We start from the raw sequence: 288,358 nt of genomic DNA, 5'->3' as shown, positions 1-288,358 counted from the left end.
TCGCCTTGATTGTGATTGGTCAAGTCTAGACTCGCCCATTTAATTCAATGCTAGCGGGTGGATGGATATGCCCGAAAATGAACACATGTCTACGACGGCTAGCAGAGCCAGCGCCGGCAGTTTGTCAATCCCCCTAAGCGAGGGAAGCGACGAAATGCATCGGTCGTACCAGTCCATTCTCCCATGTCACAACAAACTCCTACAGAAGCGATGGGACAAGACATACTACGATGAACACAGAAGAAAGGTGAGTATATCTTTTCATTACTTACCATACCATACGGATATACTAGTAAGAAAATGACTATATATATGTGTGTGTGTGTGTGTGTGTGTGTGTGTTTATGTGTGTGTGTATGTGTGTGTGTAAACATTATTGGCTACAGATGTGCAAACATGTTTCTGCTGAAACTCTTATTTATTAAAGTGGTGTCTTAAGACATAATCTCCTTTTATGAAAAGAAAATTAAGCATAAAAACACTGCTTCTCTAAAAGAAGAGAAACATGTATGCATATATGTAGCCAACAATGTTTGCATAAATAAATAAATATATATAAACATATATATATATATACACACACACACACATATATATATATATACATATATATATATATATATATATATATATATATATATAGAGAGAGAGAGAGAGAGAGAGGCAAATAGGCATTATTTTCAAAGGAATGTTAATAAACTCATATTTGCTGTATGCTATTAGTTTTTCTGTCCAAAAATTATTTTTTTGCGCTATACAGAACAATATAAAATTTATCAAAAGATATTTGTTGATTAAATATATTTCTCACACCGTGGAATTCCACAGATCCTGCTAGTATACATTATTCTATTCGACAAAAAAATGGGTAATAAATATTGTCTTCGGTTATTTTCCTTATGGAAACTACAGATGCAAAGATTACTTATTTATTTAGAAGCCATTTCATTTCGTAGACATTTGCCATCCATCTCATAACTAATTTCATTTAACCCGAAAGGCACCCCCAGGAGGGCAAACGGAGTTTTTTCCGGAAAATCTGTTCTGTTACTTTTGCACCGATTTTCCCCGGCCAAAACCATCTTTGACCATCATGCATATATATGTATATATGCTAATTTGATAGCTTTAATGACTATTTCAATATATATATATATATATATATATATATATATATTTCTGTGGAAATATGATTTTTATCAATTATATTACACATTTTATTGACACAACTCCTTGATTTAAGAAGCTTAATGCGATTACAGCGAATATAACAAATAAATGACAAAAGTCTATATTCCAAATTTCATGATGCTAAAACAACATGTGTCATAATGTTCTTGTTTTCTTTTTTTAAAATCCATCCCCTACTAACTTAATTCCCACCCTCTCTATGAAATGTATTAAGTGGATTGCTACTACCACCCCCTCTGGTTTTTGACGGTCGGGGCCCGATTCTTTTTTCTTTATTTATTTCAGTATCAAAAATGTAATTGTCTAGTTTAGATGCTTGAAAATACCATAAGGTTGAAATAAATTATTGCATCGACAATTATGTAATTTCCGTGTTATATATATATATATATATATATATATATATATATATATATATATATATATATATATAAGGTTAAATTGGATGTAACTGTTTAAACAACCAATATCATTTGATTTACCTTTTATTCCTCTATAATTTACTTGTTCATATTTGAATTTTAATTGAAGTATCCTCGTGTTAACGTCAATTTAAAAAATTATTTCCAAATCGAAAATTCGTAGCAACAAATGCATCTTTAAACCAGCTTAAAATATCCACCTTTTAGGAAACAAAGCATATCTAATCGTAATTTTTGTTGTTCCAGGTTATAAAACGTAACATTTAGTACATATGCCTCGACTTTCGTTTAGTGATCGTCAGGAGCTGATTAATCTCCACCTTTCTGGTTTATCCAATCGAGAAATCGGTCGCAGATTGAAATGTAATGAGAAAACGGTATGAATGACTGTGCAAAAGCACCAAGACACCGGCAATGTTCGTGATGCTCCTAAATCTGATTGTCCTAAAGTTACTTCTAACAGGGAAGACAATGCTATCAAGATCCGCAGCCTAAGAAACCGATTTGAAACGGATCCCCAAATCCAACAACAGAGTAATATTTTTAAAAAGTGTTCTCTTTCTACACTTAAGAACAGATTAAAGGAATTTAATTTGCGAGGCTGTGTTGCAAGATGCAAGCCAATGAGTTGTTTAAAGAACAGAACGTCAGATGTAATGAAAATCATAACTCTTCATACTGGTCGAAAGTGATTTTTAACGACGAAAACAAGTTCAATAGGTTAGGCAGTGATGGTAAGCAGTACGTCCGTCGAAGGAAGGACGAAGAATTTAATCCTAGGTGCACAGTTTCAACGCTGAAAGATGATGGAGGTTCAGATCATGTGTGAGGCGTTATTAGTATCAATGGTTATAATTCTCTTGCAAGGTTAGATTTTTTCGACCTCGTAAGTTGTTTGAGCATTTTCTACTCTACTTTGGCAGGAATTTGGATGATTATCCCATATTCAATCCTATCGAAAACGTATGACATTACATCAAGCAACAGCAACGCAATGATAACATTTCAAATTTGGAAGAACTTTGGATAAAAATTCAAGAGAGGTGAAAAGCACTTTCCCCGGAATATTGTTTCGTTTTGCTGTTTTGGAATGAATTTTGCTTAGTTTTTTTTTTTTTTTTTTTTTTTTTTTTTTTGCTTGCTTGTCTCTCCTGTGGCCTTGCCATGCCACTAATATATAGATATACCACCTTTTTTAGCAATTTTATAAGTTTGAAATCTCAGTGACTATTGATCAGAATTTTACAAATGAAGGATCGTTGTAAAGGTAATAATCTTATTTGTGTAGTGGGTTATGTCACATTTGCCCTCAAGGCCATGCATCATCCAGATTTTGGGCACTTTTTTTACAGCCATAAAATGTATCAATCATATAGTCACTCATTTTCCTAGTTTTGCATATAAATTACAAAATATCTGATATTTCCCCAAACCTCTGATTTTGATAGAGGGGAAAGTAAAACTTGCTGCTATGGTTTCAAATGATCCGAAATAACAGCAAGGGGAGACTTGATTCCAAATATTTCTCATATGTTATATCTCCCCTCTATTTTCACCCTAAACAAGACATAGTGCCACTTTGATGTAGGGGGCTACTGTCGGGGGGCATAGGCTGCATGTTAGTACAGTTGGGAAAGCAGGAATATATATATATATTAAGAGAAAATAGTTAATAAAACATGTTAAAAACACTTTGAAAAAGAGTTAAAAACATATTTAATCTGAAAAGGAAACACTTAATAAGTGAATGGTTCTTAATCCGCGGCGTTTCGAAGAAATACTTTCCTTCTCATCAGAGGGTAGGAATTAGCAAAATCCGGGATCGGATTTTGCATACAGAAGTATTTGATGAAACTGCAAGTAATTCAAAGATCTTACTTGATAACAAAAAGTGGAGCAGAGGGAATATGGTGAAGAAAAAGGTGATTTCACGTGAATGGATAGTCTGGTGAAAAGTAAAGTATCCAATGAAGGTAAAATTCAAAAATGCAAATCCAAGACAGTTCTATCCGCACAAGTAAAATCCAAGGAAATCGCGTAACTGGAAGATAGTCCCAAATAATCCAAAAGGCCGAAATCCGTGGAATAACTCACAAATATGTACAAGAAAAAGGGGGAAAATTCCAATAATATTAATAAAAGAAAAATAAGATATGCTTTTAACACGGCTGCCGAGACAAAGTGTAATTAAGAAAAATCAGTGAAGAAGAGTAGAAAAAAAGATTAAATGGTGATAGAATTAAATAGAAAATAGAAAAGCCAATGTCAAAATGACCCAGACAAAATGATATTAAAAGGCGCGATATATATATATATATATATATATATATATATATATATATATATGATAAGTATATATATAATATACATATATTGCATACATTTATAAATTATATAAAGAAACAATAGACAATTGTACTATTAATTATTCTAATGATACTGGGTGTGCAAAGTGCAAAACTGGCAATACATATACTAGTGAGCAAAAAAAAATGGGCCAAACAAATTTTATACATTTTATTGCACTAAAAGCTATATTGAACAAAGAACGATTGAACATGGAAACTTAAACGAGACTAATAACACAGAACAAGACATTTACTTTAATAAATGCTTGGGATGGAATCGCATTCACTTTTGATTTCTTTAAAAGATAAATCCTTTTAGACATGCTCTCAACCAAAATGGAACACTGTGAAGAGGAGATGCTATTCTATTCGCTTTGCATAGCTTCCCACAGTCTGTCATTGTTCGAAAAAGTTCTTCCATCAAATGCACGAGATATTATGGACCACACATTCTCGATTGGGTTTAAATCGGGGCTTTCACCTGCCCAAAATATCCCATTAACTGAATTATCAGAAAACCATTTTCTGTGACTTTAGCAGTGTGCGCAGGGGCATTGTCATGTTGAAAAATAATGTTCTGAGATATTCCTAGCTTCTGGATACTTGGTAACAGTCCTGTTTCTAATATTAAAATGTATTCCTTTGGATTGATTGACTTCTCACATCTAATAAGTTCCCCAACTCCTGCTGCAGTAAAAGTTCCCCATACCATTATCCCTCCATTCCCGTGTTTAACTGTCGTTTTTATGCAACTTGGTGAAAATCTTTCTCCGGTTCTTCGATTGCACCATTCGGGAGCATCGGGAGCATCAATAACAAGACAAAATCTTGATTCATCTAACTAGGAAACATTCCTGAACCAGTCTGTATATTTCTTGCCATAATACGAGAAAAATCTTTTTCTATCATTGACGTTGTTCTTAGATAAAAATGGCTTCTTTGCACAGCTTTTAGAAGAAAATCCCATTTCTTTCATTCGTCTAGATATTGTATATCTAGAAAGAGAATTTCTAGCCCCTGTTTTGAATTCTTTACTATGGTTAACATAAGTTTTCTTTCTATCCTTCAAAACAGTTAATTTAAGCATGTGCTCGTCCTTCAAAGTGAATGCTCTAGGGCGACCAGATCCAGCATGTGCACAGACCGGGAATGACGTCAGAGAAGGGAGTGGTATTCGAAAGATATTGTGAGGTATTTATTCTTATATAATCTAGAACGTCTGGCAGAGAGAAAAATTGACACAACTTAAGAAAGGCCAACTTGATTGATGGTTGATTAAAGCCAGTCGTCCTTTCTTCTGGATTGCAGAACACAACAAAAAAATAGATGAGAAATTATTTTCAAAAGAAATACAGATGATTTATTCAGCTAACTGTGTTGTCCCGTTTTGTCCCATGCTAACGAGACGGATCTTGGTCTGAATAAGTCAGTCTTCACAGAGCTCACAAATGAAGATTGGGGGTCTTGCTGCATTCGTCTAGACTTGCACAGCCCATTTCCTACAGTCCCCTTGACAGGCTACCCAGCTTTCTGCACTCTCAGAGCACAGTTCGTCACAGATCAAAATAGATAAATTTTGAATACTTACCCCTTTTCGATTTACGGGGCTGAATAAAACAATGGAAGACGTTGGCGGCAGGGCGTTACCACGTGATCTCTTGATCAGACTCCTCACGAAAGAGCTCTCTCTCTCTCTCTCTCTCTCTCTCTCTCTCTCTCTCTCTCTCTCTCTCTCTCTCTCTCTCTCTCTCTCTCTGTTTCAGTTATCTGTGGTGTTTCGTTTAACCCCGCTATCTCATTTTGCCCCAGGTTCCTCTAGGTAAATCTCTACTGAGTAGAGTTTGAATGTGCTTGGTATGGATCCGTTTTATCATGATTCTAATAGAAGGGGGCGGTTAATTCCGCCGAATAGTTAAATCCAATATCAACATTATTAGCTGATTTAAAATGAGACGATATTACCCCAAAGAAGGAAACCTAAATAGTTAGGTTAAATTGTTTCACTGTGCAGAGGTGAGAGGAACCAATCCGCCCTTAAATTAATGAGTCCATCCTGTTAGAAATATTTACACGAATGGACACCGTGCGTTTTAAATGTTCGCGCGTGCGCGAGTTAAATTTAAATCAACCAATGAGAAAAGCTGTAATAAACAAGGTATTCGCATTCCAAGTTATGCAATTTCTGACAGTATTCAATGATGACATCAGAAAATGACGGTGGCCGATGGAGACAGGAAAAGGCCTGTAAGATTATGTCTGTAAATAAATATCGGTTGTTTCACCTAGGGGGGGGACGTGAGTCGAGTTAAAATCCTTTATTCTGTTCCTTGCGACGGAGTCTACATGTAACGCGTGCGTAAAACGTGTGTAATGTTACAATTCACAAGAAACACTAGACTAGCTGAAACCACTATCAATAATCTCCCCCACTCTTTATCTGTGCCTAAACCTAAGCGTATATATATATATTGTTTAATATATATATATATATATATTGTTTAATATATATATATATATATATATATTGTTTAATATATATGTATATATATATTGTTTAATATATATATATATATATATTGTTTAATATGTATATATATATATATATATATATGTATGTATATATATGTATGTATATATGTATGTATATATGTATGTATATATATATATGTATATATGTATGTATATATATATGTATGTATATATGTATGCATATATATATATATGTATATATATATGTATGTATATATGTATGTATATATATATATATATGTATGTATGTATATATGTATGTATATATATATATATATGTATGTATGTATATATGTATGTATATATATATATATGTATATATATATATATATATATATATATATATATATATATATATATATATATATATATATATATGTATGTATGTATATAATGTGTCCGGTCATGTCATATGCTACTGGTACCATGTAACCCAGTACTACCTGCCTCATGGTCGGGTCACCGGCGACTAAACTGGTTCCCCCACCAGATTGTTTGGTGAGGAGGGCGGCTAGCCTCCCGCTTTATGCTTTTTTAAATCAGAGATTTGCTTCTCCTAGAAAGGTTGCTTTCACCACGGCTCATGGGAGCCCTCTCCACCCCAACACACACATACAAACACACATGGTGCTAGTTGGCCTTTGACCCCGAAAAAGGGTTCGTTCGCTCTTTGGAAGGTCTTGGTTTTAATCCTTCAGGGAGACTAGCCACCCTCCTCACCAAACAAGTCTGGTGGGGGAACCAGTTTAGTCGCCGGTGCCCGACAAGAGGCAGGTAGTGCTGGGTTACATGGTACCAGTAGCACATGACATGACCTATATATATATATATATATTTGTCTTTACATACGCAGTAGTTTGTTGCTACACAGTCATGAGCATGTTTCGGTCTCCCAGTATTTACCAACTAGAAACCTCATCAGGCAACAACCCTTATTTCCGAAAACGGAATTCAAATTATATATATATATATATATATATATATATATATATATATATATATATATATATATATATATATATATATTAGTGTTGTGCCGATGAATCGGAATCGGAATCGGAAATCGGTTAAATCGGTAATTTTCGGGGAATCGGAATCGGCATCGGAATCGGAAAAATTTGTGTATAATTTCCGATTCCAAAACCGATTCTTTGAATATTTTTCAAAAGTTAATTTTCAATTGCTTGTACCGATTATAAATATTTATTTCTTTTAAACTATTAGTAAAACTAAACTCTATAGATCTACGTACTCGTTATAGAATGAAGTTCTCATAACAAAATCACGTAATTTCATTAAATAGTTTTTGTTTTACGCTCCCTTGACTAATTATCGCAGTTTTTTTAGGAAGATTCCGAATTTCCCAAATCGTTTTTACGGCATAAAATAAAAACTATTTGATGAAATTACGTGATTTTTTTTTATGAGAACTTCATTCCATAACGAGTACGTAGAATATTTTTTTTTTTTTTTTTCGTTTTTTAACATAGTGTAAACTGCACAAGCACCCTTTTTTAATACGTGAAGACAGTTTAGAGCTTCATCCTAGATCTAAAAATAATTTGGTTTTTAGTGGGTTTACAAATATCGTCCAAAAGTAGAATTTCAATGAGGGGGGACTTTTAAATGTAAATATAATTTCTTTTTCAATCTGAAAAATTTCTAAATGTTTTCTCTTTATCTATTTTATCCAGACTTTGATAAATTCATTGTGAGATATTCATGTATATTTTTAACTTTTCCGAAACCCGAGAAAAATGCGACGGTGTCAGACAATGTGGCTCCAGGAAAATAAAATAAAACTCTATTCGTTTGAAATCTTTTCATATTAAACTCCTTGAGAAATTTGGCAAGTGGGTGTGAAAAAGTATTGTTGTCGAAACCAACGGCATCGAAGGTGTTAATTACCCCATAATACTTTCAACTTAACTTTTGAGTGAGATTGGCGGGCTTCAGCGAGGCCTCCGTGATATATATATATATATATATATATATATATATATATATATATATATATATATATATATATATATCACGGAGGCCTCGGCTTCAGACGGCATTGGCGCCGTCGTAGCAATCCTTAAGTATAAACATAAACAATACCGACAGAATCAAAGAAAATCACACTGGAAGCATATTTCAAATTAAATCAAAGGCCAAGCCTTTTCACAATTTTGCCCATTCCTTGTTGGTCCCCCCGATTTATCGGAGAGGGACTATAGTTTTCAGTGGCGTCCGTTCGTCCGGATGATTCCCGGATAACCGTCCATTACTTTTTTCTGAAATTTTGCCACAAGTTGTACTCCAATACGTAGATGTGCACAACATCGAGTTATTTTTAAAGAAAACTCTCGTTGCTCCCCCAGGGGCTGAAAAGGGGTCAAAAACGCCCAAAATGGCAAAAATTACACTTTTGGCCCCATAACTTTTTTCCCGTCCATTAGATTTTACTGAAACTTGTCCAAAATGTGAAGGCAATTGTTGCAAATGTAAATTCAGTATCGCTGATCCTGGCAAAACTCTGGTTTGCGCCCCCCGGGAACTTTTAGGGCTAAAAACCACCCCTTTTTTAGGCTCTTTTTTTCATATTTGTCTAAAATGTGATTATGTATCTCTATTTAGTGTTTTTTTATGATGCTGAACTCAAATTTACATGTCTTAAGGCCTGAAACATAGCCGTTTGTCCATTTTTACAAGTAATCAGCTCCCCCATGGGGGCAAAAGAGGTAAAAAAAATACCTCAAAATGACTCTAAATAGACAAAATTGACATATTTTTCAGAATAACTTTTCATCCATTCATTAGATTTTTCTGAAACTTGGCAAAACCATGGGCATACCTGATATACACCTGATGGAAGTATCACTGACCCTGGGAAAAATCAGAGTCACAAGCCCTGGAGGTTTTAGGGCTAATATTGGGTGTGGAGCAAAAGTTGAACTTAGTCATTTTTCTGAAAACTTTTGAAAAATTTTTTTTCACTCAAAATTGTTTTTTTATCAGTTATGTATCACTTTTTTTATCACTTTATTCGATCCCCCCTCCTCACATAGAGGGGGACCATGCATGCACGGCTTGTTATATTTGTCAATACCGATTGCCGAGTGAGGGAGCAGCAAACATACCGACAAAACCCAACACTTTTATATTCTACTTTTCATTTAATTAGCAATAATGTTTGATATTATTTTCTGGGCAAAATATTTCTTTAATTTTAGGCAATTCTTTCGCTACTTTGAAAATAAACTGCATTCTTCTAAAGGTTACCTAGCGAATTTTCGCAAAGTTTCAATTTTTGTTTTGTTTATTTTACGCATATAAAATAAGTTTAGATCTTCTTTAATTTTACTAATAGTTTAAAAGAAAGAAATATTTATAATCGGTACAAACAATTGAAAATGAACTTTTTAAAAATATTAAAAGAATCGATTTGGGAATCGGAAATTAGGCACAAATTTTTCCGATTCCAATACCGATTCCGATACCCCCAAAATTACCGATTTATCCGATTCCCGATTCCGATTAATCGACACAACACTAATATAAAACGATTAGGAATTTAAAATAGATGGTCAGTTTCACAAATAAATATAACGTAACATGAGCTGTAGTGTGTTACCAATTTTAAATTATGTGCGCTTATTGGGGATAGGGTGTCTACTTTTTAAGCGATTACACATGGTTTTACAACGTTGCAAACCGAACTTAATTTAGTGGGAAACACTTTAGTTAATATCCATAAAGAATTAGGATGGCCAGAAATGATGATCATTTTACGTTAAATTTATATTCGAAACTGATCTTACACTCTAAATTCTAAATGATCGCTTTTCTTTCCGCCAATTAAAAAAATGTTCTAACACGTAATCTATAAAAGTAATATTTCATTTTGGAATAGGGATTTAGCTGCGAGAGAAAGCACAGAAAGCTCACGCAATCTCACGTTAAAAATGGTTTTCATAATAGTAATATTATTATTTAGAAATTCGTTCGTAACAATGAGATGTGGCTTTGCTAAGTGGCGTTGTTAAATATATTGTTCTTACATTGTTTTCTTATTTTGCCTACCAATCTTCGAATATTTTCCACTATTCATGTAAGTAGCATGTTATACAGTAAATACGAACTGGTACAATATAGCTTTGTGTTAAAATCAAAATAAATGTTTTGTTGTGTTACAATTTTTAATCAATTACAAGGCAAACATTTTGAGATAAAATATACGCGGACATTAACCAGGGGTTTATGTAATAATTTGAAAATTTACGAAAAAACAAACAAAAAAAATCTCTAATTAAATATGTATAAATTTTACAAGAATCGGAATCGGAATCGGGAATCGGATCGGAATCGGAAATTTTGAACGGAATCGGAATCGGAATCGGAATCGGGAAAAATTTTGGCATCGTCCCATCACTAATATATATATATATATATATATATATATATATATATATATATATATATATATATATATATATATGACAATGTTTAGACACATTAGCAGCTGCCGAATAGAGTAATAGCTAGGAGCGCTGACTGTCGCCTAGGTAGTCGAGTTTCAAACCTGGCTTGAGTTAGTTGCTGGTCTAGCCATAATGATGAGCTGCGACACACTACTGTATGTGAATGACTAAATATATGTTCGCTCATAATCATTACCTCGTAGACGTTATATAGGATTTAATTTATTAATCCCTCCCACCGAGCGACGGTGCCTGTTTCTAGTTCTTAATAAAGTCCGTGTCGTTTTTAAAAGGTATTCATTCGTCTATTTCTATGCGTGATTTAATCAAAAAATGGTCGAAGGCCGATTGAATAAAATTAAGCCATTTGGAATTGGATGAAAGACACCCCAAAGTTTCAGGTCGATACATGAATTTTAAAAAATACATATGATATGATTGAATGTGCGTATTTATAAAGGTCACAAAGCTTCTCATCTGTAATCTTATATATCAGCTCGGTGCAAAAGTTTTTGCCAATTTGTAGAAGGGACATTTTAAGCCATTGTAATTTATTTTATGATTGATTTATAATGTTGACTTCGCGGCTTTGTAGCTGGGTTCGAATCTATCGACCAGTAGCAATTGCCACTTCCTAAATTGATGATTGCAAAAACATGAAACACTATTGTCTGTAGATATAAAAATAATTATTATTTACTAGAAGGGGGGGCTTCGCCCTGGCGTAAATTACGCTTAAATATGATATTTTAATCTGTTCAGATTGCGTATATATTATTATTGTGAAGAGATCCCTTCCTAAGGTATACATAAGAATCAAACCTCGGTTACGGAACCAAAGTGTGATCTCTGATCTCGTCCAAGTCACTATTCTGATCGACAATGACCAGATGTGACCTTTTCAATTTAGTAGAACCCCGCTGGTTGCATTGGTCAATCTTCAATTCGCGGCCCGGTGCTTGTCAGTTCTTCTTGCGTCAGAGTGGATATGCCGTCGCCTCGCTGGTCGGTCGTACGCTAAGGAAAAGGAACAGTAACTCACAATTCGTCCTCCGGCAGGAAGACAATTCAGTTCAAAAGAAAAGAAAAACAAGCTCTATATATGTAAATTATTCTTACAGTACAATAGTAATAAGTTCGTAAAAGTTACGACTTTCTAAGTCGACAATTAATCTTTATACTTTCTCTCTGCGGTGTCAGCGAAAATGGGCGTTGTGGAGAGGGGGGGGCGATAATTCGGCTCTCAAATTCGACCAATCTCAAGTCTCATCTCTCAACTGCCGTTTCTTGGCTCTGCACTCGATTATATATGCCGGGGTGGGGTGAAGTTGGGTGGTGCCTCCAACCAATCAACCCCGACAGTGTTAACTTCCGCCATGTTTTGATTGGTCTCCTTAGAATTCCCAGACGAATTGCACCTGCAAGCTTCAAAGCGGTTTAGCAGGCCTCCGGGGTCACACCCGTGATCCTGAGCTCAAGTGAGCTGTCCTTGAGGTGTAAACATTCATTCTCAAAAACCTGAATTCTCATTATTTTTACCGGCTCACCGAATATGCTTTCGTTCAACTCTTAAAATGATATTGTTGTTAATGGATTAAGCAAAGTCGTGTATTATTTTATTCTTTTCTGTCAACAGGGATTTTTGCTGTCGCCCGGGCACACCATATTTAATAAAGAGTTATGTTTACCCGCTTTCTCTAGTGAATTTTAAGTTTTTTCTCCCTCTTTTGGGGAGCTCAACCGCCCCCTGGTTTGGTCATGTTACATATAAAGTCGTGATTTCAAAAGTAAAAAATTTAGGTACCACTAGCTAGAATCGAAACCTAAATTGTAACGTTCAAAGCTGGTGACGTTACGGTTGTACCAACGTGACACACATATACAGATTAAAATGTGTTTAATTAAATGTGCTCTGATAAATTCATTGTACTTGTAACCCCCATCGACGTACATCCTCCCAACAAACCTGTCTAGTTGATAAAATCTCATCCTTAACTGTAGAGGTCGCTAGAAGCTGGACAGTCTTCTATTCTAATAGCTTCTTCTCTCGAAATGGCAAAATTTGGAATTCCCTCCCGCTTCATGCTTCCCCTTTGTACTAATCTGCACACGTTTAAATGTAATATAAACAACCATTTCACTGCTCAACTCCCAACAGTCTCCTGCTAGACACGATCGCATTTAATAATCTCTTACGTTCTAAGTAGCAATATGCCTTTGGTGTGAAAAAAAAGTTTTTTTTTTAAAGTTGAGAATCTTGTTTTCCGTTCTATAACACTTACTGCTGCGGATATTGCCAAGCCTGCTGCAAAGAAGTTGGGTTCCCCCTCGATGCCTCCGTTTAGTCTCGAAAGACAAAGGAAACCCCCTGTAGGGGTAGCTGCACGTGTAATTGTGAAGCAAGGATTGCGCAATCCCCAGCCACACCTCTCCTGAATCGGCACTGCTTGAGCCCAGTGGCAATGAGAAGTCCAGGGCGACTGGAAACAATGCCGAGATAAGCAGAGAGCACATACAACACCTGGAAGTCCCAAATGGTCATCCATTTGGTACTGACCAGGTTCAACGTTGCTTAACTTTGGTGATCCAGCAGGAACCAGTGTGTCAACGTGATTATGCCGTGTGTGGATTCCCTCTACCGTACTAGAAAATTACTCACACCAGCGGCTGTTCGAGGAAGGCGAGTTCTCTACCGTGCTAGAAAGTTACTTACTCCTGAGTGTTTCATATATCTTTACAAAGCCACCATATATGGAGTATTGTTGCCACATTTCGGCGGGTGCATCTGCTACTCGTCTCTCAGTCCTGGACAAGGTTCAAAAGAGAGTCATCAAGCTAATAGGTCCCGAACTGTCAGCTAAGCTTCAACCGTTGTTCCATCCCATCGACGAAATGTTGCATCCCTCTGTCCGTTTTACAAGTATTATAATGGTAGATGCTCTGAGGAACTACTAGCCCTTTCACCCCCTCAACTTAAAGCCCTTTTACCCCCTCAACTTAAAGCCCTTTTACCCCACCCCCCGACGTAAATCCCTTTTACCCAATCGACGTGTATATATATATATATATATATATATATATATATATATATATATATATATATATATATCCACATACAGTACTGTTTCGCTGTTTCACAGCTCATCAGTGTGGCTAGACAAGCAACTACCGCAAGCCAGGATCGAAACCCGATCGCCCAAACAACAGGCGGAGCGTCTAACCGTTGCGCTATACGGCTTCTGCTATGTGGGCAGTGAATTAACAATGTTTTGACATTGTCCAAAGTACCTAAGCTCAATTTGTTTACACAAAGAGCATCGCTAGAAAATTGACTCTATGATAATATATACGAAATCTACATAATTTAAAAAATCTTATTTAAGCATATTTTACGCCCGAGCTATGCCGGGCATCCCTGCTAGCTTGAATTAATACTTTTGCAGTTTTAACAAAAGAGCTATAATAATATCAGAGCACCTCCATTTACGCTAAACATCCACAAACTTCCAACATCAATATATTACATATGAAAGTGTCCCCTGTGGAATTTCCACGGGTCCCACTAGTTTGTTAATATTTCACAAAAAGAGGAGGCATTTGAATTTAACCCTAACCCTTCCGCCCATTCTTTGCTCCTTTGCATAAAACTAAATATAGTTCGCATTATCCACCTATTATCAACTGTATTTTTAAAAAGCTTGCAATTAGTTTAAGAGTCGTCATCATATTGCATGAGTTTGAAGATCTGGGTTTGTATTACCGTACACATAGATTCGAAAAAGTTGCCAAAAAACAAATATATAACAAATAAATGTTATCAAAGGCAAGATAAATTACTTTTCTACCAAACTGGATATAATTTTCGTGTTTTTATTCAATTTAACATGTTTATTCAGCTCGAAAAGCATACAGTGTTTACCGATGTATTGGAAAATTTAAAATGGCGGCCGACTCTCTCTTTTACACGGTAAGTTCGGAATAAGGTGTAATAAATAATAAACTAGACAAAATACTGTTAGAAATTTGCTCAATATATGTTACCGTGACATAACTTGACATATATTCGGTGTTTTTTTTAATAGTATTTTGTCTAGTTTATTATTTATAACACCTTTTCCCGAACTTACCGTGTTAAAGAGAGAGTCGGCCGCCATTTTGAATTTTCCAATACATTGGTAAACACTGTATGCTTTTTGAGCTGAATAAACATGTTAAATTGAATAAAAACACGAAAATTATATCCAGTTTGGTAGAAAAGTAATTTATCTTGCCTTTGATAACATTTATTTGTTATATATTTGTTTTTTGACAACTTTTTCGAATCTATGTGTACAGTAATACAAACTCGAAGATCTTATTGGTGGCATCGGTTTCCCCGATATTTTTATAGTCAGAGTTATTTTTAGGAGAACATCAGGTACTTACGGGAGGGGGACAATAGAAAGTTGCCAACATCCGAAGTAAAACTGATTTTTATGGAACGAACTGGAGTCGAACTTGGAACACACAAGTCGTCAGTCCATGTCAGTTGACGACTTGACCACCATCACCTCCCCCCTCCCCCAATTCTATGATGTTCCTATTTACTCTCTCTCTCCACGAGGGCCGAGTTAAACACAAGGTCTGTTTTTAATGTGGGGAAAATCCAGCTCCCCCCAAAAGGGACACTCCTGATAAGAACAAAAATAAAAATTGTCTCAGTCATGAAGGATTTTCTCTTCTACTGACCAAGGTGAAGTGCAGTATCAGAACAGATATTACACTTGGCTTCTGGCCACCGAGAAGGTTGCCAACATCCTATGTGAACGTTACTTTTTGTGGAACGAACTGGATTACGAACTTGTTACACCCAGGTTGTCAGTCCGTGACGTTGACGACTTGACCACAGTCACCTTCCCGTTCTGCGATATTATTACATAAAGCAGATTGTCAGCGGTTGTTCTTGGCCTTATTGTGGTAAACCAAAAGTAAGAAAAAAACATCTCTGCATTTATTTATTTTTCCATTTTCATGTCAATTTCTCGTAACTTGTACAAATATAAATGAATATCTAATCATGACCGAACAAGAGGTTTAATAATTTTTAATGCCATTTCACCTTTTACATTGAACCTTAAACCACACACGAAGTATCGCATTTCGTTTCGTTGCTCATTTTACTTTTTGAGTTCCCTTTGGCGCCATGATGGGAATACAAACTCAGGTCGCCGAGTTCGTTTCTTTATTTTCTTCTGCTTTTCTTCTTTTTTTTGTATTAAAAAAAATGTCTTTTAATTCATTGATATGTTTGACGGACGGTCGGACTTGGCTGAATATACGTCAAGACATGAGGGTAGTGGGGGTATTTATTTTCCTCCCAGAGCGGGTATATGACTTTCGCCCCAGTGACATGAGGCGAATGTGTACCTATTTACAATGCCTCCCCACGGGACAGAGTTAGACACCAGGGTCGTTTTTTAACGTGGAGAAAAGGTACAAAAATAAAAATTGTCTCAGTCGTGAAGGATTTCTCCTCCACCGAAAGAGAACAAGAAATAGAAGTGCAGCATCTGAAGAACAGATGGTATTTATTTGCTCTCCCACCGAGCAAATTAGGCACAAGGCCGATTTTTAATGTGAGGAGTGAAGGGAGGGGGAAGGGGAAAAGGGGACCAGCTCCCGAGAGGTGGGAAATGGGAGCTGGTTAATGGTCAGGCATGTGGGGCCGCCCCCACATCTGGTCCCTGCTAGTCACAGCTAGTCATAGCCAGTCACAGCCTGCAGCATCTGCCGGAACAGATGGTATTTATTTGCTCCCCCACTGAGCAAATTAGGCACAAGGCCGTTTTTAATGTGAGGTAAAAACCAGCTCCCCTAAAAGTAGGCAAAAAGGGGGCACTCTGGTTACCAAAAATAATAATTGTCCCAGTATAGAGGGTTTCCCCTCCATTGACTGGTACAAATTATCTTAAGTGCAGCATCTGCCGGAACAGATACTACACTTTGATCTTGTCACGAAGGCCAAGATGAGGCGAATGTGTATTTTAGTTTCAAGAATCGCCGATAGAAGTCGCTTGTCAGCCAAAGAACAGGGATCGATAACTCTTCCTTTTCTAAAAGTGCGTGCAAACGAAAATTATATTTTGCTACATTTTTATACAACCTTACCGTAAAAAATGAATAAAAAAATAAATAAAAAAAAATAAATAATAAATAAATAAAAAATAAATAAAAATAAATAAATAAATAAAAAATAAATAAGTAAAAAATAAATAAATTCTATAAACAATCTATAAATGTTTCATGTTTTTATCCTACTTATTATTTTATTTTCGGTTATAAATCACTTATTGAAAAAAAATTATATTAATACATTAAAATTGTTTATTGATACATTTTTTATTGAATAAATGTTTCCATTTTCATATATTTTTATGTTATTTCGTTATATATTTTTGTGTTATCGTAAACACTTGTTTATATTTGCGGTTCATATAATGGCCGCTATACGTCAGTTCTTTTTCAAAGAACAAGGGTCGATAACTCGTATCTGTTGCTTATACGCCACTGACATGCAGGAGTGCATGTCAGTGACGTATTGAAATCGCGCGAGACAAAGCATGAGGCCACTTAATGTAAGAAAGAAGCTAACAAAAAGGAAAGATAATTATCGCAAAGACATGAGATGCCTATACGCCTTAGTTTTTAAAAGACCAAAGCTATAGACAGGAGGAAAACAGCCTGCAAGAAGAGAGTTCCACAACTTTGCAGTTCTTGGAAAGAAGCGACTAGAAAAAAGAAGCTATGTTACAATGAGGTATTAATTGGTGTTGGGACGATTAATCGGAATCAGAATCGGGAATCGAAATAATCAGAAATTTGGTGGAGTACCAGAATCGGTATCGGAATCGGAAAAATTTCTGCCGAGTTTCCGATGCCAAAACCGATTCCGTTAATTATCTTCTTTTTATTTGATTTTGTTTTAAAAAAAATCTTCAACTGCTGGTAGTAATAATAAAATAATCAATATTTATTGATTTAAACATTTATTAAAACTAAAATTAATAGATTACCCCCCTCCCTCGCACCCACGTGTTTTTACGTTTGAAAAAATATATGGAATTTTAAGATGTGCTTTTACAGTAATCAAAACAAATATTTTATAGTTACATATTTAGAGATTTATAAAGAATCGGAATCGGGAATTGTATCGGAATCGCGAATTAAGTACAGAATCGGTAATTGTATCAGAAGCGGAAAAAATATTGGAATCGTCCCATCACTAGTATTAATACAGCGAATTGGTGGAGAATACTAGACCAACGAGTCAAACGAACTGGAACAAAGGAAGCTGAGAATAGAAACGACAATTACGCAGAACACATGCCATAATAGTATTCACTAGCGAGACCCGTGGAAATTCCACTGAATGAGAGATATATTTAATCAACAAATATGTTTTTGATAAAGCTGCTTTTTTTTTTCTGGACAGCACAAAATATTTGTTTTTGGACAGAAAAAAAAATAACATGCAGCAAATATGAGTTTATTAACATTTCTATAAAAATAGCGTCCATTGTGTTTTAAATCCAGAACAGACGCAAATGAGATAAATTTTTTAAGTCTAATAAATACTCAGAAAGTAATATTGTGCTACATAGTTCAATACAAATAATAAAATCACGTTTTAAGAGGCCATCTTTAATGTACCCTTTCAGTTCAGCATTTCCTGGCAGACAATGTTCTTTTTTGCCCTGCTTTTTTACGTAACATTTCGTTAACTTCTTTCTTCGGGAAGAACCGCTGCCTGTCGAAATTACTGTGAGTTCCTTTCTTGCATCAATACAACAATACTCATACAATACTATAATACAATACAACAATATTCATATAATACTATAATACAATACAACAATGCTCATATAATACTATAATACAATACAACAATACCCATATAATATTATAATACAATACAACAATACTCATATAATATTATAATACAATACAACAATACTCATATAATATTATAATACAATACAACAGTAATCATATAATATTATAATACAATACAACAATACTCATATAATATTATAATACAATATAACACTACTCATATAATATTATAATACAATACAACACTACTCATATAATATTATAATACAATACAACAATACTCATATAATACTATAATACAATACAACAATACTCATATAATATTATAATACAATACAACAATACTCATATAATATTATGATACAATACAACAATACTCATATAATACTATAATACAATACAACAGTAATCATATAATATTATAATGATATTCAAAACGAGGCTGCATCAAAGGGAGGTTACTTTCATATTCCAGTCTAGGCTTGGCAGATTAACCTTTTTAAAGCCAAATTCCCCGAATTTGGCCTTTTTTTTTTTTTTTTGGCCTTCGAAAATTATATTTAGCCTTTTTTAAAACGTAATGTACGGACTAACTAAGGAAGGGACAAGCAGAATATTATATCGATAATAATAAAAATAGTGTAATGTTATGACCCTTTAGGCTGTGATCATAACGTAGTATCTGTTAACTGTGGCAAGCGGGGTCAAGGGTCAAAACATTATTATTATTGTTATTGTATTCTTGTTAATTGATTTGAGCGACGGATGGTCGCTGGATAAGTTATTATGATTAGAAGAATAAACAATTAAATTGCGGAAGAAATGATTGACGTGTGAATCGCAAAAGGAATGTGAAAATAGAAAATATATGTAAACATTATTTTGGGGTTTTGAATAAACAAATAACTAGTTGGACATTAGGTTGGTCTGAGACACGTAATTAGGTGACGTAAGAGAACACGTGATGTAGTTATTTTTGGAGAGATTGAAAGAGTTGAGGATTGACCACCAGAGCGGACAGACGTCTAGACAGGGGTGGACAGACAGCTAGGGAGCGAACTGAAAGAATAGAAAATGTAGACAAACTGCAGATCCTGTGAAAACCATTTGAGACAACTGTAATAAATTTATATTATAAAAATATAAAGAGTTGTTTTAATGGTTTCACAAATGAGAACAGATGTCTCAAAAATGGTGCTGATCGTTTCATGGTTCGTCACGGAGCAGCGGGAAGATACAGAAGAACTCTTCAAGAAAAAAAAGGTATGAAGCATATATTATTCTTCTTACATATGAACTGTAAAAATATCCCGCGTGATAAGTCTGATACAACATGATTCAGTTTACACGTCAATATCATGTCCTCCTGGCTAAACAACATACATACGATTTATACGTTTATTATCTGTCTGTTAAAAGAACAATATCTTATATCCACTAGATAACACATGACACGTTTTAATATATCATCTCCTCCTATAAAAATCAATATATAATAATGATAATAATAATAATAATAATAATAATAATAATAATAATAATAATAATAATAATTTAGTACTTTTAATGTACGTACCTGTCATGGTTTCCAGATTATAAATTATTTCCAGATTATAAATTATTACACTTTTTCAAAACATAACGTACGGACTAACTAAAAAAGTAAGAAGCAGAATATTATGTAGATAAAAAAAGACTGAGACTAGCAACATCACGTCTGTGAGAGAGAGTTTGCAGTGAAGAGGAGAAGAGTGGGACCAATCAAATTACAGATACGTTTCTGCACCTTGTCAAGAACCCTCAAATGAGGCAGAGATTCACCAGCCCAAATGTGACAAAAATACTCCATACATGGTTTGATAGTAGATTTGGAGGGAGGGAGGGAGGGAGAGAGAGAGAGAGAGAGAGAGAGAGAGAGAGAGAGAGAGAGAGAATACCCATAGCTGTGAACAAGTGATCAGAGCGATAAACAGAACTCATTTTATGAGTATCAGAAAGAGTAATGGATTTAATGTTTGAACTCCAAGGAAGATTTGCTGAGAAAGAAAGACCAAGAAGTTTTAAAGCAGATTCATCCATAAGAATTTCGGGAAGAAAAGCAGCACTAAGGTCGGAAAATGGGAGTAGGAGTAGGAGGAGTAGTAGGAGGAGGAGCAGCAGCAGCAGCAGCAGCACTCTGGCCTGCAAGAAAAGTAATTTGGGAACAGGAAAATTATGTTCTCAAATTGTTTACTAACTCAGTATTTGAGTGAACAAGGAAATTAATGAAGCATTCGAATAGCCGTATATCTCATACAGTGATCAAGTGTTAACCCCCAGCTTGCGACGCTCCCCACCCACCCACTTGATTTCCAAAACTTCGACTGAGGAAAAATATTTAAACAGCTAGAGAGAGTGGATCTTTTGCTAAGGATTCAGTCATTGACTTGGATTTCCGTTCGATTCCGCTCGGTTCCATAGCACAACTTGAAGGTTGCCGACATCCATAGAGCGCTGTCAACCTTCACTTTAGGTTCCTGATCTTCGAAAGAACCGAAGAAACAATGTCAACAACAGAATCAGGGTGGTTAGAAAGAAATCGTACCATGTAGTAGTAGTAGTAGTAGTAGTAGTAGTAGTAGTAGTAGTAGTAGTAGAAAAATAATAAATAGTAAAAGCAACATTATTAAAATTTGAAGAAGAAGTAGTAGTATCAGTCGTAGTAGTAGTGTTATATAGACGTGCCAAATAACGTGTGTATATATTGAGTCTATTTAATGTGTGTGTGTATATTTACGTGTCATGCGTATCGTCTACGTTTATGTATGTTGTATCGCCGTCTGTATCGTCACTACGGTGTCAATAGGTTGATTACGTCCGGTGTGTATATACGTGTCAGTTTGCATATTTGTGATCTGAATGGCTGTGTGCAGGTGTATATACATTCAATAAACGGTTCACCAAAAGCGGACAATAATATACAAGGACAGTTCTTTTTTTAGCAAAGGAACTGATAACATCTTTCTGTGGGAGGTACATTAGGTCAAAAGAGGGGGACATACCTTCTTTCGTCGGTTGGTCTTGACTCACGGTCTTCAAAGCTGGATGGAAGATTTCTTCGATCCGAGGAACAACAATCGACACTTTGGATAGATTTTATGCAGCTTTAGTTCCTTACGTGGCCCTATCTTGGAGTTGCACGCTTCTTGGGTCTCTGCATCTTGCTATAATTCGTCCGTTCTTTAACTTGACCACTCTTTGACTGCCTAATATGTATATATATAAACTATCCCTTTATTTGTTCAACTTACTGACGTCAGAAGTCAATCTTATTGTTATTCTAAATCAAGTTTTGTTTATCTACATACATTCCAAACTGGCTTATCATCCATGATTCCAAATTACATTACGATTCAAACTACTTGTGTTATTTTACAACATTCCGTTTTGTTATCGAAATATTTCTGTGAATATTTCTTATTTTATAACATTTACACCTCTTTCCAAAAATAAAAATAATAATAATAATAATAATAATAATAATAATAATAATAATAATAATAACTAGCGGGACCTGTAGAAATTCCACAACGGACTCTTTCATATGAAATATATCGATGTTGGCATTCTGTAGATGTTCAGCGTAAATGGAGACACCCTTATATTATTGAAGCTCTTCTGTTAAAACTGTAAAATATTTATCTAAGCTAGCAGGGACGCCCGGCGTATCCCAGTCGAAAAGTACGCTTAAATATGATATATTCATTCTTGCAGATTTCGTATATATTATTATAGAGTTAATGTTCTATCGATTTTTATCTTATAAAGTTGCGATTAAAAAAATGAAAAATAAAAAAAAACATATCCATATGACTTTGGTGCATCAGCTTGAATCGAAACCAAAACTTATGATATATATGTAAATAGGAGTAGTAGTATCTGTAATAGTTGAAGAGGAATATACGCAAAGTAAATTAATGAACAACGAATTTTATGCAAATAAATTAAATAGATTTTACATGATTAAAGAATTCTAGAACAAATTTATAAATGTTTCGATTGTAAAATAAGTTTATAAATATTTCGATTCTAGAATAAATTTATATTTCGATTGTAAAATAAGTTTATAAATAAGTTTATAAATATTTCGATTCTAGAATAAATTTATAATATTTCGATTGTAAAATAAGTTTAGAAATATTTCGATTGTGGAATAAATTTACAAATATTTCGATTGTGGAATAAATTTACAAATATTTGGATTTATAATGAATTTACAAATATTTCGATTGTAGAATAAATTTATAAATATTTCGATTGTAGCTAAAGTTTATAAATAGTTTGATTGTTGAAAAAAATTATAAATATTTCGATTGTAGAATAAATTTATAAATATTTGGATTTATAATGAATTTACAAATATTTCGATTGTAGAATAAATTTATAAATATTTCGATTGTAGAATAAGTTAAAAAATATTTCGATTGTAAAATGAAGTTATAAATATTTCGATTTAAGAATAAGTTTATAAATATTTCGACTGGAAAAAGTTTATAAATATTTCGATTGTAGAATAAATCTGTAAATATTTCGATTGTAGAATAAGTTTGTAAATATTTGTATTATAGAATAAATTTATAAATATTTTGATTGTAGAATAAATTAATAAATATTTCAATTGTAGAATAAATTAATAAATATTTCAATTGTAGAATAAATTTATAAATATTTCAATTGTAGAATAAATTAATAAATATTTCAATTGTAGAATAAATTAATAAATATTTCAATTGTAGAATAAATTAATAAATATCTCAATTGTAGAATAAATTTATAAATATTTCAATTGTAGAATAAATGTATAAATATTTCGATTCTGCAATAAGTTTATAAATATTTGGATTTTAGAATAAATTCGTGAATATTTCGATTTTTGAATAAGTTTATAAATATTTTAATTGTAGAATAAATTTATAAATATTTTAATTGTAGAATAAATTTATAAATATTTTAATTGTAGAATAAATTTATAAATATTTTAATTGTAGAGTAAGTTTATAAATATTTAGATTATGCAATAAGTTTATAAATATTTTAATTGTAGAATAAATTTATAAATATTTCGATTGTAGAATAAATTCATAAATATTTTAATTGTAGAATAAATTTATAAATATTTCGATTGTAGAATAAATTTATATATATTTCGATAGAAGAATAAAATTTTAAATATTTCGATATCGAATAAGTTCATAATATTTGGATTGTAGAATAAATTTATAAATATTTGTATTGTAGAATAAATTTATAAATATTTCGATCGTAGAATAAGTTTATAAATATTTCAATTATGCAATAAGTTTATAAATATTTTGATTATAGAATAAATTCATGAATATTTCGATTATAGAATAAGGTTATAAATATTTCGATCGTGGAATAAATTTATTAATATTTCGATATTCGGATAAGTTCATAAATATTTCAATGGCATAATAAGTTTATAAATATTTCGATTGTACAATAAATTTATAAATATTTCGATTGTAGAATAAATTTATAAATATTTCGATTGTAGAATAAATTTATAAATATTTCGATTGTAGAATAAATTTATAAATATTTCGATTGTAGAATAAATTTATAAATATTTCGATTGTAGAATAAATTTATAAATATTTCGATTGTAGAATAAGTTTATAAATATTTCGAGTGTGGAATAAATTTATAAATATTTCGATTGTAGAATAAATTTATAAATATTTCGATTGTAGAATAAATTTATAAATATTTCGAGTGTGGAATAAATTTATAAATATTTCGATTGTAGAATAAATTTATAAATATTTCGATTGTAGAATAAATTTATAAATATTTCGATTGTAGAATAAATTTATAAATATTTCGATTGTAGAATAAGTTTATAAATATTTCGAGTGTGGAATAAATTTATAAATATTTCGATTGTATAATAAGTTTATAAATATTTCGATTGTAGAAAAATTTTATGTTTCGATTGTAGAATAAGTTTATAAATATTTCGATTGTAGAATAAGTTTATAAATATTTCGATTGTAGAAGAAGTTTATAAATATTTCGATTGTAGAAGAAGTTTATAAATATTTCGACTGTGGAATAAATTTATAAATATTTCGATTGTAGAATAAGTTTATAAATATTTTGATCGTGGGAAAAGTTTATAAATATTTAGATTGTAGATTAAATTTATAAATATTTCGATTATAGAATAATTTTATAAATATTTCGATTATTCAATAAGTTTATAAATATTTTGTGATATAGAATAAATTTATGAATATTTCAATTGTAGAATAAATTTATAAATATTTTAATTGTAGAATAAATTTATAAATATTTCAATTGTAGAATAAATTTATAAATATTTCGATTTTAGAATAAGTTATTGTTGTGTCTGTATCAATAACAACACGAACGCAGAAAGTAAAGGTAAAACAAATATATTAAGACGAAAAGATAATACATATTTACAAAGGTGCAGTTGTACTGCAGTTGGAAGATTGTCCGGCAGAGGGCGTGTTAAAGTCTTTCATGGAGCAACCGGCACATGCGTCTTGCCTATCCGGCGTTCAAGCACAGCTCCCCGGTCTTGCTGACTTGATACCTTTATCTATATCTTTTCACCCACGTATGCTAATTAGTGAGCGTCTCCACAACCCCCCTCCCAAGATTTGAAGTCGTGTAGATTTCAATATCTTTTTCTTTTGGGGTGCATTATCATTGGGTCTATAGCCTTTCTTTTCCTTCCCGATCTCCTCGGTTCGGACATGGTCTGTGGTGGTTCAATATTAAACGTTTCGTATACTATATCAATTAGATCTTCCTGTTCCTCAGGTTTGTCATGTTCGTTGTCCTTCCTATGACGTTTTCTCAATTGATTTTGGTGTTTTTGTGTATCCCTTTTGGACCTTTTATCATGTAGACCAAGTCGCCGATACGTTTATCTACCGTACCCGACTCCCAATATGACATATTATTTTCAAAACATTTAAAATATACCTGATCACCAGGTTTAAACCTTTTACGTGATGTGCGTGTCGTTTTATATACGACTGCTTGCTTTGGTAATGATTTATCAAATGGTGATTTTATTTTTCTCGCAAACATTAATTCTGCTGGCGATAATTTCGACGGTGTGTTTGGGTTCTCAGTTATCCTGTATATTTGCAGGAACTGTTGTAATGCTTTATCCGTCGGTGTCCCTATCGATTTTCTAAGGGCACGCTTTATTGTATCTACGAACCTTTCCGCTAATCCATTTGATCCAGGATGGAATGGTGGTGTAGTTATATGGTTTACCTGAAATGATTCACAAAAATCCTTTAAAACACTTGAAGTAAATTGTGTTCCGTTATCTGTGACTACAATGTCTGGTACCTCAAAACGTGCAAATATTTCATGCAGAGAACTTATTGTGTTATCTGTCGTTGGGGTTTTTTACCCGCTTTACTTCCGGCCATCTGGAAAAACTATCTACTATGCTTAGGTAGTATTGTCCATCGATCGGTCCAGCAAAGTCTAGATGAATGCGTGACCATGGATGGTCAGTTTTTTTTTCAAGGTTTATGAACTATCGGTGGTGCCTTAGCGGCTAACGCACAACCTTTACATTTATTTACTGTTAATGCAATATCCACATCCATATTACGCCAGTAAACATAACTCCTCATAAGTGTCTTCATCCTATTTATACCCGGGTGTCCTGTATATTAATCACGTAAGATTTTTTTCTGCAAGGTTTTCGGTACAACCACTCTTTCACTATATAATAATACCTCATTGCATAAAGAAAATATACTTTGCATTTTTCTGTAATTTTTTCTTTATGTCTTTGATGACGTCGTCATTTTCAGCCTCCCTTTTTATATCGGCAAGCGTGACTGGTAATTCTCTTATTATATTCGCCACCATGTTTTTTTCCTTATAATTGGAACGTATAGCTGTAATTATTGACTCTTCAAAGGTTTCATCCCTTTTCGGTATAAGCCTTGACAATCCATCCGCATGGCCTATTTTTCCCGAACGTAGATGTTTTATTTGAAAATCATAATTTAGCAAGATCGTACCCCAACGGAGTAACCGATTTGCCATATATACTGGTAAGCCCTTTTTTGAGCCGAAAATAGTCACTAGGGGCTTGTGGTCCGTTTCCAGTATAAAATGTCTTCCGTACAGATAACGGTGGAATTTCGTCACCGCGAAAATAATTCTTAATGCTTCCTTTTCTATTTGGGAGTGAGCCTTCTCTGACGGAATTAGGGTCCTTGAAGCGTGCGCTATAGGTTTCTTCGTTCCATTTGGCATTATATGCTGTATACATGCTCCTATACCATACGAGCTCGCGTCACTCGCAAGAATTATTTGTAATTTTGGGTCGTAATAAGTTAAGAAGCTCTGTAAAGTCGTCACGTTATGTTGTGCTGGCATGTTCCTAATTGCTATCGCTCTTTCTGGATCAGGGTGTCGACCATCTTTACTTATTTGCCCTAAATACTTGATTTCGTCTAGACAAAACTCACATTTTTTTTCTTTCACCTTGAATCCGTACTCGTTTATTCTTGTGAACACTTGTTTTAAATGCTCTATATGTTCACTTATGGACGCGCTCCTTATGATTATGTCATCCAGGTATGCACAAGCACAATCTAAACCGTTCAACATTGTGTCCATCCCTTGCTGGAATATCGCCGGCGCGACTTTTATCCCGAATGTTAATCGGTTATACTTTAATAACACTTTGTGTGTGTTAATGCATAAAATCTTTGAGCATTTTTCTTCTATCGCAATTTTGCAAATAGGCATCGGACAAATCTACTTTTGAAAAAATTTTCCCACCATTTAGTTTGGCAAAAATCTCTTCCGGGCTTGGTAAAGGGTAATGGTGATCTTGTAGCATATTATTTAACCGGGTTGAAAAATTTCCGCAGACTCGAATTTGTTCCGATTTCTTCTTTACGTACACCGTAGGCGCTGCCCAACCGCTAGTTTCGATTTTCGATAAAATGCCCGTTCTTTCAAGTCTGTCTAATTCGCTATCTATTTTGTCTAATCCAGCGAACGTCACGTTCCGTTTTTTCTTAAATTTGTTTGTTACATCCTTTTTTAGTTCGAACGAAGCTTTAAATTTATTACATCTTCCCAGTCCCATAGTAAATATTTCTGGGAATTCGTTCTTTAGTTCATTTTTAATATTTTCTGACGTTGTGGTGCAACTGGTTATTTTTTTTTACAAAAAGCGTTCATCGGTTTATCCCAAAGGTTGAATTTTTCAATAAAATCTGTTCCCAATAAATTCTCGCTTTCTTTAATTACGAAGATTTTCAATTTCTTTGTCGTGCCATTTAAATTAATGGGCAGGCCGACTTCTCCTTCGAATTTGATTTCGTCTCCTGTCACCGTTCTAGCGCCCTTACATGACTTTTTCCGGGTCGGTTTATCCAGTTTTTTCCAAGTGCTAACGTTTATTACCGACAAATCTGCTCCAGAATCAAGTTGAAATTTTATTTGTTTGCCGAAAATATTAACCAACACATATTTTCATAAATTGTCTTTCTCTTTGTCGTTTGAACTCATTTGGTGTACTCTATATTTTGTTCTGCAACAAATACTCTTATGTCCGACTTTGTCGCAATTGAAGCATCTGATATTTTTGTAAGGACAATCCTTTCCCCAATGTTTTTCATCACATCTTCCGCAATTATTACTTGGTCTCGATTGTCTATAGTTCCTTTGACTTGAATCGTAATTTCGTTTTCTGTAATTAGAGTTTGAGTATTTATAACTTGCATAATTTTTTGGATTTTGACGAGTCTCACACTTTCTTTGCCCTGCGTTTCTGCCAGATTTTTTTAATCTTCCTTATGTACGACACTCCTGCTTCTTCTATATCTCTTGAGTCTTTTTTTAGTGATACTTCCCTGTGACAATCTTCTGCTAACTTTTGCAGTGTCAGACCTAGTTCTGTCTCTAATTTTGAGAGAACGCGTCTTCAGATCTGAATTTTTTGTAGAAACTTGCCCCTGTGCAAAAATTAACATTTGAAGTCGTCCACCGTAAGTTCCGATAATTTAAAATTGTCGCAGTGTTTATTCACTACTGACGCATATGTCAGGTATACCTGCTCTTCCGTTTTCTCAAGGTTCATACACGACCATCTCTTGTGAAAAAGAGACATTTTCGGTCCGAATAACTCCTTAAGAAGTTTTACGGTCTCAGCGAAGTCTAACTGATTCGTTCTCCTTGGCAATATGAGATCAACAAATTTGCAATGTTCACTGGTACCAAGCTTTCGAAATAATAAACTTACTTTCTTTGCGTTTGACCAGCTTTCGCAATCTGTTTCGAAAATATATTCATACCTCTTAAAGTATGCCTCAAAAGTTTTATCCTCTTCTGGTAGGTACGTGAACACATCTATGCTATTCACAATTGTTGCGTTGGAAAAAGTCATATTGCTTTCTTGTGCAGAATTAGTCGTTAATCTTTCCAACAAATCTTTTGGACCAAATTGCATTTCTCTTTTTGTACCTTTTCTCCACGTTTAAAAACGACCCTGGTGTCTAACTCTGTCCCGTGGGGAGGCATAGTAAATAGGTACATTTAAGAAGCCGTTCATTCTGTCTTTCGTCTCTTTCTTGTAGTTCTTTTTTATGTAATTCGTCTCTTTCTTGTTGACGCATTCGCATTTCCGCGAATAACTTGATAAGATTCTCCATTTTGTTTTTCAAATAAGTAAATCAGCCACTTTTACAATTTCCTTTCTTTAATAACTACGAACAACCGATTCCTTTTGTTACGTTATTAATTACGTACAAGAAAGAAAAAAAATCCCTTCTTAGTACACTGAGAAAAAAGAATCACTTTTTCTTTCAAAACAGTCTACCTAATAAGTTCACGGTATCCTAGCGAAACACTTTTTTTTGTGTGCACTTTGCAGAAAAGGTGACTGCATAATTCAAGTTTTTATAAATAAAGTGTTTGCTGTTTTATTTTATTTATTTTTTTTTTCAAGTGTCCCGGGTTTTGAATGTCCTTTTCAAGTAGTCAAAAAAAAATCTTGGTGTTTTGCAAGTATATCGCGTTCGACAATTTCGTAGTTGCTGCGTTTTAAACATTGAATTCCCGAGTGATTTTTTTTTCAATCTTTGACGAGTAAGTATTTCCCGAATACCACTGTTGAGTTTGATAGTGTATTTTCTCAAGCGTAAATCTTTTTTCGAAATCCCGTCGCCACTGTTGTGTCTGTATCAATAACAACACGAACGCAGAAAGTAAAGGTAAAACAAATATATTAAGACGAAAAGATAATACATATTTACAAAGGTGCAGTTGTACTGCAGTTGGAAGATTGTCCGGCAGAGGGCGTGTTAAAGTCTTTCATGGAGCAACCGGCACATGCGTCTTGCCTATCCGGTGTTCGAACATAGCTCCCCGGTTTTGCTTGATACCTTTATCTATATCTTTTCACCCACGTATGCTTATCAGTGGGCGTCTCCACAACAGTTATGATTGTAGAAGAAATTTATAAATATTATAATTGTGGAATAAATTAATAAATATTTCGATTATGCAATAAATTTATAAATATTTTGATGTTAGAATAAGTTTATAAATATTTCGATTGCTGAATAAATTTATTAATATTTCGATAGTAGAATAAAATTTTAAATATTTCGATATTCGGATAAGTTCATGAATATTTCAATTGTATATTAAGTTTATAAATATTTCAATTGTTGATTAAATTTATAAATATTTGATTGTGGAATAAATTTTAAAATAATTTGATAGTAGAATAAGTTTTAAAATATTTTGATTGTAGAATAAATTTATAAATATTTCGATTATAAAATAAGTTTTAAAATATTTTGATTGTAGAATAAATTTATAAATATTTCGATTGTAGAATAAATTTATAAATATTTCGATTGCACACTAAGTTTAAAAATATTTCGATTGTAAAATGAATTTATAAATATTTCTATTGTAGAATAAGTTTTTAAATATTTTTACTGAAGAATAAGTTTATAAATATTTCGATTGCAGAATAAATTTATAAATATTTCGATTGTAGAATAAGTTTATAAATATTTCGATTTTAGAATAAGTTTTAAATATTTCGATTGTAGAATAAGTTTATAAATATTTCGATTGTAGAATAAGTTTTTAAATATTTCGATTTTAGAATAAGTTTTTAAATATTTTGATTGAATAATAAGTTTAGAAATATTTCGATTGTAGAATAAGTTTTAAATATTTCGATTGTAGAATAAGTTTTTAAATATTTCGATTGTAGAATAAGTTTTTAAATATTTCGATTGTAGAATAAATTTATAAATATTCTGATAATCGAATAAGTTTTTAAATATTTCGATTGTAGAATAAGTTTAGAAATATTTCGATTGTAGAATAAATTAGAAATATTTCTTGCGGATGTGTGTGTGTATGATTTGGTTGGTTGAACCTTCGACTGGCGATTGCAAAATTTTGGTTTCAATTTTTGGTCATGGCTTTCCGTTTATTTGTTGGTAATTTATTATTTACTATTAGTGCAATATTCTCATATTTCAAAAAGTACTTAAGGTCTGATGTTTTGAAATTAGACGGATTTTACAATGTATTAATGTCGTTTAAAACTTTGTGAGTGATATTACATTGTTTTCGTAACTTTATAAAAAAAGAAGCTGCAGCTGCACTTCCCTAGAGACGCCATTTTCTTTTCTTGTTTTGTAATTGATCTCCCCCTCCCTCCATTCCCAATTGATTTTGTTAATCTGATGTTTATATTTGGACGATCGATTTTCCCATTCAATTATTCCATTACGCATTTCTTGTTGCTCAAATTCTGCTCGAACCAGTCGATCACATGACACAATGTTTTCGGATCTGATTAAGATAACAATCAACTCCACATCTTTCACCTCATCATCTATAACTGTTAGTTTTTTTTTTATTTTTAAATAATATATACTAGAAAAATACCCCCTCTAAGACGTATAGAATTAATTAGTATTATTTAGATTCTTCGGGCTACTGTTTCCATCTTGAGTGTTATTTTTACAACGCTTCATGCGATGAAATCTCCCGGTGTGTCTTGTACTCGGGAATTTTTCTTCCGAACCTAGGACAGGAATCGTTTTCTTTTTTTCCTTTTTTTTTCTTTTTTTTTTTTCAAGTAATATTTAATGCTTTTTTTTCCTTTTTTTTTCAAGTAATATTTAATGTTTTTTTTTTGGGGGGGGGGGGTTCAAGTAATATTTAATTTTTTTTTTTTTTTTTTAAGTAATATATTACTGGAAAAATACCCAACCTAAGACGTATGAAATGAATTCTAGATACGGGCAAAAATGCCGACACTCAAAATGTATAAACATTTTGACCCCTCCTTTACTTAAAAATTCACCAAACATCAGGAAATTAACCAATTTTAATAAATTTTTCAGTATTTATCAACTAATGATTGCGGAATATAATGCACTTATTTTTTTTTAATCCAAGTGGAAATGTATTATTTTGTTTAAACAAAAAAAATATACCTTTACCAAAGTTATGGTTTTCAGTAGTAAATAAAAAAACGAAAGAATTTATTTTTGCTTTTTTTTATATAAATAAATCATCGTAATTTTTAACAATAAAAATAAAATAAAATAATTTTTACAGGAACATTACGAAAAAAGCCCCAAAAGTTCGTATTAATGAATTCGATATAACTCGAAGAAAAATTAATTTCTCGAACTACCGATATTACCATTGAATTAAGCATTGCTTCTTTATTTTTATAAAGTAATAGGGTTCGAGTGTTTCTGTCTGTGTGTACAACTCTCCATCATCAACGAAATATAAAGGAGGTAAGAGGGTAGATCTCTCCTGGTAGAGAAACATTAGAACCCATTTTAGGATGTTTCTGTTATAGGAGACATAAGAATCAATGCCTAATTTCTTTATATACTAGTCTACAAACCACCCCCATATCGAATGACTTATGCTCATTTGCATATCACATTATATTAAATCTCTTTAACTAATTACCTCGACCTTATTACATATTGGAAATATTCTAATCATTTCAACTGTACTATTTACAAAATCTATTTAACATTTAATTATTTAATATATTTTCATTTAATTTTATATTCGATTTATTTCACTTTACGTATATTATCAAAACAATTCATTGGCGAGCAAAGCTTTATGTTTTGGGATTGTATTGAAAATGTAATGGAAATTTCAATTTCGTTCCGTTTTAATCTTTTATTTTACTTGCCAATATAATTGAAAGAATACAATTCAACTATCGTAATTTTATATAAATAAACAAAAACAAATATTTTAAAATAAAACTTTATTAAAAAAGAAATAATTTTATTTTTAAATGAAAAAAATCAATTTAGTAAAATAATTGTATTAAACACCCCCAGCCTTGTCAGCAAACCTGTAAACCTATAAAAGTTAACATTTCGAATGTAAACAGTGATTTTTCGATTTTGTTAGCGCTTGCCGCAATTAAACACAATAAAAACGGAACTTTATTTCCATTCTATTTTTTAAACAACCCCCAAAACATAACGCTCTCTTCCAGTTATAGCCAATTTTTTTTTAATTAAATAAAACAGGTCAAAATAAACAGATAAGCGCATTTTCTTTTACATTTTTCTTACAACCATTGTCATTTAACCAACTGCAGGATATTGTTACTTTTGTGGGGTTGTTTTGAAAATGGCACGGAGATTATAATTTCGTTCCAATTTAATCTTTCTGGTCGAGCTTATTTCGAAAGCCTGTTTATCATAGATTTGAACTACAAATAATTTATTACATTTTGATTATTACTATCTTAAGACTTAAAGCTTATATTTATTTCATTTTTCTATTTATATATTGAATTAGTTATTTCCAGTCTTATTTAAACTTAGTGCTTTCTTTAAACCGGATGAACCTTTTATAAAAATATGAGTTTAACGTAAAGAACACGAACAAGGTTTTATTCAACTGAATTTCTTCCAGTTTACTAACAAAATATATAAATTTAAAAGAGATATAAATAATAAAATAAAAAGGTTATGTAATTTAAAAGAAATACACGTACTCACAAAAGCAGAACTTTTTTTACACATTTTTTTTCTTTAAAACCATAACAATGAGACTAACAATTACCTAGATCTTAGTAATTATTTGTTTTAATAGAACTGTTTTAATTGTACTGTTTACTTAGTTAACCTAAGTTGGTATTACATTTATTTTACATTTACTTTTCTTTTTAATTATTACTTTTAGACTGTGACGTTTACACCCGGAAGTAATGAGTCACACGTAGGTCGCTTTTATTCATTCCTTTTGGTCAAGATCAAAGTGTAGTATCTGTTCTTCAGATGCTGCACTTCATTTTCTTGTTCTCTTTCGGTGGAGGAGAAATCCTTCACGACTGAGACAATTTTTATTTTTGTACCTTTTCTCCACGTTAAAAAACGACCCTGGTGTCTAACTCTGTCCCGTGGGGAGGCATAGTAAATAGGTACAATATAATTGTTTATAATTGTACTATTCAGAAATATTATTTATAGTTCGTCCATTTCAGTTAGTATACATTTCCTTTACGCTTAATTAATTTACAATCATTAATATCGTTAAACAATTCCGTTTAAAACCGAAATTATGCCACCCAAACGAAGTAGAAACGAAAGTGAGGAAGAAAGAATGGAAAGATTGGAAGCTAATAGACTAAGAGTTGCTGCAATTCGCTCCAATTAAAACAATTCAGATAGAGAAAGACGTCTAGAACTTAACAGGATACGTCAAAGAGAAAGGAGAGCAAGACTGTCAGATTTGGAAAGAGAAACCCAACGTGAAGCTGACAGAACTAGACATGCTGTAAGGCGGTTAAATTCATCACAAGATGAAATTCAAGAAAGGCAAAGATATGCACTGGAAAGAGAAGCAATATTACGATCGAATGAATTATATGAGGTAAGTAGACGTACACAAGGTCAGTTGAGAGTGGCTCAACGACATCAGAATGAATCGGAAACCCAACGAAGCTTTCGCCTATACCAAGGGCAACAACGAGAGGCTGCATGGAGAGAGAGTATGACTTTGCCCCAGCAATTGACAGAAAACGAGGCAGCTAGACAACGAATGACTGCTTTGAGACACCATGAAATAGAACACTGCAATAGAAAAGGATTGCTCTACAACAAAAATGACTCTCTCACTACAGCTGATATAGGAAAAATGGACAAAGTATGTCAACATTGCTCAGCTGTAAAATTTAAAGGAGAAACCCCTGGTTGTTGTTGTTCTTCTGGCAAAGTTGTGCTTGATAGCTTTCCACCACTGCCTCAGTTGCTTCAAGATTTGCTCTCCGGCAATGGTCCCATCTCTAAAGATTTTCTGCAAAATCTACGCAGTTATAACAATTGTTTTGCAATGACATCATTTGGTCACAAAATTGCGGCAGTACATGGGTGGAATCCTTCTTTTAGAATTCGAGGCCAGGTTTGCCACCAGATTGGGAGTCTTTTAGGACCTGAAGATGAAACAGCAAAGTTTATTCAAGTCTACTTCTTGGATAGTCTGGAAGAGGAACTACATAATCGGGGACGTGACAGTAGACTCAATAGAGACATTCTCCAAAGTCTGACTGAATTTTTACATGAGAACAACAGCTTTATTTGTCAGCTGAAAACAACAAAGGAGAGGATTGAAGAAGAACACTTGGTAGAACATAAAGTTGTCATAAGGGAAGACCGAAGGCCGCAAGAAGAGCATCCACGACGATTCAATGCTCCAACAACAACGTATGAGATTGGAATATTAATGGAGAATGAACCAACAGCTAACCGGGATATTGTCTTGCGTTTTAGAAATGATACATTAAAATGGATCTCCGAACTACATCCCCTCTACGATACTTTAATGTACCCGTTAATGTACCCCTATGGTTCTCCATCTTACAACATCTACATGATGGCATCCAATGGGCGAAAAGTTACCCAACAGCAATTTTATTCGTACCATTTAATGACTCGGCCTGGAAACTATTTTCTCTGGTACCGAAGGCTATTTCAACAATGGCTGGTGGATGTGTACTGCAAGATTGAAACAGAACGTTTACAGTTCCTGAGGCGTGAGCAACAGACCCTGAGAGCTGACAATTATAGCAACTTGAGAGATTCAATTCTTAGGGAGGATGGGAATCCAGAACAGTTTGGTCAACGAGTTGTACTTCCGGCAACTTATACAGGAGGCCCTCGATACATGTTTGAGCGTCAAAGTGATGCCATGGCATATGTTCGGCGAATGGGCCGAGCCGACCTCTTCATCACGTTCACAACAAATCCAAAGTGGACAGAAATTACAGAAAATTGTCTTCAAGGGCAAGACCCTCAGGATCGTCCAGATATTGTTGCCAGGGTTTTCAGGCAGAAGCTAAAAAAGTTACTTGAATTTATTAAAAAGGGAGGATTTGGCAGGTTGAGGGCTTTCCTGTACAGTATTGAATATCAAAAAAGAGGACTGCCGCATGCACACATCCTCACCTGGCAGCCCCCAGAGGACAAACTTCTACCAGAAAAAATGGATCTCTGCATATCTGCAGAGATCCCTGACAAAGAGGAAGATCCTGATCTTCATGCTAAAGTGATGGCACATATGGTGCATGGACCTTGTGGACCATTTAATCCAAATTGTCCATGTATGATTGACAACAAATGTTCCAAAAAATACCCAAAAGAATTTCTTCAGTGTACCAAGCAAGGCCAAGACTCTTACCCCAAGTACAGGCGAAGAAAACCAGAAGATGGAGGCCAGACTGGTACAATAAGGATGAAGAGAAATGGTCGGTATGTTAATCAAGAAATAACAAACCAGTGGATTGTTCCGTACAACAAGGTCCTCCTTCAGCAGTTCAACGCTCACATTAACGTAGAAATTTGCAGCTCGATCCAAAGCATCAAATATGTCCTCAAATACGTGAATAAAGGATGTGATCAAGCAGTGTTTGAACTACAAAGAACTGATGGAGCAGCTAACCAACAAGGCCAAGTACAAAGTCACATTGTGGATGAGATCCAGCAGTTCCAGAATGCAAGGTATGTCGGCAGTTCAGAGGCAGCCTGGAGGATATTGGAACATCCCATCCATGAACATTTCCACCCAATTGTACAACTTTCTGTTCATCTTGAAAATGGGCAGCGTGTCATGTTCTCAGCTGATACTGCTCTGGAACGAGCCCAAGGTCCACCGCCTGCCACAACTTTGACAGCATTTTTTCAACTCTGCCATGAGGATGACTTTGCAAGGGGTCTCAAATACGTAGAAGTCCCTGAGTTTTACACTTGGAACAAATCGACAAAGAAATGGATGAGAAGAATGCGTGGGGTACAAGTTGAAGATACTGAAAATGATGATGTATGGAAGGCATCATGCATTGGGAGAATCTACACGATTAGTCCAAAAGCAGGGGAGTGTTATTTCTTACGCCTGTTGCTCAATGAGGTTGCTGGTCCAACTTCATTTCAAAATTTGCGAGCATACAATGGTCAGGTGTTTGAAACATACAGAGCAGCGTGCCTTGCTCGAGGCCTTCTAGAAAATGACCATCACTTGCATCAAGCAGTAGGAGAGGCAAGTGCCACTCAATCACCTTCAAATTTGCGAAGCCTATTTGTGATAATTTTAACAGCCTGTGAGCCAAGAAATCCTCTTGAGATCTGGATGGCTTTTCGTGATGTAATATCTGAAGACATTCTTCACAGACACAGGCAAGAAGTTAACAATCCAGAAGCAGATTTTAATGAGGACATCTACAATAAAACTCTTTGTCTAATTGAAGAAAAAGTTCTCCTTATGTGCGGTCAACCATTGGCAAGCTATGGATTACCTGCACCAACGCAAGGGAGAGATGAAAGACTCGCGAGAGAGTATCAACGTGAAGTTACTTATAATCTTGAAGAACTTTCCCTACAAGCAGAAAATATGCAAGAAAAACTGAAAGAGAAGTTTACAATTCATTCATGGCAATGTTGGAAGCACAAGGTGAAATGAACAAAAACATGATGTTTCTTGATGCTCCAGGTGGTACGGGCAAGACTTTTGTAATCAATTTGATCCTTGCAAAGATTAGATCCATGAGAAAGATTGTGCTTGCAACAGCATCCAGTGGCATTGCTGCTACTCTACTACAAGGTGGCCGCACTCTTCACAGCACTTTTAAAGTACCCTTGGATACTCATCGAATGGATCAGCCAGTTTGCAAAATTACTGGTAACTCAGCCTTGGCAAATGTAATTAGAGACACCTCTGCAATCATTGTAGACGAAGCCCCAATGACGCACAAGAGTGCTTATGAAGCAATTGACCGAACACTGCAAGACATCACAGGAAACAAGAATCCCATGGGTGGCATTCCAACCTTATTTTGCGGTGATTTCCGTCAAATCCTCCCAGTGGTTAAAAATGGCACAAGGGCTAACATTGTCAATGCAAGTTTGAAACAATCCTATCTCTGGAGGCACGTTATAGTGAAGAGACTGACTACTAATATGAGAGCCTATATCTCTGATAACACAGCTGCAGCAGACTTCTCAAAATTGCTTCTCCAAATCGGTAATGGTCAGTTTCCTATCACTTCTTCACCTGACACAATTAAGATTCCAACTGCGCTTGGTAAATGTGTCGGTAATCAGAAGCAACTGAAAGACAAAGTGTACCCAGACCTGCAAAACAATGGAAAATCACCGGATTGGCTTGCTGAGAGGGCTATTATTTCGCCATTAAACAGCAATGTGAATCATTTGAACAATTCAATAATGGATGAATTTCCAGGAGACACAAAGCAATACAAGTCAGTTGATTCGGCTACTAATGAATATGAAGCTGTTCACTACCCTGTGGAGTTTTTAAACTCTTTGGAGATATCTGGAATGCCTCCACACATTTTAAATCTCAAAATTGGATCGCCAATCATGATTCTTCGATCCTTGGAACCGCCAAAAACAACAAACGGAACCAGATGTGTTATCACCAGATTGCACACCAATGTACTTGAGGCCACCATTTCCTGTGGTCCCTACAAAGGCGAAACCGTTCTACTGCCAAGGATCCCCTTAGTTCCATCGGACTCAGAACTTCCATTTAAATTCCGGAGACTCCAATTTCCTGTGAAGGTGTGTTTTGCAATGAGCATAAACAAAAGTCAAGGTCAGACATTTAACACCATTGGCGTAGACTTGACATCAGACTGCTTCAGTCACGGTATGTTCTACGTCTCCATCAGCCGGACAGGAAGTTCAGAAAAACTCTACATTCTGGCTCCAAATCAAAGCAGCAGAAATGTAGTTTACCCTGAGGCTCTTTAGTGAAAAGTTCGAGAAATGGATATGAGGAAAAACTGACATGATCTGATTGTGGTAAGTTTTTAGTATTGAATGTGCAAGATAAAATTTAAGCAAGAGTTGAAAATGACTTCAATGAAAAATTTACTATGTAACATCAAGTAACCTTCCTTTTTGATGAAAATGTTTTGTGAAGTTCCTGATTGAATTTCAGTCACTACAAGAGGTAGTTAAAATGTTAATCACCTTATGCAATCGTTGCTCTTACAACATCAACTTACTGGAAAGGTGCCCACAGATTTTGGTACCCGAGTGCGCAACAAAGCTCCGTGCGAAGCACGGGTATCTTTGCTAGTATTTAATATTTTCACACACAAAAAAAATTATAATAGCAAAAATATTTCTTCATTTTTTTTTAAATGACAGATTTCGCATAATTATTATATGCAAGATTTTAATAATTTCCTTGCTCGTAAGAATGTGAAACTTTCGGCGTAATATAATTTTTATATAATATTGGCCAATAATTCTTTTAAAAAATTAATTTAAAAACAGGAACAAAGAAAAATAAATAAATTAAAAAAATGGTAAAATTTATACAAACGTTTACAATAGAAATGTACGGACATGACCTCATTAGATTTTGGGCCTCCGCATAGTCCGTATTTCCAAAAATATGGTTTGTTGTGGTTTTGTGAACGACAAAAACACCCGGTTTTGGGTCTAATTCAGCTATATTTTGTGCAAACAAAGTGTCTTTTTAATTTATTTAATTCAATATCTTAGGATTTTACTTTACAAATTATCTTTGAAATAGACCCAGAAAACTAATATTTATCTCTAAAAGGATTTTTACAATGAATGTATTTAACTTCAAAATTTAGTTGAATTTGTTAGCTCGCCGTGAAAACATTTTTCATAACTTTTTTTTTTTTTTTTTTTTTCACATGTACAAATATTTTTTTCCTTTGGGAAATTAAGTTTAGTCATTAACCTTTCAAATACAATCAAAAAGTATTCGGAAACCTACAAAAAAAATATGATAAATCGCCTTTCAAAACTAGGTCCCCCTATCGTTATTCGTTTATTTTTGTCCATGCCTAATTAATTCATATTATTTGGATTATTCAGACTACTGGTATCATATTGAGCGTTATTTTCACGTTTCGGTCGATGTAACCTCCGACTTCCTTTAAGTGTATCTTGTCGAAGTCAGGAATCTTTCTGTCGAAGTCAGAAATCTGTTGAACTCGGGAATCTTTCCGTCGAACGCGGGATTCGTTCTGTCGAAGTCGGGAATTTTTCTGTTCAACTCGGAAATCTTTCCGTCGAATGCGGGATTCGTTTTGTCGAAGTTAGGAATCGTTCTGTCTAACTCGGGAACCTGCATCCATTATTATTATGTTTTTTGTTTTGTCTTTTTATTTTTTATTTATTTATTTATTTATTTATTATTATTATTTTTTTTTTTTTTTGAAATAATATATACTAGAAGAATGCCCAGCCTACGACAGATAGAAATTATTTCCCGAACAGAACAGTTTATATCCATTCATGTTCCTCTTACGAAGATTAAGATTGTGGCGTAGTCCCTGGTTTTGATAGTGCCATTTTCTGAATGACGATAGCGTCTTTTGGTATCTCCAAGAACCATGCCGATATGTAATATGAATTGGATATAAAAGTTATCTTTTAATCGAAGAAGAAAGGGAAACATATCAAACGGGTGTGCGTGCGTATTAAAACTGAAAATAAATGAAATAATGAGGAATATTGAGGTCACCAGCAAGCAAGTGCTAACTTAACATGAACAGAATTTCATGAATGAAAACTAATTGAAAACAATTAAATAACAAAACATGTGTGTGTGTGTATAAAAGTGAGAATGTGTGTATCAGCGGACACTTCTCAACCTATATACTCAACAGAATTTTTATCTAAAGACTTGAAATTAGGTATATAGGGTATTCAGACACGTGGAAAAATTTTAATCGGTTTTCATCCAAAAAAAAAAAAGAGGGGGCTGCTAAGGGGTCAAAATTAAAAAATTGGGACTTGGGGAGTCATCCGGGGTTTTTTTTCTGTTTGTCAACTGTTTCGCGAATGCGCATGCGCGGCCGTGAAACATTACAGCTTCTTTATGTTAAGAATAAGTAGGTTTGAAAACACTTCATAAAGACGTGTCAAGCTGGTCTAATGGTTATCGTGCTTGTCTTTAGGTTTTAGTTTCGATCTCAGCCTTGGGGGTTGTTTGTTTGTTTACCTACAAGAAGTGGGCTGTTTAGAAGAAAAAAAAACATTATATTCGTATGCACATGTCTCAGTTTCTGTATTAATTAAAATATAATAGTTATGCGTATTTTGCGATCGGGAAACGCCGGGCGGCTTGCTAGTATCACTATAAGTTTACAAAAAGATAAAAGACATTTTTAATGTGAAATGTTTATTTGGAAATTAGATTTTATTAGATTTTGGTACGAAAATGTTTTGTAAATTAGGAGACACAAGGCTAAGGATGTGTATGAAAACCTCAAAAGTAAAATTATTTTTTATTGAAAATATTATGGAGGTATAGTCTGTTTTAAAAACTATATCTCCTTCAAGAACGGTTATAAGATGCGTTTGCAATCGATATTTATTCAATAATCGACCAGTTTTCCTATCTAGCAAAAGTGCTTGAGGAATATTCGATTTTTGCATGTGCAGTTTATATAAAAAAAAAAATTTAAGTAGTTATCGCCTCAAATTTCGTTTTAATTTCGGTTCGCTGAAATTATTTCAAGTAAAGAGCATTAAAAACTATTTCCAAACAAAACAAAAAAACATGAACTGAACTTTTATTGACTATGGTAACATTTATTTCTTGTGTATTTATTTTTTCGGGTAGTCGTTTGTTGGCTTTTCTGCTAAACACTCTTACTAAATAATATCGACGAAATATCGAAAAACAAAGAAACAAAAACAGTTCTGAAAAATAATGAAGCTTTACTTACTTTAGTAAAATAATCCGAAACAGCAAAATGGGATATTAAAAATATATATATATATATATATATATATATATATATATACTAGCAAAAGTACCCGTCGTTGACTGGGTTTAAAAACAGCCTACAGAAAATGGACTCTGATTTAGGAAAGTATGATAGGTTATGAAAAGGAAGGGTTGCAAAGAGATAGCTTCGAATTTGGGGATATCAAAATCAAAGCAAAATATGATGAAAGTAAAAATAACATAGATAAACCCCAGAATTTATTATACCATACCTGTTCACACTGAAACACTTATCACAATATTCTGTGGATCTATATTAAAAAAATTTGTTAAACTTTGTGACCTATTTCCATTCTATGGAGGTCAGGCGCGAACGAACACCCCATAATTTTATTATACCATATTTCTTCAAACTGAAACATAATTATCAAAGTATACTTACGCAAATAGATATGAAAAGTCTTTGTTAAACTTTGTGCCATATTTCTATGGAGTACAGGCGCGAACGCAAAACCAGCATTTTATTATACCATCCCTATTTAAGTTGAAACATACTTATCAAAGTATTCTTATGTACATCTATATCAAAAACCCTTGTAAACGTTTTTTTTTTAATTTTTTATTTCCATATTTTGGGGGCCAGGCGCGAACGCTGACCCCACAATTTTTATGAACCACCGTTCTGCCAGATCAAACATACCCATTCCTGGTCCTCGATACATATTCTATCATTATGTGTAATCAGTTTGTTTAAATAGTCAACCATATAGGAGCCTATTCGTGACCACACACACACACACACACACACACACACACACACACACACACACACACACACACACAAAGACGTTCAGCTTTATATCATATACATATAAAGAACGTAGCAAGACACGTATATATATATATATATATATATATATATATATATATATATATATATATATATATATACTCTCCAATTATATAAATGCAACTTTGTGCGTGTAAGTTCGTTCCGAAACGGTGTAACAGATTTTCTTTAAAATTTGCAGTCTGGAAGTGATCTCAGTTAAGTTTTGTCTCACAATACCCCCGATAATTACCGATAATAGATAATCAAAACCGTTATTTTAATTTATCTATATTCGGTAAGGCCATTTTTTCATTGTCGTCGCTTAGCAACAATGATAGAAAAACGGGCCATGATAATTCTACTGAGGATAAGTTGATAGCGTGTTTTTTTTGTTTTGTTTTTTTTTCGTGACGTGGCCTATAGGTTCAAACTCTGCACGTAAATTTCGTGAGGGAAAGCATGCAAAAGAGTGAAGCTGAACAGTTTCTTTGTCTTCTTTGCAACTTGCATCCATCGTTACAATTTACTATGGAGGTCGAGGACTGTGGCTCTCTCCCATTCCTCGATGTTCGTGTTTCTAAAGTTGGTTCTATATTTGAGACCTCTGTATACAGAAAACCTACATTTACAGGGCTCTATCTTAATTGGTTTTCCTTTGCCCCTCAGTCTAGAAAAATAAACCTCATTAGCGCTCTTACACATCGTGCACTTATGATTTGTTCACCAAACCGTCTTGATACGGAACTTGGTGAAATCACAAATATTTTTCTTAGCAATGGATATCCCATAAATATAATAAAAACTACTATTGAACGTAAAATTGCTACATTTAATAGTGTTAAATGTATTGGTCCATCACGTTATCCCATTTATTTAAAATTACCATGGTTAGGTCTTGTTGTCCTTCATATTGTTAAAAGGATTTCTTCTGCTACTCAACGTTGTTTTCCAACTACTATGCTTAGAGTAGTTTACACAACTCGAACCTTTTTCTCTTCTTTTCGTAAAGATGTTTTGCCAACCATTCAAAAGAATTCTGTTGTTTATAAATTTGTTTGTCAGTGTGGAGCTGACTACGTTGGCAAAACATCCCAAAGATTGGAAATGAGAATATCCCAACATATCCCTCGGGATATTCGACTACACCAGGTTTCGAGAACATCCGGTCACTCCCAAGCTCATGAGTCCGCCATTGGTAATCACCTGATGAGTATAAATAGGTGTTCTGATCAATATTCCGATGGGTGGTTTTCTGTTTTATACTGTGCGAGGTCGAACTATCATCTCAATATCATTGAGGCGTTAGTCATTAATAACTCTCGACCTAGCCTGTGTAGACAAAAGATTTTGAAACATCAGTTGGAAGTAAAAAAACACCTGAACAGTGAGATTTTTTTTCCCTTACTGGTCTTCCAACTGAAACCAAATTCCCTTCTTCCCTCATTCGTTTCTTAGTTTTTAATTTATCATTCTGACGTTTCCTCTTAGAGGGTCAGACGATAAGGCCTTAAGGAAATTTTAATAATTTCACCTGCCCGTTTTTTTTTTTGTTTTTTTTTTTGGTATTTAAATTAAATTATGTTTCCTCTGAAATTTCTCCTTCCATTTTGCTGTACCAAGAATTTACTTACATATATCGTACTTTGGGGTAATTGCACAAAGTCCAGGGTAATTGCACTAACTAGCTAAAAATGTTCTTTTAGCAACCACGCATATAAAGAGCACTTTTTTTTTTAGTTGATGCAATTACCCAAAAGTACGGTATATATATATATATATATATATATATATATATATATATATATATATATATATATATATATATATATATATGTGTGTGTGTGTGTTTGTGTGTGTGTGTGTGTGTGTGTGCGTGTTACAGAAGACTAGAAAAACATCTGTATCGCCGGTTTCAAATCTAGTATAAAGATGACTAGTTTGGTCAATGATATCGAACTCTCTTCAGCCTCTGACTGTGTTCTTACCAGAACGTTATTTTCATTTTTATTTCTGCCTTTGAATTGTTTTTGGTTTTTGTAATATAAAGTTAAAACTGTTTTCTTCCCTCTAACTGATTCAAACAACCAGCTATCAGATATCTTGCTATTCAGGTTTAACTTTGAAAAAAAAAAAAATTTGATCGACATAAAGCTAAAACCGTTTTTGTTCTTCTTGCAGGTTGCCAACGTGACTTCAATGGTTGACACGAGACCACCGCAAACGTTCATGCATCTTCATCTCAAATTGAAAAAGTTGCAGGTGAGTGATGTCAGGCAACATTTATTCCTGAAAATGGTAGAACCATTAAACCAGCGAGTCTTCAACAAATGCGTAATATATTCGTAATTTCGTTCATTTATCCCATTTCAACATGTCGCACTTGAAAAATCTAAGACATAAAGGGCTATATGACTGGCTGTCTTTTTTCAACTTTTCAAACTCTATCTCCCCAAAAAGTCGCAGAGCGGTGCTAGGGGCCTCAAATGATTGGGGTTTTTTTTACAGACCGTTCTTTTATGGGTCTTCAGCCAGTTAAAATTGTTTTTAAGAGGTCAAAAATAGGTCAGAATTGAAAAAATCGTTAAAAATTTTGTATATTCATCTTAATTTATTTTTAATTATTTAACGCGTGTCACATTGGTACAGTGGTGACGTCACCAGCTTTGAATGTTTCAGTTTCAATTCTAGCTGATGGCATCCAAATATGGTCCATAATATCTCGTGCATTAACCGGAAGAACTTTTGAGAACAATGACAAACTGTAGGAGGCTGTGCAAAGCGAAGGGAATAGCATCTCCTCTTCAGTGTTCCACTTTGGTTAAGAGCATGTCTAAAAGGATTGATCTTTTAAATAAATCAAAAGTGAATGCGATTCCATCCTAAACATTTATTAAAGTAAATGTCTTGTTCTGTGTTATTAGTCTCGTTTAAGTCTCCTTGTTCAATTTTTCTTTGTTAAATATAGCAATAAAATGTATAAAATTTGTTTAGCCAATTTTTTTTTTTTTTGCTCACGAGTGTATATATATATATATATATATATATATATATATATATATATATATATACATACATATATATACTAGCAAAAGTACCCGTCGTTGACTGGGTTCAAAAACAGCCTACAGAAAATGGACTCTGATTTATGAAAGTATGAAAGGTTATGAAAAGGAAGGGTTGTAAAGAGATAGCTTCGAATTTGGGGGTATCAAAACCAAAGCAAAATATGATGAAAGTAAAAATAAAATAGATAAACCTCATAATTTATTATACCATATTCACACTGAAACACTTATCACAATATTCTGTGGATCTATATATATATATAAAAAAAAGCCTGGTTAAAGTTTGTGACCTATTTACATTCTCTGGAGGTCAGGTACGAACGAACACCCCATAATTTTATTATACCATATTTCTTCAAACCGAAACATAGTTATCATAGTATACTTATGCAGATAGATATGAAAAGTCTTTATTAAAGTTTGTCCCTATTTCCATTATATGGAGGCCAGGCGCGAACGCAGACCCCACAATTTTATTATACCATCTCTATTTAAGTTAAACATACTTATCAAAGGATTATTATGTACATCTATATCAAAAACCTTTGTAAACGTTTTTTTTTAGTTTTTTAATTTTTATTTCCATACTTATGGACCAGGCGCGAACGCAGACCCCACAATTTTAATGAACCAACGTTCTGCCAGATCAAACATACCCAGTCTTGTGTCTCAATACATCTTCTATCAGTATATGTAATCAGTTTTTTAAAATAGTCAACCATATAGGAGCCTATTCGTGACCAGACACACACGCGCACATTCAGCTTTATATATATATATATATATATATACACTCATGAGCAAAAAAAAAAAAAAATGGGCCAAGAGTGAAAGAAGGAAGAAATCGATTTTTCAATATTTTTCCATGAATTTTGTTAATTTTAACTGAAAATCTCTAATTTGCAGATCATTATTATTGTAGCATATAATAATAAGTGTAAAAATTAATCCCTAAAATGGTAAGACCACATCTTGGCGAGGATATAAAAAATTAATTGCAGGATTAAGGCAGTCCAAAATGACTTACAAGCAGATTTTTGATATTTTAAGAAAAGAAAATGTGAAAACATCTGTTTCTGTAGTGAAGCGAATTGGTCAAAGGTTCAAAGTCGAAGGCTTGGTAAAAGGAAAATCTGTCTTTGGTCGCCCTAGAGCATCCACTTTGAAGGACGACCACAGGCTTAACTTAACTGACACACACGCACACATACGCACACGCAGACACACACATACGCACACACAGACATTCAGCTTTATATTATAGATATATATCATATTTAAGCGTATTTTACGTGCCCCTTCACCGCTAGTATAAAATAAACAGACAAACTGTTTTAAAACACGCTGAGATGCAAAATATTTTTTTTTTTTTTATTCAAGTTTAAATACTAATTACTATCGCATTTGAAATCCTTCGTCAGGGAAAGTCTCCTTTAGTTTTGTTGGCTTTTTTTTCTCTCTCTCTTTTTTTTTTTTTTTTTTTTTTTTTTTCCTCGGAACTAAAAAGTCGATTCTCGTATTGTGTTATCAAGGCTGCGTTAGGCCTTAATGCGCGTATAACTCTCTATTTTTAAGCCGGAAAGGCGCGTGTTCGCCAAATCTAAAGTGGAAAATGTGTCGGCTAGTAGAAGCATCTTGGAATAAATGAAAAACCTAGAATAAACAGACAAACTGTTTTAAAACACGTTGAGATGCAAAGGAGGGTTTTATTTTCTTTCTTTTTTTTTATTTCCTTTAATTTTTTTTTTTTTAATCTTTTTTTACCAACTACTTAAACATCGTCCTGCAGCTGTTCTACTTATATGCGTATCAGCCCAAAAGTTGTCAGGTGTTGCCTGTTGCCCTACAAGATGCAGGTACTATACTTTTCATAATCTGTATAGTTTAGATTCTTACAATATATTTTAAACGTGTTGCCTTTAAATTACATGCGTAATACTAAATAGATTTTTAACTCGAAACATCTCTCATTAAATAAAATATTTTTTTAAAGCGTGTTATCTGAATGTAATTAAAAAGTGTATTATTTTAGTAAAATTTTCAAAAGTTTCAGTCGATATAACCTCTGACCTTCTTCGTGTCTATCTTATCGAACTCGGGAATCTTTCTGTCGAACTCTAAAATAGGGAATAGGCACAGAATTTCGAATCGAATCTTTTATTTAATCCACGGGATCCTTGACCTGTGGCGTTGTGGATAAAATACTTTGTAAAAATTCAGTGGAAAGCTACACTCTTCTGGGTGTTGAATATTCAATCCTCGGTACGAGCGGCATTCAAAATACTTTTTTTTTTTACGAGGAAGTTGCCACTTATGAAGGCCTGAAAGCCCACTCGGGGATAATTTTAATTGCGAATTACTAAGGATTTCTATTTAGTATTGACTGTGAATTATAAAGAAAGCTCCGTTCGAAATTCCTTGCAGATTCCCGAGTTCGACAGAAAGATTCCAAAGTTCGATTTCAGTCATCTTAAGAACATGGTCTAACAAGGAATAAGATAGAATGAAGTAGTACGAGTCAATATCAAACATAATGAACTTGCGCATGCGCATTCGTGAAACAGTAAACAGATAAAGATCCGATGACTCCCACGTATCAATTTTTCAATTTTGACCCACTAGCTGCCTCTTTTTCGCGTGAAAACGGATAAAAAAGTTTCCACCTGTCTAAATATCCCATATACCAAATTTCAAGCCTGTAAATCAAAAATTCGTTGAGTATATAGGTTGAGAAGTGTCCTCACATACATTCTAACTTTATATATATATATATATATATATATATATATATATATATATATATATATATATATATATATAAACATGTTATATACATGTTTAATCTGAAAAGGAAACACTAGATAAATGGATAGTCCTTAATCCGCGGAGTTTCGAAGAAATACTCTCCTTCTCATCAGAGAGTAGGAATTAGCAAAATGCGGGATCGGATTTTGCATGCAGAAGTATTTGATGAAACAACAAGTAAGTCAAAGATCTTACTCGAAAACAAAATAAGTTAAGCAGAGGGAATATATGACAGAAAAATATAAAGAAAAAGGTGATTACACATGGAAGATAAAAATGTTTTTATCTTCCACCAGACTATCCATTTATCTAGTGTTTCCTTTTCAGATTAAACATGTTTTTAACTCATTTCAAAGTGTTTTTTAACATATTTCATTAACTGTTTGCTCATATTATAAGCTCTAATTCCTATTTGGTTTTATCGAGCTTTTATATCTGGCTGAGATAATTTTATAAATATTAATTCTTTAATATTTATAATTTACTTTAATTTTACCATTTATAATTTACTTTAATTTTCATTATATATATATATATATATATATATATATATATATATATATATATATATATATATATATATATATATATATATAGGAAAACAATAAGAATGGAAAATGAAGTCGCAAAAACTATATATTGGTGAATATAGAATATAGAGATTTCAGCAGGACCTGAAAGAGATGGGCATATATATATATATATATATATATATATATATATATATATATATATATATATATATATATATATATATATGACACACACACACACACACACACACACACACACACACATATATATATATATATATATATTTGCAGCTGGAAGAGGACCGTCTTGATGTTATTGAAAGGGACAATAAACTCCTTCTAGAAAAAATGGCTTATATTATGCGCACGAAAGGAAGAGTTGACAATTATAATGACTACACAAATAAAAGGTAAGTGTTTTTTTTGTTTTCTTTATTCCTTTATATACATTAATCCAAACAGAACTTCCATGAACATAGTTTATTTCCATGAACATAGTTTATTTCCAAGGACCACCTATCTGCAGAACACAGTACCATATGACTGCTTACCCGCTGGTTACAATATAATTATCTTCAAGCCAAATATTTTTTAAGCTTACCTTTGAAATAATCAAATTCTTACATGTCCTCCAGTTGTTTATTGTCTGAGAATATAATAAACTCTCGAGTTGCTTTTGACCTCGGTGAGTGATGACTTATTTATATTTAAAAATGTAAGAAGATTACTGTGGCATAATGATAAGGACATTTGGAGGGAGATCTCCAACTTTATAAAACCAGGGATCCGAACTTACTGCTACAAAAAATCCAAGCCAATGAAACCATCGAACCTATCATATTTTGAACTGGAGATAATGTTAGTGATTCTATTCTTTGTTTTTGTCCTTTTTTTGTTGTTGTTGTTGATAGGTATTAATCTCTCTCTCTCTCTCTCTCTCTCTCTCTCTCTCTCTCTCTCTCTCTCTCTCTCTCTTGTTCTTTAGGCACAGATAAAGAGGGGGGAATTTATTGATAGTGGTTTCAGCTAAACGCATATTTTTCGTGGAAGTTTAGCGAGGGGGGATGACCATAGATTGGAGCTCAGACGAGCATTTGCCATGAAAATAACAATAAAGCAGAGACAGGCTCGCAACGTTTCTTCTGTGCGAAAGAGGTTGCAGGGAAGAGAAAAGAACATCCCTCCACTAGACTACGAAGTCTATTTTGAACTCTGTCAAGGCAGGATCAAGTTTTCTAGCAGGTCCTGCCCAGATATGGCAACAGTACTCCCTCCTTGGACGGGTTGTCTTTTCAGTAACTTTATTTACCGATGTTTCCCATTGGCAAGCTGCAACGCTGCTTCTAGATTAATGGATTCTGATCGCCTCTACTGGGAGCCATAACCGTCCATGGACCGTCTTTTTCTCTCTCGACTTCGATCGCATCGGCTCTCTCTCTCTCTCTCTCTCTCTCTCTCTCTCTCTCTCTCTCTCTCTCTCTCTCTCCCTCTCGCTCTCACTCTCGCTCTTGCTCTCGATCTCTGACTGATCAAATCATACGTCTCTTTTTCAAAACCTCACCGTAAGATTACGTCAGACTCTAGAGATAAATCTATTTTTAAATTATTGTTTATGTTCTACATTCTTTTCTATTAAACATCTTAACATAATTTTTTTTCTGTAAATAATTATTTTGCTATAACATTCTAATTTTACAAATATTACAACGATTGTAACAATCGTCAACTAGTTCACTTCCGGCGATGCCCTGCTGATATCAAACAACCTCTCTGCTACTGCTGTTTCTATGCTACTACTAGACCAATCACTGATCCCCTGCTTAAAACGTTAACAGCGATAATAATCCTCTTTTTGTCGTTAACTACATATTTTTTTAGATATTTTATTCGTCGATGCAAATGTTCTGCTGGTTTGGTGCTTCTGCATTATATAATTGGATATTTAAAATATACATTTTAAGTAAAAAAAAAAAAAAAACGCTATTACGTAATGAAGTGTCATGTCTAAATTAGTAAAAAAAACCCCAAAAAACTCGAAAAATGATCAGGTAAAAAAATAATAAGAAAAAAATAATACAATATAACTGACTTTTGTTTTTTCTTATTGCTGCAAATTCCGTATGACAAACTGACTTTTCTCCCTATTTCCAATTGAAAAATGACGGATCGAGAATATACGAGATTAGCGATCTTTTTTTTTCTGTAGAAAGTAGTTATAGCAGATTTTCACGTCGATCAATTTTTGTAATTTGGGGATTTTTTTTTACTAATTTCGACGTGACGCGTCAGTACGTAATAGTGTTTTTATTTAAAATGCATTTTATATCCAATTATAATGCACGAACCGTAAATTTGATTTTAAATTTTAATTTATAAATTTAAGAACCCAATAGAAGGTAGACTTTTTCTTATGTAAAAAGATTTTCTAAATCAATTAAGTTTCGACGATATACGTCATCATCAGGCATAGAAACAGTTCATTTTTTTCTCTCCTACTTCATCCTGCTTTCTCGTGACATCATGTTACCAGAAACGTAAAGTCCTTGTGGTCTTTAATGGTGATTGTTTTTTTCAAATGTTCCAATCAGAACAATCGCGTGGCTCATTTGAAATGAATGAGTTGTTGCTATTTTTTTTTTATTTTTTTTTAATTCCACGTTGTATACAATGCTTTTTCATTGTTAATTACGTATTTTGTTTGTTTCTAGTTTGAATGCCGAAAAGCGAGAAAGGGAACAGCTGCGCATTAGCGTTGAAAACAAAAACATTCTGCGCAGGATCCTCAATCGCCAACCGGTCTACAGTCATCGGGCGTGGTTGGAAGACTGGAAGAAGAATCGCCTCCACTTGAACAAGATTTCCCATTTTCCCAACGAATGGTGGAAAAAAACGGTAAGAATTTTTCTTCTTCATCCATCCAATAATATTTTATAATAATTTGGTTGTTTTATTGCCGAATCCAGTCATTTTGTTATTTCATGCCAAATCCGGTCATTTTGGTGTTTAGTTGGGTAGTTTTGTTTTACGGTAGGTATCACTATTTCCTTGTGTAAAATGGACAAATTTTTACACAAAATCAGCGACGTCATCATTTTATGTGTAAATTAAATTGTGTGTCAAGTTTTTGTTTCAATTTTTTTTTTCTTTGTTTTTTAATCTTTTAATTTTTTTTTTTTTTTAATCTTCAAATATTTTGGTTAATTTTTTTTATTATTTGTTTATTTCCGGACTATTATCCTCATCTTTATAGTTATTGTTTCACGACGTTTCGGCCGACTATTCCTCTGGCCTTCGTCGGGTGGTCAACTGCATCTTCAGTAATTACTACTTTCCATAATTGTTGTCTTCTCAGAACGTTTGGGCCAGCTTTGGGTAGGATTGAAACAGCTATCTTCAGACAATGCCCACCTGGAACTGTAGAGATTCAACGTCTCTATCCACTACGCCACGGACCCCGAAGGATACTGATGAGGATAATAGTTTACAAATAAAAAAATATATATACAAATTACTCATCTAAAAACGAATTCCAATAATCAAATAATATATTTGGTTTAGTTGTTTGATTTTATGACATATCAACCATTTTCGGGTTACCTCATTTTCGTATTTGGTTTGGTAGTTTTTGTTTTACGGTAGATATCATCATTTCCTTGTGTAAAGATGCCAAATTTTTGTTACAAGAAAAGGGTCCCCTTTTCCTGTAAGTAAGAAGAACATTAGATAAGTGGAAAATGAGATTAGGATAGACCGAGATTCGAACTTTGTAAGCAAGGTTCAGAAATAGATTTAGATAATGGAATGTTAGAAGTTTCGCATTGTTAAATTTCATATAAAATAGTTTAGATATTGTTTGTTTGTTTGTTTGTTTGTTTGTAAAAAGAATTGTTCATTCTTTTATGGAAATTGAATTTAAAAAGGTCAGCTAAAAAAAATAATGAACAATACAATTTAAAAATATATTGAAAATAGGTTAGTGAGAATTCTTTGTCTGCAGAAGTGTGTTTTGGGAACATGAGCCGAGCCACGTATGTTTAAGCCACGTGAGTCGATCACGTTTAGAGCCATACATGTGACGTCATAGCAGAAAGTGAGATTCTCAATAATAGAAGCTATGATTAGCAGACAGTCAGTCGAAGATCAGAGGCAGTCGAATCCGGATCGAACAGTCAGCAGGGTCGGTCGGAAAGAGCTGACATGATCAGAGGAGGGTCCCTTTAGAAGCGAAGGGAGAACGTTTAATCATGTAGAACGACTTTGAATTCATTGACGTCATCATCATTCGATCGGACGATCCGATAATAAAGAAGTTATTATCATGTTTTTGTAAAACTGTGTCGTGTCATCATTCAACAGCAAAATGAACTTTGTCTCCCTCATCGTTATTATGAACTTTATGTAACTCTCCCAAGAATGTGCATCCCCATCTCAACCCTTGCTAATATATGTTATAAGAAACCACAGAACGGTAATATGTATAAATGTCCCCTTCTCTCTTCTCTCCCTCATCGTTACTTCTGTATTAGTGTCGCCTATGCAATTTTACACAAAATCAACGACGTCATCATTTTGTGTGTAAATTAAATTGTACGTAAATTTGACAAATTGTCAAAGACGTCTAAAAATGGGTAAATAGAAGTAACGTCTTTTTGTTATTGTTTTGTTTTCTTTGCTTTTGATATATATACACAAATACGAAGTGCCTTCAATAAGTTTCCAGACTTTTTTTCGTGTAGCCACTTTTATTAATAGTACACACATGAAACTTTAGTCCCCTTTCGAAGTAATCTCCTCCGGCTGCAATGCACTTGTTGTGCCGTTCGAACAACTTCTGGAAGACCCTATGGAAGTCCTCTTGAGAAAGCGTGTCAGTGGCCCTCGTCACAACACCTCAATTGTCTCATAACTGAAGCTGGATTTTCTCCACATTAAAAACCGACTTTGTGCCTAACTCTGCCCTCGTGGAGAAGCAATTAAATAGGAATAATTATTTTTATAATATTAAATTATTTTTTAATTCTAGAAATTGGTAAAAAAAATGTATGCTTCAAGTTCTTTATATCTTCAAATATTTAATTATGGTGTTTTGTTTGGTTTGGTGTTGTTTGTAAGAAATTCTGCAGACATAAGCAAGTTTTTTATTGGGCGGTTTCTCTGCCCACGGATTTATTTTAACCAATCAAATTACATGGTATAAATAACTGCCGAGAATGTTCTTTGTCGCCAAATCCCCTTTTCAGATCAGAATCCAAAAAGGACATAGCGTTGGACACACGTGGATTTCTCACTCGAATCGAGGCAGCGAAAATACTTTGCTGCTTCGAGACGTTTTTAATGCCTAGACGTGAAGCAGAACATTACCAATGCCCTTAAGTAGGGCGAATTTATATCTGCACGCTTGTGCTTCAATTTAATGCGTGTCAAGACGAAATTAAGGTCTACAGTTTGACCTGTCATTTGTCCACCATTGGACAGAGTCTACAAGGACTCCTCGTGTATGCCCAGCTAGCAGCATCCATCTTGGAAGACACCTCTACATCTCCAACCTGCGCACTACTTCGTCAGCGGGAATTCTACCCAGCCTTTATCGAAGACTAACTATTATTCCCTTCGGGAATGTTACCAGCCCATAGTCGCAGATAGCTGAAGATGGCGCACTTTTTGCAACATGGACCTTTTTTACTTTAATAAAATTTACGTTGAAGTCTTAAGGTGAGCTTGTTGTAATTTCTGTTTGGTTTTCTTCCATTCTGCCAAAAAACCTTGTGAGAGAAAATCTCACAGGTTGTTTTGTTTTACGGCATATCAACACTTTTCGATTAGTTTAATGTCGAATCCGGTCTTTTTTTTTTTTTTTTTTTTTTTTTGCAAAAGTTTTATGTTTGAAATTTTTTTTATATATATTCATATATTTATACATACGCCATATCAACACTTTTCGGTTTATTTAATGCTGAATCCGGTCATTAATCCATTTACTTCGATGTCTTCAACACCCCCTATCTGCCGCCTCTCCTCGTCGTATTTTGACAACGTAGCCACACCTAACCCCCACCTCACAAATCTTGTCGCGGCATGATTTCTTATTGATGTCATTATCGTCTTGTCTTTTATTCTTTGATTTATTAACTTGAAAGCCGTCGTTGTCATCTCAACGGGACACGCACTATTTGACAAAAAGGTGGATTCATCCGCCTTTCTGGCTATCGTCGTCTCAAGGCCGTCTTTTGTATAGAGTTGGTCGGTCTCCAGAGTACAAGCGAAATAAAATCGTACGTTCTATGCGAATTAAGACACTTAACGATGAACCTCTCTAATTTCTGTATATATATATATATATATATATATATATATATATATATATATATATATATATATATATATATATATATATATAAAACGCACTTTGTATGCATGACACTAATTGTTGAGACTCATCAATGAGACACGCACTATTTGAGAAAAGGGTGGATTCATTCGCCTTTCTGGCTATCGTCGTCTCAAGGACGTCTTTTGTATGGAGTCGGTCGGCCTCCAAAGTACGAGCGAAATAAAATCGTACGTTCTATGCAAATTGAACGTGTGATCTACCGTTTCAATGTATTTTTTGTAATAAAATACATGATTTCATATAACATAAATTCAAAAAAAGTTAGAATTAAGACACTAATTTCTGTATATATATATATATATATATATATATATATATATATTTTTTTTTTTTTTTTTTACACAGTGATCACCACTTATCAAGGCCCGGAAGCCACTCAGGGATAAGGGTTATTGCAAGTACATTACGTTAGTGTGGAGATTTGATGAAGTGTTTACTTAAGGGGGCGGTTCATTAGGAATTTGTTAATCCAAGTTGTAGTCCGGTGGGAAGCAGGCAGACGGAACAGAGTTCCACAGGCGTGCAGTTCTAAGAAAGAAGCTTTGTTCATAGAATCCGCGTTTTGATTTAGGCACAGATATAGAGTGGGGGAAATTTTTCACAGTGGATTCAGCTAGACGGGTGTTTTTCGTGAAAGATTGGCGAGGGTGGGGGACCAGAGATTGGAGTTCAGACAAGCACCTGCCATGGAAATAACGATAAAACAAGGATAGGCTCGCAACGTCTCTTTTGTGGGAGAGAGATGCAGGGTAGAGAAAAGGGCATCCCCCACTAAGCCACGAAGTCTATTTTGTACTCTGTCAAGGCAGGATAGGCTGTTTTTAGCAGCTCCTGCCCAGATATGGCAACAGTATTCCATCCTTTTATATATAAAACGCACTTTGTATGTATGACACTAATTGTTGAGACTCATGACAAAAAATACAAGTAAAAACTAGTAAAATGAAATTAATTCTTCATAATTTTTTCTCTGTATTGAAGAGGAAGAATCAGGGTTTAAATCGCATATAAACATTCTTTATTTTACACTGAAATTCGAGGAGTAAAAGTACAAGAAATATTGTAAAAGGAAAAAGGAGGATGTTTGAAGGAGTGATAGATAGATAGATAGAATGATAGATAGATAGATAGATATATAATCAATCATCATTTCTGATGACCTAAAGAAAAAAAAAACACTCACCATTGACGTTTTATTATAAAATGGAATAAGTATGAAACTAATTTTCAACCACCCATAAAAAAACAAAAAAAAAAAAAAAAAAAAAAACAAGTAAAAACTAGTAACGTGAAATTAATTCATCGTAATTTTTACTGTCTGCTGAAGTGGAAGAATCAGCGTTGGAATCGCATATAAACATTCTTAATAAAATGGACAAAATTGATTTGAACGTCACAAAATAACCAAAACATAAAAATGAGAAAATAACAATAGCGTCGTAAATATATATAAAAAAAAACAGGTCTTATAAAACATTAAAAAATATAGGGGAAAAAATTTAGAACAAAAATACATTATATTTTTTTTTTTTTAAGTTTTTGTTCAATCATTATTCAAATGAAATATAACAGTAAAAGTCTTATCTTTGGCTTGAAATATTATGAAAAAGACATATATAGATGTGTATATCCAGAAAATTTTCACATTTAAGCAGACAACACCTAAAACAATTAATTTCCGGTTTGATATGCAGCCTGTGAACTGACAAAATTTCCTTTATTATTAATTTTCAATCTCGTAATTTGTAGCCCTCCCCCAAAAAGTAATATTTTAATTATTTTTATTAAGTTCCTTTTTGTTCCAGAAAATATCAATATTTAATTCCTAAAACTAAGTTTCTTTTTAGGCTTAAGTAAATCCTTAAATTAAATTTATCGGCAACTGTTTTTCAATTAAAAATTTTGTTGTATATTGAACGCGACAGCTCCCGGTTTTTAGTTAGAAACGAAGTAATTAGGGTCGAATATTATTATTGAAGGAAAATCCCGGAATCGAACGCAGTTATTAAAAGTTAAAATGAATACATTGTTGTTAGTTAGATACGATTCCAGGGATGCAGTGAATTATCCAATTTAATGAGGAATGCAAATAAAAAATAACTTATAAAACAACAACAAAATGCGGTAAACAGAAAATTGTGTTGGTTTAATTTGGGTCGAGCAGAAATAATGAAACAATGGAATTAAAGAATGCCCACAGAGAAAATCTGGGACTTGTGTGGCCAGGACACGTGTTGGAAGCATGTGTATGGAATTCACATGTTTGGCCCGCGTGCTAACATCATAAAGAAGTATAGAATTAATATATACACTTAAATTAGACTAGAAAATAGTCAGTCCGAGTAGCCCGAGTGATTCGGGAAGAGAGGAGCAGTTAGTTCGGCAGAGCGGATCAGAGAGATTGACCGAGCTAGCTGAAACTCCTAAGAAAGCGAAGGGGGTCAGGAAAAACAATAGTGTAGCAACTTAGCAGGCATCGAATTCCAATCAGCAGTTGGATGAATAAACGCCTTGTGTTTGTTATGTAAGCCTTTTGTCTTCATTCGTCTTTCAACCACAAGGTAATGTGTTTTGTCTTTATTGTTTTGTAGAAAGAATTTTGTATTGAAAAAAAAACTCTTCCATGGGTTGACTGTATCCCCCTCTTCGATAATGCATCCCCTTCCTGCTTAAAGAACTTTCATTAACACTTTTCTTAACATCTATCTCTCAGCTCCACTGCCCCAATAATTTTTTTCGGGAATAATCTAACATGAATCTCATCTTTGGAGATTTTAAAAGTTGGACATAAATAGCATTTAAGATGACATATCAAACTTTGATTCTGAGTTGCCAATTTTGATTTGTTATTGTTGGGCAAATTGCTCTACAATAGATACAATTTATTGTAGAAAATTATTCCGCTCAAACAACTAGTAATGTATAAAAAAATAATCAAAATCAACAAGAATGATTACTCATGATTACTGAATAAAAAAAAACGTTATCTTCCTTAAAACTAAAATTGTGTTTCTTTTTACAAAAAAAAATGCAAGAAATAAGAATAAAAAAAAAAACAAACAAAAATTACTGCATTTCGGGCAGCTTCATGTAGGTATAGTTTGCGACCTAATTTTGGCTATACAACCTCTTCGTGGCTAATTCGACGAGATGTTCTCTTCTTCTCGGCACCCGAACGGGGACTGAGAAGACACGATCTGAAGCTGTTTCATCGAAGATTTCGGTTAAACCGACACAAAGCAATAGACTGTCACTTCACATCTATCTTTCAGCTCCAGTGTCATAATGTTGCATTGTTATCTATATATATAAAAGCGAAAATGTATATATGTATGTATGTATGTATGTATGTATATTTGTGTGTGTGTGTGTGTGTATATGTGTATTGGGGTGGAGAGGGCTCCCGTAAGCCGTGGTGAAGGCAACCTTTCTAGGAGAAGCAAATCTCTGATTTAAAAAACCATAAAGCGGGAGACCAGTACCCGCATTAAGCTGGTCTGCAGTTTAATTTGTTGCTGGCTATCTTGCTCTTGCTTGTTGCTGGATCTCAACATTTTGAACCGAGTGAGAGAGACTTAGCTGTCGTACAAAGCTAAGACTCTGTAATATCATCTGCGTATAGATACTCCCTCAGGTATTTGGGCTCATGGATTTTAAATGTCTGAGGGAGTGGCACTCGTCTGACAAGACGTTGCAATCATCATGTATGTATGTATGTATTACGCTTTTCCTCGATGTCCACAAAAGGCTTTTTTCAGAGAAGCGCTTGCTCGGTTCACAACTTCTTAAAACTTTTTATATCATCTATAAATTGTAATATCTCAGAGTTACCCACGGAGCTCGCCTGTCTATTTAATTTTATTGACTTTCAAACGTTAATTATTCGACATTTCCCGCATCGGCACGCGTTACATTCTGTTGTCAGTATAAAAAAGCGAAACTCGACTCTAATCACAGGCCGAAAGCCAGTTGTCTCAAGAGAGCTAAGTAACGTTTGTTCAATGTCGACTTCGTCATATCAGACTGTAGCTTTCATTTCGCTCCTCCTAATAAACAGGGAGCGGATTTTTAAAAACAAACAAACCGATTTATTCACCTCATTCAAAACTGTCCCGCACAAAATAACTGCTGAATACCTATCGCCGTCACGTCAATCAAAAACGCGCACCTGTTTTTTTTTTTTAACACTTTACTATTTTCCAACTGCGCGTCGTGAAGGCTTCGTTTTTTTTTTGTTTTTTTTCACATTTTCGGGGGTTTTTTCACATACCCCGAAAAACACCCGGGCAACGCCGGGTACCCCTCGCTAATCTCTAATAAGGGATTAGAAGAGATGACGTATTATTATAGAGTTAATGTCGTGTGTGATCGTCTAGTTGTTCTGTCTATTTGTTCATATGCCGTTGTGTGTGTAACATGTATTTTCAACATACCTTCTGCTTCTTCGATGTTGGTCCATCTGGAATCTCTCGTCTTGGAGGGGAGACCTGGTACCTGTTTTGGACGAAGATTCAATCACTCCAAGACAAGGAATTGATTTTATAGTTTATTTCACTTTCCCAGATGTCTCGCAGAAGATGGAAAGTGAATCCGGCCTGTGTGGTTTCTTCTTCTAGGTCTTATTTCTACACACGTCCGCGTCACCCCCCCCCACCCACCAGTGAAGGGGAGGAGATAACTGTGAAGCCGTCCGTCGCGTTCTACGCCCAAACCAAATATCAACAATTCAGCTAACCTGATAACGTGACTCACATGCAATCCGATCAGCTGATCTTGACTTCCGGTCAACGTGTCTAACTATATGATTTACACCCCCCCTCCCTCCCTCCCTCCCTCTCTCTCTCTCTCTCTCTCTCTCTCTCTCTCTTGATCCATTCTCTAACAATAAGAATTGCTCTCTCTATCTTTTCTTCGTCGCCTCTGTGAACCCCGCATGAAACACATCGATTCGGTACCGTTCCGCGATACAAATACGTCACAAACGCTTACCAATATATAACAGTTTTTGTATGGACTAATAAGCTAAAAGTCACGTTTTTATTTAGGTCTTCATGTGCTTTAAACAAACTTTACAACATAACATTAGCTACCTATATTTTCTTTATTGTTCTCTTTTTTTATTTATTTTTTTTCTTATTACATGTTCACCCCAAACAAGGCGCATTGCCACTTTGGTGTAGGGGACTACTATCAGGGGCAACAACTACTGGGGTACTATGTAGGGATTTGGACAGCAAGATGTCGGTTCACGTTGTAAAATATGGCGTGCACAAAGAAATTTAATAAACTCTTTTAAGACATAATTTTTCAATTACTTGGTTTAGAAATTATATTTTTGTTATGACAAAATAAACAAGTAACGCTACGATTTTTATTAGCAAAGTGCGAACAGATTACTGTGTCATCGGTCTTCCGTAGAACAAATTATTCACGTTCGATTTCTAAATATACTTTGTAATTATTCACTATTCCAAAACGGCATCGATAAAAAAAAAAAGGTTTTACTAACACTTAGATTGTTTTTAATCACAATAAGTTTTAAGAGGAAATCTTCCACATTTTTTCACGAACCTTGAAAATTTCCAATCATTAAAAAACTGAAATAATTTCGGATATCGTTTGAAATTACACTGGTAAATAATAATTTTTTTTTTTTTAATTTCGTAAGACTTAAATAATTTTAATATATTTCCGAACTTCTTTTTTTCCGAAAAATCGATAAAAATCGGCAAAATTAAATATATTTTATTTCATTATTCCAGTATGTAAGAAAAAAATAAACTAAGATTTGAATCCGAGGTGGATTTAAATCTTAGTTTTTGATTATCTATCTATCTATCTATCTATCTATCTATCTATCTATCTCACTCCTTCAAACATCCTTCTTTTTCCTTTTACATATTTCTTGTACTTTTACTCCCCCCCAAAAAATTCTGATAAGATCACGTTAGGAAGGAGGAGGGGGGAATTATTAGAGTGTTTTGTATACTATTTTATTCCAGTTTATATAAAGTTCAGCCTTTTTAAAAAGTCTGTAAAAAACGAACAAAATTGCTGAATTATCTGATTTTTGAGAGAATATTAAAAATCGCGTTGTTTTTCATTTTTTGCATCTAAATATATAGAAATAACAGAACTGTATGACTATATATATATACATATATATATATATATATATATGCATATATATATACATATATATATACATATATATATACATATATATATATACATATATATACATATATATACATATATATATACACATATATATATATACATATATATACATATATATACATATATATATATATATACATATATATACATATATATATACATATATATAGAAATATATATATACATATATATACATATATATACATATATATACATATATATATACATATATGTATATATATACATACATATATATATATATATATATATATATATATATATATATATAGTAATTTATAAAATATATATGGCGATTAAGCTACACTGAATATTCCGCGTTTCATCCACTCTATGACTCTTCAGGCTTATGCGACTAAGCCTGAAGAGTCCTAGAGTGGATGAAACACAGAATATTCAGTGTAGCTTAATCGACATATATATTTTATAACTTACTAACTAGCTCTACCTACGTATTGAGCACTTTTGAAGTAAATACTTAAAGTTTACGCATAAATCTATACTTTCGTATATTAATTTTATGTGAGTAAATTAAGTAGTTATATATATATATATATATATATATATATATATATATATATATATATATATAGTCATTCACATACAGTACTGTTACGCTGTTTCACAGCTCATCAGTGCGGCTAGACAAGCAGCTACCACAAGCCAGGATCGAAACCCGATCGCCCAAACGACAGTCAGAGCTTCTAACCGTTGCACTACGCGGCTGTTGCTATGCGGGCAGTGAATTAACAATGTTTTGACATTGTCCAAATACCTAAGCTCAATTTGTTTACACAAAGAGCATCTTCATACGCTAATGGTAATTTGTATACCACTTCCCAATATGCTCAACATATATAACGTATTCTATATCTAGAATTAGGTTATATAAAGGATTACGATGTGTGTTTGTATATATATATATATATATATATATATATATATATATATATATATATACAGTGATGATCATATTTATTCGCACGGTAAAATAAAAGTTAAATTTTGTCTAATAAATTCTAAAAAAAGGCCACGTTATGAGTTTAGAGGGTAGAGGGAGAAAAAGCATTCTTTCCCCAAGAGATGAACGGAAAATTGTTCGACAAGTAAAACAAAACCCAAGGATCTCTGTTGGGGAGATTGTTGATGAACAGAGCACCTCTGGAGTGAATGTATCTCGACATACAGTTGGTAGAGTTTTGAAGAGAGCTGGTTTAAAAGCATGTCGTCCGAGAAAGACTCCCTTATTGAAGCCTATGCACCTGAAAGCAAGGCTAGCCTTTGCAAAACGTCATATTGATAAAGATGTTGCATTCTGGAAACGTGTTCTATGGACTGACGAAATGAAAATAGAGTTATTTGGCCATAATAAAGTGTCTTATATTTACAGAAAATCTGGCGAAGCTTTCCTGCCTAAGAACACCATACCCACAGTGAAGCACGGTGGAGGCAGTTTGATGTTTTGGGGATCCTTTGCTGCCTCTGGACCAGGGCGACTTGTTAAGGTCACAGGTAGCATAAAAAAGGAAGATTATGTTAAAATATTGGATGAAAACCTGAAAGACTCTGCTAAAGAGCTCTCACTTGGTCGTCGTTGGTGATTCATGCAAGATAATGACCCAAAGCATTCGGCTAAACTGACTAAGAAATGGCTTGAGGACAATCATATTAATGTTTTGGAGTGGGCATCACAAAGCCCAGACCTTAATCCAATTGAAAATTTATGGAGAACATTAAAATTGAGGGTAATGCAAAGGAAGCCTAAGAATCTTATTCAATTGGAGGATTATTGTCAGGAAGAGTGGGCTAAAATTACTACTGAAGAGTGCAACAACTTGGTTGTAAACTATGAAAAGCGACTGAGGAAAGTAATAAAGGCCAAAGGCTATACAATTGATTATTAAATAAATCGTGCCAATAATTTTGAACAAGGGTTTTTTGCAATTATGTTTGTTGTTCCTTTGTTATTTATTTTTTCTAAAATCCGATTGCTGCATCGGAAAGGCCAGTTAAAAATACATAATATACTTTGTTATTTTCTTTAATTTAATCCCTTTTTTAGAATTTATTAGACAAAATTTAACTTTTATTTTACCGTGCCAATAAATATGATCATCACTGTATATATATATATATATAAGATTTGAAAATATGTATCGCAATTAAGCCACACAGAATTTTCAGCGTTTCATCCTCGTGAAGATTCGAATCCTCACAAGCATGAAGCGCAAAAAATTCTGCGTAGCTTAATTGCCAGATATATTTTCAAAACTTACTACCTAGCTCTACTTACGTATCGAGCACTGTCGAAGGAAGTACTGAAAATATTAACGTAGAATTTTATGTAGATACATAAAATAAGAATTATAATATATATAATTATACATTTGTACCTACAGCCATTAGTGGCTCATTCTTACGCAATTAGCGGCGTAGGTAACAATTCCTGCCGGACATGAGATTCGAACCCATTCACAAAGCTACCCTTGACTCTGCAGGCTAGTATTTTACCTCCAAGTTTCCGGCAATGAACTCAAAAAACTCAATCAGAAATCAGATTGCTGCATTTGTGTTAAAGTTGACTGCTTTTTCATAATTCACTAAAGAGGGAGCAACTTTAATTTTTTAACGGTGTTTTATAACTATATATTTTTAAATAGGAACAATTTATATATCTCTTTCTATATACATACATGTATAAAACTGACCTTGTCCGTCTGTCTGTCTGTCTGTCTGTCTGTCTGTCTGTCTGTTTGTCTTTCTGTCTGTCTAAGGAACGGTCTCTATCAAAGCAATATGTCAATTTGTGGTCTACATACTTGAAACTTGATATATGGAGAATTCGGATCTGCGGACCGAATTCGATTTGGTTTTTAGCTGGAAAAATGGCTGATAAGGAGTCAAAATCGGTTAAATAAAAACTTGGCAGGGGTAAGTCGACTTAAAGTGCTTCTCCACGCATGCGTAAATATACGTTTATATCTTAATGTCGGTTAACTTTTGAAAGTTTTGATATCCATCTGTTGGTGATTCAGATGGTAGCGAAGAACGCTGGAGCTCTGGATGTTTTGATTTCGATTCTAGATTTTAATGTTGAAATCACTATTATATATTGGGTACAATATAATAATCAATAGAGGATTTGCTCTATAATAATAAATATGAAATCTGCATGAATTAAAGTATTGTATTTAAGCGTATTTTACAACTGGACAAAGCTGAGTAGCCTACTAGTATATATACCGCGTGTCCCCAAAAAATCTGACGGATTTGAAATTTAAATTCAACTGAAAGTACCTCTCTACGATAAATATCGACTCCTTGATGCTGATGGTGACTTCAGTAGGGTTAATATAGATGCAGATATTAAAATGCAATGTAAACAGGAACCTCACTGCCCAACTCCTTACATAGTATTTAAAATAGTTCCCTATAGATATGATCATGAATTGTAGTTCCTAAGGCCCAAGCCGTTTAAGAGTCCATAGGGAACGAACTCACACACACACACACACACACACACACACACACACACACACACTTCCTGTCATATGATAGTATATATATATGTGTGTGTGTGTGTGTGTGTGTGTGTGTGTGTGTGTGTGTGTACATATATATATGTGTGTGTGTGTATGTGTGTACATACATATATATATATATATATATATATATATATATATATATATATATATATATATACCGGGTGTCCCAAAAGAAGCTGACGGATTTGAAATTTAAATTCAACTGAAAGTACCTCTCTACGATAAATATCGACTCCTTGATGGTGTAACGACTCATGGTGACTTTAGTAGGGTTAATCTAGATGCTCTGAAATCTTTTTTCGCTAGTTTGTATGCTTTCATTGTTTAATCTTATATTTGATGAATTCAGCTTCTTTTGGGACACCATATATATATATATATATATATATATATATATATATATATATATATATATATATATATATATATATATAGTAATTTATAAAATATATATGGTGATTAAGCTACACTGAATATTCCGCGTTTCATCCATTCTAGGACTCTTCAGGCTTATATGCATAAGCCTGAAGATTCCTAGAGTGGATGAAACACAGAATATTCAGTGTAGCTTAATCACCATATATATTTTATAAATTACTAACTAGCTCTACCTACGTATTGAGCACTTTTGAAGTAAATACTTAAAGTTTACGCATAAATCTATACTTTCGTATATTAATTTTATGTGAGTAAATTAAGTAGTTATATATATATATATATATATATATATATATATATATATATATATATATATATATATATGTATATATAGTTGAAAAAGTGTCGCCAAGTAAAAGCATCTTACAATGAAAAATATAGAATAAACAGATAAACTGCTTTAGAACACGCTTCTAGATGCGAAAAAGATTTTTATTAATTTATTTATTTATTTATTTCTGATTAATTCCGGATTTAAAAATCCCTCATCAGAGAAAAGTTCTTAAGTTTTATTTTAAAAAAGCCCAACAAAACTCTTTTTTCTGTGCAGGACAGCAGGGATTCTTTAAATGCGAAATTAATTAGAAATAAAAAGAAGAAATTATTATGATTTTATTTCGAAGTCATCAGCACTACTTTCTCCATTATCTTCTGTTGCCGTCCTCGAATTGTGACAATGTAGCCCCCACCCCCGGTCACATACGACACGACTTCTTATTGATTTCACTATCGTCTTATCTTCGTTTTTTCCTTTTTTTTTTTTCTTTTTGAACTTGAAAGCCGTCGTTGTCATCCCAACGGGACACGCACTATTTGACAAAAGAGTGGATTCATCCGCCTTTCTAGCTCTCTTCGTTCCAAGACCGTCTTTTTGTATGAAGTCGGCCGGCCTCTTTAGCACGAGTGTAATGAAATAGTGCGTTCTTATATATATATATATATATATATATATATATATATATATATATATATATATATATATATATATATATATATGATTGCAACGTCTTATCAAACGAGCGCCACTCCCTCAGACACTTAAAGTCCATAAGCCCAAAAATGATTTCCATCGCCACAGGACCATTTTAATAGACAAATGCCTGAGGGAGTATCTATACACAGATGATGCTACAGAGTCTTAGCTTTGTACGACAGCTAAGTCTCTCTCTTGGTTCAAGATGTTGAGATCCAGCAACAAGCAAGAACAAGATAGCCAGCAACAAGTTAAACTGCAGACCAGCTTAGTGCAGGTACTGGTCTCCCGCTTTATGTTTTTTTTTAATCAGAGATTTGCTTCTCCTAGAAAGGTTGCCTTCACCACGGCTTACGGGAGCCCTTTCCACCCCAGCACACACATACACACACACAAACACACACGGTGCTAGTTGGCCGTTGACCCCGAAAAAGGGTTCATTCACCCTTTGAAAGGTCTTGTTTTTAATCCTTCAGGGAGACTAGCCGCCCCCCTCACCAAACAAGTCTGGTGAGGGGACTAGTTTAGTCGCCGGTGACCCGACCATGAGGCAGGTAGTACTGGGTTACATGGTACCAGTAGCATATGACATGACCTGACTATAATATATAAATAATAATAATAATATATAAATATGATATATATATATATATATATATATATATATATATATATATATATATATATATATATATATATATATATATATAAAACAAAGGTCCATATAATATTTCAGCCAGATCGGCTCGGTAGTTTCCAAGAAAAAATGGAACAGACAGACCAACAGACAGACAGCCTTTATTATTCTTGATATTCATAAACGACCTCGCTGCTAAAATTGTCTCTGATAATGGTTAGATTCATTGATAACATCACGCTCTATAACAGACTCGAGGGGAATATGAATGACCACGTATCTAAGAAAATTACGAAAGCTTTAGAGGAAAACCTTCAGTCTATAGTCGAACGGGGTCGGAACATCCGATGCTGTCAAGACTAAACTTATTTCCTTTAATAATTACAAGAAACCTTCTCAACCACTGATTGCTAATGATACACTGCCTGAAAGTATTTTCCTCAAGCTCCTAGGCTTAACATTCACAGGCAACATGAATTGGAACAAAATCAAGTGAGTGCACAGTGAACGAGGCATAACCCCCCCCCCCACTCTCATTTAGCCCCAAAAGTCCCCAGGGGGGCGTCAAATCCTGGTAAAAATCAACAAACGGTGCAGTGTTAGGCCTTAACATATATAAAATTGAGTTCTACACTATGCAAAAAAAGAAATGACTAAGTCCATCATTTACCTTCCCCTCCATTTAGCCCCAAAAGTCCCCAAGGCCTTAACATATTTAAATTTGAGTTCAGCACCATGCAAAACTGCTAAATAGACGTACACAGAAAATTTTGGACAAATATGTTAAAAAAGTCCCCAAAATGGAGTGTTTTTATTAGCCCTAAAATAGCCCCTGGGGCACACCCAAAAGTTATCGCGAAGTATAGATAAACAAAATCATACAGAAATCAGTTACAACTTTTCAGAAAGTTTTATAAAAATCCAAGGCATCAATTTTTTTTTAATAAGCACAAAAGTGTCAATTTTAGCCATTTTAACCCGAAAGGCACCCCGGGGGAGAAGGGGGGGGTCGGAGTTTTCGCGGAAAATCCGTTCTGTTACTTTTTTACTCATATCATGTTTAATGTTTGTGCAAAATTTAAAAAAAAATTCCAAGGTGTAGTTATTGAGAAAAGTGTGGACAGACGAACGGAAAACGGACGAATAGACAAGGGTGAATTTACAGGTCCACCCTCCTTTTGTCGGAGTAATTGTCATGGCTGCTCAAGGAAGTGGGCTCTCTCTACCGTGCTAGAAGTTTACTCACATCTGAGAGTGTCCTGTACCTCTACAGGCCACTATTCGCCCATGCACGGAGTATTGTTGCCACATCTTGACTGCTGCATCCGCCATTAGTCTCTTGCTTTTAGACAGGATTCAAAAATAGCCGCGCACCTAATAGGTCTTGCACTATCAACTAAACTCCAGCCTTTGCCCCATCACCGAAGTGTGGCCATCCCTGCGCCTGTTTTACAAGTATTTTAATGGACAGTGCTCCGATGAACTCAAAACACTTGTACCCCTTCGACGTAAATACCCCCGACAAACCCGTCAAGCAACAAAATCCCACCCCCACATTGTTGAGACCGTTAGATGCCGTAAAGCCTTCTACTCAAATAGCTTCTTCCCTCGAACTGCTAAACTTTGGAATTCCCTCCAGGGTCCCTGTTTCCCTGACTGTACTGACATGCAGAAGTTCAAGTGTAATATAAATAGACATCTTGCTGTCTAACTTACTACATAGTATCCTTGCAAGTCTGGTCATAAATAGTAGCCCTTCTTTACAGACTTAGTTTGGGGTGAAATGTCAGTTTGTGTGTGTGTGTGTGTGTGTGTGTGTGTATGTGTGAGAGAGAGAGAGAGAGAGAGAGAGAGAGTTCCTTGAAGGTTCCGAAACGGCTGAGCCTATATTTTGCAAATTTCACTCTTAAGATAATTTGTCCTTGGTCAATGGAGGGGAAACCCTCTATGCTGAGACAATTATTATTTTGGGCCCCCTACTAGAGTGCCGCTTTTGCCATTTTTGGCTTTTTGCCCCCCCCCCCATTAAAAACGACCTTGTGTCACATTTTGCTTTTGTGGGGAAGCAAATAAATACTAATAGTAGAGTTATGGAAGTAATAGTTTCAGATCTCAGACAGATCTCAAAATCTCCATTAGTAATAGATTTGTTTTTTTCTATGTCCCCCAACACCCTCTGTCTCGTAGCCACCCCCGCAAATCTTGTCGTAGCATGACTCCTTATTGATGTCATTATTGTCTTATCTTCTAAGTTTGCTTTTCTAACTTGAAAGCCGTCGTTGTCATCGCAACGGGACTCGCACTATTTGACAAAAGAGTGGATTCATCCGCCTTTCTGGCTATCGTCGTCACAAGGCCGTCTTTCGTGCAGAGTCGACCGGTCTCTTTAGCACGAGCGAAATGAAACAGTACGTTCTATGCGAATACAAATGTCCTGCCTACCGTTTGAATATATCTAAATAAATAAAACAATTCAATATATAATAGGTACGTTCAAATTGATTAGCCAATGCTCGAGATGTATAAACTTTTTGGGGTTTGTTTTACAATACGCATAGATTCGAAAAAGTTGTAAAAAAAAAACAAAAAACCAATATAAAACAAATAAATGTTATCAAAGGCAAGATAAGTTACTTTCTACCTAACTGGATAAGTTTGTTTTTTTTTTTTTTTTTTTTTGGTGTTTTTATTTTATGTAAAATGTTTATTCGATTTGAAAATCAGAGTGTTTATCGATATATTTGAAAAAAGACAAATGGCGGCGAGGTCTCTGTTGAATATATTAAGTTTGAGAAAATGATTTCAAACTAAAAAATTATACAAAATACTGTTAGAAACTCACTCAATATATGTCAGTCTATGTTACGGTAATATATATTTTTTAAATTTTGTAAATTGTACTCCGAAACTGGAATGACTCAGGGTTTAAGACTAAGGATGTTTATAATTTGAGTGCAGTACATCATGACACTGAGGGTCGCGGGGATGACCTCCCGGGGCATGAGAACGTTTGCAGATCCATAGGTGCATTCGCGGGAGGGAAAACCTCCCCTGAGGTAACGTAATTGGATACGATTGGTCCAGGGAACAACCCTGGTTTCACCCTTTCTCTGAGAACGGGGGCGCGGAATCGAACCCGTCAGTTGGAGCCAGAGTTGAGACAGAACAGCTTGTCGGGAATCGCCCCCACGCCCCCCCCCCCTCTCTTCCCGCATCAACCTCACCACCATAGCAAAGAAAGGAGAGAAATCTATTTATCGACTCATTGGAGTCTGTCAATCAACATTGAACTGTAGACAATTATACATAATTCTATATTTGTATATGTTTTTTTTTAAATTTTTTCAGTAGAATAGAACACCGAGTTGTTTTTCTTTTGTGTGCATGAAATTACTTTTCTTCCAGCGCAACAGATCGCTGAGGCGGCGGCTTATCAACCAAATCGGTCAACGGGGTCTTGCCACATGAAGAAGTAACATTTAGTCGCTGACAACCGGGAAAACAACTCTTACGTGACCAGGGATCCCTGGACAAGGGAACCTATCACATTTGGTCTCCTGCGACCAGGTAAACTGGCACACGTCAACCAACCAGAGCATCTATTATCTCTCACATTACCATGTTTACATAAGGGGTAACGGGAGACGTCAAAAAAAAAATTATCAAGGGAGATAAATACTAAGTAATCTATTCTACGCTAAAACGAACAAATTGAAATATTTCTTTCTACAGAATAAAAAATTAGAATTATATAAATAGACATAAAAATTAAAATTATATAACTAGGCATAAAAATTAGAATTATATAACTAGGCATAAAAATTAGAATTATATAACTAGGCATAAAAATTAGAATTATATAAATAGACATATAAATTAGAATTATATAAACTGGGAGTTGTTGAAGATTTTTATCTCAAAGAAGAAAACATTTTTATTCTAGATTATTGTATCGTCTGCATAGATGTCGATTAATCATCGTAGAATATGATTTGGGAGACCATCAATGAAGCTCATAAAGTGAGATGGATCCTTGAAGTACGCCAGCGTTAATACGGCGAGCTTCAGATTTCAATCCATCAACGAGTGTTGTATTGCGGGGTGTCTGTAGAACCCAAACTGTGTGTGTGTGTGTATATATATATATATATATATATATATATATATATATATATATATATATATATATATATACAGTTTGGGTTCTACAGACAATACAGTTTGGGTTCTACAGACACCCCGCAATACAACACTCGTTGATGGATAGAAATCTGAAGCTCGCCGTATTGATACTATGTGTCAGGTCATGTCATATGCTACTGGTACCATGTAACCCAGTACTACCTGCCTCATGGTCGGGTCACCGGCGACTAAACTGGTTCCCCCACCAGACTTGTTTGGTGAGGAGGGCGGCTAGTCTCCCTGAAGGATTAAAAACAAGACCTTCCAAAGGGCGAATGAACTCTTTTTTCTGGGTCAACGGCCAACTAGCACCGTGTATATTTGTGTGTGTGAATATGTGTATTGGGGTGGAGAGGGCTCCCGTAAGCCGTGGTGAAGGTAACCTTTCTAGGAGAAGCAAATCTCTGATTTAAAAAACCATAAAGCGGAAGACCAGTACCTACATTAAGCTGGTCTGCAGTTTAATTTGTTGCTGGCTATCTTGCTCTTGCTTGTTGCTGGATCTCAACATTTTGAACCGAGAGAGAGAGACTTAGCTGTCATACAAAGCTAAGGCTCTGTAACATCATCTTTGTATAGATACTCCCTCAGGTATTTGGGCTCATGGATTTTAAATGTCTGAGGGAGTGGCACTCGTCTGACAAGACGTTTCAATCATTATATATATATATATATATATATATATATATTTAGCAAAACTGGTAATTAGTAAAAACCTGAAGAAGGTGCTCAATGCTATTGCAGAGCAAATATATATTTTTATTTTATATATATATATATATATATATATATATATATATAGATATATAATTTTATTGCCGTTTTATCTTTTTAGTTACACATGTTTCGGTTACCGAATCGTATCAGTGATCCAGCAACTTCGTCAGACTTGAATAGAAGTCTTCTGTTCAAGTCTGACGAAGTTGCTGGATCGCTGATACAATTCAGTAACAGAAACAAGTTTTGACAAGCTTCTTGGCTTGACCATTACTCCTGATCTTAAATGGAACACGTACATCAAATCTGTTGCCAATGCCGCTGGAAAAATAGTGGGATCTTTCTATCGATCCGGTAGATATCTCACTGCTGATGCTATTCTCTATCTATATAAGAGCCAGGTACATCCAAGGATGGAATACTGTTGCCACATCTAGGCAGGAGCTACTAGAAAGGACTTGCCCTGCCTTGATAGAGTTCAAAATAGACTTCGTAGCCTCGTAGGAGATCTCCTTTTTTCTTCCCTGCAACCTCTATCTCACAGAAGAGATGTTGCGAGTTTGTCTCTGATGTATCGTTATTTTCATGGAAAGTGTTCGACTGAGCTTCAATCTATGGTCCCCCCTCACCAAACTTTCACAAGAAACACTCGTCTAGCTGTAAACACTATCAATAATTCCCCCCACTCTTTATTTGTGCCTAAACCTAAACGTAGATTCCATGAACAAAGCTTCTTTCTTAGAACTGCACGCCTGTGGAATTTACTTCCGTTTTCCTGCTTTCCGGCTGACTACAATATGGTTGTGTTCAAGTCTAAAGTAAATAAGTTCTTGATGAGCCGTTCCATATAAGTTATCAAATTTACCAAATTTTCATTACTAATGATTACTATATTGTCCAATTTCTACTGTACACTCTTTAACCCTTATCCTTGAGTGGCCTCTATGCCTTGATAATGTGGTGATGCCTATGTAAAAAAGAAACAAAAAAACCAGAAACATGTGTAACTAAACAGATAAAACGGTAATAAAATATATATATATATCTTGTTTTATTTTACTTCGTTGGAAGTTCTCAGAAATCAAGGGGCCCATTACCTGAAGTCTATATGAGATGCATAGATATTCGAATGTTCCATTTAAGTTCTTTATCTCTCAAACACTGAGTTAGTAAAGAAATTGAGAACATTTTCATACGTTGTAGTATATCTTTTATTTTGGTCTCTTGGTCTTACTGGATTCCAGGACAAGAATTTATCTAGTCTGGTGGAGTATCCAGCTTTGTGCTATTACTTGAGGTAACATCACTTGGAGAAGGTGCACCATTCCTCATAAAAGCTAATGTGGGTTAGCCATAGTGAGGAGATCTTTTTAATATTTGGTCAGAGTTTACTTCTATGGAAAAAGTATCCTCATGCCAAGTTGTTCTAACAACCCCCTGTACCACCTTAGACACTCGAGGATAGTGTCTAGTAGGCATTCAAGTTCTCTCCTGTATGTATATACGTGTGATCATGTAGTTGAGTTGTGTCGTATAATGTTCATGTATGCGTATGTGCATAACAGGACACTAACAAATGAGGCAGCTCTTTTACAACATGACGAATAACATTGCCAATGGGGACACATGTAAAAGACACATACCTTTTACCATGCAAAGGGAGATAAATACCAACTAATCTATTATACACTAAACAGAACAAAAATTAGAAATATGATCGTTGGATTGAGTGGGTGTCTGTATAACTCAAACTGTGTATGGTGTGTACATATACATCCCTTTTTTTGTTTTAATTTTCTTATCACTTTATTTTTCCTGGGGCTGAAGCATCCCACCGAATGCCAAACATTCTCCCATTAGTTTAGTTACTCCAGCCGAGAGATCTTTTTAAGATTCTAACCGTCCCTTTAAGTGCTATTGTTTGTATTTATTTTGCACTTAGTTCACCGGATATATTCGCCAGATAGCTTTTGAAATTCTTTTCCATTAGCCCGGTTGCTCCTATAAAGACTAGCATGATTGATATCTTCTTAAGATTCTAGTTTCTTTTCATGTCGTACATAAGTCGTTGGTATTTTGTTATTTTCTCCCTCTCAGCTCTGTTAAGGCCAGCATCATTAGGGACGCTTACTTCAACTAGGGTTGCTACTTTCTCCCTTTTGTTCCATATCACTATGTCAGGCTTAACGGCCCCATTTTTTAGGTGTGTAGCTGTAGGAATCTGTAGGAATTTCACTATACGTATGACCATCTAGTAGCATTGTGGGTGTAACAGGATACTAACAAATGAGGCAGTTCTTTCACAATATGACTAATAACATTGTTGGTGGGGACACCTATAAAAGACACATACCTTTTGCTTTTTTTGACCAGTTGCAACATGTTGCTTGCTTTCAAAATTCCTTCTCCGAAAGTAAACATCAAGACGCGAATTATAGTTTCTTATACATAAGTCTTTTATTTCATCTGGAATTCCTTCGGAGTTGAACACGTTTATATTTGTTTACATTTCGCTAAAATTTACTTCCAGGGGCAGCATGCTCTCGTTCCATCAGCCATGACTGGGTAGAAGTCCTAAATAATTCGTAATTGTATTTTGAGTGACGCTGGCACTGAGAATTGAACCATTAACCTCTAGAAGTGTAACTTTTATGTCAAATACCCTGAATATGTTAATTGTTATTACTCTAGAAACAAGATCATCGTCAATAAATTGGGATATTACCGGGAATCTGCACAGAATTTCGAATGGAACCCTTCATCGAATCCACCGGGATAGCATGCTCGCGTTCCATCAACCAGGGACCTGTGATATAGTGGATAAAGTACTCTGTAAAATTCAGTTGTAAGTTACACTCTTCTGGATGTTGAAGGTTCAAGCCTTAGTGCAGATGATAATCAAAATACAATTCTTCTACACAGTCATTGCTGCTGGAACGAGAACATGCTACCTCCATGGATTAAATAAAGTATTCCGTTCAAAATTCTGTGCAGAATCCCAAGTTTGACAAAGATTTCAGAAGTTCAACAGGATATACCTGGAGAAGGTCGAAGGTTACATCGGTCAAAACGTTGTAAAAATAACACTCAAGATAAGAACAGTAATCTAAAGAATCGAAAAAAAATGTCTAATTCACATTTATTTGATGCTATGGTGATAAAAAGATAAACTAGATGAATGCCCGTCCCAGGGTTAAATTAATTCCGTGGACAAAACAGTTTTACCTTACTTTTATGAAGATTAAAATTAAGATATAATCATAACAAAATATTATCATTATTATTATTATCATTATTATTATTATTATTCTTTTTCTTCTTCTTCTTCTTCTTATTATTATTATTATTACTACTACCTACCTTGGCCTTCGGGACAAGATCAAAGTGTAGTATCTGTTCTTCAGATGCTGCACTTCTATTTCTTGTTCTCTTTCGGTGGAGGAGAAATCCTTCACGACTGAGACAATTTTTATTTTTGTACCTTTTCTCCACGTTAAAAAACGACCCTGGTGTCTAACTCTGTCCCGTGGGGAGGCATAGTAAATAGATACTACTACTACTCGGAACATCAGCTGTTGATCTCTCGGAGCGGAAACTATATTTCTTTTCACTGAATAGGTTGACAATTTTCTATTCTGAAGCAACTTACTCAACTATTCTCGATTTTCAAGCAACTTACTCATGAAGCGCAGACGACTAGATAGTCTGTACTGTGATGTAGAAGATCGATCCCCCCGTATTTTTAAATATTGGGAAGACTGTCGAGGCTTTCCACTGTTAAAATCTATATTACAAACTTTTCCCGGTCATAAAATACTGTTAGATAATGGGGTACCATATCACTATACAAAAATATGTACTTGTGACGGAGTGTTCACCTGAATGTGTATACGTCTCACTAAATGTTTATAGTGGTTCTTCACTATTTGAACCCATATTTATTATGTTGCTCGTGATGTGTATATATATTCGTTTAAATCATATATAGGTGCCCTAGATGAATGTCTGTTATGTTGTAGAGTAGACAGGTTTTAATACAAAGACAATTCACAGTACCTTAATTTGGGGACTAACCTTTTTCTGTTGGATGGTTCATTTCTCGGATCCTCCAGACGGCTGCAACAAAGAAGTATCCTCTCGGAACGGATAACACAACTCAACGGTTACAAAATGTATGCATTTATTCCTTTGTTCCAGTCCAGTTGAGTCTCAGATCCTCAAAGGCTTACAAACGTTTTCTTCCTACCCCATCTCTTCGGTTGTGTGTGATTCCTGCACGTCCATCCGCCTCCAATCTCAAACCTCAGATCTAACTAACTCCCAAATCCTGATCAGCTGACTCATTACGTCATACGCTAAATCACATGCATGCGTAACTCATCAGCTGTCATTTCTAACCTAATGTTTATTCTATTTCTTTCAGCTAAAAATTCACAACTATAAACATGATTCTATTTTTAATAGTTTCTGAAAGAATGTTGATACTTGTTAAAATTCCTATCTAACTAAATTTGTTTGAGATCGTTTGAGATCCTCTATGGCAACCTAGTCTTAATTGCCATTATCTCTAAGTAAGTACGTATTTTTAAAAACTTAAAACTGTGCCATTATCTACAACCTTGACTAAAAACGTAGTAGTTAATATGAGTCTGACGATCTTATGATGTGCTCAGCGATTGTAAGTTTTGTCATAAGTGTTTTTTCTACAGAAATACTTCTTTAATGTTTTCCCCTAAGATTTTTTTATAATATCAAAGAATGCTATAATGTCTAGAGATATGTAAGTTTTCAGGTACCTCATATTTGTTCTCTTTTTCTTTGTTTTCACACTTGCTTTCCATTTCTTCTATCTTTTTGTATTATTATTATTATATGGGTTCCATATTTAAAAGAGATGACGCGGAGTTCATATTGAGGCACATATATCACAGGACTCATGTAATACAGACATAACGATAGTGATGATGATGGAGAGAAGACATTTATATTACAATTCTTTTAACATATTTTAGAGAGGAAGAGATACTTCACTATGGGGACATATAATACTTGGAAGGGTTTACACAAGAGTTCGTTATAATTGATGATAAACACGTTACCTTTTTCGTCCGTGATCAAGGATGAGACAAGAGAACAATTACAAATAATGATGACTTCTTTATTCATCTAATTGGCCGGTCGAATGACGTCAGCAATTCACCTGTATCTACATGATTAATCTTCTACCCTTTCGCTTCCAAGGGATTAACTGACCACTGACTGCCAACTGACTGACTCTCAACTCTCTCTGACTGACTCGCTAAAATCCGAACCCATGGAACTATATGGAGAATTGTCCTTTGTCTATGACATCAGAAGTGTGTTTTTCAAACGTGACTAATTTCCCATGGCTATGCATATCTTTGTCCATACACACTTCTGCAAACAAAAGAACCCTCTCCTAACTTATTATATTTTTAATTTTCATTGTTCATTCTTTTACGGACATATTTAATCTTCAGATTTCTAAAAGAATTAGCAATAGATTTCATTTCTAACATTCCATTTCTTAACTTTGCCTACGGGGTTCGATTCTAGGCTTATCCCAATCTCATTTATACTTATCTAATATTCTTTTTATTTACATGGGAAGGGGACAGCCCTTTTCATGTAACAAATATCAAAACATAATTCTTAACATAATAAATTAGATTTTTGGCGAAATCCTGACAATCGATGTATACAGCTCAGAGTGTTCTATATAACAATACGCTTAAATATGATAATTTAATTTGTCCAGATTTTGTATATACGAGACTCGTGATTTCAAAAGTAGAAAAAAATAAGTATTTAAGTGCCATCAGCTAGAATCAAAACCGAAAGCAAAATTGTAGCATTCAAAGCTGGTGACGTTACCACTGTACCAAAATGACACACATATGAACTGATTAAAAATTAAAAATAAACTAAGATGAATGTACAAAATGTATAACGATTTTTTTTTTATTTTGACCCATTAAAAACTTTTTAAACCAGCTAAAGACCCATAAAAGAACAGCCCATAAAAATCCAATCATTTGAGGCCCCTAGCGCCGCTTTGCGACTTCTAGTTTCAGAGGAGATAAAGTTTGAAAATATGGAGACAGACAGACACAGTGATTTTTATAAATTAGATTTACGCATGTAACGTGATAAAAACACGCTTGAAATGTGTCCACGTTAGGGTGAATAGACGTAATCAAAACAAGATGACGACCGAATTTGACCTGATGTTGTATTATTTCGACTAAGCACATAGTTTTGACACATTTCAAGCGAGCTTTTCTTAAGTTTACTCGATGGATTTCAAATCGAAAAGATTCTTCATTTAATAATACACGAGAAAAACAACATAAAAAAATTTTATTGTAACAAAATTCGAAAAATGAAATATTGAATTTCAAGTGAGAAACCTACTAAATTGTCATGTCTCAGTAATGAAAATATCCCAAAATTACGAAAAATGATAAAGCAGAAAATTAATTATTAATGAATACAGTTTTCAAAGACAGTTGGCGAAAATTAAGTTTTTTACTAAATTAACCAAAGATTTTCAGTTTTAAAAATAGATTTATATCCCTTTTGTTATAATTAGAACTCTCCGGTTTCTTTGTTTGCAAAACTCAATTTTTGCTAATTGTCTTCGAAAACTATTTTCATTCATAATTAATTTTCTGCCTAATCGTTTTTCGTAATTTTGAGATATGTTCATTACTGTGACATTTCAATTTTCGAATTTCAGTACAATAACGAAGAAGAACTCTTTTTTTTTTTTTCTCACTTTCTGCTCTAGACGTGATTTTTAATGTTTACTTGACATTGTTGATCTCCCAAGTATAACGTGTATTTTCGTTGTTTGTTTTTTGCAGAAAGGCGGTGGTAGCCAGAAACGAACGTCTAAGCAAAGCATGCGAAATACCCGAAGCAAAATATTGTCTACTTCCGGAAAAGATGATGACGAATATAGCCAGGTTTACGAGACGGATGACGAGGAAGACGCTGCTGGGACAGACACTAACCAGAAGTCACCCAAGTCAGAAGTGTCAAGGAAAGAAAACGAGAAACACAAAACCGTAGAAGGAAACGAAGAAAATATGGAGGCAGGGAAACCGGTGATAGAAAAGAACAACGAAGACAAAGAAAATACCGAAAAAGACGAAAAACAAGAACCGAAAGGCTAAGAGTACTTATCCAGAATGCCATACAATTTCCGACAACCTTGCGTCAGCATCTTCCGGCAGGTTTACGTAAGCAGCTGGATGATGTCGGATAGAAGAAGATTTATTACAAAATGCAGCGTCCCTCTTTCCCCCATGTTAAGAATGGCTTTCTTAGAAGCTGCTTGAGATTGGGTTGCATTCTGGATAAGTACCATGTTAAGAATTGCCCGAAGATCTACATAGTCTTAAATCCATATAAGTTATCAAATTTACCAAATTTTCATTACTAATGATTACTATATTGTCCAATTTCTACTGTACACTCTGTAACCCTTATCCTTGAGTGGCCTCTTGGCCTTGATAATGTGGTGATGCCTATGTAAAAAAAAAAAAAATGGGTAAGGTTAAAAAATACTTACTCAGACTGAATCGAATCACCACGAAAAAAAAATAGTTTGTCTCAAAGTTGATTTCAAAAAAGCGAAAACACTGAACTGGAACTGGATAACGAAAAGATTTTTTTTTTTTTTTTTTTTCAACAATTTCTTCAAAATATTTTAAATTATTTAAAAATAACGAAATAAAAAAATATGTATATATTTACAGTATTTTTAAAAAAATTATTTTATTCAAAATACAGAACTTATGTTACCGTGCGGAAATAATAACGATATTATTTAGAAACCCATTCTTAACATGGGGATGGAGAGGATGCTTAGTAACTATTCTGTACTTTCACCTAACAATTTAATAATAAAAAAAAAGATGTCGTAAAACTTGAGTTTCGATTATCTTTAAGGTTTGAGCACCAGCACCACAAGTTTTCTATGAATTTTATTGAACACTAATTTTTTTTACATCACAAGTAACTATTTCCTTACATTTTCCTGTTATTTTGTTTTGTCTAGCATAATTACTTTGGGTCTCAATCGACATAAGCATCCAATATTACTGTAACTATTTAATTCAATTAATATGGCTAAATTAATGGTTAGATTAATGGCTAAATAATATTATTATAATATAACCTAATTATTACTCTATTGCTTGGTCATTAAATTATTAATTGAACCAAATCTCTATATATATATATATATTTTTCAATTTTCACCCCAAACAAGGAACAGTGCCACTTTGAAGCAGGGGGCTACTATCGGGGACATAATTTGCTGGGGCATTATGAAGGAAGATGAGTAGAAAGATGTTTGTTCACATTACACTTGAACTTCTGCATATCAGTACAGTTGGGAAAGCAGAATCCCGGAAGGGAGTTCCAAAGTCTTGCAGTTCTGAGGAAGAAACTATTGGAGTAAAAGTCTTTCTTACACCTAGGGATCTCTACTGTGAAGGGGTGAGACTTAGTTGCTTGTCGGGGTTTTCGGGGGTAGTCACATAAAGGAGGTACAAGTGCTTGCGGTTCGTCAGAGCATTCACCATTAAAATACTTGTAGAACAGACAGAGGGCTGCAACATTTCGTTGATGGGACAGAGGCTGAAGCCTAGATGACAGTTCAGGACCTATCAGGTTGGCAACTCTCTTTTGAACCCTGTCCAGGAGTGAGAGACAAGCAGCAGATGCACCAGCCCAAATGTGACAACAGTACTCCATACATGGGCGAATGGTGGCCGTATAGAGGTACAGGATACTTTTAGGCGTAAGTAATTTTCTAGCACGGTAGAAAGAGCCCACCTTCTTTGCAGCAGCCTTGGCAATGCTCTCAATGTATATATTAATACGATAGCGTGTGTGTTATTTTGTGTCACACTTACATCTTTTTACATCTTCTGAGTGACTGCCGTTTAATTGTTATGACCTTTCATTTCTTGTAATAAATAATTTTACCAAGAATTCTTCATATGTTTTAGTTTCGGTTATAGCTGAAGGAACTAAAGATTTTTTGTTTTGATATATATATATATATATATATATACATATATACAGTTTTGGTTTCAGTTTTTATTCAAGTTGATGCACCTATAGGAACTCATACAAGGTTACCAATTATAGGAACGCACTGTGGATTCCTATAAAGGTAAATTTAACGAGATCGCTGATTAATAGAAGGGTGTCACCAGATCACATCCTCACGTACAAAAAAATAGATAACAAAAATCCTGGAAAATTACGACACTTGACAAAGAACTCAAAATTACTGTATTAATCTATATAATAATAAAACTCAAATGACCTTGTAACGATGTATGTAACCCACTTTCCGGTTTATGACATTCGGTTGCACATGCTCGCATGACCTGCGTACTGAAATATTAACGTTATTATTTCGAAATTATTATTTAACATGGGAAGCGTGGGGTTTAAAATAACTTAACGTAATACAGAAATGAACGATGTAAAAAAAAAAAAAAAAGCAGATATATCAAAATTTGAATTTAAGTATTATTTTATTATTTTATCTGTTCAGTGCACATTTACCTATAAGTATGGCCAACCACTTATAATTCAGTAACTGTAAATTTTTTTTTTTTCAAAAATAATCAATTATAATAAACAGAACGACTCATAGAAATCTATCTATATTCTTTTTTCATTTTAATATACTTTCATAGAAATGTTTCTGTTATGTCAAAAAAAAACTATTTTTTTTACTTCACCAAGTGTCACGCTCATACATGAATTCCATAGCTAATATAACACACTGACCCAACGGGTCACGAGTAGTCTATTATGAAATGAACTAAACATTTGAAGAATATTAGTTTAAATTGTTCCAACATAAGTGTTTTCTTGTGTGGAATGTTCATTCAGGATTAATGTGGATCAGTGTGGACTTTGCGGGATTAGTGTGGATTTTGTGAGGTTTAATATCACTGATTTTTATGGTCAGAGTGCCACGACCAGCTTGAAATTAATGTGGTTATTTTCAGAGAATATATACTCGAGCGGTACGGGTTTGAGCCAAGCATTTTATTTTTTTTTCTCTCAACATACACCTCCAAACACTCAGGCTACGCCAGGCTAGTAGAGACATAAGTCAGGGTAGGTTTGAAATACAGCCATGTGCATAACTTTTATTCACGGTGGGAGTGGGGGGGGGAATGCCTATATATTTAACTTTTTATTAGAGAGAGAGCATCTAAGGCGAATAACTCCTAGTATGACAATTTTGATACAAAAAACAAATTGGTGCTTCTGTATTTTACAAACGAAAAACATATTGAATTTCAAATAAGACAAATAGTACCTACATAATTGTCAAGTCTCAAATACTAAGATATTCAAAAATTACGAAAGACAATAAGGCAAAAAAAATAATTATTCATGAAAAACAGTTCCTATAAGGTTTTGTGCTGTTTCTTATTTTATTTTTCTAACACACACACACACACACACACACACACATTAAAATTTATAAATCCATTTGTGCATGAATTACAGCATTCATTCAAATATTTTTATGGTCAGAGTGTCACGATCGGCTTGGAATTAATGTGGCTATTTTAAGAGAATAACAGCTCATAGTCATAAGAACAGTAGGTTGTAATAAAAGTGTTTTAAAAAAAAAAAAGAATTAAATTCTCATTCGATCAGTTATTCCGCTTTTCTCTCCAAATCTGCAAGCACAACCAACCAGTGCTAAAGAATTCCATCTTGTGGGACGTTAAATCACCCCCAACGTAATTTTTTGCACGTGCCAAGCAAATGGACAATTAATTCTTATCATGGAAAGTTATCACTAAAGCTATGACAAGAGAATATTTCTTTTCATTATTTAGACTCTCGAGTATACATCAGTTAATATCTTATATGTTTTTATATAGAGTGATGTGGTTCTCGATTGATTAACAGTGATGGATATATACTCGAGAGTCAAAACAATGAAAAGAATATGCTGTTGTCATAGTCCTAGTGATAGCATATGAGAAAGATTAAATTAGTATATAGATAGACTATTTTAATGTTTGTAGTATGTTATCACTAGATCTATATTCTTTTCGTTATTTTGACTCTCGAGTATATATCAGTTAATATCTTATACGTTTTTAGATAGAGTGATGTGGTTCTCGGTCGATTAACTCTATCTAACTGTGACGGATATATACTTGAGTGTCAAAACAATGACGAGGATATTCTCTTAACATAGCCCTAGTGATAACTTTCCATGATGAGAATTAAGGGTTATTTTTTTTTATTTATTTATTATTTTTTTTAATACCCCAAACAAGGCACATTGCCACTTTGATGTAGGGGGCTACTATCAGGGACATAAGCTACAAGGGCACTATGTGGGGATGTTGGGCAGCAAGGTGTCAGTTCATGTTACACTTGAACTTCTGCATGTCAGTACAGTTGGGGAAGCAGGAATCCGGAAGGGAATTCCAAAGTCTAGTGGTTCTGGGGAAGAAACTACTGGAGTAGAAGGGTCTCTTACATCTAGGGATCTCAACTGTGAAGGGGTGGGATTTTGCTGCTTGTCGGGGGTATTTATGTCGAGGAGGTGCAAGTGCTTGCAGTTCGTTGGAGCACTCACCGTTAAAGTACTTGTAGAACAGGCAGAGGGATGCTACATTTCGTCGATGGCACAGAGGCTGAAGCTTAGATGACAGTTCAGGACCTATCAGGTTGGCAACTCTCTTTTGAACCTTGTCTAGGAGTGAGAGACTAGTAGCAGATGCACCAGCCCAAATATAACAATAATACTCCATACATGGGCGAATGGTGGCCTTATAGAGGTACAGGATACTTTCAGGCATTAGTACTTTCTAGCACGGTAGAGAGAACCTACCTTTTTCACAGCGGTCCTGGCAATGCTCTAAATGTAATTTTTCCAACTCATGTTTCTTGTGAACGTTAGGCCAAGGAGTTTAAAAGATGTACTTTCAGATAAAGAGTCTTTGGCCATTGCTATTGGTGGCAGAGAAGGTTTCTTGTAGTTATTGAAGGAAACAAGTTTAGTCTTGGCAGCATTGAATGTGACCATCCATTTTTTGTCCCCATTCCACTACAGATTGGAAGTCGTCCTGTAGTGTTTCTGCCATTTCTTTAGATATGTGTTCATTTGTTTTCCTGTCGTGTCTGTTATAGAGTGTGGTGTCATCAGCATATATACCCATCTCACAGATAATTTTGTCAGGAAGGTCATTTATATTCATAAATGACCTTCCTGACAAAATTATCTGAGGCACTCCCGCATTTATATCGTATTGTTTAGATGTATGACCATCGAGAACAACCTGGATTTTTCTCTTATTTAAGATGGATTGAATTTTAATTTGGTTTAATCTTATTTGCCTGGGGGTGATTTAATGTCTCACAAGACGGAATTCTTCAGCACTGGTTGTGCGTGCGGGTTTGGAGAGAAAAACGGAAAAACTGATTTTTCATGGGCATTCTTGGCAATGCTGTTTTCCGTCTAAATAGGTGGGCGCATCACAACGTTGTGTATTTGCACGTTCTTCATATGCGTAGGCATTGAAAATCGTGATCACAATGAAAATGCTCTTGCCAGGGATTTGTTACGGCCGTATGCAGCGGTCACTACATAGCCAAGTGATATGGATCTATTTTTTTCATTTTTGAAATCGCAACTTTATAATATACTAGCGAGGGGTACCCGGCGTTGCCCGGGTGTTTGGAGGTGTGTGTGGTTTTGGGTAAATAAAAAGAAAAATCGATGGTTGTTAAAAAAAACAAAAAAACGAAGCCTTGACGCGCAGTTGGAAAATAGTAACGTGTGAAAAAAAAACAAAAAAAAAAAACAGGTGCCCGTTTTTGACGAGTTATTGACATGAACTTTGAGTGCAGGACAGTGTTTTATTTAATGCGAGTCTGTTTTTTTATACGAAAAAGCTTAATGCACATGCGGCGATGGTACACGATAGCTATTCAGCAGTTAACATTTTCTCCGGGACAGTTTTTAATGAGGTCAATAAACCGGTTTGTTTGTTTTTAACTAACTTTGGAAAAAAACAGCTCCCTGTTTATTAGGGGAAGTGTCTTGTCTCGAAATGTAAGCAACCGTCTGATATGACGAAGCCGACATTGACCAAACGTTACATAGGTTTCTAGACACCACTGGCCGTGGGCCAGTATTTTGAATCGAGTTTCGCTTTTTTTTTTTATACCGAAAAACAAATGCAACACGTGCAGATCCGAAAATGTTGAATAATTAACGTTCCAAAATCGGGCAAATTAAATAGAGAGGTGACCACCGTTGTTAAGTCATAGATATTATCATTTAGATGTGATATAAAAAGTTTTAAAAATGAGCGACGGTCTCGAGAATCCACCGGAAAAAAGCCTTTTGAAGACATACACAAAAAGCGAACACACATACACACATACATTTTCACTTTTATATATATAGACTAGCGAGGGGCACCCGGCGTTGCCCGGGTGTTTGGAGGTGTGTGTGGAAACTCCGGAGGTTGGAGGGGGGGGGGTTAAAAAAAGTGTTTTGGTAGGTAAGTATGAGGATCGAACCCGAACCCTTGAGGCAAAGTTGTAAATTAAAGTGTGAAAAAAAAAAAGTGTTGCCCCACCGCGAGATGCTAACAGAAACACGTTTGAATTTATTTAATTACTTGGATTTGGCTGGGACGCGTTTTAATGAGTTAATGAGGTTAAGTTTGACTGCGGGATAGTATTTACTGCTGAACGCTTTTTTTTTCACCCCAAGATGTTATAGGAAAATGACTAACCCACATGCGGCGAGCGACAAATGTTGAATTTTTATCTTCCCGAAATCGAGCAAATTAAATAGACAGGCGAGCTTCGTTGTTAACTGTGAGATATTACAATTTATATGTGATATAAAAAGTTTTAAAAAGTTGTGAAGCGAGCGACCGCTTCTCTGAAAGAAGCCTTTTGTAGACACACAGAAAAAGCCAACACACATACATACATTTTCGCTTTTATATATATAGATGAAAATCAATAGAAAATTAACTCTACAATAATATATACGAAATCTGCATCAATTAAAATATCATATTTAAGTGTATTTTACGACCGGGCTATACCGGGCATCCCTGCTAGCTTAGATAAATACTTTTGCGTTTTAACAAAAGAGCTACAATAATATCAGGGCATCTCCATTTACGCGGAACGTCCACAGAATGCCAACATCAATATATTGCATATGAATGAGCCCCCTGTGGAAATTCCACAGGTCCTGCTAGTTTTTATTAATATAAGATGTTTCATTCGGAGCTTTCCTTAAACTTGAATTTCACTTGAAAACACTATTTAAAAAATAGCACGGTAGCATGAGTGCAACTTTATATTTTTTAGTTTCTATTTTATTTATCTTATTTCATTTTTCAGGTCTGGCTCTGTGTTTTCGCTCCTTCAGACAAACTATTTCGGTTCGTGTAACTCTGCCCTTATATAGTATTAAATTATTTTTGGATGATAACAAATACACAGTAGTAATCTAGAACATAAATCGCACCTGTCTGTTTAAATGTATGTATGTATGTCTGCCTAAAATTTTTGACAGAGGCGGCGTCATGTTTTTTTTTTTCACATTCTTTTCCTCCTTCGCGGTACAGGTTCGAGCCTGCCTACCTACTATCACTTTTTTCTTTCTCGCTCAACACACACCTCCAAACACCCGGGCACCCATACTAGTTTATAATATAAATATCACCTGTCTGTTTAAATGCATGTGTATATGTATGTTTGTATATCTGCCTAAAACTTTCGACAGAAGTGACAGATTTTCACAAGATTGGTATCGTTTTGAAAATCAACCCATCGGACAACAAATATCGAAAAATTGGCTAAAAGCATTAATTCCTTCACCCTCAACTGGGCACTTTTCTACAAGAAGGGGTCGATTTTTTCATCGATATTTTCGAAAGTCATCTCGTCTTTTCGATTGACCAGCCTTAATTTAAACCTTTGCCACTTCCGGTTTAGCGATAGATGCAACGGCAAAGACATCACTTTTTTTTTTTTCACATACTTTTCCTCCTTTGCGGTACGGGCTTGAGCCATGCATTTTTTTTTTCTCAACACACGCCTCCAAACACTCAGGCTACGCCAGGCTGTAGAGACATAAGTCAGGATAGGTTTGAAATACAGCCATGTGCATAACTTTTATTCACGGTGGGAGTGGGGGGGGGGAATGCCTATATATTTAACTTTTTATTAGAGAGGGAGCATCTAAGGCGAATAACTCATAGTATGACAATTTTGATACAAAAAACAAATTGGTGCTCCTGTATTTTACAAACGAAAAAAATATTGAATTTCAAATAAGACAAATAGTACCTACATAATTGTCAAGTCTCAAATACTAAGATATTCAAAAATTACGAAAAACAATAGGGCAAAAAAAATAATTATTCATGAAAAACAGTTCCTATAAGGTTTTGTGCTGTTTCTTATTTTATTTTTCTAACACACACACACACACACACACACACACACACACACACACACACACACACACACACACACATTAAAATTTATAAATCCATTTGTGCAAGAATTACAGCATTCATCCACAACAAACCTCTTGGCTCAAAAAGCAGGATGCTTGAGAAATGGCCGATTTAGCTGAAAGCACTTTTTTTTTTTTGTCTAAAATATAAATTTTTACCAATCAGGGCTCGATTTAAAAAAAATTATATTTGCAAGCCTCTAGAAGCCGCTAAAGAAATAGAAAAGGCACGGCGAACTTCTCTCGTCAGAAAAAGGGATAACCGACAAACATTCGCCGAGTGAAATTCAGTAGCTGAAATGACAGCTTTTCTCTTACATCAAAGAACATTGCTTGACTCTCTCTTTTTTTCACTTCGCCACAACACACAGTCAGACTTTTTCTCTCACCTCCTTCTTCCCTTCCTTTGCCACCTTGGCGCACACTAAAAAGTAATTTCTTTTCTTTCAACGAAAAATAAACAAAAATTTATTTTACCTTATTTGGTAGTGTATTTCTTTTTATTTATTCATTTCAGGGGATTTATGCAAGTCCCCAACAATTTGTAAACCCCAACGTTCGTCTACAGGTTAAAAAAACAGTTTGATAAAGCTACATGCCTACGCCTCAGCATGTAACTTTATTGTGAAGAAAAAGAAAAGGAAGGCAAAGCAGGAAGAGAGAAAAGGAAATGAGAAAGAAAGATAAAAGAAAAAGAGAAATAAAATCCAGCCTTAAATAACGACAAAAAACATAAGGAGTTAAAGCTCTAGCAAGTTGGCAGAAATCAACCTTTCCTTATTTAAAAGAAAAAAAAAATATAAGCAAATCCCAGCCAAAAAGCGAGGAACTTACATCCACCTTTTCTAAATTAATAAAAAAAGGATTTTTAAAAAGCAGAACACAAGATATCCGCTGATGATGACCTGTCTTAGTCGGAACTTCAAAGATTAATAAGTTAACACACAAATGAAGTCCGAATATTTCCTTTATTGTTTATCTCAAGGAGTGAGAATAATTGATGTGGGCAATCCGTAGCTATAAAAGTTTGATTTTTATAAATAAATGTTTATACAGTCAATAAAGACATAAATCGACCGAGAAGAATCGTAACACAATAGTAGCAGCAGCAGCAACGGCAGAAAATAGCGTAGTTGCAGTAGTAGTAATAGCTATAATATCAGCAGCAATTCTAATAACAAGAGTCAGCCGGTCATTTCTCAAGATGATCGCACTTTTGTAATATTTCAAGTGGAAATACTTAGTCTACGCTACACTGTTGGTAGATGTACTTGAAGAGATTGATGTCTTCGGTACGGTGCAGTTTTTGGTTCAATACATCTTGTCTGTATTGTTCGATCAGGTTCATTAGTTGACCTGGAAAAAAAAAAAAAAAAAAAAAAAAAAGAGACATGAAACGTTAATTGAATTAAATAAATAGGACATAAAATGCAATGACATAATTTTTTTTTTTTTTTGAGTAATAGATTGGACTCAGCAACCAAGTGAAATTAAGAAATAATTGATTTCTGAGATAAACGTCACTTTAAGATTTTGATTGAAGACAAAAAAAATTGTAAACTTAAGAGAGTTGACCCGCTGACCCTGACTAATTGCTCAGGATATGAAATCATATCTATCCTTGGAAATCCTGAGTCAGGTCAGTCGGTCTGGCATATACGATTGACCAATCATCTTCCAGCGAGAATCAATGTGGCATGAGTTAATTGGTAGATGAAGAGAAAATCGCAACCCTAACCGACCATACCTTGAGTATAAATTGCACCACACAGCTTTTTCATCAGTTTGAGAATTCGGGAGACAAACTCGATTCAGACAGAGAGAGTTTGATCTGGCATAAGCAAACCAGTTCTGCCAAGGATGTACAAATAAAGAATCTTCAAGTTATTCAAAGATTTGCAAAACTTCTCTGAAAAGTAGCAACTCAGAACTCCAGGACAAGAACTGTTGTAAAAACATTGTAAAAGAACGTTAGAAAACTTGGTTGCAATAGAAACCCTGGAAAAGTCAAAGAAAAAAAAGACTAAGTTAAAACTCGATTTCCTTAATAACGTGTTCCAACAGTGACGACTACTATTAACAGAGATTGAAAAAAGAAAAAATAAGAGAAGAAAACAGAGAAATTAAAGCACTTTTTAAAATAGTTTAAAACTATTTGGGGAATATTAGTCGAAGCTGAATTAATTTGATAATTTTCTTTGAATTATTTCATTTGTCCTGTTAGATATTTCAATCCTATTTAATGTACAGAGAAAAACTAACCTGAGAGCTCAATTTACAAATTAAGAGTACAAGTACATACTTTCAGGCATTATTATAATTATTATTTATGTAGTGTGTCAGTTATAGTCAGCTAACATACTTTCTAATGTTTTGCAGAGTGCTACCGGAAGTGGTGACAAGACAAATCAGTTCCTTTGCATTTGAATACGTTTTTATGATGTTTGAAATTTTATTCTGATTTCAATAATTTTATTTTTATACTTTCATAAAAACGTATTTATTATATAAGTTCAAATTTTTTATTTTTATGATTTCATAAACATATTTTTTTTTCAAATTTCAAATAAAATAAAAAACTTATTCTTTTTCATTTTGTTTTTAAAAGTGCAAATAAAGACTATTTTGCGTTATTTTTACTGCATACTTTTTCAATTTTTTTTTTTTGTTTTAATTTGAATAAAATAAAATACGCATCAAGTGCACTTGAAAGCCAAATCACAACGTAATATTAGGAAAACAAACAAAAATATAAAATAAAGTAAAATATTTGTTTATTTTCCTAATATTACGTTGATACTGAGTTTCTCATTTCGACCTATCGAGGACTACACTTGAAACCTATCAAAGAGAAAGAATTTAATAAGTATAGTATCAATTGGATTGTGTTATTTATTTTTCTTTTTTTTTAACGTAATTTTTAAAGTTTAAGAAATCTTTATAAACCATATCATTCACTATCGACATCACAACCTTTTGGTATGCACCTATTGCACTAAATCTTGTGACGTCATTTTCGACAATAAACAAATATTTTACTTCATTTTATATTTTAGTTTATTTTCCTAATATTACGTTGTGATTTGGTTTCAAGCGCACTTGATGCATATTTTATTTTATTCAAATTAAAACGTTTCTATATGAACTCTCATCCTTGACGTTATTCTCGTGTTGCCTACGCACAGTTCAAACATTTCAAAATACAACCGCTAGATACAACGCGCGGCTCTAAATACACAGACTTCTTTCTCCAAATTTACAACATGGCAAGAAAGAAGAAAAGGAAAAAAAAACGAAACAAAACAACATACTGAAGATGGAGTATACCTCCGAAATATATTTGTGATAAATTTCAAACAAGTAAAATATTTGCTTATTTTCCTAATATTACGTTGTGATTTAGTTTCAAGTACACTCGATGCATATTTTATTTTATCGTTTTCATATATATTTTATTTCAATAAATCACTTCACAATAGAAAACTGAAGAACAATAAAATTGAAGGAACTGATTTGCCTTGTCATTGCTTCTTGTAGTGCTCCGCAGAAAATTAGGAAGTACGTTAGCTGACTATAATCAAAAAAACTAATGAACCTCCACTTATCAAGTCAGAAAAATATATTCAAGAATAAGCATTAATGAGAAGGAATTATTGTTAGTTGAACAATAGAGAATATCATAAGATAATCGAAAAAAATTTTTATATCCATTAGAAACGTTGACTGAAATTTGAAAAATAAAATACGTATGCAATACGTTTGAAGCTGAAATTGCTACAATAAACAAGTGTTTATTTTTAAGAAATATATTTCAGAGTAAAACTCCCTTTAATTTCGCGCTGCAATTTCAGCTTCAAACGTATTCAATGCATATTTTATTTTTCAAATTTCAGTCAACGCTTCTAACAGATAAAAAAGTTTAAAAAAAAAAAAAACTACCCAGATTTTCAAATCGCGCAGCCAGGCACTACCTATCCGACCATATAAAAACACTGCATTCAACATCACATGGACTCTTCATTCAACTTTTTTTCAACTTAATATAATGGTGAAGAAAAAGAGAAAAAAAACAAAAGATTGATGAGGGAGTTTTACTCCGAAATATATTTCTTAAAAATAAACATTGTTTATTTTAGTAATTTCGCATTGCAATTTTGGTTTCAACTGTATTCAATATGTATTTTATTTTTCATAATTGAAAATGATTAATGGAATTTCTAACAGTTTGCTCTATAATTTGTGCAGAGGGATAATGTAACAATATTATTGGATCGAAAAGGGGTTAGGGTTAGTGTATTTATTTGCTTCCCCACGAAAGCAAATTAGGCACAAGGCCATTTTTAATGTGGGGTTAAAACCAGCTCCCCTAAAAGTAGGGCAAAAAGGGGGCACTCTGGTTACCAAAAATAATTGTCCCAGTATAGAGGGTTTCCTCTCCATTGACTAGGACAAATCACCTTAAGTGCAACATCTGCAGAACAGATACTACACTTTGAGATATTAAATCCTTTATTCATGTTAAAAATACATTGAAAATCAACAATGAACAAAAAACTTAGGCACATGGCCAACTCAAAAGGGGGGATTGTGGGGGTCGTTGGTCATCCTTGTCACTCCAGAACTAAACAAAATCAAAAGTTTCTCCCAGCTAGTATCTTCTTTCACCATAATACCGCATTCACCCTTTCATACTGGGGGACGTCCTACTTAACTCCTAATTTTTAAAACATTTTTTATGTACGTGTAAAAACAAAAAAAGATAACAATAAAAATAGTACAATAATTCATTTGTGTCGAGGGGGGGGGGAATACTACACTTTGATTCCAGCCTGAAGGCCAAGAACAACAGAAAAAAGGCAAGCCTCTTTTCTATTTATTTTTAGGGGTTAGGGGTGATGTGAAACTTTGTTTTCTGTGGGAAAAAACTCGCAATTTAATTAGAAAAAAAGTTAAATAAAGTGGAACAAAAAGAATTGGTTTACAGGTGAGCCAGCTGGCTTTGTAACTCGGCACGGGTTATCTAAAGTGAGTGGACAGTGAAGACTGACATTTTTCCCAGAATTTGGAAAAACTGGAATAAATTCCAGTTTGTAAAAAATGCACGACAGTTGAAAGTGTATTTCAAAGTTTTCCCAAACAAATACAACGTTATAATTTTTACTCAGAATAATTAATTTTGTACTAGTCCATTTTGCGAACCGGATTTCTATAAATGTCAGCTCGGGTTTGCTCAACACCGCACATAAACTGCCAGAATATGCAGAACATCGCCGATCACATCTTAAAAATGCTAGGAAATTGGAAATAACAACATCATCGGATAAAAAAAAAAATGGATGAACAATAAAATAAATATAACAATAACCTACCATAAGTTTTACAAATAAATATTGTTTTATATTTAAAATTCTGAATTTATGAGAATTTTTTATTGTATTGATTGGACTATTGTTCTCATCTTGATTGTTATTTGTGCAACGTTTCGGTCGTATTAGCCTTTGACCATCTTCAGGTATGTTGGTTTGTTGTTTGGAAAAGGAAAAGAAAAGTTGCTGGCTCCGTAGATATTTTCGTATTCAGTAACTTTTTTTTTTTCTTTTCCAAACAACAAGTAACATGTTTGAGGACAGTCGAAGGCTAATCTAATCGAAACGTTGCATAAATAACACTTAAGATGAGAACAATAGTCCAATCAATATAGGTAATATAAACAATCAGCCCTCATCTAAAAAATTCAGAATTTTAAATATTGTTTTAAATTAGCAGAAACATTTTTTTTTCTCACATGATTAAAAACTAAAGGGAAGGGAGCAGTGCCTGAAGTCGTCAGTGGTATGTTTCAAGCTCACTGCACATTCTCTTCTTCAAATTTTTTTTTTTTGACCATGTCGCCTGCACCTCATTTCAGATGCTGTCAGTTTGTTCTGTTGAGAGTGCTCTACCACTTGTTCCGGCATCTGTACTAACTTGTCCAGCATAGTTAGATTAATTGCCGTGTGCTGCTCCAAGATTTAAAATTAATAACTAGAAAAGTTTGGGGTTTTTTTTTTTTGCCTTTTGGTTCAAAATTTATCAAAAGTTGTCTGCATAATATGTGGCTTCTTATTGGCTTATCGTGTTTGTTGTTGCTTTCTGATTGGTTAACACTGATACTGCCATGACTGAATGATGAGGATGATGATGATGAAACTTACATATGCTGATGGAACGTGACGTGAGGAACTGGTGAATGTTGCACAAATCCTTTTCTAAAGTTTTGTCTTTGAACGTCAAATAGCAGACATTCCGATGAGCTTCAGCAGCTGCCATTAATTGGATGAGGGCTGAAATAGAAATAATACCAACTTTTTATACATACATACATACACACATACATACATACACACATGCATACATACATACACACATGCATGCATACATACACACACACACATATATATACACACATACATACATACACACATATACACATACATATACACACATACATACATACGATGATGATGATGATGATTGCAACGTCTTGTCAGACGAGTGCCACTCCCTCAGACATTTAAAATCCATGAGCCCAAATGTCTGAGGGAGTATCTATACAAATATGATGTTACAGAGTCTTAGCTTTGTACGACAGCTAAGTCTCTCTCTCGGTTCAAAATGTTGAGATCCAGCAACAAGCAAGAGTAAGATAGCCAGCAACAAATTAAACTGCAGACCAGCTTAATGCGGGTACTGGTCTTCTGCTTTATACATACACATACATACACACACACATACATACACACATACATATACACACACACACACACACACTTGAAATAACTTGTCATCAGATCCATGCTAGCTATTCATACTACATTTCTACTGTTTTTTTGTTTTGTTTTTTTAATTTTATTTTATTGCATTTTCACCCCAAACAAGGCACAGTGGCACTTTGATGTAAGGAACTACTATTTGGAACATAATTTGTAGGGGTACTATGTAGGGAGTTGAGTAGCAAGATGTCTGTTTACATTACACTTGAACTTCTGCATGTCAGTACAGTCGGGGAAGCAGGTAGCAGGAAGGGAATTCCAAAGTCTAGCAGCCCTAGGAAAGAAACTATTAGAGTAGAAAGCTTTCTTACATCTAAGGATTTCTACTGCGAAGGGGTGGGATTTTGCTGCTTGTCGGGTTTGTCGGGGGTATTTACGTCGAGGGGGTACAAGGGCTTGTAGTTCGTTAGAGCACCTAGCATTAAAATACTTATAAAACAGGCAGAGGGATGCCCCATTTCGATGATGGGACAGCTGTTGAAGCATAGCTGAGAGTGCAGGACCTATTTGTTATATATTAGCATGATGGAGCAACGGCAAGTTAGCTGGACGATCATTATTGACTAGCGGGACCTATGGAAATTCCACAGTGGACTCATTCGTATGTAATATATTAATGTTGGCATTTTGTGAATGTTCAGCATAAATGAAGACGCTCTGACATTAGTGTAGCTCTTTTGTTAAAACTGCAAAAGTATTTATCTAAGCTAGCAGGGACGCCCGGCATAGTCTGGTCATAAAATACGCTTAAATATGATATTTTAATTTCTGCAGATTTCATATTTATTATTATAGAGTCAATTTTCTATCAATTCTTATATAATATTTCAAAAATGAAAAAATATATCCATATGACTTGGGTGCATCAGCTTGAATCGAAACCAAAACCAAAACTTATGAAGAATTCTTGATAAAAATTATTTATTGCAAGAAATGGAAGGTCATAACAATCAAACGACAGTCACTTGAAAAAAAAAAGATGTAAGCACGAGACACAAAAGAAAGGCACGCTATCGGATTAATATATTGATATTTGTAAAAATAAAATGTCAGAAAGAATGTTACGACAGCGAAATAAATAATTACAGATAAAATTTATTTATGTTAAAATAGTTCCCAGAAATGTTAATTGGTAAAAAAAAAAAAAAACGTTAACTAACATAAACAAAATCCGTGACGAAGGTGGATCATCTTATTTGTGTCTTTGGTCAGGTGGAGTTAACAAGACAGCTTTGTAATACACATCATCAGTTTAGAGTTTGGAGTCAGATGGGGCAAGTTAACAGGAAAGATATTGTCTCCGCATTTTGGAAGCTGGAAGAAACGAGACTTTAGCATAATGTAAAAAATATATATCTATATAACTTGCAGCCTCAATAGGAAATTAAGAATAAAGTTATATCAAATATATAACTTACTATTGTTTGGTTTCCTTTGGAAGGAGATGAACTTGAGTAGAGATAAAGACGTAATGGAGAGATGTATGTTCTTTGCATAGGCACTACACCCAATATATAAATTAGGAAGAATTAAAATTAAACGACTTCTAGAATTGAATTTGCACATGTATAAAACTAATAAAAATATCTCGGCAAGTTGAAATGAACATTTTGCATCTCAACTTGCCGACTTGTTTTATATATATATATATATATATATATACACTAGCAAAAGTACCTATCGTTGACTGGGTTCAAAAACAGCCTACAGAAAATGGACTCCTATTTTATGAAAGTATGATAGGTTATGAAAAGGAAAGGTTGTAAAGAGATAGCTTCAAATTCGGGGGTATCAAAACCAAAGCAAAATATGATGAAAATAAAAATAAAATAGATAAACCCCATAATTTATTATACCATACCTGTTCACACTGAAACACTTATCACAATATTCTGTGGATCTATATTAAAAAAAGCCTTGTTAAACTTTATGACATATTTCCATTCTATTGAGGTCAGGCGCGAACGAACATCCCATAATTTTATTATACCATATTTCTTCAAACTGAAACATAATTATCAAAGTATACTTACGCAGATAGATATGAAAAGTCTTTATTAAAGTTTGTGCCTATTTCCATTCTATGGAGGCCAGGTGCGAATGCAGACCCCACAATTTAATTATACCATTCCTATTTAAGTTAAAACATACTTATCAAAGTATTATTATGTACATCTATATCAAAAACACTTGTAAAGTTTTTTTTTAATTTTTAAATTTTTTATTTCCATACTTTGTGGACCAGGCGCGTACGGAGACCCCACAATTTTAATGAATCATCATTATGCCAGATCAAACATACCCATTCCTGTGTCTCGATACATCTTCTATCATTATATGTGATCAGTTTTCTATAATAGTCAACCATATCGGAGCCTATTCATGACCAGACACACACACAGACGGTCAGCTTTATATTATAGATATATATATGTGTGTGTGTGTGTGTGTGTAGATGTTATTTGTTTTGCGACACTTTTTGAATGAATTCAATTATATATACGAAAGTGCATTTTTACCTAATTGCAAGTTAGGAGTTGGGAATAATTTTCCCATTAACCAATTTTGGTACCTCCAAATGGGGAGCGGCATATGTATTATTTTTAAAATATAATTATCCACTGACACGTGTTTCATTGTCTACGACTCATCAGAGTGGCTGAATCTAGCAAGATTCAAAATCGGGACCCCATGGTAAGAAGCCCTACTATATATATAAAACAATAGATGTGTTTAACTGATAAATTCTTGAACCACTGTTCACATAACACTGAAATTAACAGGAAATGGTAATCATACACCAAGGATGGTTTTGGATGGATGAATAATGCATACAGTAATATAGAAAATTAGGGCTAAATAATTAAGGAAATAAAGGAGAAAAATAGCAATACAGAATTTAATTCAAAAGAAAAAAAATGGTACTTTTTACAGCGAAAAAACAATTTGTTATAATACTGAGCAAAAGGTTCGATTTTCAGGAAGAAAAGCTAGTATTAAAGATGAGGAGGAAGTGTCGGGCTTTAAACTGAGTTATCTCCCCGTGGCGTGTTCAAAAAATTCCAAGATGGCTGACTTCAATGCACTCTCATAAAAACGTGTTTTTCCACTGTAAAAAAAAAACTACTTGATCAAATTAAGTTAAATTTTTTTTCGGAGATCTTCAGCTCAAAATACAATATAACCGTTTTTTCGATATTTTCATTTTTTTAATGTCTTGATTAAACTGTACAAGTACCAAAAAAATATATGTAATTATCTCCCTTGAAAATGAAATGCTAAAAATATTTGTTAAAATTAAATTAATAAAAAATCTCTTTACTTAATCGCAATAAAACTTATACTAAAAGTACTATCAATCAAATTATTGTATCTATAGAATAGTATTCATTAATATTAATTTCTTTGAAACTCATAAAAAGTACAAATGAGCCATATCGAATTTTGTCTGGTAGAGTTTAAGAATGGGTACGAATTTAGTATAAATGCAATATGAACTGGAACAAATATATTGAGGACATTGCCAAGACTGCTGTAAAGAAGGTGGGTTCCCTCTATTTAGCAAGAAAACTATTCACACTTGAGAGTATCCTATACCTCTACAAAACCACCGTTCGCCCATGTATGAAGTATTGTTGCCATATCTGGGCTGGTGCATCTACCGCTAGTTTTTCCCTCTTGGATAGCGTCCAAAAAGAGTTTCCAATTTAATAGGTCCCACTTTGTCAACTAAGCTCCAACCCCTGTCCCATCCCCACAATGTTGTACCTCTGTGCCTGTACTACAAGTATTTAAATTGAATGTGCTCTGATGAACTTGTTGCACTTAACATAAAATGATAAACATATCCGCGACACACTCGCTTAGCGACAAAATCTCACCTCTTGACTGTTGAGATTCCTAAATGTTAGAAAGCTTTCTATTCTAATAATTTCTTCCCTCGAACAGCTAGACTTTGGAATTTCCTTCCTGCTACCTGCTTCCCTGGCTGTACTGATATGCAGAAGTTTAAATGCAACGTAAACCAGCATCTTGTTAATCTTTCCTAGGCATGGTTCCAAATAGTAGCTCCTTACGTCCAAGTTGCAATATCCCTTGTTAGGAGGTGAACGCAAGTAAAAAATAAATAAATAAATAAATTAAAAAAAAAAAAAAAAAATCTTTCATTTGTAAAAGAAGTTGAAATGTTCATTTACCAAATATTCAAAATACGGACAAACATACAAACAAAAGTGAGATATATGAATAATTTAACTGAAAATATTGGATGTTTAAAAAAATGTACTCACACTTCGAATGATGATAAAACCCTTATTTCTGAACATAGAGTGGGATGGAATAGTTTTGAATAAAGAAGACAATTGTAATTGAAGAATCATGTTCGCTGATGTATAAATTGATGACCATTATTGTCCAGACAACATTGATAGCCGTTGGAGTGTGAGAACATTAGTTTTTTAGACATCCTGTATTACGTCCAAGGATGGAGTACTGTTGCCACATATGGGCAGGAGCTGCTAGAAAAGACTTGTCCTGCCTTGATAGGGTTCAAAATAGACTTCGTGGCCTGGTGGGAGATGTCCTTTTCTCTTCGCTGCAACCTCTGTCTCACAGAAGAGATGTTGCGAGTTTGTCTCTGCTTTATCGTTATTTTCATGGAAAGTGTTCAACTGAGCTTCAATCTATGGTCCCCCCTCGCCAAACTTTCACAAGAAACACTAGACTAGCTGAAAACATTATCAATAATTTTCCCGACTCTTTATCTGTACCTAAACCTAAACATAGATTCCATGATCAGAGCTTCTTTCTTAGAACTGCACGCCTGTGGAATTGTCTTCCGTTTTCCTGCTTTCCAGCTGTCTATAATATGGTTGTCTTCAAGTCCAACGTGAATAAGTTTCTGATGAGCCGTTCCACCTAAGTTAACAAATTTACCGAACTCCCATTACTATCGATTACTATATTGTCCTTTTGACTACTCTACACTCTTTAACCCTTATCCTTGAGTGGCCTATCGGCCTTGATAAGTGGTGACGTACTATGTAAAAAAAAAAAAAATTACAGCTCAAATTAGAATGATTAAGGCATAAGCACTAAATGTTTTCATTTCTATTTTAGCTGATGGCATCCAAGTCATTTTTTTTTTCATTATGATATATTGGGTACAATATAATATTCAATAGAATATTGGCTCCAATAATAAATACGAAATCTGCATAAATTAAAATATCATATTTAAACATATTTTATGATTGAACCATGCCGGGGAGGAACTACTACATATTGGGTACAATATAATAATCAATAGAGTTTTGGCTCTATAATAATAAATATGAAATCTGCATAAATTAAAATATTATATTTAAGCGCATTTTATGACCGGGCAACACCGGGCACTCCTGCTAGTTTAGTATGGATGCAATATTTTTCATTTTTAAAAGTTGAGATGTTCATTTATCAAATATTCAAAACACAGACAGACATACAAACAAAAAATAAGATATATGAATAATTTGCGCTTCATTGGCTATCAGAACAAAACTTTGGAAATCATAAAACTGAATTCCACATGAAAACAATGGTATCTACGTATTCCTCATATTTTTAAGATGATTTTATCCAAAAATTATGAAAATTGATAAGGAAGAAAATTATTTATTAAAGAAAATAGAATTTGAAGAAAACGATCGTAATGTAAGACACAGGAGAGGTCAGAAGGGGAAAGAGAGGTAATTGTCCATTTCGATTTATTTTATAAAAACATGATGGCCATAATTTTTCACCTGCTTACACGATTAAAGTTGGGGTTTTTTTTTATATATAATTCAGTAATATTCAAGTAATTTCGACTGCATAATTTGGAAACTAACGTTGTAATTTATTAGAATTGAAAAAAAAAAAAATTAGTTGAAACCATTGTTTTTTTTATCTGAAAACTTCATTTATCGACTAAAAAATTTCGTTCTGATAGTGTAGAAGTGCCGAATAATTTAATTGAAAAACAAAAAAATATATATATATACAGGGTGTCTAAAAAAAAAAACAATGAGAAAATGTACTCACACTTCAAATGACGGTAAAACCTTTATTTATGTAATGGAGTTGATTCAATTTACAGAAAGCAAATGTTCAAATTGATGGCCAGACAACGCTGATAACAGTTAAAGTGTGAGTACATTTTTTTTTTTAGACACCCTGTAACACAGTAGGTACCTTTAAGTCTGTGATCACCGCCAAATGCACCACAGCCCCAGTTCCCGGTGCATACAGCAGGAAGGTGTTCTTCTTTCTTTTCAGAATTATCATAAAATCCACAATATGCCTGAAATATTTAAAAATAATCAACAATCAGTAATTAAGTAAAACTGTGGTCTACGTGGGAGATCATAAATGCATCGTTTGTCGATTTTCACTGGGATTCGGCATTCCCAGGAGCTTCAAAGGGATCACAAATGCCCCAAAATTGCAAAAAAATAACACTTTTTACCCCATAACTTTTGCCCAATCTATTAGTTCTTTCTGAAACTTGGCGAAAATGTGAAGGCAACGTTGGCCCTTCACACTTCTCACATTCATCATTTCTTCACTATTTTTTGTGGCGTCATCACACGTGCAGCACCAGAGGGGGACCATGCACACGCACCTTGTTTTTTTTCTTTTTGTTTTTTGCTAGGGTATGTCGTGACTAGTCACTTGGTTGGATTGGGCCTTTATGAGTCTACAATGTGTTGGGTCCCGAGTGTCTACGTCTTAATGCATGTGTAAACGTGTGTACTACGTTACAACAGCACCTAGTATTACCAATTTTTTTACTATTTGTTACTGACCGGGCTAGACATGTGCTTTAACAGAAACTGGGATGTCAACGTGATCCTGCACTGACTTGGTTCACAATAACTTGTAGTTTATATTGCACTGTAGAGAACCTACTGTTGATTTTATAAAATTATTTTCATATAATGGCTTGAATTAAAGCTTAAAATACAAAAGTCAAGTATCATGGTTCGGTTGAGCTTTAAACAGAAACATCCATTTCGAATGCGCCCCTGTCATATCAAAGAACTTATTGTTGATTTTATATGTTGGGCCTTTCAATTTACGTGGTAATAAAACTTCTCAAATGCACTTCTGATGTTAGGCTGTGTAAGGTGTTAACTCTGGTTAAAATCGCCTCTTCATTCTTTTATGAGTCTGTTATTGATTATTGGAACTTATCGAAGACATTTCAATACAAAATCTATCGAAACGCAGTGCCAGGCACATAACTTTGTGTGAAATTTAATAAAATTCGATCTACCCGTTTCCGAGTCCATAGTGAACGATCTCACAGACACACACTAGTATAAGGTCACCTTTATATATGGGAGGAGAGGTCACGCGTGGCGGAAGAATGAGGAATGAAGGTCTTTTTTTAAAACCTGAAACAGCAAATTGAAGTTCTTTCCCATTCTTTGTCTCCTTTGCGACTGAGTCTACTACAACGTATTGGGTCCCGAGTGTCTATGTGTAAATGCGTGTGCAATGTTACATGAAGAGCCATAACGAGAAATTAACGTGGCAGGAAATCACCGGAATAAAAGTCTTTTCTTAAAACTCACAACAGGAGTTGAAGTTCTTTTCTATTTTTGTCTCCTTTGCGACTGAGTCTACTACGTGTTGGGTCCCGAGTGTCTATGTGTAAATGTGTGTGCAACGTTACAGTATGTTGTTAATGTTTTAGTGACACCTACGAAAGCAGAAAGAATTTTAGAATTTGTCTTGCAAACATTCTTTTTAAGAAAAAAAGGAAAACCATCTCGCAATGTTGGTTAGTTGTTATTGTTTTACGGCATATCAACCCTTTTCAGGTTATTTAATGCCGAATCCAATGATTTTGAAATAAATTTTTTTAATAGAATATACATTTTTTTTCAACTCGGTTTCTATTTAACCTATAGTTGGTACCCTAACAGGTACTACCACTCCGGGTCAGAGTGGACCTGGGAACAATGGCAATTAAAAGGTGGCTCCACACTACCCAAAGCCCGCAAGCTAGGGCCTCACCATCGAATATAGGTTAAGGTCATATCCGGGACCATCAACTCGTTATGTACATATCTGGTACAGTAAAGGATTAAGATTATCTGCTGGTTAGGAAAAAGCAGAGAAATTTCACATTTAAATTCTAATAATCATGTAAATTGAGTTTTGTTTGTAAATAAAGAATAAAAATCAAACTTTATGAGTATCCGAGAAGTGACTGTCTCACTGACCATTTAAAAAAATATCTCAAAGAGCAAAGGGAGATAACTCAACAATTATTCATATTTACTAGATTTATATTGTAGTGCCTACAAATTCCCATTAATTGCTTAAAAATTATTTTCTTTATAAAAACAATACTCAATCAATTTGCATAAAAAGAGAGAAAGATAGTGAGTAGAAGATGGAGAGAGAGGAAGAGAGAGAAAAACAGATTCCTATTCAGGATAGCTAAACAGATGACAATGAGATAGCAAAATCCCTCCCCTTCGCTGTAGAGATCCCAGGATTCTGGAAAGCCTTCTACTCAAATAATTTCTTTCCTCGAAATGCGAGACTTTGGAACTCCCTCCTGGGTCCTGACTGTATTTACATGCAGAAATTCAAGCGTAATGTAAACAGACATCTCGCTGCTCAACTCCCTACATAGTATCCCTATAAACTGTGCTTTGTTTTGGGGTGAATAATAATACAAAAAAAAAAAAAAAAATTGCAAGAAACAAAGGGAGATAACTCAACGACACTTCATACTTACTAGATTTATATCGTAATGCCTATGAATTCCTATTAATCGCTTAAAAATTATTTTCTTTATAAAAACAATACTCAATCAATTTACATAAAAAGAAAGAGAGAAAGATAGTCAGTAGAAGAGAGAGAGAGAGAGAGAGAGAGAGAGAGAGAAATAAAGATAGAGAAAAGAAAAAGAAAAAGAAAATTGTCTGGAAAACAATCGTCTTTTGTCTGAGAACCACTTACCTAAAAAAAAAAAAACATGAACTCCTTTAATTAAACTTACTTTCTTTAATTCTCGGACAACATGCCAACGTTCGAACTGGTTCGTATAGTTTGAGACGACAAGCGCATCGATACATGCGAGTTGAGAGACGCGACGTCCCCATGAATTTCTGAAAAATAAAAAGAAACGTCATAAACGAAAAGAAAAATAAAAGAAACATTATATAGAGACTAGCCTGAGTGCCCGGTATTGCCCAGGTGTTTGGAGATGTGTGTTGACCAAAAAAAGTGGTAGTAGGCAGGCAGGCTTGAACCCGTGACGCAAAGGTGGAAGAGAAAGTGAAAAAAAAATCTAACATCTTACGGCTACTCTATGACGCGACCAGAAGTTTGAAACATTAAAATTAAGTCATTTCAACCGATACGATGACTTGCAAAAATGGTGACGCAAACAAAAACCGACCCCTCCTTGTAGAAAACTGTCCAGTTGAGGGTGAAGGAATAAATGTTTTTAGCCAATTTTTCGATATTTGTCATCCGAAGGGTTGAGCTTCAAAACGATACTGATCTCGTAAAAATCCATCACCTCTGTCGAAAGTTTTAGGCAGACATTCAAATGTACATACATTTAAACAGACAGGTGATATTTATATTATAGACTAGCGGGAGGTACCCGGCGTCGCCCGAGTGTGTTGGAGGTATGTGTGGTTGTTAATGAAAACCTAAGAATAAACGAAATAAAAAAAGAAAACAGAAAAACGAACCTTAAAACTTAAGTGGGGGGTACCTGAGGGGGGGGGGTAGAAAGATCCCACCATCTTTCCAGCGACCTTAGCAACAGACTTGATGTACGTGTTCCATTTCAGATCAGGAGTGAAGGTCAAGCCCAGATGCTTGTCAAAACATGGGGCTTCTCCTAGACGAGAGCCATCCATTTCAATTGATGCCAGATGGGGATCAGAGCGTTGATGATGTAAAGATAGGAGTTTGGTTTTAGATGCATTAAAGGTAACCAGCCATGTCTTCCCCCACTGAACCACTCGTTCGAGATCAGAGAATTTAGTATGGAATCAGTAATTGTTTCGGAATGGGAAAAAATGTTGGAATTTTCCCATTATTAGCTAGCATATCTATAAATATAAAAGCGAAAATGTATGTATGTGTGTTCGCTTTTTCTGTATGTCTACAAAAGGCTTTTTTCAGAGAAGCGGTCGGTCGGTTCACAACTTTTTAAAACTTTTCATATCACATATAAATCGTAATATCTCACAGTTAACAACGAAGCTCGCCTGTCTATTTAATTTGCTCGATTTCGGGAAGATAAATATTCAACATTTTTCGCTCGCCGCATGTGGGTTTGTCTTTTTCCTATAACATCTTAGGAAAATAAAAATAAAAAAAAGCGTCCCCGCAGTAAATGAAATACTATCCCGCAGTCAAACTTGACCTCATTAAGTCATTAAAACGAGCACCTGCCAAATCCAAGTAATTGAATAAATTCAAACGTGTTTCCGTTAGCATCTCGCGGTGGGGCAATGGTTAACGTCGCACGTTTTTTTTTTTCACACTTTAATTTACAACTTTACCTCAATGGTTCCGGTTCGATCCTCATACTTACCTACCAAAACATTTTTTTTTACCCCCCCCCACTCCATTTTTGGGACTATTATACCATATTTGTCCAAATTTTTCTGTGTATGTCTATTTAGCAGTTTTGCATGGTGCTGACCTTAAATTTAAATATGTTAAGGCCTTGAGGGACGTTTGGGGTTAAATGGAGGGGGGGCAAATGATGGACTTAGTCATTTCTTTTTTTTTTGCATGATGCAGAACTCAAATTTACATATGTTAAGGCCTAAAACTGTATCGTTTGATTATTTTCACTAGGATTTGACGTCCCCTAGAGACTTTTGGGGCTAAATGGTGGGGGGGGGGCATGTTAAACTTAGTCGTTTTTTATGCCTCGTTCACTGTGCACTCACGGGGGACCAGGCATTCTTCACTTGTTTAACCTGATATCTGTTGCACAGTAATTTCGCTTTTATCAAGAAAAACGAAAGGAGTAAACTTTGACTTACTGACAATTTCATAACTTCCTGAAGAATCTCGCTTAAACGTTTCCAGATGGAAAAAATCGATCATGATGAAAAAAAACTAACCAAAGAAATAACAGTTATCTATGTGCGAATAGTTCCTATATAAACCCGGCCATTATTTTCACAAAAAAAAAAAAGAAAAAAAACAAAACTGAAAATTCAAGGAGATTCAAATGGAATTCAGGAAAGTTGTTTGTTCATACTTCACTTGTTTGTTATTATATTTTCTTTATACTTACTTATTTTGATAATCACCTGCACTGTTTGTTTATTTTCAGCAGGATTTGACGTCCCCTGGGGCTAAATGGGAGGGGGGGGCAAATGCTGAACTTAGTCATTTTTTTTTTATGTCTCGTTCACTGTGCACTCACAAGGAACCATGCATCCTTCACTTGTTTGTTATTATATTTTCCTCATACTTACTTTGCGGATTTATCTTGATAATCGCCTTTCCAAATAAACGAGCTGGCGTAACCAGAGTAATGACTAAAGCGTTCAAAACCTGTGGAATAATAAAAAGAAAAGATAAGAAATTAACGCGCACACACACATATATATATATATATATATATATATATATATATATATATATAAGAGGTGCCTTCAATCAGTTTCCAGACTTTTTGTTTTTTTTGTACAGGCATTTAAAATTGCCGTAGAACATTCAGTATATTATCATGAGATGACTGACCATTTTTTATGATTTCCAGGTTCAAAACAACAGCTCTTGTAGTAATAGGGGCATAGACCATCTCCAACTTTTGTAGATGCTTTTGTAGCGACAGCTCATTTTACGGGGTGAAGGTATACTGGCCCCACGCCCAACCTTCCCAGAAGGTACATACAGCGCGCCTAGCCTTCCCAAATGGTCACCCATCTGGTACTGGCCAGGCTCAACATTGCTTAACTTTGATGATATGGTGAGAACCGGTGTGTCAACGTGATTGTGCCGTACAGTAATTGGAATACACCCTACTAAAGCCCGATAATCACAGCTGGTGAATTTCAAGAATGCAATCTGGAAGTGAGGACAGAATGATTTACAATGAAATTCTGTTTTAAACTCGGGTCAAAAAAAGCCACAGAAACATATGGAATGCTTCAGACTACTTTTGGACCATCTTGCATGAATCCAAGCATCAGTTATTGAGTGGCATAAGAGATTCAAGGAAGGCATAGTGTCTGTGAGGGATGATGAGAGGTGTGGGAGGAGTAAAGAAATCACAACACCACAGAATTTTTGCGGATAAGAACCGTTGTGTGTCTATAGAGACAATGAGTGCACAGTTTGATGTCAGTGTGGGAACTGTACACACAATTATTCACGGGGAACTGAAAATGCGGAAGATTTGTGCAAAGTTTTTCTCAAGGGTGCTCAGAGTAGATCATAGATTATTTGACTAAGATGAGCATCAAGACAGTACCTCACTCTCACTATAGTTCAAATCAAACCAAACCAAACCTGTAACTAAATGTCTGTTGTTTCACTGAGAGGGGGAGGGGGGGGTCAATTTTTTTTTTTCCTTATCTTTGTTTCATTGCAACTGTCTGCATACAACATGTAGGTCCCGAGTGTTGACAAAAAAAAAAACAGACAAACCTTTGATTATGAGACATTCATTATTTTCTAAAACTTCCGTGAAAAGTCGAGACAATATTAATTCAGGACAAATGACAAAACGAATTTCTTCCTGGACGCATCCACTCCGTAAAACACCACCGCCAATTCGTTTGTTGGCAAAATCAACCTATCGTGAAAAAAAAAAAAAAACAAAACAGCAATATTTAGAAGGAGTCATACATTAATCGTTTTTACAGTAATTTAAATTGATCGATTGGAAATGGTTGAGAGAATAACTGAGACAAAAATATGAAGAATTAATTGGATGAAAACACTTCAGTATAAATTAGAGGGGTCACCAAACTACTGCCCACGGGCCAAATTCGGCCCACTGACGGTACTTGAATTTGCTTGATAAAACATATGGAACACAAAACTTGGTGATAAAATTTCAATTTTGAATATTATGTTTAGAATACTAGGAGATTTTCATGCTTGCAGAGACCTCCTGATTGCTTTGATTTTTAAATCAAGCATTTTATTTCTCCCAGCTCTCCTCTACCGCGTTTGCCATACTTTCAGTAATTTGTTTCGCAATAAAAACAGTTTGGTGACCGCTGGCAAAGTTCAACAAAAAAAAATTGATCTTTGTGAGTGATAAGACAAAAATATGAAGAATAAATTGGATGAAAACGCTTTTGTGTAGACCAACAAATAATTGAGCAGAAAATAAGAAGTCCTATAAAATATCAGATGAAATGCAGTTTGGTTTCATGCCTGGGCAAAGTATCACTGGTTCTATATTTATCCTGAAAGAAATGCTAGAGAATTAACTTGGAAAGAAGAACAACTTGTATTTTGCTTTTGTGAATCAGGAGAAAACTTTCCAGTAGTATCTTTCCAAGAACCACAAGCTTGTGGAACTCTCTTCCTGCTGACCGTTTTCCTCCTATCTATAACCTTGGTCTTTTCAAAACTAAGGTTAATAAGCATCTCCTATTTTTGCAATATTCATCTTTTGTTCTTGTTAGCTCCTTGTATCAATAGCTTCATGCCTTGTCTGGAGCGATTTCCATAAAAAATGCCCAAGTTAATGAATTTTAGATGCAAATCAAAGTAGAATAGAAACTGGCTGTGATGCAACAGAGTGCCAAGAACGGTTGTCTGGTCGGCTTTGCATAAACTAGGTGAAGATTGTTCAAACAATGTATAAAAAATACATCATCACACTGTGTGCGTGTCAGATAGACCCTGCTTTTGGTCCACAGTGCTAACACTTTGCCAGTTATTAAAATAGCAGAAGTTATCTGAATCTCTTCCATCCACTTTTAATTTTAGTTTGGGCCTGGCAAGTCAGAGTGCTGCTCAGGCAATTAAGAGGTCAGAAAGTAGACCATCCCCGTCTCGAGAGGTGAGACAGAAACAAAGAAAAAACAATAAAACAAACGAACGAAAGCTGCTCACAGCTACCAACTAGTGGTGCTGGTTCCGAAATTTCAGGCTCCCAAGAACGGATCGGTTTTCGGGTCCAAGCTCCCACAATGTGGAGTCGGTCCTCGAGGTCCTGTCTCCCCAAAATAGGGGGTTTGGTCCTTGCTAACGAAAGTTAATAAGTGAAAAAAGCATCTTAACCTAGCCCAAGAGCCCGGTGGTGGATCCTTTCCAAATAATTTGTGTTAAAATACATCATCACACTGTGTGCGTGTCAGATAGACCCTGCTTTTGGTCCAAAGTGCTAATGCTTTGCCAGTTATTAAAATAGCAGAAGTTATCTGAATCTCTTCCGTCCATTTTTAATGTCAATCACACTAGCCGTTGCGAAGATGCTGGAAGGACATCTCACTTGTCAGTTACCAAAAAAAAATGTTTGTGTAACCACATGCAATGCGCATGAGAGTAGGCAGGCCCAGCTGAGGTGCAATTCGATTATGGGTTTCAAAGACACAGCTGGCAGCAAACGTTTTGGAGTATATATGTATATATTAAAATGTTACAAGAGATCAGAAATACATTAGTTCTACAAATTCGATATATGGGGGCCAGCCCTTGCTTATATATGTTCCAACCGGAATTGGCAGCAGTGGCTTGTTTTCAATGATACCCATGCTTATTTGACCTTCTGTAATATTTAAATAAATAATATTATGCTCTTATATTAAAACTAGCCTGGATGCCCAGCGTTGCCTGGGTGTTTGGAGGTGTGTGCTGAAAAAAAAAAAAAAAAAAAAAAAAAAACTGGTAGTACGCAGGTAACTCGTACAGTGAAGGAAATAAAGAATGCATTGGGGGGGGGGGGGGGGGCACAGTGACGTCTTTGCTGTTGCGCCCATCAACAAACCGGAAGTGACAAATGTTTAAATTAAGGCTAGTCAATCGAAAAGAGGCGACTTTCAAATATAGGCGAAAAAAGCTGCCCCTCCCTGCAGAAAAATGCCCAGTTGAGGATGAAGGAATTATAACCCTTATTCTCGAGTGGCCTCCAGGCCTTGATATTAGCCAATTTTTCGATATTGTCGTCCAAAGGGTGAAGCTTCAAAACAATTCCGATCTCGTGAAAATCCATCACCTCTGTTGAAAGTTTTAGGCAGACATACATACATTTAAACAGACAGGTGAGATTTATATTATAGATTTCCTTTATAACTGAACACTTTTCATTCCTACGAATACCACACAGTATATATATATATATATATATATATATATATACATACAGGGTGGGACAATAAAATTGTCGCTATAGAAAAGACAACATGATTCCATTTCTGCTCTTTTTTTTGTTGCAGACAATTTACTAGTTGGTCAGTTGTGTACAAATCCCAAGAGTGACAGGAGCCTTCTATCATGACAAAGTGACACAATGTTCAACAAGTGAGATCGGAGATGTGCCACTGTACAACTCATGCTCTCTACTGATCCAAGTTATGACAACAGGACCATTGCCAGCACCCTGAAAATGCATCACTGGATTGCCATGAATAACAGAATGCGCCCAAAGTGATGAAAACAAAGTTCCCGTTCACGATTATGGTCTTTGGTGTGGTTTCAAATGAGGGCCACATCATATTACTTCACATCTCCGAAGTCAGCTTGAAAGTCAACACCAAAGTGTACCTGGATCTGCTGAAGAGTGTGGTGATCCCATGGTGTAATCAAGTGGCTTCTGGCAAACCCTGGGTGTGGCAGCAGGACTCAGCACCGGCCCACAAGTCCAAAGAGACTCAGGCTTGGCTTCAGAAGGAGTGCTATGACTTTGTACCCTTCTTTCACAGCCTCCACCTTCTCCCCCGACCTGAACCGGTTGGACTACTTTCCTTGGCCATGCGTCGAGAATATCACCAATATGACTTCTCACAATATCAAAGCCAGCCTGATCACCGCCATCCACCGAGTATTCGCCAAGCTCCCGCCGCCGCTTGTGGAAAACGCATGCTCCCAGTTCTGGACCCGTATTGAGGCTGAAGGCAGCTACATTGAATAGATGTCAGCTCTCTACATAACAGAGTTACCTGAACTGATTTTTTTTAATAAAAGTTTTAAAATAAAGCTGTAGTGTTGTATTCTTGAGGACGACAATTTTATCGTTCCGCCCTGTATATATGAGGTGTTTGCAATAAGTTTCCAGACTGCTATATTATGCTCTGACATAAAATTTCCTTTATAATTGAGCACTTTGTTGGGGTTCTTCCCCACAAATACCACACAATAGTGTTGGGATAATTAATCAGAATTGGGAATCGAAAAAATTCTGACTTCTTTTGAGGGTATCGAAGTCGGTATCGGAAAACTTGATGCCTATATTCTGATGCCCAAAACGATTCCGCTAATTATCTTTTTATTTGACACCTCCCTCACATGTTTTTAATTTCGAAAAAAATATATGAAATACTCATACGTGTTTTTGTGGTAATCAGGAAAAATTAACAACTTTATAGTTAGTTATATTTAGAGATTTAAATTCAGTATGTTATTGCTGTACATCTTATGAGATGACTGACCAATTTTTAATTTTTATGATTTCACATTCAAATGAACAGCTACAGCAGAAATTGGAATACACCCTACTAAAGCTTGATTGTCACATTTGATGAATTTGAAAAATGCAATCTGAACATGAGGACATTTTAAAAGAACGATATGCAATAAAATTCTGTTTAAAACTTTTTAAAAAATGCTACAGAAACATATGAAATGCTTCAAACTGCTTTTAGAGTATTTTGTATGAATCGAGCATCAGTTTTTGAATGGCATAAGAGATTCAAGGAAGGCAGGGAGTCTGTAAGTGATGATGAGAGATGCGGGAGGAGTAAGGAAGTCAGAACACTAGAGTTGATTGGCCAAATAAAGAATTTTATGGATAAGGACCAATAAGTGTGTTTAGAGACACTGCACAGTTTGATGTCAGTGTGGGAACTGTGTGAACAATTATTTGTGAGGAACTGAAGATGCAGAAGATTTGCGCAAAGTTTGTCCCAAGGGTGCTCAGAGAAGATCAAACTATTTGACCAAGATGGGCATCAAGACAGTTCCTCACCCTCCCTATTGTCCAGACCTTGCTCCCTGTGACTTTTGGTTAATCTGTAAACACAAAGAAAATCTTAGAGGCTGTCGTTATAAAACAATTGAGAAGATGAAAGCGGCTGTGATGAGGATCATTGACACGCTGATACAAGAGGATTTTCATGGAGCCTCCAAGAAGTTGTTGGAATGGTAAAACAAGTGCTTTGCAGCCGGAGGAGATTACTTCAAAGGACACTGGAGATTCATGTGTGTATTATCAATAAAATTCCCATACAAAAAAGTCTGGAAATTTTTAAAGCACTTTACGTATAAGGAACTTTCTGTGTGTGTTTGTATGAGTTCCCTATGGTTCAAAAATAGCTGGGCCTTTTTTATGAAATTTTACACAAAGGTACTTTATGAGCCTGATAGTGTTGTTAGATAGGTTTTGTACTGGAATGTCTTTGATAAGTATTGATAATTGATAATCAAAATAATCCGATGAAAGAAGGAACAGGTGATTTTGACCAAAGTTAACACCTTACACAGCCTGATATCACAGGTGTATTTGAGAAGTTTTATTACCAGACAAGTCGAAAGGCTCGACACATAAAATCCCCAATATGTTCTTTGCTATGACAGGGGTGCATTCGAAATGGATGTTTCTGTTTAGAGAATAATTGAAGCACAATACTTGACTTTTACATTTTAAACTTTAATTCAAGTCATTATATATAAAAGGATGGTTCGTAAAAAATAAAATAAAAATAAATTGACAAAAAATGCAACAATTTTTCAAAAACAAAAAACGGTTGTAAACATTATCCATTAGTGTTAAAATTTGAAATTAATGTTTTTCATAATTATTTTCAAAATTATTTTGTTAGTGCTTCATGAAAAACCTTTGCCCTGCTCAGGGGCTCTATGGTATCCTGAGGTTTGGGAAATCCTGGTTTAATGGAATGTATAATTTGACACAGAAATATATGAGAGGATATCTGTCAAAGGATTGAAACAGTAGACAATGGGAAATATCAAACATTCCAATGGGAAAAGAATGTTTATATAAATCAACACAAACAGAAAACAGGGCAATCAGCCAGAGAGAAGCAACCCTGACACATTTTTTTCACTGCCAACATCCACACCCATCTCACACACCTTCAGAAATGTCAAAACACCAGTAATAACTTATAATCCAAAGTTGATTTATCAGTGTGAAATAAAAATATTTGTTTTTATAGATCAGCTGTGTTGTGTTTTACTTGCTGTCAGTGTGTATATATTTTGGAGTAGTGATAAAAGTAGATTTAACAATTATATATAGACTGAAAAGTGCATTTTGAACAACCAGCTGCAGGAAATACATAACATAACCATCCACATATACTTTCTCCACATCTGAGATCTCATCCGTCTCCACTGTCTTGTACTTACCTCTAAAAACCCTGGGCCAGTATCCTCAATAGTTCCTGTAGAAGAACAGTAGAGTTCAGATAGAGTTGTTTGGGATGTTACCCAGTCTGGAAAATCTTGCAGACACTGTCGCTGGAACGTTATCGTACCATTTGGCACTAAAAGAAAATATATAGACATATATAGTTGTTTTGTTTTACGGCATATCAACCTTTTTCAGGTTATTTATGTTTGAAATTCTTTATATATTTTAATATTTATTCATGATGTTTGGTTTGTTTGTTTTTTGTTTTGTTTTTTTTGTTTTACAGCACATCAATCCTGTTCCGATTATTTAATGTTAAATCCAGGCTAAGGCATTTATAGAGGAGTAGTATCATTTGAAGATCACCTACTTACTGCATCCTTGACTGCTTTTCCTACGAGGGTTAGAGTTTGGAGGTGTCAGAGTTTTTTGGAAAGAGTTGGAATTAGAATCAAATTTGGGTTTGTAAGCTAGTAGTGGGTTGGTTGTTTTTTGTTTTATGGCATATCAACCCTTTTTAGGTTATTTAATGCCAAATCCAGTGATTTTGAAGAAAAAATTTTTTTAATAGAATATTTTTTTTTTTCAAGTCAGTTTCTATTCAACCCATACTTGTGACCCTAACAGGTACTACCACTCTGGCATTAATATTAAAAAAAAAAGAACTACTCCAACCTCCCATCAACCTCTGCACGTTCTTTTGACAATGGAATTCATGACTAAATTTGTGAACAAATAAAAATTCCTTAATCTACTCTTCAAGCACGCAATCAGTACTTACCAATTATCAAAAGTTTTTTTTTTTTTTTTTTTTTAATGCAATTTAAGGCTGTAGAATATGGAATGTGTGTTTTTGGCATTAATATTGAAATAAATGAATAGGATTTTTAATTAAACAATTGTTCAAAATTAACAGAGCACATAGCATTGTAAGAATCACACACACAATTGGAAAAATTAGTTCAAGAACCTGTAGCCTAGTCCCTGATCTGGGTAGACACTATTTTGAAATGGTGATAGCAGCTTTGTGTAGAGTAAAAAAAAAAAAATCATACCAAAATTTAATTTAAATTTAGTATAACAGTTGTTGGTTGGTTGTTTTACGGCATATCAACCCAATCCAGTGATTTTGAAGAAAAAGTTTTAATAGAATATATTTTTTTTTTCAAGTCAGTTTCTATTTAACCCATAGTTGTAACCCTAACAGGTACTACCACTCCGGGTCAGAGTGGACCTGGGAGCAATGGCAATTAAGGGGTGGTTCCACACTCCCCAAAGCTGGGCCTCACCATCAGATATAGTTTAAGGTCATACCCAGGACAGCTAGTAGTGGGAGTTGGATTCTAAAAAAAAATGTTTTCCTTTCTTTACAGATAAGATGTTTCTTTATCGTTCTAAACCACTTTCTTGCATCTGAGGCTAATCTTTTATCCGTACCAATCTGCTATTATACAATATATGGAATACTACTGTTATATTTGGGCCAATGAGTCTCTACCCCTTTGGAGGGTTCTAGAAACGTATCTATAATTTAATCAGCTCAATCCTTTCTTTTTCTCTACAACCTCTCAGACATAACATTGCTAGATACATAAATACTGTGATGACATGTGTTCTTCAGAACTGTCTGATCAATTTTTTGGGGTTTTTTTTTCGATTTTTGTTGGTAGTTGCAGCTTGCTGAACTCATTGGTATCTGATTGTAATACAGCTTCCTATTCCAGTAGTTTCTTTCCAAGAACCACAAGCTTGTGGAACTCTCTTCCTGCTGACCGTTTTCCTCCTATCTATAACCTTGGTCTTTTCAAGACTAAGGTTAATAAGCATCTCCTATTTTTGCAAATAAATATTCAGCTTTTGTTTTTGATAGTTCCTTGCATCAAACAGCTTCATGCCTTGTCTGGAGCAGTTTCCATAAAAAAAAAAATCCAAGTTAATGAATTTTAGAAGCAAATCAAAGTAGAATAGAAACTGGCTGTGATGCAACAGAGTGCCAAGAACGGTTGTCTGGTCGGCTTTGCATAAACTAGGAGAAGATTGTTCAAACAATGTATAAAAAATACATCATCACACTGTGTGCGTGTCAGATAGACCCTGCTTTTGGTTCACAGTGCTAACGCTTTGCCAGTTATTAAAATAGCAGAAGTTATCTGATTCTCTTCCATCCACTTTTAATTTTAGTTTGGGCCTGGCAGGTCAGAGTGCTGCTCAGGCAATTAAGAGGTCAGAAAGTAGACCATCCCCGTCTCGAGAGGTGAGACAGAAACAAAGAAAAAACAATAAAACAAAACGAACGAAAGCTGCTCACAGCTACCAACTAGTGGTGCTGGTCCCGAAATTCCAGGCTCCCAAGAATGGATCGGTTTTCGGGTCCAAGCTCTCACAATGTGGAGTCGGTCCTCGAAGTCCTGACTCCCCAAAAGTGGGGGTCTGGTCCTTGCTAACGAAAGTTAGTAAGTGAAAAAAGCACCTTAACCTAGCCCAAGAGCCCGGTGGTGGATCCCTTCCAAGAGCAAAAGTTTCGCAGCTGAGAGAACAGATACTACACTTTGATCTTATATATATATTTTATTGCTGATAAAAAAAAACATGAATTATACAATATTAAAATTGAAGCAATGTATAGAAAATTTGTATTAGAATATGTCATCACACTGTGTGCGTGTCGGATAGACCCTTCCTTTGGTTCACAGTGGTAACGTTTTGCCAGTTAAAAATCGCAGAAGTTATCTGAATCTCTTCAATCCATTTCTAACTGCACTCACATTTGTTTTTTTTTATTTTTACAAAGGAGTCACCACTTATCAAGGGCTAGAGGCCACTTAAGGATAAGGGTTAATGAGTGTACAGTAGTCGATGGGACAATATCGTAGTAATCGTTAGTAGTGGAAATTCTGTAAATTTGTTAACTTAAGTGGAACGGCTCATCAAGAACTTGTTTACTTTGGACTTGAAGACGGCCATATTGTAGTCAATTGGAAAGCAGGAAAACAAAAGACAGTTCCACAGGCGTACAGTTCTAAGAAAGAAGATTTGTTCATTTATTAACGTTTAGGTTTCGGCACAGATAAAGAGTGGGAGAAATTATTGTTATGAAGATATTGAGAGGACATCTCGCTTGCCAGTTGCCAGAAGAATTTGCATAGCATGAGAGTAGGCAGACCCAGCTGCGGCACAATTCGATCCTGGGCCTCGAGATAACAGCTGAGAGCAATGTTGTGGAGTTAAATGTATATATATATTAAAATGTTACTAGAGGTCAAAAAAAAACATTGGTACCGCAAATTCAATATATTCGATATAATCAAAGTAGAATAGAAATTGTTTGTGACGCTACAGGTTATGGGTACATCTAGTGTTTCTTAAAATGCTAAACACATGTAACATTTCTTGGTGATTGTGAACAATAGTCGATACTTACTTTTTGTTGTGACACGCCGAAAATAGTGCAATATACATTTGAGCTTTTCCAACGTGCGAGGCGTTACATTCTGGTATAAACTGTAAAATAAAACCATTTTGAAAATGAACAACAAAACATTTAGAAATATTATGTTTCTGAAGTTTGGAGACTTGCATAAAAGAGTGCGCATGAGCACGTGTGAAAATAGCAGCAGCAGCCGAAGGATATCTGGCTAGCAAAAATATTAGCAGCAGCAGTAGGTGTATCAGAAATTTCGTGAAAATAGTGAATAATTCCACCCTATCTTTCCAAGCTTATAACTCCTCGAAAAATGTAATTCAAGCCCTAATTTTTTTTTCAATTAAAGGAGCAAGGACCAAGGTTTCATTAAAAAAAAAAAAACAAAAAAAAAACAATGTGTTTTTTTTTTTAAAAAAGGTTTTAAACTTCGGACTTTACAGGTAAATTTCTAAAAAACGGGGGGGGGGTTTGTTTTAAATTTGAATATATTATTTATTGACCTTTTCTCTTCAATTTGTGATATATAAGACTTTGAAACACAAATTAATTATTTACTTTTTAATAGAAACTTGAAAATGGGGGGGGCGTGAATTTAAAAAAAAAACGTTTGTCTAAAATATTATATTCGGTTTATTGGAAAGAACATAAAATTTCACATTGACCTTGAAAATATCGTAAAAATAGAATCAATAGAAAAATTTTGATAGATTTTTAAAGTTTAAAAATTGAAAAATATTGAGTTCGGAAAATTCATTACTGTTTAAAAAAAAAAAAAAAAATATTTCTATTACTTTTAAAACAACTTTAATAGTTTATTTTGGAAGTATAATCCATAAAGAAAATAAATAACCCACTTTTAACAGAGAAATTACGAGATTTTTATATTTTATTCGCAGTTTCGTGTTAGGGGTGTCAAAAATTCCTACAAAAATTCTGATACACCTACAGCAGCAGTCGTTAAAGCATGTATGTAAATTACAAAGTGTGCACGAGCTTGCATCACAAGAAAAGAAGAGAGAAATACTCCATGTAGTCAGGAGAGAGAAGCAAAGTGCACGCTGGACAAGATAGATATGTGAAAGTTGAAGGCAAAAAAGCACTGGCTGGTGCCGGCGTCAGGTTCGGCGACAGAAACTTTTAAGAAAAGCATGTGTGCGTGTGAAGAGACTTTGGCAAGAGAATGAAATGCGTTGTTTTGGAAGAACCACAAATAAATGCATTTCATTTGCATATAAAAAATGCGGAGTTGGATTCTTTTATTTTCGTTTGTTTGTTCTTTCTTCAGTATTGTTTGTACAACGTTTTCATGGCATAGCGGATAAAGTACTTGGTGAAATTCCATTGTATGTTAAATTCTTTTGGAGGTTGTAGGTTCATTGCTCAGTGTGGGCAAATTACTTAGGACTTCTTCTCGTTCATGGCAGACAGAACAAGAACAGTCCACTTTGTTCTGTTCTGTTTTTGTTATTTGAAATTCTGTGAGTTTGCCAAGATACTATAATAATGATAACAGATCCATGGCATAGTGGATAAAATACTAGGTAAATCCAGTTGTAAGTTACACTCTTCTGGAGGTTGAAGGTTCAACCCTCAGTGTGGGCAATACTCAAAAAAAAAAAATTCAGAATTATTTCGTCATGATTGATGTAACAAGAGCATGCTACCCCTTTCTTGCAATGTTTCTTTTTCTATTTTCAGTAAAATGTTTTCAATGATATGAGCGCATGGGAAAATAGCAGCAGCAGCGAAGGATGGCTGGCTTGCGAAGAGATTAGCAGTAGCAGCAGTAGTCGAAAAACGCATATGCAAATTAGGAAGTGTGCGCGGAAAGAAAAAGAAAAAAAAAAGACACCACGTGCTCGGGAGAGGAAGCTGACGTTGAAGAAAATGGACGAGTAAAATCAAGGGCAAGAATGGGCTGGCTGTGGCCGGCATGTGGTCGGAAGAAGAAAAATGTGTACACCGGGCGGAATGGACAATGGTGAGAGACTTAAGTGGTGTCGAGACGGGAAAGTACCGGTAATAAAAATAATGCCGACCAGGCAGTGTCTTAATGAATAGCAATTGTCTGATATGAAGGAGTATTTCCCACAGTGGTCAAAGCCGATTGCCTTCAACTCCTGTTTATTTACTTTGTTTATAACGTTACATAAGGTGTGTCTGATAGGACAGCGTTCTATCAAGGGTGATCCCCAGGTACAAGGTAATGATGTTTGCATATGCACGGAAGCAACATGGTTATCCTCATCACTATGTTGCATTTAGGTGATGTGCAAATACGATTGCCAAAAGAAAAAAGCTCCTAAAGAAAGTAGCCAGAACACAATGGGAAGCTTCCCAAAGTCCTCAGAACAACAGCAATCCCCCTCTGCTACATTGTGGCAGAATAATGTGCCCCAGCATGGTTTCGGAGCCAACACACAAGATCAATTGACAAAAAATTCTGAGAAACCATGTGTATTATCTAAGGATGTCTGAAGTCAACCCCCAACACAGTTGCTACCAGTAGCAAGCTCAATCGCACCACCCCTCGTAAGGGGGAAAAGGAGCAACTTAAAAATGGATTCAAAACGTTGAGGAAGACACCAGGGACAGCACTTGTACAGTTTAATCAAGACATTAAAAATAATGAAAATATCAAAAAAGGTTATATTGTACGTATCCGTTTTGGACTGAAGATCCCCGAAAAAAAAGAAAAAATTCTCTTAATTTGATTGAGTGAATTTTTTTTTTTTTTTACAGCGGAAAAACACATTTTTATGACAGCACGTTGAAGGTAGATATCTTGGAATTTTTAACACGCCACGGGGAGGTAACTCAATGTAAAGCGCCTTTCTACAACTTAAAAATCAAAAATCTCAACTCAGTTAAGACATGGAAGGAGGAATGGAGAAGCAATACTCCCAAAGGTGGAGATATCATTGAAGACCCAACTTTGCATGTCCCAGGTTTTGCTACAAATAGTAAGAAGCAGTGGGTAGCCGCAAACCAGATCAGAACAAGACACTGCAGGACTGCAGTAAACAAACACAGTTGGAGACAAATAGTCTCCCCATCTGCCCAAAGTACAAGGAAGACTCCAGGACACAGACCACCTGATCCTACACTGTTCAGTCACCCAATTGGAAGGAAGCTATGCGACAGCCCATCTATTTGAAAACAATTTCTCAGACTGGAATATGTATATTAAATCCATTGTCAAGGTCTCTGGAAAAATGGTGGGATCATTTTACTGCTTCAGGAGATGCAATTTTCTACCTGTATAAGAGCCAAGTACATCCTAGGATGGAGTACTGTTACCACATCTGAGCAGGAGCTGCTTGAAGACCTATCCTGCCTTGACAGAGTTCAAAATAGACTTTGTAGCCTAGTGAGGGATGCCCTTTTCTTTTCCCTGCAACCTCTTTCCCACAGAAGAGACGTTGCAAGCTTGTTTCTGCTTTATCATTATTTCATGACACGTGCTCGTCTGAGCTCCAATCTATGATCCCCTCTTGCCAAACTTTCACGAAAAACACTCGTCTAGTTGAAACCGCTATCAATAATTTCCTTCACTCTTCATCTGTGCCTAAACCTAGATTCCATGAACAAAGTTTCTTTCTTAGAACTGCACGCCTGTAGAACTCTCTTCCGTTTTCCTGCTTTCCAACGTATTACAATACGGTCATCTTCAAGTCAAATGCAAACAAATTCTTAATGAACCGTCCCTTTAAGTAATCCAATTTACCAAATTTTCTACTACTAACGATTACTTCGATATTGTCTCATTGACTACTGTACACTCATTATCCTTATCCTTGAGTGGCTTTTGGGCTTTGATAAGTAGTGACTCCTTTGTTAAAAAAAAAAAAAAAAGTGACTAAAAATAGTGATGTAGAGGTCTAACCCATATAATACTACTACTACTACTACTATATTACTTTGTGTGTTCTGGGATAAACTTAGCCTTACTTTGGTAATGTGTGGAGAAAAAAAATGGCCACCGAGTTGGAGTTCTTTGTAAAAACTGAAACTGAAAAATTCTGTGACAGAAAGAAAATATCATATCCCAAAAATCACATAAATTGATCAAGTAGTTTTATTTTTACAAATAAAATAATTTTTAAGTGATTAATGGGAATTCGTAGGCATTACAACAAAAAAAAGTCTTGCAAGCTTGAATAATGTTGAGTTACTTCCCTTATTTCTTTAGCCTGTTTTCAAAATGGCATCAGGACACAGTCGCTCCTCGGTTATTCATAAAATTTGATTTTCTTGTTTAGAAATATTACTTGATCAATTTACGTGATTTTTGGGATGCAATATTTTCTTTCTGTCACAGGTACGTACACCATACAGACTATTTTTTATATTTGTTTTTGATATAAGGAGAATTCTGGAAAAGCACTGACAGATTTCTGTCATGAACTCCATAAGTAATCATACAGTTTTTTATTTCCAGGTGCAAAGTGTAGTATCAGTTCTTCATCTTTCAACCGACAATCATTCACAAACTCAAAAAAAGTAAGTCATATTCTACTTCAACTTGAAAAATTTTAAGAATTTTACCTCGAGAAATTTATGCTTGGGTAATTGGAATATTCCGAGTTTCGTTTGAACGTATTTCGCCTTGGAAACGTGCAGAAGAAGGCATTTGCCAAAAGCGAAGCCACCTGCTGCTGGCTAAATGTGATGCTTTTGTTGGTGTTCTTTTTGAGAAGCGGAATCGGCTGGAATAAAAACAGGGGAAAGGAAAACAAGAAAAACAATTATGAGACAGGGTGGGGGGAAAAAAAATCACTTGAAATATCAGGTTTTCAGGAAAATAATGTCAGTTTTTTTGTATATTTCAACTTTATGTTATATCTCTCTTAGTCTGTCTATCTATTTGTCTGCCTGCTTCGCATTTTCTCAGAAACTACTGGGCCGATCTTGTTAAAATTTTGTATGGACCTTTGTTATGATAAGGTGCAGCAAACTAAATATTATGGTATCCATTCAATGCGCAGTTAAGAATTAATAAGTATTAGTCTTTACTGCAAAAATGAGCATGAATTGGTGCGTGTATACATTATATATATATATATTAGGTTGGTGCAAAAATAATGTTGTTTTTATATATATATATATATATATAGTTGAACGTCAAAAAACGACATTATTTTTGCACCAACCGAATATATATCTATATATCTAGAAAAGTGAAATTGTCTGTCTGTGTGCGTACATTTCCCTACCAAACTACTCTGTCAATTTTCAGTCTACAGACTCGAGATTTGACATAAGGGGTATTGAGATTTGGGAAAATTTTTTAAATCTGTTTTTGGTCAGAAATTTGGCTGTCAAGGAGTCAAAGTTCAACGATTTGACCTTTGAAAACTTCAAACTCCTCTGCTAATTTTGGGTCTAAACACTTTAAATTTTAGATGTCGGTTCTTTGGACATGGATCAAACTTTTTAACTTGATTTGAGCCCAAAATAATAAATGTTAAGGGGTCAAAATTGGAATAAAAGTTTAAAAAATTTGACCTCTCAGCCAATTTTTGGTCTAAACATTTGAAATTTTACGTAAAGTGTATTCAAACATAGGGCAAGTTTTTAATCAGTTCAGCCCGGCTTTGCTTGGGGACCCTATGTACTGTTCATACTTCATGTGTGTATGTGTGTGTATATATATATATATATTATGTCAGGTCATGTCATATGCTACTGGTACCATGTAACCCAGTACTACCTGCCTCATGGTCGGGTCACCGGCGACTAAACTGGTTCCCCCACCAGACTTGTTTGGTGAGGAGGGCGGCTAGTCTCCCTGAAGGATTAAAAACAAGACCTTCCAAAGGGCGAATGAACTCTTTTTTCTGGGTCAACGGCCAACTAGCACCGTGTATATTTGTGTGTGTGAATATGTGTATTGGGGTGGAGAGGGCTCCCGTAAGCCGTGGTGAAGGCAACCTTTCTAGAAGCAAATCTCTGATTTAAAAAACCATAAAGCGGAAGACCTGTACCCAGTTTAATTTGTTGCTGGCTATCTTGCTCTTGCTTGTTGCTGGATCTCAACATTTTGAACTGAGAGAGAGACTTAGCTGTCGTACAAAGCTAAGACTCTGTAACATCATATTCATATAGATACTCCCTCAGACATTTGGGCTCATGGATTTTAAATGCCTGAGGGAGTGGCACTCATCTGACAAGACGCTGCAATCATCATATATATATATATATATATATATATATATATATTAAAAAGTTTGACTCATGTCTAGGTAACCTACATCTAAAATTTCAAGTGTTTAGACCCGAAATTGGTGGAGAAGTTCGGTAGAGTCTGCAAAGGTCAACTCTTTCAACTTTGACCTCTTGGTAGCCAAATTTTCGCCCAAAAACTGATTAAAAAGCTTGCTGCATGTCTGAATACCCCTTATGTAAAATTTCAAATGTTTAAACCCAAAATTAGCGAAATAGTTACCTTTCTAAATTCAAAATGGCGTAATGTAAACATATAAGGTATTTACAGTTTGTCTTCCAATTTTCAGATTTTTAATTATGTCAACACGCACTTTATCACGTTTTGATGAATTGATTGCTGATATTTCTTCTGAACAAAATAGATTCACTGATTGATGTAATAATTAAGTGATTGATTCTGTGCTACAAAACAGATACTGTCAAGAATGTAAATGTCAACTGAATTAAAGGAATAAATCATAAGATGGTCAACATCATGAACTTTGGAATATAGACTTTTGTCAGTCATTCATTATATTGCTCTGTAATTACATTGAGCTTCTTAAATAAGGATTGATATATATTATAAGGAAATAAAATATATTTTCACGGAAATATATTTTATAGTTTTAAGAGTGACTGGGTTTTATGACGGTTTGTGATGGTCAACAATGGTTAGAGTGAGAGCAGTGTTTGATTGATGACAATTGCCAATTGGATGAAGAGGAAGCCAAATCATGGTTGGAGTTTTGGGAGATTGAGATGAGCTAACATCAACTGACAAACTTGACTTTGACAGAAAAACTGGGCGTTAGCATTTAGATGTCACAAACACACCACTCGTCCATGCATGGAGTACATCTGGGCTGGTGCATCTACTACTAGTCTCTCCGTCTTAGATAAAGTCCAAAAAAGAGTTGTCAATCTAATCGGTCACACTTTGGCAACCAAGCTCCAGCCCCTGTCTCATCCCCGCAATGTTGCATCACTGTGCCTGTTTTACAAATATTTTAATGGAATGTGTTCTGATGAACTCGTTTCACTAGTACCCCCTCGACGTACATATCACCGACAAACCCGCTTAGCAGTAAGATCTCACCCCTTCACTGTTGATGTCCCTAAATGCCAAAAAGCTTTCTATTCTAATAGTTTCTTCCCTCGAACAGCTAGACCTTGGAATTTCCTTCCTGCTGCCTGCTTCCCTGGCTGTACTGATATGCAGAAGTTTAAAATGTAACATAAACAAATATCTTGTCAATCTTTCCTAGACATGATTCCAAATAGTAGTCCCTTACGTCCAAGTGGCGACATGTTTTGTAAGGCGTGAACATGAGTAAAAAAAAAAAAAAATTTTTTTAAAAAAGATTTTAAAAAAATAATAAAAATAAAAAAATTTTTTAAAAATTTAAAAAAAAAAGATTTAAAAAAATAATAAAAATAAAAAAATTAAAAAAATTTTTTTTTAAATTAAAAAAAAGTTTTTTTTTTAATTTAAAAAAAAAATGTTTTTTTTTTAATTTAAAAAAAACTTTTTTTTTAAATAAAAAAAAGATTTAAAAAAAAAAAAAAATTAAAAAAATTTTTTTTTTTTAAATTAAAAAAAAAAGAAAAGTGCAAAAAAGAAAATGTTGGAATCTGTGTTTTTGTTTTATGTTATTACTACATGGCTCTACATTGCGATTGAAACAGTCACATTTGCGAGTAATTTTTCAAAGTGCCGATTATCTCATCTTTTGGCAATTGTATTGCTTTTACTGACAATCTTGCAAAACTCACGACTTAGTGAAAAATATCTTTTCACCTTTTTTTATATATAAAACGAACAAAGTTAAATTATTTAAACAATACAAGCTTAATAGAACAATATATTTTTTTTAACGAAGGCTGTTTAAAAAAAAATCTGAAGAAATTAGAACGTGTATACCTTCAAGTATGAAATTTGTTGTATATTTAGAATTACACTTATTAAAAAAACACAGAAAACTCTTTATGATGTACATACTCGTCACAGAACGAAGATGTCATATTCTAAAAATCAGGTGGTTTGTCTAGTAACTTTTCTATTTGGTTAGTAAATGAAAATATTTAGTTGTCAAACGTCAACTAAAGATAAATTTGTCCGTAGAGCCCTGTAGATGAACCCAACGTTGCCTGGTATTAAATGTAATATTAAATTCTTAAAAAAAAAAAAAAAAAATGAAGAAAGAAAAAAAAAATGGAAGAAAACTGAGACATGTGCATGCGAGCATCGTTTTTTCTAAACAGTTCACTTCTTATGAGTAAAAAAAAAAAAATAAATACTCAAGCTGAGATCAAAATCAAAACCTAAAAACAGTGAGTCAAGTACGATAACTATAAGCCAGCTTGACACCTACTTTAAAAAGTGTTTTCAAACCTACTTATTCTTAACATAATGTGACCAATTCACGCATGCGCAATCATGAAACAGTTGACAAACCGGTAAAAATCTGATAACCCCCCCCCCCCTGTACCAAATTTTCAATTTTGACCCCTTAGCAGCCTTTTTTTTTCTGGATGAAAACGAATTTAAAAATTTTCCACATGTCTGATTACCCTATATATCAAATTTCAAGTCTTTACGTCAAAATATTTATTGGGTATATAGGTTGAGAAGAGTCCTCACATACACACACACACATTCTCACTTTTATAGATATAGATTATACTTCTGAGCCAGCGCACACCCTCAATAGTTGCGAATGTGTGAGAGATGACGACATGGCTAGAAAGAGAGGAGAAGACACAAGGAAAGAAATCCACGGCAGATAACGTTGGGAGTGGTGATCACTGTCAAACAGGGACCACATGGATATTCTTATAATATAATGTAGTGAAGGCCAGGCAGTTTACACATTCAACTAAAGGTTGGTTGGTTGTTTTTGTTTTACGGCATATCAACCCTTTTCGGGTTATTTAATGCCGAATACAAAGATTTTGAAGAAAAAATTTTTTTAATAGAATATATTTGTTGTTTGCACGTCAGTTTCTATTTAACCCATAGTTGGGACCCTAACAGGTACTACCACTCTGGGTCAGAGTGGACCCGAGAGCAATGGTAATTTAAGGGTGGCTCCACACTTCCCAAAGCCCACAAGCTGGGGCCTCACCACTGGATATAGTTTAAGGTCATATTCAGGACCGCAACTAAAGGAAATAATCTGTTCCTCACTCTAGAAATAAACAGATTCACCAGTCTTCTCTCTATTTCCTCCATAGAAATGAAAGACGCAACTATGTACTTTTTTTTTATATATGTTAACAAACTTTTTATTTTATCTATACACTAGCGAGGGGTACCCGGCGTTGCCCGGGTGTTTGTAGGTGTGTGTGAAAAAAAAACAGGTGCCCGTGAAAAAAAAAACACCTTGACGACACGCAGTTGGAAAATAGTAAAGTGTGAAAAAAAAACAGGTGCGCGTTTTTGATTGACGTGACGGCGATAGGTATTCAGCAGTTAGTATTTTGTGCGGGACAATGTTTAATGAGGTCAATAAATCGGTTTGTTTGTTTTTAAAAACCCGCTCCCTCGTCTCGAAATGAAAACTACCGTCTGATATGACAAAGTCGACATTGACCAAACTGGCTCTGGGCCTGTGATTAGAGACGAGGTTCGCTTTTTTTTATACCGAAAACCGAATGTAACGCGTGCCGATGCGGGAAATGTGGAATAATTAACGTTTGAAAGTCAATAAAATTAAATAGACAGGCGAGCTCCGTGGTTAAGTGTGAGATATTACAATTTATAGATGATATAAAAAGTTTTAAGAAGTTGTGAAACGAGCGAGCGCTTCTCTGAAAGAAGCCTTTTGTGGACATCGAGGAAAAGCGTACATACATACATACATACATACATTTTCGCTTTTATATATATAGATTAATACGATAGCGAGTGTGTTATTTTGTGTGTTACGCTTACACCATTATTCTTTTGAGTGAGCGTTGTTTAATTGTTATGACTAGGTCTGTGACAACAGCATATTCTTTTCGTTGTTTTGACTCTTGATTATATTTCCGTTAATATCTTATATGTTTTTGTATAGATGGATGTGGTTCTTGGTTGATTAAGTGTGTCAAACTGTGTCAGATATATACCCGAGAGTCAAAAGAATGAAAATAATATTCTGTTGTCACGGCCTTAGTTATGACCTTCCATCTTTTGTAACAAATAACTTTACCAAGAATTCTTCATAATTTTAGTTTCAGTTTCGATTACAGCTGAAGGAACTCAAGTTATATACATATATTATTTTTCTTCGTAAGAATTCTTGATAAAATTATTTATTACAAGAAAAGGAAGGTCATTCACTCGGAAGAAATAAGATGTAAGCATGACATACAAAATAACACACAAGCTATCATATTTATATAGAAACTAGCGAGGGGTACCCAGCGTTGCCCGGGTGTTTAGAGGTGTGTGTGCTCGGGCGGGGGGGGGGGTAATCAAAACATAAGAATAAGCGAAGTAAATATTTTTTAAATATCAAATTGTAAATTATTAAATATTTTATATAAAATAAATGTTAAAACTTTAAAAAACGAAAAAAAAACTAACGTAAGGCAAAAAAAAAAAAATCGGAAAAACAAAAAAAGAAAACGCAAATGTGATGGAAAAAAACCCAGAAAAACGTTAAAACTTTTTTAAAAAAGCTGAAAAATAAAAACCAAAAAAAAACACGTTAAAAATGGCTTAAATAACCCTGTTTCAATATTAAACTTAAAAATCAAAAAAAAAAAAAAAAAAGAAAAAAAAGACATCTCACACCACGATTCGAACCCAAAATCATTAGATAATTAGGCAGCGCTCTAATGTACTGAGCTAAGACTACGTTGACAAAATTAGGTTGTTTTTTTTAATATTTAAACTAAATCATGTTCCGACGTCATTTGCGCATGCGTAGAAGTGAACGTGTCATGAGAGGATGGTTTTTGCTGACCCCTCCCTGTAGAAAACTGATGATTTTAGAGTGAAGGAATTAATGTTTTTGGCCAATTTTTCGATATTTGTCGGGCGAAGGATCAAGCTTTAAAATGATACCAATCTCGTAAAAATCCGTGACCCACGTCAAAAGTTTTGCAAGACATATAAACACACATACAAACATACATACATTTTCGCTTTTATATATATAGATAAGGCCTTTTTAAAGCAATAGTCAAAATGCAAAGACTTACACATATCCACATTTCCTGGATAAGTTATGATTGTTTACCGTTAAACCAAGTAGACATCTTCTCGATTTGACGAGGTTAAGATCTTTTTTTTTTTTAATTTTTACATTTAAAAAATAAATTTCTTACTGAAGTACAGATGTAAGGGAGTCGAAGAGCAAGTTTGACCATTGAAGGAATCTGTTTCCCAAAGAATTCTTCCTTTTCGGATTCTTTCATCTGCAAAAATAGAAGAAAAAAAAATGTCAATAACCTGTTCCTCACTTCATAGACAAATAAATAGATTCAATAGTCTTCTCTCTATTGCCTTCTGAGAAATGAAATATGCAACTAAGTGTTTTTTATGAGTTAACAAACTTATTTTTATAAAAAATCTATATATATATATATATGATGGACTCTCCGTCGATTTTCAACATATGAGACTCCGACAATTGACCTGAAGGTCTAGAACTCAGCGTGTCGACATTCACTTAGACGTATGTGGCACTTTAGTCCTGCTAGAGACTTGCAATGGCGACCGCAGTGGTGACAGACATATAAATGCGAGAATTTAGCTCCACACTGCTCAGTATTATTTTTTGACTTGACTCTCGCTTCTTTTAGTTTTTCGATGCAAAACGCCGAGAACTCCTTGATTTTTCTGTCACACATTTCTATCCACTTCCTTCTGTCTTTTGCAGTTAGCTCAATGTTGTTATATTCAATATTTAGAACCTGCAAATTAGACTTTATTTTGTCTTTGTAACGCAACCATGGTCGTCCCACGTTTCGACGGCCTCTGTCTAATTGGCCATACAGGAGTTGCTTCGGTATCCTATCATCATTTATATATAAAGTAGTAGCATTCATGTGTCTGAGTCTACAACTCTCCTACAACCCACACCACTAGACCAATCATGACCAAACCTGACATGATGATAGTCCCCCACCTAGAGATGGTGCACACCATTTTCCAAGTTAAAGGTCAATTGTCAAGGTCGTAGCCTATATATATATGCTCCCTTACAGCCCACACCACTAGACCAATTATAACAAAACAAGCAGAGGGATGCAACATTTCGTTGATGGAATGTCCCTCTGTTACGTACTTGGTCTGGGCAACTCCAAAGTAGTGACAAAATAATCTTCTTTGCGAGAATAATTATTTCGGAAAGAAACTCATGTGAATTGCACTTTCTTTAAATCCATAGTAGAATTGGTTGTGTTACATAGTTGATCCGAGCAATGCCAAGTTAGCTGGACGATTATTATGATGATCATTATTGATATTTGTAAAAGTAAAAAGTCAGAAAGAATATTATCAAAGCGCAATAAATATTTAAAGATAAAATTATTTATGCTGAAATAGTTTACAAAAAACTTGGTGAAAAGAATGTAAATTAACCTGTGACAAAATCCGTGGATCATGCGATTTGTGTCAATGATGTGACGAGATAGTTTGGAAATACATGTAATCAGTTAGTTCCGAGTTGAGTGAATAATTTGGAATGAGAAGCCAAGTTCTCGACTGGGAGAGAGCCAATTCATTTATTTTATTGCTGGACTATTATCCTCCATCTTTCTTAATCATTGTTTCACAACGTTTCGGCCAACTATTCCTCTGGTCTTCGTCAGGTGGTAACCACGACGGATAGGAACTATGAATCTCCTGACTGCATCCACTGCAATCACTGCCTTCCATAATTGTTGTCGTCTCACCACGTTTTAATAGTTCGCAATAAATAAGTAATACTCAGCTCAATAATAAATTCCAATTAAATTATGTATGTGCAAATGGTCGATTCGTTGTTTCATTTTATGCTAAATTTGCCACGTGATAACATTGGTGACCGTCTTGGTCTAATAAATTGTCGTCGTCCCACCACATTTTGGCCAAACAAGCCTCTGGCGGGCTTTGTGTAGGATTGAAACCGCTATCTTCAGACAATTCTCACCTGGAATCGTAGTGATTCAACGTCTCTATCCGCTGCACCATGGGCCCCGAAGGGCGATCAAGGTTGGATTTTTTGGTCTAATAAATCCACGTTTATTCATTAACTGAGCTTCCATGGTCGGATCTGAATGTTATGTCAATTCATTATTTATCAATTAATGTTATTTATTTATTTATCCACATCTTTCTTGTTGTTTCACAACGTTTCGGCCAACTATTCCTCTGGCCTTCATCAGGTGGTAACCGCAACAGGATAGGAACTCCGAATCTCCTAACTGCATCCTCAGTAATTACTGTATAACTATGTACCATCCGGCACCATTTATAACGTTACCAATGTGGCAGGTGTCCCTTGATCGTACCTTGTCTCGTTACAAGTTGGCCCGTTGATCGTCCTTACCCACTGTGTTTTCATGGAGGGGCGCTTTTCCTCTCAATCAGATCGTCTTTCTTTCCATGTGTAGGTAGTCTCCGGGTACATCAATCACTCCGCTGGTCCTTGCGGCTTGCTGAAAAAATCAAGAGTCCTCACCACAACAAACAGAACAGTAACAAATTATTGTTTTCATTACTTCATAGCAACTACTGTCTAATTTGAGGCGACTGACTATAGCAGTGAACGATGTAAGACCAGACCAGTAAAGTCACAGAGTTCCCATTAACACAGGCTAGTTCCCATCATAACATCAGGCCCTGAAGGGCTCCCAAATTGGGAGTGCTTGACTAGCCCAGCCGTTCGGTTTGCTGGCTACGACTCTTCCCTTTTTAGAATTCCTTTTTCTAAATCCAACCCCTTTTCCCCACCTCTCCTTCAGAGAGTGGTTACAAACACCTTTCTTTCTTCCTCTTAGAGCTTATCTCTACCAAACCTCAACCCCCACCTGCACTGAGGTTTTTACTTATTACCAATTAGGCGTGATTAGTCACCCCAGGTCGAACAATGCCTGGCGGCGACCCCTACTCTTGACCCCCCCCCCCATTCTAAGCTGTCAGCCAAGAATCTCTGGATTTCTTCAAACCTATCAACAGGGGTTTTCAAAACAACCCTTCATGTTAACAGATATATAACGACAATGAGATAAAAACAATTAATATTTACTTTTTCTCTTTCTGACAGAATCCCATAGACATTTCTGTTTAAACAACATCAACACCCCCTCTTCTGCCCTCTCTTCCCCATCCCGTCCGGTCAAACACCCCCCTCACTGCAATATGCACCTCGCTGCCTCGCTGCATGCATTCATGACACCAAATAGTGTCATACTGCCATCCATGGTTGTTGTCGTCTCACCACGTTTTAATAGTCCGCAATAAATATATAAATAATACTCATCTCAATAATGAATTCCAATTAAATAATATATATATACCATTTGGGAGAGAGTCGTTCAGCTATAGAAGCGTCTATCTGGAAAGACAGTAATATGTAAACCTTCGAAAAATGAACAGCATGCAACCTTCAAACAAAACGTCGCAACAGGAGTAAATGTAAAAAAAAAAAAACAATTTGGGAGACTTCTGCATTACGTGGACAGCGCCATTTTTTAAAGGGCGATAACTCCAATTTCTTCTTGGTCAAATAACACGGTAGATAATAAACAAACAAGATTTTTTTTTTCGGGACACAAAAAAAAAAAACAAAAAAAAAAACAACGATACACCTGAAAAAGACCGAAGATTACATCAACCGAAACATTGTGAAAACAATTCTCAAGATGAGAACAGTAATCCGAAGAATCCAAATAATACGAACAATGATCTTTTATTATTTTGAATTATACAGAATACTGTTTGTTTCTTGGATGGTTTTTTTTTTGTTTTTTTTTTACAAAGGAGTCATCACTTATCAAGGCCCAGAGGCCACTCGAGGATAAGGGTTAATAAGTGTACATTGGTCAATGGGACAACGTCGTAGTAATTGTTAGTAGTGGAAATTTGGTAAATTGGATTACTTAAGGGGAACGGCTTATCAAGAACTTCTTTACATTAGACTTGAAGATGACCATATGGTAGTCAGCTGGAAAGCAGGCAAATGGAAGGGAGTTCCACAGGTTTGCAGTTCTAAGAAAGAAACTTTGTTCATGGAATCTATGTTTAGGTTTAGGCACAGATAAAGAGTGGGGGAAATTATTGATAGTGTTTTCAGCTAGACGAATGTTTCTCGTGAAAGTTTGGTGAGAGGGAGGACCATAGATTAGAGCTCAGACAAGCACTTGCCATGAAAATAACGATAAAGCAGAGACAAGCTCGCAAAATCTATTCTGTGAGAAAGAGGTTGCAGGAAGAGAAAAGGGCATCCCTCACTTAGATACAAAGTCTGTTTTGAACTCTGTCAAGGCAGGATAAGGTCTTTCTAGCAGCTCCTGCCCAGATGTGGCAACAGTACTCCATCCTTGGACGTATCTGGCTCTTATATATATAGAGAAATGCATCAGCAGTGAGATATCTACTGGATCGATAGAAGGATCCTACCATTTTCCCACCGACTTTGGCAACAGATTTGATGTACGTGTTCCATTTCAGATCAGGAGTAAAGGTCCAGCCTAGGAGCTTATCAAAATATGAAGCCTCCTCAAGATAAGAGCCATTCATTTCAATTGATGCCAGATAGGGATCAGAACGTTGATGATGTAAAGACATAAGTTTGGTTTTAGATGCATTAAAAGTAACCAGCCATTTTTTTCCTCATTGTATCACATGCTCAAGATCAGAGGAGAGAGAATCAGAGAGAACTTTGTCGTTTAGTCTTTGATGTACTGCCATAGATGTTAGTGTCATCGGCATAACATTTCGGCTGATATAATCTCTGATCTTCTTCAGGTGTATCTTGTTGAACTCGGGAATCTTTCTGTCGAACTTGGAAATTTGTACAAAATTTTGAACGGAATCTTTCACTTACTCCACAGAAGTAATTCATAATTGTATTCCTGTTATCGTCCGCACTAAGGTAGATTTCGCTTTTAGCCGACAGAAGACTTTACTCACCTTTTCAAATAATTTATGGAGGGCGTCAAATTTCCAAACACCTTTATAACGGAGATTGTATCTCAAAATTGCTGCCTGCAAAAAGAAAACATAAAATAATAAAACAAATCATGTTTCATCAGTTTTCTTTTCTATTATACTAGCAGGCGTAGTTGGAGAAGTGTGTGTGTGCGTGGAGAAGAGGGGAGGGGGTAAAATAACAGTAGAATGTCCGGGTGAAGAGAGGTGTCAAAAAAAGTGGTAGTAGCAATGGGTGGGGTGGGGCAAAACAACAGTCGGCAGACCGGGTGGAGAGAGGGATAAAAAAAAATAGTAGGGGGGGGCATGTGTGTAGGTGGCGTAGTAAGGAGCCCCGGGTGGAGAAAGGTGATAGTACCGCGAGGGAGGGGGGGGTTCAAAACAACAGTCAGCAGCCAGGGTGAAGAGAGGTGTTAAAAATTTAAAAAAAAAAAAAGCCTTTTCCTAATAACATTTTCAAACTTATCTAATTGTTCTTTTTTAAAAGTAACATGTAAATAAGATTTAAACAAGTGAAGCATGCATGGTCCCACGTGAGTGCACAGTGAACGAGGCATAAAAAAATGACTAAGTTCAGCATTTACCCTCTCCCCCTCATTTAACCCCAAAAGTCCCCAGGAGACATCAAATTCTGGTGAAAATGAACAAACGGCGCAGTTTGAGGCCTTAACATATGTAAATTTGAGTTATGCACCATGCTAAAAAAAGAAATGACTAAGTCCATCATTTGCCCCCCCCCCCATTTAGCCTCCAAAGTCCCCAAGGCCTTAACATATTTAAATTTGTGTTCAGTACCATGCAAAACTGCTAAATAGACATATACAGAAAATTTTGGACAAATATGATAAAATAGTTCCAAAAATGGAGTGTTTTTATTAGCTCTAAAAGAGCCCCTGGGTCACACCCAAAAGTTATTGCGAATTATAGACAAACAAAATTATATAGAAATCAATTAGTTACAACTTTTCAGAAAGTTTTATAAAAATCCAAGGCAGCAATTTTCTTTAATAAACACAAAAGTGTCAATTTTAGCCATTTTAACTCGAAACCTAGGGGCGGGGGGGCAACCAGAGTTTTCCCGGAAAATTCATTGTTACTTTTTTACTTATATCATGTTTAATGTTTGTGCAAAATTTTAAAATATTCCAAGGCGTAGTTATTGAGAAAAGTGTGGACAGAGGAACGGACAAACAGACGAGGGTGAATTTACAGGTCCACCCTCTTTTTGTCGGAGGACCAATAAAACTTTCAATACTTTAATGGTGTCAAACCCTGGTCATCCTTACAACAGGCTGAGATCAAACATTTGGAGTTTATGACTACAATGCGTAAGGAGAGATTTTTTTTAGTTGATCAGTTGCTAACACTTCACTGTCATTGTTTGTAGAAAATTTCATTCTGAAGGAATTTAAACATGGTTAAGTGAAGATTCTGTCTTAAAAAAAAAAAAATCCCACATTGAAAAAATAAATAAATAAAATAAAAATCATGGTAATATGCATTTGCCTTTGTTTATTCAAAAATATCTGTCTCTTCATTTCTAGGAAGTTGTCAAATTTATCAATTAGGTGGTTGTGGGTCTTATTAAATACTAGCTGGACCTGTGTCCCGGCATTGCTTGGGGAAAATATAAAACACATATTTTAATTAAAAGAAAATCAGTAGTACAACACTGAAAAAAAAAAAATATGTCTTTGTTTATTCAAAGTTATCTGCCCTTGCATTTATAAGAATTTGTCAATAATTGTCAAATTAATCAATTCGATATTACTGTGATTTTTCATATTTTTTTATAGAAATCACTCCAGACAAGGCAGGAAACCATTTGATGTAAGGAGCTTGAAGGAAAAAAATATATATATACAACTACAAGGTCAAAAACCGAGTCAACAATAAGTGTCAAATGGGTAAATTCCAACCTAAAAAACAGCAATTTTTCCCACTTTGTCAGCAACATTAAAGGAAAAATTAAGGTGGTATCTAAAACACATACAAACATCAAACTAATCCAACACAGGAATTTTCCCTACGGTTTTAACTGCTATATCAATTAGTTTCGAAAATTCACAGTAAAAGATTGAAGTTGCACTATAACCTGGCCTTTTATAAGGATGACCATGGACATATACAGGGTGGAACAATAAAATTGTTGCCATATGAAAGATAACAGGATTCCATTTCTGTTTGATGAAAACCGGTTTTCTTTTTTTTGTTGTAGACCATCTACTAGTTGTATACTAGTTGGCCAGTTGTGTAGAAATCCCAAGAGCAATAAGAACCTTCTTTTATGTCGGAAAGTGACAGCTGTCCGATGATTGAGATTGGAGATGCACCGATGTACAACTCATGCTCTCTACCGATCTGAGTTATGACAACAGGACCGTTGCCAGCACCCTCAAAATGCAAATCCGGACAGTTCACAGCTCAACAAAGTTTCCGGCCACGGTTATAGTCTTTGGTGTGGTTTCAAGTGAGGGCCACATCCTGCCACCTCACATCTTTGAAGTCGGCTTGAAAGTAAACACCAAAGTATATCTGGATGTGCTGAAGAGTGTGGTGATCCCCTGGCAGACCCTAGGTGTGGCAGTAGGATTCGGCGTCGACCCTCAAGTCCAAAGAGACCTAGGCTTGGCTTCAGAAAGAGTGCTGCGACTTTGTACCCTTCTCGAATGCCCCCCCTTCTCCCCCGTCTCCCCATGCTGGATGACTTCATTTGGTCATACGTCGAGAACATCACCAACATGACCTCCCACAACACCAAAGTCAGCCTGATCACTGCCACCCACCGAGTATTTGCCGAGCTCTTGCCAGCACTTGTGGAAAAAGCAGGTTCCCAGTTCAGGATCTGTGTCGAGGCGGTGATTGAGGCTGAAGGCGGCTAGATTGAATAAAGTTTTAAAATAAAGCTGCAGTGTTGTTTTCTTTAGGGCGACAAATTTATCGTTCCCCCCCCCCATGGACATAAGGTCTGTTTACTTACCTCAAGTTCATGAGATGTTCTTATTTTGGACATCAGCGCTAATTGGATAAGTTCCCAACGCTGTTTCACCTGAAAATTTAAAATATAAAAAGTGAACAATGTCTGAAAAGTTTGCATTTAGGGGTGATATATAACAAAGGCTCTGATTGGTCAAGTTAGATCATGTGAAAGGCTTATATAAAGGCTTTCTTTATTATTTGGATTATTTGGACTTGAAAGTTATGAAAGATTTGCATAAAGTAAGTAAGTATGGGGTAATAGATACCAGGGGCTCTGATTGGTCAAGTTAGATCATGTGAGAGAGTTTGTTTAAAATAGTCAGACTTAAGTAACAGTTTTATATATGACTTGGGTGGGGGTGGGGGGGGCTTTGCCTGGGCGTAGAATATGATATTTTAATTTGTCCAGATTTCACATATATTATTGTAGAGTCGTGATTTCAAAAGTAAAAAAAAAAAAAGTATTTAGGTGCCATCAGCTAGAATTGAAACCGAAACGGCAGCATTCAAAGTTGATGACATTATCATTGTACCAATGTGACACACATATGAATTGATTAAAAATGAACTAAGATGAATGTACAAAATGTATAACAATGTTTTTTTTCAATTTTGACCCATTTTTTGACCCCTTAAAACTATTTTAACTGGTGAAAGACCCATCAAGAACAGCCTGTAAAAAGCCCAATCTGTGACTTTTAGTTTCAGAAGAGATAGAGTTTGAAAATATGGAGTCAAACAGACAGACAGACAGTCATATAGCTGTTTATATATTGAATTTTATTTTTTTATTTCTTAGAATCCTTGGAAACGAGGTCTTCATAATTTGAGTATTTATTCTTTTTTGCGGACTGTTATCCTCATAGTTGTTTCATCACGTTACGGCTAACTCATCCTCTGGCCTTCTTCAGGTGGTTAACCGCGACTGGATAGGAATACTGACTCTTGTAACTCTTCCTTCAGAGCCCGTGGTACAGTGGATAGAGGTGTTAAGTCTCTACAGTTCCAGGTGAGCATTGTCTGAAGATAGCGGTTTCAATCCTACCCAAAGCAGGCCAGAGGATTAGTTGGCCAAAACGTGGTAAGACAACAACAACTATGGAAGGCAGTAATTTCTAGTGATATAGTTACAAGACTCAGCATCCCTATCTCGTAATGGTTAATCAGCTGAAGAAGGCCAGAGGATGAGTTGGTCGAAACGTGGTGAAACAATAACAACAATTATGGATGCAGTTGCAAGACGCAGGATTCCTATCCCGAAGCAAGTAAATAGGAACGATGCAAATAAAAATCAAAAAGGACGTAAACTCTGTTGCCAAGGCCGCTGGAAAAATGGTCGGATCCTTCTATCGATCCAGTAGATATCTCACTGCTGATGCAATTCTCTATCTATATAAGAGCCAGGTACGTCCAAGGATGGAATACTGTTGCCACATCTGGGCAGGAGCTGCTAGAAAGGACTTGTCCTGCCTTGATAGAGTTCAAAATAGACTTCGTAGCCTCGTAGGAGATGTCCTTTTCTCCTCCCTGCAACCTCTATCTCACAGAAGAGATGTTGCGAGTTTGTCTCTGATGTATCGTTATTTTCATGGAAAGTGTTTGACTGAGCTTCAGTTTATTTACCTTAGACTTGAACACAACCATATTGAAGTCAGCCGGAAAGCAGGAAAACGGAAGACAATTCCACAGGCGTGCAGTTCTAACTTTCACCAGAAACACTCGTCTAGCTCAAAACACTATCAATAATTCCCCCCACTCTTTATCTGTGCCTAAACCTAAACGTAGATTCCATGAACAAAGCTTCTTTCTTAGAACTGCACGCCTGTGGAATTGTATTCCGTTTTCCTGCTTTCCGGCTGACTACAATATGGTTGTGTTCAAGTCTAAGGTAAATAAGTTCTTGATGAGCCGTTCCATATATAATTTACCGAATTTTCATTACTAATGATTACTATATTGTCCAATTTCTACTGTACACTCTTTAACCCTTATCCTTGAGTGGCCTCTTGGCCTTGATAATGTGGTGATGTCTGTGTAAAAAAAAAAAAAAAAAAAAACTAACCTTTCCTTCGATGACGTAATCGTTATGCACAGAACACGGCATCTTAACATGATTGTCGCTCCAGCTTTCAACGTAGTTGGTCGGTGATGGTTTCGGCAGTACGTCTTCCTCACAATCATAATCAAACTGAATAAGACAAGGCATGAAACCACTTGATGAAAGGTGCTAAAAATAACGAAAGATAATTAACGCAACGACAAGGGGTACCTATTAATCTCTGTCTTGAGAAAAAAAAAAAAAAAAAGGAAAACAGGGCTATGAATAGGCGGAAAGCAGAAAGAAGCTACTGGAATAGTAAACTGTATTACGATGGAAAATAAAAAAAAAAATGAATTGATATAAACCATTAGACCATTAAACCTATGTGTCAAACAATATATTTGAGTCCATAATTAATCAAGCTCTAGTCCATCACCTTACAGCTGCTAAACTTCTGACCAACCAACAATATGGATTTAGGCAAGCTTGTTCTAAAGCAGATATCCTAACTGTAATCTTTAATTTGTAGTTTTCGGTTATCTTGAACTTTTCCGCTTTGTCATGGTTGCCAAATGTTTGCTATTTGTGACAATTGTAAGGCAAAAATAGGGTTATTTTTCTTCATCTTATAGCGTTTCTCTGAAATAAGAATAAAAATTGAAAGCTGCAAAATTGAATTTCCAAAAAAAGAAAAAAAAGAAGAAAGCATCTACTTAATTTTTAATGTCGATTTCAACTAAAACCGTAATGTCACAATTAGTTACATAAAACATGTACTTTGTACAAGTAGATGATTGTATGACATCCGCCATTAATTGTAACAAGACAGACCGAGTTACTTTCCCTGACTAAATGCTGTTTAATCTCCTATATAATAAAATGACTGCAGAAATTCCCCTCTGGACCAAACTATCGTAGGTTTGCAACAACAGATGCCACATACAAATTCAATACATCTACACTAATATCTTATTGTAACTTTCAACAACCATTCAAGCTGTGACATTAGAATGCTACATTGCATACTATGAGCAACACCATCACAACATCTTCAGAGGAAGAAGTCTCTACTCTTCTCCCAAATTATTTAGTCCTACTACTTATAGATGTCACCGGAACGAATTCTACATTTTCCACAGATTCTTTGATTTCACCGCCCGTAACTGGCTAATAAAAACATAAATCTAACATAATCTTTACAGTTTCCGATTGATAAATGAAAATGGCTCCCTCGCCAAACTCTGTCCATTCTGATTGGCTGAGCTCTGATAATTCTCATATTCCGGAATCCAATTCTACGCTTCATAACTGAGCAATTACTAAAATTACAATATGGCGTCACTAATAGACATATTACTTTGCAGTGTGCTTATTTGTCAATTTCGTTTCATGCTTACATCATTTCTGTCTTGTGTGTGTATGTGTGTTGCACATAACAATTCACTGGGCGTTTACTATAAACATCCATAAATACTGAGAACATAAAAAAAACAAGCCATGCATCGCTAATAGTTCTTATTGTGTTTGCGTGTGTGTCCAAAAAAGAAAAAGAAGAAAAAACTGTTGTTAAAACAATTACAAAAAAAAGATTAAATGTATATAAACATTACAAAATGCAACTTTCCGTGAGATAAATAATATATAAACATATATTTACAGTACATTTTTATTTTTTATTGTATTTCTATTTAAACAAACTGAGTTGCAGCAACGCATGGCCGGGTACAGCTAGTTATGTATAGACTTGAAAGTTACTTTGAAAACCATTTTCATTAATAATTTTCCATCTAATTGTTTTTCATAAATTTTGGATATATTACTAAATTCAACATGATAATTAAGTAGATTCTAGTTTGAATCCTTTCCATTTTTTTTATTAATTTCCTTTCCTTGCTGATGTAGTCACCATATTTATTGTAGGCTCAAGGACTTTGGAATCTGCCTGAATTTATCTTCAAGGATAATTACTCAAACTGATTCTGGAACAATTTACAGAATTTTGTTTTTAAAATGAATTAGGTATATCTGTATATTTTATTGTTGTTCCATTGACACACCAGATGCAAAGAATTTCAGAAGAATTGGTGCAGTGACCAGGATAGAAAACAACAAGCAGATTTATTCGGTAAACTACAAGCATAAAAAACTTACAGGTAATGTGAACATAACGCTGTGATCCGTATCAGATGTGACAAGTTCTTCTTCCTTGGACCAACAAATTGGAGCTCGGTTCATTTTTTCCAATGGTAAACATGTCTGGAAAACAACGATAAATAAATAAAATATTAATCAGTTAAAAGTATCAGGTCTGAGACGAAGATTGATTATTTGTATTATTTAGATTCTTCAGACTACTGTTCTCATCAGGTGTATTCAGGTGTAGAACTTGGGAATCTGCACAGAATTTGGAACAGAGCCCTTTATTTAATCACTGTTATCCTCATCTTCCACCAGCGTGGCATAGTGGACAGAGTACTTGGTAAAATTTAGTTGTAAGTTACACTCTTCTGGAGGTTAAAGGTTCAATCCTCAGTGCGAGCGACACCAAAAAATACAATGGCAAACTACTTAGGAGTCTACTCCCATCATGGCTGACGGAACAAGAGTATGTTACTCCTATAAATTAAATAAAGGGTTCGTTCGAAATTCCATGCAGATCCCTGAGTTCAACAAAGATTCATGAATTCAAGAAAAAGATTCCGGAGTTCGACTAGGTAGACCTGAAAAAGTCAGAGGTTAGATTGACTGAAACATTGCGGAAATAACACTCAAGATGAGAACAGTAGTCCGAATACTCCAAATAATACGAACAACTAAACAGTTTCCAATATTCTAATAAAGAAAATAGACAAACGTTTATTATTTTACGACTGGAATCCTTTGAAATGAGTAATTTGTATATTTATTTTATTTATTTGCGGATTGTTATCCTCATCTTCATAGTTGCTGTTCACGGCGTTTGGGCCAACTATTCCTCTGGCCTTCACAAGGTGGTTAACTGCGACGAGATAGAAATGCCGAGTTTATTAACTATATCCCCAGTAATTACTGCCTTCCATAGTTGTTGTTGTCTCACCATGTTGTTTTGACCAATTAATCCTCTAGCCGGCTTTGGGTAGGATTGAAACTGCTATCTGCAGACAATGCTCACCTAGAACCATAGAGACTCAATGTCCCTATGCACTGCGCCAACAGTGGTGAGATGACAACAACTATGGAAGGCAGTCATTACGGAGGATACAATTAAGAGACTCAGCATTTTTATCCCATGGCGGTTGACCACCTGATGAAGGCCAGAGGAATAGTTGGCCGAAACGTCATGAAACAACACCTATGAAGATGAAGATAAATAAAATTATTCGTTTTTTTTTTAACTTACAGATTTTAGTTTGATATTGTTTTCTTTATCTGTTGCAATAGATGTTTGTGAGTTTATATCAGGGTCTCTCTGGCTGGGCGTGGTTAAAAACGTGGATGCTTGCACTAAGTCGGCATCATCGTCATCATCAAATGCGGCACATGCGTCAAGATTGCTTCTAGAAGAAAAAAAAAAAGGGAAAAACAGAAAAGACATTATTTGGGACGAGTTTTAGAAAGAGTAAAATAGAAAGTATACTCTTGAGTACAACTACATGGTCTACCCCCCCCCCATTGCACATGGTCTACCTCTCCCTCCCTAACCCTCCCCACCCCCCATCGCACCCCACTCAGCAACATCGCTGACTCCAACGTTGTGTGCCATGGATTTCTTTTCTTTCTTTCTTCTCTTTTGTCTGTGTCATCGTCTTTAACATTGGCGACTGTTGAGGGAGCACGCATGTGCACAAGTATAACAAATCAAATTTAAATATGAGAAACAAAAGAAAAATGCGAGCTCTAACACTATATTAGTTGCACTCCTGGTGTGTGTGTGTATCATCCCTGACCCTCTGCACCCTGAAATCCACATCTATATCTACTGCCATTAGACGGTTGATCAATTCATTCCCACATCTCCTCTGACTGAGTCCAACTCGCTACTGTAACCGTCATAATCCTAAAATTCTAATTGTCACAAAATTCATAGCCATGCCCCAATGTGTCCGCAAATCAACTCGAATATATCTAAATCCATTGTTAGGTCATTTTGTTCCCATCACGGCCACACCTTGATCAACAGTTCCATTCAGCTTCCTTTTGTATTCCTTTGCGAACAACTTCCTATACTTTTCATGACAAACTCTACTTTTGTTTTTATATATTGTGTGTATTTATACATATGTATGTGTGTATATATATATATATATATATATATATATATATATATATATATAGAACAGGCAGCCATGAGTTGCAGTGTTTGTGCAAATTTTCGAATTGAAAGAAGCGTTTAAAACGGTAGAATTTCTCAATGATCATGACGATAGTGATGATCGGTATAATTAAATTAATGTAAACAATGAATAAAAACAAATCCAACACATGCAATACGTAGAAGAGATAGTCACAAGTTGTGTTGCTTGTGCAAATTTTTTTTGTCTACCTTGGTCGTACCTTATCAAATATAATGGCACTCTTGATGCAGAAATAAAACAGAGAATCAGACGCATTTGGAAGGTTACAAGTCTGGTTTGACGGTGATCTAACTCTGACAACTAAAATGTCAATATATCAAACATGTGTATTACCATCCCTACTCTATGCCTCTAAAACATTGACCTTGTACCAGTCAAATATAGAACAGCTCAAGAAGTTTCATCGGCACTGCCTTAGACACATTGTTGGTTTAAAGTGGGATAGCTTTGTCCCTGATACATGTCTTAAATACGGCCAAAACAACCAGTATTGCTACCTTTGTTATTAAAAATCAGATGCGTTGGGCTGATCACCTTGTTCGGCTTGATGACTATCGACTCCCAAAACAGTTATTCTATGGTGAGCTCCTCCTTAGCAAAAGATCCCAGCACAAGCCCAAAAAACGTTTTCATGATAGCATCAAGGAGAGTCTGGTGAGGTTTCATGTTCCTGCTAACAGTTGGGAGTCCCTAGCATATGATCGAAAGCAGTGGGGGGCACTGATATACAGGGGCGCAGAACACTTTGAAGCAGCCAAGATAGACCAAGCGAAGCTCAAGAGAACATCTAGGAAATGCTAAACCTTGGTGCCCAATCATGAAGATCTTTGGATCTGTGAGATGGGTGATCGGACTGTTGTCTAAAGCAGGTCTTGTTAATCACATGAAAGCGCATTGGAATCATACCAGTTATTATAGGTGCCACAGAGCTTATGAAGAAGAACCTGAAGTCCTACCTAACTAATATTCCTGGTGAACCAAGTGCAAAAGAGATTAAGACAATTGCACTTAAGGGAACAACGAGGATACTAAAAAGAGTTTTCGGCTGGTTTCAATGAAAAGCAGGGCAATTTTGGCAGCTGGTTTGGCTGCCTCATACCCAGCATTACGAACTTCAAAGGAAGAAAAAAAAAAATACAGGTTCCACTGCTGTTAGTTTCATCCAAACCAATGAACGTTTTCAGTGACATGCCTGCTTGAGGGTGTGCAAGTCACTGGCAAGACTGAAAAGTCATCTTCGGGCATATGAACTTTCAGTGACTGAGAGAGTGGCACCTGACAAGACGTTGCACTCATCATCTATATATATAAAAGCGAAAATGTGTGTGCATGTGTGTGTGTGTGCGAGTGTGTGTGTGTGCATTTTTCTGTATGTCCGCCAAAGACTTTTTTCACCGGGATTCTCAGGGGGGGGGGTAACTATTTCTTATAACTTTTTATATGTCTAAATCATAATATCTACGACTTAAGAACAGGGATCGCGTATGTATTTAATTTGCTCGACTTTTACGCGCTATTTTCAAGATATTTTTTCGACCGCCGCGTCTTCTAAAAGCGAATGATGGGGCGGGGGAAACTAGGTCAAACGTCACGCGACTTAACTTTCTCAAACTTTTTTTTTCTTTTACACCTCCAAACACCCGGCCAACGTTTTTTTTTTTTAAACAGGGTTGTTTTGATCTCTCCCCTCCCCCACTAAACACACACACACCTCCAAACACCTGAACAACGCCAGGTATCCCCACTAGTATATATATATATATATACATATATAACTACTTAATTTACTCACATAAATTAATATACGAAAGTATAAATTTATGCGTAAACTTTAAGTATTTACTTCAAAAGTGCTCAATACGTAGGTAGAGCATAAGCCTGAAGAGTCCTAGAGTGGATGAAACGCGGAATATTCAGTGTAGCTTAATCGCCATATATATTTTATAACTTACTATATATATATATATATATATATATATATATATATATAGGAATTAGTATTACAGCTCTTGGAAGTATTATTAAGAATTTAAAAACATTAAAAAAAACAGATAGAACTGTTTTTAAAACACATTAAAAGTGCAATATATTTTTTTAAAAGGAAGAAAATTGGAAAAAAATTTCACTGCACCTATTGATCCAGAATGCAGTCACATGATATTCAAAAATATTAATCACGAGCATTTAAGTGAAAAAGAAAAGGACAAGAAAAAAGAAAAGAAAAGTATATATTTATAAAAAGTAAGGGAAAAATTAATAATAAAATAAAATTTTATACCCATAAACAAAAAAAAAAATAACAAAAAGGAAAAAAAAAATATTAAAAATAAAAACGATACGTACTCTACACAATTGGCATTCTCCAAAATATCTTTACTGCAAGCAGAAGCATTGGATTGTGAAGACTTCATTGGACTATGGCACGCTGCATGAAAAGGGGAAAAAAAAATCTTTATAAATATATGGAGGAGTAAAAAGTATTTTGCGTGAAGAATTGCATATAATATTTGCTACTTAATAAAAATAAGAACTGTGCTATCGTCTAACTTTTCTGGGCAGTTTATATAACTCTCGCTTCCCTTATTTTGTCCTTTAGTCCTCACATTCCAGGAGAGAGGTTTCTGACAAAGAGAAAAAAATTGCTGTTTTCTGGGTTAGAATCTATTCCATCTAACACGTATCATTGTTAAGTTTTTGATCTTGAAGTATTCTTTTTTTAACTCCTTACATTAAGTGACTTCATGCCTTGTCTGGAGTAATTTTCAGAAAAAAAAGAAAGAAGAAGACGTCAAAAGATTCTGAAATGCTGAACCAATGGAATCGCAGCAGTCAACATCGTTTAAAGAACACATTTATTTGGTATTGTTGGTTAATTTATTTAAAAATAAAAAAATATTTATGTAGAAGAGATTTAGAACGCTATCTCAATATAATCTATAAATATAAAAGTGAAAATGTTTGTGTGTGTGTGTGTGTGTGTGTGCGTTTTCGTGTATGTCCAAGAAAGGCTTCTTTCCGAGAACCGATCGGTCGCCTTACCACTTCTTAAAACTTTTTATATCACATATAAATGATAATATCTACGAGTTAACAACCGAGGTCGCCTGTCTATTTAATTTGCTTGACTTTGAAAAGATAAATATTCAACAATTTTTGATCGCCGCATGTGAATTAAGCCTTTTCGTATAATAATAAAAGTGAAACGGAGCTTGGCGCAATCGCCGGGAACGCCCAAAAGTAATCAGCTTTGATCAATGTGGAGTTTCTCCTTATATCAGACAATTGCTATTCAATTTGGACAATCCCCTTTTTACTGGGAGCTGGTTTCCCCCCACGATGTTGGACATGCACTACAAACAATAATCGTTTCTTGTAAAGTATCATGTTTTCCTATCGTTAATAAATAATTTCAAGCACATACAAGATGGTCTTGCTAATTCTTAAAACCAGCAACAAATGACATTATGGTCATGAACGCAACACACCCCAAACAAGGTATGTTATTTTTGTCAATGTTACTATTTGGACCATATCTACAGGGGTACCATGTAGGGAGTTTAGCAGCAAGATGTGTGGCTTTGAAGAGGTACAGATTACTGACAGGTGCAAACAATTTTCTAGTACTGTAGAGAGAGCCCACATTCTTTGCAGCAGCCATTGCAATATCTTTAATGTATTTGTTTCAATTCATGTTGCCTATAGATTTTAAGCTGAAGAGTTTGAACAAAGAGCTCTCAGGTAGGGTACTATTAGTTATTGCAATCGATGATTGAGGTGGTTTGATGAAACAGAAAGTTATCTAATTTCTTTACCTACCCATCCACCCCAATAAATCGTCTGAAGTGTTATTTTCATGGCAAAATTAAAATTTTCAGTTTTCAGAGAGAACATTCATAAGAGGACGAGGGAAGGTAGGACAAAATAAGTGGAGAGGAAAAAGGATAAGAGATAAGACAGATCAAAGGAAAAGAGGAACAAAGAGGATGAGAAATAAAATCTAGCCAAATAATGACAAATAAAAATGAGGAGGTAAAGCTCTAGCGATTTGGCAAAAATCACTCCTTTATTATTTAAGTTGGTGCAGTTTAATCAAGACCTTAAAAAATGAAAATATTGAAAAAAGTTATATCGTACATAACCGTTATGGAATAAAGTTCTCAAAAAAAACAAAAAACACACTTAATTTGATTAAGTAGTTTTTTTTTACAGCGGAAAAACAATTTGTTATGGCACTGAGTAAAAGGTAGCCATGTTTCGATTTTTAAACCACAAGGAAGGAAGAGAAGCTATTATTTAACATGGGGAAAGGCGTGTTGGCACTTTAGACTTAGTTATCTCCCTGTGTGCCCCTTCCCCTAACTCATGGTCTAAAAATTCGGTACTTGTACAGTTTAATCAAGACATTAAAAAATGAAAATATAAAAAAAAAGGTTATATTGTACATGTCCATTTTGGACTGAAGATCTCTGAAAAAAAATTTCACTCAATTTGATCAAGCAGTTTTTTTTTGCGGAGGAAAAACATGTCTTTATGACAGCACGTTGAATGTAGCCATCTTTGAATTTTTTGAACATGCCACGGAGAGATAACTCAGTTTAAAGCGCCAACGCCCCCTCCCCATCTTAAATAATAGCTCTTCTTGAAAATCGAAACATGGCTACCTTTTGCTCGGTATAATAACAAATTGTTTTTTCGCTGTAAAAAAAAACAAACTATTTGATGAAATTAAGTGAAATTTTTTTTTGGAGAACGTCATTCCATAATGGATACGTACAATATAACCTTTTTTTCAATATTTTCATTTTTTAAAGTCTTAATTAAACTGTACAAGTATCAAAACTTCAAACATGGCTACCTTCAGCTCACTGTCATAAATAAATTATTTTTCCGCTGTAAAAAAAAAAAAAAAAAAAAACTTGATCAAATTAAGTGAAATTTTTTTTTTACGGAGAACTTCATTCCATAACGGGTACGTACAATATAACATTTGTGTCAATAATATTCATTTCTTAATGTCTTGATTAAACTGTACAAGTACCTTTAAGTCACCTAAGATTTCTAAACAACTCCAGTTTCAAATGAAATGAACCGAAAAACAAAGAATGCATATGTTGGTGGAAAGTGACAGGAAGTCATTCTTTGAAAAAACAAAAGTCACCTAACATCCTTACCCTCTTCATGAATCATTTCAATTATTAGCCTTTAAGACAATAACATTTTCAGTTTTCAGAGAGAGGTATCAAAGCAAGGCATAGAAAGGAGGAGGAGGAGGAAAAGAAAGAAAAAACAGGAAATGAAAAAGAAATATACAGTAATAAATAGAAAGAAAGAGTAAGAGAAATAAAATCCAACTAAATAGCAAGAAAAAATAAGGAGGTAAAGCTCTAGCAATTTGGTAGAAATCTGCTTTTTTTTTTATTTTTATTTAAACAAAAAAAGCAGACGTCCATGAAATATTGAAAAACTTAGATCCATAAAAAGTCCTAATAATTCAAATGAAAATTTACTTTTCCTGAATTTAAAAAAGAAATCAATGGAATTCCATATTGAGACCTAAAAACTTTTAATGAGAAAAAATAATTTTACTCACAGATAGGTTTTTCTGTTTCATGTCTGAAATAAAATACAAATTATTAAAAATAATTACGAAAAAGAAAAAATTTTTAAAAAAATTTTTTAAACTCTCTTTATTATTTTTTGCATATTTTTGAGATGAGGTTCGATAATTATTTTTTGTATTATTTGGACTTATTATTCTTATCTTGCTTCTTACTTCGTTTCGGCTGATGTAACCTCTGGCCTTCTTCAGGTGCATTCATACTGGATGTTATTAATGGTGAAAAATGTTGTTTTTTTTTCTGTTTTGTTTGTTTAAAATAATTATCAATTCTCATCTCAAAAATATACAAACATTATACAAAAAAAACAAAAAAAAAACCGGAACAGACTGGGATTTATTAAAAAAAAAAAAAAAAAAAAGAAACAGACTTAGTGCTATTTGTATTTTGAATTTCTAACGTGAAAAAAAAAAAATTTAAAAAAACATTTTTTCATAATTCACCAATAAAATCCAGGGTGAATGCAGAAGACATCTCAAAACAATGATTTTTTTTTTTGATTATACATTCAATTCATGCGGCACCCATTTATCCAACTGTTTTGACTTTCATATTTGCTTTAAATGGCGAACGACTGTTGAGTGGTTGACTAGGTGTATCAGAATTTTTGTAGGAATTTTTGACACCCTTAACAGAAAACTGTGAATAAAATATAAAAAACTCGTAATTTCTCTTTTAAAAGTGGGTTGGTTATTTTCTTTATGGATTATACTTCCAAAATAAACTATTAAAGTTGTATAAAAAGTAATAGAAATATTTTCTTTACTTTTTAAAAAACAGTAATGAATTTTACGAACTCAATATTTTTCAATTTTTAAACTTTAAAAATCTATCAAAATTTTTCTATTGATCCTATTTTTACGATATTTTCAGGGTCAATGTGAAATTTTATGCTCTTTCCAATAAACTGAATATAATATTTTAGACAAACGTTTTTTTTTTTTAATTCACCCCCCCCCCATTTTCAAGTGTCTATTAAAAAGTAAATAATTTACTCACTAAAGTTTTATATATCACAAATTGAATATTTTTTTAATTTTATATATCATTTAATTGAAAAAATAATTAGGGCTTGAATTACATTTTTCGAGTAGTTATAAGCTTGGAAAGACAGGGGATCGAATAATTCACGTCTCCCATTTTGAAATGTCTATTAAAAAGTAAATAATTAATTTACTCACCAAAGTTTTATATATCACAAATTGAAGATAAAAGATCAATAAATAATATATTCAAATTTAAAACAAAAAGAGTAGTTTTTTTAGAAATTTACCTGTAAAGTTCGAAGTTTAAAACCTTTTTAAAAAAAAAACACGTTTTTTTTTTATGAAACCTTGGCCCTTGCTCCTTTAATTGAAAAAAAAAATTAGGGCTTGAATTACATTTTTCGAGGAGTTATAAGCTTAGAAAGATGGGGTGGAATTATTCAATATTTTTCACAAAATTTCTGACACACCTAGTGGTTGACCTAGAGTTCAACAGCAACTTCTTGATTGGCTTCAATTAAAGGCTTTCATATGCTTGTTATCAACCGCAGTTTGCTGGCTGCAAGCGGCTTCATCTTTGAAGCTCTCATCACCACTAGGAAATTTCTTGAACCACCGTTGTGCCACACGTTCATAAGTGGTTCCCGGGCCAAACGCATCATTGATACCACAAGCTGTCTCGGCAGCTTTTCAGCCTAGTTTGAACTGATACAAAAAAATTGTGCAGATTTGAATTTTGTCCATGCTGTCAGAAAGCCTGCAAAAGAAATGAATGAAGAGATTGAGAATGGTAACGAATAACATGATTTGATGGAATGAAAAACGTGCTTCAAAATGGCTATGCATATATCAATGAATTCATTCAGAAATCATATATAAAAGTAACATCAAAAAATGATATTGTTTTTGCACCAAACTTTATATATATATATATATATATATATATATATATATATATATATATAGTAATGAAATCAAAAGGATGCAGTGTTCGCCTGATATAAACAATGGTAAACTGCAATCTAATATAAATACCAGTATTTATACATATTTATACAGTATTTATATGTATATAGATAATTTAATCCCAACCAAATAAAAAAGCTCAGTAGAGAGTAGAGGTTATTATATAAGAAGAAAAAGTTAAAGTTGAAATTTACAATCAAAATTTATTGTTCGACGGAATACTCAAAAAAAAAAAACAAAAAAACAAAAAAAAAAAACAATAATTTATAAAGTCCTTGTAAATTGTTTTTTTGGAGTATTCAGTTGAACAATAAATTTTGATTGTCAATTTCAACTTACAGTTTTTTTTCTCTAATAAGACAAAGAAAATTAAAACTATATATATATATATATATATATATATATATATATATATATATTCAAACGTAATTTAATGCTCTTTGTCGATAATAAATGGATTTGTTGTGTGATACATTTGGTGATTCTTATTAGATCCCGGGCAATGGCAGGTCATCTTCTAGTAAATACATATATCTATAAGAGGTGGGTGTAGTTTGCTTGAAGCATTGTATAGTATGTAGTTAAATTAAATTGTAGACGGCGGTACAGTCCCGAGCAATGATTTGCTGCGGTATAGTTACTGCTTACAACAACACGTTTGTCAAAGTCAAGTAAATATCTGATGAAGAGATCTTTCTCGAAATATTATATTACACGGACATACCACCAGACCGACTTTCCCAGGTAACCACTGTGCAAATATAAATATACTGCGTGTATGAAATATATATATCTATGTATATATATATATATATATATATATATATGCACGCATATCTTATAAAGATTTTTATGCACTTTTTTTATAGGAGAAGATAATGTTTGCGAGGAAACTATGCTATGTAGTATGGTTATTAGGTGTTTTGGCTAAGATCAAAGTGTAGTATCTTTCTCAACATTCCAGTGACTTTTATCCCCTCTCCGTTAGAAGAGTTTTTGAAATTACTGCCATGAGGACATTACGGACTGTTAGTTTAAAGTAAACAGAAAAATACAAATAAAACACAATAGCCCAATTACATTTACACATTTATTGTACTAGTAATACACACGGACGAAAAAAAACGCTTTGGATAATCACAGATTTCAAGGTAGTTCTACTAAAATAGCCATATTTTTTAAACCAAAGCACTTCAAGTCTTCAAATTACTACTGTTTTGTTCGGAAATTAATATACTTTCAAATGAATTAATTAATATGAATGTACATTATATATTTTAAGAGTTTTAAGCAAATAAAGTGATAAAAATGTGAACGTCATAAAATGGCGTTTTCGGTAAGGTTTTGTAACGACCCCCCCCCTGTTTTCTAAAGGTCCGTACCGTGATTGTATGAAGAATTTCGTCATGAAATTTGGGAACCAATTAGAAGAGGTGTTAATCTTAATACTGTCAAGTGTCCAAAATATTTTTGACCATTTCTTTTTTTGTTGTGTTAAAAATAAGACTTTAATATGACGAGTATTGAACATTTTGAAAAAAAAATCCTTCGGACACCCAGTAGTAAGTAAATCAATCTTTTTACTATCTTTATCAATTAAAAGTATTATTTTATGTTGAGTAGGACCGTGGTAATTGATAATTTAAAAGGACCTACCTGAAAAAAAAATTGTTTCTATTTCTCGAATTTGGTCAAATTAAGTTAGTATTACTAGAAGCAGCAGCAGCAGCAGCTCCAGCCTGTAGAATCAGCAATAGCACAGTGTATAAACAACACGCGTTCTTTAATTTTTATTCAAGAACGAATTAAGAAAAATATGAAAATATGAATATAAATGTTCTTATATGTTTAATGAGAGCTATTTTGTTATCAGAATAACATTAGTTTAGAACTATTCGGTTTTCAGAATGTATAATAACAACAATCCCAACCAATTCGGCATTATAAATCTGTTGCAATTTCTCACATTGCTCGTCAAATTTAAAAACATGGTTAAAAAAACAAAAACTTTTGTAGATATATAGCTTGCATGCACTTTTATTCTTTAAATTAGTTTTGAACAACGAATTAAAACAATGTTTTACTGCGAACAGCCACAAATGTTTTTTTTCAAAATCAAAATAAGTATCAAAATCTCGTTTATACATAGATTCGAAAAAGTTGTCAAAAAACAAATATATAACAAATGTTATCAAAGGCAAGATAAGTTACTTTTCTACCAAACTGGATATATTTTTTGTGTTTTTATTCAATGTAACATGTTTATTCAGCTCGAAAAACATACAGTGTTTACCGATGTATTCGAAAATTAAAAATGGCGCCCGGCCCGACTCTCTTTGACACGGTAAGTTTGAGAAAAGGAGTTAAAAATAAAAAAAACTATACAAAATACTGTTAAAAACTCACCGAATATATGTCAGCCTATGTCACGGTAACATATATTGAGCGAGTTTCTAGCAGTATTTTGTCTACTTTTTTATTTTTACTCTTTTCCCCAAACTTACCGTTTCAAGAGAGTCAGGCGCCATTTTAAATTTTCCAAAACATCGGTAAACACTGTTTTCAAGCTGAATAAACATGTTACATTAAATAAAAACACTAAAAAATTATCCAGTTAGGTAGAAAAGTAACTTGCTTTTGATAACATTTATTTGTTATATATTTGTTTTTTTTTACAACTTTTTCGAATCTATGTGTATAGTACCTATTTACTATGCCTCCCCACGGGACAGAGTTAGACACCAGGGTCGTTTTTTAACGTGGAGAAAAGGTACAAAAATAAAAATTGTCTCAGTCGTGAAGGATTTCTCCTCCACCGAAAGAGAACAAGAAATAGAAGTGCAGCATCTGAAGAACAGATACTACACTTTGATCTTGTCCCGAAGGCCAAAACCCTCAAAATCTATATCAATATTCTTGAAATTTTAAAAGCAGTTAGAAAACACATCAAACTACAATTAGGAAGCTTTTTATTTCGTTATTTTTTTTTCTACTTATTAAGCGAAAGATATTTTTACAACCTGCTCCAGCGTAGTATAAACGGCCTATGGAATTAACACCTTCAACCTCGAAAATAGAAATCAACAAATTTTTGAACGCTCTCTTTGAAAAAAAGCTCTCTTAACTTCACCTCTAATCCAAATTATGTGTGGCAAGTCTCCTCCTAAAACACTCTTTAACCCTAAAAATAACACTAAGTTCGAGTGGCAAGCCCCCCCCCCCAACAAAATACCTCTGTAAGCCACATACAAGCATCTAAAACAAACAAACAAAAAATAGATCCTTCCTTAAAGAAAAATACACATAAAAATAAATTGGTTAACTGTCCTAAAATGCTAGAATGGCCAGGAAATGATGAATTATTTTACATTAAATTTTTGTGAAACTAACCGCTCACCCCTCTATTGTTTTTGTTAGCTTTGTCTCTGTCAAGTTTTCAGTATGTTCACACATAATTTTCCTTAGCCCTACAATTAATTCAAAGTCCAAATGGCAACCCTCCCCATATTCTCATTGCATAGAAATCCTCTTAAAACTACACATAATCATCTTAAAAAAAAAAAAAAAGCATGCATATTTTCCCATAGAAAAAAAAAACCAGTTAACTGCCCTAAAATGCTAGAATGACCTGTAATAGGAAATTATTTTACATTAAATTCTAAAATAATTTGTTTATCTTTCATTAAAGTTTTTCATGGCATTTTATACATAATTTCCTAAAAAGGTAGAATCACATTTTGGAGGGGTGGTCAGAAGGAGTTGAGTGGGGTTAAACAGAAGGTGTTAATCTACAATAATACCAAAGAAATATTGCAATATATTCATTTTTAAATGGTCTTATGTTTAGATTTAAGTTTTTTGTACATAAAGCACATTACAATTCAACTTTGAGTTCTCCAACTTCTTTTCTGTTTATGGATACATGGCATTTTTAAGGAATTGCTGCATATTTATGCACATTTACTGCAGATTATTTGGAAACCATAAACTTTGGGAGATTTTCAGTTGCATATTCTGATTCCTTGTACAAAAATACACTTATATGGTAAATTTCATTTCTTAGTCTTGTGTTTTAACAAAGATATAACAATTTCACTGAAAAAGTAGTGTAAAAAATGTGACAAAACGCATATATGGTCTTAAAGAGGGGAAAATATCCAAACGTGTGAGGCACAAAAATAGCCATAACTTCCTTAATTTTAATCAGATTTTAAAAATTTAAAAAGATTCTTTCTTAGCTCATCAAGCTCTTTCTATGCATACCAATATTGAAATATTTCAAGCTATTTCAATTTTTTCATGTGTATTGCTAATTGTACACTGACAAACATTTAAAGAACAACACAACATAGTACAATGGAGACAGTTCAATAAGACTCACTGGCTGGTGGAATAAGTCCTTAGAGCTCACCTCGTGGTGGAAAAAGGTTCTCCTCTCCTTGAGAGGGAAAATCAACACGCCTGCCCGTGACCAAAAGTAAAAGACACAAGGAATATATAAGGGGCAGATTACTCCTCCCCGGTGTCCTCTAATTTTTAGTCCCCTACAGGACGAAAATATGAACTCAGCATTACTTAATCAATTTACATGATTTTTGGAATGTTACAAATAAGCCCCTAGTGTATATTTGATCCATTTACCTGATTTTTTGAATCAGCAGTTCATCCATGTGATTTTTGGAATATGATATCTTATGTCAGTACATCATAAAGATGATATATGCATTTTTTTTAATAGAAGATAATGTTTGGGAGAAAATTATGCTATATAATATGGTTACTTGGTCTTTTGGCTAAGATCAAAGTGTTTTAAAATTGGGTTTAAGTAGGAACACACCTTCTCCCCACACACACACACACATAAATACAAATTTAAAAGGGGTTACTATGATAAAAGATACTGGCCGAGAGAGAAATCCTTTAAAATTTCCAACAGAGACGAGATGGACCAACCAATCTCACCATCCCCTCTTCTTTTTGAGTTGGCCTTGTGCCTAAATTTTTTATTCATTTTCCCAATTGTATTTTTTTTTCTTGTGAATAAAAAATTTAATATCTCAAAGTGTAGTATCTGTTCTTTGCAGTGAAACGACCTCCCCCCCCACCCCCCCACCTAAACAGAACAAATGCTAAAGAAAATGGCTGGTCAAGTTTCAGAGAAATTATGTCATTTCCGGTATAATGACTCAGCAGTTTTCAGTTCATATTAAAATCTATTGTTTTCTTTTTTAAACATACAGGGCTCTACATTGCAAGTGAAACAGTCGCATTTGCGAGTGATTTTTCAAAGTGGCAACGAGAAATAATGAAACGCTTATCTTTTGACGATTGTATTTCTTTCACTGACACTCTTGCAAAGCTCACTACTGAATGAAAAATATCTTTTCAACTTTTTTTAAATAAAACGAGCAAAGTCAAATTATTTAAATAATAAAGGCTGTTTAAAAAACATCTGAAGAAATTCGAACGTTTATGCATTCAAGTATCAACATAAAATTTTTTGTAATTTAGAATTACACTTATTAAATAAATACAAAAAAATCTTTATGATGTACATAAACCAAGATGTCATATTCTAAAAGTCATGTGGGTTTGTTTGGCAAGTAACTTTTCGGGCTTGTATTACTGTACACATAGATTCGAAAAAGTTGTCAAAAAAAAAAATATATAACACATAAATGTTATCAAAGGCAAGATAAGTTACTTTTCTACCTAACTGGATATATTTTTCGTGTTTTTATTCAATGTAACATGTTTATTCAGCTCGAAAACCATACAGTGTTTACCGATGTATTGCAACATTCAAGATGGAGTCTGATTCTCTCTTTAACACGGTAAGTGTGGGAAAAGATGTTATAAATAAAAAACCGGATAAAATACTGTTAAAAACTCGCTCAATATATGTTACCGTGGCATAGATTGACATATATTCGGCAGGTTTTTAATAGTATTTTGTATTGTTTTTTATTTATAACACCTTTTTCCAAACTTACGGTGTTAAAGAGAGTGTGAGACGCCATTTTGAATTTTCGAATACATCGGTAAACACTGTATGTTTTTCGAGCTGAATAAATATGTTACATTGAATAAAAACACAAAAAATATATCCAGTTTTGCAGAAAAGTAACTTATCTTGCCTTTGATAACATTTATTTGTTATATATTTGTTTTTTGACAACTTTTTCGAATCTATGTGTACAGTAATACAAACCCAACTTTTCTACTTGGCTAATAAATGAAAATATTTAATTGTTAATGGTCAACTTAAGATAAATTTGTCCATAGAGCCCTGAGATAGCAACTGTTTTTTGTTCTTTTTATCGGTAAATATTTTCCATCATAATTTTTTTTCTTCCTTATCGTTTCTCGTGATTCTTGGACTTATTACTATTTGAAACGCACTATTCACGTAGGTATCATTTTTTTTTTACTTGAAAATCAGTATTTTATTCTGTGTTATAATGTAGAATTACTCTCAACCAGTCTTTTCTGGAAGTATAAATAATTGCCATTAAAGAGAACTGACGTCATTTTCGGTGACATTTTTTCAAATATGTATTAAAATACATTGAATATGTTTAAATTTACACAGAAATAACATTGGAGTTTTTGAAAAATCTATGCTCCCAATTGCAAAAAACTGGCCAGTTCACCTAGACAAAATCGTTTTAGCTAATTTTTCGATATTCTTTTTCCAAAAGTTTGATCTTTCTGACGATACCAATTTTGTCATTGTTTGATGCATCTGTTGAAAGAAAACGAAAAGAAATGAATTTCGCTTGTGGTTTTGCTTGGGATGAGAACTTTTTGTTTTTTGTTGACTGAACTGAACCTTCGACCAGCAAAACAAGTGAAACGATCACGGCCTGTGCAGAGAACGCAAAATGCATGTTCATAGGTTGGTGGCAATTGTTTGATGCATCTGTTGAGATTGTCGGACTGACTTCCTCATCTTGGTTGTTATCGTCACAACGTTTCAGCCATTTTGCCCTCCAGCCTTCATCAGGTGTTTTGTCTCGAACTGGGGAACCGTTTGTTAGGAGTCTTGAACCCAACCCTTTATTATTATTACGGGAGTACCGTGTTCGGACTCCAGCTAGGCTCTGGGACATAGTTGCTGATTCTCGGTTTTGAATGTTACTTTTCAGTGCTTTCGTTCAGGATTGAACTCAGCACCTTTGGGTAACTGTAAACTTTGATACAACGTCTAGGACCGCTCGGCCATATGTCACTGAGACAAAACACCTGATGAAGGCCGGAGAGCAAAACGGCCGAAACGTTGTGACGATAACAACCAAGATGAGGAAGTCAGCCCGACAATCTCAATCAATGAAAACACCTCATCTCAAAAATACAGACAATTACTATTTGATGCATCTGTCGAAAGAAAACGAAAAGAAATGAATTTCGCTTGTGGTTTTGCTTGGGATGAGAACTTTTTGTTTTTTGTTGACTGAACTGAACCTTCGACCAGCAAAACGAGTGAAACGATCACGGCCTGTGCAGAGAACGCAAAATGCATGTTCATAGGTTGGTGGCAAGACAAATATATTAAGGATTGAAAACGACAGTTGAATTTGATTATTTAAGATGACAGTTCAACAAGAATTTGGACTTTTTTTTTTTTACAAAGGAGTCACCACTTATCAAGGCTCAGAGGCCATTCAAGGATAAAGGTTAATGAGCATACGGTAGTCAATGGAACAATATCGTAGTAGTTGTTAGTAATGAAAATTTGGTAAATTGGATTACTTAAGGGACGGCTTATCAAGAACTTGTTTACATTGGACTTCAAGACGACCATGTTGTAGTTAGCTGGAAAGCAGGGAAATGAAAGAGAGTTCCACCGGCGTGCAGTTCTAAGAAAGAAACTTTGTTCATGGAATCTACGTTTAGGTTTAGGTACAGACAAAGAGTGGGGGAAAATATTAATAGTGGTGTAACCCGACGTGTGTGGCCCCGACAGATCGCCGACTCCCAATGTCGTGTGTCGTGGATTTTTCGTTCGACTATTCCTCTTATGGCTGGATCCTCATTTTCTCGCTGGCAACTGTTAATGGGAACACACGTGATTTCACAAAGTTGATTTACTCTCAGGGTTCAATGAGTCACTTGTAGTCGTAAAGTGCGCCATTGTTGGCGCATGTGACATAGGTTGGCTACCCCTGAATTACGTTCTTACTAGATTCTTTTTGAGTGAAATTTCATAGAAATTCTAAAAACCCGCACATTTCAGTGCCCGCCATTAATGAATAATTTGTTGCTACACTGCTAACCGTATCTGCAAAAGAGGAGGTAATGCCTGGGAAAATGATCTCATAAGAATGGAGAAGAGATATCATGTGGCGGGCATTAAGCGGAAACGATCCCCAATATATATATATATATGATTAGTTTTTTTGGAAAAAGAAATCCAGCAGGGTCTGTTGAATGTTGTTTGGGCTTCCAGTGAACAGTTGAAGGGGGGCAAGGGGGGTTAGAGGCGTAAAAAAGATAAAGGAAGGAAGGTGGTAGGGGGGGGATGGAATGGAGAAGAAGGAAGAGGGACTATGATTAGTTTTTTTTTGGAAAAAGAAATCCAGCAGAGTGCTCAATTAAAATCATTTTCTCGCTGATGACTGTCGATGGGAACACACATGGTTTCACAAAAATAGAAATATAATAAAAGTCGTGGAGCAAAGAAAGGAAAAACACAAACGTAAATGTTTCTCATATAATTGACTGTTGAACTTGTGAGTTTTGTGTGTGTGTATGTATGTGTGTGTATGTGTGTGTGTCTTCTCCCCGTTCTATCGATGTTACGTTCGTCTGTCAGTCGCAATTCGTCTCTATTTCTGTTTCGCAGTCAACTTTAAAAACTGTCCAACTATTGTCACAATCAACTCCCATCCGCCGCGAAGGGCATCTAGTTGTCAACTGACTTTCTTCTCCCCGTTGGTATCTGAAGTCGCCCCCACCCCACCGGCAACCCAGAAGCTGCCCTTCCCTTGTCATCTGTAGGCTTGATCTAAAAATACCTACAGATTCATTGTTTGTTAATTCCTATTTATTGTTTATTGTAGGACATTTCCTATTCCTTTGTCTATTGCCCCTCCCCCTCTCAGCACTTAGTGACTCAAATCCACCTCAGGTCCACTTTATAGTATCACAGTGGTTTCAGCTAGACAAGTGTTTTTTATCTAAGTTTAGTGAGAGGGGACCATAGATTGGAGCTCAGACGAGCACTTGCCATAAAAATAACGATAAAGCAAAAACAGGCTCGCAACATCCTTTCTGTGGGAAAGAGGTTGGAGGGAAGAGAAAAGGGCATCCCTCACTAGGCTACAAAGTTTATTTTGTACTCTGTCAAGGCAGGATATGTGGTAACAGTGCTCCATCCTTGGACGTACTTGGCTCTCATACAGGTAGAGAATTGCATCAGCACTGAGATATCTACACGAGCGGTAGAATGATCCCACCATTTTTCCGGCAATTTTGATGTACGTGTTCAATTTCATATCAGGAGTAAAGGTCAACCCCAAAAGCTTGTAACATAAGACGAGAGCCAAAATAAGACGAGAGCCATTCATTTCAACTGATGCCAGCAGTGATGATGTAAAGACAGACAACTCTGGGCCGGCGCAATGAGTGTGACGATCACATGCGCAAGAGCATGTTCATAAAACTTACCGTTTTTCCTCGTCCTGAGAATCACACTTCATCGTTTTATTTTTGATCGCAAATTCAGTTTCAGCTTCTGTTGAGGAATAAAAAAAAAATACAATTCTTTTTTAAAATCAGCAAAACAAAAACATCTATAATATAAAAGCGAAACTGTGTGTTGGTGTGTGCGTGTGTATTTTTTGTGTATGTCCGGCATAGGCTTTGGGGGGGGGGGCTCCAGGCGGTTACTGTTTCTTAGAACCTTTTATATTCTACCTAGATTTTAATATCTAAGATTTACGAAACGAGTTCGCGTGTATCTTTAATTTTGGCGACTTTTACACGCTATTTTCGAGATTTTTTTCATTCACTGCGTGTTTGTTTTGCTTTTGCGGTCTTTTGTGCTGAGACGTCCAGAAAAGCAATGAGGTTTTATTAATGCGGAGGAAACCCCTTATATCAGACAATTGCTATTCATTTGGACACTCCTCTATTTATGGGGAGTTGGTTTTCCCAAACATCTTGGAGGAAATGATGGCATGATATCTGACCTCATTAAGTTCACACACCGTTAAATTAAAACACTTTTCATTCCTCTCCCGTAATGGCTGAGCAGTAAGATGCCAGTTTTTTTTCCCCCATTCTTTTCCACCTTCGCGGCAAAGTTTCGGGTTCAAGCCTACCTACCTACCAAAAATGTTTTTTTCTTTTACACAAACAAATACCCGGGCAACGCCAGGCACCCCTGCAAGTCTATATATATATATAAAAGACAAAAGTGGCGCATGCGTTTTTTTTTGTATGTTTAGCAAAGGCTTTTTTCGAGGGGGGGGTAGTATTCTTTAGAACTGTTTATATACCCCCTAGATCATAATATCTACGATTTGTGAAGGGAAATCATGTCTATATTTATTTTGATTGACTTTTATAAAATTCGCGCTATTCCGTTGTTGTGTGTTTGGTGTTTTTCATATAAAAGCGAAACTGAAACTCAAAAGAAACGCAATTCCCTGGCCTTCGTGGCCAGCACGTTTTGAAAGGCAATCAGCTTTGATCACCATGGGGAATACCCTTCATATCAGACAATTGCTATTCATTTGAGAGTTCCCCTTTTCTGGGGAAGCTTGGTTTCCCCAACATCGTGGGGACACAAATCGATGGAAAGATGAACAGGCTTTCAGCCAATGTTCATTTCTGCACCTGTGTGAACTCATTCACTTAGCAAGTCAACTTTTGATTGACATTGTTAAATTTGAACACTATTCACTTCCTGTCTTCTTAGCGTAGCAATAAGTTGTCACGTTTTCTTTCACTCTCTTTTCCGTCTTCGCGTAACATGTTCATCATGGGTTCGAGCCTGTTTGCCTACTAACACTTTTTTTTCTCAACACACACCTCTAAACACCTGGGCAACACCGGGCTCATCCCCACTAGTCTATATATATAAAAGAGAAAATGTGTGTATGTATGTATGTATATATGTATGTGTGTTTATGTCAGGTCATGTCATATGCTACTGGTACCATGTAACCCAGTACTACCTGTCTCATGGTCAGGTCACCAGCGACTAAACTGGTTCCCCCACCAGACTTGTTTGGTGAGGGGGGCGGCTAGTCTCCCTCCTGAAGGATTAAAAACAAGACCTTCCAAAGGGCGAATGAACTCTTTTTCTGAGTCAACGGCCAACTAGCACCGTGTATATTTGTGTGTGTGTATATGTGTATTGGGAGAGGGCTCCCGTAAGCCGTGGTGAAGGCAACCTTTCTAGGAGAAGCAAATCTCTGATTTAAAAAACCATAAAGCGGAAGACCATTACCCGCATTAAGCTGGTCTGCAGTTTAATTTGTTGCTGGCTATCTTGCTCTTGCTTGTTGCTGGATCTCAACATTTTGAACCAAGAGAGAGACTTAGCTGTCGTACAAAGCTAAGACTCTGTAACATCATCTTTGTATAGATACTCCCTCAGGTATTTGGGTTCATGGATTTTAAATGTCTGAGGGAGTGGCACTCGTCTGACAAGATGTTGCAATCATCATGTGTGTTTGTATGTCTTGCAAAAACTTTCGACACAGGCCATGGTATCATTTTCAAGCTTGAACCTTCACCTGACAAATATCGAAAAATTGGCCCAAAACTTTAATTCCTTCACCTTAAACTGGATCCTTTTCTACAAGGAAGGGTGCCAAAAAAATTTGTTCCTTCATTTCCTCTTCTACTACTACGACAATGACGTCATGTGTGACCTAGAAAACACTGACGTTAGTTTAAACCACCTGCAAGTGTTTTTGAAGGTTTAATTTTATTCCTTCTCAATTGTATGTCTCTTTGGTGTCGTGGTAATGTGTCAGGCTGTTTTTTTCCCACCTTAGCCTCGATGCTTCGGGTTCGAGCCTATCTTCCTACCTAAATTTTTTTTCCTCTTTTACACCCCTTTTTTTCCGTTTGTTCGCTGTTTTGCTTTGTTTTGGTTTTTCCAATTTTTTTAACATCATGTTTTTTTTTTTATAATATTAAAACAGGGTCACCTTCTCCTACATACACACCTCCAAACACCCGGGCAATGCCGGGTACCCCCGCTAGTCATAAATAAAAGGCAAATTCTATATGTGACCGTTTGTATACAAATTTAATAGTTTATGTGTGCATATCGGTTTAATAACCACTCAAAATTCTGCAACAGATATAGAATAATTCTTCCCACATATATTTAACAACTTACAGATTAAATGGTAATGTAGAAGCCACTGGATGTGTGATGATTTAAAGTCTGTGATGAAGAGGTATGTTTCCATTTGTAACAGAGCTACAAATACTAAGCCATAACCAAAATTATGGTGCACCCATGTACCTTCAGGAAATGGAATAATCAAGAGGTCCCATCTTCTATATATATAAAAGCGAAAATGTGTGTATGTATGCTCGCTTTTTGTGTATGTCAAAGAAAGGCTTTTTTCAGAGAAGCGGTCGGCTCGCAACTTCTTAAAACTTTTTATATCACATAGAAATTATAATATCTCCGAGTTAACAACGGAGCTCGCCTGTGTATTTAATTTGCTTGACTTCGGGAAGATAAATATTCAACATTTGTCGCTCGCCGCATGTGGATTAGTCTTTTTCCTATAATAAAAGCGACACTAATTCTGGTGGTATTTTCCGTCTATCGGCGGAAATGTCCGAAAGCAATCAGATTTGATCAATGTGGAAATATTTTCCATATATCAAACAACTGCTATTCAAATTGGACAAGGGGAGCAGGCCCCCCCCCACCAACATCTTGGGGAAACAAAAATAAAAAAAGCTTTCCGCAGTAAATGATATACTATCCTGCAGTCAAAGTTGACCTCATTAAGTCATTAAAACGTGCACCTGCCAAATCTAAGTAATTAAATAAATTCAAACGTGTTTCCGTTAGAATTCCGCGGTGGGTCAATGGTTAAAGTCGCACACTTTTTTTTTTCACACTTTAATTTAACCACTCCCTCCCCGGAGTTTTAATTTACCCAAAACCACACACACCCCCAAAACACCCGGCAACGCCGGGTACCCCTCGCTAGTCTATACATATAAAAGGCAAAATGTGTGTGATCATTTCGTGTATGTCTTCAAAAGGCTTCTTTCGCATGTGCTCCCGGGGTCGTTACTATCGCTTAAAACTGTGTATATAGGTCCTATATCATAATATCTAGGAATTAGGAAAGCGCGTAGCGTATAGATTTATTTACGTCGATTTTTACATAACTATTGTTATTTTGGCTTCTCGTGTGTTGATTGGCTTTTTAGTATAAATAAAATGAAACTAAACTCAAACGGACGTGTTCGCGGCAATGCGCCGGGAACAGACGCTTACGCTGCGTGACTTCTATTTGACCTTCTTAATTAGGTCAAATGGAAGCAGCAAAGTTAACTTTTATTACGCACGCCTGTTTTTATAGTTATAGTTAGATAAATAAATTCAAACACGTCTACGCTGTATGTCGCGGTGGCCCAATGGTAACATCGCACGTTTTTTTTTTTCACACATTAATCTCAAGGTACGGGTTCGATTCTCATACTCACCTACCAAAACATTTTTTTTATTATTATTTAACCTCCCCCCCCCCTCGGAGTTTTGATTTACCTCAAGACACCCGGGCATCGCCGGGTACCCCCCGCTAGTCTATATATATAAAAGGCAAAATGTGTGTGATCATTTTATGTATGTCTCGCAAAGGCTTTTTTTGCCACGATTCTCAAGGGGCTTACTATGTCTTAAAACTTTTTATATACTGTCTAAATCATAATATCGAAGATTTGCGAACGTGTGTTGCGTCTAGATTTATTTACATCGACTTTTATAAGATTCGCGCTATTTTGCTGCGTCACCTGTTTGTTTGGCTTTTTAGCATAAACACAGTGAAACTAAGTTGAAACGTGTTCTCGGCTTTCGCGCCGAAACGTCCAGAAAGCAATCAGCTTTTAATCAATGTGGAGTTTCTTATATCAGACAATTGCTATTCGATTTGGTCAATGGGGAGCTGCTTCCCTCCCCCCCCATCATCTGCGAAAACTAAAAATACTGCCACGTCATCGTAACGATCCCGCGATGAGCTCATTTAGCGTCTTCCTGTCAATGAAACCTCTTTCACTTGCTTTATAACCCTTAACTTAATACGCTAATCAATTACTCTAACTTGTGGTCGAGACGGTTAAGTGGTCGTCTCTTGTTTCCACCTCTGCGTCAAGGCTTCCGAGTTCAATCCCGCCTCCCAACCAAAACTTTTTTTTTTTCTTTTACACCTTTAAACACCTGGGCAACGTTTTTTTATTACTTCGCTTATTCTTTAGTTTACCTCTCCCCCCCCCCTATACACACAGCGTTGTTATCTTAAGATTGCAGGTTCGATCCAACAGGTTTATTTATGCCATTTTTTTTCCGTTTTGATTTTGGTCTTTCCAATTTTTTTAACATTGTCTTTTTTATAATATTTAAGCAGGGTTATGACTTGCCGCACCCCCCCCCATAAACACACCTACAGTTACCCAATAAAGCACATTGTGGCAAGAACACAGTGCACAATTTTGGAGGTAGTGTACTGGCACAATGTTATGCTCAAGGACGACACGCCAGCTATGACTGCACTTATAAATCTAACATACATTTACAGGATCCGTGTTAAGGGTATCGATGAAGCGTTGGTGCCAGAAATTGCAGGAGTGGGATACTGTATGATGCAGTCCAGCAGGGGAACAGTGATGAAAATCAATAGCTCACACTCAGTCTCAGCTAATTCTTTTTTTAAAATCAACAAAATGAAAACATCTATAATATAAATCTCACCTGTCTGTTTAAATGTATGTTTGTATGTATGTCTGCCTAAAACTTTTGACAGAGGCGACAAATTTTCAAGAGATTGGTATCGTTTTCCAGCTCAACCCTTCAGATGACAAATATCAAAATATTAGCCAAAACCATTAATTCGCTTCACCCTCAACTGGGCACTTTTCTACAGGGAGGGGTCACTTTTTTCACTGATATTTTTTGAAAGTCATCGCCTCTTTTTGATTGATTAGCCTTAATTTAAACCTTCGTCACTTCTGGTTTGGCTATGGGCGCAACAACAAAGGTGTCACATTTTCTCACATTCTTTTCCTCCTTCGCGGTATGGGTTCGAGCCTGCCTTCCTACTACCACATTTTTTTTTTTGCCAGGATGCTTGGAGGTGTGTGTTGAGCAGAAAAAAAAAAAAGCGGTAGTAATCAAGCAGGCTCGAACCTATATCGAATTTGAAAAAAAACATGACTTGTTTGCTGTTGTGTCCATCGTCAAACCAGATGTGACGTAGGTTTAAAGTAAGGCTAGACAATCGAGAAGAGGGGATGACTGACAAAAAACTCGACCCCTCCCTGTAGAAAAGTGTCCAGTTGAGAGTGAAGGAATTAATGCTTTTGGCCAATTTTTGGATATTTGTCGTTCAAAGGGTCGAGCTTCAAAACGATACCGATCTCGTGAAAATGCCTTGCCTCTGTCGAAAGTTTTAGGCAGACATATATACATACATACATACATTTAAAAAGACAGGTGAGATTTATATTATAGACTAGCGAGGGTATCCAGCGTTGCCTGTGTGTTTGTAGGTGCAAAAGAAAAAAAAGTGTTTCAAACCCGTGACGAACCCGAAGGCAGAAAAGAAAGTGAAAGAAACCGTGACATCTTATCGTGATGCTACGAGGATGGCCTGGAAGTGATAAGCGTTGAAATTTAGCGATGTCAATCAAACAATTGACTTGCAGAAACGAAGTTGGCTGGAGGCCAGTTCGACTTTCCGCCATTTCATTTATTTGTTTCCCCACGATGCTGGGGAAAACCAGCTCCCCATAAATAGGGGAGTGTTCAAATGAGTAGCAATTGTCTGATATGAGGGGTTTCCCCGACACTGATCAAAGCTGATTGCTTCCTGGACCTCCCGGCATGAAAGGCCAGGTAGCTGACTTTGCTTTCGATTCAGTTTTGCTTTTATATGGAAAAGCCGAACAAACACGCGAGAGGAAGGAATAGCGTGAATTTTAAAAAAGTCAATCAAAATAAATCTAGAGACGACGTGTGTTTGCAAATCGTAGATATTATAATCTGGGGGGGGGGGGGATAAAAACTTCTAATGAATAGTACCCCCCCCCCCCCCCGAGAACCCCAGCGAAAAAAGACTTTGCTGGACATACAAAAACATGTGCAGCCGTTTTATCTTTTATATATATATAGACTAGCAAGGGTGCCCGGCGTTGCCCGGGTGCTCGTCGGTGTGTGTGGAGGAAAAAAAAAGTTTGGATAGGTAGGTAGGCTCGAACTAAAAGCCTTGAGGAGAAAGCGGAAAAGTGAAAGAAAACTTGATCACTTACCACGACGCTAAGCGGGCACAGAAGTGAGAATGGTTGAAATTAAACGATTAAAAAGTTACGTGACAGGTGCACAAATTTAATGAGGTCAAACATCACGCCATAGGGGAATGAAATCATGCACTAAACTTTGGCTGCAAGCCAGTTTCTGCGTATTTGCCCAAGATGTTGGGGAAAACCAGCTCCCCATAAAAAGGGGAGTGTCCAACTGAATAGCAATTATCTGATATGACGGGTTTTGCCCGCATTGATCAAAGCTCATTCCTTTCTGGACCTCCCTGGCATGGGTGCCAGGAAGACCTGTTTGCTTCGGGTTCAGTTTCGCTTTTTTATATGGAAAAGCCAAACAAACATGCGGAGAACAGGAAATACAGCGAAAATAGCATGTAAAAGTCGCTCAAATAAAAGATAGACACGACCTCGTTTTGTAAATCGGAGATATTATAATCTAGGCAGTATATAAAAAGTTCTAAGAATTAGTGACCCTTCCCACCCCCACCCAAAAGCCTTTGCCGGACATACAGAAAATGTGCACACGCTAACATACATTTTCACTTTTATATACATGTATATATATATATATATAGATTACGATATTTATCTCTAACATATTAAAATCATAACAATTATTTCCCTACAAAAAAAACTTTATAGCTTGGCTAATGCAGATGACTCATATAGAAACATTATGATCATTATTTTATGTAGGTTGTGTGTATATTTGCAGGCAGATTCATCCGTTATAATAAAATGTATATATTAATACGAATGCGTGTGTGTTATTTTGTGTCATGCTTACATCATTTTTCTTCTGAGTGACTGTCGTTTCCTTGTTATGACCTTCCATTTCTTGTAATAAATAATTTTACAAAGAATTCTTCATAATTTTGGTTTTGATTATAACTGAACAAACTCAAGTTATATATATATATATATATACATACATACATACATTTTTTTCTTCGTAAGTTTTGGTTTCCATTTTGATTCAAGCTGATGTCACTCAAGTCATATAGATATATTTTTTTATTTTTGACATCATAGCTTTATAATATATAAGAATAGATAGACAATTGACTATAATAATATATATGAAATCTGTATAAATTAAAATATCATATTTAAGCATATTTTACAACCGGGCTATGCCAGGCGTCCCTGCTAGTTTAGATAGATAGTTTTGCAGTTTTAACAAAAGAGCTACAATAATATCAGAGTGCCCTCATTTATGCTGAACATCAACAGAATGCTAACATCAATATATTACATATGAAAGAGTCTGCTGTGGAATTTCCACAGGTCTTGCTACTTTTATATTAATTCCTATTACATATTCAAGAGATTGTCATCAATCATGACTGACAGAAACATTAAAACAGATGCTAAAATCAGAATACTCCGAACGTATGTACGGTCTGTTATTTTATACAGTTATGAGTGCCGGACAATCATGAGGAAAAGACTAGAGGCAACTGAAACTTGATTCCTGAGAAGAATTTTGTCTTTTGGACAGAAAAGAAAACAAACCAGGAGGTATTAGAAATGGCAAACGCAGAAAAGGTCTCCAACAAGAACAGTTCGAAAAAGAAAAATGAGATTCATGGGTCATGTCTACAGAAAAAGCGGAATAGAACAGATTAACTTGACAGGAAAGATTATGGGTAGAAGCAGAGGATGACAGCGAGAAACACACGTTGACAGTTTGAATATCTGGCAAACATAAAAAATGATGAGCAACAATGAATTCATAAATGCCGAGAGAGAGAAGAAGAGATAGATGAAGAGTAATAGCCATCAATGCTTTACTACTTGAAAATGATTATTATTATTGGCTCACATGGAGCTTTCACACCAGTCAACAAACGATCTGAGTTAAAACCTGTGGTGTTCTCTGGAAGCTGAGTGACAACAAGTTTCCCCAGACGTCCAGCTCTCTCCACCTCCTTCGATAGCATTTGCAAATGAATTTGCATCATCGCAACAGCCTCTTACCATTGATTTCTCGTTGGCAGTGGCCATTGGTTTATACTGGAATTTGAGTGGCACTCAGCCTCCCCAAGGTCCCAGTTCCCTTTGTGCTTGTCCAGCTGATCTCTGGCTGGCGCTATGTCTGGATAACATCAAAAATGATGAGCAACAATGAATTCATGAATGTCTCAAGAGAGAGAGATGGAGAACCATAGCCGTCAATGCTTGTACCAGGCAGGACACCACATGATGATGATTACATATTCTGCTACTTTGATGCCTCCGTTCAGTCTCGAAAGACAAAGGATACCCCCTGTAAGGGCAACTGCGCATGTAACTGTGAGGCAAGGGTTGCGCAATATATCCAACCACACCTCTCCTGAATCAGCACTGTTCGAGTCCAGTGGTAAGGAGAAGTCCAAGACGACTGGAAACAATGCCGAGATAAGCAGAGAGCACGTACAGCACCTGGGAATTCCAAATGGTAACCCATTTAGTACTGACCAGGTTCAATGTTGCTTAACTTCGATGATCCAGCGGGAACCGGTGTGTCAACGTGATTTTTTTTTTTTTTTTTTTTTTTTACACGGTGGTCACCACTTATCAAAGTCTGGAAGCCACTCAGGGATAAGGGTTATTGCAAGTACAGTACGTTAGTGTGGAGATTTGATGAAGTGTTTACTTAAGGGGGCGGTTCATTAGGAATTTGTTAACGTTGGACTTGAACACATCCAAGTTGTAGTCAGGTGGGAAGCAGGCAAACGGAACAGAGTTCCACAGGCGTGCAGTTCTAAGAAAGAAGCTTTGTTCATGGAATCCACGTTTTGATTTAGGCACAGATAAAGATTATGCCGTACTGCTACTTATACAGAATAAAAACTGTGCTATCATTGGAATTTTGATACACCAGCCCAGGGAGGGGGGGGGTGAGAGTAGGTATGTCCATATGTAAATGACAAGCTGCCGATCACGTTCAGCGCATTCAAGATTCACATAAGATTCGAGAGCACAGAGATCCGAGGAAACGAGCACGATCATCGTTTATTTGAGAAAGTATCCAGAAATAAATGTAATTGTTACAAAAAAAAGTCAAGTTATTACTTGTTCTATGTTCCTTGCGACATACTCTGCTACAATGTGTTGGGCCTACATGTGTAAATGTGTGTAACATTAGAACTGTTCTAGTTTGTTGTTCATGCTCCCGGGCAACCCCAGGTAACCATGATAGTCTATTATATAAACGAAGATGAAACAAATTCTTACTCTGATTTGTTGTTAATCCTGTCACGCCAGAGTTGATTCCAAACAATTCATCAATTTTGGTCTGTTTCAGTTTCTTAGGCGACGACGTTCCATAATTCATGATATGAAACCTGTGTTAAAATAAAAATGGTAAACGTTTTTTTATCAAGCCAATATTAACCGAATCTATCGGTTGAAAAAAAAAAAAACAACAACAACAACAAATCTAAATTTATAAGCGATAAAAATAAACAGTAAATTCATCTAGGGTTCGTGGCCTAACGGTTAAGGCGCCGGACTATGGAAACATGATCTGAAGTTCGATCCCTAGAAACAGTTGAGCTACGCTGATGAGAGTTAATTAACTCGAAACACGCGTGCACGTAGATTACTGTTTCAAAAATAATAAAACATGAATAAAAATGTTATATATACGTCCAAACAAATTATGGGCGACTTTCTAAAATAAATAAACAAAAAAAATCGAGCTTCGAGGCGAAGCCAATATTAACCGAATCTATCGTTTGAAAAAAAACAACAAATATATATATAGGTTGAGAGATGTCCTCACATATACACACACATTTTCACTTATATGTGTATGCTGGCTATCTTGCTCTTGCTTGTTGCTGAATGTCAACATTTTGAACCGAGAAGCTAAAACTCTGTAACACCATCAGATACTCCCTCAGGCATTTGCCTATAAAAAAAAAAAAAAATGGTCCTATTGCGATGGAAAAGTTGTGACGCGTGTAGGTCTGAAATGCTGGAAGCATGTAATAATTGATCTGCCATCATTCTATGTATCTATGTATAGGTGTATGTATGTTTATGTACATGTGTATGTATATGTGTGTATATCTATGTGTATAAGCAAGAGCAAGATAGCCAGCAACAAGTAAAACTGCAGACCAACTTAATACGGGTACTGGTCCCCCGCTTTATAGTCTTTAAATCAAATTTGCTTCTCCTAGAGGGGTTTCCTTCACTACGGCTTCATCCACCCCACACATACATGGAAATAAACACATGCATGCACACATATATGCATACATACATATATGCATACATACAGATGCATGCAAGCATACATACGCATGTACACACACATGCAAACGTACACACATAGAGGCACACATATATGCATATACATACATATGCATATACATGCATACACATACATGTAAAATACACATGAAGGAGCGTTCCAAAAGTCATAAATCCTCAATGATCAGGATGACAATGATGGTGATTGGTACGATTAAATGAGTTTTACATGAATTAGAAGCGAACGTCTTTCTATTTTATGTGCTTTGTATTTTGGATTGTTTTACTCTTTTATTCATGTTGAATTCACCTATAAGTAACAACCACCATCATCGTCATCATAAACACTCCTTCATGTATATTCTACATGTACGTGTATGTGTATGTGCATATGTATGTACATGCGTGTATGTATGCATGCTTGTATGTGTACGTGTATATATTTTGATGTGTGTGTGGGGTGGAGAGGACTCCCAAAAGCTTTGTTAAGGCAACCCCGCTGAGTGAAGCAAATCTCTGATTTAAAAAAAAAAAACAAAGCGGGAAACCAGTACCCGCATTAAGCTGGTCTGCAGTTTGACTTGTTGCTGGCTATCTAGCTCATGCTTGTTGCTGGATCTCAACATTTTGAACCGAGAGAGAGACTTAGCTGTCGTACAAAGCTAAAACTCTGTAACATCATCTTTGTACAGATACTTCCTCAAGCATTTGTCTATAAAAAATTGTCTGTGGCGATGGAAAAATTGTCACGTGTGTAGCCCTGAAATGCTGGAAGCATGTAATAATTGATCTGCCATCATTCTATATATGCATATGTGTATGTATGTATGTATGTATGTATGTTAATATATGTACTAGTGTGTGTATGTGTATGTATATCTATTTGTATATGTATGTGTGTATATATTTTTATTCATTTTTTGTGTATATATGTTTATGTGTGTTTGTATGTATATACGTATATATATGTGTCTATGTATGTATATATGCATATATATGTATGCGTATAAGTGCATATATGCGTATGTGTAGTTATATGTATGCAACTTTATGTGTATGTATGTATGTATATGTGCATACATGTGTACGTATATGTATGTGAATATGTATGTATTTGTGTATGTTTGTATATATGTGTTTGCATATGTATGTATATGTGTGTGCATGTTTGTATGTATATGGTTGTATGTATGTGTTATGTGTATTGTGTATGTATGGATGTGTGCACGTGTGTATGTTTATGTGTATGTATGTGTGTATACGTATATATATGTATGTATGCCAAGGACCGTCTTCAATGTCATGTCTGCTTGAGCGTGTGAATTCGCTGGCAGGACTAAAAGAAAAAAAAAGATAATCTTCGGGCTCATGGACTTTCAATGACTGAGGGAGTGGCACTCGTCTGACAAGACGTTGCAATCATCATATATATAGATATATATATAAAGCTTATAATTTAACTACTTGGAGCAGTGATGAATAATATAAAGTCCTCATTTAGATAGCTCAATAGTGCAATACTAGAGCTATGAATAGATACACAAGTATTTACTCATTTTCGAAAAAAAAAAGAATTATTGGTGACAACATTACATACAATTGGTTCAGCCCCCAGTGTTGGCATATAAGGATATAACTGTTCATACAATTATACCTTGCACAGACTTGGGCTTCATCAGTGCATTAGAAAAAAAAACAATATTATTCCAAAAGTTATTTCAGCCCATGAATAGGATCTTTTCAGTTAATACAGTTGACATTCATTTTTTTTTTTTATCAACTAAAGCCCGCTTGAAACTATACGACGTTGATAAAAAATAAATGAATAAAAATAAAAAATTTGAATGCTGACTGTATTAACCGAAAAGGTCATATTCATGGGCTGAATAACTTTTGATATATTGTTTTTCTAATGCGCTGATGAAACCCAAGCTTGCGCAAGTTATAATTGATGAAACAATTGTATGCAATGTTTGCCCAATAAAAGAAAAAAAAATTTCCAAAAATTAATAAATACTTGCGTAGCTATCCCTATTAACGTGGTATCTTGAAAGGAAAGTATTTCTTTAAAACTCTGCGGATTAAGGACTATCCACTTATTAAGTGTTTCCTTTTCAGATTAAATATGTTTTTAACTCTTTTTCAAAGTGTTTTTTAACATGTTTTATTAACTGTTTGCTCTTATTATAAGCTCTATCTCCTACTTTGTTTTATCGAGCTTTTACATCTGGTTGAGATTATTTTATAAATATTAATTCTTTAATATTTATAATATACTTTAGTTTTGCCATCTTGGATCATTTTGGTAAATTTAGTTGTAATTTTTATTTTATATATATATATATATATATATATATATATATATATATATAATATAAAAATATAACACGGAAATTACATAATTGTCGATGCAATAATTTATTTCAACCTTATGGTATTTTCAAGCATCTAAACTAGACAATTACATTTTTGATACTCAAATGTAATCAAAAATATAAATATATAATATAAAATGTAATTGTCTAGTTTAGATGTTTGAAAATACCATAAGGTTGAAATAAATTATTGCATCGACAATTATGTAATTTCCGTGTTATATTTTTATGTTATTGCTCTGTTTACCACATTGAGCTCTCATACCCGGATTTCCTCCTGGAATTATTCCATTACCCAGGATTGACATGAAGTTTAGTTTGGCCACACCTGCTATACCAACAATATTGAGCAGTTTTTCATTTATTATGTGTCAACTACATCGTTACCGCAACAAAAATTTCAAAAATAAAAGAACGAATGAAAACACAAAAATGTAATTGCCCCTTCCTCGAAAAAAGAAGTATGTGACCAACTCTACACCAGATATTTTGGCAGAAGGGATACGAAGAGAAGCTATTCTCTGGATATTGAGCACTTTTTTTATGACTATAATCCAGTTTAAGTGAATTTCTTTTATGCTACCTCAGTCTAGAAAGATTTGTATTTACAGTCTGTTGCAACGAAAACGAACTGTAAATAATTCAGTTTCAAAAATACCAAAGTAGAATTTGTGTTAACTGAAATACACGTTTTTATGTTATAAAAATGATGAGTTATGATTTATTGTTATTAAAAGAAAAAAAAATAGCAGTTACGATGTCAAAAAATGTGAAGAAAAAAACTGGTAAAAAAAATGTAACTGAAAGTTTTTTTTTGTTTTTGTTTTAAATAAAGAATTGTAGTTGAATTGGATTGTTTATTTTAAAATAAAAATCCACTGGACCACAATTGCAAAATCACTGAAATTATTTTATTTAAACTAATTCCAAAAACAATGCTTGAAAGTTTTTAGTTTTAATATCCGTCGAAAAAGAAAACAAAAACAAAAAGAACAAAGTTGACGCCCAAGGGAAATAACTCCAACCGGTTTATAATAAAAAAAAATCGATGTTGGTAAAAATAAATTAAATTAAATATGTAATCAATATAAATCAAATTTAAATAATAAACTTAAATAGAAACGTCCAAGGATGGAATACTGTTGCCATATCTGGGCAGGAGCTGCTAAAAACAGCCTATCATGCCTTGACAGAGTACAAAATAGACTTCGTGGTTTAGTGGGGGATGCCCTTTTCTCTACCCTGCAACCCCTCTCCCACAGAAGAGACGTTGCGAGCCTATCCTTGTTTTATCGTTATTTTCATGGCAGGTGCTCGTCTGAACTCCAATCCCTGGTCCCCCCTCACCAATCTTTCACGAAAAACACCCGTCTAGCTGAATCCACTGTGAAAAATTTCCCCCACTCTATATCTGTGCCTAAATCAAAACGCGGATTCCATGAACAAAGCTTCTTTCTTAGAACTGCACGCCTGTGGAACTCTGTTCCGTCTGCCTGCTTCCCTCCGGACTACAACTTGGATGTCTTCAAGTCTAATGTTAACAAATTCCTAATGAACCGCCCCCTTAGGTAAACACTTCATCAAATCTCCACACTAACGTAATGTACTTGCAATAACCCTTATCCCTGAGTGGCTTCCGGGCCTTGATAAGTGGTGATCACTGTGTAAAAAAAAAAAAAAAAAAAAAAAAGAAACACTTAAAACAATTCTCTCACTATAAACAATAACACACCGCTATTTAATAAAATCGATTTTCTTTGATGTAATATGCAAATAAGGTCACCACTTAATCATATTTTGCAAGAATTATACTATCTATCGGAATGTATGAAATAATTAGGTAATGGACTGTTAAGTTTTGAGACATTTGTGTTGAACAAAGATGGCGACGTAGTTCAGATCAGTAACCAAGATGGCGACGTAGTTCAGATCAGTAACCAAGATGGCGACGTAGTTCAGATCAGTAACCAAGATGGCGACGTAGTTCAGATCAGTAACCAAGATGGCGACGTAGTTCAGATCAGTAACCAAGATGGCGACGTAGTTCAGATCAGTAACCAAGATGGCGGCGAAGAATTAAATGCGGTCCGTGACGTAGCAAATGGCAAGCTGATTGAATCCAAAATTCAACGATTTTTATAATAATTTTGCAACGTTTTGATTGGTTGTTTAGCACAGCCGTTGGTTATAAAAATGATTGGCGAATCCATTCGTCTCATACCCCCCCCCCCCCATCACAAGTCAAAAACATTTTACATGGACCTTTTGTATATATTAATCAAATTGTGAACAAACAAACAAATAAACAGACAGGAATACAAATTTATATATATATATATAGATATATATATTTTTATTTCTATAAATAAATATTACATACTCGCTACACTGAACATGCTAATGTTTCGGACAACTGGTTAGCAAGAAACCAAAAGTCAGGCAACGCAATAAAGTATATTTGCCACCAAAGGCATCTGGTTCTCAAATGAAAGAAGTGAAATATATTTTTTTATTTATAAAAATAAACTATTAAAACACTAAATTTAAGTGGAAGGGTTGACATTAACTGACATTTTAGACTCAAAATAGAAGAAATGTTATACTCTCCCTCCCATTCCTTATAGTAATGTAATCATGCTGACCCCTTCGTCCTTCTTCCGTCTTTCTGTTCCATCTTTTTTCTTCTTTCTTTTCTGTTGTCCTTTCCTTCTCCTCTTTATCTCTTTCTACTCCTCCCATTTATCCTGTTAAATCTTGACATTCTCTTCCCCCCCCCATCGCCTTCTATTTTTGTTCTCATTTTAATTCATGAGTTTTATCTCCTGAATATCTTTAACTTGGTATATATCATTCAAACACGTGAGGGTTGTAATATCTATATAAATAAAAGGCAAACTGTGTGTGTGTGTGTGTGTGTGTGTTTGTATGTCTCGCAAAAACTTTCGACAGAGGCTACGGATTTTCGCCAGATTTTCAAGCTCGACCCTTTGGCCGACAAATATCGAAAAATTGGGTAAAAACATTCAGGTGTCAATACGTGCAAAAGACGTACATTGAATTTATTTAAATATTATAAAAACTGACCTACTTTCGTCCCCGCATCTATAGCACGATGGATTAATTGACAGTGTCGTTATTTAAAGATATCAGGTTCAATTCCAGTTATCAGATATATATTTTTACTCGATTTTTCAACATTTTATATTAAAACAAGGTTATTTATATCATTTTTTTTTGCTTTGCTTTTCGTAATTTTTTTTTCATTTTTTTTTTTTTTTGGTTTTCGTTGTTTTTTTTTCATTTTTTTTTTTGGTTTTCGTTTTTTTTTCATTTTTTTTTGTTTTCGTTGTTTTTTTTCATTTTTTTTCTTTCGTTGTTTCTTTTCATTTTTGTTTTGGTTTTTGTCATTTTTTTCATTTTTTTTTGGTTTTTATCATTTTTTTTTCATTTTCTTTTTGCTTTTCATCATTTTTTTCATTTTTTTTTGGTTTTCGTTGTTTTTTTTTCCTTTTTTTTTGGTTTTTATCATTTTTTTTTTTGGTTTTCGTCATTTTTTTCATTTTTTTTTTTGATTTTTGTTTATCCGATTGTTTTAAAGAAGTTTTACGTCCGTTTGCTGTTTTTTCGTTTTGTTTTTTTCCAATTTTTTTACACCTCCAAACACCTGTGCAACGCTGTCCTTTTTTGGGGGGGAAGGGGGTTCGATGTTTTTAAAGAAGTTTTACGTTCATTTGCTGTTTTTTTTTTGTTTGGGTTTTTCCAATTTTTTAAGAAGTTCTTTGTCCTCCCCTACACACACACACACCTCCAAACACCTGGACAACGCCAGGTACCTCCGCTAGTATAAATATAAATGGCAGTTTTAATCATTTAGAACTGCTTTAAAGCCTCACTGCTCACTCATTTTTCGACCAAATTTCAAACAATTATTACAGTTTATAGATCATCTTCTCAGTTATATTGTGAAAAAAAATTTTCGTTCAGTAAAACCAAAGTTATGATGAATTTACTGGTGTTTAAAATCTTTAAAAAAAAATGTAAGGAGGTGAGCGATGTTTTTTATGACTGGTTTCCATAGTAACCACGTCGCTTCAGCGACTACTGTTACTACTAATTCATCGGTCTTATGAAAAGAGAAGTAACAAGTGAAACAGAAAGCATAAAAGGGATATAATTGGGGGATTTTATTGAAAGCAGACGAGTGCCGTACATTGTTATTATATATGTGTATGTTATGCTTATGGGGGCAAAAAATAAGACTAAAATTAAACAAAGAACAAGTGAATTTACTGGAAGCCTGAAAAAATCATGGGTTACAATAGAAAAATGGGAGCATGAAAAGTAATATGGTTAAGCTTAAACATGGAAAAGAAAAGGACAAGATATTCTAGTAAAAAATATAATAAATTTATAACTTAAAATATTGCAACATTAAGAATTTTTTTTAAAATTCAATTTAACATTATAATTCTTAATGCTGCAATATTTTAAGTTATAAATTTATTATATTTTTTACTAGAATATCTTGTCCTTTTCTTTTCCATGTTTAAGCTTAACCATGTTACATTTCATGCTCATATTTTTCTATTTTAATACATATATATATATATATATATATATATATATATATATTTAAATAAATGTTTAGAGGTACAGAATTTGTATATAGTTTTAAATAAAATACTAGGTGGAAGTTTCTCGAGAGCTCTTTCGGCTATCATCTCGTCAGGAGTAAATCGATAGCAATCTAAATAATATTGTAACGAAAATAAAGAGTTCTATAGGGGAACTTATTAAATGTGCCAACGTACGGGGACATTAATTAAATTTATTTACGTTTAAAAACGATTAAAAATATTGGTACGAGGGAGTAAAAAAAAAAAAGAGCGGGAGAAAAAATTCAAAGTTCCCCAAAGAGAAACAATGCGTTTGATGTTTCTTTTTGCCGGCACAAAGAAGGTTGACGCACCGCGATAGAGACGGCCTCCAAAATCTTTAAATGGTTTTTGGAGTCCGCTCTATGTAGCACCTCGAACCAATCTATTTTATATCTATCGGCACAGCACGAGTTGTCAACCAAATGCTGGCCAATAGCAGAGTCCAAGGCTGCAGAAGGAGGGAGACCACCAAACCCCATCCTCCCTTGTCTGATCTTCGATGGAACATGCTGATTTATACGAGTCAAAAGGTGCAAAGATGTTCGCCCAACATAACCAGCATCGCACTGGCATCTAAACTGATATACAATATTACTATTTTGGATGTAAGGCAAACTATCCTTGCGGAAAGACAGAAAAGCAGGTCTCGTAGTATATACCACACGCAAGGTCACCGAATTAAAGCATTCGTAAATACTTCTTCGAATCTGTTTGGAAATTCTATTACTCCCCTCCCCAATCCACGGTAATTTCAAATAAACCGGGCATTTCAAGGGTCCAAACTTTTTAGGGGATTTAAAATCCGCAACCTTTTTGAAAATACAGTCATCAATAAGGTCAACAGGATAACCATTATTGATGAATATTTCCCTGATCTTATCGAGTTCAACATCTAATCTGTTAGGCGAACAAATCATGCGGGCTCTATGTACCAAAGTATTAATTAAGCCGACCTTACGTGATTTAGGTACAAAAGACAACCAGTTCACATATAGGCCAGTAAATGTCGGCTTTCTATAAATTGTAGTGAGAAAGCCCCCCCCCCCTTGAGCGTTCGACAAGAACATCCAAGAAAGGAAGCGAATTGTCCTTCTCACTTTCCATAGTGAACTTAAGAGCCTCATGTAAAGAATTCAACCTATTAAAAAATATCGACGCTTCACTTTGCGAAGGAAAAATAGCAAAAGTGTCGTCAACATATCTGAAATATGCAGTGGGTTTAGTTATAGAATTAAACATAACGGATTCATAGTACCCGACAAAAATATCCGCTAGAGTTGGGGCCAACGGACTCCCCATTGAAACCCCGTCAACCTGACAGTACATAATATCACAAAAACTAAACTCCGCGGATTTCGTACACATTAAAATGAGTTCAATAAGAATCTCTTTAGAAAACAGTGGAGCAGTCAGGCAACCATCATATAAAGCGTCGGCACATATGCGTAGAGTCTCATCCAACGGTATGTTGGTGAAAAGACTAGAGACATCAAATGAGCACATAAAAGACGTCTTTGCATTTGAATCCAACCCACGTACACAATCAACGAACCGAAAGGAATCTGGGATACAATGCGTGGTGTATAACTCACGCACAGGTTGCAGAATTTCCACAAGCCACTGAGCCAAAGAATGTTGTGCTGAACCAACCATTGATAAAATGGGTCTCAGTGGAACACCTTGCTTGTGGATTTTGGGGAGACCATACATTCTGGGACGTTGTGACCCAGAGGGCCTGATCCTGTCATAGACATCCTTGCAAAAAACCTTCTTTTTAAATAATGCAAGTAGACGTCTCTGCATTTTAGCCTCGTTCTTGCAAGTATTATCCGTCAACTCGAGAGAGCCGAGTTTACGGAATTTCGAAACGTCATTGAGAATAACTGCCATTTTCTCAACGTAGTCCGATTTATCCAAAATCACCACTCCTGCATCTTTGTCTGGTTTACACATATAAATATCAGTATTAGACTTTAACGCTTTCATAGTTTTTAATTGCGTTATATTCCAGACAAAGTAGCGACTTTGTCTGGAATATAGACAGGTGGGATTTATATAATAGATGTTGGATTATTTCTCTCTCATGGTGAGATGTGACACTAGAGTCGGAAAGTGAGATTGAAGAACCAGCATCCCGAAGGAGGAGCACTCTGGTCTGATACAGTTAAGAGACTCAGCATTCCTATCCCGTTGCAGTTTACCACCTGATGAAGGCCAGAGGAATAGTTCGCCGAAACGTCATGAAACAACAACTAGAAAATGTTTGGTTGTGAAATTATTAATAGTTATAAAACTAGGACTGAGTTGGTTAAGATAATAGTTGTTTCAATGGAAATCATCTTAAAAGCTAAAAAATTCAATATAATAAAAATTTGTTAAAAACAAAAGAAAAAGGGGGGGGGCTTGTTAAGATTGGGTCGAGAGATCGATTTTTTAAAAATATGTCGTTTTAAGCAAAAACAATATCAATCAATGTCGAAAATAGTAATATATCCAAAAATTATGAAAATTAAACAAGAAAGTGATTAACAAAAGACAAAATGAAAAAGGGACTAAAAAAGGACAGAGAAACTGTTAAAAAAAAAAAAAAAAAGTGAAAAAAAAAAAAAATATTTATCTAGGCATTTTTTCTGCCCATGTTTCAAAATAATCTCGTAAAATTTTGACAAACTTTAAGCGGTGATTAGAGTTATCTCCCCTGGCGCCCCCCTCCTCATCCACAAAAGATGCAAGATGGACGCGACACAATCAATCTCATTAACATTTGATTTTCCTCTGCAAAAAAAAAAAAAAGCCAAAAACTACTTGTTCAAATTAAATGCTTTTTTTTTTTGTATGAAAACTTTATTCCATAACGGATATGTACAATATAATGTTTTTTTTTTTAAATATTTTCATTTTTTAAGGTTTTTATTAAACTAAACATGTACTGTAGTATTTTCGAAATAATATATTAAATACGTTAACAGAAGAAATGTTGAAACTGGGATAATTCTCTTGAAATGAGGTGTTTCGGTATAGCTACGTGTTTCGTTTCAGGCTTAGTGGCTCCCATTCCGTGTTTGAATAAACTGTTGTGAGAAATTCTGCAGAAATAAGCAGGCTCCTCATTGGTCGGTCTGACAGCCTACGATTTTGTTTGGGACTATCAGACTGATTGTTGTTATTAACTGCCGAACTGTATTTTTGGTGCTATTTTTATGTTTCAGGTCATGCCAGTTTTTTAAAAAGACAGCAAGTCGAATGGACGTGAAAACTCATCTCCTTATCCGAGGCATGGAGCCTCAAACCCTTTTGTCTCTTTGAGACGTATTAATGCCCTAACGTAGGACGAAATGTTATTATCATTTGCAAACACGAATGCCCTTATGTCGGGCGAAATATTATATTCTTCGCACACCGTTGTGTTCTACGATTTGATTGACTTTCATCATTATTTATATAATGTCTCTCCGAGACGATTTTAAGGTCTACATTTTGACCTGCCCTGTGTCCGCCATTCGGACAGTTATTTACTATGAACTCCATGATGACTTCCGGACTTGCAGCATTCATCCTTGGAAGGCATCACTTAACTCATCGACTTATTGCAACTATTCTTCAAAACAGTGTGGAGTCTTAAATCTTGCAAACGTGGAGATAAACCATGGACTACTACCCTTATAGGTGTTACCTGCTCTGTTTCGGCAGAAAGCTAAAGATTTTGCAATTTGGATCTTTTTACTTTAATAAAATTTACGTTGAAGTTTAAAGGTGAGCCTGTTGTGATTTCTGGTTGCTTTCTTTCATTCTGCCAAGGGACAAAACCGAGGTGGAATAATATCTCACACCAGATCTATTTCCGTCATCTTGGTTTTGGGAGCACAACTGTTAGAGATTGCGTTTATGCCAAGCATTTTGAGTAAATGTGGTATTGTGGTGACAAATACACATAATCTTTAACTGTGGCATCGACCGAATACCATTTGGTGCACTGCACCTTATCAAAAAATTCTGCTATGTAAGGTCCATGCAAAATTTCAGTCAGATCGAACCAGAAATTTCCAAGAAAAAAAGTGGAAACAATATATCGATTAACACCCTCACCTGAACCTCCCCCTAAAAAATAAATTATTTTAGAATTTAGAGTGAAGGATCAGTTTCGCATATATTAAATGTAAAATGATTCCCCATTCTGGGTAATTATAGTGTTTTAGAACAGTTAACCAACATTTTTCTTCTTAATCTTTTTTTTTTTTACATGGTAGTCACCACTTATCAAGGCCCGGAAGCCACTCGGGGATAAGGGTTATTGCATGTACAGTAATCAATGGGATAGTATCGTAGTAATCGTTAGTATTGGAGATTTGATAAAGTGTCTTACTTAAGGGGGCGGTTCATCAGGAATTTGTTTATGTTGGACTTGAAGACATCCAAGTTGTAGTCACGTGAGAAACAGGCAAACGGAAGAGAGTTTCACAGTCGTGCAGTTCTAAGAAAGAAGCTTTGCTCATGGAATCTACGCTTTGATTTAGGCACAGATAAAGAGTGGGGAAAATTTTTAACAGTGGTTTCAGCTAGACGGATATTTATTGTGAAAGATTGGCAAGGGAGGACCAGATATTGGAGCTCAGACGAGCACTTGCCATGGAAGTAATGATAAAACAAAAACAGGCTCACAATGTCTCTTCTGTGGGAGAGAGGTTGCAGGGAGGAGAAAAGGGCATCCCCCACTAAGCCACAAAGTCTATTTTGTACTCTGTCAAGGCAGGACAGGCTGTTTTTAGCAGCTCCTGCCCATATATAGCAGCAGTACTCCATCCTTGGACGTACTTGGCTTAGATAGAGAATTGCATCAGCAGTGAGATATCTTCTGGAGCGATAGAAGGATCCTACCATTCTTCCAGTGACCTTGGCAACAGACTTGATGTACGTGTTCCATTTCAGATAAGGAGTAAAGGCCAATCCCAGAAGCTTTTGCTACGGGAGATAAATGCTGTGCGTTTTTTTGAGGGGGATACTTTGTTAGGCTATTACCTGTGATTCTACAACCTTACCACTCGGACTTGGGGTTAATAGTGAAAATATTTAGAATACTTATTCAGAATACGGACCGCACTATTTTTTTTTAGATAGGATTTTCAAGATAAATTCAGTTTTTACAGTATCTTTTATTTATTAAATTGTCAGGTGAAAGTACAGAATAGTTAAAAAGAAATATCGCCCCCCCCCCCGTCATGCTAAGAATGAATGTGTTAATAATGACGTTATGATGATCAACATCAGGTGTTCTGTTATTCTGAAAAACAACCAAATTTGTTTGAATAACACTGGGGTACTTCTGTATCTGGCCTTCGGGTCAAGATCAAAGTGTAGTATCTATTCTTCAGATCTACACTTCAATTTCTTGTTCTCTGTCAGTGGAGGAGAAATCCTTCACGACTGAGACAATTTTTATTTTTGTTCCTTTTCTCCACATTAAAAACGACCCTGGTGTCTAACTCTGTCCCGTCTGGAGGCATTGTAAATAAGAACACTGGGGTACTTCTACAGTTTCTCGCCGAAAATTGAGACACCATTTTGGTATTTTTTTACCACCTGGGTCAATTTGTACGACGTGCTCTGCTCCAGTGTATTATAAACACCCCAACATCCCCATCATCGCATTTCGGAATAACCCCCTCCCCTACCTTGAAAGCCGTTCTTAACATGGGGAGGTTGAAGGGGGGGTATTCCGAAAGTCGTTCTTAACATGGGGAGGTTGGGGGTGTTTCTGGGGCACATCGTAAAAATTGACCACGACCTGCCCCAGAGCGTAGTCCCCGTGTTAAGAACGGCTTTCGGAATAAACATCCCCCCCCATCTCTCCATGTTAAGAACGTCTTTCGAGGTTGGGGGGGGGGGTGTTTTTTCGAAAGCCGTTCTTAACATGGGAAGGTTGGGGTATTTATAATACGCTCGGACACGTCGTAAAAATTTACTGTTATTTTTTTCGGGCACCTGTCGTTAAAATTAGAAGGAGAAATCAGTACTTTGAACTATGACCGAAGTAGGAAATAAATAACAAACAAAAAATTACAAAATTGTTTTATTAAAATTATATTTTCTAACTCAGACTTTTCGGTGCTAGTGCAGCCAGTGCAGTGGCAGTGCACTTACTGATCGGCGCTATTTTTTTAAATCGTATTTCCAAGTTTAATTAAAGTTTTATGATATGTTTTTTTTTAGTCAATTGTAAGGTTAAAGTATAGAATAGGTACAAAACACCCCCCTCCCCATGTTAAGAATGGCTTTTTAAATAATAACGTTATTATTTCAGCACGGATCAATAAGTGCACGTGCACGAGTACCGATTTTTCAATAAATGTCTTTACAATTATATTTTGATACATTTTTATACAATAAATGTTTTGGTATTCAAATGGCGCTCGCTCGCCCAGTTTAACTAATTATGAAGATGTGATTTTCATACTCTGCTTTTGATAATGTCTTTTTTATTTTCTGTTTTTAATAATTTTCATAAAAAGCTTTACCCCGTTTTCATTAATTAAATCAAAACATTTTCCATCAAACAATGACGGATATATGTTCTCTTTCACTTTCTTTATTTACTTTTTAAACAAAAAAGTTAAACCAGATATTAATTAGTAATTAATATCTAGTTTAATTTTTTTTGTTGTTATTTATTTCCTACTTCGGCCATGGCTTAAAAAATACTGAATTCTCCCTCTGATTCTAATGACAGGTGCCCGAAAAAAATGGCGTCTCCATTTTCGGCGATAAACTGTAGAAGTACCAAAACTGGTAAACAGTAATCAGAAGTGACTTTTCCAGGGCATTCGGCGTGAAGAAGCACTGAAGGAAGCACACCGATCAGCTAACAAAGGATGTAAACAAAGACAAAGAGAACTTGATTTTAACCATCATTATTTTCAGTGCTTGTGCACTTTTGTCACTGTGCTATTTTTAAATATTTTTTCAGGTTAAATTCAAAACTTCATGAGATCTTGTTTTTTTTATTACTAAATTATTATGTAGAAGAAGCACAGAATAGTTACAAAACACCCTCCCCTCCCCATATTAAGAATGGCTTTCAAAATAACGTTATTATTTCAGCACGATCCATATTCTACATAAATACAAAATTAAGTTAACTGCCCTAAAAGTTAGAATGGCTCGGAAATGGAGGATCATTTTATGTTAAATTTACATAAGAAACTGATCTCACACTCTAAATTCTAAAATAATCAGGTTCTGTTTTGTTTTTTGTTTTGTTTTTTTACCGCCAAGTTTTTTTGGGTTTTTTTTAGTATGTTCATACGTAATTGCCCCAAAAAAGTAGAATCTGATGGGGGGGGGGGCTCGTCTACAAATTTACTTTTTTTTTTTTTTAATTTAAAGTGATTATAAAATATTGATTAAAAATGGTTAGATAAAAAAAAAATGAAATAAATATATTACAAACGAATACATTAAAACTATTTATTATTATTATTTTAATTCCTAAATTAATTAAATTTAATTTAAAATTATTAAAACGAAAAAAAAAACATTGAAATAATTTGAAACAAGTTACGAATAGTGTCTCAAAAAATATGAACCGATTTTCTACCATATTAAGTAATAAAATGGCGCAATAATTTTGGGACATGTTGAACATCGCACAATTCTTCCTTTTTTTTTTAAATAAAAACAATACAATTATTACTTATACACGTAAACAATATAAATAATAATTATTTTTAAAATTAAACATCAAAATAGAAAAATATTTGTTTTGCAATTGTTTAGCAATAAAAGAAACAGGTGATATTTAAACTACCTTAAAATTATCGAGAAGTCTTTTAAAAGTAAATATTCATTCACTTTTAAAGTATTGCGTATTCCTTCCGACAACAGATTGGAAACCATTGAAACCGCTCACCGCAGTAAATAATATTTTTCAACTAAAATCATAAAGATTAATTTTAGAAAATCTCGAACTATTCGAAAATTATATTCTATTTTAATTTTAAAAATCTAATATTTAAATATCCATAATTATACTTATAATCAAAGAAACATTTTATTATTTTTAAACCAAACGGTACACACTTTTCTGCGGACCTGACCTCAACAAGTCCTTTTCCGGTTTCGCCATTCCTACTATAAACATGGTAAGCGCTAATCTCTGTTAAAATCTTGTTGAATCCGTCCATATAATGTGTATTTTCTAATCATCTACTTTGTTATTTCATCAATTTAACATCACTAGTCAATTTTTTAAAAAGATTTCAACACAAGATGGTAATTTATTGCTTGTTTTTTCTCTCCATTTTGTTTAATTATCGCATGGCAGGTCGCCATATTTATTCCTAGCATGTGTTAACATTTTCTGTTATCTTTTCTTTCGTTGTAATTGTATATTGCTTATATATTTGTTTCAAATTGATTAAGTAGCGTAAAAAAGCTATCAGTATATATATATATATTATAAAAACTGTCCGGCATGAAAATATGTAGGTCTAATCAACGTGGGTTATTTTATTTATTTTTTTTTTTTTTAGTTAAGAATCCAGCAAAAATATTTCTCCACTAAAAGAAATATGGTGTTTATGCACTTATTGAACTGCGCTAAGATAGTATTTTTAAGTTAAAGTAAAGTTTTACGATATCATTTGTTTTATTATTAAATTGTGAACATCTTCCTATCGCCATGTTAAGAATGGCTTTCTAAATGTTTCAGCACAGCACCGATCAATAAGTGTTATCTCTTAGATATGGCTTTCAAGTTAAAGTCGATTTTTTTAAAAGTATATTTTGTTTATTAAATTGTTGTATATAAGTACAGAATGGTTAATATCCTATTTCCGTTGGCTTCTAAATTATGTACGTGAACTGCAGAGTTACCACATGTTCATTAGTTCATTTTAAAAAAAAAATTAAGTTGCTTGTTAATGTCGTCGACAGATCGATTTTTTTTTTTTTAATTATTACAGAAAATGTGAACACTTTGAAGATCGCGAATACACCGGATATACTTATCTCACATTTCGCAACTTTGATGGCTACTTTGTTTTAGCCGATAGTGATAGATTTTCTTTTTGTTCTACTAAAAACACAATAGCAGGTGTTCGACTCGATGAATTTTTGTAAGCACTGTTATTTGGGCTTATAACTACATATTTAATAAAAGTTGATCTGTCGTGTCGACTCTATCACAAAAAAAAAAAAAAAAAAAAAAAAAAAAAAACGATGAATAATTTGGGCTTGTTGCAATACACCTCGATTCGAAAAAGTTGTCAAAACCAAATATAACAAATCTTATCAAAGGCAAGATAAGTTACTTTTCTATCTAACTGGATAAGTTTTTAGTGTTTTTATTTAATGTAACATGTTTATTCGCTCGAAAAACTGTTTACCGATGTTTTTGAAAAATGCAAATGGCGGCATACTCGCTGTGGAACACGGTAAGTTTGGGAAAATGAGTTAAAACAAAAAATTGTTAGAAACTCACTCAATATATGTTACCGTGACATAGGCGAACATATATTCGGTGGGTTTCTAACATTATTTTGTATAATTTGCTTGTTTTAACTCATTTTCCCAAACTTACCGAGTTCAACAGCGAGCATGCCGCCATTTTTCTTAAAATGTATCGATAAACACGGTATGATTTTCGGGTTTGTATTACTGTAATAATACTGTACACATAGATTCGAAAAAGATGTCAAAAAATAAATATATAACAAATAAATGTTATCAAAGGTAAGTTTTCTACCAAACTGGATATATTTTTCGTGTTTTTATTCAACGTAACATGTTTATTCAGCTCGAAAACCATACAGTGTCTACCGATGTATTGAAAAATTCAAGATGGCGCCTGACTCTCTCTTTAACACGGTAAGTTGTGGAAAAGGTGTTATAAATGAAAAAAACTAGACAAAATACTATTAAGACCCCGGAGCGGGGTTTTAATAGTATTTTGTCTAGTTTTTTATTTATAACACCTTTTCCATAACTTACCGTGTTAAAGAGAGAGTCAGGCGCCATCTTGAATTTTCCAATACATAAACACTTTATGATTTTCGAGCTGAATAAACATGTTAAATTGAATAAAAACACGAAAAATATATCCAGTTAGGTAGAAACGTAACTTATCTTGCCTTTGATAACATTTATTTGTCATATATTTGTTTTTTGACAACTTTTTCGAATCTGTGTACAGTAATACAACCCCCGATTTTCGAACCGATTCCACGTTTTAAAGTAAAATCACTAAAAACTTTTCAGATAGGTAGAAGAGTAATTTATCTTGCCTTTGATAACATTTGTTATAATTTTTTTTTTTTTTTTCAAATTTGTGTATAATAACACAAACCCATCTAACTGGATAATTTTTAGTGTTTTTATTTAATGTAAAATGTTAAGTCGGTTCGAAAATCATGCACTGTTTATCGATTCCTAAACTTAACGTATTGAGCAGAAGAACCGTTTAATATTTCACACGAATTCTGTTTACAATGGGGGGGGTAAACCCCCAACAAATGCTGCAAGTAGGTTGCAAGGTTACTTTTATAGCCACTGGTAACATTTATTTGTTTATTTTATTTAACCACGTTTTCGAATATATAGTAAAACAAATCTCATCTCTGGTTTGGGGTTTTGCTTTTCTTAGTGGCCTGGCAATACCACATGGGACTCATCATCACTATGTAGGCAAATTTGGGCATATTTTATTGGTTTGAAAATATGTTCTTTTTTTACCAATTGGCATAAAATTTAAACTATATAATAGTATTAAAATCTTCAAAAAGCCTGCAAATTTTCATGCAGTTTCGTCCAATAAACCCAAAGTTATGAGCCTTTCAATATGGCTACCAGTATATCCTCCCATTTTATATATATCAGGTCATCTCATAAGTTCTGTCCGAATTTATGAATAAAGAAGAGACCAAATGTTACATTTTATTAAAGATTTTAGTTAATATACTTTCCTGATTATCTATGACTTCCTTCCATCTATTAACAAACTTAATTCCATCACTGTAAAATTCCTTTTGGCTTTGATTCGAAGAACTCCCAAATGCCAGCTTCAACATCTTTCTGCATTACAAAAGCTATTCCGACCAAATGATTTTGTAAGCTACGAAAACAATTGGTAGTCAGAAGGAGCGTCAGGAGAATAGTGGATGAAGAATTTTCTCCCAATAAAGTTCTTCGGTCTTTTATGAGGTGGGGGTGGGGTTGTGCATTATCCTGATGAAACATCACCCCTTTTCGATTCAATAGAACGGGGTGTTTTTTCTCCCCCCTCAAAGCTTGGTTCAAACGCTGTAATTGCCGATGGGAGATTTGAGCATTAATTGTTGCATTAGGTTGTAATAATTCAAAGTGGATTATTCCTTCACAATTCCACCATATTGAAAGAACCTTATTTCCATGAAGTTCTCTTTTCGGCTGAGGCCTTTACCAAGCCATTGTCTGATTAACATTTCGATAAAATTAAAAAAAAAGGGGGAACAAGTTGGCAACAATAGAGAGAAGAGCAGATGTCGATTCTGGATTTGAGATTTTCTAAGTTGAGAAACTTTTCCAAGTTAAAGATGACGATGAACTGTTGTATGGTTTGACATCCGTTTTATTGCCAATTCCTCAACTGATAAAGCAGGATTTTGCTCAAAAAAACTTAACCGCAAACTCAACTAGACGTCCGATTCGATCTTCACCTTCAAGAGTAAAATCTCCGCTTCTGAATTTCACAAACCATCTTCTGCAAGTTCTTTCATTCACACATTCTTTTCCATAAACTGAGTGAATATTTCTAGCCGCTTCCGATGCTGAGTTTCCTTTCTTCAACTCCAAGCATTATATGGCTCAAATGATTCTAATGCATTTCTATGTTAGTAGCAAATTTTATTTTATTTTTTATTTTTTTCTGTTTAAAAAAAAAAAAGAAGTCAAATGTAATCAATTAAAATGCATCTAAACATAAAAATGTTAAAAAAAAAAAAAAAAAAAACATTTAAGTTTCATTCGATGATTTAAAAACAAAGGTAAAAATTCAGACAGAACTTATGGGATGACTTGATATATATATACCACCTTTTTTTGGCAATTTTAGAAATTTGAAATCTGAGTGACTATTGATCAGAATTAAACAAATGAAGGCTCATTGGAAAGCTAATGACCTGAATTATGCAAAAGGCTATATGCCATTTGCCCTTAAGGTCGCATATTATTGTTTCAAAAAGTGGGGATCACTTTTCTATAGTAACTTAAAATGAGCTTTGTGGACACTTTTGGTGTGTGTGTGTGTTTTTTTTTTTGTTTTTTTTTTTTTTTTTTTTCAGGGTGGTGTTTATTATAGCCTGATAGACCAACACAAAAACTACCTTAAAAAAACTTTTCTGTAGGTTTTCAGGTGTGCTGAGACTGCATATCACATTTAAATTTTCTGCAAATAAGTATTTTTCCGTGTATTAAGCAAAAATATGCAGGTACAACAATGCCCACCACTTATAACAAAGAATTACATCGCTTAATACCTGGAAAATACTTTGCAGAAAGTTTAAATGCGGTATTCGTTTTTAGCACATCTGAAAACTTTAGAAAACAAGTTTTTTAAGGTATGTTTTTTATTAGTCAACCAGGCCGCAATTGCCACCCTTTAAAAAGAAAAAAACACCCCTCCTCCCAAAAAGGTGACTATGAAGTGGGTGTTCATTTTACGTTAAATTTATATAGAAAAGTGGGTAAAACTATACAAACACCGTGACAGCGAATTAACCCTAACCCTAAACCTAACCCTAACCCTGTCACGGTGTTTGTATAATAATACCGAAAAGTGATCCCCTACTTTTTAAACTATAATTTCTTTATATCTTGGAAACTGCTTGTTGGAATTTTAAGTTTTCATTTTCAGTACCCTCGAAAACATAGTTGTAATTTTAAGTATTTTTTGTGGGTGGAAAGATATTGCATCTTTGCTAATATTTCAGTCCTTGGTTTTCCTAGTTTTGCTTATGAATTACAAAATATTTCTCCAAAACTACTGGCCTTGATAGAAAGGAGACTAAAACTTGTTGCTATGGTTTCAAATGATCTAAAATAACAGCAATGGGGAGACTTGATTCCAAATATTTCTCATATATTATATTTCACCTCTTTTGGAAATAGGGTATGATTATGAATATCCATTCCAATATCAAATAATTCTTATACACTTTGAAATTTACTTATTGCATGGATACCAAAGAGAGGAGATATAACATAAGAAATATTTGGAATCAAGTCTCCCCTTGCTGTTATTTCAGATCATAGCCAGTTTTAGTCTACCCTCCATCAAGGCTAGAGGTTTTGAGAAATATATATAATCTATTATATCTATAAAAGTGAACGTGTCGGTGTACATTTCCCTATGCAATAACTCTGTCAATTTTAAGTCTACACTCAAAATTTGATATACAGGGTATTGAGATTTGGGAAAATCTTTCTAATCCATTTTCGGCCAGAAATTTGGCTATTAATGGGTCAAAGTTCAATGATTTGACCTTTGAGAACTCCACCAAACTCCTCCACCAATTTTGGGTCTAAGCACTTGAAATTTTATCCTTGGACATGGAACTAACTTAATAGCTTGATTTGAGCCCCAAACAAATGTTAAGGGATCATAATAAGGGCCAAAGTTTAAAAAAAAAAAAAAAAAATGTACCTTTTTCTTTTCTTTGCTCAACATACACCTCCAAACACCCGGACAACGCTTGGTTGAAATGCTGGTGCTTTGATAATATCTTTGCCCCATTCGCTCATGTATGGAGTATTATTGCCACATTTGGGCTGGTGCATCTACCACTAGTAGCTCATGCTTAAACAAGATCCAACAGAGAATCTCAAATCTTAACAGGTCTCGTATCGGTCCAGTTCCAACCCCGTCCTATCGCTGCAATGTTGTATCCCTCTGCCAGTTTTGTGAATACTTTAATGGAATGTGTTCTGATCTCTTAGCACTTGTGCCCCCATGACGTACATACTCCCGATTGGCCTAAGTAGCAAAATCCCACCTTTTCACTGGGGACCTCTAGATACTCTTAATACTTTCTTCTCTCAGATTACTAAGTTTTAGAATTCCCTCAGTCTCTTGGTTCTCTGAGTGCACTGATTTACAAAAAATTAAATGTAATGTGAACAGGCATCTCGCTGTTGATTTCACAGCCGCCTGTTAGAATGTAGAGAGTTAGTGTTTGAGATTTTCTACATGGTGTTTTGCTTAAGGGTGAAGATTAAAAAAAAAAAACATTAAGAAATGTATTTTTAAAATGTCCACCGCAGTTAAAAATGTAATGGATAATTTTTTAAATTTGCTATTAAATCTTTCTTTTTATTTCTTTTTTTTATTAATAAAGTAGTTAATCCAATTAAAGGGAACCAATGGTCATCCTATAGAAATTAAATGTGAATTTGAATCTGTAGTTTCTAATTTTTGTCTTATCTATTTTAATTGACTTTTTTTTTTTCTTTTCTTTTTTATAGGCAGAGAGCACAGCTACGCTTCGTACGCGAAAGTTCTTAACGAACCGTCTCCTTTGTCGGAAGCAAATGGTAAGATGTTTGGTTTTATCTGCAATGCGATCCCGACTAATTATGTCGCAAGATTTGCTTTAAAGTACATTTACCCAACACATTTTTCTAAGTTCTGTGGAACGTTCGATTTCCTGAATGAGCCATAGGTGTTTTGAATTCAAGATGGTCGATGAATATTTGGGAGCAAATGATTGAACAAAATTGTACACAGTATAGTTTTGGGGGCTGAAATGCAAGCTTGCAAAAAAAAAAAAAAAAATCCCCCCCCCCCCCCCCTTTAGTCACCAGTGTATACCAAATAATCAGTCGCCTTTTCAGAAGTTGCTTTTTATTGGGTATTCAGGTCTGTTTTGAACGAATTTCGCATTTAAAATTGTCGCTGACGAGTAGTTTTATGGTATTAAAACCTTTACTATCCAATGTAATTCCTATTGTTTTCAGTGGTTGCCCTTTTGGTTTTAGCTTAAGACATGGGTCTTTTGGTTGGTTTTGTATCGTCTGCAATAAAACTTAAATTGCACTTGTGCCCCTTCGACGTGCACATCTGACAAATCTGCTTAGCAACCAAATCTCACCTCTTCACACCTAAATGCCAAAAAGCTTTCTACTCTAATAGAACTAGACTAAAAAATGAACAAAATTTTAGTAGAAACCCAACAACGATCATAGTAACATTTATTATATTTTTGACCACTTTTCTGTTTTGTTGTTTATACTGCAAAATTTCCCAAGCTTATTTAATATATTGAGTTGGTAGAAATTTTTTTTATTCTCTCCTTCTGCTTACTGCAAGCAAAGACCAGATGTGGGGGGGGCAACCCCACATACCTGACCTTTAACCAGCTCCCATTTCCCACCTCTCGGGAGCTGGTCCCCTTTTTCCCTTCTCCCTTCCTTCACTCCTCACATTAAAAATTGGCCTTGTGCCTAATTTGCTCGGTGGGGGAGCAAATAAATAAATCCCCCCCCCCTCTCCTTCTGCTGTGTGCATATGATGAAAATTTGGGACGTGATCCTGAACTTTTATGTTGATTAACTTTTCTGATGCATCGTTTCAATTTACGGCTTTTATGTTGTCACAGTAAATTCATCACAGGGTTATTTGAATGTAAACAGCAATGATTCACTATAGTCAAACAAGACTACATTTCTACACAAAATAATTGACCCCCCTCCCCAAATGTTTCAATATTATGTGTCCGAGGGATTGCTCTTTCTTACAATACTGTGTTCATGCCCGGTTGATGTTATGGCAAACTTTTAGCAGACATATAAACACAAACGATTGAAATTTGTATAGCAGATTTTTATATATATATATATATATATATATATATATATATATACACCTTACTTGATTGACTTTTGTTAATATTTTCAAATTTGGGGGAGAGGGGGTCACATTAAAATCAGATTTTTGTTTACAAAAACCTGAAGTGCATTATAGTGTAATTAACATAATTTTTATTTTCAGTGATATTTTATAAATTGTCAAGTTTTTTGGGTTTTTTTTTTTCTCTATTTGAAATTTTTTAGAAAAAAAATTAGTCACAAAAATGAGAAACTTACACATGAAGTTATTTAATAATTTTATTAATATTTAGTTTTTTTTTTTTTTTTTTTTTTTTTTTTTTACCTTGAAACAAGGCATAGTGCCACTTGGACGAATGTGTGCGCATGATGAAAAATTGGGACGTGATCCTGAACTTTTGTGTTGATTAACCTTTCTGACGCACCGTTTTAACTAAATGTTTATGCTCGATTGTTAAGCTAGCATTTAAATGGTCAGATTCTGTTGGAATCTTCTAATTAATTTAGATAGATTATCAGACAAGATCTTGTTTATGCATAACTTTGATGCATTTACATTGAATTAATTAATAGTATTAAAATGAGATAAAAATAACTGATCTCTCTCTCTCTCTCTCTCTCTCTCTCTCTCTCTATATATATATATATATATATATATATATATATATATATATATATATATATATATATATATATATATATATATATAAAAAAGTTTCATATCTGATAGGTTACATCCTGTCAGCCAAGTTGCAACTTTTGTCCCATTGCTGCTATGTCGCATCCCTGCCTCCTCCCCTTGACATACATACTCCCGACAAGCAGCAAAATTCCGCTCCTTAACAGTATAACTGTCGAAGTCTCTAGATGCTGAAAAGTCGTCTATTCTAACAGTTTCTGCCCTCATACTGCTGGACTTTGGAATTCCCTTCCATTTCCTGCTCCTCTAATTACTGACCTGCAAATTTTAAAATGTGATGTGAACAAACCTCTTTAACTCCTCACAATCCCCTGTAAGACACTATCCTAAATAGTAGCCTCTAATGTTCTAAGTGTCAATATACCTTGTTTGGAGTAAAAAAAAAATATATATATATATAAACCACTTTGTAAAATGTTTTAGTTTAATAGATTTTGTTCTGTGGCATTTTTCCTTGTCAGAATGGAACAATTTTAACTGATGCCAACTCCTCCACAGCCCTTCCACAAAACAAACCAAAATCTTCCCTAAACCCATTGATACATATCAATAATGTCTGTAATAGCAACGTTTGATGGAAGTTTTTTTTTTTTTATTTTTTTTTTTATTATATTCTGAACTTCAATCTAAATAAGTTTGCAAAAGTTTTACTTGTCACGCACTAGCAGGCCGTTCGGTTGTAAAATACGCTTAAATATTTACACTTAATTCAGATTCAGAGCCAATTTTCAATTGATTGTTATATTCTACCTAATATAGTAATGATTGCAAAAGTAAAGGGGGGGAGGGCTGCGTGCCATCAACTAAAATCAAAATCAAAACGCAAAGCTTTCCAGCCACATCTATTAGTGAATGACCTAAATCCATATGTATACAAAAAAATATTTAATTTAAAAAGAATTTAAGTCATGTGTGCATATGATGAAAAATTGGGACGTGATCCTGAACTTTTGTGTTGATTAACTTTTCTGATGCACCATTTTAACTGGGTGATTATGTTTAATCATTTTTTTTTTTTTTTTTTTTAAGTGAATTATTGAAATAGTTGGATTGGGCTTGAGTAATATAAGTTCTGCAGTAGGTGTATCAGAATTTTTGTAGGAATTTTTGACACCCCTAACATGAAACTATGAATAAAATATAAAAAATTTGTAATTTCTCTTTTAAAATTGGGTTGTTTATTTTCTTTATGGATTATACTTCCAAAATAAACTATTAAAGTTGTGAAAAGTAATAGAAATATTATTTCTTAAAAAACAGTAATGAAATCAATTGAATTTTACGAGTAAAGTGTTTTTCAATTTTTAAACTAAAAATCTATAAAAAAATTTACAATATTTTCAGGGTCGACGTGAAGTTTTTTTTTTTTTTTTTTTTTTTTTTTTTACAAAGGCATCACCACATTATCAAGGCCCAGAGGCCACTCAAGGATAAGGGTTAAAGAGTGTACAGTAGAAGTTGGTCAATATAGTAATCATTAGTAATGAAAATTTGGTAAATTTAATAACTTATATGGAACGGCTCATCAAGAACTTATTTACTTTAGACTTGAACAAAACCATATTGTAGTCAGCCGGAAAGCAGGAAAACGGAAGACAATTCCACAGGCGTGCAGTTCTAAGAAAGAAGCTTTGTTCATGGAATCTACGTTTAGGTTTAGGCACAGATAAAGAGTGGGGGAAATTATTGATAGTGTTTACAGCTAGACGAGTGTTTCTTGTGAAAGTTTGGCGAGGGGGGACCATAGATTGAAGCTCAGTTGAACACTTTCCATGAAAATAACGATACATCAGAGACAAACTCGCAACATCTCTTCTGTGAGATAGAGGTTGCAAGGAGGAGAAAAGGACATCTCCTACGAGGCTACGAAGTCTATTTTGAACTCTATCAAGGCAGGACAAGTTCTTTCTAGCAGCTCCTGCCCAGATGTGGCAACAGTATTCCATCCTTGGACGTACCTGGCTCTTATATAGATAGAGAATAGCATCAGCAGTGAGATATCTACTGGATCGATAGAAAGATCCCACCATTTTTCCAGCGGCCTTGGCAACAGATTTGATATACGTGTTCCATTTAAGATCAGGAGTAATGGTCAAGCCCAGAAGCTTGTCAAAACTTGAGGCCTCCTGAAGACGAGAGCCATTCATTTCAATTGATGACAAATGTGGATTAGAATGTTGATGATGTAAAGAGAGAAGCTTGGTTTTAGATGCATTAAAAGTAACCAGCCACTCCTTTCCCCATTGTACTACGTGCTCAAGATCAGAGGAGAGAGAATTGGAGAGAACTTGCTCGTTTACTGTCTTAGATGTGGTACCATAAATGGTAGTGTCGTCAGCATAAATGTCTACAAATGATGTAAGGATATGATTTGGAAGATCATTAATGTAGATCAGGAAAAGAGTTGGGCCCAGGATGGATCCCTGAGGGACACCGGCATTAATATTGTGAGCTTCTGATTTTTGCCCCTCAACTACTACTCTTATGAATCTATCAGAAAGAAATGATTTAATAATTGAGAAGACTTTTCCAGCTATACCATAGCTAGCGATCTTATGAAGTAAACCTTTATGCCATACCCTATCAAAGGCTTTAGATATGTCAAGAGCAATTGCCCTAGAAAGATTGCCACCGTCGAGAGATTTGCTAATCCTATGCGATATAACTGTAAGGACATCTGCTGTAGATCTAGCAGAACGGAAACCATATTGAGTGTCACTAAGAAGGTTATTTTTGTTGAGATGTTTGATTACTTCTGTATTTAATACAGATTCTAGCAACTTACTCATGACGCACAGGAGACTTATTGGCCTGTACTGAGAGGGGGATGAGCGATCACCTGAATTCTTAAATACAGGGCATACTGATGAGATTTTCCAGGGAGATGGGAAACTATTCTCCTTAAGCAATAAACCTAGTATAATATTTTAGACAAACGTTTTTTTGAATTCACACCCCCATTCATTTTGAAATGTCTATTAAAAAGTAAATAATTAATTTACCCACCAAAGTTTTATATATCACAAATTAAAGATAAAAGATCAATAAATAAGATATTCAAATTTAAAACTTTTTTTTAGAAATTTACCTGTAAAGTTTAAAAACTTTTTTCTTTTTTTTTAATGAAATCTTGGTTCTTTCTCCTTTTAATTGAAAAAAAAAATTAGGGTTTAAATTACATTTTTTGAGTAGTTATAAGCTTGGAAAGACGGGGTCGAATTATTCAATATTTTTTTCAAGCATTCGTAAAGTCAGTTTCTGACAACTAGTTCTGCAGATATATTTATTGCAGGGTGCGTACAAACTTGAAAAGTCCTTGAATTTTGACTTTTGCCTTCAAAAAGTCATATTTTCAAGAAAATATGAACAACTTCTTTAAAAGGACTTGAAAATTGTATGTTTGTTCAGTAAAAATTTGTTTCAAAAATATTAAAAATAAAATCGAAATAAATACTATTAAATTATCTTAAGTCTTAATAAAAAATATCCTTAAAATATTTTTTTAAATATGGAAAATAAAATCGAAATACATTGTTCTAAAATTGCATAGTATTGTGGATACAAGAGTTACGCCCCTTTATCACAAAACTACCTCGGATATTTTGTGATAAAGATTCAACTGTCTATTTTTATTTTCATTTATAATTTAATTTTTTAGTTGAATGGGGGCACAGGAAAGAAGTAATGCAAAAAAATTTAAAGTCAGTTATTTTGTATTTGTTTCTGTCATTAAAAGTTTGGTCTAAATAATTTTATTCAAATTTTTAAAATCTATTTTTTAATAGACAGAGATCAGCATCTGAAATTCTCAGTTATAACGTCGGTTTTTAATGTTTTGTAATGAACATATCTCATTCTTTTTATTTTTATTATAATTATTAGATTTATTATAGTTCTGTAAATTTATTTAAAAAAAAAAAAAAAAAAACTAGCTCAGAAAGACACGCATTTATTTAAATATGTTCATTTTGTTACTTACATTAAAGTTTCGTGTAAATAGAAAAAATCTTTTGTAAATATTTAATATTAAAAATGTTTTTGGTAAATTTTCAGATTAGGTCCACCTCCACGATTTTCTTTTAAATTACAACTTTTAAAGGTTTTCGGCTATGCTGAATACAAAAATGGCCTTGAAATTTTGCAGAAATAATGAGTTATCGAAATATAAAAAGTTTTATTATGCATTGTATTCTTTGGCGGTCATCTTTGTTACGCGTATAGAGTTGTTTATGGCGCGCGCGTAAAAACGATGGCCGTCAAAGAATACAATGCACAATACAATTTTTTTTTTATATCTCGATAACTACTTATTTCTGCAAAATTTCAATGCGATATCTATATTCAGCAGAGTAGAAAACTTATAAAAGTCGTCATTTAAAAGAAAATGGTGGAGGTGAACCTACTCTAAAAAATAATACCATCTCACTCTCTCTCTCTCTCTCTCACATATATATATATATATGTAAAATTTTATCTTGCTTGCGAACATTCGACCACGTCTGCTATTTGACGTGTTTGCAAACAGCCAACGCCATGTGGTTGCACCAATGTCAAGGTCGCATGTATTATATATCAATTTTGTTTCATTTCTTGTGTAGTATTTTCGATGTAAGAGCGTTAGGAAAACTAGATGTCATTTACAATTGCGTTTACCATATTGTTGAGCTTTTTTTGTCTGCTATCTCGCCCCACTGCGTATCTCTGATCGTGATACTTCAGTGGTTTTTATGCTTTGATAGCTATATTAAATACTTCATCAAATCGAGCTGGTTTGGACCTCTTATTCCTTACCGGTTCCGAGAATGTTGTGACAAGACCAAATTAAATATTTCGTATGGTTTCGGATCGGAAAAATTTTCGGATTCCAAAAAAAAATGTTTTTTTTTTTTTTTTGTTTTTTTTTTTAGCATTTAATTTTCTGTTGCTCATACTAATAACGAATTTATTTTATCTATGTGGTTATAAAACTCTGAACCTTGCTTCCTTTCTTGCATCTTCAATCAGGTGATTCCATCTTTTAAAAAAAGGATGAAAGGTGAATTCATATATATATATAATTTAAAGGAGATTAGAACAATAGTCTAAAGAGCTGAGTGTATTTCAATGTAACAGTGAAATTACTAGTTTAATCAAAATACAGGAAAGAGAAAGTGCTTGTTGTAATTTAGATATATAATAAGCTCGATAGGTAAATATCCTAGAGCTAATTCAATATTAAGTAATGTGATTGATATATATTATTATATATTAAATTATCAATCACATTACTTATATATATATATATATATATATATATATATATATATATATATACACACACCTATGGGCATGGCTCAGAGGTTCAGGAATGAGGGTGGAGAGTTTTGTTTTGGTTTTGATTCTAGCTGATGGCACCCAAGTCAAATTTTTCTTAGGTTCAGTATAATTGATAGTTAATAAAATATGTAATCTGCATGAATTTAGCTATCATATTTAAGCATATATTATGACTGGGCAACGCCGGGTGGCCTGTTGCTTTATTTATAAATTGTGGTAATGACTGTAGAAATCGCAAGTGAAAAATAAGATCTTATGTTAATCAAAATTTTGAATAAAGTAAGTTTTTCAAGTTGGAAATAAAAAATTTTTAGGTCGATGAAAAAATCTTTGCTAAATCACCCTCTCTAGCCAAAAAAAATGGCTTTAGGTGATTTCTCTTCTCTTCTCTCTCCCCCCCCCCCCCTCCTTGACAAAGGAGTTATTCGACTTACTCTAGTTCGTCTTTTTGTCCGCACTTTTTTCAATTACTGTGCCTTGGGGTTTTTGGAAATTTTGCACAAACATTAGTTATGGTGAAAGTAAATTTTTGTCAGAACAGATTTTCCAGGATAACTCTGGGTTTTTTTTCCCCCTGCCATAGCCTCCCACCCCAGGAGCATTATAGAGGTAAAATTGTCCCAAAATCGTTCATCTATTCATTTGTTCACACTTTTCTCAACCACTCCTTGATTTTTTTTTTTTTTTTTTTTTTTTTTTTTTTTTTTCACTCATAGTCACCCTTTACAAAGCATATTCCCACTTGGATGTAAGGGCCTACTATTTGGGGCCATGTCTAGAAAAGATTAAGATATTTATTGGTTACATTTAAACTTCTGCATATCAGTACAGCCTGGGAAGCAGGCAGCAGAAAGGGAATTCCAAAGTCTAGCTGTTCAAGGGAAGAAACTATTAGAATAGAAAGCTTTCTGGCATTTAGGAACATCAACAGTGAAGAGGTGAGATTTTATTGCTAAGCGGGTTTGTCGGGAATATGTATGTCGAGGGGGGGGGGTACAAGTGAAACGGGTTCATCAGAACACATTCCATTAAAATATTTGTAAGATAGGCACAGTGATGCAACATTGCGGCGATGGGACAGGGGCTGGAGCTTATTTGATAAAGTGTGACCTATTAGATTAGCAACTCTTTTTTGAACCCTATCTAGTAGGGAGAAACGAGTGGTAGATGTTTTTGCACAAACGTAAATTCTATGAACAAAGCTTCTTAGAACTGTACGCCTGTGGAATTGTTTTCCTGCTTTACAGCTGACTACAATATGGTTGTCTTCAAGTCTAATGTAAACAAGTTCTTGATGAGCCGTTCCACTCAAGTTAACAAATTTTGCGAATTTCTATTACTAATGATTACTGTATTGACTACTGTACACTCTTAACCCTTATCAAGAGTCACGGTGAAAGTAAATTTTTCACTCAAAGAGGGGGACCCCCGCATGCTCAGTTTTTTTACCAGTCAAAATGTATCAGGGTTCGCACAGGCTGAAAAGTCCTTGAATTTGGTCTTTTTTTTTTTTTTTTTCCTTGAAAATGCCTTATTTTTATTATTACCTTGAAAATATGGAAAATTTCTTGAAAAGGCTTTTAAAAGTATCCTGCTTACATCTTTTTTTCTTCAGAGTGACTCGTTATGACCTAGAATTCTTTCGAAGTTTCGATTTCGAGTATAGCTGAAGGAACCCCAGTTATATATATACACGCACACATTTTTTTTTTTTTCTTCGTAAGTTTTGGTTTTCAATTGACTAGGCTTAATTTAAACCTTCGCCACTTCCGTTACATTTGGGGGGGGGTCACATTCTTTTCCTCCTTCGCGGTACGGGTTCGTGCCTGCTATCACTTTTTTTTTGCTCAACACACACCTCTGGGCACCCAGACTAGTTGTTTATATATCAAATTTTGGGGTGTGTTTTACTGTCCACAATCCTTTGAAAAAGTGATAAAAAAAATCAAATATATAATAAATGTTATTAAAGGCAAGATAAGTTACTCTTCTACCTAACTTGGTAGATTTTTAATGTTTTTACTAAAATGTAAAATGTTTAATCAACTCGAAAAACAAGCGTTTTTAAAGGGTACATGACCACAAGAAAGTGTCTGTGTATTTGTTACACAGCCATTTTTTTTTTTTCTTATAATTCTGTACCCTTTGAAAACGCTTATCGAACCGATTAAACATCTTGCATTAAGTAAAACCTACCCAGAGTAACTTATCTTGCCTTTGGTAACATTTATTTATTATATATTTTCTTCAAAGGACTGTGGACAGTAAAACATACTCAAATTTTGTTTTGCAAACTTGAATTTTAATTGAAAAAGTTCTTGAAAAACTTTGAAAATCTGCATGAACTCTGTGTATATATTGACATATCGTAATTGTGTAAATAGCATTTCATTTCCTAAATAATTAGGGTTAGGGATCTTAAATTAAATGTGCTATCTCGCCCCACTGCGTATCTCCAATTGTGATACTTAAGTGGTTTTTATATTTATTTGATAGCAATACTAAATACTTCATCAAATCGAGCTGGTTTGGACTCTTTATTCCTTGCCAGTTCCGAGAATGTTGTGACAGATTGTTTTAATGTTCGTATCCCAGAAATTTTGTTCTTGCTTGCGTAGGTAGTCAGGAGAAATCTACAGATTTCTTGATGTGGAATTTCTTTCAGTGTTCCTCTTATTATATTAAATGTCTTTTAATCGTTTTCTTTTGAGATGATGAGTAGAGACTATTGAAAGCTATAGATAATTAATGACCTTCCTGGAAATTCTATGGTGTTTTTTACATCAACTCTTCAGAATTTACTGTTAATAAAAGTATTCCTTTTTAACTATAAGAAAGACTTGTATAAAAATTATTTTTCTCGGTTAATAAAACTGTTTATATCATTTCTATATATCAAATTGTATTAATTTCTTTTTAGAGCAAATATTCTCAAATCACTAAAATGGATGTCACTTTTTTAAATGTATCTATTTAAAATATTTTAGTTTACAGGACGTGATGATAGTGAGAGGGCGATTCCAATATTTTTTCTGATTCGATACAATTACCAATTCCAATTCTTTATAAATCTCTAAATATTAAACTCTGGGGTTATTTTTACTTGATTACCATAAAAATACACGTTATATGTATAATTTGGGTTATCAAATTGGTCAAAAGAAAAATTATTCCCAACTCCTTAGGTAATTATGTTCTTTCGTATAATTCATTTTAAATCCAGTACTACAAAAACAAATAACATCCGTTATATGTACAGATATTTTATCATTACTACCAGCAGTAAAAGATTGTTTTAAACAAAATCAAAAAAAGACAATTGAAAGAATCGTTTTTGCCACCAGAAGGTGTATGTACTTGATAAGTGAAACGGGATTTGCTGGTGGTTTCAGATGTGAATAATGTCAGCTCGTAAATGTCTGGGGAAAGTGATAAAGGGATGGCTTTTTTTTTTTTTTTTTTTTTTTTTTTCTTCGTATTATTTGCTGAACTTTTCGGTCTGTTAACCTCCGACCTTATTCAGGTGTCTCTTGTCTTGTCGTGTCTCTTGTCGAACTTGGACAGAATTTTGAGCAGACCCCTTTATTTACTTCATAACGGAGAATAAGCAGTATGTAGTAACAGCAGTGCATATCACGAGGAGATGGACAGTTTAAGAGAAATCCTCCATCGAAACAACTATCCAGAGAGCATGACATCAGCTCCAAGAAATCTGGACCAGACACAAAAGGACACCACTCAGAAACTCTCCACAGTTTGTATACCATATATAAAGCGCTTGTCTTTTCGATCCATGTAACCTCCGACCTTCTTTAGTTGTATCTTGCCAAACTCTAATGTTTCTGTCAGATTAACTAATACTAATCACCAATCTTTATTTAAAAAATTTAGAAATGTAATTTTTGTTTCATTAATAAGTATCACCTGCAATAATGTATAATCCAAACCCGTTAAGAATACTTTTAATTTTGTACTTTATTTATTCCAAATAAGTCATATTGCCGCTTGGGTTATTTTGGCCGTTGTCTACAGGGACACTGTAGGGAGTTGAGCAGGAGATATCTCTTTACATTACATTTAAACTTCTCGGTGTTGCAGAAGCAGGAAGTGGGATTTTGCTACTTGTCTGTTAGGCTGGAGTATTTACAATGACGGGGCACAGTTGCTATGAATTTGTCACATTCTATGATAATACTTGTAAAATAGGTACAAGAGTACAACACTGTGACAGTGGGGGTTGGTTTATTTGGTGGGGCAAGACCTGTTGGATTTATAACTCATTTTGTGGCCTGGCAATAATATTCCATGTATGGGGAAATGGTGGCTTTGTAGAGATACAGGATACTCTTAGGTGTAAGTAATTTTCTAACTTGGTATCTTGATGACTTTGCTTTATTTTGCTATCTCGCCCCACTGCGTATCTCCCATTGTGATACGTTGGTGGTTTTATGTTTTGATAGCAATATTAAATACTTCATCAAATCGAGCTGGTTTGGGCATTTCGTTCCTTACCGGTTCCGAGAATGTTGTGACATTTTTTTTTTTTTTTTTTTTTTTAGTGAACTGTTTAGAAAAAACATAGCTCACATGTCTTGGTTTCTGCATGAATTAGAATGTTTGTATTTTGCGACCAGGCAACGACAGGCTGCCTGCTTGTAAATGAGAGATGAGAAAACTGGTGTGTGTCTTCAATTAGGTTGACAAGAAGTTTCTTGCAGAATTTTAAATTTTGATTTGATGTATTTTCAAACAAGTTTTCACTATAATACCTTTATTTTATATATCATTTTAAAGAGCATTTTTTGTTCTATTTAATGATTTTGAAACAGTTCTTTTCAGTGCGTTGAATACAAGATGGGGAAGAAAAAAACAAATGCACCTCTCACATACTGACTACCACTTTTTCAAGCGTTTCAGAAACTTCTGTGTGAGAAATGCTTTAAAAACGACTTCGTCGCCAGCAGAATGCAAGATTTTTACGTTACTAGCATAAATACTTGTTTTGCGTTGATAAAAGTGTGATTCTGACGGTGCTTATTTCGATCAATAAGTTTTTGTTTGAGCAGATATGTTCATCTAAATTTGAAAGTTACAAACTACAAAAACTTTCTTGTCAATCTGATAGATTACTCGTATCGCTTATGTGTTTATCTACATTTTCTTTTTTTTCTTTGCAAGAAGCCATCTGTTGACATTAGTGCATTTTGGGTGAAAACATTACGTATTGTAGCAAAATTAGTATAAATTACGAAAATTATCCCACAGATGATGTGCCGAAAGCTGTTTGTCATATTGAATTGGTCACACAACTTTTCCAGCTTAAAAAATGATCTGTTCAAGAAATTCAATTTTAACTTGCAAGTGTTTTTTCTACTGGACTTTTTTTTTTTAAGTATGTTTTCACCTGAAATGCGTTTGTTTAAAAGATAACCAATGTTAACAACCACCAAAAAAAAAAAAAAAAAATTATGGAACACTATAAAAATTACTTCCCAACATTATTTGTGCCCCCCCCCCCCCCCCCCCCCAAAAAAAATTTGTGTTTCCGTACTGGTGCATTGTAAGAAGTGGATGTCGTTACTTTTGCATATTATGAAGTGGATTTCTCGTAAATGTCTGTGATTGGACTAATGTTGGGTACTTCTGCATCTGTTACCATGAAATAACGTTATCTAGAAAACCATTCTTAACATGGGGAGGGTGTTTTGTAACTATTTTGTACTTCCACTTAACAATTAAATAAAATCAAAAAAACTTAAATTTTTTATTTTTTAATTATAGAATTTGAACTGATTTCCGAGCGTTTTTAACAGTATTCTATATTCTGCTGATGTCAGGTGCAAGTCAAGCCTGAGTGGACATAAGAAAGTCAGTTTGTAATATGTACAGTTACTGACTTGCGGTTCGTACAGTGCACTAGTACCGAAACTTTTTTGGGTGGACTTGAATTCTTCATAGAGGTAGTTCCACCGTTATATGCATGCAGTTTTTTGATTCCTATTGACTCTCCAAAATTTTTCTTTGTTTTCAGGTGGTGGATGTTCTTCATCCTGGTCGTGCCACTGTACCCAAGACAGAAATCCGTGAGAAATTAGCTCGAATGTACAAAACTACTCCAGACGTTATCTTCGTGTTTGGTTTCAGGACGCAATTCGGAGGTGGAAAGAGCTCTGGATTCGGCATGGTTTACGACACTTTAGACTACGCCAAAAAATTTGAACCAAAACATCGGTTGGCAAGAGTAAGTAATAATTAAATCCTTTTTTGTACGGCTGTTTGAAACTGTTGACTAATAGATATGAGAGAACCATCAACTGTTGATCGTTGTCTGATAAAGTTTTTAGAATGTTATTCATGGAATCTATATTTCTCTTACTTGGTTTCTCTTTCACTGTCTGTTCCACTTTTTCTCGGAAACTACTGAAACGTTATAAAATGTAGCAAACTAAGTATTATGGTATCTGTTTGAATTAATATGGATTAATATTTAATGGAAAAATAAGCACAAATGTAACAACATTCAACCATCAATTTGGCATAAAGCACTCCTAGGTCAACAAGTTATGTCTTTTTGCCTGTTTTTAATGGGCTGAAACGTCTAGTGGTTAATATTTTCTAATCTTTTCTATCATCCAATTCTGATACGAATAAAGTTGTCTGTGCCAGACTTGTCTAGTCCATCAAGTTTTATTTATTGAATGTCCGACACTGTTTTATCACTTTTCAGTGATATGCTCCAAATGTGCACTGATAGTCTTTGTATTAGTAGCGCTCATTTTCTCTTGTCTGGACATGGGAACTCGATGACCAAGAGTGTGATATGGCATTTAATAACCTTGGAGATAGTTGCCGCTAAGTAGTTAACAAGACGAAACCTGGTGTGCAAAGTTTTAACCCATTATTCCACAAAAGCGCTTTCATCAAACAAACATGCTGAAGAGGTAATATGGCTCTACATTGTGACTCGAACCGTCACATTTGCGAGTGATTTTTCAAAGTGGCGACTAAAAATAAAACGTTTATCTTTGGCGATTGTATTTCTTTCACTGACAATCTTCCAAAGCTCGCTACTGAGTGAAAAATATCTTTCCAACATTTTGTTTTGTTCGTTTTCTTTAAACAAAAGTTTAATAGAACAATATATTTTTAAGGAAGGCTGTTTAAAAAAAAATATCTGAAGAAATTAAAATGTTTATACTTAAAGTATCAAGAGAAAATTTGTATATTTAGAATTGCACTTATTAAAAAAATAACACAGAAAAACCTTTGTACATCTTCATCACAGAATGAAGATGTCATGTTCTAAAAATCATGTGAGTTTGGCTAGTAAACGAAAATATTTAGTTGTCAAAGGCCAGTTGAAGCTAAATTTATCCATAGAGGCTTGGGTAAATAAAATAACTAGGATGTGTTTTGGCTTTTTAATGGAATTCTGTTTTCTCTCTCTACACTTTTTTTTTTTTTTTTTTTTTTTTTTTTTGTGATTAAGAAACGTTTAAAATTTTCTGCAAAATGGGGTGGGGGTAGTTCTTGTTGGTTTCGAAGTGAGACTCGAATAGCCAATTGTAATAAATTTAAAAAAAAAAAAAAAATGAATACTTCCCAATGACTACCAAGATATTTGGGACAATAGATGTTGTGCAGTAACAGTTATTTAAACCGGATGAGATAATTCCCAATACTTAAAATGGCTGCAGAGACACTTTGTTGATCATCTCCTCAGTAAAAATCATGATCCTGAATAGATTGCACTCACTAAATCATATCATCTTGGATTTCTGTTGGATTATCTGAAATCTCATGTTCATTAAAACAATCTCCAGACTATTTCCGAACAAAACATGGATATCAGGATGGTGCTAAGAAGATTGTCACCGAATTTTGCATGTTGTGTCAAAGTTAGATTAGCCTTAAACAACTGATGCTACTAGCTCACCCAATCTTATATTGGCCAACCACCTGGCGGCCTTGTTAGCTTGTATCAAACCTTGGTTTCCCCTTCTCCCTCTTTGAAAAATTCAATCATGTTCTATAAAGTCAAAAACGATTTTCCATTGGAAAACAACCAAGCCAAACACTATGAATTTATATTTAAAGATACTTATATAAAAAAAAAAAATTTAAATAGAAGCATAAAAACTTATCAAAATTACTGGATTTGGCATTAAATAACACTGAAAATGTTGATATGCTACGAAACAACCCTAACAAATTATCATGAGAGCGTAATAGAATAGACTGTTGGACATTCCTGGCTGAAACTTAGTGGACAAGTCAGGCATATACTGAAGTTAATTTGTTCTAGTTACCCTGTATTAGTTTTATGTAGCATAGATGATGTATCTTTCGGCAGTTTTTATAATTGTGACAAAAATAAAATCTTATTAATTATAGGGCTTTTTTTTTTTTTTTTTTTTTTTTTTTTTCTGATATTCTTGATTTGTGCATATGATGAAAATTTGGGACGTGATCCTGAACTTTTGTGTTGATTAACCTTTCTGATGCATTTCATTTGTTCCTTTTAATTTAAAAATGAACATTTCCCAGTGTTTTTTGTTTTGAATCCGTTCTTAGCCAGAATTTCCCCTACATTGAAAAAAATTAAAAATCTTTATGGTGTATGTATCTGACGAAATGGAAATATATTCCAAAAATCATGTAAATTAAGTAGCTTTATTTATTGAGAAATGTCTTGCCCATCATTTTGAAAAGGGGAGCTAACTCAAACTTGCAAGATTTGTTGTAATGCTCTACACTTACCCATGAATTACTTAAAAATGATTTTATATAAACTGATCAATTTACACAATTTTGGAGTATGATTTTTGTTTTGTCACATGTATCTGCATTTATACAGATTTTTTTTTTTTTTAATATGAAAATTCTGGACAAGAATCGAGTCGGCAATGGTTATGGTGTCAGTAACTTTAAACTGATACTCGTGAAATTTTAAAGGGCTTAGTTCTGACTGACTCAATATTCTTCAACTAATAATCGTGAATTTTAACAAAATTAAAGACAATTTTACTATAATTCACCCTAAACTGCACACACTAAATTGCCACTGAAATAATACAGTTAATGTTATTTTTTCCTTCCTCTTTGCAAAACTCAATCATGTTCTACAGGGTCAAAAACAATTTTCCTATACAAAAAAACACAATGCATTAATATTTAAAGACAGAGCATGATTCTTTCCAAAATAGATTCAGCTAAAAAGGGTTGATGTGCCCTAGAACTACCAGATTAGTTGATGTAAATATGTACAAGACTGGATGAACTCTTTGCACTTGTGCCCCCCTCTCGACATACATATCCCCACGACAAACCTTCTTAGCAACAAAATCTCACCCCTTCACTGCTATGGTTGGGGTCCCTAAATGCCTGAAAGCTTTCTACTCAAATAGCTAGACTTTGAAATTCCTTTCCTGCAACCTGATTCCCTTACTGTCATGATATGCAGACGTTTAAATGTAATGTAAACCAACATCTTGTTTATCTTTCCTAGGCGTAACTGCTTATTCAAGTGGCAATATACCTTGTAAAGAATGAACATGACTTTTTTTTTTTTTTTTTTTAATTTAAAAAAAAAAAAAAAAGCAGGGGGGGGGTAGCCTGACTGAATAAAATTTATGGACACAATCAGTCAGAAGCTTGAGTAATGGAGAGTATAATTTTCATAACATCCCTTGGAACGTCTATTGTACTTTATTATTATTATTATTACCCAGGAGTCGCCACTTAAAACCCAAAGGCCACCTGAGCATATGTTGAACAACAGCATTCCGAAATTGATTTCTAAACTAGCCTATCTTTGCCCAAGTATTTATCTTTCGTTCTCTCAGATACCGTCCTTATCACTTCCTCTCCTGTTTTACTTGCGAGCTCAACTGCACACATCTCGCTATATTCTCCAAATTTAATCTGAGGTCATCCTGTCTAAGCACGTATTTTAAAATTCACATTACATGTGAATTATCAAATCTTGTCTGCTGTTTTATTTAGTTATTTTATTTATTTTTTTTTCTCTCTTTTCCAGCATGGCTTGTACGAAAAAGGTAAAATTAGTCGTAAACAGCGTAAAGAACGAAAGAATAGGCAGAAGAAAGTTCGGGGTGTGGCTAAGACCAAAATTGGTGCCGCCAAAAAGGTAAGTTGGTTTTTTTGCTTGTCTGAATTTTTTTTTATTCCATAATAGTGAAAAAAAAAAAAATCATTTTTGATGACATTGCCTGTTCCTCCAATTGGTGCTTATTACAGTCATCGCCTGAAATTGACCAAATGGCTGCAAGACATGCTTGATGGATTTTAACTTTTCCAGCCACAAATTATGGCCCAACATAAATTTGAAATCCACATTATCCATGAAATCTTTAGTTGCCCACTAATTTTATGTGTCAAGTTGTTGCAGGTCAAATGCTTTTCTAGTGTCTTGTGATTAGGAATATTGTTCCCAATCATATTCTTGGAAGGGTCAGGTTACCAAATTGGATTGTTCCTAAGCAAAATCCAATCATTTTCATCCTGTTCTCTGACGATTACTGCCCGGTGCTGCGACTGAACAGACCAAACCTGCGACGATATACATTCGTATTAGACTCACTACATAATCACACCAGTATTTGTTCAGATATTTACTGGCAATCTCCTTTCACTGTGTTGTGCAATCCTGAACATACTGCCTCAGAATTGTGTCAATGCACGTATCACTCACATTTTCGGATTTGTGTTGGCTATCTTGATGTTTTATGCATTCCCTAGTAGCCTCTGTCTATTGCTAACGGTTTTCTAACCATGGCTTAATAAAGGAAATAAATTTTCCCCAACATTGAAAGTAGCTGTGTAACTCTACCTTTGTACATAGGTAATTATAGACACTAAAAACGTGTTATTTCAAAAGAATTCTTGGGCTTATACAGGTGGAGGCATAGGTGAAAATCGTAATTACAAATGAATTAACAGAAAAGCTGTCCAACATGGTTGCATGTGGGCAAAAAGTGGGTATCTACACTAAAAATTTTGAAAATTATCGAGTAGAATTTTAAATAAAAATCAGTTTTATCGTATTTTTTGCCTATTCACTATTTATAAGGGTGAAAATCGTAATTACAAACGAATTAACAGAAAAGCTGTCCAACATGGTTGCATGTGGGCAAAAAGTGGGTATCTACACTAAAAATTTTGAAAATTATCGAGTAGAATTTTAAATAAAAATCAGTTTTATCGTATTTTTTGCCTATTCACTATTTATAAGGGTGAAAATCGTAATTACAAATGAATTAACAGAAAAGCTGTCCAACATGGTTGCATGTGGGCAAAAAGTGGGTATCTACACTAAAAATTTTGAAAATTATCGAGTAGAATTTTAAATAAAAATCAGTTTTATCGTATTTTTTGCCTATTCACTATTTATAAGGGTGAAAATCGTAATTACAAATGAATTAACAGAAAAGCTGTCCAACATGGTTGCATGTGGGCAAAAAGTGGGTATCTACACTAAAAATTTGGAAAATTATCGAGTAGAATTTTAAATAAAAATCAGTTTTATCGTATTTTTTGCCTATTCACTATTTATAAGGGTGAAAATCGTAATTACAAATGAATTAACAGAAAAGCTGTCCAACATGGTTGCATGTGGGCAAAAAGTGGGTATCTACACTAAAAATTTTGAAAATTATCGAGTAGAATTTTAAATAAAAATCAGTTTTATCGTATTTTTTGCCTATTCACTATTTATAAGGGTGAAAATCGTAATTACAAATGAATTAACAGAAAAGCTGTCCAACATGGTTGCATGTGGGCAAAAAGTGGGTATCTACACTAAAAATTTTGAAAATTATCGAGTAGAATTTTAAATAAAAATCAGTTTTATCGTATTTTTTGCCTATTCACTATTTATAAGGGTGAAAATCGTAATTACAAACGAATTAACAGAAAAGCTGTCCAACATGGTTGCATGTGGGCAAAAAGTGGGTATCTACACTAAAAATTTTGAAAATTATCGAGTAGAATTTTAAATAAAAATCAGTTTTATCGTATTTTTTGCCTATTCACTATTTATAAGGGTGAAAATCGTAATTACAAATGAATTAACAGAAAAGCTGTCCAACATGGTTGCATGTGGGCAAAAAGTGGGTATCTACACTAAAAATTTTGAAAATTATCGAGTAGAATTTTAAATAAAAATCAGTTTTATCGTATTTTTTGCCTATTCACTATTTATAAGGGTGAAAATCGTAATTACAAATGAATTAACAGAAAAGCTGTCCAACATGGTTGCATGTGGGCAAAAAGTGGGTATCTACACTAAAAATTTGGAAAATTATCGAGTAGAATTTTAAATAAAAATCAGTTTTATCGTATTTTTTGCCTATTCACTATTTATAAGGGTGAAAATCGTAATTACAAATGAATTAACAGAAAAGCTGTCCAACATGGTTGCATGTGGGCAAAAAGTGGGTATCTACACTAAAAATTTTGAAAATTATCGAGTAGAATTTTAAATAAAAATCAGTTTTATCGTATTTTTTGCCTATTCACTATTTATAAGGGTGAAAATCGTAATTACAAACGAATTAACAGAAAAGCTGTCCAACATGGTTGCATGTGGGCAAAAAGTGGGTATCTACACTAAAAATTTTGAAAATTATCGAGTAGAATTTTAAATAAAAATCAGTTTTATCGTATTTTTTGCCTATTCACTATTTATAAGGGTGAAAATCGTAATTACAAATGAATTAACAGAAAAGCTGTCCAACATGGTTGCATGTGGGCAAAAAGTGGGTATCTACACTAAAAATTTTGAAAATTATCGAGTAGAATTTTAAATAAAAATCAGTTTTATCGTATTTTTTGCCTATTCACTATTTATAAGGGTGAAAATCGTAATTACAAATGAATTAACAGAAAAGCTGTCCAACATGGTTGCATGTGGGCAAAAAGTGGGTATCTACACTAAAAATTTTGAAAATTATCGAGTAGAATTTTAAATAAAAATCAGTTTTATCGTATTTTTTGCCTATTCACTATTTATAAGGGTGAAAATCGTAATTACAAATGAATTAACAGAAAAGCTGTCCAACATGGTTGCATGTGGGCAAAAAGTGGGTATCTACACTAAAAATTTTGAAAATTATCGAGTAGAATTTTAAATAAAAATCAGTTTTATCGTATTTTTTGCCTATTCACTATTTATAAGGTTGAAAATCCCCTAGAGCGGGGGAAGATAAGTCGGTTTGTCCTTTAACCAAGCTATAATTAGGGTTATGACATGACAAGAGAATATTGTTTTGACTCAAGTATATATCCGACTCGGTTAATCAATCGAGAACCATATCACTATCTAAAAACATAAGATAATAACTGATATATACTCGAGCCAAAATAAAAAGAATATTCTCTTGTTATAGCCCTAGTTATAAAAGCGAAAATGTGTGTACATTTTTGCCTAGTAAAGGCTTGGGAAGGAGGAGGGGGGGGTCTCTCACAAATTCTTACTTTTTGATACTTCCTAGATTATATCTCTGATTTATGAAACGAGTTAGTCTCTTTGAGGGACTTCTATGTTACAAAACTACAAAATTCGCGATTTCGTTTCTCTATGCCGTCATGTTTGACCTAGAAAAGCAGGCGTTGACATTCGTTTTTTACCCATCTAGTTTCACCCATTCTCACTTCTGTCCTCTTGGCGTTGTGGTAGGTTATCAGGTTTTCTTTTCCGACTTCACCCCCGCTAATACCAAGTAAAATACAAAAACAGATTTTTATCTTTAATTAAAATTCTACTTGATTTTTGGTAAGAATACTTATTTTTGCATGATACATAAATATGCAATTTTCATGTTTCCCCCACACTGTTTGTATAAACACTGGATTTTTTAATTTAAATATTATGAACAATGTTGGTACTGGATTGGGGGGGGGTATTAAAAATGTCTTGGAGATGGTATAATTGTGCCTTCTCTTTTCAATCTATCTTATAAATGTACAAAATTCTCTTATTACAGAATATAAGGCTATACCAGATAAGTAATTTAAAAAAAAAAAAAAAATTTTTTTAAATTGAGTTTTGTAACGTTTGTTTTCGGGCTTTCCTATTCTGCATTCTTGATAGATGTGTATTGCTGGGTGAGAAAAATTTGAAGCATTCAGATTGCCACATGTTTGTTGCGATAATTGTTAATTATAATCTTTTAAATCTGTAAAAAAAACTTTAATCCACACTTGTTTAAATATGGCTATGAAATGATTGCCGGAAATGGATTAAATGATAATTTGATTCTACATGCATTGGAGGCCCTGAAACTGTACTCGCTGCGCGTTTGTGGAGAGATCTTGTTCTTGCCTCATTATGTACAGCAAGTACAATGTGTCTCGTGACCTCTTTACCTACTCTCCATAAGTAGGATTTGATGGAAATTCAGAAACTGTGCCTGAAATGACTTCTACTTAATTATTGGAATGCATCTTTTCTGGTTTGAGGTTGTTGCACTGTGGTTGGCCTATAGACAGCCAAACAGTTCAAGGCAACGTTTGATGCATCATGGCAACTGATGTTTGGATAATTAACCCTCACTTGGATGGTGGAGAATCTTTGTGGACTCTTTTCTCCTTAACCAGAATTTATTTATATGAGCCTGGCTAGTACCAGATAGGTGACATTTGGGATGGCTAGGCGCTCTATGTACCGCTAGGAGAAAGAAAAACACTCATGTAAAAAAGCCTGCAGTCTACTGTATGCTGTCCGTCCTGTGACAGCCATTGCACCAACAAAGATTAGCAAATACCAAAAAGTGTTGTTCTACACAAAGCCTTCACCGCATGGATGTTTCTTGCCTTCACCCCAGCACAGTTCTTTGTGGAATGTAGAGCTCTAGATAAAGATAGAAAACAATACCTCAAACACAACAGCATGAAGAAACTTTTCGAAAACAACTGTCTAGAGGAAATATTATCCTTTTTAAGAGTAACAAGGATCTTTACAAAAATATAAATCATTCTCTGAATCAACCCAACTAAACCTTATGAATGAATATGAGGATATATAAAACTTTAAAAAAAAAAAAAAAAAAAAAAGATCGTTAGATATTAAAACAAACAAAACTATTGAACTATACAGAATTGATTGATACTTGACGTCATAAAGTTCTTTGAATACATAATTTATTTTTTTTTTTTAATCCTGAGTTTGGCATTGAATAACCTGAAAAGGGTTGATATGCCGTTAAGCCAAAACCAAACCAAACCAGCACAGTTCTTGTCTCTACAGGAATCGGTAAAAGACATACCATAATCACTTTTCTGTTATTGAATAAAGAATACCTTTTTTCTTTCTTGGCCTTCAGGCCAAGATTAGGGTGTAGTATCTGTTCTGATGCTGCACTTCATTTTTTTGGTTTCAGTTAGTGGAGGGGAGGGGTCTTTCATAACATGCATTTTTTATTTTTGTTACTGACCAGAGTGTACCTTTTTAGGGATCTGGTTTCCCCTCACATTAAAAACTCACCTCGTGTCTAACTCTGCTTTCATGGGGAGGCAAGTAAAAAGAATGGCGGTATTCTTTATCTATGATTGTGATTTGTGTAGCAGCCTACTAGAGGTGATGATGTCTGTCATATCCACGATTCAAGTAACGTTGGACAAAATCTGCAGATGAAATATAGATGTACACTGTTTCTAACTGTCTTCTTTTTTTTTTTTTTTTTTTTAAATATACTTGCTTTGTTCCATGATGCTTATAATTCATTCTTTTGTTTTTAGAAATAAATCGTTCATCATGATTGACATCTGGTAAGAAGAGTTCATTGCATGATGTGTTTGTTTTCCACCTTTTTTTAACATCTCACAACGTTGCATTATTTCTATATTATGTCCGTCTTGGACGATGTATATAATACCTGCTCCCTCCCGTTTGATCTGATTGGCGACAACTTTGAATAAGAATTTCATATAGTTTTATGTTTAGATACTTAAAACAACTGGTAAACAAATTCTTGATGCAACACAAAAAGATAAATTTTGTATGTTTGAAATATTCTCCCATTTAAATTCATGTTAAGAATCCCTGTTTTTATTTTTAACTGACTTCAACTCTTCTCATTTGACATTTTCTTGATTTTTATTCTCATTCTTTCTGGCTTTTTCTGAGAAGGTGCAAGCAAAAAGGCTATTGAAACATTACTGTGTTTTTAAGTGGCAGTTTTAGTCATTTAGAACTGCTTTAAAGCTTTGCCACTCACTCGTTTCTTCAAACAATTAGTTTACAGATCACCTTCTCAGTCATATTATGAAAAAAAAATTGTTTCGATTTTTGTTCGGTAAAACAAGTTGTGAATTTTCTGGTGTTCAAAATCGTTAAAAAAAAAAAAAAAAAAAATGTAAGGAGGTGAGCGACAATTTTTATAACTGGTTTCCATAGCAACCATGTCACTTCAGCGACTTGTGTTGCTACTAATTCACTGTCACGAAAAGAGAAGTAGCAAGTGAAAGAGCATGAAAAGGAGATAACTGGAGCAATTTTATTGAAAGCAGACGAGTGCCGTACATTGTTATTATGTATGTGTTTATGGGGCCAAAAAATAAGACTGAAATTAAACAAAGAACAAGTGAATTTATTGGAAGTCTGGAAAACATGTATTACAATAGAAAAATGCAAGCATGAAAAGTAATAACATAGAAAAGTAAAGGACTAGTTGTTAAAACTGGAAAAGAAAAAAGACGATATTTTAGTAAAAAAAAAATCTAATAAATTTAGAACTTAAAATATTGAAACAGTAAGAATTTTTTTTTCTTTTTTTTTTTTTTTTTTCTTTACCCTCTTCCCCTCTAAAAAAACACTTTGTGGTGACAGGACTCTGCAATGTCTCTCTCTATCTATCTATCTATCTCTATCTATCTATCTCTCTCTCTCTATCTCTCTCTCTCTATCTCTCTCTCTCTCTATCTCTCTCTCTCTATCTCTCTCTCTCTATCTCTCTCTATCTCTCTCTCTCTATCTCTCTCTCTCTCTCTATCTCTCTCTATCTCTCTCTCTCTCTCTATCTCTCTATCTCTCTCTATCTCTCTCTATCTCTCTCTATCTCTCTCTATCTCTCTCTCTCTCTCTCTCTCTCTCTCTCTCTCTCTCTCTCTCTCTCTCTCTCTCTCTCAACACACACACACCAAAAAAAAAAAATTGCTAATCTAAAATGAGGGCAGCCGGGCAAAAAAGACAAGATGCCAGGCATCTTGGTTGGAAATTAAAAAGTTAACGTTTGAGATGAAATAAAAAGCATTTAAAACTTCAAATGATGCAGTTAGATTGAAAAGTAACTTTTATTGCCTATGGTAACATTTATTTTTTTTATTTTTTTTTTTTTTTTTTTTTTTACCACTTTTCGAATTGCTGTGGATTGTAAAAACAAATCTCAAATTTGGTCTGAAGAAGGCTTTGAAAAATGTACTTTAGCAAATGAGACCTTTCTGATGATTTTCTACTGTTCCGTACTCAGTATTTCAAAATATTGCATTGATTTAAATAATCGTAAACTGCTTTGATGGTAATACTGGAATGATACACAAAATATTTATGCATTTTGATACACATGAAGTGATCATAGAATTTTTTTTTTTTCTAGAAAAATTTGTTGCCAATCAGATTTTCCTCTCTTTTTTTTTTCCCCTCCTTTGATGTGCACTACTTGTTGTATATGGTGTCATGTAAATGTGTACTTTTTGATCTGATTAGTTTTAGAATTCTTCCAAATGCACCACTATAATGGTGAAACCCCCCCCCCCTTTTTCTTTTCTTTTTTTTTTTTTTTACCTGACTTACCTTTTTTCTTTCTGAATTTTTGAGATGAAGATTATCGATATTATTTGGATTCTTTGGACTACTGTTCTTTTTTTTTTTTTTTTTTTTTTTTTTTTTTCCTCTCTCTCTCTCTCTCTCTCCCTGGACAAAGAGGTTTAACTTAGTATTTCACTCCTGTTCATTTGTTCCCTCTTTTCTTAATAACCATGCCTTGGATTTTTTTACATTTTGCACAAGCATTAGTCATGGTGAAAGTAAATTTTTGCCAGAATCCTTTGTCCATTCGTTTGCACTAATTCTCAATAACCACACCTCGGATTCTGTTGAAATTTTGCACAAACATTTATCACTTGTGGAGCAGGACTTTGCATGCTTGACTTTTTTTCTTTTTTTTATATTATATTTCTCTTTAATTTATACGTAACTCCAGCTGAGAACAGTAGTCTGAAAAAAATCCAAATAATACAAATATCTTTTTTCTTTTACTAAAACTTTTTGTTCTGTTTTTAATCTCCTTTTCTTGGTGTCCATCTTGTGTTACTAACATAAAAGGGAAAGGGTATTCGCACTTTTTTTACTAATTTCCTCTTGAGATTAATTCTCATGCATGATTTTGTGTGAACTTATCTAAAAGGTTTGCTGCCTATTCTGATATGATGGGCAAGATGGTGATGGGAACCCTGCATTTAACTGTGGGAGAAAAGTTTGGAGAAAATGGATCAAAAATACAAATTAAATCTGTCTTGTGTAGTTTCAGGTTTTCTTATCAAAATTACAAGTGTTTTCGCTTCATTTCATTTTTCTTTTTCTATGTCTCTCTCTCATAAATTATCTATTATTGTTGTAATACTCATTTCTAAAGAGTATTTTGATAAAAAAAAAAAAATATAAAGAGTTAATAGCAAACGAAGCAAATGTTAAATATCAAGATTGTGTTCACGAGAAATTTTTTTTTTTTTTTTTTTTTTTAAGCATGCACCTTACGATGAATGCAAAGACAAAATAAAATTATCGAACATATCGAAAGGTGATTTGAATAAACCTTACAAACCTGGGATCTGCACCTGCATGGAAAACGAAAACCAATTGTTATAAAGCGAAAAAAATTATATTTGAAAGTTCATTTTCAGCAAATGGTAATGGGTTCGATCTAGTCGCATCGAAATCAGGTCTATTCAGTGAAACAACAATGGCTGAATATATCCCTCTTGGGATATCACTTTAGTGACAATGCCATTCTATCTAGATAAAGAGTAACTTATCTTGCCTTTGGTAATTTTTTTTTTTTTTTTTTTTTTTTTCACCCTCTTCTATATTACAATAAAGAAAAAATATTGAATTTCAAGTGAAACAAATGGTACTTAATTGTCAGGTCTCAAATAGTAACTTATCCAAAAAATATTAAAGGATAGGCTAGAAAAATAATTACTCATCAAAAAGAAATTTATGAACTGTATTACCCTTCCTAAAAAAAAAAGAAATTGACATGATAAATGTAATTTCTAAAGCTTCCACGACATGATAAATGTAATTTCTAAAGCTTACACGACATGATAAATGTAATTTCTAAAGCTTACACGACATGATAAATGTAATTTCTAAAGCTTACACGACATGATAAATGTAATTTCTAAAGCTTACACGACATGATAAATGTAATTTCTAAAGCTTACACGACATGATAAATGTAATTTCTAAAGCTTACACGACATGATAAATGTAATTTGTAATGTTGGACAAATTTTAATCCCCATCTAAACTTAATCGAAAACTGTTTTTCATTAACAATTATTTTCTATTTATTAATTTGCAGACTCTTATCCTCATCTTCATAGTTATTGCTTCACGTTTCGGCCAACTATTCCTCTGGCCTTCGTCGTGTGGTTAACCACGACAGGATAAGAATGCTGAATCTCTTAACTGTATCCTCAGTAATTACTGCCTTCCATAGTTGTCGTTGTCTCACCACGTTTTGATCAACTAATCCTCTGGCCGGTTTTGGGTAGGATATAAACCACTATCTTTAGACAATGCTCACCTGGAACCGTACAGATTCAACACCTCTATCCACTGCGCTACGTGCCCTGCTGCAGTTAATCTCCTGACGAAGGCCAGAGAAATAGTTGGTCGAAACGTTGTGAAACAACTATGAAGATGAGGATAAGTCTGCAAATAAATATACAAATTACTCCTAAAAAATCCAATAATTAAATAATTTATCATTTTGCATAATTTTTGGATATGCTACTATTTGTGATATGACAATTACGTACGTACCACTAGTTTTACTTGAAATTCAATATTTTTTTTCATTATTATACAGGGCGTTTTAAAAAAAAAAACTTGAGCACATTTTGACATTGAATATCTTGAACTATTAAGCATATAAAAACAATCTGGTATATTCAGAAAGTTTATTATCTCAAGTTTTTCACGGAATGTTCAAAGATGTTGAATGTGAGCAGCATTGGTCACACGACAACACCTCCAGCCGATGGTCCAATTCTTGCCCAACACATCCCAGCATTGCGTTGTCAATGGTTGCAACAGCTTCTGTTATTCGAGCCTTCAGCTCATCATCGACGTCTCTTGGAATGGGAAGCACATAGACTGGCTGTTTTTTCATTTTCTTTTCCCCCTCTCCCTCTTTCTCTCTCTCCAAAATGCACGTTGAACAAGTCCATGATTCAGTTTTTGCAAATTCAAGCACAGAAAACACCTTTTCTGGTTAAAAGGATGCAATTATTGGATCTGAGAAATGAAAAAAATCAATAGCCTTACAAAAAAAAACTTGATGCATTTAGCTTTCAAATGGCGCCACTTTCATCTTCCTACCCTACCATTCATAATTTAGCAGATATAAGAACTTCAAATGTGCTTGACTTTTAAAACCTCCTTTCGTATTGTCTTTTTTTTTTTTTTAAGTATCCTCCTTTGCTTTTTTTAGTAAGTATTCTGGAAAACTCGTAAAATGGTTTGTATTTTTGATCCATCCTTTTTTGTTTAATTTTTACCAAGACTTGTTTTTTTTTCGTTGAATTGGAACTTTTCAACGAAAAAGTTTCTACTTTTTAGTTGAAAAGTTATTTTTCAAATATTTTAATCGTTTTTAAAAATTATTATATATGGTTATATTGCCATATAACAAACTTTGCAAGTCCAGAGTTGAACTTAAACACAGAAAAATCTTTGCATGTACCTGTTGCTGAATGTAAATGTCATATTCCAAAAATTATGTAAATTAATCAAATAAGGACATTACTTTAAAGTTAAATGTTTTACACAATCTAGACAATTGCAATAATACGGAGTGGAATGATAAATTTGTCACCCTAAAAAAAAAAAAAACATTACAGCATTATTTTAACTTTTATTGAAAAAATTCCATTCGGGTAACTTGATAATGTAGTAGAGCTGATGTCTATTTGATGTAGCCACCTTCAGCCTCGATCACCGCCTCTGCGTGTCTGGAACTGGGAGCATGCCTTTTCCACAAGCACTCGGCGGATGGCGACGATCAGGCTTGTTTTGTGCGAGGTCATGTAGGTGATGTTCTCGATGTATGACCAAACGAAGTAGTTCAGGTCGGATCAGGAGAGGAGGTGGCCAGTGAGAGAAAAGGTCATAGCACTGTTTCTGTAAACCATACACCACGGGATCACCACACTCTTCATGATGTGGCCCTCATTTGAAACCATACCAAAGACCATAACCGGAAACTTTGTTTAGCGGTGCCCTCAACCGTTAAACCGTCCAGATTTGCATTTTGAGGGTGCTGGCAAAGGTTCTGTTCTTATAACTTGGATCAGTAGAGAGCATAAGTTGTACAGCACCACATCTCTGATCTGCTCATTCAGATATGATAGAAAGCTCCTATTGCTTTTGGGATTTGTACACAACTGGCCAACTAGTAGATAGATGGTTTGCAACAAAAAAAAAAAAGTTTTCATCAAATGGAAATTGAATCATGTCTCTTCTATGGTGACAAATGTATCGTTCCACCCTGTATTCTGCTAATAATTTAACTTGATTTGAATATTTTTTCCATTTATTGTAAGTCGTATGGCCACTGTTGTTGATTCTCTCTAAATGTGATTACTTTTTTTTCTTTTTCTTTTTTTTCTTTTTCTTTTTTTTCTTTTTCTTTTTTTTCTTTTTCTTTTTTTTCTTTTTCTTTTTTTTCTTTTTCTTTTTTTTTTTTCTTTTTTTTTTTTCTTTTTTTTTTTTCTTTTTTTTTTTCTTTTTTTTTTTTCTCTTTTACGTAATTAAAATCTTGTCTGCTTCTATTTTTGCAGCAGCAGCAACAACAGTAAAAATCCTACAAAGATAAAAGGGTAAGTTTTATATTTTGTGAAGTTTTTTTTCTTCTTTCTTTCTCTCTCTCTCTAGTCTTTACCATTTCTGTTGGATCAATTGGAGTTGTTTTTTTTTTTTGTTTTTTTTGTAGCTATCTAAATGTTCTAGTGCTAGGCTGTTGCATATTGGTGATGTTTGGGAGTTTTCCGTGTTAGAAAAATTGCCATAACTTTTGGGTCTAGCCTATTTGAGAGGGTAGGATATGAATTCTACCATTTTAATGTCTATTGAAACATGATTGTATTGCGATTGAAGATTTGGAATTTGTCTGAAATAAACTTTACTGTCTGATATCCTTGACACCACTTGTATGTCCCATGGAAGATGTATTCTAGTAAGTCACCTTACTGAACAAGTATTTTGAGATGGTATATCTAATATATATATAAAAGAGTATGTCTCTCTCTCTCCATATTTTCAAACTATCTCTTCTGAAACTAACAGGAGTGGAGCTAGGGGCCTCAAATAATGGGATTTTTAACACTTTTTTTTTTTTTTTTTTTTTTTGTAATGGGTCCTTAAGGGGCCAGAATTGAAAAAATCGTTATACATTTTTGAACATTTCGTCTTAGCTCATTTTGTTGGAGGGTTGAAGGAGTAGTGACGACCACCATAAATAAATAAAATAAAATTTAAAAAAAAAAAAAAAAAAAAAAAAAACCCTCCTGAAAATAAAAGCTTTCCTTACATCTAAATTTTGCTTTGAAAAGTTCTTAAAAATAAACGGTGTTGTTGGGTGCCTTTTAGTGATTTCGGTTCTTATTTAGAATTCCATCAATATTAAAAACAAAGAAAAATCTGCATTCTGATGTACATACCTGTGATGAAATGAAAATATCACATTCCAAAAATTACAGAAATTGATCTTTTAGTTTCGTTTTTAAAAAAATATTTTGAGACGATTTCACCTACCATTTTGAAATGTCTGCAAAAAAAAAAAAACTTCACAATAATTTATACTAGATTTTTCTTGTAATGACTACAAATTCCCATTAATCAAATGATTTTTGGTCCCCAGATTTATCGGAGAGGGACCTATGTTTTCAGTTGCGTGTGTCCGTTAGTCCAGACAATTGCAAGACAACCGTCCATTAGTGTTTTTTTTTTTTTTTTTTTTTTTTTTTTTTCTTATATAAACATATCTTCTGTTTTCGCTTGACTAAAAAAGTTTTTCTTTTTCTTTCCAGGATGGTCAGCACAAGTTTGTTCATCTTTTTTGCAAAAAAATAAATATCTTCATATGTCAATTTTTGCTTGTTTTTCTTTCATACCACCATATACAATTTTTTTATTTTTATTTTTTTTTTCAAAATCTCTAAGGAAGTAAATGATGTTCAAAAGGGTTTATTACTAAAGTTATTTTTCCATAACAACACAAACGTTTGAAATGTGTGATATACTACAATAATTGAGTTTTTTTTTTTTTTTTTTTTTTTTTTCATAATTACTAACAATATAATAATTAAGGTTATAGTCAGTGTTTGCACTTTTTGGTTTCCTGTTTCTGCTTTAGGCAGGATACTGCTAATTATTTTTCGCTCGGGAAATATGAAAGTTTTTTTTCTTCTTCTTCCCCTCTGCTTTCATGTGAAGAATGGTTTTCTTGGCCCATGTCCAATTATTCAGCCAAATGGACAGCAGAAACTAGGGAGTCAAAAAAAAAAGGGCACAATTTGTCTTTTATTTGTTAAAACCCTGAAATCAAATATGAAACCTCAGCCTGGGTATACGCAACAAAGAAAAACTGTTGGAAAAGAATAAAGACAACATCTGCCTGGAAAATGAATAAAACAAAGCAAAACTTGATATAAGTCACAACCAGACATACACTGGCCAGGAGTTTTGTTGATCCGTTCGCCATGGATACAACTTTGATAATGTGTTCAGAGTTCAACACTGAATAATTGCATGCGCCATACTGTTATGTATTATGCCAGGGCAATGCCGAGTAACCTTGCTAGGAGTTGATATATAAATTGACGATTAATATTAAAAGTAAAATTGTGTCACAAAGAAATATTTGTTAGAAAATGAAATGTAGAAAGAATAGAACAGATCCTGGAATTTGGCATTGACGATGGAATGTAGGTTTTCAAACCGTAAACTGTCACGTTGAACAACTGCGTGCTAACTCGGTTATCGGAAAAGGTGTTTACAAGTCACATGTCGGGTCATGGAAGTAAATGATATAAAGATCTGTTAGTTTTATATATACATATATGGGTTAGGTACAGTCAGAAGTAGTAACAGTTGAGTCCCTAGGATAGGCCTTGAAGGCTAGACGCAAGCGGTAGAACAGACAAGCATGCATCTTCCAACAAGGAACATAGTGAAATGAAAGCTGTCCTGAAAATATAACCAAAGACTCCTGGCCATTTCTTTGGAGGAAATGTTCATTTCATTTGGCAGATTCATCAACTAAGATGCAAATGAGCAAAGGTATGATTTCTTTACTGGCAAAAGGCATAACGATCCAAAAAAATTTTTTTTTTTTTTTTTTTTGTGTTATCTGTATTGTAAATGTCCTGTAACCCATGCCACAGCCACACACACCTCCACAAGGTTTTATGAGCATTAGATGACACAAAGGAACTTCACTGTATACATGACTCGTCATACACCCAACACACTTTACTTTATGCTTTTTTTATATATATATATATATATACTAACAGGGGTATCCGGCGTTGCCCGGGTGTTTGTAGGTATGTATGGCGTTAAATTTAAAAAAAAAAATAAAACGGGGGGGGGGGTAAAGTTGGTAGGATCAAACGCGAAGTTTGAAAATAAAATCGGCCAGCCACAATGAGTTACTGAAAGATGTTTGAATTTATTTAAGAACCAGATTGACAGGTGCACGCACGGAAGTCGTTAAGCGTTACGACGATGACGTCAATGACCAGGTTTGCTTGTTATATGAAGTAAAAAAAAAAAAAAAAGTTAAAACTTAAGCGGGGGTGGTGGATCGGAAAAAAAAAACGAACACGTGAAAAATAGCTTAAATAAGCCTGTTTCGATATTAAAATTTAAAAAATCGGTGGATAATGAACCAACGCATTAATCAACTGACCTAATGCGACATACATGAAATTTAATCAGTTTTTCAACTATTTAAAGTAGATCAGGTCATGATGTCATCTGACGCATGCGTAGAACCAGTCGTCACGAGAAGACATTTTTGTCAAAAATTGTCGGTTTCGGGGGTGAAAAAAATTAACGTTTTTGGCCAATTTTTCAAACAAAGGATGGAGCTTCAATATGATACGGTTTGTGAATTTTTGTTGTGTCTGTCGAAAGTTTTTTTAGCAGACGCACAAACATGCATACATTTTCGCTTATATATATAGATATGTATAAGGAATGAAAAAATATACCAGCGGTGGTTGACGTTATGTTTAAAGAAAAAATAGAAAAAACCGAATGAAATTGTTAAAAAATCAACGTTTCGTCCTTGTTTCAGAGGACATCTTCAGGATAATTGAAATAAAAATGTGATAAAAGAAAAAGTCATAGATCGTGCGAAAAAAGACAGTTTTTTAAAATCCAACCCATGTCGGGAAAGGACGAATATGTGTGCGTATGGGAAGGTTGTTTGATGTCTATATATACACTTTTAAAAATGCATTAAAATAAATATGTACATTTTTTTTTTTTTTTTTTTTTTTTTTTCTTCTGCGAAACTATTCATTTTCCTGAAACATTCAAAGAAAAACGGACTAGCCAGGATCCACCCTGATACCTTGCTCTTTGATTATTATTTTCCCTATGCTAGGGGTTAAATGGTAGAAGCCTTTTCTTTGCGTATTAGTATTCAAAATTAGTGCTGATTCTAAAAGTCTTCTTTCAGCTCTATCTATCACGTATTTAATAATTTTCGCTTGATCTAAATTAAATGAGTGATCGTGTTCTGCACAATGGCAAAAGAGTGCATTTAGGGCGTTACCATATCACAGAAGAGATATAAGGAATGGTAACGCCCTAAATGCACTCTTTTGCCATTGTGCAGAACACGATCACTCATTTAATTTAGATCAAGCGAAAATTATTAAATACGTGATAGATAGAGCTAAAAGAAGACTTTTAGAATCAGCACTAATTTTGAATACTAATACTATTACGCAAAGAAAAGGCTTCTACCATTTAACCCCTAGCATAGGGAAAATAATAATCAAAGAGTAAGGTATCAGGGTGGATCCTGGCTAGTCCGTTTTTCTTTGAATGTTTCAGGAAAATGAATAGTTTCGCAGAAGAAAAAAAAAAAAAAAAAAATGTACATATTTATTTTAATGCATTTTTAAAAGTGTATATATAGACATCAAACAACCTTCCCATACGCACACATATTCGTCCTTTCCCGACATGGGTTGGATTTTAAAAAACTGTCTTTTTTCGCACGATCTATGACTTTTTCTTTTATCACATTTTTATTTCAATTATCCTGAAGATGTCCTCTGAAACAAGGACGAAACGTTGATTTTTTAATAATTCCATTCGGTTTTTTCTATTTTTTCTTTAGATATATGGATAGATAGATATATGCCTTATAGCACCCACACACACACAACCTAAGTATACAGTAGAACCATGGGATACAGCATTAAAAATTAGTAATAAAATACAGTACAATATATAATGCACATGTATATAATCAAATAACGGGCCGGAAAAACACTATTCCACATCGTAACCTGAAAAAAAAAAAATCTTAGGGTCATCGTATCCAGGGGTTCTACTGTACTTGGATCTACAGATTCAGATATCTGAACGATTAGTTACGAAAAACGATTATCACCTAGAACGTGGTGTGTAATCTGGTGAGATTACATAAAGGATGGGGGCGGGGGATAAAAATGTCGAAGAAGACCCCTCCCAAAAAATCTTTTCCTTTGCTCCACCGTGAAATATACCAGGTACCTTCAATAAGTTTCCAAAAATCTTTGGACAGGGATTTAAAATTGTCGTAGACTCTTGAAAATTCAGTACGCTATTGCTGTACATCTTATGAGATGACTGATCAATTTTTATGATTTCGGGTTTAAATGAATAGCTATAGCAGGAATTGGAATCCACCTTACTAAAGCCTAGTTGTCACAGCTGGTGAATTTCAAAAATGCGATCTGGGTGTGAGGACACTTTGGGAGAATGGTATGCAATATTCTAATTTAAACTTGGAAAAATGGCACAGAAACATTTGAATACTTCAGACTGCTTTTGGACCATTTTGCATGAATCAAGCCTCTTTTTTCTTTTATAGTGGCATAAGAGATTCAAGGAAGGCAGTCTGTGAGGGATGATAAGAGGTGTGGGAGGAGTAAGAACATCAGAGTTGATTAACCAAATAAAAAATTTCATGGATAATGATCAGTGTCTATAGAAACAATAAGTGCACAGTTTGATGACAGTGGAAACTTCGCACACAATTATTCCTGAAGATGCAGAAGATTTGCACAGGTTTGTTCAGAGAAGAGCATTCTTGTCACCGACCATTTGACCAAGATGGACATCAAAATAGTTCCTCACTCTCCCTATAGTCCAAACCTGGTTTCCTGTGACTTTTGATCATTCCCTAAGCTTAAGGAAAACCTTATAGGCTGTTATTATGAGACAATTGAATAGAGGGAAGAGGCTGTGACAAGGGTCATTGACACACGTGAGGGCTTCTAGAAGTTATTGGAACGGTACAACAAGTGCATTGCAGCTGGAGGAGATTACTTCCAAGGGTACTAGAGTTTCATGTGTGTATAATCAATAAAAGTGCCCATACAAAAAAAAAAAAAGTCTGAAAACTTAAGGCACCTTGTAAAATAATTTACCATGAATAAACTTGCAACATAATGAATTTCATAGTAGGATCACAAGTTCTGAGTTATTCAGGAATAATCAAGAGGCCAAAGTTTTCTTTTTCTTAGACTGATATACTACTGCTGCCACATCTGGGCAGGAGCTGCTAAAAACAGCCTATCTTGCCTTGACAGAGTACAAAATAGGCTTCATGGCTTAGTGGGGGATGCTCTTTTCTCTTCCCTGCAACCTCTTTCCCACAGGAGAGACGTTGCGAGCCTGTCTTTGTTTTATCGTTATTTCCGTGGCAAGTGCTTGTCTGAGCTCCAATTTCTGCCCCCCCCCCTCGCCAATCTTTCACGATAAACACCCGTCTAGCTGAAACCACTGTCAAAAGTTTTCCCCACTCTTTATCTGTGCCAAAACCAAAACGTAGATTCCATGAACAAAGCCTCTTTCTTAGAAGTGCACGCCTGTGGAACTCTGTTCCGTTTGCCTGCTTCCCACCTGACTACAACCTGGATGTCTTCAAGTCCAACATAAACAAATTCTTGATGAACTGCCTCCTTAAGTAAGACACTTTATCAAATCTCTAATACTAACAATTACTACGATAATATCCCATTGACTACTGTAACCCTTATCCTTGAGTGGCTTCCGAGCCTTGATAAGTGGTGACTACCTTGTGTAAAAAAAAAAAAAAAAAGTGACCAAAAGATGAATTGCTTTTTCAAAGAAATTCTACTTTACACAGTGGATTATAGATTCACAATATTGGGTAACACTATTGCGGGCAGTACCAAATTACATTGCTTACGGGCTAAGGGTTAGGTATAATAGTGAGGTGTTTGACACGAGGTTGAAAAGAGCTCAGATTTCTGGGAAATGATAGGATATGTTTTTGTTGAGGAAAAATTAATTTTGTGATACTATAAAGTGGTCCTGGGGTGGATTTGAGCCACTAAGTGCTGAGAGGGGGGGGGGAATAGACAAAGGAAGAGGAAATAGCTTAGAATAAACAAAGAAATTGGAAATATCCTACAATAGATAGGAAATAGCAAACAATAACAATAGAACCTACTGATAAAACAGAAGGGCAGCTCGCGGTAGCCAGGGTGGGGTGGGCGACCTGAGATACCAAGACAGAGGAGACGGTCAGTTGACATCTAGATGGCCGTCGCGGCGGATGGAAATCGGACAGAGTTGATAACTAGATACCCTTGACATCGGATGGGAGTTGATAATGACAACAGTTGAACAGTTATAGAGTTGACTGCGAAATAGAGACGTGGACAATTTTAGAGTTGACTGTGAAACAGAGATAGACGAATGTAACATCAATAGAATGGGGAGAAGACACACACACACTCACACAAGTCCAACAGTCAATTTATATGTGAACATTAGCGTTTGTGTTTTTCCTTTCTTTGTCCATATTTCTATTTTGTGAACCACGTGTGTTCTCATTGACAGTCGCCAACGGGAAAAGGACGATCCGGCCATAAGAGGAATAGTTGAACGAAATATCCACAGTACACGACGTTGGGAGTCGGTGATCTGTCAAGGAGCCACACACGTGGGGTTACAATTTCTCAATTAAGTAAAATAGACATTTTTGGTTACAAATAATCTAGCTTGACCAGAGAAAGCTTAGAAATAAACCATGTGGCTTGTATCAAGTGAGAGACCACCAAGGGATTATAAATTTGCTGCGGTCGGTCATCCAATTTGCTTTTCATTATATATAATTTCTAAAAATGAACTTTTGTTACTGTCTCAATATATACACTTGGCAGCGAAATAAAACACACAGCTGGTTTATAAAATATTTTGTTTATTGGCAATAACAACCTTTTCTACATCCCCAATTTGACTTCTTTGGCGTCATTCCTGGGGCACCTAGATCCAGGATCTAACTGACTTTCCTTTGATATCATCTTCAAAAGCCCGGAGACAGCTGACTGTCCCCTCTGCCACTTGCAACTCCACCTCACCCACCCCTCTGTAACACAGGAAGGTAGTTGAATTGCTTGTTGATAGAAAGGTCCCGTGAGGAAGGGAGAAAACGAAGGGAAATTAAAGAGATTCAGAAGAAGAAAGAAAAGTGAAAAGATAATAGAAGAAAAGGGGTAATTCAACAAAAGAGGAAATGCTAATCTCCAACCAACAAAGGAGGAAATGCTAATCTCAGAGAGATGGGAGTTCAGAATTACAAATCTCATAAAACCTTTTGGGTTGGCAGATGAGAAAAGGATGGAAACTTCCCCAAAAGAGCTAAATGGAAAAGAAACCATCTTAAGGAATTCAAGTTGAAATATTTCTACATTTTAAAACCGTTAAGAATCCAAATAGTTTAACTTGCACAATTGTTTTACGCAATAATTATTTTTGTTTATAACAAAATGGTCTCTGAGTTATCCCCTAATGTTGATTGCCTGCCGAATGGAAATACAGTTGATTTAAGATCTACCGACACAGAACTGTAGGTGAGAAAAGTGATATCGTTGGAAATATTCTAATTTGCATAAGTGAATATTTTTTGTGCACACTTAAGAGCGACCGTGAAAGTCAGCATTAGTCTTTACGAAAAGAACTTCAACGAAGGGAACTTTAAAAAAAAAAAAAATAAATATTGGATGGGGTTGTTTGGAAAAAAAAAAAAACAAACTACACTCTACTACCAGAGTAACTCATCTCGTTTTAACTGATTTTCTGACTTCCAAAACAACCGTTTTTTTTGTTTTTTTAAATACCAACTAAGTATCTCTTCTGCATCTTTTTCTTTTAAATAAATGTTTGAATGAAATAATTGACTTTGTTCGGGTTTTTTTTTAAAGATGATTGTTACCAAGAAAGAAACAAAAAGGTTTTGCCTTTACTATACAGGTCAGAAATTAACCCTCCAAATAATTCCCCAAAATACACCAGCCATTAACCAGAGCACCTATGAGAAGAACTGAAACCACAACATTTGATGATAAACGGCCAGCTGACATGTTAAATGTACTGCCACACAGACTTATGGTTGTGCATACTTAGTGTCAGAGCATTCGAGCAGTAGTTCCAGTTATGACACCTAATCGTTTGCTTGGGGGAGTGTTATTTGGTTGAGGAACGTCCTAGAAATGGCAACCAGCTCCCCGGGTGTCAAACATGATCAAACGATAGAAACATCAACAGGTTGATATGGCGTCAGTTATAATATTTAACTGAATACAATATACGCAGGCACATTCTACCCCTAATTATTTTGCCACATCGACTGTTGCATTCCTAACCTTCTTTCATACCTCTTTGCTGTGTCTGGTTACTGAAAATGTGGCTGAATATTGCTTAACTTTGGTACTCTAACAGGGACCGGTGTATCCACGTGAATTACGCTGTAACTTCTCCGTTAGATAACTTTGGGAATACTTGACACAGTACGGAGAAGTAAGGTCCAGGTAAGACTCTTGCTCATCCTTACTTTGCTAACGGACTGAAGCTCTTCTTTTATTATGTAACTGTAACGTATCTTAAATAAAGAGACGTTACCTCGCCTTGAACACGTGACATCAGTTTTGTGACTTTAATTTCTTTACAAACACTCACGATGTTCTTATTCAAATATACATTGTTTCCCACAATTGTTATTAATTGCTTATTGTTAGATTGCCGTATCAATTATACTTCAACAAATCAACCGGAAGTTATCACTTCAACGGATATGACACCTGGTAGAAAAATAACAATTTTGTCACGTTGCTCATTCCATTCTCAGTGTCGGCCAATCAAGGAAACAGTAATATTTAACTGAATACAATATAAGCAGGCACATTCTACCCCTAATTATTTTACTGCCATCTTGACTGTTGCGTTCCTAGCCTTCTTTCATACCTATGTTACATATTCACTGTGTCCAATTGTTCAAAATGTGTTTGTTCAGTCTACATAAATGTTAACGTCTACTTTTGTCACTGGCACAAATATATACACACAACACTATTGTTTGCCAGGGAGAATTACTTGGTTCAGGAACATCCAGGGAACGGCAACCAGCTCCTTGTGTATTAGACACGATCAAACGATAGGCACGTGGACTCTAATCGGCTGGCATAGTCTTATTTTGACGTCATTTGCGAGCAGGGTTTTATTATTGTTGATAACAGGAACCGTTGGTGAAATTGAACGCTGTATGGAATAAACGAACAAGACATCTTTTTAGTCGCGTGCAAGCGACTCTATAAGTCACTCCATCGGTCGGTCTGTCCGTAACACTTTTGTGCTTGGCCTTTTTGGTTAAGATCAAAGGTATGTTGTTAATAGATGCTGCTCTTAGCTTTTTAAGTGTAGTATTTGTTCCGCCAGATACTGCAAGCAAAGACCATATGTGGGGGCAGCCTCACATATAAGACCTTGGTCAATATAAGGGCAACCCTCCATACCAATTGTCACTATCCAGCTCCCCTACTCCCCGAGGAGCTGGTCCCCATTTCCCCTTCACTCCTCACATTAAAAATCGGCCTTATGCCTAATTTGCTCAGCGGGGGAGCGAATAAATACCCTTTTCTTGGCCTTTTGGCCAAGATCAAAGTGTAGTATCTGTTCTTACTAAATGCTGTACTTACGTTTGTAACTTTTCCTTGGCCACATAGCTAATATAACGTTTCAAATTCCCTAAATCAAACAATTTGTGATATAAAGTGGGGGATCACTTTTCTGTATTAATTTAATGTAAAATGACCACCCACTTCACAACCAGTCAGTCTCAAAGCCATTCTCCAGATCATTCAAGTTGTTTTTGAAGGATTCCAGTTATTTTTTAAGCATTCAAGTTCATTAAAGTCATTCTAAGTCATTTACTTTTTATTTATTTAAATCATTTCAGCCCATTTTTCGGTCATTTTAGTTTATCTTTAAGAATTTCATGTCAATCCTACATTCACGTATTCATTCATTACACGAGAGCATGCGACTAATGGCTATCGGCCTTGTTTATATAAAAAAAATTATTTTTTCTTAATTCAAAGAAGCATTTAACATTGAAACCCATTCTTGACTGTCCATCATCGATCGGCACAAACTATAGCATGCATCACTAACATGCGACTGTCATGCACAAGAGGCTAGCTTCAACTTTTTTTCTTTTTTAAATCTATATATCTATAAAGGTTAAAGTGTCTGTACATTTCCCTAAGCAATGACTGTCAATTTAGTCCCCAGACTCGAAATTTGATATACAAGGTACTGAGATTTGGGAAAATCTATGTGATCAGTTTTTGGCCAGAAATTTGTCGATTAAGGGGGTCAAAGTTCAACGATTTGACCTTTGAGAATTCCAACAAACTCCGACAATTTTGGGTCTACGCACTTGAAATTTTAGATATAGGTTCCTTGGACATGGATCTAACTTAACTTAAAATAAATTTTAAGGGATCATAATAGGGGTCAAAGTTAAAAAAAATTAACCTCTGTGGTCTCTTCCAAATTACTCAGACAATTTCTTGTCTAAATATTTGAAATTTTACATAAAGGGTATTCAGAGATAGGGCAAGCTTTTTCATCAGTTTGGGTCGAAAATCTTTAGTTACCAATATATAAATGTATGTATGTATGTCTGTTCGCATGTCTGCCTTAAACTTTCAATAGAGGCGACAGATTTTACCAAGATCAGTATCGTTTTAAAGTTTGACCTTTCATACGACAAATATCGAAAAATTGGCTAAAAACATTAATATCCTTCCCTTCAACTAGGCATTTTTCTACAGGGGGGGGGGGTGTCACTTTTTTCGCTGATATTTTGGAAAGTTATCCTCTCCTTTAGATTGTCTAGCCTTAATTTTAAAAAATGTCGCTTCCGGTTTGGCGGTGGTCGTAACAGCATAAACGTTAGGTTTTACCCCGTTCTTTTCCTCCTTTGAGGTACGGGTTCGAGCCTGCCTTCCTACTAGCACCTTTTTTTTTGCTCAACATACACATCCAAACACTTGGGCAACGCCGGGCTGAAATGCTAGTACAATTATAAATTCAATCGTCTCTTCGTTGAAAGAGAAAGAAAAAGGAATGAAATAAAGAAAGAGAAATATATGTTTTGACACGTTTTGTTTTTCGAATTCACATTTCAGCATGCAAGGCTGGCCTTTCACTGTGCACCCAATTACACAAACAGCTGTCAATCTTCGTGTGTTGACAACGTCAACCTTTAAAAATGTGTACTCACTCAGGTTTTTTTTTTTTACACGGTGGTCACCACTTATCAAGGCCCAGAAGCCACTCAGGGATGAGGGTTATTGCAAGTACAGTACGTTAGTGTGGAGATTTAATGAAGTGTTTACTTAAGGGGACGGTTCATTAGGAATTTAACTTTGGACTTGAAGACATCCAGGTTGTAGTCAGGTGGGAAGCAGGCAGACAGAACAGAGTTCCACAGGCGTGAAGTTCTAAGAAAGAAGCTTGTGTGTTTGCCTCCCCACAAATAGTGAACAAGACATCGTTTTTATATAAAAATATAATTTTTTCTTAATTAAAACAAACATTTAGCATGGAAAGCTATTCGTCGTTGACCGGTGCAAATGACTATATGCATCGCTAGCATGCGACCGTCTGTTTTCAACAGAGTCCAACACCTCGACTGTTTAGAAACAATTGAATTATAATTAAATTCTTTCCTTCTTCATTAAAAGAGAGAGAGTGAAAGAAATAGAGACATTCATACATAACACTGGAATATGGTTTAGTTTTTGTAGGCGTCGATGACAAGCTCTTTGGATTTTGACCTTTTGAATCTGGGGTCTCACATCGTTTTGACTGGGTTAAATATTATAAACAACTGTCACTCTTGGCATTAAAAGTGAAGGTGAAACCGGTCAGCTAGCCTCCCCATTAATTTTTTTTTTTTTTTTTTTTTTTTTTTTTTTACACAGTGATCACCACTTATCAAGGCCCGGAAGCCACTCAGGGATAAGGGTTATTGCAAGTACATTACGTTAGTGTGGAGATTTGATGAAGTGTTTACTTAAGGGGGCGGTTCATTAGGAATTTGTTGACGTTGGACTTGAACACATCCAAGTTGTAGTCCAGTGGGAAGCAGGCAGACGGAACAGAGTTCCACAGGCATGCAGTTCTAAGAAAGAGCTTTGTTCATGGAATCCGCGTTTTGATTTAGGCACAGATAAAGAGTGGGGGAAACTTTTGACAGTGGATCCAGCTAGACGGGTGTTTTTCGTGAAAGATTGGCGAGGGGGGACCAGAGATTGGAGTTCAGACAAAAAGAAAAAAGATGCAAAAGGAGACGAAAAAAAAAAAAACAATAAATAAAATAAAAAACAAATAAAAAAAACAAAAAAAATAAAAACAAAAGGAACATTTAATTTAAGAAATGTTTTATTCAATAGGAAAATACAAAGTAAAAAAATCATAAAACAAAATATAAAATAGTTTACACAATCAAATATAAGTTGACAACAATTAAGTAGTAGAGTTCATAAATTTTTTTTAAAAAGGTTAGCGTAAAAAGCCAAAGGAAAAAATTACAATTGAGCAGTAGAGTTTACAAAAAATAAAAAAAGGTCAATGTAAAAAGCAAAATAAAATTATCACTCGCAAAAAAATTCCATTTCCGTAGATTTCTTGTGGTTGATAGCATTTCAGTTTCGACACTTAAGTGTTTTATTTTTTCCTCATCGTCTTTTGACTAACCTCACTTCCGCTAATCAACTACTTCCTATTATAGGTTTTTTTTTTTTTTTTTAAATCACTTCCTAACACTCTGGAAGGGGGAGGGAAAAGACATCTGAAGGACCACACAGTTAAAACATTGTGATAACATCAGAGATGAGTATACTAATCAGAATATTATGTTCCTGAATTTTTTAGATGAGGATTTATTGTTTGGATCATTTGGACTACTGTTCTCATCTTCAGTTTTACAAGATGAAACTGGCGATGTCAGAGATGACGTTGACCAAAACGTTGCAAATATAACACCCAAGATGAGAATAGTCATTTTTGTGGGAAAATATTTATTATAATAGAAACCATATTTAAAATACAGGGTGGGCCATAAATCACGCACCAAAAAATTAAGTGATGTGAAACTGTAAAATCCTTGGGGCAAAATATATTTTCTTTTCTTTGGGTATAAGATACATCTTTTATGATTGTATCAGCGTGTACAACATGTTTATCAGTTTATTGGTTAACTTTGGTTTTAATAAATAACGTTTATTACTATCAGAATTATTTCAAATCCTTTGGTGCGCGACTTATGACCCACCCTGTATTTATTACAATAGAAATCATATTTAAAATATTTATTACAATAGAAATAATATTTAAAATATTTATTACAACAGAAACCATATTTAAAATATTTATTACAACAGAAATCATATTTAAAATATTTATTACAATAGAAATCATACAGAAGTGTCATTCACTTGATGTTAGAAAAAAAAAAGAGGATCCAGTTTAATTCAAAAGGAAAATTAAAAGTAAAAAAAAAGAGGATCCAGTTTAATTCAAAAGGAAAATTAAAAGTAAAAAAAAAAGAGGATCCAGTTTAATTCAAAAGGAAAATTAAAAGTAAAAAAAAAGGATCCAGTTTAATTCAAAAGGAAAATTAAAAGTAAAAAAAAAAGAGGATCCAGTTTAATTCAAAAGGAAAATTAAAAGTAAAAAAAAAGAGGATCCAGTTTAATTCAAAAGGAAAATTAAAAGTAAAAAAAAAAGAGGATCCAGTTTAATTCAAAAGGAAAATTAAAAGTAAAAAAAAAGAGGATCCAGTTTAATTCAAAAGGAAAATTAAAAGTAAAAAAAAAGGATCCAGTTTAATTCAAAAGGAAAATTAAAAGTAAAAAAAAAAGGATCCAGTTTAATTCAAAAGGAAAATACAAAGTAAAAAAAAGGATCCAGTTTAATTCAAAAGGAAAATACAAAGTAAAAAAAGGATCCAGTTTAATTCAAAAGGAAAATACAAAGTAAAAAAAAATGAGGATCCAGTTTTATTCAAAAGAAAAATTAAAAGTAAAAAAAAAGAGGATCCAGTTTAATTCAAAAGAAAATTAAAAGTAAAAAAAAAAAAGGATCCAGTTTAATTCAAAAGGAAAATACAAAGTAAAAAAAAATGAGGATCCAGTTTAATTCAAAAGGAAAATTAAAAGTAAAAAAAAAAAAAAGAGGATCCAGTTTAATTCAAAAAAAAAAATACAAAAGTATCACAAAATATAAAAATGGTTCAAATTTTTACACATTAAATATAAATTGTTGGCAATTGTGGCGTAGAGTTTACAAGAAGTAAATGATCTTTTATAAAGTGTGTGTGTATGGGGGGGGGGGGACAAATAACTTTTAGCAATTGCAAGTAAATATTGCAAACCAGAAAATGAATATTTATGCTTAAATATTCAACATTCGGAAGTAAGTAGTGACTGTCAAATTTATGGAGTGTTTTTGATTTTCGTAACGGAGCCTGTCTTTAAAAATCTGCCAAAAATCAGGTAATTATCTAATCAATATAAAGTTTTCACCGATTAATAAGTAAAGAATGCACTTTATGTGTGTAACTTTTTTCATATTTGTTATATAAATATATTTTGGGGACTTCATACCTCCCCTTCTTCATTTGCCCTTTGTTTGACCCCTTAAAGTCTAAGCGATCTACTAAGCACACACTCATTTTGTGGTAAGAGGATGAACGAGTGTAGAAAAACAAAAAACATTTCACAGGATGCCTTCGATATTGAAGATTGAAATACAAAATTTGAATGCATTTAATTTTTTTTATCTTTTGCGTTTTGAAGTGCGAGATTCATTGAATATTATTAATGGTTAATAATTATCTTTCAGATGAGGATAAAAAAATATTTTTTTTACGAACATACTTTAAAAATAAATTAAGTTATTTTAGAATGTGCAAACTTTCCATGTACCAGTACATAAAGAATGCTTTAAAGAATCGGTACTAAAGAAAAAAAATAAAAATGTGAAAATTATAACATTAATTGTATCTGCAAGTGTCATTTTATGCAAGATGTTTTTCAAGATATGGTAGCCCGTAACGGTTTACAAAAGTTGTTATCTCCCCTTTTGAAAATTACTATAACTAGTCCGATAGATGGCGCTACATGTCACAAGTACAATTACTGTCATCACTGTTGTTTTGCTGCTGAAAAGTTTTCCATCAATTCCTCAACCAAACTATGGATGGTAATTTTTTTTTTATTGTGAGAATTGCAACATTAGTTAATTTTCTTTGGGGTAAAAAAGAAAAAAAAATTCATTCAATTAATTAAATAAAAAAATGGTTTATAATAATATATAAAATGGTTTAGTGCCCCTATAAGTAATACACCATAGATGAAATAAAAACTAAAATTATAAATTGCATCACAATTATACATAGAAATGACGCAATAACCAAGTATACGAACGGATACAGAATATCCCTGTCACGCCGCCATATGTGCACAAGACTGAATCATTCACAGAATTTCGGGAACCCTGTGACCCAAGTGCACACAAACAGATTGAAATCAGTGTATGATACACCATCCTTAACTTTACTGTCGCATTTGGACGAGTTTATGTGCAATATGGTCGCATGGAGAGCGATGCTTTTACAAATATTGTGAATTTTACGGGGTTAACTAACCATGTGGAACTGTTCACTTCTTATAAAGATTCTAATTATTTGAACTGTTTATTTATATTATTTTTAATTCTAATTATTTCAACTGTTTATTTATTTATTTTTTTTTTTTTTAATTCTAATTATTCCAACTGTTTATTTATTTATTTATTTTTTTTTTAATTCTAATTATTCCAACTGTTTATTTATTTATTTTTTTTTAATTCTAATTATTCCAACTATTTATTTATTTTTTTTAATTCTAATTATTCCAACTATTTATTTATTTTTTTTAATTCTAATTATTCCAACTATTTATTTATTTTTTTTAATTCTAATTATTCCAACTATTTATTTATTTTTTTTAATTCTAATTATTCCAACTATCTATTTATTTATTTTTTTTTTTTTATTCTAATTATTTCAACTTTCTATTTATTTTTTTTAAATTCTAATTATTCCAACTATTTATTTTTTTTTTTTAAATTCTAATTATTCCAACTATTTATTTATTTTTTTATTCATTTTTTAATTCTAATTATTCCAACTATTTATTTATTTATTTTTTTTTTTAATTCTAATTATTCCAACTATTTATTTATTTTTTTTTTATTCATTTTTTAATTCTAATTATTCCAACTATTTATTTATTTTTTTATTCATTTTTTAATTCTAATTATTCCAACTATTTATTTATTTATTTTTTTTTTAATTCTAATTATTCCAACTATTTATTTATTTATTTTTTTTTAATTCTAATTATTCCAACTATTTATTTATTTTTTTTTATTCATTTTTTAATTCTAATTATTCCAACTATTTATTTATTTATTTATTTTTTTTTTAATTCTAATTATTCCAACTATTTATTTATTTTTTTTTTAATTCTAATTATTCCAACTATTTATTTATTTTTTTATTCATTTTTTAATTCTAATTATTCCAACTATTTATTTATTTATTTATTTATTTTTTTATTCATTTTTTAATTCTAATTATTCCAACTATTTATTTATTTATTTTTTTATTCATTTTTTAATTCTAATTATTCCAACTATTTATTTATTTATTTTTTTATTCATTTTTTAATTCTAATTATTCCAACTATTTATTTATTTTTTTTTTTTTTAATTCTAATTATTCCAACTATTTATTTATTTATTTTTTAATTCTAATTATTCCAACTATTTATTTATTTTTTTAATTCTAATTATTTCAACTGTTTATTTATTTTTATTTTTTTTAAATTCAAATTATTTCAACTGTTTATTTATTTATTTATTTTTTTTAAATTCTAATTATTCCAACTATTTATTTATTTTTTTTTAATTCTAATTATTTCAACTGTTTATTTATTTTTAATTCTAATTATTCCAACTATTTATTTATTATTATTTTTTTTTTAATTCTAATTATTCCAACTATTTATTTATTTTTTTTTTTTTTTAATTCTAATTGTTCCAACTATTTATTTATTTATTTATTTTTTTAATTCTAATTATTTCAACTTTTTATTTATTTTTTTTAATTCTAATTATTCCAACTATTTATTTATATATTTTAATTCTAATTATTCCAACTATGTATTTTTTTTTTAATTCTAATTATTCCAACTATTTATTTATTTTTTTTTAATTCTAATTATTCCAACTATTTATTTATTTATTTTTTTTTAATTCTAATTATTCCAACTATTTATTTATTTATTTTTTTAAATTCTAATTATTCCAACTATTTATTTATTTATTTTTTTTAATTCTAATTATTCCAACTATTTATTTATTTTTAATTCTAATTATTCCAACTATTTATTTATTTATTTTTTTTAATTCTAATTATTCCAACTATTTATTTTTTTTTTTAATTCTAATTATTCCAACTATTTATTTATTTATTTTTTTTTTTAATTCTAATTATTCCAACTATTTATTTATTTATTTATTTTTTTTTTTAATTCTAATTATTCCAACTATTTATTTATTTATTTTTTTTTAATTCTAATTATTCCAACTATTTATTTTTTTTTTTTAATTCTAATTATTCCAACTATTTATTTATTTTTTTTTAATTCTAATTATTCCAACTATTTATTTATTTATTTTTTTTTAATTCTAATTATTCCAACTATTTATTTATTTATTTTTTTTAAATTCTAATTTTTCCAACTATTTATTTATTTTTTTTAATTCTAATTATTCCAACTATTTATTTATTTATTTTTTTTTAATTCTAATTATTCCAACTATTTATTTATTTATTTTTTTTAATTCTAATTATTCCAACTATTTATTTATTTATTTATTTTTATTTTTTTTTTAAATTCTAATTATTCCAACTATTTATTTATTTATTTTTAAATTCTAATTATTTCAACTGTTTATTTATTTATTTTTTTTAATTCTAATTATTCCAACTATTTATTTTTTTTAATTCTAATTATTCCAACTATTTATTTTTTTTAATTCTAATTATTCCAACTATTTATTTTTTTTAATTCTAATTATTCCAACTATTTATTTTTTTTAATTCTAATTATTTCAACTATTTATTTATTTTTTTAAATTCTAACTATTCCAACTATTTATTTATTTATTTTAATTCTAATTATTTCAACTATTTATTTATTTTTTTTAATTCTAATTATTTCAACTGTTTATTTATTTTTATTTTTTTTAAATTCTAATTATTCCAACTATTTATTTATTTTTTTTTTAATTCTAATTATTTCAACTGTTTATTTATTTATTTAAATTCTAATTATTCCAACTATTTATTTATTTTTATTAATTCTAATTATTCCAACTATTTATTTTTTTTAATTCTAACTATTCCAACTATTTATTTATTTATTTATTTTTTAAATTCTAATTATTTCAACTATTTATTTATTTTTATTAATTCTAATTATTCCAACTATTTATTTATTTTTTTTAATTCTAACTATTCCAACTATTTATTTATTTATTTTTTAAATTCTAATTATTTCAACTATTTATTTATTTTTTTTAAAATTCTAATTATTTCAACTATTTATTTATTTTTTTTTTAAATTCTAATTATTTCAACTGTTTATTTATTTATTTATTTTTAAAATTCTAATTATTTCAACTGTTTATTTATTTATTTATTTTTAATTCTAATTATTCCAACTATTTATTTATTTTTTTTAATTCTAACTATTCCAACTATTTATTTATTTATTTATTTTTTAAATTCTAATTATTTCAACTATTTATTTATTTTTTTTTAAATTCTAATTATTTCAACTGTTTATTTATTTTTTTTTTTTTTTAATTCTAATTATTCCAACTGTTTATTTATATATTTATTGATGTACCACAGGTATGGTGTACATTTCTTACGTAACCGTACCAGCGGTACAGTCTCCTTCTATAATAGAATTCAATATTGTCTTCCACTGTACAGCTGGTCCGGTTACGTAAGAAATGTATACCATACCTGTGATACATCTATAAAATGGTTTAGTGCCCCTATAAGTAATACACCAGAGATGATATACAAAAATTAAAATTATAAATTACATCATAATAATACTTAACAATGACGCAATAATACGTTATAAAAGCAAAACAACCAAGAAGTATTATCATAATGCCGCCGGTAAGAAGACCACGAAGACGTGAAACAAAATTCACGGTACCATATCATCGATTCTTAGGATCAGGAACAGATTTACATAAACTAAGGTACACACCCTCCTTGAACAAATTAGATCAGGCAGCGAAAACACACGATCTAAACTACGAAGATCCAAAAATTAGTACAGCAGACGCCGATGAACAATTTCACAAAGGCAGCGAAGGAACAGGAATACTCGGAACACTTAGAACAACACTCCGACTTAAGCACAGTCTTGGACTCGACGATCATTTCAGAAAGCTTACCCCCGTGGATAACACTAGCACTGATACTGAGTTACTTAATAGACAAATTATGGGTGACCAGGCGGCAAGCGCGGCAGAAGACGCAGAATCAGGATCGAACGGATGGAAAGGAACAAACGTCGGAGGACACCTACCACCGGAAAGTGGAAACGAAATCAGAAGCTACGTAATAAAGAGGACCTTCAAAAACATGATAAAAACAACCAACATGAACGACGTCAATGGCCATTTCACAAAATACGAATCGTCATTGGCAAGCGGTGTACAAAACGTAGGTCACTACGCATGGGCACAACCAGAATCAGGAGATTACATTGTGCCGTACTTCCTAAGTACATGGGTAACAAACAATAAATGGGAAGCTATATTAAACACTGCTACTTCCTACAGAGTAAAAAGTATAGGAGTAACAATCGATAACATAATATGCGGAGAATGGCTCACAAAGAACAACGAGAAGGTATTCGTACCAAACCCACAACCGTACTTCGATATATTTGTAGATCACGGAAACTACATTGGTTACGGAAACCTAGAAGGAATATCTACAGTGCCAAACAACGAATTCAGAGAAATACAGCCGATAGTGGGAACAACAGCAGAACTACCAAAGTACAAATACAACTACACAGCACCGATACACCTGATAAACTACCGAACACTACAGCAATAAATGCACATAATCTATCAACTGACACAAAAATGATAAACTTCCATGACTGGAGAGAAATGCCACATACAAAACTTCGACAAGGTGATACGTTCACACATCTGGCACAATCACAGTCTATTAAGAAAACCGATAACAAACGTCATGACACAAGGAAACTACGTCATTCAAGGATCTATGATCTCGACACTTAACATACTACAATCATCAATATCTGGAGGAAATCCAAGCGCCTGGGACGCTGGCCTAGACATTTCAACAGCACCTAAGTACGAAACACTAGCAAGACGGGCTGAGGAAAACTTAGAAGCCTATAAACCAAGGAAAAGACAAAGAACAGAATTACAAGAAAACTTAGCTATGGCTGACCTGGCGTTCGATCACCAGAGAGGAAGAAAATCTAACTCATCAAGGAAAAAGGAAAAAGACGATAAAACAATATCCAAACATCAGGAGCGTTCACTGTAGCCAACCGAACACTAATCAACGAAGTAGTATACACAAACGAAGACGCCCCGGAAATGATTTTAATTAACGTACCGCCCATTTTAAGGCCATCAGACAAACAGGAATCCTATACTTTGTATTCGAAACATACACGATAGAAATCGAGTGTTGGTACGAATCATTTGCACACCCACAGAAATTACCAATAAACGATCACACATGTGCAGAAATGGCTACAAGTGCTAACTCCAATTATGAACTCAACTGCATAGTACCGCCCAACAGACATCTACATGGCCAATCAGTGAAGGGAATGATACATAATCATGGAACACATCTATCGTCATCTGGGGAAACAACATTAGGATTCCATTACAGGAAATTCATAAACAAGTAACCAGATCAAATTTCTGTCGCATAAGCACATTCCTGCAGAGGGATCAAATTTCGACAGAGTCAGCACATTCCTGAACATGTTGGAACTTGTCAAATCACATGACAACTATTATGTCATCATGGTAAGTGAAGGGACGAAGCAACTCACCAGCAGACGACTCAGTTGCTATACAGAACTATGGCCGACTAAACGCAGCTCCAAGCAAAATTAGAATGGGACAAGCACATTCTAAACGACACAATGGCAAAAAAATAACACCATATGCATGGATATACAGATGGGAGAGTGAGCAGGAATTCGTCCTAAAGCCAGAAGACCAACAACTACACATCCTAGTCGAAACACTCACAATGGACCTGACCAAACCAACACACAAATATCTAAAAAACATTACGGAAAGCAGACCCTACATATGCATATATCACAAAGCGGGACATAGCAAAATGAAGAACTGTTCCGATGTAGATCATTTTCACATGATCAGTTGGCACCATGACCACCCAACTTGTGAATACAGCTTCGGTGCATTAAAAAAAGCACTAAACGACAGAGGAGAAAGATCCTATAATATGACTTGTCCAAAGGTATATTCACCCTACGGACTATGTTAGTATTTCGAAGCTGAGCCTGAAAAAAGAAGGGTGATCAGTGCATATAATATCACTACAGACAGACAGAAAGACTTCCTAAAAAGACTAACAAACAAAAGCATTGCAGATATACACACTGACGAAGATACAGAATTACAAACGAAAACCGACCGAGTAACTCAGGAAAAAGTTACATTCTGAGAAGCATTAAGAACGGTCTGATGAACTGTGGAAGAATGAGATGCCAGGCTTCCGATAATTTTACGTTCGGAAGTTGCGTCGATAAGAGTTTAATTTTTACCGAGGAAATGTGGTTCACACCACAAAATATCGAGGAGGCAAAGTGTATTCTTGAGGGTGCTGATATGTATGTCAACGTTAAGCATCAACAAGAAAGAATATTAAAACGAACTCCATGCATAAGTACTTCCAACAAGGATCCATGGAGACACGTTGCAGCGGAGAGACAAACCATGGAAAACAGGATCTTCTCTTACACTACAAAAAGAACAATGCCACAATTGAAACAATGGGGAGTGATAGAACTTAACCCACTCATGTGGTTGACTATCTGGAGAACACACATTGAACAGTACATAAACAATTCTTACAATGTCGTGGAAACAAACACACAGACACAACCTAAACGATCCAAAAGATATAGCTTCACACAAACAGATCAAGATTCACCTAAAAGAAGAAAAAAAAAACAGCTAAAAGAAACTTACTAGAGGACTTTAACTAAACGGATGACAGATGCGTTCTGGATCGAAGATTCCCAACGCAATATTGTAAAACGCATGGACGAAAAATGGTACACTGTGCCATGAACACAGACAGTGACGACCAGTTAGCAAATTACATGACACCTACACACTCTCCTGCCAATTCGGACCAGGACGTCATAGAAATCTCCAGCGACGACGAGGCAACACAAGAACCAATCTTGTTCATAGCAGAGAGACTATCACCACAACCCAAGAAAAAAAAAAAACACACTAGCAGACATTACAGACTTAATGAAATCTGGCAGCTCCGACAAAGAGAATTAGACGGACACTTACACATACTACACACACTTTATTGCAACGAGGTGCTGTCAGAACATATTTTAGATATTGATATACCTTGGGTATTGATCTAAGGTCTGACAAGATGGCGGCGAAAAACTTTTTACAACCTAAGGTCTGGTGCGACCTACTATTACTACTAACAAAGTAAAAACTGTATTTGCTATTGTACGTTTCCTTACCATAATAAAGTACATTAAACAATATATTGGAGTATGTGTTATATATATTGGAATTTCAATCGCATGTCTGGCATGATAAGCATGGTAAGAGCATGAAATATATACTTTCAATTGAAGGACCTGACCTGAGAAGAAAGAAAGTTTTTTGGCGGCCATGACACCTGACCTGAACAAAGTTTTCTGCACACACGCATTTCAAAAACATTCAATCATATAAGGTAAGGCAAAAGTAATGTAGGTACCAATTCCGCCAGACATAAGCCCAACTCTCACGTATTCTATTCTATTCTAAACCTTATAAGAGATTTAAAAAAAAAAACAACTACCTAAGCCACACACCCCACCAGTAAACGTTTTATGGTTGGAATTATTACTTAAGGTGGGCTCCTTGCCCGCCTTACCCTATGTTTTGGGTCAAATTTTGCGAATTTAGATTTTTTTTTTTTTTAAGACTTGCCAATAAAAAAGAAATATTGTAAAATGAAAATATCAGAATATTATAATTAGAAAGGTTTGATTTTTATAAACCTGTATGTCTTTTTAGTAATTTTGTTACAATATTTAAATGGCAAAATACATTTACAATGTTTTTTATTGGCACATTTTTCCATTTTCCTTTTTTTTTTTTGTGACATTTTTTCAATATTTAAATGGAAAAATATATTTACAATGTTTTTTATGGGCGTTTTTTTTTGGTAATTTTTTTTTTTTTTGTGACATTTTTTCAATATTTAAATGGAAAAATACATTTACAATGTTTTTTATGGGCGTTTTTTTTTGGTAATTTTTTTTTTTTTTAACATCATTTTTACAGTCATGCTTTTCTTTTTTATCAACTACAATATTTTTTATAATATTCAAATAGTAAAATAAAGTGACATTAACTATACTACAAATGGATTCCAAAGGTAATGTTAGATAATAGAGTTAAAAGTGTTAATCATCTATCTATCGATAAGTGGACAAAACCAGTGACCTTGCTAGGCTAAGAATAGAAATATTGTTTTGGTAAAATAAGTTTAGCTAAGTTTAGTTAATTATGTAAATAGTTAAGTGATATATTTATAGATTTAGCTGTAGTTAGCTATAAACATAATTGATAAGTGATACTGTTCACGCCACATTTAGATAGGTGACTGGAGGTCACATTAAGGAGACGGGTACTTTAATCGGCTACGTCACCGGAACTGACAGGTCAGAAATATTAGAGCAAGGAGTTTAGATTTTGTCACCACGATGTGCAGACATGCTCCAGAAAGCTGGGAAGTGATGCTAGACGAAATAAGCCTGGAGGTATGTAGCAGACTGACCTGAAATAAATTTATCTTCATAAAATATAAAGTTGTTGTCCCGTGTTTCACAAAGAAGACAAGTCGGGTATATCTCAATCGTCTTGTGTCAGTATGGTGCACAGTCATCACAGCGCCTAGCAGAGGGAAGACAAAGGACCTCTGGACAGAAAGGTATGAAGCATCTCCTTCCATATATGATTCCCCGCTATGTAACAGTAATAACAGTAATTTGTTTAAAGAGAGGTATTATTATAACATTTCATCATGAACAAATTAGTCGATGTGGCAATGCCAGCGGCAGATTTTTGTACAACTAATATGCTGTTCGAAGACATTTTTGATGATACATCCAACATCTTAAGCAGTGTGAAATGGTTGGCATCTCGTGGTTTAATCGACAACCAGCAGACATGTCCGTAATGTGATGTGATTCCTCGACGTCGTATGAACCTGCAATGTCGACGGGGCAAGAAATATATCAACATGTATTGTTGGGCTTGCCCAAAATGTGGGAAAAAGGAAAAATATTAGAGTGGGATCGTTCTTTGAAGGCAGCAAATTAAAGTCAAACGTTTTAATCCAGATTTTATATTGGTGGAGTCTCGAGACGGTGATAGTAAAAGCTCCAAAAGAAACTGCTAAGTCACAGACAAGTTTAGTGGACGGATTCAATTTCATCAGCAACATTTACGCAATGTCCCTGACAGAAGATCCAGTTGAAATTGGTGGTCCTGGATTGGTTGGTTGTTTTACGGCATATCAACCTTTTTCAGGTTATTTAATGCCGAATCTAGTTATTTTGGGGAACGATTTTTAATGGAGTATAGTTTTTTTTTTTTAAAGTCAGATTCTATTTAACCCATAGTTGGGACCCTAACAGGTACTACTACTCCGGGTCAGAGTGGACCTGGGAGCAATGGCAATTAAAGGGTGGCTCCACAATCCCTAAGGCCTGCAAGGTGGGGCCCTCACCATCGGATATAGTTTTAGGTCATATCCAGGATGGGTGATCTTGAAAGAAAAGATGAGAGCAAATTTATGCATCAGAATACATCGGGAAGGGCAATGGATTCTTGGTATGGTCGAGCGAGAAACAAATGTGACCATGATGATGCCAGTCACACAAGAGATGCTAAAATTCTATTGCCAATAATTCAGAAGTATGTACAGCCAGGCACAAGGATAGTGACAGATGGTTGGCATGCATGTAGTATCCTACCCAACCAGGAGGTGGTAAACCACAGCTATAACTTTGCAATTTGTATGAATAGTAGGGTCATCTAGATTTGTGAAGGTAGCTGGAGTTTCTGTAAAGCTAAATTCAGAACTATGCGAGGTACTAGTCCAGCAAACTTCAATAGTCATCTACAGGAATTTCTCTGATGGCGGCGAATAAAGGACAATTAGTCGTATTCTTTATTGGATATGTTTTTTGTTTTTGTTTTTTTTTTTTGTTTTTTTAATGAATTTTGAGTAGAAAAAAGAAACAGTTCAAAATCATTTCTTGAAAACACTTTCACTATAAAATGTTCATATTTTACTGAAAGTCCTTCAAAAAATTTTTTTTTTTAAATACATTTATTAAAAATACATTTCATAAAAACACTTATAAAATGTTCATGTTTGACTAAATGTTTTATTTAGGTTTGAACTAAAAACAAATAGAAACTTACATTTCTATGTTAAATTTTTTGGTGCTTGTCTATATATCGGCGCAAAAAATTTTTTACGATTTTTAGGGATTTTGTCAGGCATTCTTCGTTGTGGGGAGATAACCAGTGGCGAATTTAATCGTTCCAGTATAGGGGCTCATAACCAGTGCACTAATTTGTTTCTTCAGATTTGTATTACGGATATTGGATTCTCTGAAAATGAACCATTTTGATCTAAATGCCATTAACATGGAAGAATGGTGCTATTTGCTTAGGCAGAATTCAAAAGTTGTCGACTTTCTACAAGCTCAAAATTTAATTTCGGCATACGAAATTTGTCGCTGTGGAAGGGACATGACGTTCCAGACAAGAAATAGACCTGATGGTTTTTGTTGGAGATGAAAAGGAATGTTACATGGACACGGAACATTCATTACCAAAGATACGACCTCGGGGCAAAACATAGGATACAATTATGGCAAATTCATAAACAAAGGGCGGAGTTACGAAATGCAAAGTCAGCTTAAAATTTAAAAACTCAGCATAAAATTGTCATCACGCTGTACACTTGGGTTTACAGATTGAGACGCACCAACTCCTTCACTATCAAGGCGGAACAACAATACATCGACAGCTTCCGAAAATCATGTAGCTTCAACCAAAACAACCGAGAAAACAGCCTACTAGCTAACATACTGGACCAACGACCGAACATTGTCATATACCACAAGGCCGGACCAAGCTGGCTGAAGAACTGCTCTGACGTGTGTTAGAGAATGGATAAAGAGAGAGAGAGAGAGAGAGAAAGAGAGAGGGGAAGAAGTGAGTTATAGTGTAGACACGTTGACTAGAAGTAAAAGATCAGCTGATTTGATTGCGTGTGAGTCATGTGATCAGGTTAGCTGAATCGTTGAGATTTGATTTGGACACAGAACAGAACGGACGGCTTCCCGTAGTCTCCTCCTCCTCACGGGGGGGGGGGGGGGGACAAATGCTGACGTGTGTAGAAGAACCCACACAGGCAGATTTCACTTTCCACCTTCTGCAGGACATCTGGGAAAGTGAAATAAACTATAGAACCAATTCCTTGTCTTGGAGTGATTGAATCTTCATCCAAAAACAGGTATCAAGTCTCCCTCCAGGACGAGAAATACCAGATGGTCCAACATCGAAGAAGCAGAGGTAGGTTCTGAAAATACATGTCACTCACACACGATTCCCCTTATGATACAACATAAATATATAAGATAATCAAACACTCAACTCTTTATTATAGAGCAAGAACGTAACACTCAATTTGGAGCCGTAAGCTACCAGACCACCCAGCAAGGGTGGGTTTAAAAAAAAAAAAAAAAAATTCGGTTATCACAGAAAAAAAAAAACGTTTTAAAAGGGTCCAAGATAATTAAAAAAATAAATAATACCACAAAAAAAAAACATTACACGATCACAGAAATGCGAACAAAAAGAAGAAAAAATATTGTACACTACACATAAAAAGGAAAAGATAAAGAAAATTAAAGAAAAACAACAACGTAGGGTCCTTTCATTGAACAGTGAAAAAAAAATACATATATATATACAGGGTGTTCGGGATAAATTTGACATATTTATATTTGGTTACGTTTTTCTGCAGTTTACATATATTAACCCACATTTCTCATCATTTTACAGCTTGAACCCTTCTTCATCCATATACAAGATGTCAGAGAGGATAGATAACTGGAACCCACCTGAATCATGGAAGAGAATTACTTGCATCATGATGATTCGTGCCGGTCAGCAAAATAAGGATATCATGATTGCTGCCCAATGCTCACTTAACACTGTAAAAACAATCAGGCATGAACTAGAGACTTGCAATGGAGACTACGAGGCAAAAAGAAAGATCCATAACAGGCGATCAGATTGCGTTCGCACAACAGAATTTCTCGAAGATCTGCAAGAAAAAGTGTTGAGAAACCCTGGCATTGGAATTTGGGCTTTGGCCCGTGAAATGAATGTTTCAACCTCTACCATGAAGCTTGCACTCAATGAAGACCTTCGCTACTACTCATACAAGCGACGCAAAGGTCAGCTGCTCACAGAAAAAGCCCGTGAAAATCGTTTGACAAAGGCAAAGAAACGTCTGAGTAAAGTGAAACATCCTGCTGAACCACAAACAATCTGGTTCTTTTCCGATGAAAAAAACTTTAGCCAGAATCAATAAACAACACACAGAATAACAGATGGCTCGCATACAATCCAAAGGAAATTCCTCGTGTAATGCAAACTAAATGTCCCCAAACCGTGATGGTTTTCGGATGTGTGTCCTCTGAGGGTGATGTGATGCCTCCTCATTTTTTCAGAGAGGGCCTCCGATTGAATTCAGATGGCTACGTGGAATTGCTAAACACTGTAGTCAAGCCCTGGATAACAAGAATAGCCAATGGTCGGCCGTATGTATGGCAGCAGGATTCGGCCCCTTGTCACACCTCTGGGAAAAGTCAAAAATGGTTGTCTGAAAATTTTCATGACTTCACCAGTCCAAATGTTTGGCCTCCAAACTCCCCAGATCTTAACCCCATGAATTATTTTATATGGGGCGCAGTTGAGAAAGACACCAATCACTGTGCCAGTAATACAAAAGCTCAGTTAATGGATAAAATTAAGCTAGTTTTTGAGGCTCTTCAAAGGGAGACTGTAGCATCAGCTTGTTCCAGGTTCCGAAGCAGGATTGAGGCTGTGATCGATGCTAATGGTGGTTATTTTGAATAAAACTTGTTGACAGTAGTGTAATTTCTGTGTCTGTTAATTTTTTTTTCAATTCATTAAATTTTCTAGTTACATAGTACTTTATCTTTTTCCTTACGAAACTGTCAAATTTATCTCGAATACCCTGTATATACCATCTGCACAGAAAGCTTACCAGGGTGGATCAGGCCCTTTAGTGTTGGCTCACAACTGATCTAGGAGATTGAACACTCTTACAAGAAAATCCTGCGATCGTTTTATCATCTGACGTGTGACACGTGTGCACCTGTACAGACCATGTTAATCCGATGGAGAGAGTGTGCTTTGTTCAGCACAAGCAATGACCACTTAAAACAAATCAAAGTGCCGGTTGTTCAGTGAACAATTTTCACTCATTTAAGCCTAAGGTTTGGTACATCGATATGTGCTTTTTTTTTCTTTTTTTTTTTAACTAATAATCAATTAATAAAACCCTGTGGCGATGATGGGATTGTGACGGGAACAGGTGAAGGATGTCACTGGTAGTTCCTAGCATGAACATTGCACATAGGTGGTGGAAGGTAGATGGCCGTTTTTCACAACACCCGCAAGTAATTGTGTGACTCGTGTCCTCCTTTCATAACAAAGCAGCCCTTTATAGGATGGTACTGCTTTCCTCTTCATGGGGAGGGGTCTATAAAAGGTGACCTAAAAATTGTTTACTTGCTCATGTCCCTGTCATCAGGTGCAGATGTCTGGGCATCCAATATTTGCACCCGAATCAAGAATAGAAACAAAATACATGGAACGAATATGTTCATTGCGATGTGGAATGTAAGAACACTCCAGGATAACAAAAGGAACCCTGAACGAAAAACCGCTATTATAGCACGTGTGTTAAGGCATCATAGAATTTCTGTTGCAGCTCTTTCTGAAACTCGGTTTGCTGATACAGGACAGCTAGAGGAAGTTGAAGGTGGATACACTTTTTATTGGATTGGAAAACCAAGTTCTGAGAAACGTGAATCTGGTGTTGGTTTTGCCATCAGGACTGATATTGCCAAAAATCTTGAGTCCCTGCCCGTTGGTATAAATGACAGACTTATGTCCTTGCGCCTTGCAGTAGGAAAGGAAAAATATGCCACATTTTTTAGTTGCTATGCACCTACACTTCATTCACCTGATGAGCTAAAGGAGAGGTTTTACTCCTCTTTACGCGAACAAATCAACAAGGTCTGTATACAGGATAAGCTGTTTGTCTTGGGTGACTTCAATGCTCGTGTGGGTAGTGATAAACATTTAATGGTGGTGGTGAGGGGGTGTACTTTCGACAGACTTCTCAAAGATAGATTTCTCGAAGAAAAGAATCACACTGGGAAACTTACTAGAAAGTTGTGGGTGTTCAGTTCCTGGAAAAAATGCTGCAACATTAATACCATTAATAAAAAGATATATTCGACCAGGCACAATCATAGTTTCAGATTGTTGGCGGACATATGATAGACTGACTGGGTGCTGAAGGGTACCGCCACTTAAGCGTCAACCACAGGTGCCACTACAAACCATGTGGAACGCATGTGGGCAGAGGCCAAAAAAAGAAACAAAAAACGAGTGTGGTACCCGTACACATGTGGTCGAGTCGTACCTGGCCGAGTTCATGTGGCCGAGTTCATGTGGTGGTAGAAGTTTTCCAGAAATCCACCAGAAAGTCTGTTTTGTCATATTGTGGCACTATTTCTTTGTGCCACTGTTTCTAACTCTGCAGCATGACCGGGTGGTTATTTGGCCATGTGCGTAGAGATACAAAGAAACGCCTTCCAATAATTCCTTTTCCTAGAGCTATCTCTCTTTCCTGCACGACCATGAAGTGAAGACGAATATTCTGTCTCTCCGTAAATGGGGGGAGCACCCCCTCCCTCAATACTAGTTACGTTAGTTAGCTTTGAAAAGCCTATTGTCAAGTTTTTAATTGTTAAAGTTTTTGTAATATATATTTTGTAAAATAAAATAGTTATGCTTTATATATATTACAATTGTGTCGCGTGTCGTTTTTCTTGTGTCTGCCATGAATGCCTTCATAAATGTCTCCATACATGTCTTAAGTCGAAAGGCGGCTCTGAGGACAAAGAGGTGAAGATTCCCACCAGAATGCCACCAGGGTGAAGAGATCATCTTGAGAAAAGAAAGGAGCCACACCCAGATCCAACATCTCAGGTATGATTTTCTTCTTGCTACACAGACCCTAATGACTGGCCCATCTTCATGAGACCGCTTTAAGACATTTACTATAACATGTCTGTCGGTCACACCTCAGTGACCGGCTGATAGTGGTATAATATTGTAGAAATGTATCCCCTTTAATTGCTAAATTTAACGGTTTTCTATTTTTATAAAAATTACCCCTGTGGTAAATTTTTTCTGCGACTGACCAGTTTCGGTACTACAGTTTATCGCAGAAAATGCAGACATCATTTTTTCCGGCACCTGTCGTCAAAATCAGAGGGAGAAATCAGTATTTTAAATTATTCATTTGTTGACTCTTCAAATGTTGCTTTAATTAAAAAAAAATGTTTCATTACATTCTTTTTAGGAAAAGAAGTCGTTATGTTAATTTATTTTGTATTTGTATTATAAAAAAAAGTGTTTTCCACATTTAAGAAAAAAGAAATAAAAAAAAGTCGATTTCTGCCCTTGTTGATCCCATATTTACGCCAGGTGTCGTTAGTTCTCAAACAAGATGGTGTGAAACAAATCTTCGCTAAAACGTGTGATATTTGATTTTCTTAAATAAAAAAAAAAAAGTACTTGATCGATTTATGTGATTTTTTGAATATGACATCTTCATGCAGTGACAAGTACGTACATTATAAAGATTTATTTTCAGATTTTTCTTGTAAAAAAATTTTTTTCACCCCATTTGTAAACAAAGACTAATTTTTTAAATAGTAAAACTTTGACGTTAAAATTTATATTGTTTGTGTAAAAAGTTTTTATGAAGGTTACATGAAAACATCTGAAATTTGATAAATTTGTTACTTTATTAAAGTTTTAAAAGATTTTCATTTTAACAAGGGAACTAAAAAAAAAAAAAAAGTTATTTTGCAGGCCAATAATTTTAACAATATTCATCGAAATCACCTCAAATTTCAACAGTTCAAGTTTTAGTGTTTAATGATTGACATTTCTTTTCAGGTTGAGAAATGCCATTCACTTCAAAAGAAGTCATTTTGCGTATTCAAATATGCTTAAACAGTCACCCAAGACTGTGCAGCATGCCTTCGCAAAATTTGCCAAAAATGCACCAACTAGTAAGCCAATTTAGACCTGGCACGAAAAATTTAAACAGGAAGGCTGCTTATGCAAGGCTAAAGGATCTGGACGGCCATCAACATCTGAAGAGAAGGCCAAGTTGGCGAAACATTCCCGAGAAGTCCCTGGAAGTCTGTAAGAAGAGCAAGTGTGGAAACCAAGAGTCCTTGAACAACAATTTGTCGCGTTCTGAGAAAACAATTGCAAATTAAATCCTACAGGCTGCAGCTTGTTCGGATTTTAAAGGAAGATGAGAAGCAAAAACGCAAAGAATTGTCTTGATATGCTAGAGTAACTTGAAAAAGACGAGTTCAATGTGCGTCTAATTTTTAGTGATGAAGCCACGTTTCATACGAATAACAAAGTCAATAAGCATAATGTTCACATTTGCGGCGAAGAAATACCCCATGCCACAATCGAGCACGAGGAGGACTCATCAAAAGTCAACGTGTTCTGCGCCATCTCTAAGAATCAAATTCCTGCATTGTTTTTCTTTGAACGAAATGTGAACAGGGATGTTTATCTGCAAATGCTTCAGCTCATCGAACATGAAAGCTCCATTTTCCACCTCACTGAAAGCTTCATTGTCCACCTCACTGAAAGCTTCACTGTATGAGCCTATCTTAATGAGAATCTACCAGAGATGGATCAGGCGTGGTGTTGAGGAAGACAATTTGCTACTGAAATGGCCACTGCGATCACATCACCTGACACTGATTTGTTCCTCTGGGGATATGTGAAGGGACTTGTCTATGTCTCCCTTCTTACTGCTAATGTTAAACTGCCACACTGGAGAATGTTACTTGGTTAAAAAGTTTTAATAAAGATTATTTTCATTTTAAGAATTTTTTTTTCTTTTTTTTTTATTGGCAACCAATAAACAATTATAATAGTAAATTATGTAAGTTTTGGTCTACCATACAATGAAATCTTATCCCATGATAATCAGAAGTAAACACACCTTCATTCTTAAATTGAACTTCTATTTATTTTGTTTCTGTTTTTATTATTATTTTTTTTTGGGGGGGGGGGAGAATTCTTTCCACTCCGTTTTATTTTGTACGCTTATTTTACAGTCTCCTTCTATAATAGAATTCAATTATTGTCTTTCATTGTTCACTGTACCGCTGGTCCGGTTACGTAAGAAATGTATACCATACCTGTGGTACATCTATAAAATGGTTTAGTGCCCCTATAAGTAATACACCATAGATGATATACAAAAATTAAAATTATAAATTACATCATAATTATACTTAGCAATGACGCAATCATAACATATAAAAGCATAACAACTAAGACGTAATATCATAATGCCGTTGGTAAGAAGATCACGAAGACGTGAAACTAAATTCACTGTACCTTATCATAGATTCCTAGGACCTGGAACAGATTTACATAAACTAAGGTACACACCTGCACTGAACAAATTAGATCAAGCAGCGAAAACACACAATCTAAATTACGAAGATCCAAAAATTAGTACAGCAGACGCCGATGAACAATTTCACAAAGACAGCGAAGGAACAGAAATACTCGGAATACTTAGGAGAACAGCACTCAGATTTAAGCACAGTCTTGGACTCGACGATCATTTCAGAAAGCTTACCCCCGTGGATAACACTAGCACTGATACTGAGTTACTTAATACACAAATTATGGGTGACCAAGCGGCAAGCGCGGCAGAAGACGCAGAATCAGGATCAAACAGATGGAAGGGAACAAACCGGAAAGTGGAAATGAAATCAGAAGCTACGTGATAAAGAGGACCTTCAAAAACATGATAAAAACAACCAACATGAACGACGTCAATGGCCACTTCACAAAATACGAATCGTCATCAGCAAGCGGTGTACAAAACGTAGGTCACTACGCATGGGCACCACCAGAATCAGGAGATTACATTGTGCCTTACTTCCTAAGTACATGGGTAACAAACAATAAATGGGAAGCTATATTAAACACTGCTACTTCCTACAAAGTAAAAAGTATAGGAGTAACAATCGATAACATAATATGCGGAGAATGGCTCACAAAGAACAACGAGAAGGTATTCGTACCAAACCCACAACCGTACTTCGATATATTTATAGACCACGGAAATTACATTGGTTACGGGAACCTAGAAGGAATATCCACAGTACCGAACAACGAATTCAGAGAAATACAACCAATGGTAGGTACTACGGCAGAACTACCGAAATACAAATACAACTACGCAGCACCGATACACCTGATAAACAAATTACCGAACACCTCGGCAATAGATGCACATAATTTAGCGACTGACACAAAAATGATAAACTTCCACGACTGGAGAGAAATGCCACACACAAAAATGCGACAAGGGGACACGTTCACACACATCTGGCACAATCACAGTCTATTAAGAAAACCAATAACAAACGTCATGACACAAGGGAACTACGTGATACAAGGATCAATGATATCGAATCCGAACATACTACAATCTTCAATATCTGGAGGAAATCCAAGCGCCTGGGACGCCGGCCTAGACATTTCAACAGCACCAAAGTACGGAACCATAGCACAACGAGCAGAAGAAAATCTAGAGTCATACAAACCAAGAAAGCGACAGAGAACAGAGGTACAAGAAGACTTAGCCATGACGGAGATGGCAGATCTCGCCTTCGATCACCAGAGAGGAAGAAAATCTAACTCTACTGGGAAAAAGAAAGACGAGGACAAATGAACATCAATGTCAGGATACACACAGATATCAGGAGCGTTCACTGTAGCCAACCGAACACTAATCAACAAAGTATTATACACAAACGAAGACGCCCCGGAAATGATTTTAATTAACGTACCGCCCATTTTAAGACCATCAGCCCAAACAGGAATCCTATACTTTGTATTCGAGACGACGTACATGCTGGAAATAGAATGTTGGTACGAATCCTTCGCACACCCACAAAAATTACCAATAAATGATTACACATGTGCAGAAATGGCTACAAGTGCAAATTTCAATTATGAACTTAACTGCATAGTACCGCCCAATCGACATCTGCATGGCCAATCAGCGAAGGGGATGATACATAATCATGGAACACATCTTGCGTCATCAGGAGAAACAACCTTGGGATTCCATTACGGAAAATTCATCAACAAATAACATATTACAATGGCGTCAGCACATTCCTAAACACAGTTCAAATTTCGAAAGAGTCAGAGCATTCCTGAACACGTTGAAACTTGAAAAATCACGTGACATTAAGATTCGCAGACAAAGCATTTCCAAGAATAATTATTATGTAAGAAAAGACTATAAAATAGGGAACATTACCGACTCATCACCAGACTAGAACAAGACTGTGAACTTGCTACACGTAACGATGGCAGCAGAAAATCAATTAGCGGAGAAAATGCAGTGGAACGAATACATCCTGAACGACGAAAAAGATGGAAAAAAAATAACACCATATACTTGGATATATAGGTGGGAATCAGAAAACGAATTCAAAATAACTACAAACGACAAAGAACTACACATATTACCGAATACACTGACAATAAATCCGACCAAGAACACGCACAAATACCTAAAAAGCATCACAGACATAAGACCTTACATATGCATTTACCACAAAGCCGGACCCTCGAAAATGAAGAACTGTTCAGACGTAGACCATTTTCACATGATCAGTTGGCACAACGACCATCTGACGTGTGAATACGGTTTCGGAGCACTCAAAAAGGCGCTGAACGAACGTGGATAGAGACCGTACAACATGACGTGTCCAAAAGTCTACTCTCCATACGGTCTATGCCAATACTTCGAGGCAGAACCGGACAAACGACAAGTAATCAGCGTAGGAAACATTTCAACAGACAGACAAAAAAGCTTCCTATAAAGACTAACACATAAAAGCATCGCGGAACAACACAGTGACGACGATACAGACTTAAATACTAAAACAGACACACTCAGAGGAAAAAAATACGACTTCATCCTGAAAATGATGAAGAAGTGCAACAGCACGGACATCGGCGATATCATGTTATATTGTCAAAAACACAAGAGCACATGGAAAAACATACACAAGGACACACCGAACCTCCAGAACATCATACAGGCAGCAGCATCAGATATACAGATACACACCAGAATTACTCCCATATGGGAACAAATAAGACAAAAAAAAAAACCTATTCCAAGAAGACACAACCCGATACTGTCGACACAAAAGTCGTTGGACATTTACGGGGAATGATGCAACCATCACTCTTTCGACGCAGAAAAATTCGCTATAGACTTGTTCGAGATATGCCACAAGATCCGTGCGAAAATTAACGGATTCCACATCACCGGACCGAGCAACTCCGGCAAGTCATACGTATTGCAAAGCATAAAAAATGGACTGATGAACTGCGGAAGAATGCGATGTCAAGCATCGAACAATTTCATGTTCGGTAGCTACATCGACAAGTCTCTTATCTTCAGAGGAAATGTGGTTCACACCACAGAACATCGAAGAGGCGAAATGCATTCTAGAAGGTGCAGATACATACGTTAGTGTTAAGCACCAACAAGAACGCATCCTCAAAAGAACACCATGCATCAGCACGTCCAACGACGACCCGTGGAGACATGTTCAGGCAGAAAAAAGAACCATGGAAAACAGAATTTTCTCCTATCAGACCAAACGTAAAATGGACTTGCTAAAAACGTGGGGAGTCATTGAACTCAATCCACTCATGTGGCTCACCATTTGGCGGGAACATATCAACAAATACACAGAAAACAAATACACCATCTTAGAAATAGACAATATACAACAACCTAGGGCTTCTAAGCGGTATAACGTGAGAATCAATGACCAAGACTCACCCTAAAAAAGAAAAACAGAAACAGTTAGAAGAAATCTCTTTGAACAATTAAAACTAGAAACAGAGCCGTGCATCCTAGATGAAAGATTCCCAACGCAGTACTGTAAAATGCATCTATGAAAAATGATTCACTGCGCTATGAACACAACAAACGACGACGACTTGGCAAACTACATAACACCCAAAAATTCACCACAACCTGACTGTATACAAATTTCTACCGATGAAGAAGACAGCGACGAAGAGACACAGGACCCAGTACTATTTATAGCCGAACGACTCTCACCACAACCAAAAAAAAAAAAGTCCGTTAAAATCTATCGACTTAACGAATACATACAACTCAGACAAAGAGAACTAGACGGACACTTATACACACATTACATACATTATACTGTGACGAAGTTCTCTCAGACAGTACAGAAACTAATAGTATACCTTGGTTGTTAATTTAATAATCCAAGGTCTGACAAAATGGCGGACAACAAAAACTTTTTACAACCAAAGGTCTGGTGCGACCTCCTACTACTACTAACACACACATTATATACTAACAAATTTAAAACTGTACTTGCAATTATACGTTTCATTACCATAATAAAGTACATTAAACATTAGATTGGAGTATCTGTTATATATATTGGAATCTCAATCGCATGTCTGGCATGATAAAAGCATGAAACATATACTTTCAATTGAACGACCTAACCTGAGAAGAAAGAACGTTTTTTGGCGGCCATGACACCTGACCTGAGAAGAAAGAAAGTTTTTTGGAGGCCATGACACCTGACCTGGGATCAATCAAAGTTTTCTGCACACACGCATTTCAAAAACATTCATCATATAAGGTAAGGTAAAAGTAATGTAGGCACCAATTCCGCCAGACATAAGCCTAACTCTCACGTATTCTATTCTATTAGAGGGCGGCAGTACTAGGGGTCTATCTTCAAAAACCATTTGCACCTAGCTTAATCTCTTCATTAGGATGATAATAGATAGAGAAAAAAATAATTTTTGAAAAAAAGTCATTTTTGGCATGTGGGGGGCTTTTTTTACGATATTGCACCCCCCTCCCCCTGGGGGCCCAAAATCACCATTTGCAGCAAAAAATTTACATTATGCAAAATTGCATGCACCTAAACGTCCTAAATGGATACAAATTGGTATAGATAGTTGAGACTGATGATTTCTAGCCATTTTTGAGGCATTTTTGGGTTTATAGGATGAAAAGAAGGGCCAAAATGAGCCGAAATTTGCTCAAAATTACCCAAAATCTTAAAAAATCAGCTATTTGGCTACTATGTTACTCCTAAAACGTCCGAAATGACTATGAATGGACTTAGTTGGCTAAAACTTACATTACCCCGTAATTTCTAGCCATTTTTGAGGCATTTTTGGGTTCCTAGGATAAAAAGAAGGGCCAAAATGAGCCGAAATTTGCCCAAAATTACCCGAAACTTAAAAAATCGGCTATTTGGCTACTATGTTACTCCTAAAACATTCCAAATGACTATGAGTGGACTTACTAGATTTCCTCGTACTGAGATACGACAGAAACGCGTTTTGACTGAGCGCATCAAGGTTGCTTGTGCTCGGGTTGCTGTTGGTGTACAATGCTCTGCAATGTATGCCAGAAAGGCTGTTCAAATAGTCGCGAGGGAATTGTACGGTCATGATTACTACTTGACAGCGGAGGAGCAAATGAAGAATGAACCTAAACTAGGTCAGTATGAGGATGGGATGTTGGATGGTGGCAACGACGAGGACAACGACTCCGAAAATCATGTCCCTCACAGCAGCGATGAATGGAAAAGATTCAAATTCGTACTGTCAAGTGAGAAGACTATCAACAGATACATTGGGCTTCTGGCTGCACAAGAGGAGGCTGAAGCTGGTATGACTCCTCGACAAGCCAAGTGATGTTAAGAGTACCCTGCACTATTGTTAAAGAGCATCTCTCCCCCCATCTCTGGCTTTCTTACTCTTTCTATTTTCTCTCTCTGTGTCTCTATTAGAGAATAGAGAAAGAGAGAGGGAGAGGGAGGGAAAGAGAGAGGGAGAGGGAGGGAAAGAGAGAGAGGTGAATAACGTGGACAGTGGACACGTTTGCAGAAGAAGGGTCAGCTGACCAGATGACGTGGTGTCATGTGATGAGGTTAGCTGATTCTTTCTTGGCAGTTTGGTTTCGGGTGTTGAAGAAGACAGACGGCTTTTCAGCTGTCCCCCCCCCCCCGGGCTGGGGAGGACGCTGACAGTACCATCAAGCAAGCAAGGTTCACCTCCATTCTGTGTCAACTTCTGGAAGGTGAATAAAAACATAAAACCTTAATTATCATCTTGGAGTGAATTCTTCATCCAACAGGCCAGCTCCCCTCCAAGAGACAATGAACACCAGAGGAACAACCGACGACACATGAATGAAAAGGTATGTTAAGAAATGCATGTACACAAACACACACCCACCCACGAAGACATGAACAATAAGATTAGAAACTAGACGATCACGTACACGAATCTCCTTCTTGACACTATTCCCTTTATGATACAATCTCCTTTATGACACCCCACAATATAACACTATGACGCGACAACACGAAGTTGTATCGATGGGGATTGGGTCAGCATCACATTGACATTCTCCAACGATGTTGAATACGACCTTCGTCCCATCTACATGGGAAATGAGGATCGAGAGAATATTATCAATCTCCTAGAAGAGACGCTTAGAAGAGTCGCACTAGCAGCATCAATCGAGAAGAAAGAAGAGGTCACTCCGAAAATGATATGGGAAAATGTTACTTTCATTTCCACAGATTCCGTGTCGAAGAACCATTTCATTGGTGAAGGTGTGGCGCAGCGGTTGAAATCGTCCCATGTTCCGATTCACGTTCTCTGCAAAAGTCACACAGTCGAGGGACTTGACAGAGCAAGTTTGAAGGTACTTGCTAACTGTCTTGAGGTACCTTTAAACCTTCGTAGTGAGCTGGAAAAGGTGAATCCCAACTTGCGATCTTTCTTCAGGAACACCACCGTCATACAAGCTGGTATGACCGCACTCTTGAAAATTGTGACACCAGATTCAAGCGCAAACTCTTGTTCATTGGCTGTTCCATTTGAGCGATTATGTGTTCAGCATGGATGGGACAGGAAGCTAACCTTGTACAGGGAAAGAAGATTTTGTAAACTTGGTTCCTGTGCCAACGCCATCATTCAGGCACTTCCAATCCTTGAAAAGCTCCTTGAAGAAACACCAGCAGATAACTTGCTTGCACAAGCATGTAGAATTTACCTGAAGTGCGAGGTTTTCATTTCGGAATTGAGACTGCTGGCATACTTCAATCATCATGTCGTTTTTCCATTCCTTCATGCTGTAGAAAAAGTTACCACACCTGAATTGAAGATAATACTTCCTCGTTTACATCAAGATCTCCTACAAGGAAAAGTGGACACTTTGAAAGTGTATGTTGTGAAATCCAAAATTGGAAACATCGATCAACTGAGTGGTGACTTGGAGATGAAAATGCTGTTGAAGCTCACCATGGCTGCAGCCGAGTGTATTCAACTGCAGTGTGGTCGCGAATATGGTTTTGCAGCTGATACAAAAGAAGAATTGCGAGCAGCTGATCTCACCAAAATATCCGATGAAGAGTTGGTGTTTGCTCCAACGCACAACTTGAAGGCAGAGCGTAAGTTGTCCGTGTTCAGCAGGCGATCACGAACAGCCATTTGCAAGAACAACCGACACACAGGAGAGTTACTGAGAGATAACATGGTGTTGCACAGTGCGGAGAGGAAAGATTTGAGTAGCAAAGCCTCCAAAATTCGTAATGAGTTGGCAGCAATTAATGTTTCTTGGTACTCATCACAGAAGGAACTGCAGAATCAAGTAATGGAGAAGAAATTGTCCAAGAAACAGAAGAATGTTGATTACGTTCTCAACCTGGCTAAAACCTGCAAGCAATGGGGTGGTCCGTGTTGTTCTGTTGACGAGCTGAAAGAGGTATTGAGAAAGGCGACATTGGCAAGAAAATTGTCAAAACTGAGCTTTCCTTCTACATTCACACTCACAAAGCAGATCGACTGCATCGACCTGAGTTATTTAGGCTGATCAACATAGACATGTCCACTCAGCTCGAAAATCTGTCCGTTCTCTTGTCCAACGAAGACAATAGTGCAAGCCAAAGCAGCATCGCAGAAATGATATTGCCAACCAACGACGATGCCTTGAAAGTGCTGTCAGACGATCCAAAAGAACGAGAGCACCAAATCTACCAGCCTAACAAGATGTGTGTGAGTGTATGGTATGAGGGTGAACAGACAACCTGGTACATTGGTTTCTTCACTTCGATTAAGGATGATCAAACATTTGTTGTGGAGCAGCTGGTCCGGGTTGAGAAAGGTGCAGATCTGATGTGGGTTCATCCATCGTCACCCAGGTTCTGCGCTATAAGAATGGGAAGTTGCTCGAGGTGAAGGGAAGTTGGAACTATGAAAGAAAAAACAAATTCACACTGAAGAACAAAGATGAGATCAATAAAGAATTTGAATCATTCATAACGTATTTCAATTAATTGTTGAGATGATTTATTGTTCTATTCCAATTGTTAACTATTACTCTTTTATTACCACCTCACAATTTTTCTAAAACTCGATGCCTATCAATGGTGACACATGTCCATCTGCAGGGATGCCAATCGACTTATGGGTAGAAATTATGGGGTAATGTAAGTTTTAGCCAACTAAGTCCACTCATAGTCATTTGGAATGTTTTAGGAGTAACATAGTAGCCAAATAGCCGATTTTTTAAGTTTCGGGTAATTTTGGGCAAATTTCGGCTCATTTTGGCCCTTCTTTTCATCCTATAAACCCAAAAATGCCTAAAAAATGGCTAGAAATCATCAGTCTCAACTATCTATACCAATTTGTATCCATTTAGGACGTTTAGGTGCATGCAATTTTGCATAATGTAAATTTTTTGCTGCAAATGGTGATTTTGGCCCCCCGGGCCCAAAATTTTACTTTGATCGATCTAATGTATGGAGTGCAGCGACTACACGTCACTACCAGTCTGGTATTGTATTTTCTTTTTCACTGGTAGTGACGTGTAGTCGCTGCACTCCATACATTAGATCGATCAAAGTAAAAGTAATAGTGCCATTACTAGAAACCATACATTAGGTGTAAATATAATATTCTCGGATCTATAAATAGAAATGACGCAATAGTCACAGATATTGACCTACTTAATACTATATAAACACATACAGCAGGAAACCAACGCAGTATGCCTCCCCCGCGAAAGCGTAAGCGGACCAAACTAGAATTCACTGTACCGGGATACGACTTCCTCGGACCAGGCACCGACGCCAAGAAGTTTAAGTTCACCCCTCGAAACAAGCTAGACCTAGCAGCAAAAGAACACGACATAGCATACAGCGACCCTAGCAAAAGTACAGAGGAAGCGGATGAAGAATTCATCAAAAACACCGAGGGTACAGGAATCATCGGAGGTATCGCTAGGACCGCTATTAGGGCAAAACACGCACTTGGATTGGACAGTTATTTCAGAGGTGATCCCACCGTGGTTGCTGCTGATAGCACTGACAATATACCTGGGACGCAAATGGACGAGGGTGCTGCTGAAGCGTCGACGGAATCAGGATCAAACGGATGGGAAGGGATTCACTATGGCCCGCACATCCAAACAGAAATAGGAAACGTCCAGCGCACGTACACAGTCAAAAGAACTTTCAGAAACTTAATTCAAACATCTAACACGAACGCATGTAAAGCCACGTTCCACAAATACGAATCAAGCGGAAAATACGAGGACATAGGCGAATACGCCTGGGCACAACCAGTATCGAAAGACTACATAATACCGTACTTCCTGACGACATGGGTAAAGCAAAACCAATGGGAACACCTGATGAACACTGCAACTGCATACAGAGTAAAGAGCATAGGTTGCGAAATTAAGAACGTGATGTGCGGAGAATGGTTAACCAAAAACAACGAGGAAGTATTCGTGCCGAATCCTCAGCCATGGTTCCAAATATACATTGACAAGGGCCAATACATTGGTTACGGAAATCTGGAGGGCCTAACTTGCATTCCGAACAACACATTCCAGGACATACAACCATCGACCGGATCAGCAGCAGAACTACCTCACTACATCTACAACTACGGTATTCCAGTCCGCCTACTAAACAAACTACCCGTTAGTAAAAAAATCGACGCGAACAACACAACCTGTGACGTGAGCATGTACAAACTACACGATTGGCGAGACCAACCGCATTACCAAATACGGCAGGGCGACAGCTTTGCACATAAGTGGGAGAATCCGAGCCTACTGAAACGCCCGTTAACTAACATTATGAGTGAGGGTAACTATACTGTACAAGGTGCACTGATGTCAGGAGCAGGACTAATGGAAAACGCTATTCACAACGGTCAAAAAACAGCATGGGACGGAGGTGTGGCAGTAGCAACGGCACCATGCTACGGAACGTTAGCCCAACATGCAGAGGATAACTTATCACACGGGGCGGCACGAAAGAGAGGACGAGCGGAACTACAGGAAGACTTAGTACAAACAGAGGTAGCAGACGTCAACTTCGACCACATGAAAGGACGTAAAGCCAACACGACACCTAAGGATGCGAAAAAACAACGCAGTAAGAACAAGGACATTTACCACGGAGCACGGACGGGTTACATACAAACAGGGGGAAGTTTCACAGTAGCCAACAGGACAGTTATAAACAAATCCTTGTATACGTCCGAGGACCCTCCGCAGATGTTACTGATTAACGTACCCGAGATAATGCGACCATTGGGGTCACCTGGAATATTATACTTCACGTTCGAACTAACATACATGTGGAATTAGAAATTTGGTACGAATCCTACAAGCACCCGAGCAAACTTCCGGTAAATGACCACAACTGTGCACTAATAGGTGTGGACGACGACTGGCACTACGAATTGCACAACATAGTCGCACCGAACAGACATCTACACGGACAGATCCCCAAAAGGATGTTGCATGGACACGGCACATACATCGCTAAAGACACCCACACGGGTGTAACGATTGGCTACAACCACGGCAAGTTCGTGAACAAGTTACAGGACACGCCCTACAGGAGGCGTGGACTAAAAAACGCTGACAACGACAAAATTTAAACCGCGTCAGCAAAATCACATTTACGCCGCACATATCCCATTTGCAAAGTCAGCGAAATTTGATCCTAGAAAAATATGCAGACCTAAGGGAAAAACCATTATAAATAGGACGGCTTGGGAACGATTACTCAGACAGCGACGATGGAGGCAGCAACACAACACGAGGAGAAGGCCCGCTTCAACGAGTACATCCTTTCCGACACCCAGGCCGGACGCAAACTCACTCCATACACTTGGGTCTACAGATGGCGACGGACCAACTCCTTTGACATAAAGCCTGACCAACCTCACATACCGCCCTTCCGAAAAGCTTGCACCTTCGACGAGACAGACCGAGAGAACTCACTGCTGGCGAACCTGCTCGACCAAAGGCCGAACATTGTAGTCTACCACAAAGCAGGACCGAGCCGACTGAAGAACTGCTCGGACGTGGACCATTTCCACGTCATCAGTTGGCATTTCGAGCATCCGACCAGCGAGTACGGATTCAGTCGCTTGAAGAGGACGCTGCAGGATCGAGGGGAACAGGCGTATACCATGACGTGTCCAAAGGTATACAGTCCGTACGGGCTTTGCACGTACTTGACGACGGATCCGACCATCAGAACGGTGCTATCGGCAGGGAACCTAACGACAGAACGACAACTGGCGGTGCTACGGAGACTAACGGAGAAGACCATCAGGGAGCCAAGTCCGGAACTTGAGGAATCGCGCCTAGCCAACAAGGCAGATAGCCTGAGAGGTCAAAAATACGACTTTCTCACAAAAATCATGAAGAAGGCAAATTCCACGGACGTCGGAGACCTGATGATTTACTGCGCTAGGAAGGCAAAACCGTCGACTAGACAGACCTGGGCGAGCATACACAAAAACACAGCAAACCTATCGAACATCATAGCCGCTGCCGCTACGGACATTCAAATACAGAGTCGGGTCACGCCGATCTACGAACAGATTCGTGAGAAACACGAGCTATTCTCGGCGATGACACATCAGTACTGGCCGGTACAAAAGTCGCTAGACATCTACGACGAATGGCTGGAGTACCACCAGATCGACGCCGACGAGTTCGCAATGGGGACGTTCGAGGTTTGCCACAAAATAAGACCAAAGAAAAATGCTCTACATATAACCGGACCATCGAATTCGGGAAAATCATACATCCTTCGCAGCATCAGAAACGGTCTGATGAATGCGGGAAGAATGAGATGCCAGGTGAGTGACAACTTCACCTTCGGCAGCTGCGTAGACAAGAGCCTCATATTCACTGAGGAAATGTGGTTCACACCACAGAACGTCGAGGAAGCCAAGTGCATCCTAGAGGGAACGGACACCTACGTGAACGTGAAGCATCATAGCGAGCGAATCCTAAAACGCACGCCCTGCTTGTCCACCAGCAACGACGAACCATGGCGTCACGTGGCCAACGAAAAACAGGCCATGATCAACAGGATGTTCCTGTTTACAACCCGAACAGCGATGGACGACCTAAAGGGATGGGGAACGTTAGAACTCAACCCGCTGATGTGGCTGACAATATGGCGGAAACACATCACGGACTACCAGCGAGACGGTTACATCCCGAAGGCAGGTAAATTGACCGCACAACCAAAACCGTCATCAAGATACACGTGGAAGGAGGAGGACGAACACAGTCCTTCGAAGAAACTACGAGTACGAGACGTGCGGCGCAACTTACTGCCTGAAATGAAAAGATGAGATCAATAAAGAATTTGAATCATTTTGATGAGATCAATAAAGAATTTGAATCATTCATAACGTATTTCAATTAATTGTTGAGATGATTTATTGTTCTATTCCAATTGTTAACTATTACTCTTTTATTACCACCTCACAATTTTTCTAAAACTCGATGCCTATCAATGGTGACACATGTCCATCTGCAGGGATGCCAATCGACTTATGGGTAGAAATTATGGGGTAATGTAAGTTTTAGCCAACTAAGTCCACTCATAGTCATTTGGAATGTTTTAGGAGTAACATAGTAGCCAAATAGCCGATTTTTTAAGTTTCGGGTAATTTTGGGCAAATTTCGGCTCATTTTGGCCCTTCTTTTCATCCTATAAACCCAAAAATGCCTCAAAAATGGCTAGAAATCATCAGTCTCAACTATCTATACCAATTTGTATGCATTTAGGACGTTTAGGTGCATGCAATTTTGCATAATGTAAATTTTTTGCTGCAAATGGTGATTTTGGCCCCCCGGGCCCAAAATTTTACTTTGATCGATCTAATGTATGGAGTGCAGCGACTACACGTCACTACCAGTCTGGTATTGTATTTTCTTTTTCACTGGTAGTGACGTGTAGTCGCTGCACTCCATACATTAGATCGATCAAAGTAAAAGTAATAGTGCCATTACTAGAAACCATACATTAGGTGTAAATATAATATTCTCGGATCTATAAATAGAAATGACGCAATAGTCACAGATATTGACCTACTTAATACTATATAAACACATACAGCAGGAAACCAACGCAGTATGCCTCCCCCGCGAAAGCGTAAGCGGACCAAACTAGAATTCACTGTACCGGGATACGACTTCCTCGGACCAGGCACCGACGCCAAGAAGTTTAAGTTCACCCCTCGAAACAAGCTAGACCTAGCAGCAAAAGAACACGACATAGCATACAGCGACCCTAGCAAAAGTACAGAGGAAGCGGATGAAGAATTCATCAAAAACACCGAGGGTACAGGAATCATCGGAGGTATCGCTAGGACCGCTATTAGGGCAAAACACGCACTTGGATTGGACAGTTATTTCAGAGGTGATCCCACCGTGGTTGCTGCTGATAGCACTGACAATATACCTGGGACGCAAATGGACGAGGGTGCTGCTGAAGCGTCGACGGAATCAGGATCAAACGGATGGGAAGGGATTCACTATGGCCCGCACATCCAAACAGAAATAGGAAACGTCCAGCGCACGTACACAGTCAAAAGAACTTTCAGAAACTTAATTCAAACATCTAACATGAACGCATGTAAAGCCACGTTCCACAAATACGAATCAAGCGGAAAATACGAGGACATAGGCGAATACGCCTGGGCACAACCAGTATCGAAAGACTACATAATACCGTACTTCCTGACGACATGGGTAAAGCAAAACCAATGGGAACACCTGATGAACACTGCAACTGCATACAGTAAAGAGCATAGGTTGCGAAATTAAGAACGTGATGTGCGGAGAATGGTTAACCAAAAACAACGAGGAAGTATTCGTGCCGAATCCTCAGCCATGGTTCCAAATATACATTGACAAGGGCCAATACATTGGTTACGGAAATCTGGAGGGCCTAACTTGCATTCCGAACAACACATTCCAGGACATACAACCATCGACCGGATCAGCAGCAGAACTACCTCACTACATCTACAACTACGGTATTCCAGTCCGCCTACTAAACAAACTACCCGTTAGTAAAAAAATCGACGCGAACAACACAACCTGTGATGTGAGCATGTACAAACTACACGATTGGCGAGACCAACCGCATTACCAAATACGGCAGGGCGACAGCTTTGCACATAAGTGGGAAAATCCGAGCCTACTGAAACGCCCGTTAACTAACATTATGAGTGAGGGTAACTATACTGTACAAGGTGCACTGATGTCAGGAGCAGGACTAATGGAAAACGCTAGCCAACAAGGCAGATAGCCTGAGAGGTCAAAAATACGACTTTCTCACAAAAATCATGAAGAAGGCAAATTCCACGGACGTCGGAGACCTGATGATTTACTGCGCTAGGAAGGCAAAACCGTCGACTAGACAGACCTGGGCGAGCATACACAAAAACACAGCAAACCTATCGAACATCATAGCCGCTGCCGCTACGGACGTTCAAATACAGAGTCGGGTCACGCCGATCTACGAACAGATTCGTAAGAAACACGAGCTATTCTCGGCGATGACACATCAGTACTGGCCGGTACAAAAGTCGCTAGACATCTACGACGAATGGCTGGAGTACCACCAGATCGACGCCGACGAATTCGCAACGGGGACGTTCGAGGTTTGCCACAAAATAAGACCAAAGAAAAATGCTCTACATATAACCGGACCATCGAATTCGGGAAAATCATACATCCTTCGCAGCATCAGAAACGGTCTGATGAATGCGGGAAGAATGAGATGCCAGGCGAGTGACAACTTCACCTTCGGCAGCTGCGTAGACAAGAGCCTCATATTCACTGAGGAAATGTGGTTCACACCACAGAACGTCGAGGAAGCCAAGTGCATCCTAGAGGGAACGGACACCTACGTGAACGTGAAGCATCAGAGCGAGCGAATCCTAAAACGCACGCCCTGCTTGTCCACCAGCAACGACGAACCATGGCGTCACGTGGCCAACGAAAAACAGGCCATGATCAACAGGATGTTCCTGTTTACAACCCGAACAGCGATGGACGATCTAAAGGGATGGGGAACGTTAGAACTCAACCCGCTGATGTGGCTGACAATATGGCAGAAACACATCACGGACTACCAGCGAGACGGTTACATCCCGAAGGCAGGTAAATTGACCGCACAACTAAAACCGTCATCAAGATACACGTGGAAGGAGGAGGACGAACACAGTCCTTCGAAGAAACTACGAGTACGAGACGTGCGGCGCAACTTACTGCCTGAAATGAACGAGCAGTGCATCCTAGATCCAGACCAGCCAGCCCAGGTATGTTTGACACACGGACATCCCATAAACTGTCCGACGCCACCAAACGACTCCGAGGACACAGTACCATTCACTGACTCTGACTTAGAGGATATGATGACAAATAGTAATTCGCCGTCGGCGCCACCAGACACAGACAGTACAGACTTAATCATAATAACTGACAGTGACGACGACAAAGAGAACAACGACGAAAAAAAAAAAAAAAAAAAAAAAAACATCAACGAGTTCACACTAATACGAGACGGGGAACTGCACACACGCATACACATAACGCACAAACATACAAAATCCTTGCAGACATTGGTAATGTACTGCGAGGAATTGCTGACAGACTCTGACTGATAAAAAAGAAATCTATCTATGGTCTAAGTCTATCGTAAAAAAAGCCCCCCACATGCCAAAAATGACTTTTTTTCAAAAATTCTTTTTTTCTCTATCTATTATCATCCTAATGAAGAGATTAAGCTAGGTGCAAATGGTTTTTGAAGATAGACCCCTAGTACTGCCGCCCTCTAATTCTATTCTAAACCTTATAAGAGATTTTTAAAAAAACAACTACCTAAGCCACGCACCCCACCAGTAAACGTTTAATGGTGGGGTGCGTGGCTTAGGTAGTTGTTTTTTTTAAACAGACGGAACATAGGATACAATTACGGCAAGTTCGCAAACAAGTGAAAGACCACACCCACTGGGGCGGAGTGAGGATATGCACAGTCAGCTTAAAATTTAAAAATGAAACGAAAATTGTCATTTACGCCACACGATTCCAGCAACATCAGTAAAATCCGATATCACAAAAATGTGCAAACTTAAACAGAAAATCATTATAAATAGACAGCGTTTAAGACGACATGCCAGACAACCAGGATGGACACTCCAACGCAACACGTCAAATCTGAGTTCAACGACTACGTGCTCTCCAACACCAGCGCAGGGAGACGCATCACCTCGTATACCTGGGTCTACAGATGGCGACGGACAAACTCATACACAATCAGACCAGAACAACAGTACCTCGACAACTTCAGAAAATCTTGCGACTTCGACCAAAACGCTAGAGAAAACTCACTACTAGCCAACATACTCGATCAACGCCCTAACATAGTCGTATACCACAAGGCCGGACCAAGCCGACTAAAAAAACTGTTCAGACGTGGACCACTTCCACATAATCAGTTGGCACTACGAGCATCCAACCAGTGAATACGGCTTCAGCAAACTGAATCGTGCCTTACAGGACAGCGGGGAACAGGCATACACAATGACATGCCCAAAAGTTTACAGTCCATACGGACTATGCACATACCTAACGACAGACACGACCGTCCGCAGCGTACTTTCGGCAGGTAACTTGACAACGGACAGACAATTAGCGGTACTCCAACGACTAACGGACAAAAAGATCAGAGAACCGAGTCCAGACAGAGGAAACACGGCTAGCCCACAAGGCAGACAGTCTTAGGGGACAAAAGTATGACTTCCTAACTAAGGTAATGAAACGGGCAAACTTGACGGACTTATGAGACATAATGTTGTACTGCGCAGGACTGCAAAGCAATCAACCAAACGTACGTGGGAAAGTATCCACAAAAACACAGCTATCTTGTCAAATATCATCGCTGCAGCAGTAGCCGACGTACAAGTACAAAGCCGTGTCACGCCGATTCACGAACAAATACGGGAAAAGCATGAACTCTTCTCGGCGATGACACACCAATACTGGCCAGTACAAAAATCCCTGGACATCTACGATGAATGGTTACAGTTTCATCATATCGACGCAGAGGACTTCGCCACCGCAACCTTTGAGGTTTGCCATAAGATCCGCCCGAAGAAAAACGCACTCCACATAACGGGGCCGTCAAATTCGGGTAAATCGTACATACCACAAAGTATACGGAACGGCCTAATGAATGCAGGTCGCAAGCGCTGTCAGGCGAGCGACAACTTTACATTCGGCAGCTGCGTGGATAAAAGCCTCATCTTCACTGAGGAGATGTGGTTCACGCCACAAAACGTAGAGGAGGCGAAGTGCATACTAGAGGGCTCTGACACGTACGTAAACGTCAAACACCAGAGCGAACGGATCCTCAAACGAACTCCGTGCTTATCAACCAGTAACGATGAAACCTGGCGGCACGTCAGTAACGAAAAGCAAGCAATGAGAACAGAATGTTCTTGTACACGACGCGTGCAGCCATGGACGAACTACGAGCATGGGGAACGTTGGAACTAAATCCGCTCATGTGGTTGACGATTTGGCGACGACACATCAGAGACTACCAAACCGAGGCGTATGTACCAAAGGCAGCACAGACCACGGTCCAGCCAAAGCTATCGACCAGATACACGTGGGAGGAGAGTGACGAACACAGTCCGTCTAAAAAACTACGAACACTCAAGGTATGACGTAAACTGCTGCCGGCGCTGGACGACCAGTATGAGCTGGATCCTAACCAACCGGCACAAGTATGTCTAACGCACGGCCACCCAATAAACTGCCCAATCGACACAGAAAACGACAACGACACTGTACCATTCACGGACTCGGACTTAGAAGAATGCATGACACCTAGACATTCACCATCAGCACCACCCCATTCAGACTCTACAAATCTAATAATAATAACAGACATGGACACATCCGACAAAGAAAACACAACAGACGACGGAAAAAAAAGAAGAATTCACACTAATACGGGACAGGGAACTACACACACGAATACACATAACACACAAACAAACAAACAAAATCCTTGCAGACATTGGTAATGTACTGCGAGGAATTGCTGACGGACTCGGACTGATAAAAAAGAAAAACATCTAAGGTCCAAGTCTAAGGTGTCATGGCCGCCAAACACTATTTCTTTTCTAATGTCTGTTAACCTGTACTACTACTATTATTATTATATTATATATAATCTATGGTATAATAAATATGTATGTATATATATATATATATATATATATTAGGGTAGGTCGATTTTGGAACCGTACATAATGGTATTGGTAGAAAGTTGCAAAATAATGTTAAAAGTTACCATAAGAAATATTTTTCTGTAAAATTTTTTATTTTGTAGCGAATTCCAACTTAAAGACCAAATAAATTCCAATTTTTATCATGCCGTCGGTGACAATGCCAGTATGTACCGCTTAAATTAAACCAGAGTGTTAACAAAGCAAGCAATACATTATAATAATAAATATTTTAAAATTTATTATTTCGTGTTTTTAGAGATTAAACGAAAATATAAAAAAATAAAAACAATAAAAATGTTATAATATTGTATTTTTTATAGAAATATCTATATATATGTAAGTTTTATTTATTGGGTAATTTATAAAGATTCACCGGTTGAAATTACGACGCACGTGTTTTCGTGTTTACGTTTTTTAAATAAACTCTTGAATTATCTCTGACCTATTTTCTGTTTAAATATCGCTCAAATTTTTCTCTAAAATAGGCTTAAATATAAAAAACAACAACATATATAATTATTCTGATTTGTTTCTATTTCAAAAAGATAATGTTTATTCATGAAAAAAAAAAAACAAAAAAAAAAAAACAAGCGAGCTGAACTTCATATTTCTCTTTAAGGTAAGTCAACAAGTGTATTTATTTCAAATTTTCTCAAATTTATTAAGTGTTTTTGTGTACTTATGCACTTATGTTTCTGTGCTGAAATAATAACATTATTATTTAGAAAGCTATTTAAACATGGAAATAGTTTTGCAATTATTCTGTACTTACACCTAATAATTTAATTTAAAAAAAAAAAGAAAAGGGTCACTATCAACTTTCTTTCCAACTCCCCCAAAAACTTTAAAATGACGACTTTTATAGGTTTTCGGGGGTGCTGAAAACGAATATCACATTTAAATTTTGGGCAGATAAGTAGTTTTCATGATATGAAGAAATTACTTTTTAAAAACTGAGATATCACTTTCCTATATAAATTTAACGTACAATGGGTACCCACTTTCTGGTCATCTAGTTACGTCTTCATATCATGAAAACATTTTTTTTTCTGTCACAGACAAGTATTTTAATAAATTAGCAGAATGTTTCCACCCTCGAAAAATCCTTTAAAATGACTACATTTATAGATTCCCTCCCAAGCAAAAATTCTCTGTTTACATGCGGCCGCCACAACAATTCCCCCTCACACATCCAAACGGACAATTTTTGCTGGGGGAGGCTGTCTATAAAGTGGTAATTTTAAAGTTTTGGGGAGAGTTGGAAAGAAAATTGTCATTGACCAAAAGATATCCTAAAACTCGATTTTAACTTGAAAATACAATTTCAAAAATAGCACGGTAACATAAGCGCAAAAGCACCAAATTTTAAAATCAAATTTATTTAAAAATTATTTGTGTAATTTAATTTCTGATTTTATTTATTTATTTATTTTCTGATATTTTATTCAAAATGTCCCGGAAATCTACAATGTCAACTCGTAGTAAAAATGTAATGAAATTTTCTGGTCTACCTTGACCATTAAATAAAACGGAACCTCCAGTTTATCGACAAATAATACAATATAGTTATTATTTACAAAATACTTACCCTCACCTTTCAAATTTTGCTATTTCCAAATTAATAACAAAAGAAATCATAGATATTTGGAAAGCGGTTAACCCATGTTTACCTCTTTTAAGTGAAATGACTTTTTTAAAAAAGGTGACTATTCTATGTTTCGAGAAGGCCAAGCAAATAAATAGGAGAGCTCTTCCTGCTTCCCAAAAGAAATTCTGGGGGGAAAAACTGGATTCATTATTTGATATTTCATCCTGTTCTTGAAAACTGCCAGTGTTTAGTTGTGACGACTATCATGTAAAATGCAATAAAGAGAATTGCCAGATTGAACACATTATTTGCACCTGTCCTCTTCAAAAGAAGGTAAGTTATTTTTTTTTATTTTTCTTACAATGTCTTTATGAGATAATCTCATCTCAAAACCAATTTCCATATTTTAACATTATTTAAATATATAAACCATTTTCCCTTTTTATTTTTCATGCAAACTAATTTTTATATTAATCTGTTTAGACGTATTTTAATATAAGTAAAATCTGATTTTTCAGGTTCCAGTTGAGGACCGTAAATACCTAAAGGATCAGAGAAACAAAATAGGTCCGAAAGGTACTTTTCAGCTTGGTCCAGTTGATAAAAATGCTATAAAAAAAAAGTAAAAAGGAACGAAAGGGATTAATAAAAAATACATATTCATCACCAACACCTTCGACTTCAAATCTCCAGAGTAATGTCTCCTCTCCCTCTTACTCATCTTCTCAAAGTGAAGATCCAGAAGAATATTTGCAGTCAAAAAGTCATCCAAAAGGACCTTATAGCCTTTTTAAATTTCCCAGATATGCTCTTGAGTTAGTAAGGTGTGGCGTATCTTCTAATCTTGGAGCCTTGCCAATGCTTTTCTCTTGGATTTGCAGGCTCTGCACCTTCTTGCGCCCAATATTGACATAAATAATATCTTTATTGATAAATGTAAAACTGACAGGGCAAAAACTAAAGTAAAAACAACTGCACAAGAAAAACATAATGAAAGTGTTGAAAATTTAATATACATTGGAGTTGATGGTGCAACGACTACACGACACTACCAGTCTGGTATTGTATTTTTTATTTTGTTTTTCACTGGTAGTGACGTGTAGTCGTTGCACTCCATACATTAGATCGATCAAAGTAAAAGTAATAGTGCCATTACTAGAAACCATACATTAGGTAGAAATAAAATATTATCACATCTATAAATAGAAATGACGCAATAGTCACAGATATTGACCTACTTAATACTATATAAAAACAGACAACAAAGAAAACGCAGTATGCCTCCTCCGCGGAAACGACGTCGGACCAAATTAAAATTCACTGTACCAGGATACGACTTCCTCGGACCAGGCACAGACTCAAAAAAATTCAAATTCACAACAAGAAACATACTAGATCTAGCGGCTAAGGTACACGATATAGCTTACGGAGACCCGAGCAAAAGTATAGAGGAGGCGGATGAAGAATTCATCAAAAACACTGAGGGCACTGGAATCATCAGAGGTATCGCTAGGACTGCTATTAAAGCAAAACACGCACTTGGATTGGACAGTTATTTCAGAGGTGATCCCTCCGTGGGTGCTGCTGATAGCACTGACCATATACCTAGGACGCAGATGGACGAGGGTAATACTGAACCGTCGACGGAATCGGGATCAAATGGATGGGAAGGTATCCACTATGGTCCGCACATCCAAACAGAAACGGGAAACGTCCAACGTACATACACAGTCACAAGAACATTCCAAAACTTAATAAGAACATCAAACATGAACGACTGTAAAGCAACGTTCCATAAATACGAATCTAACGGAAAATACGAGGATATCGGAGAATACGCCTGGGCACAACCAACTTCGAAAGACTACATAGTGCCATACTTCTTAGCAACACGGGTAAAACAAAACCAGTGGGAACATATGATGAACACGGCAACAGCATCCAAATTATTTAGCAGTCACAAGTCTGACGTGCAAACCTCTCATAATTTCATCAGTCACGGATTATTGTATCGTATTCATCAGTGACTGATGAAATTATGAGAGGTTTGCACGTCAGACCTGTGACTGCTAAATAATTTGGGTAGTGCCACTACGTCATTGCTGTGATTGATATAATAATTTCACTAATGATGACGTCATAATGACGTAATAATCGTAATCTATAAATAGAAATGACGTAATAGTGAAACTACTTATATAACGACGATGCCACCGGTAAGGCGACAGAAAAAGGGCAAGCGGTCGGAGTGGACGGTACTGTACCACAGGTTCCTAGGGCCAGGGACTGACCTCGAGTACAAAAAGTTTCTGCCTCCCCTAAATCAGCTAGACTGGGCGGCTAAAAGGCACGACTTCAACTACGGCAAAGGTAAAACAAAGGAGGCGGATGAACAATTCTACAAGGATTCTGCTGGAACAGGTCTGCTGGGAACTTTATCACGAGGGGCGCTCAGAGCAAAGCATTACCTGGGACTCGACGACTACTTCGATCCCCCACCTAAACGAATTAAGCTTGATCCTACTTACGTTGCTAGCTGCGAAGCAGGTATGGAAGTCGATCTCGACGCAAGTACGCAGGCGGCGGACAGCGGTAGCGGAGCGTGGGGAGGTAACGAACAAGGAGGACAACTCCCAGGCATTACTAACAATAGCATAAGAAGGGTGGTCCTTCAAAGAAGTTTCAAAAACCAGGTAAAAACGACAAACATGAACGACTGCAGTGCAATATTCCAGGTATACGATACGGACCCAAAGGAAGGAATACACGGGGCAGCACGATTCGCCTGGGCACAACCGGTGGCTAAGGACTACATGGTACCATACTTCCTAACCACCTGGGTCACTCCACCGAAATGGGAATCGATCATGAGCAACACAACAGCGTACAGAGTGGTCAGTCAGGGTTTCAAAATATCAAAAATTACCTGCGGAGAATGGTTAACGAAAAACGAGGAGGTATTCGTACCGAACCCTGAACCCTACTTCGACATATACGTGGACAACGGATCATACATAGGATACGGCAACTTAGAAGGTTTATCGAAAATACCAAACAAAGGGTTCGAGGAAATCCAACCCACGGTCGGTTCGGACGCAGAACTACCGACGTACACCTACAATTACATGGCACCCATAGAGTTAATAAACGCAATTCCAAACACAGGCAACTTCTCAGATTCCGTGTCAAAAACACAGGTAAAAATGATTAACTTGCACGACTGGTGAGAAATGCCCTCGGTAAAAAACCTGCGCCAAGGGGACTCCTTCACACACACATGGCGAAACCACAGCCTGCTGCGCAGACCGTTAACGAACACGACTATGCAAGGTAACTACACTGTACAAGCAGGAATGATATCTAACCCAGTAATGATAACTAACCTGCTAAACTCGGGAGTCAAAACGGCCTGGAACTGTGGACTATCGGTAGCCACAGCTCCGACCTACGGTACGATCCTACGGAAGGCCGAGGACAACGTCCGTCAGGGAGCACGAAAAAGACAACGTAAAGAGACCCAGGAGGACCTAGTACAGACAGAGGTGTCAGACTTAAACTTCGACCACCAGCGAGGACGAAAAACAAACACAAGCGACGCAGGTAAAAAGGACCCGACAAAAATCAATATCGGTGCAACCACCTACGTACAAACAAGCGGCTGCACGACGATGTCGGACAGAACAGTTATCCACAAGGTCCTATACACAAACGAGGACAGTCCAGAAATGGTTCTAATACACGTGCCACCAATACTTCGCCCGAACAGCACTGCCGGGATTTTATATTTCAATTTCGAAATTACGTACATGTTACTTTTACTTTGATCGTCACTACCAGTCTGGTATTGTATTTTCTTTTTTACTGGTAGTGACGTGTAGTCGCTGCACTCCATACATTAGATCGATCAAAGTAAAAGTAATAGCGCCATTACTAGAAACCATACATTAGGTAGAAATAAAATATTATCACATCTATAAATAGAAATGACGCAAAAGTCACAGATTTTGACCTACTTTCTTATATATAAAGACATACAGCATGAAAACAACGCAGTATGCCTCCCCCGCGGAAGCGCCGTCGGAGTAAATTAGAATTCACAGTACCAGGATACGACTTCCTCGGACCAGGCACCGACGCCAAAAAGTTTAAGTTTACCCCTCGAAACAAACTTGACCTAGCGGCGAAAGACTACGGAGACCCAAGCAAAAGTACAGAGGAAGCGGATGAAGAATTCATCAAAAACACTGAGGGCACTGGAATCATCGGAGGTATCGCTAGGACCGCTATTAAGGCAAAACACGCACTTGAATTGGACAGTTATTTCAGAGGTGATCCCACCGTGGTTGCTGCTGATAGCACTGACAATATACCTGGGACGCAAATGGACGAAGGTGCTGCTGAAACGTCGACGGAATCAGGATCGAACGGATGGGAAGGGATCCACTATGGTCCGCACATCCAAACAGGAAATGTCCAACGCACATACACAGTCAAAAGAACTTTCAGAAACTTAATCCAAACTTCGAATATGAACGCATGCAAAGCAACGTTCCACAAATACGAATCAAGCGGAAAATACGAGAACATAGGCGAATACGCCTGGGCACAACCTACATCAAAGGACTACATAGTACCATACTTCTTGCCTACATGGGTAAAGCAGAACCAATGGGAACACTTGATGAACACTGCAACCGCATACAGAGTAAAGAGCATAGGCTGCGAGATTAAAAATGTCATATGCGGAGAATGGTTAACCAAAAACAACGAGGAAGTATTCGTGCCAAATCCTCAACGATGGTTCCAGGTATACATCGACAAAGGCCAATACATAGGTTACGGCAACCTGGAAAGCCTAACATGCATTCCAAACAACATGTTCCAGGACATACAACCGTCCAACGGGTCATCTGCAGAACTACCGCACTACGTCTACAACTACGGAATTCCCGTACGTCTGCTAAACAAATTACCTGTTAGTAAAAAAATCGGTGCCAAGAACACCACCTGCGACGTGAGCATGTACAAGTTACACGATTGGCGTGACCAACCGCATTACCAAATACGCCAAGGCGATAGCTTCGCGCATAAGTGGGACAATCCAAGCTTACTAAGACGTCCGCTAACATAATGAGCGAAGGAAACTACACCGTACAAGGATCGCTCATGTCAGGAGCAGGTCTAATGGAAAATGCGATTCACAATGGCCAAAAAACAGTATGGGACGGTGGCGTAGCCGTGGCAACAGCTCCATGCTACGGAACATTAGCACAACATGCCGAGGACAACTTAGTGCACGGTGCAGCAAGAAAAAGAGGACGGGCAGAACTACAGGAGGACTAAGTAAAAACCGAGGTAGCAGACGTTAACTTCGACCACATGAAAAGACGTAAGGCAAATACAACACCTAAGGAAGCAAAGAAACAGCGAAGTAAACACAAGAACATATACCACGGAGCGCGTACGGGTTACATACAAACTGGAGGAAGTTTCACCGTAGCTAACAGAACGGTAATAAACAAATCGCTATACACGTCCGAGGACCCACCGCAAATGATCCTAATCAATGTACCAGAAATAATGCGACCATCAGGCTCACCCGGGATATTATACTTCACCTTCAAGCTCACGTACATGCTAGAATTAGAGATTTGGTACGAATCTTACAAACACCCGAGCAAACTACCTGTAAACGACCACAACTGTGCGCTAATAGGAGTGGACGACGACTGGCACTACGAATTACACAACATAGTCGCGCCAAACAGGCATCTGCACGGACAAATCCCCAAAGGGATGCTGCATGGACACGGAACATACATTGCAAAGGACACCCACACGGGTGTCACGATTGGCTACAACCACGGAAAGTTCGTAAACAAATAACAGGTCACGCCCACTAGGAGGCGTCGCCTAAAAAACGCTGACTCCGCTAAAAAAAAAATACCATTTACGCAGCACTTATCCCATTTGCCACGTCGTCGAAATCGGATCCTAGAAAAATGTGCAGACCTACGGGAAAAATCATCATAAATAGGACGGCTTGGGACAGACTCCGCAGACACCGACGATGGAGGCACCAACGCAACACGAGGAGAAGGCCCGCTTCAACGATTACGTCCTCTCAGACACCCATGCCAGACGAAAACTTACACCGTACACTTAGGTCTACCGATGGAGACGGACCAACTCCTTCGCCGTAAAAGCAGAGCAACAACACATACCTCCTTTCCGAAAGTCATGCACATTCGATGAGAACGACCGTGAAAATTTGTTACTGGCTAACATCCTAGACCAGTGACCAAACATTGTGGTATACCACAAAGCCGGACCAAGCCGACTGAAGAACTGCTCGGACGTCGACCACTTCCACGTCATAAGTTGGCATTATGAGCATCCAACGAGCGAATATGGCTTCAGTCGGCTGAAAAAAACACTGCAGGACCGTGGTGAACAGCCATACACCATGACGTGTCCAAAAGTGTATAGTCCGTACGGACTTTGCGGTTACCTCACGACAGATCCCAACATCAGAACGGTGCTATCGGCAGGGAACCTGACTACAGACAGACAACTGGCAATGCTGCGTCAGCTGACAGATAAAACCATCCGAGAACCGAGTCCAGAATTAGAGGAGTCACGATTAGCCAACAAATCGGACAGTCTAAGAGGTCAAAAGTACGACTTCCTGACAAAAATTATGAAGAAAGCTAATTCGACGGACGTCGGAGATCTCATGATCTACTGCGCTAAAACAGCAAAACCGTCCACTAGGCAGACCTGGGCAAGCATACACAAGAACACGGCCAACCTGGCAAACATCATCGCTGCAGCCGCAACAGATGTGCAGATTCAAAGTAGAGTCACGCCGATCCACGAACAGATTCGCGAAAAACACGAGCTGTTCTCGGCGATGACTCACCAATACTGGCCGGTGCAAAAGTCGTTGGACATCTATGACAAATGGCTAGAGTACCACCAGATTGACGCGGATGAATTCGCTACGGGAACCTTCGAGGTGTGCCACAAAATACGTCCGAAAAAGAATGCACTGCACATCACGGGTCCATCCAATTCCGGAAAATCCTACATTCTGAGAAGCATCAGGAACGGCCTGATGAACGCCGGCCGAATGAGATGCCAGGCCAGCGATAACTTCACTTTCGGCAGCTGTGTGGACAAGAGTCTCATATTCACGGAGGAGATGTGGTTCACACCACAGAACGTGGAGGAGGCGAAATGTATTCTGGAAGGTACGGACACCTACGTGAACGTGAAACATCAGAGCGAGCGCATCCTAAAACGCACGCCCTGCTTGTCCACCAGCAACGACGAGCCTTGGCGACACGTGGCCAACGAAAAACAGGCCATGATCAACAGAACGTTCCTGTTCACGACTCGGACGGCTATGGATGACCTGAGGGGATGGGGAACACTGGAACTGAACCCGCTGATGTGGCTTACGATATGGCGAAAACATATCACCGATTACCAGCGTGACGGCTACATCCCAAAGGCAGGAAAGACGACGATACAACCAAAACCATCGAGCAGGTACACATGGAAGGAGGAGGACGAGCACAGTCCTTCCAAAAAACTACGGGTACGTTACGTACGTCGCAACTTACTGCCAGAGATGAACAACCAATGCGAACTAGACCCAAACCAACCAGCCAAGGTCTGCCTGACACACGGACATCCTATAAATTGTCCGACACCACCAAACGAATCGGACACGACATTGCCTTTTACAGACTCTGACCTAGAGGAACTCATGACACCGAGCAATTCACCGTCAGCTCCACCTGATACAGACAATACCGACCTAATAATAATCACTGACAGCGACGACGACAAAGAAAACAACGACAAAAAAAAAAAAAAAAAAAAAAAAAAAAAAATTATTTAGCAGTCACAGGTCTGACGTGCAAACCTCTCATAATTTCATCAGTCACGGATTATTGTACACACATATGGGACCACAACGGTCAAATATTCGGCATGCCTTATGGGCGGTTCGTAAACAAATAAGGCGGAGCTAAAACAAAATTCCGCTGCGTAGACAAAACTTTTACTTTTTTAATTACTAAAACGTCAACGCATTAACGGGCTATAAAAGACGCACGATTTTGCCAGTTCAATCAATCGCTCCTGACCGTCAGGATGGAGGTCTCGTCCGCCAGCGGCACACAAAGAGAGGAACAACAACAATTCAACGAATTAGTAAACGGAGAGACGATAAACGGCAAACAGATCCGGCCCTACACTTGGATCTACCGTTGGGAAACCGAAGGGGAATTCAAGCTATGTCCCGGAGCTACGGAAACGAAACCATACCAGGAATCCATAACGCTACAGCCATCCAACCCTACCCACGGTTACTTCGCCAGAATACTGGACCAGAGACCCTACATAGTCGTCTATCACGTAGCAGGACCAAGCAGCCTAAAACACTGCGCCGACGTAGACCACTTCCACATGATCACGTGGCACCACAACCACCCGACGTGTGAGCACAGTTACGTGCAAATGAAAAAACTACAGGGCGAACGGCAAATCAACCCTTACCAGATCTCCTGCCAAAAGATCTACAACCCATACGGCCTCTGCAGTTATCTGACAATGGACCCATCTAAACGCTCGGTGATAGCTGCGGGTCACCTCGAGACGCCCGGTCAACTCGCCACGTGCAGAAGAATCTGCGAGAAGCCCTTAAAGAAACCTGAGGAACCAACGGTAGACACTGGACTGACTGGCAAATCGACACTGAGAGGACAAAAATACAAATTCATTTTAGACATCATGAAAAAATGCAACAGTACAGACATGGCAAAAGTCATGCTCTACTGTAAACAATCTGCCAATGCTAAAGTGCGCGAAACGTGGGACCACATATTCACCAACACACAAAACATCCAACCGATCATGCAGGCGGCAGCCAGCGACCTACAGATCCAAACGAAGGTCACCCCCATATTTGAACAGATCCGACAAAAGAAGGACCTCTTCAGCATGGACGGAAACAGATACTGGACAGTGCAAAAATCGTTGGACATTTACGACGCATGGGCCCAATACCACAATTTTGATCCGGTGGAGTTCGGGAGAAACCTGTTCGAGGTCTGCCATATGATACGCGCTAAAAAGAATGGGTTCCACATAACGGGACCCAGCAACTCGGGCAAATCATACGTACTACGATCGATAAGGAATGGCCTCATGAACTGCGGGCGAATGCGATGCCAGGCCTCCGACAACTTCACCTTCGGGTCCTGCGTGGACAAGACGCTAATCTACACGGACGAGATGTGGTTTACCCCACAAAATGTAGAGGAGGGAAAATGCATCCTGGAAGGTACTACGACGGCGGTAAACGTAAAGCACTAGGCCGAACGATACCTAGAAAGGACACCATGTCTATCTACTAGTAATGACGACCCCTGGAGACACGTACCACAGGAAAGGACGGCAATGCACAATCGTATGTTCCTGTACGAGACCAAACGTCCGATGCCTGCCCTAAAGGGATGGGGAGTGCGTGAACTAAATCCTACAATGTGGCTAACCGTCTGGAGACAATACGTCATGGACTATACAAACCAGACCTACCAGTTCCAGGAGGAAGAGGATATAGAAGAACCCACGGCCTCCACACATTTCACGGTGCAAGCAGTGGAAGGATTGTCACCAGACAAACAGGCAGGTTACATGAAAGCACACAGACAACTATTCAAGGACCTCATGGCTGGAGAGGAAGTGGAAAACGTGCGAATCTCCGACGACTCCGACGTCGACGACTGGATAATACAAGCCTGCGAAATAGACGAAAACCAACCGACACAGTACTGTAAAACGCACGGTTGCAAAGCACACAGGTGCCCAACAAGAGCAAACCAACCCAGCCCAGCGGCACCAAGCTTCTCACAGGACACACTAGTCGAGGACACGCCGATCTCCGGGGTAATAGTGCTCAGTGAGTCAGAGAACGAAGAACCAGACGACGACATCTTCGTGACACCAAAAAAAAAAAAAAAAAAAAAACATAAACTACACATTGGCACTTTACCTACGACAAATCAACGGACGAGGGCCGACGTCACAACTATTTTTAGAATGTGAGGAAGTGCTCAGTGATTCCGATTGATAAACTACACGCTCAATGACACTGATCAATGATTGACTTTTGTAAATATTTTAGAAAACACACTGACGATTATGTACCTATTGTAAATAAACTATATATATATACACTAAACTCAAATCGTTCTTATAATACTGCATCTTGAACTGATATGACATTAGCATGATTCAATATTATTTCGCATGTTCGATATTCTCTTTCAGATCGACCATCAGACATGGGATCGTTCAAGAAATTCAAAGGAACCATCATCGAATCAGCGTCAGCGACGATTGAAAAATACAAAAGTAGGTCAAATAATTAGGTCACAGCTATAAACTATATAAAGCAATGACCATGATATTAGGCCGTGGCACTACCCGCATCAGGGCTCGGACCCATGCAATGCAATTCTATTTTATTTAAAAATTATCAGGTAAAAAAAAAACAGATGACGTGACCCCCATCATTTACGTAATTGATGGGGGTCACGTCATGTTTTTTTTTACCTGACCTAGAGGAACTCATGACACCGAGCAATTCACCGTCAGCTCCACCTGATACAGACAATACCGACCTAATAATAATCACTGACAGCGACGACGACAAAGAAAACAATGACAAAAAAAAAAAAAAAAAAAAAAAAAACATCAACGAATTCACAGATACGGGACAGAGAATTGCACACACGCATACACATAACACACAAACAAACAAAATCCTTGCAGACACGATGGAGGGACCTTCGACGAGCGGTGCGACCCAAAGAGAGGAACAAGCTCGCTTCAACGAGCTAGTCAACGGCGAAACAGTAAACGGGAAGCAGATCCGGCCCTACACGTGGATCTACCGCTGGGAAATACCAACGGAGTTCAACCTAACACCAGGGACGAACGAGACAAAACGCTACCAAGACGTACTCGGACTACAGCAGTCAAACCCCACACACGGTTACTTGGCCCGAGTCCTAGACCAGAGACTGTACGTAATCGTATATCATGTAGCCGGTTCTAGCAGCTTAAAGCATTGTGCCGATGTGGATCACTTCCACATGATTACATGGCACCATAACCATCCGACGTGCGAACACAGTTACGTCCAAATGAAGAAACTGCAGGCGGAGCGGCACATCAACCCATACCAGATCTGCTGCTAAAAGATCTACAACCCGTACGGGTTATGCAGCTACCTCACTATGGACCCCGCCAAAAGATCGGTCATGGCAGCAGGACACCTGGAGATGCCCGGGTAACTAGCGTTATACCGACGAATATGCGATAAGCCCTTACAAAAAGTGGAGGAAACCACACTGGAAACCGGTTTCACAGGAAAATCCACGCTGTGGGGCCAGAAATATAAGTTCATTCTGGACATCATGAGACGGTGCAACAGTACAGACATGGCTAAGGTTATGCTCTACTGTAAGCAATCTACCAACGCTAAACTCCAGGAAACGTGGGAACATATTTTCACGAACACCCAGAATATCCAGCCGATCATGCAGGCAGCAGCCAGTGACCTGCAAATCCAGACAAAGGTCACCCCGATATTTGAGCAAATCCGACAAAAGAAGGACCTCTTCTCGATGGACGGTAACCGTTATTGGACAGTGCAGAAGTCGTTAGATATTTACGACGCTTGGGCGGAGTATCACGGGTTCGACCCAGTCGAATTCGGGCGGAACCTCTTCGAGGTCTGCCATATGATACGAGCGAAGAAAAATATGTTTCATATCACCGGACCCAGCAACTCAGGTAAATCATACGTCCTCAGGTCAGTGAGGAATAGCCTCATGAACTGCGGCAGGATGCGTTGCCAGGCCTCGGACAACTTCACGTTCGGGTCCTGCGTCGACAAAACCCTCATATATACCGACGAAATGTGGTTCACGCCACAAAACGTCGAGGAAGGCAAATGCATCTTGGAGGGTACAGCCTGAACGAGGACACGCCAATATCCGGAAGCGACAGCGAGACAGAGGACCCCGACGAGGACGACGACGACTTCGTCACCCCCCCAAAAAAAAAAGAAAAAAAAAAAAAAAACCCATAAACTATCTATTAGCACTACATGACAGACAAATACACGGAATAATACTGCGAAAGGCAGAGGACAACGTCCGTCAGGGTGCACGTAAACGACAACGCAAGGAAGTACAGGAGGACTTGGTACAAACAGAGGTATCGGATTTAAACTTCGATCACCAGAGAGGGAGGAAGACTAACACTAGCGACGCAGGTAAAAAAGACAGCGGAAAAATAAACATTGGCGCAACAACGTATATCCAGACAGGAGGATGCACAACCATGTCGGACAGAACGGTGATAAATAAGGTGCTCTACA

The 288,358-nt window shown here is 35.4% G+C and overlaps 4 protein-coding genes and 1 pseudogene across 5 annotated transcripts in view; 4 read left to right on the top strand and 1 right to left on the bottom strand.

Annotated features, from left to right (window-relative positions):
- LOC145266341 (sperm axonemal maintenance protein CFAP97D1-like) overlaps nt 1–80,060 on the top strand; it is an 80,322-nt gene extending 262 nt beyond the window's left edge. Inside the window, exons 1-5 of the mRNA XM_080121932.1 lie at nt 1–247; nt 45,182–45,262; nt 49,698–49,816; nt 52,115–52,298; nt 79,375–80,060. The exon at nt 1–247 is cut by the window's left edge and continues 262 nt beyond it. Of these exons, the coding sequence (XP_079978058.1) occupies nt 62–247; nt 45,182–45,262; nt 49,698–49,816; nt 52,115–52,298; nt 79,375–79,686 (882 nt within the window). The 5' untranslated portion in view covers nt 1–61 and the 3' untranslated portion in view covers nt 79,687–80,060. The remainder of the gene's footprint in view (nt 248–45,181; nt 45,263–49,697; nt 49,817–52,114; nt 52,299–79,374) is intronic.
- Nucleotides 80,061–89,022: 8,962 nt separating this feature from the next.
- LOC145266339 (poly(ADP-ribose) glycohydrolase-like) lies at nt 89,023–185,875 on the bottom strand. Its single transcript, XM_080121929.1, has 20 exons — nt 185,750–185,875; nt 169,890–169,999; nt 159,816–159,882; nt 148,167–148,189; nt 144,920–145,001; nt 141,622–141,778; nt 140,394–140,498; nt 138,264–138,389; nt 136,203–136,271; nt 133,205–133,279; nt 128,413–128,502; nt 121,435–121,595; nt 116,884–116,963; nt 113,459–113,595; nt 107,561–107,708; nt 106,384–106,462; nt 103,926–104,034; nt 101,099–101,207; nt 94,268–94,396; nt 89,023–89,429 (listed from the first exon to the last, which is right to left on the bottom strand). Exons 1-20 carry the CDS (start codon nt 185,836–185,838, stop codon nt 89,314–89,316), a joined length of 2,061 nt encoding a protein of 686 aa, XP_079978055.1. The 5' UTR covers nt 185,839–185,875; the 3' UTR covers nt 89,023–89,313.
- A 128-nt stretch (nt 185,876–186,003) lies between these two features.
- On the top strand, nt 186,004–223,210 carry LOC145266340 (small ribosomal subunit protein eS24-like). 2 transcript variants are annotated; one of them, XM_080121930.1, is made up of 7 exons: nt 186,004–186,083; nt 192,439–192,507; nt 205,848–206,057; nt 209,856–209,966; nt 215,576–215,605; nt 221,903–221,941; nt 223,151–223,210. In XM_080121930.1, exons 1-5 carry the CDS (start codon nt 186,081–186,083, stop codon nt 215,579–215,581), a joined length of 399 nt encoding a protein of 132 aa, XP_079978056.1. In that variant the 5' UTR covers nt 186,004–186,080; the 3' UTR covers nt 215,582–215,605; nt 221,903–221,941; nt 223,151–223,210. The 2 variants fall into 2 exon arrangements, with proteins under 2 accessions (XP_079978056.1, XP_079978057.1); XM_080121931.1 differs by having other exon boundaries at nt 186,050–186,213.
- A 9,074-nt stretch (nt 223,211–232,284) lies between these two features.
- Nucleotides 232,285–232,442, top strand: LOC145266770 (U2 spliceosomal RNA; annotated as a pseudogene).
- A 33,721-nt stretch (nt 232,443–266,163) lies between these two features.
- On the top strand, nt 266,164–271,681 carry LOC145266338 (uncharacterized). Its single transcript, XM_080121928.1, has 2 exons — nt 266,164–268,215; nt 271,168–271,681. The coding sequence occupies exons 1-2, from the start codon at nt 266,766–266,768 to the stop codon at nt 271,668–271,670; spliced, it is 1,953 nt and encodes a 650-aa protein (XP_079978054.1). The 5' UTR covers nt 266,164–266,765; the 3' UTR covers nt 271,671–271,681.
- The last annotated feature ends 16,677 nt before the right edge of the window (nt 271,682–288,358 follow it).

The sequence above is a fragment of the Euprymna scolopes genome, chromosome 41 (assembly GCF_053919585.1).
Source record: "Euprymna scolopes isolate OS-2025 chromosome 41, ASM5391958v1, whole genome shotgun sequence".
Classification (NCBI taxonomy): Eukaryota; Metazoa; Mollusca; class Cephalopoda; order Sepiida; family Sepiolidae; genus Euprymna; species Euprymna scolopes.
This window is presented reverse-complemented; position numbering and strand designations above follow the sequence as displayed.

What these genes read in the sequence shown, in the direction of transcription:
- LOC145266339 (XM_080121929.1), bottom strand. Translation starts at nt 185,838, where the DNA reads ATGGTTTCCAATCTGTTGTCGGAAGGAATACGCAATACTTTAAAAGTG. An exon ending in TGAAACAGAAAAACCTATCT is followed by an intron (nt 145,002 to 148,166) that starts GTGAGTAAAATT and finishes CTTTTCATGCAG; the next exon opens with CGTGCCATAGTCCAATGAAG. An exon ending in TTGTCCGAGAATTAAAGAAA is followed by an intron (nt 101,208 to 103,925) that starts GTAAGTTTAATT and finishes TAAATATTTCAG; the next exon opens with GCATATTGTGGATTTTATGA.
- LOC145266340 (XM_080121930.1), top strand. An exon ending in TCCTTTGTCGGAAGCAAATG is followed by an intron (nt 192,508 to 205,847) that starts GTAAGATGTTTG and finishes CTTTGTTTTCAG; the next exon opens with GTGGTGGATGTTCTTCATCC. An exon ending in CAAAACATCGGTTGGCAAGA is followed by an intron (nt 206,058 to 209,855) that starts GTAAGTAATAAT and finishes TCTCTTTTCCAG; the next exon opens with CATGGCTTGTACGAAAAAGG.
- LOC145266338 (XM_080121928.1), top strand. Translation starts at nt 266,766, where the DNA reads ATGGAGGCAGCAACACAACACGAGGAGAAGGCCCGCTTCAACGAGTAC. An exon ending in CGGTTACATCCCGAAGGCAG is followed by an intron (nt 268,216 to 271,167) that starts GTAAATTGACCG and finishes TCCCGAAGGCAG; the next exon opens with GTAAATTGACCGCACAACTA.